The sequence below is a fragment of the Hermetia illucens genome, chromosome 6 (genome assembly GCF_905115235.1).
Source record: "Hermetia illucens chromosome 6, iHerIll2.2.curated.20191125, whole genome shotgun sequence".
NCBI classification, from domain to species: Eukaryota; Metazoa; Arthropoda; class Insecta; order Diptera; family Stratiomyidae; genus Hermetia; species Hermetia illucens.
In genome coordinates this window covers 53392752-53665262 of record NC_051854.1, presented here as the reverse complement: position 1 = coordinate 53665262, position 272511 = coordinate 53392752, and the positions used below count along the sequence as shown (strand labels likewise).

Below are 272511 nucleotides of genomic sequence, written 5' to 3'. Positions count from 1 at the left end.
TTTCCTCGCACCTAGACCCCACAACCTATATACCATTTTGAAGCTCAGACCCTCTACCAGTAGTAGTGATCACAAATTAAGCTCCTTTTTGCGAAATTCTCAATATTAACGGAGATATAAGCGTTTAAAGTTTTTCCCCAGATTCCTCCAAAAATCAGAAATTTTCCTCGGCACCTAGACCCCACAACCTATATACCATTTTGAAGCTCAGACCCTCTACCAGTAGTAGTGATCACAAATTAAGCTCCTTTTTGCGAAATTCTCAATATTAACGGAGATATAAGCGTTTAAAGTTTTTCCCCAGATTCCTCCAAAAATCAGAAATTTTCCTCGGCACCTAGACCCCACAACCTATATACCATTTTGAAGCTCAGACCCTCTACCAGTAGTAGTGATCACAAATTAAGCTCCTTTTTGCGAAATTCTCAATATTAACGGAGATATAAGCGTTTAAAGTTTTTCCCCAGATTCCTCCAAAAATCAGAAATTTTCCTCGGCACCTAGACCCCACAACCTATATACCATTTTGAAGCTCAGACCCTCTACCAGTAGTAGTGATCACAAATTAAGCTCCTTTTTGCGAAATTCTCAATATTAACGGAGATATAAGCGTTTAAAGTTTTTCCCCAGATTCCTCCAAAAATCAGAAATTTTCCTGGCACCTAGACCCCACAACCTATATACCATTTTGAAGCTCAGACCCTCTACCAGTAGTAGTGATCACAAATTAAGCTCCTTTTTGCGAAATTCTCAATATTAACGGAGATATAAGCGTTTAAAGTTTTTCCCCAGATTCCTCCAAAAATCAGAAATTTTCCTGGCACCTAGACCCCACAACCTATATACCATTTTGAAGCTCAGACCCTCTACCAGTAGTAGTGATCACAAATTAAGCTCCTTTTTGCGAAATTCTCAATATTAACGGAGATATAAGCGTTTAAAGTTTTTCCCCAGATTCCTCCAAAAATCAGAAATTTTCCTGGCACCTAGACCCCACAACCTATATACCATTTTGAAGCTCAGACCCTCTACCAGTAGTAGTGATCACAAATTAAGCTCCTTTTTGCGAAATTCTCAATATTAACGGAGATATAAGCGTTTAAAGTTTTTCCCCAGATTCCTCCAAAAATCAGAAATTTTCCTGGCACCTAGACCCCACAACCTATATACCATTTTGAAGCTCAGACCCTCTACCAGTAGTAGTGATCACAAATTAAGCTCCTTTTTGCGAAATTCTCAATATTAACGGAGATATAAGCGTTTAAAGTTTTTCCCCAGATTCCTCCAAAAATCAGAAATTTTCCTGGCACCTAGACCCCACAACCTATATACCATTTTGAAGCTCAGACCCTCTACCAGTAGTAGTGATCACAAATTAAGCTCCTTTTTGCGAAATTCTCAATATTAACGGAGATATAAGCGTTTAAAGTTTTTCCCCAGATTCCTCCAAAAATCAGAAATTTTCCTCGCACCTAGACCCCACAACCTATATACCATTTTGAAGCTCAGACCCTCTACCAGTAGTAGTGATCACAAATTAAGCTCCTTTTTGCGAAATTCTCAATATTAACGGAGATATAAGCGTTTAAAGTTTTTCCCCAGATTCCTCCAAAAATCAGAAATTTTCCTGGCACCTAGACCCCACAACCTATATACCATTTTGAAGCTCAGACCCTCTACCAGTAGTAGTGATCACAAATTAAGCTCCTTTTTGCGAAATTCTCAATATTAACGGAGATATAAGCGTTTAAAGTTTTTCCCCAGATTCCTCCAAAAATCAGAAATTTTCCTGGCACCTAGACCCCACAACCTATATACCATTTTGAAGCTCAGACCCTCTACCAGTAGTAGTGATCACAAATTAAGCTCCTTTTTGCGAAATTCTCAATATTAACGGAGATATAAGCGTTTAAAGTTTTTCCCCAGATTCCTCCAAAAATCAGAAATTTTCCTGGCACCTAGACCCCACAACCTATATACCATTTTGAAGCTCAGACCCTCTACCAGTAGTAGTGATCACAAATTAAGCTCCTTTTTGCGAAATTCTCAATATTAACGGAGATATAAGCGTTTAAAGTTTTTCCCCAGATTCCTCCAAAAATCAGAAATTTTCCTGGCACCTAGACCCCACAACCTATATACCATTTTGAAGCTCAGACCCTCTACCAGTAGTAGTGATCACAAATTAAGCTCCTTTTTGCGAAATTCTCAATATTAACGGAGATATAAGCGTTTAAAGTTTTTCCCCAGATTCCTCCAAAAATCAGAAATTTTCCTGGCACCTAGACCCCACAACCTATATACCATTTTGAAGCTCAGACCCTCTACCAGTAGTAGTGATCACAAATTAAGCTCCTTTTTGCGAAATTCTCAATATTAACGGAGATATAAGCGTTTAAAGTTTTTCCCCAGATTCCTCCAAAAATCAGAAATTTTCCTGGCACCTAGACCCCACAACCTATATACCATTTTGAAGCTCAGACCCTCTACCAGTAGTAGTGATCACAAATTAAGCTCCTTTTTGCGAAATTCTCAATATTAACGGAGATATAAGCGTTTAAAGTTTTTCCCCAGATTCCTCCAAAAATCAGAAATTTTCCTGGCACCTAGACCCCACAACCTATATACCATTTTGAAGCTCAGACCCTCTACCAGTAGTAGTGATCACAAATTAAGCTCCTTTTTGCGAAATTCTCAATATTAACGGAGATATAAGCGTTTAAAGTTTTTCCCCAGATTCCTCCAAAAATCAGAAATTTTCCTCGCACCTAGACCCCACAACCTATATACCATTTTGAAGCTCAGACCCTCTACCAGTAGTAGTGATCACAAATTAAGCTCCTTTTTGCGAAATTCTCAATATTAACGGAGATATAAGCGTTTAAAGTTTTTCCCCAGATTCCTCCAAAAATCAGAAATTTTCCTGGCACCTAGACCCCACAACCTATATACCATTTTGAAGCTCAGACCCTCTACCAGTAGTAGTGATCACAAATTAAGCTCCTTTTTGCGAAATTCTCAATATTAACGGAGATATAAGCGTTTAAAGTTTTTCCCCAGATTCCTCCAAAAATCAGAAATTTTCCTGGCACCTAGACCCCACAACCTATATACCATTTTGAAGCTCAGACCCTCTACCAGTAGTAGTGATCACAAATTAAGCTCCTTTTTGCGAAATTCTCAATATTAACGGAGATATAAGCGTTTAAAGTTTTTCCCCAGATTCCTCCAAAAATCAGAAATTTTCCTGGCACCTAGACCCCACAACCTATATACCATTTTGAAGCTCAGACCCTCTACCAGTAGTAGTGATCACAAATTAAGCTCCTTTTTGCGAAATTCTCAATATTAACGGAGATATAAGCGTTTAAAGTTTTTCCCCAGATTCCTCCAAAAATCAGAAATTTTCCTCGCACCTAGACCCCACAACCTATATACCATTTTGAAGCTCAGACCCTCTACCAGTAGTAGTGATCACAAATTAAGCTCCTTTTTGCGAAATTCTCAATATTAACGGAGATATAAACGTTTAAAGTTTTTCCCCAGATTCCTCCAAAAATCAGAAATTTTCCTCGCAGCTAGACCCCACAACCTATATACCATTTTGAAGCTCAGACCCGCTGCCAGTAGGAGTGATCACAAATTAACCTCCTTTTCGCAAATTCTCAATATTAACGGAGATATAAGCGTTTAAAGTTTTTCCCCAGATTCCTCCAAAAATCAGAAATTTTCCTCGCACCTAGACCCCACAACCTATATACCATTTTGAAGCTCAGACCCTCCACCAGTAATAGTGATCACAAATTAAGCTCCTTTTTGTGAAATTCTCAACATTAACGGAGATATAAGCGTTTAAAGTTTTTCCCATTTTGAAGCTCAGACCCTCTACCAGTAGTAGTGATCACAAATTAAGCCCCTTTTTGCGAATTCTCAATATTAACGGAGATATAAGCGTTTAAAGTTTTTCCCCAGATTCCTCCAAAAATCAGAAATTTTCCTCGCACCTATACCCCACAACCTATATACCATTTTGAAGCTCAGACCCTCTACCAGTAGTACTGATCACAAATTAAGCTCCTTTTTGCGAAATTCTCAATATTAACGGAGATATAAGCGTTTAAAGTTTTTCCCCAGATTCCTCCAAAAATCAGAAATTTTCCTCGCACCTAGACCCCACAAGCTATATACCATTTTGAAGCTCAGACCCGCTGCCAGTAGGAGTGATCACAAATTAACCTCCTTTTTGCGAAATTCTCAATATTAACGGAGATATAAGCGTTTGAAGTTTTTCCCCAGATTCCTCCAAAAATCAGAAATTTTCCTCGCACCTAGACCCCACAAGCTATATACCATTTTGAAGCTCAGACCCGCTGCCAATAGGAGTGATCACAAATTAAGCTCCTTTTTGTGAAATTCTCAATATTAACGGAGATATAAGCGTTTAAAGTTTTTCCCATTTTGAAGCTCAGACCCTCTACCAGTAGTAGTGATCACAAATTAAGCCCCTTTTTGCGAAATTCTCAATATTAACGGAGATATAAGCGTTTAAAGTTTTTCCCCAGATTCCTCCAAAAATCAGAAATTTTCCTGGCACCTAGACCCCACAACCTATATACCATTTTGAAGCTCAGACCCTCTACCAGTAGTAGTGATCACAAATTAAGCTCCTTTTTGCGAAATTCTCAATATTAACGGAGATATAAGCGTTTAAAGTTTTTCCCCAGATTCCTCCAAAAATCAGAAATTTTCCTGGCACCTAGACCCCACAACCTATATACCATTTTGAAGCTCAGACCCTCTACCAGTAGTAGTGATCACAAATTAAGCTCCTTTTTGCGAAATTCTCAATATTAACGGAGATATAAGCGTTTAAAGTTTTTCCCCAGATTCCTCCAAAAATCAGAAATTTTCCTGGCACCTAGACCCCACAACCTATATACCATTTTGAAGCTCAGACCCTCTACCAGTAGTAGTGATCACAAATTAAGCTCCTTTTTGCGAAATTCTCAATATTAACGGAGATATAAGCGTTTAAAGTTTTTCCCCAGATTCCTCCAAAAATCAGAAATTTTCCTGGCACCTAGACCCCACAACCTATATACCATTTTGAAGCTCAGACCCTCTACCAGTAGTAGTGATCACAAATTAAGCTCCTTTTTGCGAAATTCTCAATATTAACGGAGATATAAGCGTTTAAAGTTTTTCCCCAGATTCCTCCAAAAATCAGAAATTTTCCTGGCACCTAGACCCCACAACCTATATACCATTTTGAAGCTCAGACCCTCTACCAGTAGTAGTGATCACAAATTAAGCTCCTTTTTGCGAAATTCTCAATATTAACGGAGATATAAGCGTTTAAAGTTTTTCCCCAGATTCCTCCAAAAATCAGAAATTTTCCTGGCACCTAGACCCCACAACCTATATACCATTTTGAAGCTCAGACCCTCTACCAGTAGTAGTGATCACAAATTAAGCTCCTTTTTGCGAAATTCTCAATATTAACGGAGATATAAGCGTTTAAAGTTTTTCCCCAGATTCCTCCAAAAATCAGAAATTTTCCTGGCACCTAGACCCCACAGGCTATATACCATTTTGAAGCTCAGACCCTCTACCAGTAATAGTGATCACAAAATTAAGCTCCTTTTTTGTGAAATTCTCAATATAACGGAGATATAAGCGTTTAAAGTTTTTCCCATTTTGAAGCTCAGACCCTCTACCAGTAGTAGTGATCACAAATTAAGCCCCTTTTTGCGAAATTCTCAATATTAACGGAGATATAAGCGTTTAAAGTTTTTCCCCAGATTCCTCCGAAAATCAGAAATTTTCCTCGCACCTAGACCCCACAACCTATATACCATTTGAAGCTCAGACCCTCTACAGTCGTAGTGATCACAAATTAACTCCTTTTTGCGAAATTCTCAATTTTAACGGAGATATAAGCGTTTAAAGTTTTTCCCCAGATTCCTCCGAAAATCAGAAATTTTCCTCGCACCTAGACCCCACAACCTATATACCATTTTGAAGCTCAGACCCTCTACCAGTAGTAGTGATCACAAATGTAAGCTCCTTTTTGCGAAATTCTCAATATTAACGGAGATATAAGCGTTTAAAGTTTTTCCCCAGATTCCTCCAAAAATCAGAAATTTTCCTGGCACCTAGACCCCACAACCTATATACCATTTTGAAGCTCAGACCCTCTACCAAGTAGTAGTGATCACAAATTAAGCTCCTTTTTGCGAAATTCTCAATATTAACGGAGATATAAGCGTTTAAAGTTTTTCCCCAGATTCCTCCAAAAATCAGAAATTTTCCTGGCACCTAGACCCCACAACCTATATACCATTTTGAAGCTCAGACCCTCTACCAGTAGTAGTGATCACAAATTAAGCTCCTTTTTGCGAAATTCTCAATATTAACGGAGATATAAGCGTTTAAAGTTTTTCCCCAGATTCCTCCAAAAATCAGAAATTTTCCTGGCACCTAGACCCCACAACCTATATACCATTTTGAAGCTCAGACCCTCTACCAGTAGTAGTGATCACAAATTAAGCTCCTTTTTGCGAAATTCTCAATATTAACGGAGATATAAGCGTTTAAAGTTTTTCCCCAGATTCCTCCAAAAATCAGAAATTTTCCTGGCACCTAGACCCCACAACCTATATACCATTTTGAAGCTCAGACCCTCTACCAGTAGTAGTGATCACAAATTAAGCTCCTTTTTGCGAAATTCTCAATATTAACGGAGATATAAGCGTTTAAAGTTTTTCCCCAGATTCCTCCAAAAATCAGAAATTTTCCTGGCACCTAGACCCCACAACCTATATACCATTTTGAAGCTCAGACCCTCTACCAATAGTAGTGATCACAAATTAAGCTCCTTTTTGCGAAATTCTCAATATTAACGGAGATATAAGCGTTTAAAGTTTTTCCCCAGATTCCTCCAAAAATCAGAAATTTTCCTGGCACCTAGACCCCACAACCTATATACCATTTTGAAGCTCAGACCCTCTACCAGTAGTAGTGATCACAAATTAAGCTCCTTTTTGCGAAATTCTCAATATTAACGGAGATATAAGCGTTTAAAGTTTTTTCCCCAGATTCCTCCAAAAATCAGAAATTTTCCTCGCACCTAGACCCCACAACCTATATACCATTTTGAAGCTCAGACCCTCCTACCAGTAATAGTGATCATAAATTAAGCTCCTTTTGTGAAATTCTCAATATTAACGGAGATATAAGCGTTTTAAAGTTTTTTCCCATTTGAAGCTCAGACCCTCTACCAGTAGTAGTGATCACAAATGAAGCCCCTTTTTGCGAAATTCTCAATATTAACGGAGATATAAGCGTTTAAAGTTTTTCCCCAGATTCCTCCAAAAATCAGAAATTTTCGTCGCACCTAGGACCCCTCAAGTATATACCATTTTGAAGCTCAGACCCGCCTCCAGTAGTAGTGATCACAAATTAACCTCCTTTTTGCGAATTATCAATATTAACGGAGATATAAGCGTTTAAAGTTTTTCCCCAGATTCCTCCAAAAATCAGAAATTTTCCTCGCACCTAGACCCCACAACCTATATACCATTTTGAAGCTCAGACCCTCTACCAGTAGTAGTGATCACAAATTAAGCTCCTTTTTGCGAAATTCTCAATATTAACGGAGATATAAGCGTTTAAAGTTTTTCCCCAGATTCCTCCAAAAATCAGAAATTTTCCTGGCACCTAGACCCCACAACCTATATACCATTTTGAAGCTCAGACCCTCTACCATAGTAGTGATCACAAATTAAGCTCCTTTTTGCGAAATTCTCAATATTAACGGAGATATAAGCGTTTAAAGTTTTTCCCCAGATTCCTCCAAAAATCAGAAATTTTCCTGGCACCTAGACCCCACAACCTATATACCATTTTGAAGCTCAGACCCTCTACCAGTAGTAGTGATCACAAATTAAGCTCCTTTTTGCGAAATTCTCAATATTAACGGAGATATAAGCGTTTAAAGTTTTTCCCCAGATTCCTCCAAAAATCAGAAATTTTCCTGGCACCTAGACCCCACAACCTATATACCATTTTGAAGCTCAGACCCTCTACCAATAGTAGTGATCACAAATTAAGCTCCTTTTTGCGAAATTCTCAATATTAACGGAGATATAAGCGTTTAAAGTTTTTCCCCAGATTCCTCCAAAAATCAGAAATTTTCCTGGCACCTAGACCCCACAACCTATATACCATTTTGAAGCTCAGACCCTCTACCAGTAGTAGTGATCACAAATTAAGCTCCTTTTTGCGAAATTCTCAATATTAACGGAGATATAAGCGTTTAAAGTTTTTCCCCAGATTCCTCCAAAAATCAGAAATTTTCCTCGCACCTAGACCCCACAACCTATATACCATTTTGAAGCTCAGACCCTCTACCAATAGTAGTGATCACAAATTAAGCTCCTTTTTGCGAAATTCTCAATATTAACGGAGATATAAGCGTTTAAAGTTTTTCCCCAGATTCCTCCAAAAATCAGAAATTTTCCTGGCACCTAGACCCCACAACCTATATACCATTTTGAAGCTCAGACCCTCACCAGTAATAGTGATCATAAATTAAGCTCCTTTTTGTGAAATTCTCAATATTAACGGAGATATAAGCGTTTAAAGTTTTTCCCATTTTGAAGCTCAGACCCTCTACCAGTAGTAGTGATCACAATGAAGCCCCTTTTTGCGAAATTCTCAATATTAACGGAGATATAAGCGTTTAAAGTTTTTCCCCAGATTCCTCCAAAAATCAGAAATTTTCGTCGCACCTAGACCCCTCAAGTTATATACCATTTTGAAGCTCAGACCCGCCGCCAGTTAGGAGTGATCACAAATTAACCTCCTTTTTGCGAAATTCATCATATTAACGGAGATATAAGCGTTTAAAGTTTTTCCCCAGATTCCTCCAAAAATCAGAAATTTTCCTCGCACCTAGACCCCACAACCTATATACCATTTTGAAGCTCAGACCCTCTACCAGTAGTAGTGATCACAAATTAATCTCCTTTTTGCGAAAATTATCAATATTAACGGAGATATAAGCGTTTAAAGTTTTTCCCCAGATTCCTCCAAAAATCAGAAATTTTCCTGGCACCTAGACCCCACAACCTATATACCATTTTGAAGCTCAGACCCTCTACCAGTAGTAGTGATCACAAATTAAGCTCCTTTTTGCGAAATTCTCAATATTAACGGAGATATAAGCGTTTAAAGTTTTTCCCCAGATTCCTCCAAAAATCAGAAATTTTCCTGGCACCTAGACCCCACAACCTATATACCATTTTGAAGCTCAGACCCTCTACCAGTAGTAGTGATCACAAATTAAGCTCCTTTTTGCGAAATTCTCAATATTAACGGAGATATAAGCGTTTAAAGTTTTTCCCCAGATTCCTCCAAAAATCAGAAATTTTCCTGGCACCTAGACCCCACAACCTATATACCATTTTGAAGCTCAGACCCTCTACCAGTAGTAGTGATCACAAATTAAGCTCCTTTTTGCGAAATTCTCAATATTAACGGAGATATAAGCGTTTAAAGTTTTTCCCCAGATTCCTCCAAAAATCAGAAATTTTCCTCGCACCTAGACCCCACAACCTATATACCATTTTGAAGCTCAGACCCTCCACCAGTAGTAGTGATCACAAATTAAGCTCCTTTTTGCTGAAATTCTCAATATTAACGGAGATATAAGCGTTTAAAGTTTTTCCCCAGATTCCTCCAAAAATCAGAATTTTCCTCGCACCTAGACCCCCACAACCTATATACCATTTTGAAGCTCAGACACTCTACCAGTAATAGTGATCACAAATTAAGCTCCTTTTTGTCGAAATTCTCAATATTAACGGAGATATAAGCGTTTAAAGTTTTTCCCCAGATTCCTCCAAAAATCAGAAATTTTCCTCGCACCTAGACCCCACAACCTATATACCATTTTGAAGCTCAGACCCTCTACCAGTAATAGTGATCACTAAATTAAGCTCCTTTTTGCTGAAATTCTCAATATTACGGAGATATAAGCGTTTAAAGTTTCCCATTTTGAAGCTCAGACCCTCTACCAGTAGTAGTGATCACAAATTAAGCTCCTTTTTGCGAAATTCTCAATATTAACGGAGATATAAGCGTTTAAAGTTTTTCCCCAGATTCCTCCAAAAATCAGAAATTTTCCTGGCACCTAGACCCCACAACCTATATACCATTTTGAAGCTCAGACCCTCTACCAGTAGTAGTGATCACAAATTAAGCTCCTTTTTGCGAAATTCTCAATATTAACGGAGATATAAGCGTTTAAAGTTTTTCCCCAGATTCCTCCAAAAATCAGAAATTTTCCTGGCACCTAGACCCCACAACCTATATACCATTTTGAAGCTCAGACCCTCTACCAGTAGTAGTGATCACAAATTAAGCTCCTTTTTGCGAAATTCTCAATATTAACGGAGATATAAGCGTTTAAAGTTTTTCCCCAGATTCCTCCAAAAATCAGAAATTTTCCTGGCACCTAGACCCCACAACCTATATACCATTTTGAAGCTCAGACCCTCTACCAGTAGTAGTGATCACAAATTAAGCTCCTTTTTGCGAAATTCTCAATATTAACGGAGATATAAGCGTTTAAAGTTTTTCCCCAGATTCCTCCAAAAATCAGAAATTTTCCTGGCACCTAGACCCCACAACCTATATACCATTTTGAAGCTCAGACCCTCTACCAGTAGTAGTGATCACAAATTAAGCTCCTTTTTGCGAAATTCTCAATATTAACGGAGATATAAGCGTTTAAAGTTTTTCCCCAGATTCCTCCAAAAATCAGAAATTTTCCTGGCACCTAGACCCCACAACCTATATACCATTTTGAAGCTCAGACCCTCTACCAGTAGTAGTGATCACAAATTAAGCTCCTTTTTGCGAAATTCTCAATATTAACGGAGATATAAGCGTTTAAAGTTTTTCCCCAGATTCCTCCAAAAATCAGAAATTTTCCTAGGCACCTAGACCCCACAACCTATATACCATTTTGAAGCTCAGACCCTCTACCAGTAGTAGTGATCACAAATTAAGCTCCTTTTTGCGAAATTCTCAATATTAACGGAGATATAAGCGTTTAAAGTTTTTCCCCAGATTCCTCCAAAAATCAGAAATTTTCCTGGCACCTAGACCCCACAACCTATATACCATTTTGAAGCTCAGACCCTCTACCAATAGTAGTGATCACAAATTAAGCTCCTTTTTGCGAAATTCTCAATATTAACGGAGATATAAGCGTTTAAAGTTTTTCCCCAGATTCCTCCAAAAATCAGAAATTTTCCTGGCACCTAGACCCCACAACCTATATACCATTTTGAAGCTCAGACCCTCTACCAGTAGTAGTGATCACAAATTAAGCTCCTTTTTGCGAAATTCTCAATATTAACGGAGATATAAGCGTTTAAAGTTTTTCCCCAGATTCCTCCAAAAATCAGAAATTTTCCTGGCACCTAGACCCCACAACCTATATACCATTTTGAAGCTCAGACCCTCTACCATAGTAGTGATCACAAATTAAGCTCCTTTTTGCGAAATTCTCAATATTAACGGAGATATAAGCGTTTAAAGTTTTTCCCCAGATTCCTCCAAAAATCAGAAATTTTCCTAGGCACCTAGACCCCACAACCTATATACCATTTTGAAGCTCAGACCCTCTACCAGTAGTAGTGATCACAAATTAAGCTCCTTTTTGCGAAATTCTCAATATTAACGGAGATATAAGCGTTTAAAGTTTTTCCCCAGATTCCTCCAAAAATCAGAAATTTTCCTAGGCACCTAGACCCCACAACCTATATACCATTTTGAAGCTCAGACCCTCTACCATAGTAGTGATCACAAATTAAGCTCCTTTTTGCGAAATTCTCAATATTAACGGAGATATAAGCGTTTAAAGTTTTTCCCCAGATTCCTCCAAAAATCAGAAATTTTCCTAGGCACCTAGACCCCACAACCTATATACCATTTTGAAGCTCAGACCCTCTACCAGTAGTAGTGATCACAAATTAAGCTCCTTTTTGCGAAATTCTCAATATTAACGGAGATATAAGCGTTTAAAGTTTTTCCCCAGATTCCTCCAAAAATCAGAAATTTTCCTGGCACCTAGACCCCACAACCTATATACCATTTTGAAGCTCAGACCCTCTACCAGTAGTAGTGATCACAAATTAAGCTCCTTTTTGCGAAATTCTCAATATTAACGGAGATATAAGCGTTTAAAGTTTTTCCCCAGATTCCTCCAAAAATCAGAAATTTTCCTGGCACCTAGACCCCACAACCTATATACCATTTTGAAGCTCAGACCCTCTACCAGTAGTAGTGATCACAAATTAAGCTCCTTTTTGCGAAATTCTCAATATTAACGGAGATATAAGCGTTTAAAGTTTTTCCCCAGATTCCTCCAAAAATCAGAAATTTTCCTGGCACCTAGACCCCACAACCTATATACCATTTTGAAGCTCAGACCCTCTACCAGTAGTAGTGATCACAAATTAAGCTCCTTTTTGCGAAATTCTCAATATTAACGGAGATATAAGCGTTTAAAGTTTTTCCCCAGATTCCTCCAAAAATCAGAAATTTTCCTGGCACCTAGACCCCACAACCTATATACCATTTTGAAGCTCAGACCCTCTACCAGTAGTAGTGATCACAAATTAAGCTCCTTTTTGCGAAATTCTCAATATTAACGGAGATATAAGCGTTTAAAGTTTTTCCCCAGATTCCTCCAAAAATCAGAAATTTTCCTGGCACCTAGACCCCACAACCTATATACCATTTTGAAGCTCAGACCCTCTACCAGTAGTAGTGATCACAAATTAAGCTCCTTTTTGCGAAATTCTCAATATTAACGGAGATATAAGCGTTTAAAGTTTTTCCCCAGATTCCTCCAAAAATCAGAAATTTTCCTGGCACCTAGACCCCACAACCTATATACCATTTTGAAGCTCAGACCCTCTACCAGTAGTAGTGATCACAAATTAAGCTCCTTTTTGCGAAATTCTCAATATTAACGGAGATATAAGCAGACCCTCTACCAGTAGTAGTGATCACAAATTAAGCTCCTTTTTGCGAAATTCTCAATATTAACGGAGATATAAGCGTTTAAAGTTTTTCCCCAGATTCCTCAAAAATCAGAAATTTTCCAGGCACCTAGACCCCACAACCTATATACCATTTTGAAGCTCAGACCCTCTACCAGTAGTAGTGATCACAAATTAAGCTCCTTTTTGCGAAATTCTCAATATTAACGGAGATATAAGCGTTTAAAGTTTTTCCCCAGATTCCTCAAAAATCAGAAATTTTCCATGGCACCTAGACCCCACAACCTATATACCATTTGAAGCTCAGACCCTCTACCAGTAGTAGTGATCACAATTAAGCTCCTTTTTGCGAAATTCTCAATATTAACGGAGATATAAGCGTTTAAAGTTTTTCCCCAGATTCCTGCAAAAATCAGAAATTTTCCATGGCACCTAGACCCCACAACCTATATACCATTTTGAAGCTCAGACCCTCTACCAGTAGTAGTGATCACAAATTAAGCTCCTTTTTGCGAAATTCTCAATATTAACGGAGATATAAGCGTTTAAAGTTTTTCCCCAGATTCCTCCAAAAATCAGAAATTTTCCTGGCACCTAGACCCCACAACCTATATACCATTTTGAAGCTCAGACCCTCTACCAGTAGTAGTGATCACAAATTAAGCTCCTTTTTGCGAAATTCTCAATATTAACGGAGATATAAGCGTTTAAAGTTTTTCCCCAGATTCCTCCAAAAATCAGAAATTTTCCTGGCACCTAGACCCCACAACCTATATACCATTTTGAAGCTCAGACCCTCTACCAGTAGTAGTGATCACAAATTAAGCTCCTTTTTGCGAAATTCTCAATATTAACGGAGATATAAGCGTTTAAAGTTTTTCCCCAGATTCCTCCAAAAATCAGAAATTTTCCTGGCACCTAGACCCCACAACCTATATACCATTTTGAAGCTCAGACCCTCTACCAGTAGTAGTGATCACAAATTAAGCTCCTTTTTGCGAAATTCTCAATATTAACGGAGATATAAGCGTTTAAAGTTTTTCCCCAGATTCCTCCAAAAATCAGAAATTTTCCTGGCACCTAGACCCCACAACCTATATACCATTTTGAAGCTCAGACCCTCTACCAGTAGTAGTGATCACAAATTAAGCTCCTTTTTGCGAAATTCTCAATATTAACGGAGATATAAGCGTTTAAAGTTTTTCCCCAGATTCCTCCAAAAATCAGAAATTTTCCTGGCACCTAGACCCCACAACCTATATACCATTTTGAAGCTCAGACCCTCTACCAGTAGTAGTGATCACAAATTAAGCTCCTTTTTGCGAAATTCTCAATATTAACGGAGATATAAGCGTTTAAAGTTTTTCCCCAGATTCCTCAAAAATCAGAAATTTTCCTGGCACCTAGACCCCACAACCTATATACCATTTTGAAGCTCAGACCCTCTACCAGTAGTAGTGATCACAAATTAAGCTCCTTTTTGCGAAATTCTCAATATTAACGGAGATATAAGCGTTTAAAGTTTTTCCCCAGATTCCTCCAAAAATCAGAAATTTTCCTGGCACCTAGACCCCACAACCTATATACCATTTTGAAGCTCAGACCCTCTACCAGTAGTAGTGATCACAAATTAAGCTCCTTTTTGCGAAATTCTCAATATTAACGGAGATATAAGCGTTTAAAGTTTTTCCCCAGATTCCTCCAAAAATCAGAAATTTTCCTGGCACCTAGACCCCACAACCTATATACCATTTTGAAGCTCAGACCCTCTACCAGTAGTAGTGATCACAAATTAAGCTCCTTTTTGCGAAATTCTCAATATTAACGGAGATATAAGCGTTTAAAGTTTTTCCCCAGATTCCTCCAAAAATCAGAAATTTTCCTGGCACCTAGACCCCACAACCTATATACCATTTTGAAGCTCAGACCCTCTACCAGTAGTAGTGATCACAAATTAAGCTCCTTTTTGCGAAATTCTCAATATTAACGGAGATATAAGCGTTTAAAGTTTTTCCCCAGATTCCTCCAAAAATCAGAAATTTTCCTGGCACCTAGACCCCACAACCTATATACCATTTTGAAGCTCAGACCCTCTACCAGTAGTAGTGATCACAAATTAAGCTCCTTTTTGCGAAATTCTCAATATTAACGGAGATATAAGCGTTTAAAGTTTTTCCCCAGATTCCTCCAAAAATCAGAAATTTTCCTGGCACCTAGACCCCACAACCTATATACCATTTTGAAGCTCAGACCCTCTACCAGTAGTAGTGATCACAAATTAAGCTCCTTTTTGCGAAATTCTCAATATTAACGGAGATATAAGCGTTTAAAGTTTTTCCCCAGATTCCTCCAAAAATCAGAAATTTTCCTGGCACCTAGACCCCACAACCTATATACCATTTTGAAGCTCAGACCCTCTACCAGTAGTAGTGATCACAAATTAAGCTCCTTTTTGCGAAATTCTCAATATTAACGGAGATATAAGCGTTTAAAGTTTTTCCCCAGATTCCTCCAAAAATCAGAAATTTTCCTGGCACCTAGACCCCACAACCTATATACCATTTTGAAGCTCAGACCCTCTACCAGTAGTAGTGATCACAAATTAAGCTCCTTTTTGCGAAATTCTCAATATTAACGGAGATATAAGCGTTTAAAGTTTTTCCCCAGATTCCTCCAAAAATCAGAAATTTTCCTAGGCACCTAGACCCCACAACCTATATACCATTTTGAAGCTCAGACCCTCTACCAGTAGTAGTGATCACAAATTAAGCTCCTTTTTGCGAAATTCTCAATATTAACGGAGATATAAGCGTTTAAAGTTTTTCCCCAGATTCCTCCAAAAATCAGAAATTTTCCTAGGCACCTAGACCCCACAACCTATATACCATTTTGAAGCTCAGACCCTCTACCAGTAGTAGTGATCACAAATTAAGCTCCTTTTTGCGAAATTCTCAATATTAACGGAGATATAAGCGTTTAAAGTTTTTCCCCAGATTCCTCCAAAAATCAGAAATTTTCCTAGGCACCTAGACCCCACAACCTATATACCATTTTGAAGCTCAGACCCTCTACCAGTAGTAGTGATCACAAATTAAGCTCCTTTTTGCGAAATTCTCAATATTAACGGAGATATAAGCGTTTAAAGTTTTTCCCCAGATTCCTCCAAAAATCAGAAATTTTCCTGGCACCTAGACCCCACAACCTATATACCATTTTGAAGCTCAGACCCTCTACCAGTAGTAGTGATCACAAATTAAGCTCCTTTTTGCGAAATTCTCAATATTAACGGAGATATAAGCGTTTAAAGTTTTTCCCCAGATTCCTCCAAAAATCAGAAATTTTCCTGGCACCTAGACCCCACAACCTATATACCATTTTGAAGCTCAGACCCTCTACCAGTAGTAGTGATCACAAATTAAGCTCCTTTTTGCGAAATTCTCAATATTAACGGAGATATAAGCGTTTAAAGTTTTTCCCCAGATTCCTCCAAAAATCAGAAATTTTCCTAGGCACCTAGACCCCACAACCTATATACCATTTTGAAGCTCAGACCCTCTACCAGTAGTAGTGATCACAAATTAAGCTCCTTTTTGCGAAATTCTCAATATTAACGGAGATATAAGCGTTTAAAGTTTTTCCCCAGATTCCTCCAAAAATCAGAAATTTTCCTAGGCACCTAGACCCCACAACCTATATACCATTTTGAAGCTCAGACCCTCTACCAGTAGTAGTGATCACAAATTAAGCTCCTTTTTGCGAAATTCTCAATATTAACGGAGATATAAGCGTTTAAAGTTTTTCCCCAGATTCCTCCAAAAATCAGAAATTTTCCTAGGCACCTAGACCCCACAACCTATATACCATTTTGAAGCTCAGACCCTCTACCAGTAGTAGTGATCACAAATTAAGCTCCTTTTTGCGAAATTCTCAATATTAACGGAGATATAAGCGTTTAAAGTTTTTCCCCAGATTCCTCCAAAAATCAGAAATTTTCCTGGCACCTAGACCCCACAACCTATATACCATTTTGAAGCTCAGACCCTCTACCAGTAGTAGTGATCACAAATTAAGCTCCTTTTTGCGAAATTCTCAATATTAACGGAGATATAAGCGTTTAAAGTTTTTCCCCAGATTCCTCCAAAAATCAGAAATTTTCCTGGCACCTAGACCCCACAACCTATATACCATTTTGAAGCTCAGACCCTCTACCAGTAGTAGTGATCACAAATTAAGCTCCTTTTTGCGAAATTCTCAATATTAACGGAGATATAAGCGTTTAAAGTTTTTCCCCAGATTCCTCCAAAAATCAGAAATTTTCCTAGGCACCTAGACCCCACAACCTATATACCATTTTGAAGCTCAGACCCTCTACCAGTAGTAGTGATCACAAATTAAGCTCCTTTTTGCGAAATTCTCAATATTAACGGAGATATAAGCGTTTAAAGTTTTTCCCCAGATTCCTCCAAAAATCAGAAATTTTCCTAGGCACCTAGACCCCACAACCTATATACCATTTTGAAGCTCAGACCCTCTACCAGTAGTAGTGATCACAAATTAAGCTCCTTTTTGCGAAATTCTCAATATTAACGGAGATATAAGCGTTTAAAGTTTTTCCCCAGATTCCTGCAAAAATCAGAAATTTTCCTAGGCACCTAGACCCCACAACCTATATACCATTTTGAAGCTCAGACCCTCTACCAGTAGTAGTGATCACAAATTAAGCTCCTTTTTGCGAAATTCTCAATATTAACGGAGATATAAGCGTTTAAAGTTTTTCCCCAGATTCCTCCAAAAATCAGAAATTTTCCTAGGCACCTAGACCCCACAACCTATATACCATTTTGAAGCTCAGACCCTCTACCAGTAGTAGTGATCACAAATTAAGCTCCTTTTTGCGAAATTCTCAATATTAACGGAGATATAAGCGTTTAAAGTTTTTCCCCAGATTCCTGCCAAAAATCAGAAATTTTCCTAGGCACCTAGACCCCACAACCTATATACCATTTTGAAGCTCAGACCCTCTACCAGTAGTAGTGATCACAAATTAAGCTCCTTTTTGCGAAATTCTCAATATTAACGGAGATATAAGCGTTTAAAGTTTTTCCCCAGATTCCTCCAAAAATCAGAAATTTTCCTAGGCACCTAGACCCCACAACCTATATACCATTTTGAAGCTCAGACCCTCTACCAGTAGTAGTGATCACAAATTAAGCTCCTTTTTGCGAAATTCTCAATATTAACGGAGATATAAGCGTTTAAAGTTTTTCCCCAGATTCCTCCAAAAATCAGAAATTTTCCTAGGCACCTAGACCCCACAACCTATATACCATTTTGAAGCTCAGACCCTCTACCAGTAGTAGTGATCACAAATTAAGCTCCTTTTTGCGAAATTCTCAATATTAACGGAGATATAAGCGTTTAAAGTTTTTCCCCAGATTCCTCCAAAAATCAGAAATTTTCCTAGGCACCTAGACCCCACAACCTATATACCATTTTGAAGCTCAGACCCTCTACCAGTAGTAGTGATCACAAATTAAGCTCCTTTTTGCGAAATTCTCAATATTAACGGAGATATAAGCGTTTAAAGTTTTTCCCCAGATTCCTCCAAAAATCAGAAATTTTCCTAGGCACCTAGACCCCACAACCTATATACCATTTTGAAGCTCAGACCCTCTACCAGTAGTAGTGATCACAAATTAAGCTCCTTTTTGCGAAATTCTCAATATTAACGGAGATATAAGCGTTTAAAGTTTTTCCCCAGATTCCTCCAAAAATCAGAAATTTTCCTAGGCACCTAGACCCCACAACCTATATACCATTTTGAAGCTCAGACCCTCTACCAGTAGTAGTGATCACAAATTAAGCTCCTTTTTGCGAAATTCTCAATATTAACGGAGATATAAGCGTTTAAAGTTTTTCCCCAGATTCCTCCAAAAATCAGAAATTTTCCTCGCACCTAGACCCCACAACCTATATACCATTTTGAAGCTCAGACCCTCTACCAGTAGTAGTGATCACAAATTAAGCTCCTTTTTGCGAAATTCTCAATATTAACGGAGATATAAGCGTTTAAAGTTTTTCCCCAGATTCCTCCAAAAATCAGAAATTTTCCTCGCACCTAGACCCCACAACCTATATACCATTTTGAAGCTCAGACCCTCTACCAGTAGTAGTGATCACAAATTAAGCTCCTTTTTGCGAAATTCTCAATATTAACGGAGATATAAGCGTTTAAAGTTTTTCCCCAGATTCCTCCAAAAATCAGAAATTTTCCTAGGCACCTAGACCCCACAACCTATATACCATTTTGAAGCTCAGACCCTCTACCAGTAGTAGTGATCACAAATTAAGCTCCTTTTTGCGAAATTCTCAATATTAACGGAGATATAAGCGTTTAAAGTTTTTCCCCAGATTCCTCCAAAAATCAGAAATTTTCCTAGGCACCTAGACCCCACAACCTATATACCATTTTGAAGCTCAGACCCTCTACCATAGTAGTGATCACAAATTAAGCTCCTTTTTGCGAAATTCTCAATATTAACGGAGATATAAGCGTTTAAAGTTTTTCCCCAGATTCCTCCAAAAATCAGAAATTTTCCTGGCACCTAGACCCCACAACCTATATACCATTTTGAAGCTCAGACCCTCTACCAGTAGTAGTGATCACAAATTAAGCTCCTTTTTGCGAAATTCTCAATATTAACGGAGATATAAGCGTTTAAAGTTTTTCCCCAGATTCCTCCAAAAATCAGAAATTTTCCTGGCACCTAGACCCCACAACCTATATACCATTTTGAAGCTCAGACCCTCTACCAGTAGTAGTGATCACAAATTAAGCTCCTTTTTGCGAAATTCTCAATATTAACGGAGATATAAGCGTTTAAAGTTTTTCCCCAGATTCCTCCAAAAATCAGAAATTTTCCTGGCACCTAGACCCCACAACCTATATACCATTTTGAAGCTCAGACCCTCTACCAGTAGTAGTGATCACAAATTAAGCTCCTTTTTGCGAAATTCTCAATATTAACGGAGATATAAGCGTTTAAAGTTTTTCCCCAGATTCCTCCAAAAATCAGAAATTTTCCTAGGCACCTAGACCCCACAACCTATATACCATTTTGAAGCTCAGACCCTCTACCAGTAGTAGTGATCACAAATTAAGCTCCTTTTTGCGAAATTCTCAATATTAACGGAGATATAAGCGTTTAAAGTTTTTCCCCAGATTCCTCCAAAAATCAGAAATTTTCCTGGCACCTAGACCCCACAACCTATATACCATTTTGAAGCTCAGACCCTCTACCAGTAGTAGTGATCACAAATTAAGCTCCTTTTTGCGAAATTCTCAATATTAACGGAGATATAAGCGTTTAAAGTTTTTCCCCAGATTCCTCCAAAAATCAGAAATTTTCCTGGCACCTAGACCCCACAACCTATATACCATTTTGAAGCTCAGACCCTCTACCAGTAGTAGTGATCACAAATTAAGCTCCTTTTTGCGAAATTCTCAATATTAACGGAGATATAAGCGTTTAAAGTTTTTCCCCAGATTCCTCCAAAAATCAGAAATTTTCCTAGGCACCTAGACCCCACAACCTATATACCATTTTGAAGCTCAGACCCTCTACCAGTAGTAGTGATCACAAATTAAGCTCCTTTTTGCGAAATTCTCAATATTAACGGAGATATAAGCGTTTAAAGTTTTTCCCCAGATTCCTCCAAAAATCAGAAATTTTCCTAGGCACCTAGACCCCACAACCTATATACCATTTTGAAGCTCAGACCCTCTACCAGTAGTAGTGATCACAAATTAAGCTCCTTTTTGCGAAATTCTCAATATTAACGGAGATATAAGCGTTTAAAGTTTTTCCCCAGATTCCTCCAAAAATCAGAAATTTTCCTAGGCACCTAGACCCCACAACCTATATACCATTTTGAAGCTCAGACCCTCTACCAGTAGTAGTGATCACAAATTAAGCTCCTTTTTGCGAAATTCTCAATATTAACGGAGATATAAGCGTTTAAAGTTTTTCCCCAGATTCCTCCAAAAATCAGAAATTTTCCTAGGCACCTAGACCCCACAACCTATATACCATTTTGAAGCTCAGACCCTCTACCAGTAGTAGTGATCACAAATTAAGCTCCTTTTTGCGAAATTCTCAATATTAACGGAGATATAAGCGTTTAAAGTTTTTCCCCAGATTCCTCCAAAAATCAGAAATTTTCCTAGGCACCTAGACCCCACAACCTATATACCATTTTGAAGCTCAGACCCTCTACCAGTAGTAGTGATCACAAATTAAGCTCCTTTTTGCGAAATTCTCAATATTAACGGAGATATAAGCGTTTAAAGTTTTTCCCCAGATTCCTCCAAAAATCAGAAATTTTCCTCGGCACCTAGACCCCACAACCTATATACCATTTTGAAGCTCAGACCCTCTACCAGTAGTAGTGATCACAAATTAAGCTCCTTTTTGCGAAATTCTCAATATTAACGGAGATATAAGCGTTTAAAGTTTTTCCCCAGATTCCTCCAAAAATCAGAAATTTTCCTAGGCACCTAGACCCCACAACCTATATACCATTTTGAAGCTCAGACCCTCTACCAGTAGTAGTGATCACAAATTAAGCTCCTTTTTGCGAAATTCTCAATATTAACGGAGATATAAGCGTTTAAAGTTTTTCCCCAGATTCCTCCAAAAATCAGAAATTTTCCTAGGCACCTAGACCCCACAACCTATATACCATTTTGAAGCTCAGACCCTCTACCAGTAGTAGTGATCACAAATTAAGCTCCTTTTTGCGAAATTCTCAATATTAACGGAGATATAAGCGTTTAAAGTTTTTCCCCAGATTCCTCCAAAAATCAGAAATTTTCCTAGGCACCTAGACCCCACAACCTATATACCATTTTGAAGCTCAGACCCTCTACCAGTAGTAGTGATCACAAATTAAGCTCCTTTTTGCGAAATTCTCAATATTAACGGAGATATAAGCGTTTAAAGTTTTTCCCCAGATTCCTCCAAAAATCAGAAATTTTCCTAGGCACCTAGACCCCACAACCTATATACCATTTTGAAGCTCAGACCCTCTACCAGTAGTAGTGATCACAAATTAAGCTCCTTTTTGCGAAATTCTCAATATTAACGGAGATATAAGCGTTTAAAGTTTTTCCCCAGATTCCTCCAAAAATCAGAAATTTTCCTAGGCACCTAGACCCCACAACCTATATACCATTTTGAAGCTCAGACCCTCTACCAGTAGTAGTGATCACAAATTAAGCTCCTTTTTGCGAAATTCTCAATATTAACGGAGATATAAGCGTTTAAAGTTTTTCCCCAGATTCCTCCAAAAATCAGAAATTTTCCTAGGCACCTAGACCCCACAACCTATATACCATTTTGAAGCTCAGACCCTCTACCAGTAGTAGTGATCACAAATTAAGCTCCTTTTTGCGAAATTCTCAATATTAACGGAGATATAAGCGTTTAAAGTTTTTCCCCAGATTCCTCCAAAAATCAGAAATTTTCCTAGGCACCTAGACCCCACAACCTATATACCATTTTGAAGCTCAGACCCTCTACCAGTAGTAGTGATCACAAATTAAGCTCCTTTTTGCGAAATTCTCAATATTAACGGAGATATAAGCGTTTAAAGTTTTTCCCCAGATTCCTCCAAAAATCAGAAATTTTCCTAGGCACCTAGACCCCACAACCTATATACCATTTTGAAGCTCAGACCCTCTACCAGTAGTAGTGATCACAAATTAAGCTCCTTTTTGCGAAATTCTCAATATTAACGGAGATATAAGCGTTTAAAGTTTTTCCCCAGATTCCTCCAAAAATCAGAAATTTTCCTAGGCACCTAGACCCCACAACCTATATACCATTTTGAAGCTCAGACCCTCTACCAGTAGTAGTGATCACAAATTAAGCTCCTTTTTGCGAAATTCTCAATATTAACGGAGATATAAGCGTTTAAAGTTTTTCCCCAGATTCCTCCAAAAATCAGAAATTTTCCTAGGCACCTAGACCCCACAACCTATATACCATTTTGAAGCTCAGACCCTCTACCAGTAGTAGTGATCACAAATTAAGCTCCTTTTTGCGAAATTCTCAATATTAACGGAGATATAAGCGTTTAAAGTTTTTCCCCAGATTCCTCCAAAAATCAGAAATTTTCCTAGGCACCTAGACCCCACAACCTATATACCATTTTGAAGCTCAGACCCTCTACCAGTAGTAGTGATCACAAATTAAGCTCCTTTTTGCGAAATTCTCAATATTAACGGAGATATAAGCGTTTAAAGTTTTTCCCCAGATTCCTCCAAAAATCAGAAATTTTCCTAGGCACCTAGACCCCACAACCTATATACCATTTTGAAGCTCAGACCCTCTACCAGTAGTAGTGATCACAAATTAAGCTCCTTTTTGCGAAATTCTCAATATTAACGGAGATATAAGCGTTTAAAGTTTTTCCCCAGATTCCTCCAAAAATCAGAAATTTTCCTAGGCACCTAGACCCCACAACCTATATACCATTTTGAAGCTCAGACCCTCTACCAGTAGTAGTGATCACAAATTAAGCTCCTTTTTGCGAAATTCTCAATATTAACGGAGATATAAGCGTTTAAAGTTTTTCCCCAGATTCCTGCAAAAATCAGAAATTTTCCTAGGCACCTAGACCCCACAACCTATATACCATTTTGAAGCTCAGACCCTCTACCAGTAGTAGTGATCACAAATTAAGCTCCTTTTTGCGAAATTCTCAATATTAACGGAGATATAAGCGTTTAAAGTTTTTCCCCAGATTCCTGCCAAAAATCAGAAATTTTCCAGGCACCTAGACCCCACAACCTATATACCATTTTGAAGCTCAGACCCTCTACCAGTAGTAGTGATCACAAATTAAGCTCCTTTTTGCGAAATTCTCAATATTAACGGAGATATAAGCGTTTAAAGTTTTTCCCCAGATTCCTCCAAAAATCAGAAATTTTCCTCGCACCTAGACCCCACAACCTATATACCATTTTGAAGCTCAGACCCTCTACCAGTAGTAGTGATCACAAATTAAGCTCCTTTTTGCGAAATTCTCAATATTAACGGAGATATAAGCGTTTAAAGTTTTTCCCCAGATTCCTCCAAAAATCAGAAATTTTCCTAGGCACCTAGACCCCACAACCTATATACCATTTTGAAGCTCAGACCCTCTACCAGTAGTAGTGATCACAAATTAAGCTCCTTTTTGCGAAATTCTCAATATTAACGGAGATATAAGCGTTTAAAGTTTTTCCCCAGATTCCTCCAAAAATCAGAAATTTTCCTCGCACCTAGACCCCACAACCTATATACCATTTTGAAGCTCAGACCCTCTACCAGTAGTAGTGATCACAAATTAAGCTCCTTTTTGCGAAATTCTCAATATTAACGGAGATATAAGCGTTTAAAGTTTTTCCCCAGATTCCTCCAAAAATCAGAAATTTTCCTAGGCACCTAGACCCCACAACCTATATACCATTTTGAAGCTCAGACCCTCTACCAGTAGTAGTGATCACAAATTAAGCTCCTTTTTGCGAAATTCTCAATATTAACGGAGATATAAGCGTTTAAAGTTTTTCCCCAGATTCCTCCAAAAATCAGAAATTTTCCTAGGCACCTAGACCCCACAACCTATATACCATTTTGAAGCTCAGACCCTCTACCAGTAGTAGTGATCACAAATTAAGCTCCTTTTTGCGAAATTCTCAATATTAACGGAGATATAAGCGTTTAAAGTTTTTCCCCAGATTCCTCCAAAAATCAGAAATTTTCCTAGGCACCTAGACCCCACAACCTATATACCATTTTGAAGCTCAGACCCTCTACCAGTAGTAGTGATCACAAATTAAGCTCCTTTTTGCGAAATTCTCAATATTAACGGAGATATAAGCGTTTAAAGTTTTTCCCCAGATTCCTCCAAAAATCAGAAATTTTCCTAGGCACCTAGACCCCACAACCTATATACCATTTTGAAGCTCAGACCCTCTACCAGTAGTAGTGATCACAAATTAAGCTCCTTTTTGCGAAATTCTCAATATTAACGGAGATATAAGCGTTTAAAGTTTTTCCCCAGATTCCTCCAAAAATCAGAAATTTTCCTAGGCACCTAGACCCCACAACCTATATACCATTTTGAAGCTCAGACCCTCTACCAGTAGTAGTGATCACAAATTAAGCTCCTTTTTGCGAAATTCTCAATATTAACGGAGATATAAGCGTTTAAAGTTTTTCCCCAGATTCCTCCAAAAATCAGAAATTTTCCTAGGCACCTAGACCCCACAACCTATATACCATTTTGAAGCTCAGACCCTCTACCAGTAGTAGTGATCACAAATTAAGCTCCTTTTTGCGAAATTCTCAATATTAACGGAGATATAAGCGTTTAAAGTTTTTCCCCAGATTCCTCCAAAAATCAGAAATTTTCCTAGGCACCTAGACCCCACAACCTATATACCATTTTGAAGCTCAGACCCTCTACCAGTAGTAGTGATCACAAATTAAGCTCCTTTTTGCGAAATTCTCAATATTAACGGAGATATAAGCGTTTAAAGTTTTTCCCCAGATTCCTCCAAAAATCAGAAATTTTCCTAGGCACCTAGACCCCACAACCTATATACCATTTTGAAGCTCAGACCCTCTACCAGTAGTAGTGATCACAAATTAAGCTCCTTTTTGCGAAATTCTCAATATTAACGGAGATATAAGCGTTTAAAGTTTTTCCCCAGATTCCTCCAAAAATCAGAAATTTTCCTAGGCACCTAGACCCCACAACCTATATACCATTTTGAAGCTCAGACCCTCTACCAGTAGTAGTGATCACAAATTAAGCTCCTTTTTGCGAAATTCTCAATATTAACGGAGATATAAGCGTTTAAAGTTTTTCCCCAGATTCCTCCAAAAATCAGAAATTTTCCTAGGCACCTAGACCCCACAACCTATATACCATTTTGAAGCTCAGACCCTCTACCAGTAGTAGTGATCACAAATTAAGCTCCTTTTTGCGAAATTCTCAATATTAACGGAGATATAAGCGTTTAAAGTTTTTCCCCAGATTCCTCCAAAAATCAGAAATTTTCCTAGGCACCTAGACCCCACAACCTATATACCATTTTGAAGCTCAGACCCTCTACCAGTAGTAGTGATCACAAATTAAGCTCCTTTTTGCGAAATTCTCAATATTAACGGAGATATAAGCGTTTAAAGTTTTTCCCCAGATTCCTCCAAAAATCAGAAATTTTCCTAGGCACCTAGACCCCACAACCTATATACCATTTTGAAGCTCAGACCCTCTACCAGTAGTAGTGATCACAAATTAAGCTCCTTTTTGCGAAATTCTCAATATTAACGGAGATATAAGCGTTTAAAGTTTTTCCCCAGATTCCTCCAAAAATCAGAAATTTTCCTAGGCACCTAGACCCCACAACCTATATACCATTTTGAAGCTCAGACCCTCTACCAGTAGTAGTGATCACAAATTAAGCTCCTTTTTGCGAAATTCTCAATATTAACGGAGATATAAGCGTTTAAAGTTTTTCCCCAGATTCCTCCAAAAATCAGAAATTTTCCTAGGCACCTAGACCCCACAACCTATATACCATTTTGAAGCTCAGACCCTCTACCAGTAGTAGTGATCACAAATTAAGCTCCTTTTTGCGAAATTCTCAATATTAACGGAGATATAAGCGTTTAAAGTTTTTCCCCAGATTCCTCCAAAAATCAGAAATTTTCCTCGCACCTAGACCCCACAACCTATATACCATTTTGAAGCTCAGACCCTCTACCAGTAGTAGTGATCACAAATTAAGCTCCTTTTTGCGAAATTCTCAATATTAACGGAGATATAAGCGTTTAAAGTTTTTCCCCAGATTCCTCCAAAAATCAGAAATTTTCCTCGCACCTAGACCCCACAACCTATATACCATTTTGAAGCTCAGACCCTCTACCAGTAGTAGTGATCACAAATTAAGCTCCTTTTTGCGAAATTCTCAATATTAACGGAGATATAAGCGTTTAAAGTTTTTCCCCAGATTCCTCCAAAAATCAGAAATTTTCCTGGCACCTAGACCCCACAACCTATATACCATTTTGAAGCTCAGACCCTCTACCAGTAGTAGTGATCACAAATTAAGCTCCTTTTTGCGAAATTCTCAATATTAACGGAGATATAAGCGTTTAAAGTTTTTCCCCAGATTCCTCCAAAAATCAGAAATTTTCCTCGCACCTAGACCCCACAACCTATATACCATTTTGAAGCTCAGACCCTCTACCAGTAGTAGTGATCACAAATTAAGCTCCTTTTTGCGAAATTCTCAATATTAACGGAGATATAAGCGTTTAAAGTTTTTCCCCAGATTCCTCCAAAAATCAGAAATTTTCCTCGGCACCTAGACCCCACAACCTATATACCATTTTGAAGCTCAGACCCTCTACCAGTAGTAGTGATCACAAATTAAGCTCCTTTTTGCGAAATTCTCAATATTAACGGAGATATAAGCGTTTAAAGTTTTTCCCCAGATTCCTCCAAAAATCAGAAATTTTCCTAGGCACCTAGACCCCACAACCTATATACCATTTTGAAGCTCAGACCCTCTACCAGTAGTAGTGATCACAAATTAAGCTCCTTTTTGCGAAATTCTCAATATTAACGGAGATATAAGCGTTTAAAGTTTTTCCCCAGATTCCTCCAAAAATCAGAAATTTTCCTAGGCACCTAGACCCCACAACCTATATACCATTTTGAAGCTCAGACCCTCTACCAGTAGTAGTGATCACAAATTAAGCTCCTTTTTGCGAAATTCTCAATATTAACGGAGATATAAGCGTTTAAAGTTTTTCCCCAGATTCCTCCAAAAATCAGAAATTTTCCTCGCACCTAGACCCCACAACCTATATACCATTTTGAAGCTCAGACCCTCTACCAGTAGTAGTGATCACAAATTAAGCTCCTTTTTGCGAAATTCTCAATATTAACGGAGATATAAGCGTTTAAAGTTTTTCCCCAGATTCCTCCAAAAATCAGAAATTTTCCTCGCACCTAGACCCCACAACCTATATACCATTTTGAAGCTCAGACCCTCTACCAGTAGTAGTGATCACAAATTAAGCTCCTTTTTGCGAAATTCTCAATATTAACGGAGATATAAGCGTTTAAAGTTTTTCCCCAGATTCCTCCAAAAATCAGAAATTTTCCTCGGCACCTAGACCCCACAACCTATATACCATTTTGAAGCTCAGACCCTCTACCAGTAGTAGTGATCACAAATTAAGCTCCTTTTTGCGAAATTCTCAATATTAACGGAGATATAAGCGTTTAAAGTTTTTCCCCAGATTCCTCCAAAAATCAGAAATTTTCCTCGCACCTAGACCCCACAACCTATATACCATTTTGAAGCTCAGACCCTCTACCAGTAGTAGTGATCACAAATTAAGCTCCTTTTTGCGAAATTCTCAATATTAACGGAGATATAAGCGTTTAAAGTTTTTCCCCAGATTCCTCCAAAAATCAGAAATTTTCCTCGCACCTAGACCCCACAACCTATATACCATTTTGAAGCTCAGACCCTCTACCAGTAGTAGTGATCACAAATTAAGCTCCTTTTTGCGAAATTCTCAATATTAACGGAGATATAAGCGTTTAAAGTTTTTCCCCAGATTCCTCCAAAAATCAGAAATTTTCCTCGCACCTAGACCCCACAACCTATATACCATTTTGAAGCTCAGACCCTCTACCAGTAGTAGTGATCACAAATTAAGCTCCTTTTTGCGAAATTCTCAATATTAACGGAGATATAAGCGTTTAAAGTTTTTCCCCAGATTCCTCCAAAAATCAGAAATTTTCCTCGCACCTAGACCCCACAACCTATATACCATTTTGAAGCTCAGACCCTCTACCAGTAGTAGTGATCACAAATTAAGCTCCTTTTTGCGAAATTCTCAATATTAACGGAGATATAAGCGTTTAAAGTTTTTCCCCAGATTCCTCCAAAAATCAGAAATTTTCCTAGGCACCTAGACCCCACAACCTATATACCATTTTGAAGCTCAGACCCTCTACCAGTAGTAGTGATCACAAATTAAGCTCCTTTTTGCGAAATTCTCAATATTAACGGAGATATAAGCGTTTAAAGTTTTTCCCCAGATTCCTCCAAAAATCAGAAATTTTCCTAGGCACCTAGACCCCACAACCTATATACCATTTTGAAGCTCAGACCCTCTACCAGTAGTAGTGATCACAAATTAAGCTCCTTTTTGCGAAATTCTCAATATTAACGGAGATATAAGCGTTTAAAGTTTTTCCCCAGATTCCTCCAAAAATCAGAAATTTTCCTAGGCACCTAGACCCCACAACCTATATACCATTTTGAAGCTCAGACCCTCTACCAGTAGTAGTGATCACAAATTAAGCTCCTTTTTGCGAAATTCTCAATATTAACGGAGATATAAGCGTTTAAAGTTTTTCCCCAGATTCCTCCAAAAATCAGAAATTTTCCTCGCACCTAGACCCCACAACCTATATACCATTTTGAAGCTCAGACCCTCTACCAGTAGTAGTGATCACAAATTAAGCTCCTTTTTGCGAAATTCTCAATATTAACGGAGATATAAGCGTTTAAAGTTTTTCCCCAGATTCCTCCAAAAATCAGAAATTTTCCTCGCACCTAGACCCCACAACCTATATACCATTTTGAAGCTCAGACCCTCTACCAGTAGTAGTGATCACAAATTAAGCTCCTTTTTGCGAAATTCTCAATATTAACGGAGATATAAGCGTTTAAAGTTTTTCCCCAGATTCCTCCAAAAATCAGAAATTTTCCTCGCACCTAGACCCCACAACCTATATACCATTTTGAAGCTCAGACCCTCTACCAGTAGTAGTGATCACAAATTAAGCTCCTTTTTGCGAAATTCTCAATATTAACGGAGATATAAGCGTTTAAAGTTTTTCCCCAGATTCCTCCAAAAATCAGAAATTTTCCTGGCACCTAGACCCCACAACCTATATACCATTTTGAAGCTCAGACCCTCTACCATAGTAGTGATCACAAATTAAGCTCCTTTTTGCGAAATTCTCAATATTAACGGAGATATAAGCGTTTAAAGTTTTTCCCCAGATTCCTCCAAAAATCAGAAATTTTCCTGGCACCTAGACCCCACAACCTATATACCATTTTGAAGCTCAGACCCTCTACCAGTAGTAGTGATCACAAATTAAGCTCCTTTTTGCGAAATTCTCAATATTAACGGAGATATAAGCGTTTAAAGTTTTTCCCCAGATTCCTCCAAAAATCAGAAATTTTCCTGGCACCTAGACCCCACAACCTATATACCATTTTGAAGCTCAGACCCTCTACCAGTAGTAGTGATCACAAATTAAGCTCCTTTTTGCGAAATTCTCAATATTAACGGAGATATAAGCGTTTAAAGTTTTTCCCCAGATTCCTCCAAAAATCAGAAATTTTCCTAGGCACCTAGACCCCACAACCTATATACCATTTTGAAGCTCAGACCCTCTACCAGTAGTAGTGATCACAAATTAAGCTCCTTTTTGCGAAATTCTCAATATTAACGGAGATATAAGCGTTTAAAGTTTTTCCCCAGATTCCTCCAAAAATCAGAAATTTTCCTAGGCACCTAGACCCCACAACCTATATACCATTTTGAAGCTCAGACCCTCTACCAATAGTAGTGATCACAAATTAAGCTCCTTTTTGCGAAATTCTCAATATTAACGGAGATATAAGCGTTTAAAGTTTTTCCCCAGATTCCTCCAAAAATCAGAAATTTTCCTGGCACCTAGACCCCACAACCTATATACCATTTTGAAGCTCAGACCCTCTACCAGTAGTAGTGATCACAAATTAAGCTCCTTTTTGCGAAATTCTCAATATTAACGGAGATATAAGCGTTTAAAGTTTTTCCCCAGATTCCTCCAAAAATCAGAAATTTTCCTGGCACCTAGACCCCACAACCTATATACCATTTTGAAGCTCAGACCCTCTACCAGTAGTAGTGATCACAAATTAAGCTCCTTTTTGCGAAATTCTCAATATTAACGGAGATATAAGCGTTTAAAGTTTTTCCCCAGATTCCTCCAAAAATCAGAAATTTTCCTAGGCACCTAGACCCCACAACCTATATACCATTTTGAAGCTCAGACCCTCTACCAGTAGTAGTGATCACAAATTAAGCTCCTTTTTGCGAAATTCTCAATATTAACGGAGATATAAGCGTTTAAAGTTTTTCCCCAGATTCCTCCAAAAATCAGAAATTTTCCTAGGCACCTAGACCCCACAACCTATATACCATTTTGAAGCTCAGACCCTCTACCAGTAGTAGTGATCACAAATTAAGCTCCTTTTTGCGAAATTCTCAATATTAACGGAGATATAAGCGTTTAAAGTTTTTCCCCAGATTCCTCCAAAAATCAGAAATTTTCCTGGCACCTAGACCCCACAACCTATATACCATTTTGAAGCTCAGACCCTCTACCAGTAGTAGTGATCACAAATTAAGCTCCTTTTTGCGAAATTCTCAATATTAACGGAGATATAAGCGTTTAAAGTTTTTCCCCAGATTCCTCCAAAAATCAGAAATTTTCCTGGCACCTAGACCCCACAACCTATATACCATTTTGAAGCTCAGACCCTCTACCAGTAGTAGTGATCACAAATTAAGCTCCTTTTTGCGAAATTCTCAATATTAACGGAGATATAAGCGTTTAAAGTTTTTCCCCAGATTCCTCCAAAAATCAGAAATTTTCCTGGCACCTAGACCCCACAACCTATATACCATTTTGAAGCTCAGACCCTCTACCAGTAGTAGTGATCACAAATTAAGCTCCTTTTTGCGAAATTCTCAATATTAACGGAGATATAAGCGTTTAAAGTTTTTCCCCAGATTCCTCCAAAAATCAGAAATTTTCCTGGCACCTAGACCCCACAACCTATATACCATTTTGAAGCTCAGACCCTCTACCAGTAGTAGTGATCACAAATTAAGCTCCTTTTTGCGAAATTCTCAATATTAACGGAGATATAAGCGTTTAAAGTTTTTCCCCAGATTCCTCCAAAAATCAGAAATTTTCCTCGCACCTAGACCCCACAACCTATATACCATTTTGAAGCTCAGACCCTCTACCAGTAGTAGTGATCACAAATTAAGCTCCTTTTTGCGAAATTCTCAATATTAACGGAGATATAAGCGTTTAAAGTTTTTCCCCAGATTCCTCCAAAAATCAGAAATTTTCCTAGGCACCTAGACCCCACAACCTATATACCATTTTGAAGCTCAGACCCTCTACCAGTAGTAGTGATCACAAATTAAGCTCCTTTTTGCGAAATTCTCAATATTAACGGAGATATAAGCGTTTAAAGTTTTTCCCCAGATTCCTCCAAAAATCAGAAATTTTCCTCGCACCTAGACCCCACAACCTATATACCATTTTGAAGCTCAGACCCTCTACCAGTAGTAGTGATCACAAATTAAGCTCCTTTTTGCGAAATTCTCAATATTAACGGAGATATAAGCGTTTAAAGTTTTTCCCCAGATTCCTCCAAAAATCAGAAATTTTCCTGGCACCTAGACCCCACAACCTATATACCATTTTGAAGCTCAGACCCTCTACCAGTAGTAGTGATCACAAATTAAGCTCCTTTTTGCGAAATTCTCAATATTAACGGAGATATAAGCGTTTAAAGTTTTTCCCCAGATTCCTCCAAAAATCAGAAATTTTCCTGGCACCTAGACCCCACAACCTATATACCATTTTGAAGCTCAGACCCTCTACCAGTAGTAGTGATCACAAATTAAGCTCCTTTTTGCGAAATTCTCAATATTAACGGAGATATAAGCGTTTAAAGTTTTTCCCCAGATTCCTCCAAAAATCAGAAATTTTCCTAGGCACCTAGACCCCACAACCTATATACCATTTTGAAGCTCAGACCCTCTACCAGTAGTAGTGATCACAAATTAAGCTCCTTTTTGCGAAATTCTCAATATTAACGGAGATATAAGCGTTTAAAGTTTTTCCCCAGATTCCTCCAAAAATCAGAAATTTTCCTAGGCACCTAGACCCCACAACCTATATACCATTTTGAAGCTCAGACCCTCTACCAGTAGTAGTGATCACAAATTAAGCTCCTTTTTGCGAAATTCTCAATATTAACGGAGATATAAGCGTTTAAAGTTTTTCCCCAGATTCCTCCAAAAATCAGAAATTTTCCTGGCACCTAGACCCCACAACCTATATACCATTTTGAAGCTCAGACCCTCTACCAGTAGTAGTGATCACAAATTAAGCTCCTTTTTGCGAAATTCTCAATATTAACGGAGATATAAGCGTTTAAAGTTTTTCCCCAGATTCCTCCAAAAATCAGAAATTTTCCTAGGCACCTAGACCCCACAACCTATATACCATTTTGAAGCTCAGACCCTCTACCAGTAGTAGTGATCACAAATTAAGCTCCTTTTTGCGAAATTCTCAATATTAACGGAGATATAAGCGTTTAAAGTTTTTCCCCAGATTCCTCCAAAAATCAGAAATTTTCCTCGGCACCTAGACCCCACAACCTATATACCATTTTGAAGCTCAGACCCTCTACCAGTAGTAGTGATCACAAATTAAGCTCCTTTTTGCGAAATTCTCAATATTAACGGAGATATAAGCGTTTAAAGTTTTTCCCCAGATTCCTCCAAAAATCAGAAATTTTCCTAGGCACCTAGACCCCACAACCTATATACCATTTTGAAGCTCAGACCCTCTACCAATAGTAGTGATCACAAATTAAGCTCCTTTTTGCGAAATTCTCAATATTAACGGAGATATAAGCGTTTAAAGTTTTTCCCCAGATTCCTCCAAAAATCAGAAATTTTCCTCGGCACCTAGACCCCACAACCTATATACCATTTTGAAGCTCAGACCCTCTACCAATAGTAGTGATCACAAATTAAGCTCCTTTTTGCGAAATTCTCAATATTAACGGAGATATAAGCGTTTAAAGTTTTTCCCCAGATTCCTCCAAAAATCAGAAATTTTCCTCGCACCTAGACCCCACAACCTATATACCATTTTGAAGCTCAGACCCTCTACCACTAGTAGTGATCACAAATTAAGCTCCTTTTTGCGAAATTCTCAATTTTAACGGAGATATAAGCGTTTAAAGTTTTTCCCCAGATTCCTCCGAAAATCAGAAATTTTCCTCGCACCTAGACCCCCCCCCACAACCTATATACCATTTTGAAGCTCAGACCCTCTACCAGTAATAGTGATCACAAATTAAGCTCCTTTTTGCGAAATTCTCAATATTAACGGAGATATAAGCGTTTAAATTTTCTCCCCAGATTCCTCCAAAAATCAGAAATTTTCCTGGCACCTGGACCCCACAGCCTATATACCATTTTGAAGCTCAGACCTTCTCCCAACAGTAGTGATCCCAAATTAAGCTCCTTTATGCGAAATTCTCAATATTAACGGAGATATAAACGTTTAAGCAAAATCAGCACCCGTTCAATCTGTCCATATTTACAAATCCCCGCCAAGAAACAAATTGCAGAACTGAGCACGGCCACCGTTAACCGGCATCCCGGAGCCACCAGTACCAGGATTTCTCTTTTCCATCCCGCTTAATATCGGTTGCTCTCGCTCTGATGTATCTCCAGTCGAATCCCGGAGCCCCGATTGTCAAATTCGGGAGGTATTCTATCCTTTTGTTCGTGGCCCGTCTATGTATATGATAAATAACCGGATCACCATCAGAATCAAGAGTTAGACCATTCCTGTCAAGATACTCGAACGCTTCGGGAGGAATGAAGCCTGTCGTGAGAGTTTTCTCGAAATACCCATCATTTGGGTAGAACGGCTGCGAAACCCAAGAGTTCTCACCATGCGAAGCAGATCGCACTATATGATTCCGAATTAATCTGACGATAACTGTGTCGATTCTTGGCACAGCAGCAGCTGCATACATCACTTCATTAGTTACATAGTGCTCATAGTTTGAGGAAGCAGTCCTATTAAGCCCCGTGCAAGCACGCAGACATTTCCTTTCAAAGGTCCTTATTTTCTCCATTTGGCTAGCGCTCAAATTAAACCAGATAGCACACTCGTAGGTGAGCACCGGTCTAACCAAAGTAAGATAACAAATAATCTTAACCTTCCGGCTAAGATGTGGAGCATAAAAGAGTCTTCGAAGAGAAATGAATGCCCTGCGGGCGCTTTCTAGCGCAACTTTAATGTGCTCGTTTAATTGGAGACGCTCGTCTCCCCGGTATCTAACGCACTTCTTATGAGGAGTGCGCTCAGAACTATCCTCGTTGGCGGCAATGTGGAAATCTCTCCAATTCCTTTTAAAGTTCCTACTAGCATACGCCAAGGAATTTAGAAACAGAATCTTTTCACACTTTTGAGCATTGATTTTCAACCGCCAACTGTTCGTGAAGAACTTAATATCATTGAACATCTTCTGAAGTTCAACTTGCACCTCAATTACCTTCTTGTGTGCCGTGTAGGCTATCAGATCGTCAGCAAAGGCAAGCAACGACCTTTTAGGAGATTTATTAAACTCGAAAGAGTTGAGTAATTCACCGGCAAATACTGCAAAAAGTGTAGGCGCAGTCACTGTCCCTTGCTATAATCCATTCAGAACATCAAATTCTCTGCTAGTAGTGAGATTTCCGTCCGTAATGACAAAGCATTTGCCATACAGCATACTACACATCATGGCTACGAGGTGGCTAGGAAATTCATTCTTCAGGAGCCGGGAAATCAATCCATCCAACAAGACGCTATCAAAGGCCTTCTCCATGTCTATAAGGCAAGCGCCTACGCCCTCACCATTGTTAATCCGCCAGCAAATATCAGAAGTTACCTTCGTTATTGCATGTATTGTCGAATGTCCAGATCGAAATCCGAATTGCGCATTCGACAATAATTTCTTCTTCTTGATATGACCGTTCAAGGCTTTCAATGATGTTAGGCAGAAAACTGATTGGGCGGTAGCTCTTAGGACTGGATGAATCCTTTCCTCTCTTTACGATCGGGAACACTCGGGCTTTCTTCCATTGTCCTGGAAAGAAGGAATTGTTCAATAAATTATTGAACAAAATGCAATAATTTTGAATGGCAATGTGTGGTAAATGCCTAGGAACCACGTTGGGAATGCCATCCATACCGGGTGATCTCTTATTGTTTACCCTTCTAAATACGGAAATTAACTCAACACATGAGACAAAGTGATCAAACAGATGATCACTCGGTATGAAATCAGCCTGCAACGCAGAGCTAAACTGGAGAACTTTGGTGCCGTTCAGGCTATATTTGAAATTGTGGACATCTCATTCTACAATTTCCGAAAGTTGCATTGGCTCTAAGTCCGTTCTGGGCCGATGCACCGATTCAAAGTGCTCCCCTATAAGTTCGAGTTTCAGAGCATCATCCATCACGATGTAATGGCCTTGCGCATCAGCAGTTACACTATTCGTGTCTATACCTGAGTCAATAAGGTATTGTATCTCGCCACCACCGATTTTTATTCTCGGCACTGTTACTCGTGACTTCTTCCGGAATAACGTATTTATATTTTTTGTTGAGGATGCTGGGAGTTCTAAGTCCACACTCACTTAGTGACGGACCGAACCACTTGGGGAGCAACTTACTCCCTCTTTTGTAGTTCCGGGACTCCTTTTTTTTGAGTTAAACCCAAGTTTACAAAAAAAGGCAAAAAGGTGATTGACGGTTTCGTCCAGGGCAGAGGCAAGTCATCAGACGCTGCCTCACCTCTGTCCTGGGAGCAGCGTGACCGAAAGTAACGATAGATGGAAAATGCTCCACTTATTTATCTTTGTAAACATGGAATCTGAATCGCTTGGTGAGATACCCTTTAACTTCTCCCGTCATTGGGAGTTCACTTCATTTACGTAATATTGACGGATAAGATCCCGCGCAATCTTTAGAAGTGATTTGGACTCAACCAATATGGGATGATGACACTCCCCATATCTCCGATAGATTTTGTTGACGTGAGTGAGCAGAAGGCTTTTCACTTTTTTCAACCGTTTTATGGCTGCAGTTTCATATCCTTCCATATTATTGGGAGATTTAATCTTAGGGACGACTTGTTCAATTATTATTATATCAATCCAGCGTCAAGTTCTCCAGCTTGAGAAGATACTGAAGTATTTCCTCGTTACTCACGTTCCTGTCAGCTGGCACAATTGTACTACCGTTTTGCCCATCAAGAGGCGGGCATTCGTCCCGATATCCCCGAATAAACCTCTCTTGGAATTTCTTCCAATCTGTTTGTTTAAAGCTCAGCTCAGAACGTCACTGTCCATCGGCAGAAGGCGAACTCTTCAGAGTTTCAATAAGAATAGCGTTATGGTCGCTGTCGTAAGGAAGAGTCTGTAGTTTCCGTTGGGGATTCCTAAAATTAAAGTTCAGGCGCGCGTCAGCAATGCACAAATCCAGATAGGAATTTGCCATGGGCCAGGTTGAACTCTCTGACCCATATAATTTGCATTTTTAGTCTATCTGGTATTGCTCTATCCAAGATTTGAGGAATACCCCTCTGGGATTGTTTGTGACGTTTAGCCACAAGGTATGCTTAGCATTCAAGTCGTCAGCTATAATATAATAATTGTGCAGCCTGCTCAGTTCGAGTATCGTAAACAAAGAATAGAATTCCTCCTTGAGCTTGGCTCGATTTTCTCCCACTGACTGACAGAATGTATAAATTCCCTTTAGTGGCAGTGAAAACAGAATACAAGAGACTTCGATACATTCAAAGGTTTCAAATTCAGGCCTATTAATATGCCTGAAACGATAATGGCGACCCACAAGTATTCCGGTACCACCTCCCCCATCACAATTTCGTCTATCGTTCCTCACGAATTCAAAATCCTTGAATGTTATCGAATGCCTCGGACTGAGGTGGGTTTCTGAAATCGAGACAATGTCAGGCTGTAGCCTGGTAGCGAAATCAAGGAGCTCCGCTCTTCGGTTGATTCCTACGATGGAATTCACATTAATCGCGATGATGCGGAGACCATCCAGAGGTACCGCTGTGACTGCAGACCAACAGCGGGCATGCTGTTTGTGTAAATATTCTATTATGCTATTTATTTTTGTATTGTGTCCGTGTAGCGTATGCTGCATGTTTTCACACATGGTTAGTATTTTATTGAGGATGGTGTTCATCCCGTCACTTGCATCTTGTTGGGGCTTCTTAGCTCCCCCTTGTCGAACTACTTCTGCAAATGGGATCCCCGAGACGATTTGTGCCGAAGGGACCATTCAACGCCGCTGTCACCTTCGTCCTTTGAGCCGATCTTGACACCTGCTGCCTTGTGACCTTAACATTGCGGTATGCAGGACATCCACGGTATGAAGCCGAATGCCCTCCGCAGTTGACACAGAAAGTTTTTTCCTTTCCTTCTGCTTCAATCAGCGAACATTCGACTGCGGTACGGCCTTTCCCGCACTTTGCACATCGCAAGGTCATTTGACAGTTCACTGCCGAGCGCTGGCATCTTCGGCCCTGGACTATTTCGCCCCTCAGCAGGCGCTCAAAACGAATGGCCTGGTAACTAAGCAACCTAATGCCGATCAAATCGCTTCCCCGACTCTCCGGACTTGTCTGCACGAGGAAGTGCGGCAGGATTCGTTTTTCTAAAACGGATCCCCTCGTACTAAAGCGTGACACTGAAAGAAACTTGACCACAGTTCCCGCCTCCTAGAGCATTTGAGCACCTTCTCTTCCTTTGGAGTGTAGATGAAGTGAGGAGCCGTCACTCTCTCGAGAACCTCGCATGCTTTCTTGTAATCTGCTATTTTGTTACATGTGACTTGGACTCTCTCGACCCTGGTATCTGACATACGTTAAGCTATACATAGTATAGCCATAAGTTCTGCCAGTCAAACAAATATTTATTTCTCACGAAGTAATAAACCAAATCCGGATAGCTGCGTGGTTAGAGCACAAGGCTGTCATACGGAAGGTCGCGGTTCAAATCTCCCTGGTGGCAGTGGGATTTGTATTTGTATCGTGATTTGGGAAAGTCGCACCGCGTCCTTAAAGAACTATTGTGCCTCTTTTGCTGGTTATAGTGTACCTATAAATCATAGTATATCAAGTAGCTAAAGCAACAGTTCAACCTTAGCGATATAGACCAGAGTGCCATAAAAAGGATGAAGAAGGCATATGGCGACACACAGACCGCTATTATTAGTTTGCCGGCGGAATCAGCTATTAAGTTAATTACCACGGGCAAGGTAAGAGTAGGTTGGGTCGTGTGCAGGCTCACGGAGCAAATATCTTTAAAGAGATGCTTCAGATGCCTCGATTTCGGCCATTTTGCGGCGGCATGCACTAGCCAGCATGATAGGTCGAGGAGTTGCAGGAAGTGTGGGGAAGAGGGCCACCTCATCAAAGATTACACCGGAGATCCACGGTGTGTGTATGCTATGTAGTGGGAAAGAGGGCGTGGACGACCGGCATGTTGCGGGAAGCAGCAGATGTCCGGTATATAGGAGGGAGCAGAACCGCACAGGCAAATCAAATTGATACAAATCTGCTCTCATAAACCATTCGAGAGTCGAATGTGGATGTCGCGATTATTTGCGAGCCGTACAGGAACCACGGCGGTGCGACTTGAGCGGTGGATGCGTCTGGCAACGCCGCAATCTGGGCGTGCGGAAAACAGGCCATTCAGAAAGTCATGGCCCCCCCGGCAGCCGCTTTTTGTAGTGCAACCTTAGCACAATATGAGGAGATGTTAGACAGTCTGGTGTTGGACGCTAGAGACCGCAGCCCTAAAATCATTGCGGGCGATTTCAACGCGTGGGCCCTGGAGTGGGGAAGCCGATCGACGAACACCAGAGGTCAAATTCTGTTGGAGTCATTTGCGGAGCTGGACATCGTGCTGGGCCAACGTTGGATGCATGCCCACCTTTCGAGGAAAAGGGTCGGGTTCGATCGTTGACCTGACATTTGTTAACACTTCACTGGTGAGGGAGATGGCTTGGCAAGTGAGTGAGCACTACACCCCCAGTGACCACCAGGCCATCTTCCTCCGCATTGGGAACCGGGGAACCAGTCAACGACGCTCTGGAGGTGGAAAGGCTGGTCTATCGGAGCTTTCGACGAAGAGACATTCCTGACCGCATTAGAGGGAGCCCATAATCCGGATGAAACAGCGGTGGAAAGGGTCACACAGCTGTCTCAGCGTGTAACCGAAGCATGCGACGCTACGATGCCACGACGACGTTTGCACCACGGCAAGAGGCCAAACTACTGGTGGAACACGGAGATCGCTGCCTTGAGATCCTCTTGTCTCCGTGCGAGGAGACTTTCCCACAAGACAAGGGGAAGGCCGGAGCACCAGGAGCCTGAGGAGGAATACAGGGATCTGCGAAGCAACCTTAAGAAGGCCATTCGGAGAAGCAAGCGGGAATGCTACCAGAAGCTCTGCATGGAGGCTAATACGAATCCGTGGGGTACAGCCTACCAAGTTGTAATGAAGAAGATCCGCGGGCAAAAATCACCTCAAGTGACATGCCCACGGCTCTTGTTGCAAATAATTACAACTTTTTTCCCGCAGCAGGAGCAGGACGAAAGAGAACCCCAACTGGCAGCTCAGCAGGACGTCTTCTCGATCCCTGATGTTACCGAAGAGGAACTTTGGGAAATCTGCAGACGTACTGGGGACAGCAAGGCTCCGGGATTGGACGGAATTCCGAACAAGACTCTGTAGGTGGCGGTCAAGGCCAAACCAAGGTAGTTCGCAAGCACATTCGAATCGCGCATGGCGGAAGGAGTGTTTCCCGCCCAGTGGAAGAGGGAGAAGCTGGTGTTGCTACCGAAGTCCCAAAAACCACCCGGCGTGCCCTCTTCATATTGCCCTATTTGTCTCTTAGTCACCATGGGGAAGATGTTGGAGAGGGTGATATACAACAGGCTGCTCCCGTTCATCGAGCTTGCGGGTGGTCTTTCAGAGCGGCAATATGGGTTTCGGCGAGCCCGTTCTACGGTCGATGCAGTAGCAAAGGTTCTGGAATTAGCTCGAAATGCAATGACCATGGGCAAATGCTGTGCTCTGGTGACGCAGGACGTCAAAAATGCTTTTAACTCAGCCAACTGGGGCTGGATTAAGAGCACTTTGGCCAAACTGAGTGTCCCTAGCTACTGGGCTCAGCTCATCGAGAGTTACCTTTCGGACAGACTTCTCTGGTACGAGACGGACGACGGGCCGAAGGAGTACATTGTGACAGCAGGTGCGCCTCAAGGTTCTGTATTGGGACCGCTGCTGTGGAACATAATGTACGACGGAGTGCCTGGCCTTCGCGAGCCGGAAGAGACAATGCTGATTGGTTTTGCGGACGACCTGGCGGTAGTTGCAATTGCAAAGCATCCCGAGGACGTGGAGCTTTATGCAAATGATGCCATTCATACCATCAAGTCATGGTAACGAATGGCCAAGTTGGACCTGGCGGACGAAAAGACGGATGCGGTCCTCATTACCAACCGTAGGAAGAACAACACGGTTACCATCCGGATCGTTTCAAAATCGGTTGTCAAATACCTGGGAGTGATGATCGATGCCAAGCTGAGTTTCAAGGGACACTTGGATTATGCGCGAGAGAAGGCAGCAAATGCCAGCTCATCCCTTGCAAGGATGATGCCTAACGTGGGAGGGCCGAAGTATAGTCGCAGGCTACTCATCGCGGTGGTGAGGTCGATCCTGCTATACGCGGCCCCTGTCTGGGCGGGAGCGTTGAACCACGCTGTCAACCGGAGGAAGTTAAGCTCGGCATACCGGCCAATTGCGCTAAGGGTGTGCAGCGCATTTAGGACGGCATCGACGGAGGCAGTGTGTGTCATCGGAGGAATGATCCCTATAGATCTTCTAGCGACCGAGGCACACTGGCTCCACGAAAAACGGAAGGCAAATTCAGCCGAGGTGAATGCGGATTTCCGAAAAGCCATCAGGAGAGAGTTGTGTGGCAAGTGGCAACAACGGTGGGATAACTCCGACATGGGCCGACGGACCCATACATTGATCCTGTGTATCGAGAAATGGGTCAACCGAAAGCACGGAGAATTGAATTACCACCTGACACAGTTCCTTACGGGACACGGTGGCTATAGGAAGTATTTGCATCGCTTCGAATTGGACGAGTCTCCCAACTGTCCTGAATGCGGTGCTACACCCGAGGACCCGGAGCACGTTATGTTCCATTGTCCCAGATTTCTGCAGCAGAAAAGGAGGTTGAACAGCATCTTAGGGGCGGACATCAAGCCCTCAAACCTGGTGGAAGAGATGCTGAAGCCGGAGGAAAACTGGATGGCGGTAAATGAGGCAGTAGCCGTGGTGCAGACAAAACTCCTGGAGTTGGATCGAGCACGGAAGGCGGCGCGACGGAAACGCGACATGGACGAGCTGGTATAGCGAACCAGAGCCTCCCCCACGAAGTAATACTTCACGGTGGTCCCGCGGGAGGGGCGGAAGAGTGGGGGTGGTTTTAATGGGTGCGAAACCCACCCACTGCTACAACCTGGCGCAGCAGCGTCTCTCTAAAATTTCCACGTCCATCCATAAAAAAAAAAAGCAAGCCTATAACCGTCAGGAACTTTAGTATGTTCTCTACTTCCAGATCTTTCAGCTTTGCATCTGGTATTAAGTGTTCTCCCAGATGCCGCGACCTACTTTGCACAAGTGCCAGACCCTGTCCCAGGACGTGTATAGAGGTTTCGTCAGACTCCTCACAAAACCTGCAGGCAGTGTCCGTAGATATCCGTACCTTCCCTAGGTAATAGTTCAGCCGACAATGACCAGTGAGAATTCCCACTATGATTCGAAGGTTCTTTTTGGTGAGGTTTAAGCAGTCCTTTGTGTGCATGGGTTCGTATCCCCCAATAAGCACCCTGGACTGCTCCATCCCTGGTAGGCCCGCTTAGTAAAGTTCCCTCAACCGTTCCTCTTCATTTCTTAAAGTCATAGCCATGAAACCGTTACCGATTCCACAGAAGGGTTCTGGCCCGTGTAAAGGCGTCCCTGCTCCCTTCTTGGCTAGTTCGTCCGCTGCCTCGTTGCCTTCCAACCTAGCATTGCCTGGAACCCAAAGTATCCGGACCTTGTTGAACGAGCCGAGTGTATTCAGTCTCTCAAGGCATTCCCATACCAGTTTAGAGTTCACCTGGTTGCCTTGATCGCTGCTTGGGTATCGGCGAGAACAGCAATGTTCTCCCCCTGTAGTTCCTTTGCAGATTAAAGGAGGCACATTTGTTTATGACGTATATTTCCACCTGGAATATGCTAGTGTACCTGCCCATTGGCTCAAAGTACATTTTCCTTGGACCAATGACACTGGCACCCGCTCCCTCTGCTATGAGGGATCCGTCAATGTACCAAATAATCAGTTGCTGCTTTAAGCCGTATGTCGCAGCCACGCTCTCCCAGTTTGCCTTGTTACTCCAATGTGTTTCAAACTTCTTATCGAAGTGAAACCTCGTTGTCATGTTATCCCTTGGTATCAGTAATTCGGGATACGGCCTAGAAAGGATATCGATCTTCCTTCGATTTAAGCAACTCCTCGCCTCACTCATACTACCGGCCATCCTGAATATTGCCCTTCTTGCCTGCATTTATATGTGCAGATGGAGAGGGGTTAATCCCAGAAGGACCTCCAGGGATGCCGTTGGGCACGTCCTCATTGTCCCACTGATTCACACTCAAGCCAGCCTTTGGAACTTATGTAATTCCCTGACTTGTGTGCTAAGTTCGATTCTTTCTGCCCAGATTACAGATTTTGGGTATAGTGTAATTTCCAAATATTTGACCTCTGTTTCTCATTTTACCTCCATATCATGTAATGTTATGGCTCTCCGGTGATCAAGCTTATGCCTGTCTCCTAGTGAATGGTAATATGGTGGTTTGGTCTGGGTTGATCCGCAGTTCTACCTTCCTGTAGCAAGTACCAGTAACCCTCAGTCCAGTTTGAATTCTATCACATAGGGTATCTTAACATTTGCCCCTACAGATTGAAACAATGTCGTCCGCGTAACCATCGACTTGTATTCCAGTATTTGTTTACACGTCCAGGAGTTAGTTCTAATATAGTTGTCTATGATCTTCTCCACCGTTTTGAGTACGAACGATGTAGGCTGTTGTTGGTCTAAAAGATTTAGGGTCAAAAGGATCTTTTACCACCCTCAAAAGAGACTCTAAGATAATTCCTAGGCCTCTCTGGATTAGTGCTGGGAAAATACTATCTACTCCGAGAGATTTCAGTGGTTTAAAATTTCCCACTGCCCACCTTAGTCTAGTTTCTGAGCATACTTTTTTGCTAGTTTCCAGTTCTCCCTTCTTCCCCTTTTATTCGCCGGTAGAACATTAAGATTCATTCAAATTTTTCCAAGATTTGTTTAGGCTTCAAATTGAAACTCCGGTTTGGTTGCTTAATACACCGTCGTAATTCCCCAATCTCCAGGTAATGTTGTTCTCTGTTGTTGAGGTGCCGCTTGTAGCTGGGTTATAGATTCCCATAAAATCTCCAATTGCCGTTCCATCATGGTTAAACTAACGCCTCTATTTTTATCAAATGGCACTGATCTAGTATTTTTCATAAAAACTTGGCACAAATATTTTCTAACTTTGTCCCCAATGAATGTTTAAATTTCGAAAAATGTTCATTAAAAGCAGTTTTCTGCTTGTTAATTTCACAACTCCACTTTCACTAGACGTTTTTCTTTTTGATTTGTTAGCCGACTGCGCCACTTACTATCCATAGCTTCAGCTAGGATAAAAAAGTAATAAAACACTGATTTTCGTAATTTGATGTTTATTTCTCGAAAATCCCACCATCAACCTAGCCCATTTCAGCCCGGCCCTCCCAACTTACAACAGATCGCACTACCATTCCTACCTAGACCACTTCCTGATTAGCAGTCACCTGACTATTATTCCCAACCCAAACACCTTCCCCTTCCTCGAAACGGTCCCCGGCATCAGCGATCATGACGCCATCATCCTTCACATAAAACTCCCGCACAGAGACGTTCGGTCCACCCCACCTTCAGTTCCCGACTTCCAGCGTACAAACTGGAAACACATCAACTTAGCCCTCAAAACCAAACTTCAACCTCTCCTACTCCCATTCAACTGTACAGTTCCCAAAGACTCCATCGAGTCCGTCATTACACCGAAGCAATTCGGCTAGTATACGACGAGCTGATCCCATCCCGTCCCTTGAACTACCGCACCCTACCCGATAACATCCTAACCGATATCCGGTATAAAAAGACCCTCTGGCGGAGATTATTTAGAAATCCGCAATCCTCTCACCTCCTCGCCGAAATCCGCGAACTGGACGAATCCATCCGCGAAAGAATCCTCACCCTATACACCCAATATCTCCACACCCGCCTCTCCAACACCGAACTGAACTCTGGTATATACGGGGAACTCAGGAAAACCTGCCCGTGTTTAGGCAAATCAGTCCAACAAAACGCGATCCTACCTCAAAACATCCCAACTACAGAAAAGGTGAACGTCCTCGCTCACCACTTCCTCCAAGCCCACCACTACACCCTCCTCTTCCGTGAACCAAGTTTCGATAACGAGGTAAGCGGAAAGATCTCCCAACTCCTAGCCCACCCTTCCTACCTCATTCCCTAACGCGAACAAAATCCCTTCAACCACGCCCTCGCCGACCCAAGTCAGCGAGAAAATATCCTCCCCATTCACTTTGTCAGTCCAGACTCCATCAGGGCGACCATCGCCGCCTCCAAAAACAAGAAATCAGTTGGACTTGACAAAATCTCCTCCATCGTCTTCAAGAAATGTGCCCCAAGCATTGCTCCCATTATGTCCTCCATTATCAACCATTGCCTTATCAACGCCCACTTCCCAACAGATAGGAAGAGCGCTCGAATTGCTCCCATCCCAAAAAAAACCAAAATCCTCTAAATCCCGATAGCTACAGGCCTATCTCAATCCTCTCATCATCCGCCAAGATATTCGAGCGGATCATCAAACTCATTATCGACGAGCACTGTAACTCCAACCATTCACTCCCACAATTCCAATTCGCCAGCCGACCCAAACACTCGGTTGAGAATGCACTACTCGTTCTCAAATCGGACGTCCTCCTCAGCCTCAACCGGAATGCACCGACCAGCCTGTTTTCTCGACATAAAGAAAGCTTTCAACTCCGTATGGCAATACGCACTCGCATACAAGCTTTCCGAAGTCGTTCAGTTCCATCCGAGCCTCTGCAAGCTAATTCTTAGCTTTCTTGATGGGCGGAAATCCCAAGTCCAACTCCGTGAACACCTGTCTTCCCCATATTCTAGTCCGGCTGGCATCCCGCAGGGATCAGTCCTCTCTGCTACACCCTTCTCCCTGTTCACCGCAGACCTCCCCAAACCAACTCCACACCCAAATTCAATCCGAGTCCTCCAATACGCGGATGATCTCATCTTGTACACCTCCACCAGAAATATCCCTGCCGGTGAAGCCCGCCTGAATTCCTATTTGGACGAGCTCTGCCGGTATTTCACCAGCTGGGAACTATCCCTAAACCCACAAAAATTCGATACCATCGTATTCTGCGGTACCGCTAAGATGACGCCGAAAATGGGTAGCGACATAACAACCCTATCCCCGAAGATCCACAATGGCACCATCCCAACCGTTAAGGAAGTCACCTACCTTGGGCTCACAATGGATTCCAGCCTATCCCACCTCCCACATATCACGAAGGCACTGAGCCGTGCAAGTGGTGCCTTCAAATCCCTTTATCCAATCCTAAAATACAGCAGCCCAACACCTCAGAAAGTCAAGCTGCTTTGCTACAAACAGCTTATCTGTCCAATTCTCATTTTCGGCTTCATCTTCTGGTTCGACACTCCGTCTCAAAGAGCGCAGAATCCTACGTCACCGTTCCAATATCTAAAAGAACAAAGACCGCTCCAAATACATCTCCATCCAGATCCTCTACGACTCCTATCAAACGCCCCGCATTGACGCCGTCGTAGCCCGTCATGCCCTCAAATTCCTCGACAAATGCATATCTCATCCAAATCCACTTATCTCCCAGGCCATGCAGATCGAGATCGTCGAAGAGAATCTTCTACGAACTCATCTGTTCCCTCAAATCATCCTATCTCCCCTCGGGTTGACTCTTGGCTCAAAGATGAGCTTTTCTGAGCAAATCCAAGCTGCAGGGAACAAGGCTGCGGCCGGAGTTTCGGCCTTAAGTAGGCTAATGGCAAACATTGGGGGTCCTATGTCTAGTAGGCGACGTCTCCTGATGAGCTCAACGCAGTCTGTCCTGCTCTGCAGCATAGAGGTATGGGCTGGCGCTCTTAAAAAGGAGGTATGTCGTAAACGCCTCGCGCAAGTACAGAGACGGGGAGCTTTACGGGTGGCGTCTGCGTACCGCACTGTCTCTGAACCGGCCGTGATGGTGATCGCGGGAGTTACCCCCGTTACCCTTCTTGCTAGGGAGCGTCAGGCCATATACAAGCGCAAGGGAGATGAGCCAAGGGAGGTGGTTGCTCGCGAAGAACGGCAACACACTCTAGACGAGTGGCAGCTCTCTTGGCAAAATGAAAATAGAGGCAGATGGACTGCGCGGCTCATCGGCAACTTAGGTGCGTGGCTGAATCGGAAGCATGGTGAGACTAACTATTTCCTTACCCAATTGTTAAGTGGGCATGGAGGTTTTCAGTCTTACCTGCACAAGATTGGAAAGGCGCGTTCTCCGGATTGTGTGTTTTGCAATGGAGTTGTGGACGACGCCCACCACACTTTTTTTTTCTTGTGGAAGGTGGGATGGGGTTCGTCAGCAGCTCTATTTAAACACAGGGGAAGCGAATGGTTCGTCCTGCGATTGCTCTCGACTGTGTTCAGATCGGGCTTGTGCGCTGTTGCCAAGTTTACGATCATCGTTATTCAGTTGTTTAGCCGTGTTTGATTAACGGTTTATTTAACGGTAAAACAGTGACAATTAGAGTTTTAATAACCATGACTTCGCGTTAACAAAGTGAAGCCGGTACAAGCCTCGCGCCGCGAGTGCGGAACTCATCCTTACTCGAGGGACACGAAACTACAGCGTGTAAAGGACGCGGAACCAGCTTACACTGCCGCCGCCCATGGATTGGGCAATTCCAATATCTCCACACAACTCCTCCATTCGGCCGACAAGACCATTACAGCCGAAGAAATGATAAGTGACGACTGCCCCGTCATAACTGTCGACGACGACCAGAGCTTCCTTCCCTGGGACCAACCCAACGCTGGACTGGTGAAGATAATTACTGCGTTAACTACATCCAAGGCTTCCAAGATGAATTCAAACTTGCTGTTTTAAGTCTGTTTTCAAACGAAAACAAACTGACTCGGGCATCTCGGACAATGAGGCCCCAGCGAACAAAAACCGATTTTATCTCCTCTCTGACAATGAGCATCGCCCCGAAGCGACGCACGCACGTCCCGGAACCTCGAAATTCGCTGACACGGCCATTCCACCGTTAGTTAAGGATAAGAATAGAATTAGCTTTCTCCCCCCGATCTTCTTGTATGGATTGACTGCCAGGGCACTGGGCCTTGTAATCAAGAACATAGACAATAATGGCACATTTGAAATTACCAAACTACCGGCCGACAGGCTCAAAGTCCGGCTCACTTGTCCCAATACACATAGGAAACTAGTACATTTAATTAAGATCACCAAATTAGAAGGCCATTCCTTCACGCTGAAAGAGAAGAGGACGCCAACCCTCATCCTCAGAGGACTCTCCCCCCGTGAGTTCACTCCCGAAGACGTGGCTTCGGAAGTCAAGGAGCTAACGCAGATCACACTTATCCGAGTAACTAGGCTTTCCACCCCGTGGTCACGAGCCAATGACACCAATCTGAGCCTCTTCCGTGTGACTTTCAACTCTGACGCAGACGCCAATATAGTCACAAAAAAAATACCCTACTACATCAACGGATTAGCTGGGAGAAGCCCCGAAAAGGGGAAGTCACTCAATGTTTCAATTACCAATTTGGCCACGTATCCGCAAGCTGCGAATACGACCCTAGATGCGTGAAGTGCGCGGGCCCACACGCCTCCAGGGACTGCCCCCGTTCCAATGTAGAAGACAACACCGAAAAGGAGTCGGCGGCACCTCCAAAATATGCAAACTATTGCCAACTGGGTCACCCTGCCAACTTCTCTAAGTGCCCCCGTAGGCTGGAATCTATCCAGCGCAAAGAAAGGGCAAAAAGCATCCCACACTCTCGATCTGCTTCGTTCTTCCCCCACCTTGACAGACCCTTGCCTGTTCGTGTCTTGCAGCCTAATACTTTGCCTCATGCCAACTGGACCGCCCCTTCTTCACTGACCCTGTCTTTTGACGCAGTGGCCAGGGGTCGAGCAAGACCCGTAACCCTTAGCCCTTTATCGTCTGCACATTCTTCCATTCCAAGGGGCTTCTTCATGGAAGCCAGGTCTCTTCAATATGTCTTTCTCCTCGCTGTGGAGCACAATTTCCGACTTCTATTACAACTATCTCCGTCTCCCCCCTGAAGACAAACCCGAAACGTACCTACAATTCCTCTTCAAATTGCTAGACAACCAAAATGAAGGTGCTCACACTCAACACTAATTCGCCCATTTCTAACGACAAACGTTTCGCTCTCCACAAGCTCTTTGAGGATTTCAATCCTAATCTCGCTCTCCTAAACGAAACCAGACTGCGGGAAGACCCCAACGTAAAATTACATGCTCCCGGTTACAGTACTTTCCACAGCGACGCGGGCAGAGGCACAACCATACTAGTCAAAGCGGGACTAAGGGCAAATAGTATCCCATCGGCTGCACTGGCGCCAAACTGCCTGATAATTTCGCACATGATCAAGTTGTCGCGCGTCAGACTGAAAGAGGGGCTGTCCCACCCTAACCCGCTGATAAAAAATCTCGCTAAACGCAATGCATTGTTACGCGAGCAGAGGTACTACGTGTCAGGGCTAACTCTCCTCTTGGACAGTAACTCTCCTCTCAACCATCACGCCTCCCCTCCCTTTATCAAAGCTCCTCCCCAGACCTTCACAGAGGCTAAACACGTAAGTCCAATGTTTTGGCAGTCAATCCCCGCGCGTATAGATCACCTTTTATTATTTTTCTTTATTTAGTCCGGATTAAGACAATAGACATTAATTAGCCTATACTATCTGCAAGCATTAACTTCTTCCCTAAATTAAGGTCCCTCCTTCTACCAATTAGGCTCCACAATACATGCCCCGCCATCCCACAGTCCTCTTCATCCCTCCCGCCTTGGTTCACTGACCTTGCACAGGTCCAAATCGAGTAAAAGGTAGCCCTTTCTCAGTTTGCTATTACCATTGAGAAAGGACTGCGCTTTACTCCAATTCCGTCGATCAATCCTGTCCACCGGTGCCTAAAAACTCCCTTTTTCCCATTTTCCAGTACGGAGTACTATTTTGTGTTCTTCTGTGCTATGTTTGCTTAATTGTAAGGTATAAATTATCCTTAGTTTTAAGCACATGTTATGTCAAATGAGCACTGACATGCACCACCTTTTCACTTTATAAGATGTAACCGGCTAGGCCGGATAGTTCCCTAGGTTAGCGTTACATACTTTATTAGTCACGCTTGAGTTCTTAAGTTATTATCTGTTTTGTCTTCTTCTTTTTCTTCAGCCTTTGTCCCGTTCACAAGCGGGGACGGCTCGACGTGGTCGGCTTTGCCATTTGGCTCTATCGAATGCCTGATCTGGGTGCAATCTCGAGGCTTTAAAATCCCCATCTAGCGTATCAAACCACCATTGTCTAGGTCTGCCTTTTGGTCGTTTACCATCGACTTCGAATTGCGTGACCATACCATCGAAGACGCCTCTCTAGCAATTTTTCCACGATCGGTGCAACCCCATAACGATTGCGGATATCCTCATTTCGGGCAGCTTTTGGCACCAAACCATCGCGTTTCTTGCAGAGCTCAGATATCAATGCGCCTTTTCCGAAGGACACGCAGACACGTATTTGTTTTGTTCATTGTGTTCGGACTAACTTGCTTACGTCCTGACGCCGTCCATGCGTCAAGAACCCTTGTCCATTTCTGGACAGGACCGGGGCCCTAGCATTTCACCGAGGCTTGTGAGTCAATCCGATCATCATGTTTGTAACGACATTGTATGCATTTTCTTGGTCGACCCGTCGCGGGGCCTGTCACCAAGAGAGATCAGGTAGGATTTAGCATAGCGGAATAACTCCAACTACACTCTATTTATCTCTTTCCCTGATCTGAGCATTTTATTTTGGTTTTATTGAGAATAGTACAGTACGTTGTAGTACGTTGCCTCAAACCCTCCTCCTTTGCCTGTGCTTGGGACCAGCATACTATGTTAATAGCATGGCGGAGTTAAGTTATTATTCTTTTTGTACCGCACATGTACATCTTTTCTTTGCTCAATAAATAAATCTGAATCTTCAACTGCCGTTTTGAATTCAATACCATTTTCTGCAGTTTCTGTCACTGCGGGATACACACCCGTCTTCGGCCAACTTCACTCGCCTCAATTGAAACATCACGCAGGAGAGCTCTGCGCTTTTGTCGCTCCCAGTTACCAACACACAGTTCGCTCGCGTTCGCAACTCATCAAAGAGACGTCCGTCGGTCGCAGCGACACAAAGAGTTTCGAAGGTAAAGTTGGAATTTTCGCTAATTTGGCCGCTCTGAGGCCCTAAAAATCCATAGAAATTGCCAAAAAGTGATGTGCTTGTGTTCAGAAAGTAGAATTGCATAAAATTGACGCGAGGACTGTGCTTGCGGGCGTGGAAAATCGTTTTTCCGTGTCGCATAGAAATTTTCTTTGCCAATTGTGAGGTGACGAGTGTGCCTGAGTGTGTGTGTGTGATTGTGTGACAATTTGGTGGAGGCCCCTTGTAAAATGGAGCCCGCGCCAGGCATTGCTTTTCGGATTCGAAATTTGGATCAATATTGAGTGCTCCGGTCTGAAATCCGCAGACAAGCGAGCCCAAGGTGGCTGCGAGCCAAACATCTGCCACGAACAGGACTCCGTGTCGAGCGGGCCCGCTTCAGGGATCCGCTTGCAGCCCGTTCTCCGTCGCCGTGTCAAACAGGAAAAGGGAAAACATTTTCCAGTTAGACGTCCTCGACGTGCCACACGCATTCTACGCATTGGCTCGGTGGCGTGCGGGAAGGAGACCTTGCCATCTTGTTAGTGCCCAGCCTGTACTTTCCTCGGTGTGGTGAGTTTTTTATGGAAATTGATCGAGGCGGTCGGGCACAGTTTCTAATTGAAATCACGAGAAATTCGAGAGGCACACGGCCCCGGCCCGTGAAAATGAAAGGGAAAGTCGCGCATCGCAGCCACTCGCGACGTATGGCCAGCTTGGACGGTGAGAGATTTTGATTAGATTTAATTGTTCCCGAATTGGAAGGTCGTTTCGCGGCATTGCTCTTGGCTGGGGGCCCCCGGGGTCGTAGGTTACGCTAGGCCCCCCCTGTTCCCACGCTGCAATTGCGGTCTGCAAGGTATGGCTACACTCACGGGGAAACCCTCGCTTTCCGCTTTCATGGGCGGAAGCCGTCACTTTATGCATCACTCGCCCCCTTCCTGGCTTTGGGTTTTGTTTTCTGTTTAGAGATCGTGACGCAGCGAGTGAGACACAGCCACACACGCTCGCTTGGAGCTGAGCCAGTCGTCACCGCCGCCGTCTCGCGGCCTCGGTCGATCTGTTTTTGTTTTGTAACTCGTTTGATTGCTCTCCGCTCTGTGCCTGCCCATCTGTCGGCTCCCCGCCGCCCGATTTCATGTTCAGTCCCCGCATCTTGCAGCCTTGCCGACTGCTTTGTTTACATTTTGGCTAGTCATGGACGGAAAGTGAAGCGGAGGAGATAATCTCGGGATGGTAGCGCTGGAGGCAGAACCGCATTCGTTGCAGGTCAACCGCGCAACACTGCAAGGGGTCGCGCCAGGAAAAGGAACACGAAATATGGTTTTGCTGTCTCCAGGGTGAGAACGTGCAACCCCGTCATCATCCTCGCCCTGAGCGCTCCTTATCGGATTTCATTGTCAACTGGTCATCGTTCGACTGGACGTTGGGCTCCTCCACGCGAAGCAACAAATCTGCACACATGGCAAATTTGAGCTGATCTGAAGGTTGGGCCATTGCACGCGGCAAGGTTCCGATCGAGCCTCGGACTGTGTTGCTGGGAGCTATGTAGTTTGCAGTAATTTTTGCCTTGGCCGCTTTCATTAAGTCCAGTATCGCATAAAAATGAAAAAAATCCGAGGGCCAACTGTTGGGAATGGGGGAGACGGGTCAGTTGCTGTTGGTTGGTTTCTTGATAATTGACAGCAGATAACATCGGTGGAGTGAGGAGGCGTTCGTTCACCCCGCATGCAATGCATGAACTGTTCCAGTTCCAGAGGAAATGTCTCAGATTACTGGGAGCCAATGTGGGCGAGTTACTTTGTTGCATTTGCAACCATGGACTTATCGTTAATGCATTTCGTCGCATTTCCGAGGAAATTTGCCGTATGATTCTCTTTGTATCCCTTTCTCTATTTTTAGCTGCTATCACTCCCTGGATGGGGAAAGTTCCGGTCACTTCCATTAAAAAATCCTAATCCAATTAGGGAAATCAGTCACGATGAATGCATTTCCGTGCTGAGTGCTTTCTACTTAGTTGACATTTTGCTGACTATTCAATTCGGGAGAGAATTCCGTGGTAACAGGATTACGTCAGGCCGGATTTTAGTTGGAAGCAGTTCCTCTGTATGTGCTGTCTGCGAGCAGACTGGCTATTATGTCTGTAGATTTGATATGGCGGTTCACACAGTCGAACATGTCTGATGACAAATTCGATGCCTAAGTCTGCGGGGGATCGGGGAAAATAATTGTTTACCAATTCTTCCTGATTCATCTGTTCAGGGCACGTAGCCTACACAATTTCTTCGATAGTAGATGACCTCCAAATCAGAAGATTTACCAGTGCAGGTGGACTGTACCGCTTTGGTGCAACATTATGCTCATGGTCGGCCTAAAGCTGACATCCGTGTTGAAACTTCAAATGCTTCAAAATTCCCTGCTGCCAGAGATTTCGCGGTTTTACCTAATTCGCTTTTTAAGATTTTGTGTGAAACAAAACCTTATTAGAATCGATTCGATGTCTGTCTGTCTGTCTGTCTGTATTTTTTTTTCATTGTTGGAAGGTGGAAAGGTTCAAAACCTACTGCTGGCTCCTGCCATACAGTTATATGAGATTTCTACTCACTAAAACCACCTCCTTCCACTCTCCCCACGGGACTGCTATAAACATTGCATCGTGGGGCTGGATCAGTTCTTAATTGCGGCGCATTATTGTTCGCTCCCTTTCTTGCTTTCTTCGCAGTTCTTCATGCCTTAGCTGTTGATGAATCATTTCCAGCCCAATTACCACTTGATTCCAAGCCTCCGTTGATTCCAACATAAACTCCGCTATATTTCCAGGTGTCAAGCGCCTGTCTGCGATCGCCTCTAGCCTAGTTCGGTGTGCTGTAAACCTTGGGCACTCAAATACAACATGCTCCGTATTCTCAGCCATGTTACCACATCTTGGGCAGCATGGTGACTCGTCGTGTCCAAATCGACAAAGATAAGCCCGATAACCTCCATGTCCACTTAAAAACTGTGTTAGCTCGTAGCTTAGTTCCCCGTGATTCCTTTCCATCCATCTTCGAATGTGTGGAGTGATACGGTAGGTCCAACGGCCAGTTTGTACCTCGTTCCATCTCTTTTGCCAGTTTGCGATGGATTCCCGCCGTGCTAATTTCCGCCGAAGTACAATAGACTCCCCGATTGCGTACATTTTATCGTAGAGACGCCGACCTTCATCCGCCAAGATGTCTATGGGGATTGTCCCTGCCAATACATATGCTGCTTCTCCTGATGTCGTTCGATAAGCACTGCATACCCGGAGTGCACTTAGTCGATACGCCATTCCTAGTTCTCCGCAGTTTGATTTGTTTTCCAGAACGATTGCCCAAACTGGAGCTGCGTAGAGTAGCACGGAACTAACTACCCTTGAAATAAGACGACGTCGACTTTGTCTTGGTCCACCAATGTTCGGTAGTATCCTCGAGATCGTTGCAGCGATGGAAGATGCTTTAGTTGCAGAGCACTCAATGTGTTTTTTAAAATTGAGTCTTTTGTCAATCATTACTCCCAAATATTTAAGCGACTCTTGGGAGTAAATTGTTTTTTCACCAACTTTAATTTTCATGGTCGTGTCTTTCCTTCTTTTGCTGATTAGCACTAGTTCCGTTTTATATTCAGCAAGTGATAGACCGGACTTTTTTAACCAGGAATTGATCTCCCATATCGCTTCATTTGCATAAACTCGTCTAAGCGTTTTGCCACTATTGTTACCCCGATATCGTCCGCGAAGCCAATAGTTGTCACGCCGTTAGGAAGGCGTAGCGTCAGCACTCCATTGTACATAATTAACCACAGCAAGGGACCTAAGACAGACTCCTGTGGTACGGCGCACGTCATTGGGAATAATTTCTCTCCATCGTCCGAGTCGCAATATAATCTTCTTCCAAGAAGAAATGCAACAACGTTGCGTACAATGTACTTTGGAACCTGTAGTTTGGTTAGAGCCTCTACGATTTTCATCCTTTTTGCAGTGTTGAATGCATTTTTTACATCGAGTGTCACCACTGCGCAGCATTTGTCATCTTGTATTGCAGCGCGTGCCAGGCCAGTCACCATGTTGATTGCATCGATGGTTGATCTCCCCTTACGAAACCCGAATTGCTTATCGGATAGACCTTCTTCCTTTTCCGCAACAGCGAGCAGCCTGTTGTATAATACTCGTTCAAATAGTTTACCCATGGTATTGACCAAACATATCGGTCGATATGAGGAGGGGTCTCCCAATGGTTTACCTGGCTTCGGAATAAGTATCAACTTTTGCTGCTTCCATTTCTCGGGGAATTCTCCTTCTCTAAGGCATGCCGTAAAAACTTTGGCAAACATACCTGGTGCTGATCTGGCTGCCACTTTCAGGGCGATATTCGGGATTCCATCTGGCCCTGGGGTCTTATTTTCAGCGAACTTCCTTGCTGCATCAAAAATTTCCTCTTCTACCACTTCAGGAATTTCGTCGGGGTTTACATGAACTTGAGGCAGATTTGTGTAGTTCACATCCTCTGGGAAGAGAGTGTCCACTATGTTTTGTAGTAATTTTGGACAGGTAATCGGTGGGGAGCGCTTGCCTTTCAGTGATGACATTACAGACCTGTAGGCGCTACCCCATGGATCAGAATCAGCTTCGGTACACATCCGCTTGAAATGTTCGGATTTGTTCTTCGTGATAGCTACTTGCAATTTTTTCCTCGCGTTCTTGTATTGCATGTGTAGCTCAACGAATTTAGGTTGATTTCTCCTGCGCTGGGAGCATCTCTCAGCTCTGAGGCAGTTTTTCCGACATTCCTCAATTTCTGAATTCCACCAGAACTTGGGATTTGGTTTTCGGAAAGCGCTACGCCGTGGCATAGAGGCATCGCATGCCCGCTGCAATTTTTCCGCGACCTGTAAAGCTTTTTCTTGTGCGCTTCCCGATAATAATGTGTCATCTAGAAGTACCTCCTTGAACATTTCTTCATCGAATTTGTTAGTTACCCAGCTCATCGTTATTCTTTTTGGTGGCTTCATATAATTGCTACGCGAGGTTTGGAAGACAATAGCCTGATGATCGCTGTGTGTGTACTCTTCGCTAACATGCCACTGCAAGTCTTTGATAAGGGTGTCACTGACGAAAGTGAGGTCTACTACCGATTGTAATTCTCCCCTCCGGTATGTGTTGGCTCCTCCAGAGTTCGCAAGTACGACATTTAGACGCGAGAATGTCTCTAGCAGTATTTGCCCCCTTGCATTTGTTTTTCTGCTTCCCCATTCTTCTGCCCGTGAGTTGAAATCACCGGCAATTATTTTGGGATTATAGCGCCTGGCATCAAGCAACAAGGTGAATTCCTCCAGCGTGAGGCTTGGGGCTGCGGAACAACAATAGATGTATATACCTCCTATTTTGGTACGTGTAAATCCGTTCTCTGGATGTTTTTTTACATCTTCTATAGCACGACTTCCGCAGCTCCATATCGCGGCTTTGCTGTTTTTGTCAGCTACGTCGGCATTATTTTCAAACACGCTCTGGGAAAGCAGGTCTTGGGGCGCTCGACAGTGGTTCAGATTTAGTTGCATAAACTTCATACTTACTTATGAACGCCTTTCTGAATACCGGGCATTTACTGCTTCCTGCAATGTGGGCGCTGTCACTACTTTTTGCTTCCACGCAGAATACGCAGTTGGGCATTCCGTTGCAGTCCTTTGCCAAATGGCCTTGTTCTCCACATTTGCGGCACAGATTTGATCTGTCTTGCGAGCTAGTGCAAGCTTTCGCTATATGACCAACCTGCCAGCTGTCTCTCTGTCTGTCACAACTGATTTATTCGGAAACGGCTGAACCGATTGTCACGAAAATTGGTGTGATGCCGTTCCCTTTACATGCAGCAACTGACGCCATTTTGCGTTAAGTTTAAGGGGGAGGGGCTCCCCATACATGTAAAAGGAGGGTGCAAAATTTTTTTTCATAAAATGTGGCCATGTGGGGTATCAAATGAAAGGTCTCAATTAGTACTTTTCGAAACTGGTTCAATATTTGATATTGGGTGAAACATAGGGGAGTGAGGGCTCAACATATGACCCCCAAAAAGTGTAACAGGTCTCGTTCTCAGAACCTATCCAATCGAAAAATCTGAAAAAAATCTCAGTAGTGCATCTCTACGAAATCTAGGCCTCAAAATATATCCGGTTCCGATATCTGCACAAATAAAGTTAATAATAGTATATTTCCAAATTTTAGAAATTTACCCGGCACCCCCCTTATGTTCATCCCAGAAGTACAAAATTTGGCATGCGTATAATGAAGAACATAATGCACAATTTGGTCAAGTTTGAAGAAAATCCTACTATTATTAACAAAGTTATAAGGGGGTCAAACTTTACAATATTTGTGTATTTCGTGCACTCTACAACCTGGACGACGTCATCATCACATATCAATTCGTCCATACCACAACGAAGTAAATTCGTATAAATTGGGTGGAAAAGAATTACGAATGTGAAAAAATTGTGAAACCAACTGAGAGACACCATGCACAAAGCGGCCTCTGCAACCCTCGGGGTCACCAAGCCGGGTAAGCGGTACATCAACCGAGATACTTGGCTTTGATGATGTTGAAATGAAGGTCCGTGAAAAGAAACGCCTCTACCACAAATTTCTCGACGATAAAACGCTTACTAATTGGCAAATTTATAAGAATGTCAACCAGGAAGCAAAGAAAACGAATGCTGTAACCCAAACGGATCATTACAAAAATCTTTACGATAAATGCAACTGAATTCGAAGAGGCAATAAAACGAATGAAATCGAGGAAAGCCACAGGACCTGACGACATCTCATCTGAGCTCTGGAAAGCGAAAAGCTGGGACCCAACACTGTGGCTCAGTGGATTCTTTAATGGGGTTATTCAGAAAGGAAGAACACCATCTGATTGGCAAGAAAGTCTCGCTGTTCCAATATGGAAAAAGAAAGGTAGTCCACCAGAATGTTCAAATTACCGTCCGATCCGGTTACTTTCCAATACCATGAAGATTTTTGAACGCATTCTTGACAACCGTATTCACGAAATCGTTGAAATAACCGTGAATCAAGCCGGATTTCTCAGAAACTGTGGAACTACTGACGCAATACACGCTGCGCGTGAGAAGCATCACCCTCTTTACATTGCATGGATCTGGAGAAAGCGTCTGACCGTGTACCACACGAACGCATCTGGTATGCTCTACGACAACACTTAGTGCCAGAAGAACTCGTACGCTGGGTTCAATTGCTCTACCACGATCCGAAAAGTAAAGTTCGAAGTGTGGCGGGTGTATCAAAACCGCTTCGTGTCTTTGTTGGCGTTCATCAAGGAAGCGCCCTCTCACCACTCCTCTTTGTTCTTGTTATGGACACCGTCACAAGGGACATCCAACGTCCAGTGCCCTACACACTGCTTTATGCAGATGTTTTCCTGGCATCTAATAGCAAAAATGATTTCGAGCAACTTGTCCAAAAAAATGGAGTGATCGCCTCATGCAACACGGTCTCAGATTGAATCTAAACAAAACTGAATTTTTGATGACCGATCCCCCACGAAACAGGCACAAACACTGTCAGCGGCAGTGTGCTCAGAACGGAGCGATTTAAATACCTCGGGTCAACGCTATCAGCCAATGGAGAACTGCGTTATGAAATTGCTTCACGCATTAACGCAACCTGAATGAAGTGGCGTCCCACAACTGGTGTTCTTTATGATCGACGTATCAACGAACGTCTTAAATCTAAAATTTACCGCAATGTCGCCCGTCCTGTCGCTCTCTATGGTTCTGAATGTTGGCCGATTATAAAAGACAATGAACGGCGTCTTGCGGTAATGCAGATGTTGCGTTGGACTAGTGGCGTCACACGCTTTGATCACATCCGAAATGAGGATATCCGCGATCATTATGGGGTTGCATCGATCGTAGAAAAATTGCGAGAGAGGCGTCTTCGATGGTATGGTAACGCAATTCGGGCTAACGAGAATTCACTTGCCAAGGTTGGTCTGAACATTGAAATTGATGATAAACCACCAAAAGGCCGGCCGAAACAACGGTGGCTTGATATGCTGGATGGGGATTTAAAAGCCTCGAGATTGCACCCAGATTGGGCATTTGATACAACCAAATGACGAAACCGATCACGACAAGCCAACCCCGCTTGTGAACGGGACACAGTCTGAAGAAAAAGAAGAAGAGCTTGGCCGAAGATATTCCCTATTTTGAATGTCAGCGGCTGCACTTATACAATACGCCGGATTAGTACCGTGGCGATGTCTGATAATGTAAACCTTTATGGCATTTGATCATCTTGAAATAGTTTAGATTCAACCTTGTTGTGTGTGTGCACGGTGGGGGAGAAGCTATAGCTTCTGAGTACTCAGGTCTTTGTGACCAATTGTACTTGACACCACCATCTAACGGAATATTTCGGATTCGTTAACGTTTCGCAGGATTTCCGTTAGTGGATGTGATGCTACCCGTCGCAGCTGAAGAATATCGGCACCGAACATCTGATGCCTGATGCGTCCATAGGCGAGGCATTCACATAGGAATGCTTCCTGGATTCCGCTTCCTCATTACAGGAGGGACACGTACCATCTTGAATAATTCCTATTCTGAAGATATGTCCAACTAGTGAATTATGGTTTGTCAGAATGCCTACAATACTCCTGGAAGTCCTCCTGTTTTTTGACAGGAGAAACTTTGCGGAACGCATGTTCGGTCCTGGCAGGAAAAGTTTGGTGTTTCATTTCCCTCTACTCCACAGTGACCATGCACCCAGAGCAGTTTAACCGTATTGAATCCAGAGATAGAGATCAAACGGTTTCTGCATTCATGAATGATTTTCGAGGTGATCAAAGGACTACTCAACGCCCTCAATGCAGTCTGGCTATCACTGCAACTGTCCTTCAATCGTTCGTCAATCACCTAGTTTGCCGCCCTTAGGATCGCATAAACTTCAGCTTGGAAAACCGTTGCAAATTGTCCCAAAGGGAAAGCTCACTTCTCGTTTTTATCCGGGAGGTAGACTCCGGTTCCAGAACTCTGTTCTGTTTTTTATCCATCGATGTAGAGGACTTCCGTATATCCGCTGCAAATTGAGTAATGCATTAAGAGCTGCGCCGAATATCGTACTTATGGCACAGGTAATTCCCAGACACACAGTTCTTTGCATTGCGACTAGTTTACGGTGAAAATTTTTTTCTCACCTTAGCCTACCACATTACGGATGCATAAGCGAACATCGGCCTAATGATAGCAACGTATATCCACATTATCGCGCACCCCATGTCAAGGCAAAGGTCCGTCTGCACAGCCCATAATCTGTGAGAGCTCGTTTCAACTTTACCTCTATGTTTGTTCCAAAGAAGCTTTTTGTGTGTCTTGAGCCCCAGATATTTCACTACTTCGGAGAGTTGCAGGGTTGTACCCCTCATTTCAGGCCGGCAAAGTCCATCCAGTTTTCTCCTTTCTGTGAATAATACCAATGTGGTTTGATTTGGATTAACTGAGAGACCATGCCCGAGGCACCAACTGCCTATTAGATCAACGGCACGTTGTATACTTCTACACACCGTTCCAAGATCCCAATAAACAGCAAGCACAGCCACGTCATCAGCATAAGCTTGAGCGTGCATTGGCAAATTTTGCAGTTTGCATAGTAGTGAGTCGATCAGCATACGCCGCAGAAGTGACGGCAGCCTTTCGTTGCTTGTGCTGTTAGGTAGCGATCGACACTCACTTCAGCACCTAGCAATCTCTGCGTTAGCATAGCATGGAACCACTTAATTAAAGCATCGTTAACGTCATGCGCTCTGGGGGCATCACAAAGTTTTTAAAAAGGCGCACAGTCACACGCCCCTTCAATGTCCACTAACACCCCCATCGTGTACTCACCCTTCAGAGTTGTATCCAGTATCTTTGTAACCAAACAATGAAGAGCAGACTCACAGGACTTTCCACGCTGGTAAGCATGCTGGTTTTCAATAAGTGCGTTCCCATGAATGTGACGCTTAACCCGAACCCAAACCTCCATACCCTCCTTTAGCATTGCTGGATAGATGCCATCCATGCCAGGTGCTTTGAAATGTTCAAAGAGCAGTATGGCAGCTTTCGCAGCGTCCCAATTCCCCTTGAAGCACTTGCAAGAATCGTCAATTCTTCCCCCTACCACTTCGATCATCCGTTCTCCCGGATGGTGTACTACCAGGAGGGTCTACTGATTCCAGGCTGGAGCTCGTAAACGTACCATCGGGTTTTTTAAGAAAGTCCAATTTGACCGACTCATCCTTTTTAAGGACCCTGCACAGTTTGAAGTCTCTCGCCTTGCAGATTCTCACAGTACGCTCTTAAGGAGTCTCGTTTCAAATACCTAACGAGTCTCTTATATTCATGCTGTGAGTTCCAGAAGTTTAACTAGTCTTCGTTCTTATTACTTTTGCAAGAACCGTTCAGAAGTCACCTGGTTGATTTCCTGAGATTTTATAGTTCCCGGTTGCACAAAGGAATCTTTTTATCGCTTTGGCCTCGGGAAATAGGACAAGCCCCTTCATAGCACTCTAAAAGTGTGCAATTCAGAGTTTCCAATTCATTTTCCATTGCGGAGGAGGAGTCCTTAGTCACCTAGGGAGCAGTACTTTATTACCAAGAAGTTCATTGAATTTTGTGCAATTGGTTTTTCTTGGATTCTGTTTTTGTATTGCAGACTGTTCGCCCACAATAGTCACATTGAATTCTAGATCTCGGTGATCAGTGTATAATCAACTCTAACACTTTTGAAGTACAGATTGTTAGATCAATTACTTCACTTCTCGGTCCTACGAACGTAGGGGCGCGCACCGTACATCTGTAGTCATGAGACCAACTGAAGTGATGAAATCAAATAGTTTCTCTTCTCTTGGATTGCATTTGCTACTGCCCCAACAATATGTTGAACATTCGCATCGCATCGAACTCTTAATAGGTTTCGAGACTGCTTAATTCTGCATACACCATCCCTTAGTTCTTGCGTTGGCAGAGGATACAAAAAATCATATGGTAAATAAGCGAAGGCAACTATGATGTTTTCCTCTCACCATTAATGGGATATTGTACGATGGCCGTAAATAAGTCCTGCGGACAGAACTTTCCCAGCATGGTTGCCTCTAACCGTCCAGACATCAGGACACAAGCTCTCGGTCTTATGGATCTTTCATCGTAGAAGATCCTAGCGCCCTTTACTGATCCAATGCCACAGATTCAATTAAATGGAACCCATGGCTCTTGCACCAGAAAAATTTAGGGGCAGACCTGCAGCTTTGTCAGGCTTTGGCATGCTGCAGGTTAATTTGACCAATCTTTATGTTCTTCGACATAAACTTAGTCTAATATGTTGTCCAAAACATTTAGAAGCATATGCCGCGGTCCGTGTGTCACGGGGTTTTCCGTACACCTTACCGATCCCCTCGTGTTTGATTTCTCTGAGAAAAGCCGCACTTGGAGGTATAGCAGTTCCCATCATGTCATCATCCATGAGGGGTCTCATCCCGCAGAGCATTCGTCTGTTTTCCATTTAGCACCTTGGCTGGTTTGTGGTGTCCGGTATGCATAGATTCGGTCACCTGAACTGACATCAGTTGTTCACGTCTTTGGTTTCTTTTTTTTCCACCTGTTCCTTAAAAGATGTAGGAAAAATTACTAGTAGGTAGGATTCACTCTGTTGTCCCTTCACCAGTATGAACCCCCCTACAGCATACGCGCAGAGCTAAATTGTGGAAGAGCGCACCGAAGATGCTGCAGTTTGCTCTATATTGTGTCGAAGATCATCATTGTTCTTCGCTCTCAAAATGGAAATGCTGCTCTAAAGTTTGCTGATATGACTGAATGCTGCTCTAAAGTTTGCTGATATGACTGAATTTCAATCTATCTAGGAAAAAGTGGTGCATCATATGGTGCCTTCCCCTAGGCATATTCAGACTCTTTTGGTCCAGTTCGAATAGCAAGTTGGAATCCTCCTCGTTTGTAGCTTTGTCGTTCCTGGCATTCATAAACTTTACCCTCCAGTGTCCAAGGTCCATGCCCGGGTTCTGTTCATCCAGCGTGCGGATGATGTCCTCTGCCTTCCTTCGAGGGCCCGGAAACCAACATCCAAGATGTTCTGTCCTGCGCAGCTCAGTGTTCACAATAGTGAACTTAGGTTGACTGCCAGAACTTAAAGCCGGGATTACCTACTGGAGCCACTTTAAGGCAGCCTCATCAATGCACTCGAAGTGGGGAAGCCCGTCGCGAAAACTTTGATTGTTAAATCTTGGCTCCGTTCCAGGCTCCTGCATTTTTTTCCACAGGCATTCCCGGAAGATGGTTAATTGTTCTTCTGTCATTTTGCCATGCTTGGAGGAAACTCCCACGGCAGAGATCAGAATTGAGGCGCCTGCTTGCGCATACATCCTCTTCCTGTCTGCCTTCGTGTATTCCCAAGGGAATGACCACCTTTTTTGAGATCTCTCTCGTTGATTTGATCGCCTCCCGACACACCGGTCCATCACGGTAGGACTCAGCATAGTGGAGATTCCCTGTACGCCTCACGAATTACTTTGAACCTACGCACTTCTGCAGTTGCCGTCTGTTTTGTTGGCGATCAAGGATTCGCCAATTTTTTTTTTAAGCTCAAAATATATTTTAGACATCCTTGCAGGCAGGCTCTTAAATATCAATATCTGACATAGCGTTTGCTTGAATCCATTCAGTTGGGTAATCGTCATTCCTAAAATTTATTAACAAGGGGCCATCACCAGATAAGAAATGATGGCTTACATTTATTGGTGTAATCAAACGGTATTCGAATAGCCAATGCTTTGTAAATGACATACAAAAATAAACTACAATAGCAGGCGGAGAGGATAATCTAAGAACAAATTTGCCTGAAATAAATTTTTTTAATGAACCCTTAATCATAGAAGTCGTCACTTTCTTATCTGTAGTGACGGACCGCAGTTAGTATATCATGTCTGCTGCAATAGAGAAGTCAGGACATTTGTCAGTGTTACCCCTTTATGGTCTGCTTTCATTTCTAGATGTGGCATCAATCTGGAATACGTCGTCTATGAGAAAAATTCGGGGATAACATGTTTCACTTGCCATGTGGCAACACTGAAACCATGATATCTAATCTGGCGTCTTTCTACGTCAGGGTAGCGCCAGTATAAAAAGTATTGTTACCTATTGTTTGGCTTCGTATTGTTTATGCTTTTGAATAGGAAGTGAGTCTATTGTCCTGTGGCAATTTTTTTTTGGAAATTAACACGAAAATTGAACAATGCTTTGTGATTAAATTCTGGGTAAAATTAGAGAAGATGAATATTGAAATCAAGCATGTCGTTGGCTGTTTGGTGCGCCATCCTTCAGCTGTTCGAAGTTACATTGATGTACTGACCGATTTCGGTAGCTATTGTGACGAACGTTAAATTTGGATTCGTCTATAGCCCCTGGGGAACGCTAGAAGATTTCCTCTCCTGGGAAGTAGCCCGATGCCACAGCTGCCTCCCGAGCCATTTACACTTGGATAGCCACACGGTCCCCGGTCAGGAACTCTGAAAGACATATATATTTAAATTTCGTTTAAGAATTATGCAAGTTCTTGATTTCTCACAAGAGAAGTCCCAAATTACCTGCATACTTCCTCCTTGCAGGTCGCGAATTTGCCGCCCAGGGCTCCTGAGGCAGCACTACGAGGGCGGTCCGATAAGTACTTAGCCTACCAAAAAAAAAAGAAAATTTTTGAAAAGTGGCGATTTATTTCTCGACATAGTTTTCTTTTAACTCGATACACTTCTCCCAGCGATGCTCCAACTTCTTTAACCCGTCTGAAAAATACGTTTTCTCGAGGTCTGCAAAGTGGGCTTCCGTGGCGGCTATAACCTCCTCATTCGACTCAAATTTCTGCCCGGCGAGTGACTTTTTCAAGTTAGGAAATAAATAATAGTCGCACGGGGCCAAATCTGGGGAATACGGTGGATGGGTCAGCAGTTCGTAGCCCAATTCGACCAATTTGGCCGTGGCGACGGCGGAAGTGTGAGCCGGTGCGTTATCGTGGTGGAAGAGCACTTTTTTCTTCACCAAATGCGGCCGTTTTTTCCGCAATTCGGCGTCAAATCGGCTCAATAATTCGGCATAGTACAGCCCTGTGATCGTTTTGCCCTTCTCCAGGTAGTCGATGTAGATCACACCTTGTGAATCCCAGAAAACGGCGGTCATCACCTTTCCTGCCGATTGCACAGTCTTTGCCTTCTTGGGAGCACGTTCGCCGGGTAAAGTCCACTGTTTCGACTGTTCCTTGGTCTCTGGAGTGTACCAGTGGATCCATGTTTCGCCGACGGTCACGAAATGACGAAGAAACTCCTTCGAATTGCGCTTAAACAGCGTCAAACACTGCTCTGAAGTGGTTTCACAGTTGCGCTTGTTGTCCGGAGTGAGCAAACGCGGCACCCATCTCGCCGACAGCTTTCTCATGCCCAAAATTTCGTGCAGGATATGACCCACGCGGTCTTTTGAGATGCCTACTGTCTCGGCTATCTCGCGTACCTTCAATCGGCGGTGTGCCAATACAAGGTCATGGATTTTTGTAACGTTCTTCTCCGCAGTAGCCGTTTTCGGGGCACCGGGGCGTGGCTCATCAAAAACTGACGTGTGACCACGTTGAAATTCATTAAACCAATTTTTGACGGTCGCCATCGAAGGAGAAGCGTCACCGTACACAGCATCCAAGCGTTCTTTGATTTCGCTGCGCGATTTCCCTTCCAAAAACAAGAATCGAATCACCGACCGATATTGTTCTTTTTCCATTTTTCTAAAATTCGCCCGCACGCCCGCTTCTACACGCGCTAAAAACAAAACTACAAGTCCTATTCGACTAAAATTTTGACAGTAGCCGTCTACGAGAATGTTCTACACGACAGTAAATACTTCTTGCGATAGTAGCGCCATCGGGCCGAGAGGCTAAGTACTTATCGGACCGCCCCCGTATTTCAATGTTCTCCTTAGAACTTGCCCTTGAAATTACCGCAGATACATCTTTCGCATGGTGGAAATTTATTTGGACTATCTTAGTGCTGGCCATTCGCCCCATTATTGTTTGGAGCTCTTCTCCACTGTCGGAGTGTCGCTTTCCTCCCCGACATGGCGCTTTCCTGCGCCTCGCTCTCCACTCTAAGCCTAGGTCTAGGTCGTCCAGCTTCTGCTCTTCACTGGACAGCAGGTCTACTTCCCTGGCTGGTCCAGTCCTTTCCACCTCTATGGCTTTCGAGAGTTATTCGGGAACCTCGGTATGCTTTTCATGCGGTGTCTCCTCCGAGGTATTTTCCCTCAGCTTTTCAATGTGCACGTGCACAGGTATGTTGCCAAACTGATAGTTGATATGGCAACTCCGACGTTTGATTGCCTCCATTGATCGGTCATCTACCCCGATCGTGAGAATTCTACCGTTGCCATCCACCTTGCTTTTGAAGACTCGGTGGGCGTAGAATCGTCCTGAAAGATGACCTCACTTGAATACTGATAGATGCTCCTCTAAAATTCGTTTATAGACTGGACCATTGACTCTTCCATCAATTAATGAAAGTCCTTTCACACCATAAAACGAAAAGCACCCCAGATCATCCTGCTCACCGGCTTTACTGTGGCCTGGATACATTCCCCACTGATTCGCTAACTTGATTTTCACCATACGTGGTGGATCCCATCTCACCCAAAAATATTAAATTGGGATTCATCGGAGAATATTGCAGATTACCACTGTTCCAGTGTCCAATTTTCGTGGTCCTTTTCCAATAAATAGCGTTCTTCCATTAAAAAAAATGCTTTTTTGCGGGACGTCGGCCATGAAATTCGCCCTCTCTAAGCCTCCGACGAACGATTGATGCATCAATTTCTGTCCCAATGGCATCCTTGGGCTATTTTTAATATCCGATGAATTTTTGAACCAATTCCGCAGGCAGAATCTCCGTATCAGTCTCTCTTCGGCTGATGTCTTTTTCGTCCTTCTAGAACCCTGTTTTCGGCCAGTAGACCCAGTGGCCCGAAATTTTTTCAAAAAATCAGCTACAGAGGACTGGCTAAAGCCCACAACGACCGCTATTTGTCATGTGCTTTTGTGTAAACACAAAACCTTACTAAAATTGGTTTATTAACTGTCTGTCTGTCCGTCACACGCATTTTTCTCGGAGACGGTTATAGTGATTGACAACAAATTTGGTAGAAAGGTGGGAACTGTGAAAACGCTCACGTATATAGTGAGTTATAAAAGAAATACATAAAACCTTTCATACCTGAAGCGTGTAGCCCACGGTTTCCCGAATTGTTTAATTAATGCACTTCAAAAACTTACCACTGCGAGAAACTACAGTCTAACGGCCCTAATACTTTCTTCACATCTGTATTTATACAAAAAAAAAGAACTACTTGTCAATTCAAATTAAAATAACGGACTTATGCGAGACTAAGTAAAGCACGATGAACTGACCGGATTTTTTTTGCCCAGTACTGTATGACCTAGTCGAAAAAGTGTATCCCGGTGAACAAAAGTTTCGCTGTCAATCCTTTGCACATCTGCCTGACGACAAGGTCTTCGATAGCTTCCTGTTCCTCACGAGTGAGCATTTGATGGGGAACATTTTCGGCAGTATGGCTAGTCGAATTCCCTTGACTGCACTAGCATAGCTAATGGCGGGCTTCCTGATTCCTGCCTTCACCCCTGACCTACCCGAATTTTCTCCTCTTTTGGGTTCAGGTTTGGGTTTGTTGGGAGCATCACCTTCATGCAGGCTAATCTCCGCTGCTCCCCACTTTTTTGGCTCCGATAAAGATGGCTTAGGTCTGTCCTGAACCTTCTTAAGGATCTCTTCTAGTTTCAGACTTTTCTTCATATAACACAGGTACCATTTAGCACATGCATTACTGAAACCTGCCTCCTTCCTGACGTCAGATATATTCACCACAGACGTACTTGTCCCTGCTTACTGAGCAGTGGTCTTTGTTGGTTGTTGTCCTCGCAGTATACCAATGTTGAGCTTGTATTTACTGCTTGACGTCCCAACTTCTTCTTGGGTATAACCACCTGGCTCATTTGATTCCCACGAGTATGGGAGCTAGGAGGTCCGTTGTGTCACAGTCCCCCATAGCACGATAAGGTCAAACTTATTATTATTATTATTCTGTTAAGGGAAAGTCGCACCGCGTCCTTAAAGAATTATTGTGCCTTTTTTGCTGGTTATAGTGTACCTATTGATCATAGTATCTCAAGCAGGCCTATAACCGTCAGGAACTTTAGTATGTTCTCTACTTCCAGATCTTTCAGCTTTGCATCTGGTATTAAGTGTTCTCCCAGATGCCCCGGCCTACTTTGCACAAGTGTCGGACACTGTCCCAGGACGTGTATAGAGGTTTCGTCATACTCCTCACAAAACCTGCAGGCAATGTCCGGAGATATCCCTAGCGTCCTTAGATGATAGTTCAGCCGACAATGACCAGTGAAAATTCCCACTATGATTTGTAGGTTCTTTTTGGTGAGATTTAAGCAGTCCTTTGTGCGCATGGGTTCATATCCCCCAATATCCCCCTGGACTGCTCCATCCCTGGTAGGTCCGTCCAATATAGTTCCCTAAACCGTTTCTCTTCATTTCTTAGATTCATAGCCATGAAACCTTTTCCGATTCCACAGAAGGGTTCTGGTCCGTGTAAAGGCGTCCCTGCTCCCTTCTTGGCTAGTTCGTCCGGTGCCTCGTTGCTTTCCAACCCAGCATTGCCTGGAATTCAAAGTATCCAGATCTTGTTGGACGAGTCGAGTGTACTCTCTCAAGGCATTTCCACACCAGTTTAGAGTTCACCTGGTTGGACCAAAGTGCCTTGATCGCTGCTTGGGTATCGGCGAGAACAGTAATGTTCTGCCCCTTTAGTTACTTTGCGAAATTAATTAGGCACATCTGTCTATGGCGTATATTTCTGCCTGGAATATGCTAGTGTACCTGCGCATTGGCTCAAAGTACATTTTCCTTGGACCAATGACACCGGCACCCGCTTCCTCTGCTGTGAGGGATCCGTCAGTATACCAAGTAATCAGTTGCTGGTTTAAGCCGTATTTCGTAGCCACGCTCTCCCAGTTTGCCTTGTTACTCCAATGTGTTTCAAACTTCTTATCAAAGTAAAACCTCGTTGTCATGTTATCCCTTGGTATCAGTAATTCGGGATATCACCTAGAAAGAATATCAATCTTTCTTCGGTTTGCCGTTGGGCATGTCGTTGTCGTTGCCCCACTGATACACACGCAGGCCAGTCTTTGGAGCTTATGTAATTCCCTGGCTTGTGTGCTGAGTTCGCTTATTGCTGCCCAGATTACCGCGCCATAGGTAATCATTAGCCTTGCTATTGTAGTTTATATCCAAAGTAGTATCTTCGGGCTGGAACTCCATTTTTTTGCCTGCTATGGATCTACAAGTTATCAGAGCCCTCGTGGCTTTCCGACATGTGTCTTCCAGAGTAATTTATGGTCTTGTGTAATTCCTAAATATAGGGTTGGGGAAAAAGTAATGTCGTATTTGTGATCGAACTTTAACGGTTTATTTAACATACTTAGAATTATCCGATTTAAGTCAAATATGCGCCGTTTTGTTCGCAAACTGGTTGCCATTTAGAAGACAACTCCATTATCCCCCTTCCTTATTTGCAAAAAAACTCAGACAGTCCGTTTTCGCAACTTAATAGCAACAAGGGCGTTTTGAGTGGACCGGAGGAGATGGTAATCACTTGGTGCCAGGCCCGGACTATACGGTGGGTGCGATACGACATTCCATTCCAGCCCCCGTAGCTTCTGGGGGGATGTGTGAGGCCGAGCGTTGTCCTGGTGGAACACAACACCATCCTTATTGACCAATTCTGGCTGCTTCTGGTCAATCGCCTGCTTCAAACGGTCGAGTTGCTCAGAGTAGAGGACCGAATTGAGGGTCAGGCTATAGTTGAGCAGCTCATAGTGGATGGTTCCCTTCCAATCCCACCAACTACACAGCAAAACCTTCCTGGCCCTCAACCCGGTCTTGGTTTGGGCAGGCTCGCCTCGCTTCGACCATGATCTTTTTCGCTTGAGATTATCGTACGTGATCCACTTTTCATCACCAGTCAGTCACCATCCGCTTCGAAAATGGGTGAAAATCGTTCCGTTTCAGCAGTGCATCGCAGGCGTTGATTCGGTCCAAGAAATTTTTTTGCGTCAACTCTTGTCGCACCCAAACATCCAGCTTTTTTTGAAATGCAATCTTCTGCAAATGGTTCCAAACGGTTTTATGGTCTATACCCAGTTCCTTGCCAATCGAGCGAGTGCTCACATGCCGGTCTACTTGGATGATTTCGACGATTTTATGGGTTTCTACGACGATTGGCCTACCAGTACGGGGTCTATCTTCGACATCCACTGTATCAGAACGAAATCGATCGAGCCAACGTTGTGCTATGCGACTCGTCACTGTATCGGGCCCATAATCTTCACAAATTTTTTCGGCCGCCTTCGTTGCATTTTTACCTCTCAGGTAGTAAAAACGTAAAATATGACGAATTTCTTCCTTGGTGGACTCCATCTTTGACGCGCTATAACTTGAGACTGAAGCGTACGATCATAAAACTGTCAAAGAGACACCTGTCGCCCAAATTGTTGTCTTATAGTACGACCCGATGCGATAAATACAACACAAGATATGTTTAAGTGTCGCCATCTATTGACAAAATACGACATTACTTTTTCCCCAACCTAATATTTGACCTCCGTTTCTCGTTTCACCTTCATATCATGCAATGTTATGGCTCCCAGGTGATTAAGCTTACGCCTCCTAGTGATTGGTACTATGGTGGTTGTAGCTGAGTTGATCCGCACTCCCACCTTTCTGCATCAGGTACTAGTTACCCTTAGTCCAGTTTGGATTCTATCACCACAGATTAAAACAATATCGTCCGCATAACCTTGGACTTATATTCCAGTATTTGTTAGCACGTCCAGGAGTTCGTGTGAATATTTATTCTTGCTAACATTGTTAGCACTGATGAAGGAAACAAGTGGTTCCCGAAATATCGGTATTTGCAAGAATAAATATTCATACCAACGAAAAAGAAACAGCAAGTTTTCATTATTTCAGGTAATTAATCATTGGAAACACCGCATCATTTCACTCAGAGATTAGGATCCTTTTTACCCGCTTTCGGAATAAAGACCACTTTTGCCCTCAAGTCAAGGAATTCCTTTCACCAACGGGAGGGGAGGGGAGGAAGGGAGTTGTTGTTAGTTCAGGGAACCCCTTACCGTCCGATCCCTCTGCCGGTCGAGTTCAATCTTCTTCGTAGTAAGAAGAGCCCGAACATAATGCGCAATACGATTCCAGCTGCCAGCGCTCTTCAGCATCTCTCTGACAATGTTGTCTGGAGAGAGCTCCCCTGTGTCTGCATAAAGCTGCTGGCGGGGGCCGCCCCACCTCTCGCAAGAGAAAAAGGTGTGTTCAGCGTTATACGCCACTCTATTGCAGAACACACAATCAGGAGATCGCGCCTTCCCAACCCTGTGCAGGTAAGACTGAAAACCTCCATGCCCACTTAAAAGTTGGGTAAGGAAGTAATCAATCTCACAGTGCTTTCTGTTCAACCATGGGTCTAATTTGTCGATGAGCCGCGCAGTCCACTTGCCCTTTGGTTCATTTTGCCAAGAAAGTTACCACTCGTTAAGGGTGCTCCCCGCCTCTGCACTTGAGCGAGGCGTTTACGATGCACCTCCTTGTCAAGGGCATCAGCCCATACCTCCGAACCATAGAGAAGGACGGACTGCGCTGCTCCCATGAGGAGACGTCTCCTAGTTGATATAGGGCCGCCGACATTCGCCATTAGCCGACTCAAGGCCGCGACTCCTGCTGCAGCCGAAGAAGCTCATCTTCGAGTCGAGCATTAAACCAAGGTATTTAATCGCTGGTTTTGACTCTATAGTCAACTCGCCGATCGATATGGGACGCAAGGTCGGGATTCTCCTTCTGGTCAGGATGACTACTTCGGTTTTTTCCAGCGCAAGGTTGAAACCGTGAGCAGTCATCCATCCGCTTACCCGTCGCATCAATATGCCAAGTCTCCATGCCCTTGGTATGTATCCCAGTGCCATGCTCCCCCTTACCACCTTCAGAAAAGACGCGACGATGATTCCGAGGCCTCTCTGGAGTAGTGCGGGAAAATCCTATCAAGGGTAAACTTACTGAGGCGACCAGACTCCGTTCGTACTGCTCTTTACTCCCACTCCTCGCATCGGTGTGTGGCCGGTATTCAACCTGTTAATTCATTCAGATATGCCTTCCGAAGAACTAGGAACGTCACTGGGATGTTTGATATTTGATTTTGCCGAATCTTTTAAAAATCCTAAGAAGCCCCTGTTGTTCTTCATTCAGGAATATGTGTCTAATATTAGATAGAAGACTTTTCAGGTTGCTAGTATCCCATCGAGAACCAAGCAATATAGTCTAGGCAACCGTTGGGAAACTTTTTGCAGGAATATGGCTTTTTATGAAGGCAGCAAAATAGTGCGAGGTAATTCTCAGCTGCCCTGCGTAGCATAAGTTTATATTTTACTGAATTACTTGCTGCAGCTCTCCATGCCAGCTAATTAAATATATCTAAGTCATCCCTACTAAATTGTTTGCATGTTAATGTCGGTACAAAAAGCTGGTCCATCTTCTGTTCAGAAACTAATTTGTTGAAATACTAATTCAACTACCTCTTTCGTGTGGTTCACATTTCTAACAACACTGGGAATACGCATTCATTACGAGGCATTCACATGTAAGGCTTTCAAATTATATATGGTTTCACGATTTCATGCGATATCTTTCAAGGGAGCTGACTGACTATTTTAAGCCTTACGGAGGAAGAGCATGGTATGATAACGTCGAGGGTTTTTTTCAGCTGCACCAACCAGCACTCCCTCATCTTCCACTTACATTGTACAAACAGCCAGAGCTTATCCATATTCTTTCTGCAAGTTCGCCATGACGCTGGGGTTTAGTGAACCTTCCACTCGTCCCATTGTGTTCACATCCAATTCCGACATATCGTGTTACCAGTTCAAATACGATAAACCGCTTTACATTTTATCAGTTACATACGCGCTTATCGTTTCAGTTACTTCATCCAAACTCTTAGCTAACACAACTCACACATTTGATTTACAGATAACCAAATGCTGATTTCCTCAAACAAACAAATAAGCGCATGTACATATCATGTACACCAAAGTACGTAAAAGTACATAAAAGAGGCAACAAAATTAAAGCGATAAAAATTCTAATCAGGCATGGGTTCGTAGTTGCGCCTTCATCAAGCCAAGTTTGCTTTGTTGTAGGAATAAAAATTCTCCGCGATGGGGTTTGATGTTTAATTGGTATCTTTTGTAGGAGTGTTGGGGTGTGTGGAGCTTGTGAACCATGTGTGACATAGAATTATCTGCAGTGCATCGGTGATATATAACAAGCGGTCGTCTACGGCTGAGTGGCTTACTGGAGAGGTATAGTCCGATGGGCTGTAAATTGAGGTGGAATTGTTTGATTTCTGCTTTCCTGTTTGAAAAAGGCTTGGCAAAGTTGGCTTGTTGTGGTCTACATAGTCAATTGTTCAAGCAAAAGATTGGTCGATGAAATTGGCTTGGAAAGTCATCTAATATTCAACATTTCCCATGATTCACTTCCGATTAAGGGAGTCATCCCGTGTGAAGGCCGTTTTTTTGCCTTTTTTAAGGTTTTGTGTGAAACAAAACCTTATTAGAATCGAGACGGTATCTGTCTGTCTGTCTGTCACACCTGATTTATTCGGAAACGGCTAGACCGATTGTCATGAAAATTGGTGAGAGTATGTAATCTGGTCTTCCCTTTACATGCAGTAAGTGGCGCCATTTTGTGTTAAATTTAAGGGGGGCTCCCCATACATGTGAATGGAGGGTGCAATTTTTTTTTCACAGAAGGTAGCCATGTGGGGTATCAATTGAAAGGTCTCCACTCCTGAATTAGTACTTTTTGATACTGATTCCATATTTGATATCGGGTGAAACATAGGGGAGTGAGGGCTCAAAATATGACCCCCAAAAAGTGTAACAGGTCTCGTTCTCAGAACCTATCCAACCGAAAAATCTGAAAAAAATCACGGTGGTGCATCTCTACGAAATCTAGGCCTCAAAATATATCTGGTTGCGATATCTGCACAAATAAAGTTAATAATAGTATATTTCCACATTTTAGAAATTTACTCGACGCCTCCCTTATGTTCATCCCAGAAATGCAAAATTTGGCATGCGTATAGTGAACAATATAATGAACAATTTGGTCAAGTTTGAAGAAAATCCAACTATTATTAACAAAGAATATGTTTGATTTGTAGCTATATACGGATAGAAAAATGTGCGTTGAAATTTCTTACATAAGATGAACACAAAACCTTTATACCCAAAGCGCGAGCTTCCGGTATTCCCACTTGTTTGAGAAATTATTTTGGAGGACTGGACAAAGATAAAAACGTGATTTTTTCACCATATGTTTATTGATATCTCTAGTATATGGAATAATTTTTTTCAGTTTGATATCGTAGCTAGTTTTCGGAATAGGTGTCAATTTATGCACCCGTCTCCAAAAAAGGTGTTTTTCTGCTGCCACGCTGGAGGGCGCTATGTTCATCTGAGGAAAAAAAACTAAACGGTGGCAGTCGCTTTTCAAGATGCAGTTTCGAGAAAAACGCATTTGAAAATTTAAATGCGATTATCAACAGTAAAATTTTAACTCACCATTAATCTGCTATACCTGGTCCATAGAGAACACTCTCCGTTTCTTCAAAAAAGTCTTATAAGGCCGATTGTTGCTCTCTGGTTTCAATTCTGGCTCTTTTAGCGAGGTCAGTCGATCGTCGTTCGGACCGCCAAGTTCGCGCTTCATTACGGCGGTCGACATAAACCTGACATATGTGACCAACTTGACATCCCATTGTCACTAGGATTTTGAGAATGCCATTGAATCCTTCATTGAAAATAATTATAGCCAGAAAAGTGACTATTTCTACATCCTTGGCCCCAGAATGAGTTTGTTTAGGAGCGAAAGTCCAGATCAATGCATTTAACGACTCATTGTTATTCTGAGTCTCTGCTCCTAAACATCTGTTCAAGAGATCATCTCGTGACAAATCTTCGTAGATTGGTTTGATCACTGTTTGAACTTCTTCAGTCAAAGGTGCCTTCTCGTGGTGGAAACTATCCAGTTCTCCTTTAGCTTCCGTTTTGCGCCATTTGCACCAACTGTCCTCGCCTGATTTTCGTCTGTAGAACATTTATGGAAGTAAGTTGCCCAAATTTCTTGCTTCATTCCTTCTATCGAATTGGCGTGTTGACGAATAGCTAGCTCAAAAAATATAGTGAGGTCGTTAATAACCTTATCAGTAAGTTTTCCAGCCCCTTTTCCATCAATGCCTTTGTGATTCTTCTTTGCATTTCTAAGCCGCGTTCCCATTCTTTTCTCGACATGTCCTACGCATTCCTTTTTTACTACCACGTATATTTTATTATTTGCAGAAATACCGGAGAAAACTCCAGCAAAATCCAATATACAATATATAAAACTTGTCGCAATTGGAACATCCATGTTCATGCTTGCTAAAAGTTTCTTTGCTGATGTTGATGCGAAGTCCCTTTTCTTCTCTGATAAGTATTGATTCCCATGAAATACTCGTTTTTTAGTGCGAGCATGACGTTGAACATTAAAGGGATCTCCCTTCGTACGATCCATTTAAAAAAATCACTGAACACACAAACAGCACAATACTTATAACAAAATATAACTGAGTATAGCTTGAAAGCCTTTCAGTGCTCACTCTAGACTGGATTATCCTTTTATTCCTTTTTTCCATCTTTTTATATTTTTACCTGTGTTCGAATTTATAAGGCTCAGGTAAAAAAGATTCGATGCTCTTTCTCATTGAGTACTCTAGCCGCGGCTGCAAACTCCTTACCTGTTTAACACTGTAATTTCTGAACGACTCGGAATATCGGAAAATCCCTTTGCCCACATATTCTCCACTATATATAGATACAATTCATGCAAAAAAAGATCGATTTCTCCAGCCCGACGGGATGACCCCCTTAAGATGAACATCTCGCTTTCGATGAAAGCTCTGATTCACAAAGAAATAAAAATGTGCTCTTCTCTGAATAAAAATTGTATTTTAACTCTTCTTTTTTTTAGGCTGGAAAGAATCCATTGTCCTAATCAACCACAAGATCCGTTTCAGATTTCCAACGAAATCTGCAATTTCGGGTGATCTCATCAATACGCTTCGAGCATTCCTGGCCATAGACTTCGCACGCATAGGAAATTCATGATGAATTCAGTGTGGAAACAAAGAAAACGAGATTCATGGGTATCTTCTTTCAAATAAAGCCATGTACACACATAGCGACTTGAATATGAAACGCCGCACCATCACCAGAGCCAGCTAACTTGCGGTTTTTGCTGGCTTTCGCAAGAGTTACCACCGGACAGATTGGCCCCTCTACGGACTTCGCGAATGTTATGCGCAACCCAACAATATCGCAACCAGCCAAATAATGTCCGTCATATCTTAAACTTGAAAACTATAATTCACGTGCAAACCGTTTACCTTGACTACGTACGAATAGTTGCTTGGTTCGTCGTCGTTTGCTAGAAATACGGCCGACAAAAAACATGTACAACGACTTTTTTCAAATCCATTCTTCTTGGCAAATCCAAATGAATCACAACAAAACACTTTTGCGCTAACCATCATCATCTGTTCGGTTGTATGTATGCAAGCAATGGCGGGAAGTGCGCTGTATCTTTTCTTTTTTCTTCGTCGTCATCATCAACATTAACGAGTCGGCGAAGCTTTTCGTCAATGCTGGTATAGTCATAAAAAGTGAATGTGTACCAAATACTTAGTGGGGAAACAAGAGCTCTAACCAATTCAGAGGAGGAAGTAGTGGTTCTGTGAGAAAATCGATGGTTGTAAGCGGTCCTATGCTATGGATTGTATAAATAGCACAGCAAGCCTTTGAGGCAATGAAAATAGATGGCGAAAAAAGTATTCTCGGAAGATAGGGAAAATTTTGACGGTTCCATTCGTTTATTTAAGGGAAAATGGCATGAGAAATGAAAATATTGGAATTCGGCTTTAATATATGTTCATGTTGGCTTGATGGGGAGAAGTCATCCGTGAAGTTTTAAGAGATCATCCTTTAATATGCTTTATGTATCAGACAGAATATTTGGCCAGGAAATTTACTGTCACACAAGGCGCTCTCTGCTAGTGATGTCCCTGTGAAGGTCAGACGTCATGAAATTTTCAGTATCAGCACATTTCTTATTGATGACCTCAAAAATCTTTCAAAAAATTGTCATCAACTGTTCTACATCACATTGGAGAAGAAGTATCAACCATTCACATGGACATGACACCTAAGAACTTTAAAACGATTAATTGTATCTGGGAATTCATTTTTAAGGTTTTGTGTAAAAAAACGGACATAGTCTTGTAGGGTATCAAATAAAAGGCCTCGATTAGTACTTTCCGAAACTGAGATTAGTTTTGACGTGAAATGCAAAGTGCGCGAGTAAGGAGTCAAAATGTACGCACTTAAAGTGAGGCAGGACTCGTTTTCGGAAACTACCCAACCCAAAAATCCGAAAAAAAAACAGGAAAGTGCACTAGGCCTCAAAATATGTCCCATTCCGAAATCTACTCAAATAAGCTTAACAATAGTATATTACCAACTTTTAAAAATTTGCTGGAAAACTCCCTTTAAATTCATCCTAGGGCTACCAGCATGGAGGGCCATAATTCGCAGACACATGTCAAATTTCATGGAAATCTGGCCATTAACGCCAAAGTTATATCAGTTCAAACTAATCAATTTCGTGTTAATTTACCGCATCCTAAGCCATACAAATAAGATATTGACGTCATAATTAACGAGAATAATTGACATTCGAATGAAATATTAAAATTCCGTTAATGAAGAATATACTTCTCACTAGTTCGTTTTTGTTTGAAGCGTATGAGGTCAATACAGGGCTTTCCATCAAATGATTTATTTAAATCGCTTTCTAAAAAAATAGAGGGCAATGGAATTTGTAGCTATGTCACACGGAGCTGTCATTCCCTCGTCGCTCCTCACATCTTCTTTTTCTTCTGACCATTTCCCGTTCACAAGCGGCGTCGGCTCGTTATGATCGGTTTCGTCACTTTATTTTATCAACTGGCTGATTTTGATGTAATCGCGAGGCTTTTAAATCCCCATCCAGCGTATCAAGCCACCGTTGTTTCGGCAGGCCTTTTGGTCGCTTACCATCTCGCAATTTTTTCTCAATCGATGTAACCCCATATCGATCTCGGATATCTTCATTTCAGATGTGATCAAAACGTGTCACGCCACTTGTCCAATGCAATATCTTCGTCTCCATTACCGCAAGACGCTGTTCATTGCCTTAGTCGGCCAACACTCAGAACTATAGGCAGCGGCAGACGGACGACATTGCGGTAAATTTTACGTTTGAGGCGTACGCTGATACGTCGATCGCAAAGAACACCAGTTGCGGAAGGCCACTTTATCCAGGTTCGGTAATGCGTGAAGCAATTTCATTACGCAGTTCTCCATTGGCTGATAGCATTGACCCAAGATATTTAAATCACTCAGTTCTGGGCAGGGTACTGCCATTGACAGAACTGAACGGTTTAAATATCTCGAGTCAATGCCATCAGCCAATGGAGAACTGCATTATATTCCTCACATAGCGAAACACAAAACCTTTTATACCTGAAGCGTCAAGCCTCCGGTTTCCCCCCTCTGGTTTGTTTAAGGTTTTGTGTAAAACAAAGCCATTAAAATCGATTCACTGTCTGTCTTTCACAGGCACTTTTTTGAAATTTCATGGATTATCAATCAGATTATTGGCTACTTTATTTGGATGTGATGCTTTGTATCAAAATTGAAATTTACGTTGCAGACATGTGAAGTTTGTGATTTTTATAGTCAAGGCCGAAAGATGGCCTGCTCACTTTCATTTTATAAATTCTAATGTGAACTTTGCACACCGTTCTCATCGGTCTATGATGAAAACGTTGATGAAGCAATGGAAAAAATTGAGCAGGGTTATCACGTAAGCAGTCATGATTTTTAAAAAATGCATCCAAAAAGAAGATAGATGATGTTCTTCACGAATTATGGAAAACACAGCCCGTGAGGTTTTACGTTTCTTTTTGACAATATACACGTTTGATGTCCTTGGCCCGGAAGTTTTGGTGTCCCCACAAAATAATTGCACTGTCATATTATCATCTGTTCCAATTTTTGGAACACAAATATAATTCAAATAAACTTGAATTTCCTTTCCTCAAGCTGATATATTGAGCAATTGACTGCCTATCTCTTAAGTGTTGATCGACTCATAGTTCTTAAATTTCGTATACAGGTCAATGCAAATAACATCAGCTCCCCTTCCATTCTCGAAAGAGAGGAGTCATCTTTCGTTACAATAATGTTGCCACATGAAAGTTTCGAAAACAATGGCTTCAAGTTCGAGATGAGAACTGAATGAAAGGGTTTATCAATACACTTCATAGACATCTATAGTTCGTCGATATGTTAGGGGAAAACAAACTAGAATACAATTATTTACTTCACAATGACACACGTTTTATTGTCGCTCCCTAACCTAAACGCCGCAGTACTGCTCCCGTAGTGACCAGGTACACCGAATCGACTCGGTAAGACTGCTGCGCTAACCTGTCAAGATGTACCGCATGCTGATACAGTCGGTCGCGGAGTTGTGTGAGTTACGGCCCGGGGAAGATTAGTTGGGACAGAATTTCGAACTTCGTCTGCTGTCGTGAGCCCTACCCGCCGGCTGACAGGAGCCTGCGGAATGCTAGATGGTTACCGTAGTTGCTGTTACTACTGTCTATGAACCATTCACCTGGCTGCCGAAGCGCAGATCCAAACAATATCTTCCTTAAAGCTATTGCGTAACACGAGAGATACCGTGGGAAGCAAGTGGACTCAGTTGGTTTTGTCTTCATGACACAATAACGACACTTTGAAGGAACGGTGCCATCGCTCTATGAGTCCATTAGATTCGGAATGGTACGGCAAGGTGCGCTTACATCCAGTAATGTTCGTTAAGGCTGGGAAAAGCGTGGACTCAAACTGAGTGCCCTGATCAGTGATGATGGTGTTCGGTGTGCCAAAACGGGACACCCACGTTGCATAGAAAGCTCGGGCTACCGTCTCCGCTAACTGGTCCTTGAGCGGGCACACCTCCGGCCAGCGCGAAAATCTATCCAACATGGTCAGACAATACCGGACCCTTCAGACGGAAGAAGCGGATCAACAATGTCGACGTGCATCTGAATCTTTTGTTTGGAAGTGGAAAGGGCTGAACTTCTTTTCTTGTATGCCTCTCGGTTTTAGACCGCTGACATTAGATACATTCGGGTGCCCATTGTCGCTAGGTCCTTCGGACTGAACTCGGCCGCCAGTGATACTTCCTCCATCCGTGATGAGGCGTCCATTACCGAATTTGCCCGACCTGGAACGTGCTCGATCTGCGTTGTAAACTGCGAAATGTAACTGAGGTACCGAACTAGGCAAGCCGTCGACTTGTCCGCTCTTCGTGAAAACACGTAGATGAAAGGCTTGCGGTCCGTTTTAACTATCAACTGAGTTCTTTCCAGCAGATGTTAGAAATGCTGCATCCTCGTATACACTGCTAGCAATTCGTAATCGTATGAACTATAGTTACGCCACGCCTTAAATAGTTTCCGCTGATAGTATGCAAGCGGTAGCCACCTGTCGCCGCACTTTTGGTCCAAATTTGCTCCAACCACTACGTTAGATGCATCAATTACTAGCGCCAAGGACTTTCTAGGTTAAAAATAAACAGCGATGTAGCACCAGCCATGCTCTCACGACAACGATTGAACGCCTGACAGTGTGCTCGTTCCAAGTGATTTTGGTACTATCGCCGTTAAGTCTTCCAGCTAATAAACCGTGCAACTTGGCAGGGACAAATCGTCGGCAATAGTTGAAACCGCCCTGGAGCCTTCGCAGGTCTTTCGTAAGGCCTGGACACGAGACGTCGTTGGGGCGACTCCATCTTTGTTGATGACGTAACTCAAGAACAACTTCTGGGACTCCAAAAACGCATTTGGTCACGTTGATAACGATCCCGCGGCTGCAAAGTCGCTCAAATAACGCGTGCAGATGCGTTTCGCCTTGGTCGGGGTTTTTCGATGCGACCAAAATATCATCTACGTGTGACATGCAAAAATCAAATCCATGAAGTGCCTCATCCATGAAACACTGGAATAATTGCCCGTCATTACAGAGGCCGAAAGTCATTACCGTGAATTCATATAGACCGAACGGGGTAATGGCAGCTGTTTACGGAATGTCATCTTCGGCAATCGCAATCTGGTGAAACGCTTTACTTCGTGGGGAGGACTGCGCTTAGGCCACCAACTTTATCTCCGCCCTTTTGTTTGCGGAGTTTACCAGTTTGTCTCCCGATTTCAGCATTTACTGGTATTGATATTTAAATCACTCAGTTCTGGGCAGGTCACTGCTATTGACAGTGATTCTGTCTGCTTCATCGAGATTGGTCGTCAAAAATTCAGTATTATTCAGATTCAATTTGAGACGGTGTTACATGAGGCGATCATTCCATTTTTGGATAAGTTGCTCGAGATTATTTTTGTTATTGGACGCTAGGAAAACTTCATCTGCATAAAGCAATGTATAATGTAAAGAGGAGTATTGTGAGAGCGCTTCCTTTATGAACACCAACAGGGGCACGAAGCGGTTTTGATTTACCCGCCACACTTCGAACTTTACTTTTCGGATTCTGGTAGAGCAGTAGGACTCAGTGTACGGGTTCTTCTGGTACTAAGTGGTGTCGTAGAGCATATCTGATTAGTTCGTGTGGCACACTATATTCTGTATCGCTTTCTGGTAAATACACATCGATTTTCTCGTAAGGACAGCGTACCTTACACCTTTAGCGCCAATAAGCGGTAAGTCATGTTTACCCTCCTCCGTTTGCTCTCACATGCTAGTGCTTCCTCCCAAACGGGTGCCACATATAATAGTGTAGAGCGGACCGGCCCGGCCACAAGTAATCTGGGGCTGTATCTTCGACCTCCAATGTTAGGCATCATCGGTGCTAAAAAATACGCTGATATTTGCTGCTTCCTCATGGGTATAGTCCAGGTGTCCCTTGAATTTGATCTTTGCGTCAATCATCACTCCCAGGTATTTGATAATCGACTTTGAAGTGATGATGTGGTGACCAACAAGAATACTAGTCATATTACCTTTCCTGCCGTTGGTAATCAAGACCGTTTTCTCTTTTGTTACGCAACGTCAAGCTGAACCATTTCCGGCTACGCTTTAACGGGGTTGATGATTTGATTATCGTACACTTCAACATCATCCCATTGTTTTGAGGTACTCCTGCTGCCTATTTAGCTCTCTCATTGGTATCGTACCAAAATGCCCTTTCCGAGAGCCAACTTTCGATTAGCTAGATTAGAGAAAGGCGTTCTCTCCACAATTTTCGGCATGAAAACCATGCGCTCGATGACAGCAGATTCCAAGCTGGAAATCACTAGTGCATTTATTAGAGGACATCGTGTCTCGAGACAGGTCTGAAACCACGTCTACGGCGTCAATCGAACTGAACTTCCACTCCGATAAGCCATTTCTATATTCTATGTCTATTGTAGATGAGCCTTTTCGAGGATTTTTTCTACCGTGTCTATAAGGTAAATCAGGTGGTATAATGAAGGATGTAACAGTTGCTTACTGGGCCTCCGGAACAAAATTAATGCTTGCCTCTTCCACCAAGCGGGGAAAATTCCTTCTACCATACATGCCTCAAAAACGTTAGTAAATCAGTCGGATCTGGGCTCCAAACCGGGAGCTTTATTACCACTGATTCTCCGGAAGTATCTCCCTAAGTTACCACAGGTATTGTGAATACGCCCAAAGTTTATTTATTTCTTTTTTTGCGCTCCCCCACAATATTGAGCAGGACATGTTGGCAGATCAATTGTAATGTTCACCCTCTCATCTCCTTCCTAACAACCCTGTTCCCAGGGGTGCAGTCCGCAAATTTCGATTTCTTCGTTCCACCAATGGTTCGGCCGCCTATTTGCGAGGTCATGGCAACATTATATTTTCTCATAATGCTTCTCATTATTTGTGCTACCTTTTCTGAAGATGCACCATCGGGAGTGTGGCCTCCCAGTAGCATCTCCTTGAATCCCTTTCAAACATTTTCACGGACCACCATTTTCGATCTCTTTGTTTGTCTGTCACATACACTTTTCTCATAGATAGTTGTACCTTTTATGATAACATGAAATTGGGGAAAAAGTTTGGATAGGCGAACTCCCACAATTACGTTGCAGGATGTGGAACTTAAGGGGAGGTGGTTTTCATAGATGTGAAAGAAGGATCACCTTTTTTTCCAAATAACCATCCGAATATAGCCATGTGGGGTATCAAATGAAAGGTCTCGATTGTTACTTTTCGAATCAGTTCTTAGTTTTGATATTGGGTGTAAACGGGAGGAATACGGGGGTCCAAAAGAGATAAATTACTGCAAGTGCTCGTTCTCAGGAACTGCAATGAACGATTCAGTCAGTTTGATCTCTTTTCACTTCCTACCCAAAGACGCAATATCTTTCGAAGTTACTTTTACCTAAAATTCAATCCTTTTGAAATGAACTTTGCAGCAAAACGTCTCATCCCCCTAAGAATCTGCCACAACGTACTGAATGGTTGAAATTACTGTTACCAAGCTACTTTTTAAGTCTGAAAAAGAAGACTCTGCTCTTGTAACAGCTACACCAAAGCACTTTAGGTTGCTTGTCATGCATCATAAATATTGGAACCAAAGCAGATGTTCTGCATTTCAAAATACAAACTTGCTGTCATGCATTTTATCGACATGGCTCAAAACAGAATTGTTAACTCATCATATTAGTTATTTATCGAGTATTGACACACATATACGTCTACCTATGTACATATATAGAAACTTTTGTTATTCCCAAGTAAGACATTTTCCCCGAATGCGTGTGTCACGTTTGTTGGCTTCTTCCTCAAGGCCTGTTGCTGAAAGATCGAAACAAAGCAGCATATAAAGGTGAATGGCACAGGAAATTTTAAAATCTTGAAAGAAACCCACAAACTGCTTCGTTCGTCCTCATTGTGTGCAGTACACTCACATGGGATGCAGGTGGTAGCTACGCGCAGGTATTATATGCACTCAAAAAAAGGATCGAAGTCGTTAGATTTTTTAGGACACACCCGTTTTCCATGTGAGTGCATCAATCCATATGGATTCATTAGATTAGGTATTTCTTTCCGGTTCAAGAATTCCTTTGATAGTTGTTTTTGATGAAATAGGATTCGTTTGGATGGTGCCAACAAAGAAGTGAGAAGTTCGGTAGTATTAGACCGTTCACAGGTAGCAAGGGCCCTACTTTTGCAATTCAACAGACGTAACCCATATTTAAGGAATGCTTACTTTTTGTCGACCTGTACTTTCCAAATCTATCGATCTAGTTTTCCAAAACAATTAGTAGGGAAGGAAAACATACACATTTCCATGTGATTGCTTTCAAGCTTCCCAACAACATTAAAAGTTAAACTTTATGGCAAGAAACTTCCCCATGGCATTCACTATGCATGCACACCAAATGGCATCTACGTCGTTATATTCGTCATAGATTTCGTTACCGTGTTGCTATTGGGGTGATTTTCATTTCCATGACATTAGTCTTCGTGCTATGTGTTCATAAAAACGCAACTCATTGCTTCGCACTTCCTTTCCTCCGAACTAGCGTGTGGAGTATAGTAGGAAAGTGCGTAATGGCTAAACAAGTCGCTACGATTGCTACTTCCTGAGACGCACATACCCAAGCGATATGTGGTACGCAGAAATGTTCTATTTGTGCGGAGTGAAGTTGAGGGGCTGGTGTGAGGCGCTTGTGGGAAAATGGAACATTTCTGTTGACCACAATACGGCCAATTAGGTTGTGATGAGTGAAAAAAGAGTTGAAAATGACAGTAAGCCGAACACTTGGCAGAAATCATTTCGTATTCATGACTGACAGATTCAAAATTAGGTTATCATGCTGTGGCATTGATGATGAATGGGAGAGACAATGAAGGATGAAGTTTATTGCATTCCGTAGTGGAATTGGCAAAATGCATGATTTCATTATAAATCAGAGGATCGCATCGGATTGAATTAAAAATGTCTTTCTTTGTAGATGGGCATCGATGTAGTTCCTCCCTGCTTTCTTCTTTATTTAAGTCTCCAAGAGTTTCATGGGGTCATGGGGTATCAACCCCATAATCCTACAGGATATTTGCTAGCAAGAGTAGAAATCGTGTGATAAACGGCTGTTATTGTACCACACTAATTTTGCAACCCATGATACGGACAGTGCAAGTTAGTTACCATCCTGAAGCTTTCCCCACACACATAAATATAAATTTATTTTTGGACATTCTTTTAGCTACTGCTGCAACTTGTATTGAAACAGCTTCGAAAATGTTTGAAGCCTGATTAAAAACCAAATTGCAAGTCTTTGGGCTACTTCATGCAGTGCAAATCACTTGCTGCTGTCGGGAGTCGGATGAGGGGTAGAAGATCGAGTGGCTGACAACGAACCAACTCGACCATCGCACTGTCAAACTACATAAGCAGATGACGAAAGGGGCTAGATCTAGGAGGTGCATTTATCTGACGTCTGCTATTGGAAAAAAAACAAATCGTTCACTTTTCTTGAAAAGCACCTGATTGCTCGTATGCAGTGCATATTTCAGTTTTTGCTGGGGTAGCCTTCACTAACAGAACGGGACCTGAGCGATACTCACCTTTGCCGAGTGAGCACCTTCTTCCCTCTGAACAGCTAAGTGAAATGTCAATATAATTAAGAAGACCTGCAGAGAAGCTAACATTAGTCATTCAAATGTTTTCGAGTAGTACAAGTGGTTCCAGGAGGGGGAAGTTCGTTGAAGGTGACAAACACGCCGGTCATTGTAAACATGACGAAAGCGAAACAATTTCTTGAATATGAACGATTGTTGGCGTTTTGTCTGATTGGTGAGGAGTTAAGCCTTTTCTACGGCAAAATATCGTCGCAGAAAATGGGCACTGAGGAAAATGTGCGCGAAGTCTATCCCAATCCAATCGCCAATCGTTTTCGAAATTCAACAGGCTTTTTGGAATATATGAAGAAAAAACTTAAACTTTCCCTCAATATGGTTACCGAAGTCAAAATTTGGTGTTCCCAGTACGACCTGAAAGCCAAGCGTCAAAGTTCAGAATGGAAATCAATCAACTCTCTTCGTACGAAAAAGGACTGGACGAGCAAGTCCAAGATGAAAATCATGTTTCTGGCCTGTTTTTAATCATCTTGGTGTCATTGACAAGGAGTTTTTACTTCCTGGGCAGATCGTGAATGTGCAGCTTTATACAGAAATGTGAAGTTGGTCTCTTGTAAAAAGGAGTCAATCGGTGGTAGCTCCACATCGACAATGCGCCGTGCTATATCACTATGTTCATGCCGGGGGTTCTAGTCCGGTGAAGCGATATAGCTTCACCTCCTTCAGCTCAGATATGGCTCCATCAGAATTTTTTCTCTTCCCCCACCTTAAGGCATAATGATTCGATTTCACAGAAGACGTCTAAGCCACTGTAACAGAGTCTCGGGAGTGTTTCGACAAATGGGTCCCAATCATATTGTGAAAACTATTAAGGTTTTGTGATATTATGAGCAATAAACTACTTATTGATCACACCATGTACCTAAGGACGTCCATTATAACGCACAACTAGTAATATAGTAACCCTGGCGCAAGAAGACTAAAGACAGGAGGAACAAATCAAGTGTCATTGCGTATTCGCGGGGAAGGGACGCGATAACTTTCTAATCCGGAACCTCTGTGGTTCATGTATTAGTAGCGATCCCGTCTAGATAGTTCTCTTGTGTGTGCTTCACTATGTACTGCATCACATACACGGCAACACTAGAGCTAATGCGCGAAATTTCTCTTGCGCACGTACCAAATAAGGTCGCATTTATGCAATGATTTTTTTCCACCATACGATTTTAAGCAATGCACCGGGAGACGAATCTCCTTTCCCTTCCTGGGTCTTTCTCGACTTTATCGTGGGCTGGACCGAGTAATATGCTTGGAAGATTGGATTGAATTGAATTTCTTCCTTATTTTCTTCTTTACCAAGATTGATTCCTAAATACAGGAACAGAGTCGGGTCTCGAATGGCCTATTGAATCGAATTTGGAGTAGGTTTTTTGTTTTTGATTTTTTGATTTTGATCTCCTTTGCATAAAACATTGATTGTCTTTATGTCCTCCACCTACGCTACGATTTGAGTGGAGTTAACATCTGGTTTTGACCGGTATAGTCTTATAATTCTTGAATGCCATAGAGGTAGACCATATTCTTGCTTTAATTCTTGCTTCGTTCCAAAACTTTCCGTGAGTTAATTCTGGGACTCCGTTTTATTACTTTCATAATCTGACAAGTTTTGATAGTATCGAAAGCCAAGAATAGTCATATGTCTCGCCTACATGGTGTACATTTACATTTGTTCTCCGAACACTTTAGGCATTTAATCTGGTCTGACATTCCGACAGTGCAATGTCGAAATTCTTGCACTTCGTGAAATTCGATCGGCTTCTCTTGATCGAGCTACTCAAGTCGAGATGCCATTGATTTTGTGTTTTTTTTTACAGTTTACGAACTAGGAATCATGAAAATTTTCTCCGGTTTCTCGGAGGTTTTCTGGTGGTGGATTTTAGATGGAATCTCGCGTTTTTAGATGCACATAGATAGGGTATATATTTTTGATTTAAAGGTGCCCAATCTGATATCTGTTGGTTATCTCATCTGAAAATTGGTTTTTTTTTTTAGAAAAGTTTTCTTGTCGTGGTTTTTAGGTTTATATCCTCATTTGAGGTATCCTTAATTTCAGGGATTCGGCTATTTTAATCTGCGATCCATCTTGTAGAATTAATTTGCTATACCTGTCGCCCACTGATATATTCTGTTCTGCCTCGGCTTGAGCCTGGTTTTCACAAGTAAAAATTTGCTGATTTCAAGTGAATGCTCCAACCAATAATAGTATCCTGTGTCCCATCTTGCGCTGGATATGGGCTTTAGCACGTTTGCGCTTCCTATATAGATTCTCTCTGACGTACTGGTTTTTTGGTACAACCTTCTACCTGAGTAACTGCGGTATGTTAACCTAAAGAGTATGACATTTCGTTTTTCGTATTTATTCCACGTATACCACTTTCAATCCCGTCTTCTGTCTTAAATCAGTCTGTGTACCATAGAATGGTTCCTCTATGGTTACTACTCCAGCAGTTTTAGTTTTCCCTAGTTATCGGGGTCTCGACTACGGAATCGAGTGGTAGTATTTCAGTGATGTGAAATCACTGGCCACCTGCAACGTTGGGTTTGTGATTTTGCTAAGCCCATACGTCAAAAGTGCCCACATGCATTTCAACCTCGACTCTCTTTTTACTAAGAGGTCCAAGGGTGGCTAATGCAATTTACGGAACAATGATAGATAGTTTCTTACAGCTTACAGGGCTTTATAGCAAACGCAGCTTCACCAATATACCATGTGTGGTCCCAATCCCCATGTCTTACCAGCTCGTTGTAATGCCAAAAACGAAGAATGGCAATCAGGCGGGCACAAGGCACAGCTTTGAGATTCTAGACATATTAATTCTACTGACGGGCTACTCATAGAAGGGGACTGGACTCAAGGTTGTTTTTAGAAAACTTAAAAATGGAAACAACAGAACCCTTGGAAATCCTTCTTGATTTGCGTGCTAGGGCGTTTAAGCATCATAGATCATCAAAAGGGTAACAGACTACATTTCAAGCATCTATGTATGCTTTGAGGAAATCAGAGCTGTTTTTTTGTTGTCATGCCACCCGCTATCAAGGCTGTTCTTACTGCCCCTGTTAGGAGTTACATAAACTATTAATTGTAGGTTTTTCAGAATCATAGCTGCTCGATTTTGTAAAAGTGATAGTTTATGCATACCTAATATCACTCCACAAGCCTCACCAGAGAGTGACATAGAACAGTATATATGTGGTAGCAGATATAGTGATTTTTTTGCTCCACTTAGCGGGTCGGGGGTTTGTTTGCAAAACAAAACCTTATTAAAATTGGTTCAATGTCTGTTTGTCACATGCACTTTTCTCAGAAACGGCTATACCGATTGACCCGGAATTTGGTGAGAAGGTTGGAACTGTGAACGCCCAGACATGCAGTGAGTGATATCGTTCTACATTGAGATTTAGGGGGGTCCCCATACATGTAAAAGGGGGGTGTACCATTTTTTTCACCGAATATAGTCATGTTGGGTATCAAATGAAAGGTCTCGATAAATACTTTTCGAAGCCGGTCTTAGTTTTTGTGATTTGTTGGAAAGACGGGGAGTGGGAGGGGGGGAAAATGATGATATCTTTAGCGGACCCATTCTCAGAAACTAACCAACTGAAAAATCTGAAAAAAATCATGAAGCTGCCCCTATATGGGGTCCAAGCCTCAAAATACTTTTTTTTGTGATATTACAATCTTATTTGACCGGTTTCGCTGTTTCAGTAAGGGCTTCCCCAGTAGTTGTAACTCTACCTCGCCGCCCTTTTACCAAAAACTTCAGTTCCTTGTATTTTCACTTTCTGGGTGCTTCCTCCTAACGTTGATCAAAGTCTTTGCCGCGTTTACGATTGTCTCATTGGTAAGTTCTTAACTTCAGATTGATCGATATTCTAGGTTCTGGGTCACGGAGGTTTAAAAGATAAGAAATATGTTTAGTTGAAAGATTTTTTCGATCGTTTCATTTTCCAACTGGTGCGTTGCAGTCGGACTTCCCGCCTCCCGCTTGGGAAACCTGCTACACTAGTCTTTTTTGCTGGTTAAATTTTTCTATCATGGAAACTGTTTTTAGCAAATGAATGTTTGCACGTTTCGGATCCTCTTTCATATTCAAACCGCCGTCTACCTTCTTATTTAAGAATATTCTACACGAGAACAGTTAAGTCAACTGGTTCCACATTAAAATTCAAGGTCTTGCGTCCAACCATTCTAGCAATTAAATACTAAAAATCTTGGTCGTTTGTCGGTAGAATCATAACCATCCATTCCAAAACATTACCCAGAACAATTCAAAACATACTCGCGGAACAGCAGAAAACTGTAACACTTGAAATTACAACATTCGCTGTAAAACCCCACAAAAGGTAATTTCGTCGTAGTTTTATTGTATACATTTTTTGACCCTTGCACAGCTTGTCTGCCGCTGTTCCTTTGTTACCTTTCCGTTTTTTCGCATTACCTGAAGTTGTTCTGTTGCCAGTATTCTTACCAATTCGAACTATATGCATACATAGTTACTACCTGGCTTCTTCCAACCTCACAACACGTCCGTTGTTGGATACTTCAAGGTGAATGAATCATTGTTTAAGATTTTTCGTAGCTCTACGTTTTCGCTGTTTTCCCTCATCTCGACTCTCGACACACATTCGACGACACGCGTAAATATTTTTTACGAATTCATTAGCAATAAAAGGTTTTTTGTATTAATTTTAGAAAAATATAATATATTCCTGTCATGACTGTTGGTGATTAGAATGTCGGAATTGTACACAAAGCCCTGAAGCACGGCATCACATATTTTTCGTGCAAAGTACTTGTTGGGTGAAGTGGTTGCCATACGAGTCTTTTGAAATTGTTGTGAATTGTGATTCCACTAGCTTTGACGATTGTGTGCCTGGAATGCAGAATAGTAAGTACGCTCCTTAACTTTTTTCGTAACAAATTACATTTTTCTCTTTGTTGTTCCCTTTGACATTTTCGAGCCCCGGCCACCTTACCCAACTCCAAAGCCACATTCGCAATTTAAGATCCGGCTAACAAACCATCTAAGACCCACGAAGAACAACTTCGCAAACTGAAATCAGTCCTGTTTCACCAAAGTCGGAATTCACGCACATCAAATCTCTATTTATAGCCTTAATGCTTGAGAAACTCCATACGAAATGCCGAACGCATTCAAAGGCACATACAATGAGTTTCACCTTACGACTTCATATGAACTTGCATAAAAATTAACAAAGATTTATTTTTACTCAACCGGTTTTCCTTTCGAAACTGGTTCATACTCTGCTCATGACGATTTTATGTAATTTAGCGATACTCGATTTGTCTGGCTGCCATGCGATATTGATTTTGTCGAGAAATCTTCCAAGACAGGCAGGCAATCCATGCTTCCTCCAAATGTTCATTAGTTGGTAATTACAATTGTTTGCATTATTTTTCAAAGTCATCTGCTAACCTTAACTGGCTTAGTTCAGTTTATAATGTTTCCCATCCGAGGGGTGGTGAATGATTCGGAAGATGACGTGCGAATGTTCAAGGGGTCCCATGCATTCCCAATCAAACCTATTTGTGGAAGTGTAAGAGCTGTTCGTTTTCAGCGGATCTACTACTATTTCATCCAGTAGTAGACCCGGAACGAAGCGCTGCGAAACAAGCGCGCAGACTTTGTTTTGACTTTTGTTCAGGAAATTAAGGAATCCTAAGTCCACATCCACTTGATTTCGGATAGGACCAAATGGAGAGCGAGGCACTCTCACTTTTGTTTTTTATATACAAACCCCTTATTCGGATTTGGTACTCAAGTACTCAAAGAAGTCGAAAATAACTATCGCCTTAAGTGCCATATTAGAAATCCCCCTTCCGTCGGATAGGTAACGGAAATTGGGGGCACAATTCACGCCAGAGAAGTCCTAATTATCTTCCAATATTATAATCCTCATTTTCGCAGCGCATAGCCCCTTCCTACATCAGGGTCGCTTCCACTGGCTCTACACCCCTGATCCAGTGGCCCCTATACGACGAGTTACGGTTCACCGAGCCTCCGATCCTGTCTCGCTTCATCGCGCCTACAACGGGACAATATCCGCAGCCTCCTCAGCAAGTCACGAATCGGAACACAACCGCCCCACTTTTTGACATCGTTCCTGTCGCCAACGAAGCTCCACTTCCCGCCGCCGCCATATATCCTGGCATTTCATCCATCCATACCAGTGGCCCCCAAGCTAAAGGTGGCGCTCTGCGCCTACTTCTCTTCAGTGCTTTCTCCCTCGAGCCCTCCACCCTCTACACATCTCATAACTGCAGACTGCTCCGAATCTCTGGCCATTCCTCTCCTTACGCCTTCCTTGGTTGAGTTTCTCCCCAATGTCGGACCGGGCCCCGATGCGTTTCCTAACCTCTTCCTCTTTAACTACAGAAAACACATTTCCTTCCCCCTCAGAATAATCTACAACAAAAATCTAGATGAATGCTACTTTCCCCGTCTCTGGAAAGAGGCCCTTATCGTCCCTATTCTCAAGAGCGGAGACCCTTCTTTTGCTGTGAACTACCGCCCCATTTCTCTTCTCTCCTCTTGCTTCAAAATCCTCAACGACTGGTTGACCGCACATTTTGGTCACCTCATTGTCAAAGAGCAGCATGGTTTCGTGAAACATAGATCTAAGGCTTCAAACCTTCTGGTCTTTACCAACATTGCTGCTAAATGCTTGAATTCACGACAGGAGGTACATGCTATTTATACCGATTTCTCCAAAGCCTTTGATACCATAACATTCTCCTCTCTAAACTTTCATTACTGGACTTCCTCCTCTCAGTCATCTCCTGGCTTTCCTCCTATCTCTCATGTCGTTCCTGCAAAGTTTCTTTTCATGGTTACTCATCTCGTTGCTTCTCTCCTTCCTCTGGTGTTCCCCAAGGCTCTATACTTGGCCCCCACTCTTCCTGTTTTTTATCAATGATCTCGCCTCCATCCTCACCTGCCCATATTTGCTTTACGCAGACGACCTTAAATTGTTTGCCTCTGTTTCGTCTCCGTTGAACTGTGCTCTCTTACAGTCCAACCTTGATAATTTAGTTGTAGTAGTTGATTATCCGTCACGACTCCGCACCCTCAATCTCCCCTACCTAAGCAACGCCGTATCTTCCCTGATATGTGTATTCTTTTCAAACTCTGCAATTGTCTGATGGATTGCTCCGCCAACTCGGATATTACTTTCCTTATCGCCTCATCTCATAACACACATAGTGCGGACATTTTTTATGTACCCTTCGCGGAGCTCGAGATTTATTTCACTCTCCGATCCCGAGGCTATGATGGTCTTACAACGCCCTACAGCTAGGGTCCTTTGACTCTATTTCTTTCTCCAGTTTTAAGCGTAAAATAAGCCATTCACTTGCTCCTCCCTCTGAGGACAATATGTAATAAGGAATTAGTTTTTAGTTCTGTGTATTGTCCTCACTAAATAAATAAATATAGCCTGTTTCGGACCTTGGCTTTGCTTCGACTTTGTTTTCAAACAACAACTGCCATTCATATCACAGGTCAGCTACTTTTGAGACCACCCTTATAAAATAAGTCCGACTGGTAATTTATGATAAAGGTTTTGTCCTTATTGCATTGGTCATAATGTTGAGGCAGGTACTTCATACTTTCGGCCACTTATAATTTTCTTGATATCATATTTCACGCCCCCTTTTAAATTGTGTGGTTTTCCTATATAATCTCTGCAACCTTCGATCTGAAATCTTTCCGTCTTCTTTCCGCTAACTATGCGTCATTCAAGTTCTGGTCGTACCATGTTTCAATTTTCCTTCTAGTCTGTCCAGAGTATATGTTGTTGCTATTAATGTAAAACATTTTGAGTACTCTAGACTCTAGGTCGTTTGAACGGAAAGGGAGATTTGGTTAAACTCCAGTGCTATTCTCCTTTTGAGCTGTTGATCTGTAGTAAGCCCTTATCGTTAAAAAATGCTCTCACATTCGTCGGTAAAACAGTTGATGGTTCAGTCCGCTAGATGTGGCTTCTACTAATATGGTTGGTTTCCTTTACCACGCTCCCGAGGATATGGGAAGGATTAGCATCCGATGAATCAGATGGTTGAAAGAGGTAACCTTGTGTTGATGGTCTTGAATTTGACTTGTTTGATATCCGCCGGTTTCCGGTTGTGTAAAACACAACCTGAATCAAATCAATTCGGTATCTGTATGTCCGCCTGCTTATCTGCCACAGCCGATTTGCTGGGAAACGGCTGAAGTAATTGCCACGAAATTCGGTAAGAACGTGTGGTCTGTGAATTTCTTCACAAACAACGGATCAAAATCATGATTTTTAGAAAAAAAAAATTATATGATATAATTCATGATTAGAATAAAGGAACTACGGGGGGCAGAACATAGCTATTCTTACCAATAGCCAAGCAGCGATCAAGGCACTTAGGTCCAACCAAGTGAACTCTAAACTGGTATGGGAATGCCTTGAGAGACTGAATACACTCGGCTCGTCCAACAAGGTCTGGATACTTTGGGTTCCAGGCCATGCTGGGTTGGAAGGCAACGAGGCAGCGGATGAACCAGCCAAGAAGGGAGCAGGGATGCCTTTAAACGGGCCAGAACCCTTCTGTGGAATTGGAAAAGGTTTCATGGCTATGAATCTAAAAATTGAAGAGAAACGGTTGAGGGAACTATGCTGGGCAGGCCTACCACAGATGGAGCAATCCAGGGTGCTTATGGGGGGATACGAACCCATGCGCACAAAGAATTGCTTATACCTCACCAAAAAGAACTTCCGAATCATAGTAGGAATTCTCACTGGTCATTGTCGGCTAAACTATCACCTAGGGAAACTAGGGATATCTACGGAGGCTGCCTGGAGGTTTTGTGAGGAGGAGGACGAAACCTCTATACACGTCCTGGGACAGTGTTCGGCACTTGTGCAAGGTAGGTCGCGACATCTGGGAGAACACTTAATACCAGATGCAAAGCTGAAACATCTGGAAGTGGGGAACATACTAAAGTTCTTAACGGTTACATGCCTGCTTGAGATACTAGGTACACTATAACCAGTAAAAGTGGCACAATAGTTCTTCAAGGACGCGGTGCGGCATTCCCTTAACAGAATAATAATAATAATAATGATTAAAATTAATTTAAATTAATCAACATTGGCATCAGACTTGTCGAAACTAAACTTACTCCCATAGCTATAAAGATCTTGCTAATTAGAAGGTCGAATGGGCTGCTCATCAGAGCTTCTTTCAGTCGTTTATATACATTATAATATTCATTTCTAAATGTGAATTATTATATTTCATGCTTCATGTATCGTTTCATTTTATCTTTCCATTGTGGACCACGTTGTTGCTGGTGTAGTAAATATACTAAAGCGATCGCTTTTTTAACCAGAATACTCGAAAAAAGAACCTTCGTCGAGTTGGTCCGCAAGGAAGAACTTGGTCGCTTGAGTTCGTGACTGATTTCGTTTCGAAATTTGGCTCTATCGAATCCCCGATCTGGGTGCAATCTTGAGGCTTTTAAATCCCCATCTAGCGTATCAAGCCACCGTTGTTTCGGCTTGCCTTTGGGTCGTTCACCATCGACTGCGATGTTCAGACCAATTTTGACAAGTGAATTCTCGTTAGCACGAATTACGTGACCATACCATCGAAGACGCCTCTTTCACAACTTTTCCACGATCGGTGCAACATAATAACAATCCTCATTTCGCATATGATCAAAACGTAACATATTCGTCCCCATTACCGCAAGACGCCGTTCATTGTCTTTTATAGTCGGCAACACTCCGAACCGTAGAGAGCGACTGGACGGATGACATTGCGGTAAATTTTAGATTTGAGATGTTCGTTGATACGTCGATCACAAAGAACACTAGCTGTGGAACGCCACTTCTAGGTTGCGTTAATGTGTGAAACAATTTCATAATGCAGTTCTCCATTGGCTGATAGCGTTGACCCGAGGTATTTAAATCGCTCAGTTCTGGGGAGATCACAGCCGCTGACAGAACTGGGCGATTCAAATACCTCGGGTCAACGCTATCAGCCAATGGAGATTTCTCCATATTCTGCACTAACAATTCGATATTTGATGCCTTAGTGATATTTTCGCGGAGACGGATGTCCTCATCTCTTTCTCGGCTTATGGAGACTTGTTGTTTTCTAAAATGGCGATCACTTTTAGGGTTTGTGGGTGGGATTTGGATCTATTTAGGATTGCGGTATCCTTGCGGAGTGATGCGACTGCGATTCAATTATGTTATGTGCTTGATCGCCATGATTATTTTATCTTTATTTGCTGATTGTGATCACAACACACTGCTGCCGTTTAAAGCTAAAAAAGTGTAAGTTTCGCCTTATAAGTTTGAGGTGGAGCTCTAGCTCCAGGGATGAAAATACAACCTTTGGGATTCTCATTGTCATTGATGTTGAATTTCCAAAACATTAGCGGAAATGTCAAACTTTACACCAACTACACTGCCGATGACAATGACCCTGTATTGGGTTGCTTTTTTTATCTATTCGATTCGTCTCTCTGTTTCCAGCCATTGCTTATGAAACTTACCACATATCTAATTAATATTCTAGCATAATACCGTGTTAAACGCATTAGTAACAAGCAACCAACGGCAAAAATGTGCAAAATATCAAAGCCATCGAAACATACCGGGTACATATTAACCGACAAGATACCTCAAATGGAGGAAAACAAACCATCACGCATTGTCTATACGTTGTGGTGTTGAAAACCTGATTTTATGCAGTCTATCAGGAAATCTCATAGTTAAGGTCATTTCACAGACGGTGAACAACATTCGAATTCCAAGCTGTAATTAATAGTTACATATTTAAAAGTGGATTCGATTTTAAGAGAAAGTAACATATGTCGGGGAAAAAAATATTCGCTAGAAAAAGCTCAGTCATTCGGATAGGAACTCATGGAATAATGGAAAAATGTTGTAGTGGTTTTACGATTTTATTGTTTGCTCACTTATATTGATGTTCCTTGTGTCCATATGTAACTAATAAATAGAAACCAACATTTGATAAATGGAAATCTTCGTTTATTAAATATTTAGATGCTACAAACTTGCCTGTGTCATAATTGTAAATGTGGCTTTTAGCCCTAGTTCCACTTTCAATTTTTTGGTAGTTTGAATAATTTTGGTATGGTTTGAAATGGTGTCAGGTGTTACTTCATCCAAATATTTTATCCTACTCTACCCAGAATAATATAGGGCAGCTTTCTAATAGAACTAGTTCTGGCCTCTTCTGTAATTCGTTTTTCGGCCCTGTTCAATTGAGGATATGACTTAACACTTTAATAATGGATCCATTAGGTTTCGATGAGTTTAGATGGAAGCAGTTCAGAGTGAAATTATGCGGTGTTTCCAACGATTAATTAATTGAAGTAATAAAAACTTGTTGTTTCTTTTTCGTTGGTGTGGGTATTTATTCTTGCAAATACCCACACCAACGAAAAAGAAACAGCAAGTTTTTATTACTTCAATGGAAGCAGTTATTTACTGATCCGGAATTTGGTTTCGATTCCCTTTCAGTAATCCCTAGATAAAGCCAGTGCATGAGCATGGGTTATAGTTGCCCTTTTTACGGTTTTGTGTAAAACAAAGCCTTATTAAAATCGGTTTACTGTTTGTCAGTCTATCCGTCACACGAATTTTTCTCGGAGACGGTTGTAGCGATTCACACCAAACTTGGTAGAAAGGTTGAATTTAAGGGGGGGATCCCATACAAGGAGGCGTAAATTCTTTTTTCATCAAATATAGTCATGTGGGGCCGGCCTTAGTTTTGACATTTGTTGGAAAGGTGATGAGTATGGGGGGTTGAAAGTGATAATTTCTTTAAGGGGGGCATTTTCAGAAACTGCCCAACCGGAAAATCTGAAAAAAATCAGGAAGCTGCCACTACATGGTGCCTGGGCTTCGAAATACCTTTTATACCGATATCTGTTCAAATAAAGTTAATAATAGTATATAACTATAATTTTTAGTGATTGGTTGCAAAACCCCCCTTAAGTTCATCCTAGCACCACGAAATTGCAGTGATGTAGGCTATAATATAGAACATGATTGTTGAAATCGCACTATTTCTAACAAAGTTATAATACGTCAAACTTGTTGCTTCTTTGCAAATTGAAGACTATGAATGTCAATATCACCCGAAAGTGGATACTTTCACATAATATATGCATATATTATGTATTACGTACTAAGAAATACACAAAACCTTTCGTACCTGAAGCGTCCAGCTTCCGGTTTCCCGACTTGTTAATGAAGTTTCTAGGGCTAATACAGGGTCTGAAAAGATGTCCTTTGAGAATTATTTTGACGTATTGATGAGTTTTCCGTCAACCACTTTTCCGATCAGATATTAGTCCATACCCAGCCTGACCTCAACTATTATCTCTACCGGCTAGCTCGTGCCATTGGCGAGAAAATTTGACGCTTATTGTTAGTGATTTTGAAGGGTCTATTTACTACAAAATCATAAACGATTGTTGAAGATTTATTCCTTAATAATACTAATACAGTGAGTGTTTAGGTCCCATTTTCTAGAGTGTGAAGTATAATCCATTTCCATTGCATGTAGTCAATGAGGACTTCATTTCCTTCTATTATTTATTGAATTAAAAATGTTGCCATACCTTCTTAAGTTATGTCACAATATCCAATTCCAATAACTAGCAGAAGTCGGAATTTAGAAAGATCAAACTGCCCACTTTTGAATCCTCATTTCATTTCATGAACCATTTTTATGACGTAGTTCCCAGCAGCATCGGTGTGAGATACTAGAAACTGCTCAGTGCTGGACAATTTACTATCACCAACAGTGATGACTTCATTAGGATCAGTCACAGCAAAACACAACTTTTCACCTGTTCAAAACGATCACATTTTCCTAAATTTTCACGATAATTCTCTTTTTCTATTCCTAAAAAACGCCTCAAGATGAGTTAATGCAGCTGAATCGAAACTATTGTTCGTAGTAAAGAAATGGAAAGTTATACAGAAATCGTCGTAATTGGATGACCATTTTCGATTTTGGTTTAACAGGCTTGGATACAATCAGGCCACATCAACAAATGTACTCTTTTTGCTCTTTGCTGGCAGGCCCGTCGAGAGAGAAGGGAAAGCAGGTGATTCAAGCTGGGCCTGGGATTTTATTATCGAAGAACCAACATTGTCCGAAAAACGGTTACACTGCTCCCAGGACAGAGGTAAGACGGCATCTGATGAGCTGCCTTAATCCTGGGCAATATCGCAGGTCGCCTATCCAAATTGATATGAATTTTCAGGTAGCGAGCAAAAGGTCACATAATTTTCACGGCGACCCCGGTTTCCTTCCCACAATCTTGGGTGTTAATAGAAATTTCTAATAGTGTTAATCTAATCACCAAAGGGTGAGAACTTCCTGATTAATATGAAAAGGAATGACTTCCATGCTATGTATTATGTGTCTGTCAATTCTAAGACCGTTAAGATTCCTCCGGATAAGTTCAAATATCGTGGTTTAGACCGGCAGGGCAGTGTGGTTAACAAGTTCAGATTTCCTACTTCCAATGTTTGTTTTGGGGTCTTAGTAAGAATGGTAATGTCGGTCAGCGGTAATCTGAAGGAGCAATCTCTAGATTGCATAGAGGGTGGGGTGGCATACAACAGTTCCTTGTCATGTATTTTGGAATATTCTGGCCGTTGTATCTTCTACGCTCGACTCAGATTCATCAGTTGTTGTCGATATCACTCCGCCGCCTTGGTTGGTTCGGATGGAGCAGCTCATAGAGCATGACACCCTTCTGGTTCCCCCAAATGCAGAGCATGCGCTTGATCCGTGAATATTCGGTTTTGCCGTCGGTGTTGATGCTTGTCCGGAGTATCGGATCCACTTTTCATCACTAGTGACAATGCGATGCAAACACCTCTTTCTTTTTTGCCGTTGTTCACATGTGAAAAAGCCTTTCCTCATCTATGGACTTCAGTTCGTATGGTACACAATCTCCTTTTGGATCAATCCAATCCCTTCAAATGTACGTAAATGCGTGGTCAGGTCCTAATGACTCCGAAGTTCCTTTTGAGTTTAGCACGAATCTGCATACAATAGTCCTTCCAATTCGGTGTTTCCAAACTTTTTCGGCTGTCCAGAACGTTCCTTGCCTTCAACGTCAAAATCACCTTTTTTAAAGCGTCATAACCAGTATTCATACGTTTGTTGCGTTGGATGATGGTCCTCATAAATTTCGACACTTTTTACTGAAATTTCTGTTTGTTAACATTATTATAAGACAGATATACTGAAAACTACCAGCTTCAATGAGCAATAAATTGAAACATATTGCTCTAAGAAAAGAGTCGGCAGTATATGTACTGATTACTGTGTTCTGTGTTCGAAGGGCTTACAAGACAGCGAACCGATCTTATCGCAGTGAGGATTGCATTGGAACTGCTTAATGTGTTTGAAACAAGAAAAGTATGTTGTTTACACTGCAAAGAAATGGCAGATACTGAGATTTGGAGTCTGACGATGACGCTTCGTCATGAAGTTGATTGCAGTATAGTTTAGTGCGATCTAATAACACCAACATCATCTTTTGGAAAATCAAACGGCATCCGGTCTAGGCCTGCCTTAATAAGCAACTCCAGACATCCCGGTTTTGCGCGGAGGTCCACCAATTCGATATCCCTAAAAGCTGTCTGGCGTCCTGACCTACGCCATCGCTCCATCTTAGGCAGGGTCTGCCTCGTCTTCTTTTTCTACCATAGATATTACCCTTATAGACTTTCCGGGTGGGATCATCCTCATCCATACGGATTAAGAGACCCGCCCACTGTAACCTATTGAGCCGGATTTTATCCACAACCAGGCGGTCATGGTATCGCTCATAGATTTCGTCGTTATGTAGGCTGCGGAATCGTCCATCCTAATGTAGGGGGCCAAAAATTCTTCGGAGGATTCTTCTCTCGAACGCGACCAAGAGTTCGTAATTTTTCTTGCTAAGAACCCAAGTTTCCGAGGAATACATGAGGACTGGCAAAATCATAGTCTTGTACAGTAAGAGCTTTGACCCTATGGTGAGGCGTTTCGAGCGGAGCCGTCTTTGTAAGCTGAAATAGACTCTGTTGGCTGACAACAACCGTGCGCGGATTTCATCATTGTAGCTGTTATCGGTTGTGATTTTCGACCCTAGACAGGAGAAATTGTCAACGGTCTCAAAGTTGTATTCTCCTATCCTTATTCTTCTTCGTGTTTGCCCAGTGCGGTTTGATGTTGTTGGTTGATTCGTCTTCGCTGCTGACGTTGCCACCATATACTTTGTGTTGCCTTCATTGATGTGTAGCCCAAGATCTCGCTCCATTCACCTCAGCATCACGGATCACTTTCTCGAGGGCCAGGTTAAAGAGGACGCATGATAGCGCATCCCCTTGTCGTAGACCGTTGTTGATGTCGAATGGTCTTGAGAGTGATCCTGCTGCTTTTATTCGGCCTCGCACATTGGTCAGGGTCAGCCTAGTCAGTCTTATTAATTTCGTCGGGATACCGAATTCTCTCATGGCCGTGTACAGTTTTACCCTGGCTATGCTATCAAAGGCGGCTTTAAAGTCGACGAACAGATGGTGCAACTGTTGTCCATATTCCAACAGTTTTTCCATCGCCTGCCGCAGAGAGAAAATCTGATCTGTTGCTGATTTGCCTGGAGTGAAGCCTCTTTGGTATGGGCCAATAATGCTCTGGGCGTATGGGTCTATCCGGCCTAGCAGGATAGCGGAGAATATCTTATAGATGGTACTCAGCAACGTGATACCTCTATAATTGCTGCACTGTGTGATATCTCCCTTTTTTTTTATAAGGCAGATTATGCCTCATTGCCAATCGTCAGGCATTGATTCGCTGTCCCATACCTTGAGCACAAGTTGATGAACCACTTCGTGTAACTGGTCGCCTCCATATTTAACCAATTCGGCTGTAATTCCATCGGCTCCTGGCGACTTATGATTTTTTAGCCGATGAATTGCACGGACTGTTTCTCCTAAACTTGGTGGTGGCAACATTTGTCCGTCGTCTTCAGTTGGCGGGACCTCCCACTCGCCGATGTTCTGGTTGTTCAGTAGCTCATCAAAATACTCAACCCATCGCTCTAATATGCCCATTCTGTCGGAAATCAGATTTCCCTCTTTGTCTCGGCAGGATGAGCATTGAAGTGTATAAAGCTTCATCCTGCGGACTTGTTGGTAAAACTTCCACGCCTGGTGCGGTTGCTCCCTGTACTTTTCTAGTTCACAGACTTGTTGGTTCTCCCAGGCTTCCCTAGATCGCCAGCCGAGCTCCTGTAGTTAGAGTTAACAAAGATGTGTATGGTCTCTCATTGTCCTGCGGACCTCGAAATTCGTTAATTTCAGATGTGGTTTCGTAATTGCTACACTCAAATTTATTAGCTGCTGATAGTAGATATCAGGATAATGCCTTTGGATAGATTGAAAGATCTATAGTAGATTCCGTTGTAATCCTTATTGTTTGGCAATTCTGACTTCACGATCATTTCTGAAGTGCCCCAGTTTTACACAATCTTTTTCGCTCAATGTTGCACTTGGTCCATTTCTTATCTCCTGCCATCATTTGTTTCAGCTGATGTTGAAAAAACTATGCTGACGATCGGTTGGAGACCTGGCTTAGGTGTTGAAGCTTCAATGTATGCGGCATTATGCGCTTCAGATTCGCCAGTTTCTATTTTGGGGATTACCAGAGGAGGTTGATAAAAGAAAGTCAATAAAAGCTGTGTTTATATATTTGATTTGTTTAATGCAACATCGATCCTGCTTCCCATTGTGCTGCCCAGAAAATGAGCGCTGTGGGTAGACTTACTTTCTACCGAGTGACTGCTTTACTTAACTCCCTAGAAATTTGATAACTTTTAGGGAATAGATCACTTCGGGAGCAAATAAAGGCAATTAAATTAATTCAGGCAGTTCCTGTATATCTTGGAGGTGGTTAGAACCACCACAGAACTGCCCTGCCAGTGATTGAGTGCAAGGAAATTGGCCGTGTCGGGACGCCAGCTGTGAATCTGTAGCGTTGTTTTTGTTGAACTATTGAGTGCCTGTCTGGTAACGATCAAGAAATCTAACCCGTCTACCAGATTTCGTTGAGTTTTTCACTTCAGGTTGAATGGGAAATTGAATGATTTTTCGGATATCTCTCCCGTGAGTGGGCATACTGACGGACGCTTCCTGTTGTTGGTCGGAGATCGGGTTTTCTTCAATATCATCGGCTAACTCGTAAGCAAGTTTGAGTCAACCGATGGATACTGTAATGATATGTCCGTCAGCTTTAAAGTGCTGCTGATTACCCGATATGAGTCCGTGTTACGGAGGAAGACATGCCTTGATGTCGCCAAGTCTTTGAATATGAAGATTCTTTTGCTGTCATGTTGACTACCATAACTGCATTTAATATTTGGAAACACTGTCTTAACTCGTCGTCGAAATTAGACTGTATACCTACTCGTTGTTTGGCTGTGAGTCGAAAAATTCGCCTGGGAGGCGGAATGGCTGAACATACATCATTTCTGCTGCAGTTACGCCGAGGTCATCTTCCCAAGCTGAGCGAATGTATAATAGTACGACAGGCGATACTTTCGTCCAGCGGCAATTGTGACATCGTATTGCTTTAAGCTGACGTTAAAAACGCTCGACCGTGGTATGCTGTAACATAGTTCTGATATGGGTTGCGCCAGTCAGGTTGCTGAGTTCTTCAAACCACCTGGTGCTACTTCCGGCCAACGTGAAGAACGATCCACCATAGTTCGGCAGTAGCATTGACCCTCACAATAAGGTATAACTATAAAATGCAGCTGAACGTGCTCGAATCTCGATGATGATAGCACAAAGGTCCCGATTGGTGCAGTCACATGACGAGTACTTTTGATTGCTGACAACAATTGCAACCACGGGTCCACATTACAACATTACACATTACCAATTTAACGGTGGCGTTAGTTTCTGGGTGGGATAAATAGTGTAAGCTGTTAAAAATGGTTTTTGGGAATGGGTGATCTAAGTTCGAATGGTACCAGTAGGCACATCATACCATAGCTTGCAGCTGACCCACGGACCCTGAAATTGTGTTAGACCGAAGCTCTGTCTTCTTTTGTTCTAACATTTTGAACTCTTCGTCCGCAAAAGGAGTTTTGTGTTATCGGCAATTGATTGCAACTTCTCATTGCGCGATAATGTGCCCGCGATAACTATATGTCGCAACCGGTGGATATCGGTGGTAAACTGTCCAATATAATCTAATAGCGAAATTGACATGTTGAGCACTCGTTTGTTCTATGGAAGGCTAACTCCCTTCCCTCAACCATATGACGAAAGTGTTTTATCATTCGGTATATAGCAAGCAGTTGACAGTCGTAAACTCCGTATTTACTTTCCGCTGGATTGAGCTTTCTTGAATAGAAAACTAATGGTTTCCATAAAAAGTTAATCCGCTGTTGGAGGACTGCTCCAATCGCGAAGTTAGATGCATTGCTGAAAATGGCCAAAGATGCGTCAGATTTTGGCAAGCAGCGTTGCACGTTCCAGTGCGGTTTTGCGAACTTCAAAAGTTGATTGGTGAATTTATTTTAATTTTGCCGTGAAGAACCTCGTTGACCTGCCTGTACTGTTGCTCTCTGGGTATGAACCTTCTGTGAAAATTTAACATACCCAAGAATGCTCTAAACTGCTTCACGTTGGTTCGTTGTGGGTATGACTGGATCGCTTTGACTGTGATTGCCAAGGTCCGACGTGTTCCCTCCTTTGAGACAAAATATTTACTGACCTCGTGCTGATCAAAAACGCATTTGCTTGGATTCACGACTACTCCATATTGTTTCAACCTTTGGAACAGAGTCCTTAAGTGGGTGACGTGCTCTTCACGTGAAGATGACACGACTATTATGTCATCGATGTAGGCATAACAGAAGTCAAACTTTTCTAAGCCTCGTCGATGGATCTTTGGAACGTTTGCGCTGCATTCCATAGGTTCATAAACGGAAACTCGTAAAGTCCGAAGGGTGTTGTGATGGCAGTCTCTGGTACGTCTTCTTCAGCTACCGGAATCAGGTTAAATGTTTTTATCAGGTCTATTGTTGAAGAGACACTTCTACCATAGAGCGTTTAGACGAAATCTTGGATGTACCGAACTGGATACTTGTCGGTGCAAGTCCGGACGTTATTCTTGTTATTCTTTTTAGGCACCATATGCAAGGGTGCCGCCCACGGACTATTTAATGAAGCCGCCAATCTTAGTTTCAGCTTTTTCGCCATGTTCAGCTTATCCGGAACTAATCGTCTGGGTTTTAAAGCAACTTAGTTCGGTGACACGCCATTTTTCCAGTTCCCTCCGCGCGAGTTATTTTTCGGAAACTCATTGCATATCTTGATAAGGGGTTTCTGCACGGGAATCTGGAACATGAAATTCTCTTTTTGGAGGTAGTGCCGCGAAATTTTGTTGCTTTGACCAAACAGGCAAGTTTCGGTTCTTTGAGCGATATCCTAGGCCGTTCCTAGGTGTATTTGGTAGAGGTGATCTTCATGGCTCTCACACCGAGGTGTGATTTGCCTTGAATGAAATGGAATATACGAAGAAGCCCAAGAGTATAGCGAAATTGGATTTCTATTGAGACGAGACAGTAAAGTGGCTCATAAGAATCACCAGTTTTCAGCTTTATAAGCTTCAGACTCGAGCTGGTTCAAGATAGGGGGACTGGGGACTGGGACGTTAATTGCCCCTGCTGCGAGAAAGGCATTCACAAGAACTGTTTTCTCTTGCGACGGATATAAGGTTAATGGTAAACTCACTGACGGAATGAAGTTGCTATTCCTGTCAGCGAGATCTCGTGAATTTCGGTCGAAAGCCGAAAGTGAATGGCTTAGTATGGACAATCTTCAACCAAATCCGGAAATGTTTCTGGAGCTTTCCGTCATGTTCTTTGTATTTCCTCAAGGTGTCCCCTAATTCCTCGGAGAAGGAACCCAGGGACTGTCAGGTTACATCATGAAGTTGCTCAAAGAAGGCTCCCATTGCTTAGCCAGTAGCATCAGTGCAAATGTCAAGCTCTTCATTTTCCAGGGGATATCTCCGGAATGTTGGATTTGCCAATTGCTGCTTCTCGGCTTCCGAGGTCTATTCTGTCTGAGAGTAATAATAGTTAATAAAGTATCCCAAATTTCACCTATGATGAGCTGCTAAGTTTTATTCGGCATTCTCTCGTCCGTTTGAAGGAATTTTTTTGGCTCTAACCATATCAAGGCGCCATTATTAGTCATTCAGAGCTCTTTGGACTTTTGATTAATTAATAACTAGTTGACTATCTTGAAACAACGAATCAAAACGGGTTACTGGCGAAATTATAAGATTAACGGTCCGCTGAGTAAGCTTTCTCTTTTATAGTGGTCGTCATATTTGGGAAATCCCTTTCCCTGGATCTAATTTGAAGTAAAGATTCAGTTTACTAACAAAAATTAACCATTCCTTTCTCAGAAAGTGTTCTATGACACTTTTATACGGTGCAGATCTATCTTCCGCTGGTGATGGAAGAAAAATTACTTTTCGCCGAAAGTAATCCAATAAAACTTTCGCTTTTTAATGAGTTTGCTTCCAATGTAATCTTTTTTTACGCCGGTATCTGTGTGTTCATCTTTCATTGCGTGTGTTTCACTTCAATGGAGTTAGTAATATTGTATGTGTTCACAGTTTTTGAAATGAATGGAAAAGAATATTTCAAGATCATTATTTGCGGTTTTGGTTGGTTCTGCTTTTGCTACCGATTCATCACAAATTTTGTCGATCCGATTTTTGCATTGAATGGAATTGATGGGTATTATTTTGAAAGCATTAATTATGCACGCTGCGTTTTGTTTTAGATAAATTTTAGGCAAACATGGACAGTAATATGGCTTAAGAGTCGACGCATATAAGCGGCATATCTGACGTTGAAATATATGCCAAGTATCTTGGTCATATAAATGAAGTTTACATCTAACCTTAGTGTACGTGGACTTACCACTTTCAACTATGGTATTCACTGATTTCAACATTTTGAAACCATTTATCTACTTGAGTGCGGTATTACATATATGTTGACTGTAGGTAAGCCAACCACGGAAGTTTAGAAAAATCCATCATTTTAAAAAGTTAGGTAATTAGGTCAACATTGCGCAGCTTATATGGTCTCATTTTGCGAATACCTTATAAGTGCTTTGCTTCGTCTATCATAATTCAAATAAAAATATGTTGGGTTGTAAATTTTTTACTGTATCGGCGTCTTGAAAGGACTCCATGAATGGACATCCGTGAACAGAATGATGAAGCTATAAAATAAAAGTAAAAACATGGTTGAAAACGAGAGAGAATGCATGCATTTTGTGTCTTCTGTTCAATCTTTCGTTAAGTACAAAGCATCCACTTAATCAAATTTGGTTTGCACTATTGTTTTGCATGACACTGAACTTCGGTTTCATTATTTTCCACCTTAATGTTGTGCAAATGATAAGTCTACAGCAGCGACCACAAATGCTAGCAAGCACCCATGACACAACTACGATTCATACCGTCCGCCAGTTTAGCCAGGGGAAACAACTAGATTCAGTTTCAGTATTCGGTAGTTGTGGTGTCGCATCAACCCGATTCTATCTTTGCTGTACGGATTTTACTGAATTCATTATCAATGCTGATGACTACTCAATCATAAGAGAGAGTTTTGCCACTAAGGGAGTTTCCTGCCCAAACGTTTCTAGGTCTCCATTAGTACTTTCTCAGATATTAGTTTTGATGATTCCAAAAAGAGGACTGGTGTTGAAAGATAGGACTCGAAAAAATTGAAAAAAATCAGAATAATCCGCCTAAATAAAATTTTGACTTCAAAATACATCTCATTCAGATATTTACTTAAAACTAATAATAATACAGCTTTATATTTTTAAAATTGATCGGGAGTTGAAGTTTCTCGTAGATGTAAATTGTGTAACAAGATAAAGAACAGTATAGCTTATAATACTGGAAAATTTGGTGGAAATCGCACTATCATTAATAGAGTTTCGACAGATTAAAGTTGTTGATTTACTACATCCAAAGATAGAAAATTGATATTGGAACAGTTTGATAAATTCTCTGAACTTCAAGTATTATTTGGTGAACTTTTTCATTTGTTGTCCTAGCTTTTGACTCTCCCGAACTGTGGTAGGCAGCTCAGCTGGTATGACCGTGAATTCAACTGCTGATCCTGTGGCGGTGGCAAATAAGGGGTACATTCTCCAAAAATAGCGTCCAATTCCAATGAGTGAATGAATATTCGATTAGGCGTATCTCCTTTCAAGAATCTAGCCTTAGTCTTGTATATGCGATTTTTCATATTATTAGAAGAAGACTAACATTTTAATAAACATCATTGAAAATATTAGACCGGAAAGGACATTAAATAAATTCTAGCAACTCTAAGTTCAGCTATGTGAAATAAAGTACGAACGTGCTGATTTGACATGTCGAGGCATTGAAGAAGTTAAAATAATCTGAAACTGAATTATTACTATTTGAAAGTCAGTAATTCAACGTCGTATAATGTAATAAACGTTGCTGCGATAATCCAGGCCTGGATGTTTTCGGCGGCTGAACTAGTGATGGCGGAACGACACGAATTTGATTCCCCACCGACAAGGCAGACTCACTTCTTGGTGTGCGTTTCCGAATTATAAAGGATCGCGCCCACGGTCGACACGACAGTTTGGCTAACTGGGAACGGCATGATAGACATGACAGAATATTGTTTAGTATATTTACAAGGTAATCATATTGAAAACATTATTATTAGTTTGTGTTTGGCGAAGGATAATGCCTTCGGCTGCTTCAAACAACTGACAGACAGACTATGTCTGTGCATGTTTCAAACATCAGACGGACAAATGTCTGTTTCAGACGAAACCTTTTTGTTGCATCAGGCAAATATCTGTTCTGTCTCACACATCAGTCAGACAAATGTCTGACCCACACTCAGGCATTTGTCTGAAAGAGAAACATACAGCCAGAAGCAGACGTTTGGCTTAGGCAGACATTTGTCTAATACAGATATTTCTCTGACAGATGTCTGAGCCACACGCATTTTTTTTTTGTCGATGGAAAGTGGAAAGCTTCAAAAGCTACCGCTGGCTCCTGCCGCACAGTTAAGTGGGACTCTTACTACTAAAACCACCTCCTTCTTCCAGTGTCTCCGCGGGATTACATCGCGGGGCTTGATCAGAATTTATCCTGCACTCGTGTTAATATTTGTGTCCCTCTTTGGTTCATCTTTCCGGCTGAGTTCTTCCTGCCTACACTTCTTATGGGCGGCTGTCATCACCCTTTCGGCTTCGGTCTATATTCCCTTTGGTTTCAACATATTTTCCACATGAAAATATAGGTGTAAAGTGCTCCCCAGTTGTAACTTCCAATGAAGCCCTCTTTGCTGTAAATCTTGGGCAATGAAATAAAACGTCTGAAATAATAAAAAAACTTATAGTTTCTTTTTCGTTGGTGTGGATATTTATTCTTGCAAATACCGATATTTCGGGAACCATCCTCAGTGCTAACAAGTTTGCTCATCTGTAGGCAATAAAGTTGTGTTAGCACTTATGAAGGGAACAAGTGGTTCCCGAAATATCGGTATTTGCAAGAATAAATATCGACACCAACGAAAAAGAAACAGCAAGTTTTTTATTATTTCAGATAATTAATCGTCGGAAACACCGCATAATTACACTTACACAGGACTTAATGTCATAGACTACTTCATTAGCATAAAGCTTGGCTTCTTCGAGAAGCCGTGCAATCCCCGTCACACCAATGTCGTCCGCGACACCAATGATGGTCACACCACTAGGGAGATCTAGCGTCAGTATTCCGTTATTCATAATAATCCTCAAAAGTGGTCCTAGGACGGACCCTTGTGCAACTCCGCATGTCGTTTAACATAATTTCATTCCATCATCTAATTCGCAGCACAGAAGTCTATCAATTAGGAAACCGGCAAAGATACTCAACTACTTTGGTCCATCTCGTGGAATTGAAGGCGTTCTTTACATCAAGTGTATAACTGCACAGCATTTGTCCTTGTCAAGTGCGGCCTTATCTGTGTTAGCCACCAGGTTACAGCGTCCGTCGTAGACCTCCCCTTTCGAAAATTGAACTAATTCTCAGACCGCCTTCCTTTTCGGCAATTGGAAGTAATCTGTTACAGATTATACGTTCAAATAATTTACCAGTATTATTTAGAAGACATATCGGTCTGTATGATGAAGGTTCATCCAGCGGTTTGTTGGGGGATACTATCCAAGCCAGGAGGATTATGTTTTGCAATCGCCAGGATCTCTTTCTCGCTTACCATTAGGATTTCGAAGGGATCCACTTGGACAATAGGAAAGCTAGCGGTATTCACATTTTGTGGGAAGAGGTTCATCACTATCACGTCTATCAAGTTAGGGCAAGTCTGAGCCACACTCAGACATTTATCCGACTGATGTTTGCCTGATGTGTGAGACAGTAGAATTGCAAAGTAACGTTCACGTCAAGTAATAGGGAAGGTTATTCTTTTCAATTTTTCCTATTACTCTTAAGATGGTCAATAGATACAACAACAGTACCAAAATTAAGTGGTCATCAAATTTTTCAAAAAACCCTCGTACTAAACTCTTCAGTCTTGTCTATATTTGGCAATAACCCTTCCTTAAGCATGGTATGAAATTTGATGGGCTTGCGAAAGCTGCCATTTCTAATATCCATCAAATATAGCATGCGAAAAGGGGCTGTGGGAGAATATTGTTCTGCAAATGTTGTCGCCAAAGGTATCAAAAAAGGATTAAAATTGTCAACTCTGGAACATGTCTTGCTTCCAAAGTTGATTTTAAAATGTGTGAGTGATAGATCAAAAAGTGAAGACCTGAAGGGAGGCACACCTCTTCAGAAGACACCCATTCTAAAAATACGAATATATTCAATGCCGGTACCTGTAAAAATTGCGTTTTGAAAATTTTCTGGAAAAGTCCCTTAGGTTCATCCTAATACGAAACAACATTCTAGAAAGTTTGGTACAAGTCTTACTTTATTCAAGAAGTTGTAGTAGTTCAAATTTGTGATTTTCATATAAAGTTTCTATCCCCTGTGTAATACGAGAGTATTCTTGCTAGCTGTTAGCTAAAATAGAATCGCTCCACAAGCCTGAAATGAAAATAGTAACTACCAGGTCATGAGAGAATGCCTTATGGTAACTATTGGCAATCGATACCAAACTGCCAACAATAGGCTTTATGGAGCACAAAAGTACAATGTCGCAAATAAATCATTTAAAGTATTGCCCATCGCTAACTGTAACTTTTTTGCATCTTTCTGGCAGAGCTGAAAGTGTTCATCTTTTGGGATCATCCAGGAATCAATATATTTTCTGATAAACCATGTGACATTGAACGGAACAAGTAGCAATCAGACGACGCAATATCTAGCGAATTTGGCGGGTGGGGTAAGGCTTCCCATTTGAGAGTTTGCAGGTAGGTTTTAGTGGGTTTGACAACATGAGGTCGAGTGTAGCTACGCTGTATAATCACTTCTTCCAGCTTCCACTCGTATTATAGCCCGTTCTCCGCAGTACTCGACTCAATTGGATCAAGTCAATACTGTTCCCCAGTGATGGTTTCGTTCGGTTTCAACTGCATATAATAACATTAAGCAGTGAGAATAGCAGAAGCATGACTTTTTGGATGACTACGATGAATCCATTTTTCATCATCCGACACGATGCAAAGAAAAAAAATCCTTCCTTTTTTGTCGCTTGAGCAGCTGTTCACAGGCAAAAAACGACGCTAAACGTCTCTTTAGTTCAAATCATAAAGAATCAAAGTTCCTTGTTTTTGAATCAAACCCAACACGTGCAATCACTTGGAAATGGCTTGGCTGGTAATATATAACGCTGAAGGCTGAAAGTTCTTCTTGTATTTGGCACGGATCCTCATCCAGTAATGCCTCCAAGTCATCATCTTTGGAGGTTTCTTGCATTCCTTCATGCGAACGATTGTCAATACCAAAATCAACGCCGTTGAAGCGACGGAAACAACCAACGCACGTTGTTTTACTTAGAGCAATACCTCCATAAACTTCTTGGAGCTTTCGATGCACTCCAGTCGCCATTTTCTCCGAATGATAGAAGAAAACCAGACATTTTCACACAAGCAAAAGTCAAAACAAAATCATTAATGTGTCAAAATGTTTCGTTTTTTTTTTCTTTTTAATATGTCAAAATCAACCACCACTTGGCAAACAGCGGGGTCTTAACTGGGCGCCTAATACTCTCCGAACTCCCGTCATTGCACCTCGCTTAGTCCATAATGTCTAGCTTATATCACTTTAATTCACGTTTGACTTGCAGAAAGCGAGCATTCTGATTGGGAGCGGGCACATATTCCAGAAACCAGTCAAAAACTGTTTCCGATAGCCAAATTTTTGATTCTTACCCGTGAGTTCATGATCTACCCCAAGCGTTATTGAGACAATAGAACTACGGAATTGGCTAACTTACAAACTTCTATTCCTTTTAGGTGAGTTGAGTTGGGCGGTTAGACCCGAATCTGTTAGGGACTTATCTAAAGTGGCTCCTGCCACGAAGCCTCACCGACGGTTGTCTGGTACTATGGGAACCGGTATGAGAGGATGTGTTCTCGGTTCGGGAGTTTCATGGTGTTTGTACCCATATCCCAGTCAGAACTCCTCATGGGCTCAAGCGTGGAATTACGCTGTACAACTCGGGCGCCGTACCCCTTAGTTGCGACAGAAGTGTTAGATAGGCCACGCATCCACTGGTATGAATGCTGAGCCAGTATACTTGGTATAAACCAGTACCGCTGTGCCAGTCACGGCCTCGCTGATTGTGGTCTCCAATTCAATTCATGTCCCAAAAGGACTTTGGGCGTATGTCTACATGTCAGGTACTCACAGGGGTTTTATCCCTTTTAGTTGCCTTTTACGACAAGCTGCAATCATTTTGAATGTGTTCCTAAGCTCCATCTCAAGGGATCTTAAAGCAAGTATTATTGAACTTATTTTCAAATGTAACAAAAACCATTGGAATGAAAAGGTTTCGACCTACTCTTGGGACTTTTTTTTAAACAAAATTGATGACTTTCAGGGAATCTATATCCTAATTATAATCAACACGTCGATAGATATAAGAGGTTTGCGAACTCTTCTCAGTTGAAAGTTCACTTTTAAACAGTATTTCAGAATGAAAGGGGAATCCATGAAACTGTTTTGAATTGTCATCGTGCTGCTCCTGACAATTTTGCTTGTTATCAAAAGTTCCAACTGATCTGAATTGTCGCTGAAATGACATTTTTCAATTTTAATATTAATTTCTGACTGCAAGAGCATCTTGTGCTTGGAACGTCCTCCTATGGAATCAAACAAAGTTTGGTCCACGCGAAAATTGTTTTTATCATTAATGAATTTAATCATACTCCAATAATTCGCACAAAACACTCAAACAACCTCATACTTTTCGTAGAAACTCAACTAATTGGATCAGCATTTCAAAAGGAGTAGTTTGTTGTCATTTGGGGGCAATAGGTTTTTATTTATCCCTGAATTTAGCTCGTTATTGGAGCTTCATGAATTTAATCCTTTAGTCATTTTTTAGTTCATCTTCATCAAAGTTCTTAATATCAGCGTTCGATCATCGTTTCCTGAAATCTTGTGATGTTGGTCCTAGAATTTACGAGAGGTTTTACGTGTAAGAACCCAAACTAAGATCACAATGCGGACTATTTCTTCTGTATAATGAAAAAAATATAAGCTCATTCGAAAATTCAAACAAGTCAGAATATTGGAAGCTCGCGCTTCGGGTATAAAGGCTTTGTGTTTATCTTATGTAAGATGTAACTTCAACTCACATTTTTCTATCCGTATATAGCTGCAAATCTAACATAATCCTTCATATTTTCCCAAACTACAAGACATGCGTACATATTACAGCCATGGATATTATCCTCACCCTAAACAAACAAACTGCCTATTTCCCAATACTGTACCTATAAATGCACGTATTTAAACCGATCGGACTCATATTTCTGATTTACTTCGTGCACAAAAGCATATATATGTACATATATAGTGCATATATTAAATACGGCTGATTCAATCTACAAATGTACATATGTATCTGAATTAGGCACTACCCGCAAACTTCATTAGCACGCATGTACTATATACCTACATACACGCATGTCTGTTTGCAGTAATTGATATTCATATACAAATGACTAAAGAACTAAAGAAAATAATTCTATGCGACCCCATTCATATGAACTCACTGTGTTGTGGTATTGATGAATTGATATGGGATGATGACGTCATACACGTAGAATGCACGAAATTCACAAAAATGACAAAGTTTCATCCTCTATAACTTTGTTAATAATTGTTGGATTTTCTTCAAACCTGGCCAAATTATGCACTATATTATCCCTTATACCCATGCCAAATGTTGTACTTCTGGGAAGGAGGAAAAAAAATACACTATTATTAACTTTATTTGTGTAAATTTCGGAACGGGATGTATTTTGAGGCCTAGATTTCGTAAATATGCACCACTGTGATTTTTTCCAGATTTTTCGGTTGAATAGGTTCTGAGAACGAGACCTGTTACACTTTTTGATGGTCATAATTTTAACCCTCACTACCCTATGTTTCACCCGATATTAAATATGGGACCAGTTTCGAAAAGTACTACACCTTCCATTCACATGTATGGGAAGTCCTCCTTAAAATTCACACAAAATAGCGCCACTTACTGTGTGTAAAGGGAACAACAGATCACATGCTCTTACCAGTTTTCGTGACAATCGTTCTAGGCATTTCCGAATAAATCGGCTGTGCCAGACAGACAGACGGACAGACAGACATCAAATCGATTCTAATAAGGTTTTGTTTCACACAAAACCTTAACAAGTGCAGGCAATTTTTATTATGGATTCATTAGTTTCCTCGAAACAAATGCACTTTTTTAGTTTAGATTGTTTTTGTCGAAAAGAATATTATTTTTATTTTAGTTTTGAATGGGAGAGTATTAGTCTAAAGTTGTAGTTATATACATAAAAGGAAATGATGCCTGCCTTGACTGCGTGTTCATAGCTTTCCACTATTACTTTTATTGATCCTTATGGAGAATCCGAAAAGTGTTTGAATCTGCTGCTTGATTGTTTTATCAAATATGTACAACTTTTCCACCTTCTTTATTTCAAAATATAAAACTTCACACTAACACAGAAAAATGTAAACATACTAAACAAATAATTTTGCTCACGTAAGTCTTACATATTTCCATTTTTCAAGTATATGCTTCTTTCGTAATCACATCCATTAAATTTTATGTAAATACAAAAATATTATTTGCACATAATGAAATATTCAAATATTGAATGTATTTTTTGTTTTAATAAAAATATCAAACATTTTAGAATATACTATATGTTATTTCTCTCTTACTTGGTTTTAGATTCATAAGAAATTAGCATTTTTATACCAAAACAAAAGCCTGACTTCTTACCAAAGCAAATCCTATCAAAATGCCCAGGGCTGTTGTGTGTCTATTGCACTGCGTCCAAAATAATTTAAAGTCAACATAATTTTACATATTTATAAATATTTGACTGTATAACTACATTGATCACGTTCGTACTCACTTTAATATTACAATTTAGTAAAAATGGTGGATATTCGCATTAATACATTACAATTAATATCAATTTATATATTATAAATAATCATTTATAATTTAAGAATAATCTACATGATTTATCTCTACTCTATAAATTCATTTTAATGTTAGTTAAAAAATGCTTTGTATGATGATATAGAGACGCTTTTACAGGGCGCACATAGTACGTGTAAGTTGACGTAGTTGACTATTTGTTTTATAAGTCAAACAATGTCCTAGAAAAAATGTTCTAAATTATCTTTTTTTACTAACATATTCGTTTATTTATGGCAAATATCTCACAACTTACAATTCAACTATTGAGTTGAGAATCCATTCGCAATTTTATAAGTGGTGCTATCTTTTTTTCAAAACCACATAAAAATCACCGGTACCATCTACAACGTGATTTACTGAACCGTTTAAAAGTTCGGTTCTCACGAAAAATGTGTTTTTATCGTTAATAAAGGTCTTACCGGCATATTCCAGTTATTTCTTGGAAAACAAAACCGTATTAAAATCGGTTTATTGTTTGTCATACATACGGTTGAACCGATTGACATCAAATTAGGTGGGAACTTGTAATGTTATAGGTAGATGGAAAGATCAGGTCGATCATCCTAAGTGGCCGAAACCGACCTAAAGGGCAGAGCTATCCCAGAAACCTAAAAAAAAATTGGCTAAGTTGACCGTGAAAGTCCGCCCGCAAAGATTGAAGCTCCATCAAAGTGCTCGCTCGATACGTTCTTCCACGCTTCTGTGCTAGCCAGGCTCAGGAATGTGGGGTGGTCCTTTGAGCGCTTTGATCCCTCACGCTTCATTACTACAAATAAACGTGTCTATTCCGATGCGTGGGTCCGCACCGGATTCCAAAATAGACATTAATAGGGACTTCGCGACGAATTATCGAATAATAACCAGAACGCGACTAAAATGGGAAAGTAAAAAAAAAATGGCTCGACCGCGCGCGTGGAGCCGTAAGTCTCCGGACCCGAGTGCCGCGATCAAGGAGGGGAAGATCCACGACGGATCACAGTCCCAATTATTGCCTCTTCCGATCTTGTATGAGGCGCGGCCCCTGAGGCTCCCACCCTTCCTCGACATCCTCAGGCCCGTTTATCATTTTTTGAGGATGTCCCTTTCGATATAGGTTCTGCGGGAGCACGTAGGAAAAGAGAGGGAGGAAGTCCTCAAAATACGCTTGATTTATTCACAAAAGAAAATTTAAACAAAAAAACTTACGCAGGTCGTCACTCCGAGCTCGAAGGATGATTCTGTGGTACAAAGAAAGTTTCTAGCATTACCATATGAAAATTCTAAAATGTAATTTATAATGGATTAATTCATTTGTGTTTCTTCTGTTTTGATTTTTTTTTTTTTTCAACTAAAAAAAACCTTTTCGTGTCCGTTGGCTTCTGCATAGGCTGCGTGGGGCTCAACATTCAACTCTACCGAATCTGCCAGGCGAATGTGTAGTTGCGGGCAAGACTCCCCGAAAATTTCACATCAACTGGAGCCGCCTTTTCGCCTTTCTTCCGCTGTTCTCTGGTGTAACAATCTATTTCTACGAACGTTATAACTCTTCACTGTTAATATTAATCCAAACCGCGTCTTGATTGTCTTCGTAGCAGTCTCGGAGGCTTTCTTTATCCGAAACAGAGACGACCAAGGGTTCGTGCCGTTCACGTCCTCGCCAAAAGTGCTCAAACAAAGACTTCCCGGCCTTCACTTCCCGTTTTTAAGGTTTTGTTTGTAAAAAAAAGCCTAGGCTCCGAAATACCCTCCATATCGATACCTGTTCAAATAAAGTTAATAATAGTATATTACTATAATTTTTAGTAGTTGACTGGAAAATCCCCCTTAAGTTCACCCTAGAATCACAAAATCACAATGTAGACTACAGTATAGATCACAATCCTGCCAAATTTGGTGAAAATCGCACTATTACTAACAAAGTTATACTAGGTCAAAACTGTCGCTCCTCTGCAAATTCAAGACTATGAATGTCAATATCACTTGAAAGTGGCTATTTTCACATAATATATGCATATTTTACATGCTACATGCTAATGGGACAAATGCACACCCAAATCTCTTTATAAAAGAAATACACAAAACCTTTCATACCTGAAGCGTCTAGCTTCCGGTTTCTCTTGTTTTCTTTAAATCAGTGAATATTTATCCTTTGTTATTCTTGTCAACGATTTGAACTTATTCTCGGAATTTTTCGTTAAAATACGCTTTTGTTATGATTTAGCACGATGTGGTGTTAGTTTTCTTGGTCGAATCACTTTTTTCCTCGCGAAAATCTTCACACCTTTTTAAAAAAAAACGATTTTCAATTCCCAACCCAACTGTCACTTCCTCCACTCCCAAAAAAAACCAAAAAGAAAGACAACGGTCGTCCTCTTTTTCCCAGCACTGCTTCATTTGCCGCTACATTGCCTTCAACTCTCTTTAGTCAATGTTGCTGCAACATGCGCCTGCGGATGCGGCAAATCATTCACCTCTTGTCAAGATCAATTCGCCCGAATGCATTCAATAATGTGCAATCTGCGGCGAACATTAGGGCAATGGTACATTATTAAATGCATTATTTAAGCAAATTAATTAAGAAAGAGCCGAATGAGATTCCGCTCCCGTCGCGCAACCGCGGTCACTACAAACTGTGAACGCCCAGCATAGAGTGGGGGGGAGGGGTGGAGAGAGAGAGTCCCATGTGTGCAAAAGTGGGAGGTAAAATTCTTTTTGTCGGACATATTCATGTGTGGCGTCAAATAAAAGCTCTCGGTTAGTACTTTCGAAATCAGATCATAGTTTTGAAGCCGATTTCGAAACGAGTGAGTAAGGGGCCATAAAGGGGTCACTTAAAGAAGAAAATCTGAAAAGAATCATAATGATCCTTCTAGATGAAATGAAATACCCTACAGACCGGCATCTGCTAAAATGAATTTAATAATAGTATATTAATGTATTTTCAAAATTTACGGCGAACCTGCGATAAGTTCATCCTAGACCACCTTTCATACCTGAAGGGCCGAACTTCCGGTTTCCCGATTTATTTTCGTATTCAGAGCGTCAAGCATTTCATACTTTCTGTACAAATACAACTAATGAGATTACCTAGTTAAACTGGTCTTCTTCGCAATGCTACAACTCGTTTCGGACCTTGGCGACCTTCAACATTCACCTCCAACTGTCTCGGCCGAGGGATCGGGTCCTCCAATTTCTTACACCTTACATCATTTCACTGTTGACGTCAACTACGTCTTTCCATTTATCGTGGTTTCCCGAGTTAGATGACTAACCCAATAGACACTATTCTGTCTATGGTAAGTCCTTTTCTGGTTTGTATCGTAGTTGAGGTTGTATTTTTCCGGAGAGATAGACGATTTTCTTCAGCAACTACCCCTCTTTCCCAACCTTCTTGGCAGCAATTCCACATTGGAAAAATGGTCACTTCTTTTGAGGCTATCTAAGAGTCTACTCAATTTTGACATTTTCATACGAACGGAAGTACCGACCCTAGCCATGAAACAAAAGCACTTTCTTGGTTCTCTGTTTATATATTTTTTTCTTTAATGTTTGGTTGGTTTTGCAGGGTTCATTTCTGCCCTGGGAGCAGCGTAATCGCAAGCACAAATTGGTTGCGAATTATATCCAACATGAAAATTGCTTTTAGTCAGACCTTAACTTTAGCTATTACCACCAGTAGCCGCTTTCAATCATGCTGTCCCCAAGGCAAAGGCATGATGACGTCTGAAAGTTATCTTTATCCTAATACCGTCAATCGTTCTTTTGTAAAACTCGGATGCTTAGCACAAAAGGAGAAGTCCGTTAACCACAAAAGTGGGAGAAAATTTCTTAATCAAGTAGAAGCGGACTCAAAGCTCCATCAATCCCTAAACGGATATACCAATTATTGTATTCTCCTGCCTTCCAGATCAGGCGAGTAGTTTTTTTTTTTTTTGACTCAATCGTAAATAACTTATTGGAAGTTTACCAAAAATTGATCGTTATGTCTATGAATGAAAGTATAGACGCGCACACAATTTACACGAATTTCTCCAAAGCTTTTGACTTTGTTGGTCATATTCTCTCATACTTCCATCATCTGGTCTTCCCTCTCTTCTCTCTCTTCAATTTCTCTTTCTCTTACTTGGAGTCCCCCCGGGTTCCGTCCTTGATTCATTTCTATTCCTTTTTTTCAATAAGGATCTGCCTTAATTTACTTGACCCTGTTTTTCTAAGCAAATGATTTGAAACTATTTTCTATTGCCGATTCGTCTGTAGAACTCCATCAAACCTCGATACTCAGGGTACACAAAATAAGTTGGCGCATGTTAGCAAATGTTTTTCATCAGTTTTTTCCCTAAAATCTTGCTCCTCGCGACCTGTATACTATTTGGATGGTCAGCCTTTATCAGTAATTTCCTCTTGTAAGGACCTTAGCGTAAAATTCGAGAGAAAGCTGCGATTTAATTTTGACTATGTTGACACCCTTACGCGAACTAATAGAATGTCTGGCTTCGTTCCTCCGTCTGCTTACCCTTTCTCCTTTTTATCAGTCATTCTGTATAACTCCTCCGACCGCAATATTCTTGAATATGTTTCAGTAGTGTGGTGCCATTGCACTTAGAGGTGTAATGGATCCAACTGGTTCTTTTTCCATGGGAAATTCGCCGGATAACTTCGGTCAAACGGCGGATGACAAGTTAATGGCGGCAGAATTCAGAGGACGGATGACAGAAGAAGGGCATTTGAAGTTTTTATGCCTTTCCTTCAAACTGCTATGTAGTACGAGTCGTACCATAGGAAGTACTTTGACCTAGTCTTTTGTCTCGTGGAACTTGATGGCTGTCTTTGATGTCCTGTGCCAACCCTCGACTACCCCATTTGACTCACGGTGATATTCTATAGTTGGTTAAACTCGGCGTGATATCATATGTCCAGCATCAAACAGATCTACGATCGATTATTAGTGTTGTGCTGAACGTACGTCCAAAGAATGGTACACGCTGAAGTATCTTCGATTAGAACGACCAGCACGTGGAAGGCTTAAGTATGATGAAGCTCTTTACCGATGTGGACGTGGTGAAATGTTGCTTCCGGTATGGGAATATGTTATGGAATTCGTTTAATCTGTTGTTCTGCTGCATGTTGGCATTTGGTTTTGAGGTAGAACTAATGCACGACAAGGGTTCTGCTGTGCAGTGCGAAATGGCTGATAAAACCAAGACTCCTCATTGATACTTTTTCTAGTTTCTGAGCGAATGCATTACCAGCACTTGTGGCATCGTCGAAGGAATCCGAAGTTAAATTGGGTCCACCGTTTGCTGGGTGTGATAGAAGTGTGATCCCTGCGAGTTGACGTTTACAAAAATGCGTAAGAGTTTTTAAGTTCTGAAGTCCGTCATCGTAGTTAATTCTTTCAACTGGCACTTGTCTGCTTCACAATGAGGTTATGCTTGCGGAATCTTTCCAATACTAGATTAAGGTGAAATTAATGTTGTTTTGAAATAAGTAAAACCTAAGATTCATTCCTCACAATGTTGAGTCCATCAATCGTTGGAAGGTCTGTGTTGCTTTTACAAGGCAAAGTGACATGGCATGGACCAAACAGTGATAATAATGACTGTTTTACTGTGGTCCTCGGAGGTTACGTACGAATATATCTGTAGATATGTACGCTCCAAGCTATGGTGGAGGAAACTTCTGCAATGTTGCTGGGCAAAGTTTTGTGTATACAGTACCGGACCCGTCGTTCTTACGGCGCATCAAAATTACTCTGATATATACCCTTGACCTTCATAATTCCGTTTGTCTTTCGGGTGGTAAACAACAAGCCCGGTCTTGGCACGGTTGGTCTTTTATCAAAATGGCTTTCTGGTAAGTCATCGAAGATTTCCGCATCGAAAGGTTTGAAGACATGACGATTTGGATATATTTTGTGTAAATCGGTGTACTGTGAACATCACAAAACACTGAGCTCGTCCCACACTCTCTGGTTTATCATTCCTTTCGTTTTTCGCGAAACAACTTTTTATCTTGTGCCATCCTAATTTCGAAGAAACAACATGCTCTAAATCCATGGCTTGCTTTGAAAAAAATGCAACTCCATTGATTGTATCCATAAATTTTCACACTAGGGTAACCACTCCAAATTATTCAATTATCTACAACAACGAAGCTTATGAACGAGTTCATTGCGTTGCGTTAAATGGCCATAATTAAGAAAATTTGGACAATTACAGACCATTGTAATTATAATACATTTCCCAATAAAGATTGTTTGATATTTGAACAATTGAAATTTATCACTTACAAAGCATCAAGTTTTGTTCGATAAAATATGGTTAAACATTGAAAAAGCCAGCAAGTGGCGAGTTCTCTTTTAATAATACGGTGAATAAAGTTCTGAAAACCGAAGCAGAGGAGTTTCTCTAAGTTTCCATGGGTGGCACTGAAGTGCCCAATGACTTTCGACAAAGGTTATTTATTCTTCTTTTGGTCGGTTACGATCGACTTCGATGTTCAAACCAAACTTGACAAGTGAATTCTCGTTAGCACGAATTGCGTGACCATATGATCGAAGACGCCTCTCTCGCAACTTTTCCACGATCGATGCAACCCCATAACGATCGCGGATATCCTCATTTCGGAAATGATCAAAACGTGTCACGCCACTAGTCTAACGTAACATCTTCGTCTCCATTACCGCAAGACGCCGTTCATTGTCTTTTTTAGTTGGCCAACACTCAGAACCATAGAGAGCGACCGGACGGACAACATTGCGGTAAATTTTAGATTTGAGACGTTCGTTAACACGTCGTTCACCAGTTATGGAAAGCCACTTCATCCAGGTTGCGTTAATGCGTGAAGCAATTTCATAATGCAGTTCTCCATTGGCTGATAGCGTTGACTCGAAGTATTTAAATCGTTCAGTTCTGGGCAGATCACTGCCGCTGACAGTGATTTTGCCTGTTTCATGGGGATCGGTTGTCAAAAATTCCGTTTTGTTTAGATTCAATCTGAGACCGTGTTGCATGAGGCGATCATTCCATTTTTGGACAAGTTGATCGAGGTCATTTTTACCATCAGATGCTAGGAAAACATCATCTGCATAAAGTAGCGTGTAGGGCGCTGGACGTTGGATATGACTAATACACCGAAAACCCATTTTTTCATTGGATGGAACTTAATTGTTTGTAAATAGGATCCATTTTCACACTTTCAGAGTCCTACAAGCGAAACTAAGGAATTTAAGAATATCCGTTAATTTGAAAAATATATTATACCAAGCATAGCGCAATTATTAGACGATACTATTTACACCGGGTTAGATGGAGTAACTGTCTTCTACAATCACTCCAGTTCAACTCCCTACCGAGGTTTTCCTTGGCGATTGAGACCCGTCACTGCATACTTCGAAACAAATGTTAGGTTGTAGCAGATGAAATGTCGGATTTGGTTGTAAAATTTCAAAGAACTGCAATTCTTATAAAAATAAATCTTATTAATCAAATCAGCAAGTTCGACGGACTTCTCCCAGCGAATACAAGAGCATTTATGACAATTTCCTAGGAGTCCAACTTTGTAGTGTGAAGAAATACTTCGAAGGCAATTTAGATAGCTGCTTCAATGCTAAATTGTTTTTACGTCAAAAAGTGATCCAAATGTTTACAAAAGTGGTAGTTAGTTGGCGAGAGGGGGGGGTGGGGTGGCGGTCGGGCAAATATAGTGGATGAGGCAGGGTCACATACTAGAATTCGTTTAATTTTTGAGCCATTATTCTGGATATATGGGGTCATGCGTTAGCATGAAGCAGTAGAGCCTAATCGATATCTAGCCATTGTCCTGATCTGCGACGATTGTCGTACAGTATCCATTTTTCAACACATGTCACTATTTTGTGCAGAAAGGGATCCTTTCTGTTAAGGCAGGGTAAAGAATTGCAAATTTCCATTCGAACCACCATGTTTTGCTCCGTAAGTTCCGACGAAACCCACTTATTATCAAGCTTCCTCACTTTTGCAAGCTATCGCAAGTGCCGGGAAACTGTAGAATAATGTACGCCCAATTTCTCTGCATTGTCTCTTACAGATGCATGTCTTGTCAGATTCCACCATTAATCGCAGCTCGTCGCTGTCGATTGATGGTTCTGGATGTCTTCATGGTTCATTTTGACGGTTCATGTCGCCCAACCGAAGTTTTTTCGAACCACCACTATATGGCTCGTTCTTTTGCCGTATCAACTCCAAATATCCTGCAAATGTTTCTGATTACCTTCGCTGCGGTGTGAGAAAGTTGAAATTTATAAAGGAAAAGTAGGCGTTTTTCATTCGCTTCCATGTTTTTTTCTTTTTTGTTCCTCTGCAAGCACAAACTGAGATAACACCGCTACCTGACAGCAACTAACTTCATCTCATTGTGAAACTCGATGTTTCACATGCAACAACCTAATATTATGACTTGCGGTTTCGCCCAGGGCAGAGGCAACTCATCAGACGCTGCCTCATCTCTGTGGTGGAAGTAGCGTGACTGAAGTGGTTACAAGGTAGTTTTTGCTCCCTTACATTAATTCAAAAACACATCATGTGTATGAATTATAACGAACACAAATCCGCCTTGAAAAGCTTTTAGACCTAAGCCGTCCGAGGCTAAACTTAAATTTTGTTAAAGAATGGAGGGAATCCTAAGTTCCCCATCCACTTAATGGCGAACCGGACCAGTTGGAACGGTTGTGGTCCACGGAAACCTCATTCTTGGGCAAGTTTATAACTTGCGGTTACGTCCAAGGCAAACCTCGGCTAGCTTAGGCCTAAAAATTTTGCAAGGCAGATTTGTGAATGCTAGTGGGAACCAAGTTAGATTCTGCTCTGAACACGGGGCAGTCCTTTTCTCGTGCGGAGTGCTCTGCGAATCGGTACTGACACTTTTCACTAACTTCTGTGATCAGAACTCCTCCCGTTACGGCAAAAAAAGATATTACAGAAGATAAAGGTGGGCGCTTCAAAGTACCGTTTCATGCAATTTCCTCTCAATTTTGAAGTTTTTCTATCCTCTCTATTCTTTGCTTTTGTGATTGAGCATTTCTCTTTTTCTCTCTTCTTTCAATATCAAGCATTGTCAATCGTCGCTCAGATTTCATCTTACTGATCGGTACTATTGGAACAATGGTGAGGGACAGAACTGATGAGGGTAAACTTGATCAAATTTGACTAAAAGTCGATTTGTCTAATCCAGGGAGCAATCCTGGGATCACTTTCTGCCTTTTGTTCTTCTTTAGCTTTTGTCCCGTTGGTGAACGGGGTCAGCTTGCTTGGATCGAGTTCACCACTTTTCTCGATCGTAAGGTTAGTCTAAGTGAAGTCTGGTCTGTCTTTGAGTCATCTGTCATTGGCATAGATATTCAGGTAAATCTTGGCTAACGAGGTATCAACAGTGCGTATGACGTGAAAGGAAGGAACTTCCCACAATTTTTCAACGATAGGTGTAACCTCGTATTGATCGCAAATGTCCTGACGCAGCACATCTTCTTTTCTTCCTTTGCCCACGCTACCGGAGATTTAACTCCCGGTGACCATCAAAATCACCATAATTCAATTTGAATGAAAGTCAATTGGTTTACCTAATTATTTCCTAAAAATAATTATATGAAAAGTGAAATTTCCCTTCTTAATTTTTTTTTATCTGGTGTGAAAGACAAAGGACTTTAGAAGCGCGAAAATAGGTTAAACTTACTCTTGCAAAACTAACTTAATCTATTTTCCAGAAGGAAAAGGGAAAATGAAAAATAAATAAAATCACTACGCGACAAAAGGACAAGACGTACTTATTATGCAAACTCCTGGTGACCGACAAGAAAAGCAAACAATGTCAATCAAAGCTTTCGTCCGTGATGTAGTCCATCAATTTCATGAATCCGTATCCATTTGCATCTAGTTCAAGGTCTACTCTTTGATTGAGCCATGATGTGCACTTTCATTTTCAATGCTGCTCTTTTTATCCTGGAACGATGTTTCTCCATGAAAGATAGCAATGATATTACTTTATTATTAAGTTGACAACTAAGTGAAAAAGGAAATGCGTCCCACTGAATGTACTTCTGAAGGCCTTGAGTGAATCTTAATGCAACAGTGGAGGAAGAAAGCTTTTCATAGCGGATGTGATAGTGCATTCCAATTAAACAGCAATAGCTTCTGTTAAGTATCGAAAGAAGTGCGTGTGGAGTTCAACTGGCAAAGAGCTTCTTATGTATATCCTTCCTGTTGATGCGCAGACATACGTATGAGGCTACTTAGGCACTAGGTTTTTTCGCAAGATTTTTTTCCTTGTTCGGTGTAATACCTTTTCCGGGCGATTGATTTCCATGTTGATGAAGGAAAAAATCCCATGGAACTAGGTCGGGTTGATACTTTCAAAAGGGGATTTGTCATCGTGAGGCAATTATTCTTTCAATATAAAATTAAGGTGGGCGTTTCTACACAGAGTATTGTGATTTTGGTTCATTCAAAAGCTTCATTAGAATAGTTGCAGTCGGTTAAGCAAGATTGTAGGTGGCCTTCTTCAAGGTTAAGTAAAAAATCTGTCTATCACAACCACTTTTCTTAGAAGTGGTGTCGCCTGCTGACATGAAAATGGCAACTGTGAATGAACATCGTTCTATGGTAAGTTTAAAGGAGGTGTGACAATTTTTGCCTAAATATAATTGGGGTTTTGATACCAGTAGTCGATTGCAGGAGGAGGGGGGGGGGGGGGGGGGGTAGAAGATGGTCATTTATCTCAAGAACCCATTCTCAGTAACAACTGTGCTAAAGAATCTGAATAAAATCATGATGATGCCCCTTTATGGCATCAAGGTCCAAAATATCCTCATACCAATATCTGCTACGGGAAATATTGGGCGGCTGCGAAACGTTGAAAAATTGATCCTTCAAGAAGAAAAAGCAACGCTAACGCTATTAATTTCAAGCCTCCTAAATAGACACATACCTGACTACATATACGAATAAGCAATCAAATATCCGATCGAGAATTTGTTTTACTCATGACTTCAAAATTGATCAGTCAAGAGTGCAAAATTACTTCTGCTTTTTGAATTTCTCGCAATGAAGTCATCAACAACCTTGTCAATCAAGTGCCTATAGACATTCAAAATGCTGAGTTATTTAATCTTTTTTTGCAAAGGTGTTATGCGTAAATAGTTTGGCAGACAATGACGGTTTAAAAATGTCCACTCGCACATGTGATATCGTCAACAGCAGTTGATGAAACGGATGCACATATTTCGAAACAAAACCGCTTGCCTGATTTTTCAATCTTTATTTTGTTTGTATTACCCAAATACGAAAACGAAGTTCTTGGATTGTGCAACAGATATTCGGCAAGATCTTCATGGAAACATTTAAGAGTTCTTTCACATTTTATTTGAATTTTCGGTTGCAAATTGCTACATAGATGGTATGTGACGTCTTGCTCTAAAATCTCAAATATAATAGTTAGCGTTTTTCATCTCTACTATGGCCGAAACAATTTAACACTTTTCCTTTTTGTAGCAGGTTATTATTCTGACATTCTCTAATTAAATTTATATTTTTTCCAAATCTTAAGAAGTTTTGATAGTTTCGATTTTCCGAAATAGATTGCATTGATGGGAGGACCAAAATAAGGCGAAAACTAAGAAAAAATATTGGGCCATCCTCACCCATACGGATTAAGTGACCCGCCTACCGAAACTTTTGAATCGATTTTTATCCCCAGACGGTCGTGGTATAGCTAATAAATTTTGTCGTTATATACCCTATGGAAATCCTCAGTTCGTTCTTGCTAAGGACCGAAATTCCCGAGGAACAGATGAAGATCGGCAAGATCATTGTCTTCTACAATAAAATACTTGGCAATGTGATGAGACGTTTCGATCGGAACAATTTTTGTAACTTGCAATACGCTCTCTCGCTCTGGCTCTCTCATTGTCATAGCTGTTATCAATTTTTCAGTGTAATTTGACGCTGTTAATTCTTTTGTTTCAGGTGCTTACGTGTCACCATGTATTTAGTCTTGTCTTCATTAATATGCAGCCCAAGATCTCGTGCCTGCTTGATCTGGATGAAGATAGATTGTACTATACATCTTCGGTTGGTCTTCCAATACGGTCAAGATAGGGCATCCTCTTGCCTTAGATCGCTGTTGATGGTGAGTGGCCTCGAGAGGGATCCCGATGGATTTATTTGTCCTTGCACAGTGGTGAGGGTCAGCATTCTCAATTTGGTCGGGATACCGAATTCTCTCATGATCGTATACAGTTTAATCTTGGCTATGCTATCATAGGCGGCCTTGAAATCGATGAAAAAATGGTGTTAGGTGATGGACATATTCAATCAGTTTTCCATCGCTTGTCGCAGAGAGAAAATATGATCTGTTGCTACTTTGCCTTAGAGTGAAGTCTCTTTAGTACGCCCTGGTGATATTCTGGGCGCATGGGCCTATCTGGTCTACGAAAATGGCGGAGAATATCTTTCAATGGTACTCAATAGTATGATATCTCTGTGTGATATCTACCTTTTTATGTATGGGACAAATAATGCCTCTTTGCCAGTCATAGCCGTTGATGTTGAGTGTTTGTCTGACATCCGCTTCGTTTTTAAATTTTTTGTCCGACATAGAGAGCGAGTGTATCACCACGAGAGGAAACATGAGGAGATATTTTTAAATACAAACCACTTTATTCCCCTTGAGAATACTAAAACTAAGAAGGAATCGTCTTGAGTTGGTGCGGTTGTCGACTTGCTTGCTGATGTCGATATGTTATTTCCTTCAAATGCTATAGCCCCAAGGAATGTAGACTTCAGGCGTTCCGTAGAAAAGTTAATTTCCTTTCCATGGAAGTCAATTTTATTTACTATTTGGGATGTTCTTTGCAGGATCTTATGAGGTCCGGAATATGATTATACTAACAATTTGCGGACCGAATCCACTCGTAGGAGCCAATGTGGCCAGCATAGCGCTCACCCGAGATTATTACCCTGATTTGACTCAGGTACTCATTTACAGCTGAGTCGGCTGGTATCCGAAGTCAAATTGCAGTACAAATTCCACTGCCACCAGTGAGATTTGAACCGTGACCTTCTCTAACAAATCAGCTATCCGGACACATAATCATAATAATAATTCTTCTTTTTCTTTAGCCTTTGTCCCGTTCACAAGCGGGGTCCCCATTCAGCGTATCAAGCCACCGTTGTTTTGGCCGGCCTTTCGGTCGTTTACTATAGACTCCGATGTTCGGATTAATCTTGGCAAGTGAATTCTTGTTAATGCGAATTACGTGAACATACCATCGATGACGCCTCTCGCAGTTTTTCTACGATTGGTGCAACCCCACATCGACCGCGGATATCCTTATTTCGGATGTGATCAAAGCGTATCACACCACTAGTCCAATGCAACTTTTCGCCTCCATTACCGCAAGATGTCGTTGATTGACTTTTATAGACGGCCAACACTTAGAATCATAGAGGGCGACAGGACGGACGCCGTTGCGGTAAATTTTAGATTTCAGATGTTCGCTGATACGTCGATCACAAAGAACACCAGTTGTGAAACGTCATTTCATCCACGTTGCGTTAATGCACGAAGCAATTTCAGTTCTTCATTGGCTGATAGCATAGACCCGCGGTATTTAAATCACTCAGTTTTGGGCAGGTCACTGCCGCTGACAGTGATTATGCCTGTTTCATGGGGATCGATCTTCGAAAATTCTATTTTATTCAGATTCAATCTGAGACAGTGTCGCATGAGGCGATCATTTGATTTTTGGAAAAGTTGCTCGAGCTCATTTTTACTATTAGACGCTAGGAAAACATCATTTGCATAAAGCAATGTATAGGGCGCTGGACGTCCCGTGTTACGGTATCTATAACTAGAACAAAGAGTGGTGGTGAAAAGTGGCTTCATTGATGAACACCAACAGAGATACGAAGCGGGTTTGATACACCCGCCATACTTCGAACTTTACTTTTCGGATCGTGTTGTCCTAGAGCATACCAGACGAGTTCGTGTGGTACACTGTCAGACGCTTTCTCTAGATGCAGAAATGCAATATAGAGAGGGCGATGTTTCTCACGGTGTTTCTGCATGAGTAACCGTGCAGCGTGTATTGCTTCAGTAGTTCCACAGTTCTTGAGAAATCCTTTGTTTCTATTTAAATTTACTTCGACGAGCCCCTAAAGCAGCATGTGGCCTGGCATCATCTTGAAAGCAATATGATATTCTTTCTATTGAACATGGCCGGCCCCTTTTCTTTAAGTTCTGTGTTTAATATATCCAACTACTGGCAGTACCTCTCCGAATTTAAGTTTTCGCCCCTTTTCAGCAGCTCGTAATGTATCATATGTATTCTGTTATTCATTCAATTTCGCTTTAGAGGTGGAAGTTTTCCGCGGTGGCAATATGCCCTTCGGCTTACGATATTTTCGTAATTAATCCACTTTTCATCTCCAGTTATGAACCGAACCAAGGAAGGTTCGACTTTGTACCGTGCAAGCAGAGATGTGAATGTGCATTTAAATCATTCCTGAGCCGCTATCAACTTGATGATGGACCGGAGCAGTTGGGAAGCAACATACTTCCCGCTTAGGCCTGAATTTTACCAGGCGATTTTTGTCCTCGTCGTATTTTTGAACTGATATAAAAAAGCAAATACCACCTTGTATCCACTTGTCACGCTGCTCCCAGGGCAGAGCTGAGGTAACGTCCGATGAGTTACCTCTACCCTAAACGAAACTGAAAGTCATATACGTCTTCTGCATATTCTGCCACAAACTTCACCTTTACCAAACACTTTTCGGTTGATCTAATATTTCGAAATTGCTAATCGGAATGTGACTAATTTGATTAGATGTTCAGAGCTAATCAGCCGAAACTCAACTGATCGTGTGGCAGACCCTGTGTTTAAAGAGTGTGCCACCGATGACGCCAATGACGAGGTGATAAAAGTGGCAGAAGTCCACGAACCTGTCAATGTTGTTCAAGTCGTGAGCAATGTGGTAGCGATTTCGACCTTTCTATCACTTGCCTTCCCACAGTACAAAAGCCCAGTGCCGCAAAAAGGAGAGGACTACTCTCCAGCTTATATCATTCGCGCTTTAGTTGGAGAAAGGGAGTGTCCGAGTTGCCTGAATAGCATTGTGGAGAAACCAATAATTAGCCGTTTTCGATAGTCAAGGGTCGTAACCGTGAGGCCAGTCCATATTCGAGGGCTTCATTGAAGTTTCGAAATTTGTAGGTTACCAGCCCACACATTTCTGTCCCCTTTAGTTATTCTAGTGTATTCTTAAATCTTAACATGGGCCAGAGTCCTGCAATATGGAACGTTATATATTTTTTGTACATATTCCGCAGGCTCTTTGTTGATGGTACTGTTCTTGCTGCCTTCGGAGCGAATGGACTTTGAAACCTAGTAGTGTATTCACGTTTCGTTGGCATATCGGTCCGACAGAAAATCCTTGTGCATGTTACCAAAAAGTTCTGAACATGAATTTAAAGTTGTTGCTTGTTTTCCACAGTCAATAATATCGGAATCCACGGAACAAAAAGGGACTTCGAATCAATATTGGTGTGTCGAAAACTACCGACAAACATGTTCAATACAGATAACTGGCAGGATGGAAACTTACCTCAGAACCAATCTAAATTTGTATACGGCATAATTTGAAGGGTGGAACTACACAAGGATAACGAGAAGAGAACGACCTCCCGTAGCAACCCCATTTACCTTCAAACACATGAACTTATAGCATAGCAACATTTTCATGTTCACCAGCTTCATTCAGCTTGTATATTAATTGTGGTTAGCAAATTTCCTTGCAGTTCATTGTAAATGGATTTGCTGACCATATCCTTGTACTATGTCATCTCCGACGCAATAGAAATTCTTGTCAAATTCTTGGAATTAGTCCATCAAATCGTATGGTTGCGGTTGTTCGACCGCAAAGACGTTCCTTGATATGGTTTTCCTATCAAGTATAATGAGGATACTACTATACAACTCTCAATATATGATAACTAAACCTCAAGTTACCTCTTACGAAAGGACACTACAAAGCAAACATTTTCCTGATTTTCAACCAACGTGTTGGTTTCAAATGACAGCATCTCTTTGAAAACGCGACTGTTTCCTCGTCAGCGGCAAGAATGAATCCAATAATGAATCAAAACTGCAGAAAGCTAATCAGGACCAAGTTTCCTGGCAGCAAACTACGGAAATGCTGGGATTGGAATAATTTTGACTTGTTGGCTATTGAGATCGCTATAAAAAATGCAATTAACTTTTTTCTGGGAACGCTATCTATTTATTTTTCCTTGGAGATACGTCCCCATTTCAGAACTTGTAAAGTTTGTGAGCGAAAGAAGAAATTGAAACTAAATTAAATAAAATAGAAAAAATAGAAATGTGGAGCATCAAAATGAGAAGTTTGCAAATTTCTCCAATGCTTGCTAATTAAACTTTGGTTGGAGTTTGTTTTTAATGTGCCTAATGAATCCCCTTGTGATGTTTGCATGGCTTCCCAACTTTGTTTTAATTGTCAGAACTGTCCACGTTTCATTTTTAGATTGTCCTTACATTTGCTAGATTTTAGTATTACAGCTTTTGTGATATTTCGTCTGCGTTTAAAAATTGACACGTAGTGAGTCGTGATGTTTTATAATGTTGTTGAAATTGTTTGCATTTCATATATCTTCGGTTGAACCGTATCTTTTTGTATAATCAAATATTGCTTTATTTGATTTTTTCTCGACAGCCGTCGGATCTAATGGAAACCCTTTGGCTGTAACATACAGACTCACTTTATTCTCTTACTATTAGGTTGTTGCACATGGCCGATTTGGTACTCAAATTTGAACCGATTGTAAAGCTTACAAAAATTTATTTAATTAATCAAAATAGGTGCCAGTCAATTCAAAACACTTCTCCCAGCGAGATACGGGAACATGTATGCCAGTTTCGTAGAAGTCCAATTTTCAGGGGTCGATAAACTCGTCGAAGACAATTTTGATGGTCTCTGATTCTTCAATTGTTATTCCGCCAAAAAATGATCCGAATGCTTAAAAAAGTGGTAGTCCGTTGGCGAAAGGTCCTGTGAATATGGTGGATGAGGCAGAGTCGCATACTGCAATTTGTTCAACTTTTGAACCGTTATTCTGAATTCATGAGGTCGTGCATTGTCGTGAAGGAGTATCACACCATCCCTGTTGACTAATCTCGGTCATTGAATACTAAATTTTTGGTGCATTTCTTTGAGTTTGACACAATATTTCTGTGCAATTATCGTTCCTCCAGGTGCCAGAAAAGAATAATGGATAACTCCAGCTGTAGACCACCAAACTGTCACCATTACCTTCTTCGGATGGAGGCTCGGTTTCGGCATACGGTTCGGTGGTTCATCACTATCTAGCCATTGTGTTGATCGGCGACGATAGTCGTATAATATTCACTTTACATCACATGTCACTATTCTGTGCAAAAAGGGATCGCTTCTGTTGCGAGAGAGTAAAGAACTGCAAATTTTGATTCGAAGCGCCATGTTTTGCTCCGTAAGGGCACGCGGAACCCATTTGTCGAGCTTTTTCACCTTTCCAAGTTATTGCAAGTGCGGGGAAACTGTCGAATAGTGTACATCCAGTTTCTCTGCAATGTCTCTCATAGACTGACGTGTGTCGGATTCGACTGGCAAAATCAGCTGGTCGTTGTCAATTGATGGTCCTGGGTGTCCACGTGAAGGTTTTGAAGGTTTACTTCGCCTAACCGGAATTTTTTGAATCACCGCCGTGTGGTTCGCTCGCTTTCCGTATCAGCTCCAAATTTGCTGTTAATGTTCCTGGTCGCCTCCGCTGCTTTTTGACCGAGTTTGAACTAATACAGAAAAAGTATACATTCTTGGCCCTTTTCCATCCTTTTTTTTTTCGTGTCTAGACGATTAGATTTCGGACGTGCATTAATATAATAATTGAAAGCAACAGGAATGAATTACGTTATGAGTGTAAGAATTTTAGATACCAACGAAAACTAACGAAATTGGATTTCCTTAAAAATATGATTGTCAGAACTCCCGAACACTGCGGCCCACCAAGAGCCGTTAGGCTCTTAACAGTTGTACCAAGTTGTGCTGGAGGTTGTTGGTTGGTCTTCAGGAGTCGTTTGCGGTGTGGTCCTCTTACGACATTTTATATATAATATGACACCGGATGTCACAATAGAGATAGGTATGCTATACCCATGGCGTCGTACCTGCTTCCAGGTTGATTCGTATATGCTATGTCCTCTTCTAGAAGGGGCGAAGAAAATGGCTCTGATGGATGATTATTTTAGCGACCAGCTCGGGGATCTTTCCCGAATGTACCAAAGCATTGATTGTAGAAGTCATGGGTTTGATGTATATAGTAAAATTGGATAAGGGCCTGCTTTGATCAGTAGATAGTATAAACTCGTTCGTAACTAAAATGCATTCTTGAGAAAGCCTATCGCCGTTGAGCTAGTATTATGCATCTTGCTTTAGCTTCCTTTAATTCCTGGGAGCTTAATAGTCCTACCTGCCTATGTTGCGGATTTCGTGTGTTTTAATGAATCGTTGAATAAATATTGTCACTTTGCGTAACCGAATTAACGATTAGTAGCAACAATTCTCGGCAGGATTATCACTTGTCGAAACATTGTTTCATTGGATGGTTGTTGATTTCTGCTGAATTGTACTCACTCGGTTGGCAACAAAGACCTTCCAATTCGTTGCGGGTTTTTGTATCCAGGATAGTACTGTTGTTGAGTCGGTCCAGTAGGTTGCTGGTATTTCGTTCCATCCGAGAGCCTTCTTTAATTGTTTCATAGTCTCCACAAGTAACACTGCGCTGCACAACTTCAGTCGTAGAATGGATACTGTTTTCAGTGGCGCAACTCTTGTTTTAGAGGTTAGGACGACTGAATGGAGAAATTTATCCTTCCGTTGAACCCGAAGGTAAATGATTGTGATGTATGCTTCTTTACTTGATGCATCGCGGAATCCATGCAACTCCATGCATTTTTGATCATCACCGCGTGTCCAGCAAGGAATGCGGATTCTCTCCAGCAAAGTTAGTTGGTTTCGAGTCAGAATCCTCTTTCGAATCACACTCAGAGGCACTTGATCATCCCATTTCAATTGGAGCAACCAAAGTTTTTGTATAGTTATCTTTCCCGTAATGATACAAGTTTGCAGCCAACCTAATGGATCTTGACTACGTCTGACAAAACTGAACCTTTTGTAATGATTCGTTCCTCAGTAGGCTGCACTTCAAATGAGAATTCATCCTGTGTTGGATGCCAGTGAATTCCTCAGCCAATGCAAAATCCAGCGTTGTTGTATCTCAAGATCTTCAGGTGGCATTGAATCAAGAAGCCCCAGGTGATTAACTGTCCACCGTCGCAAGTGAAAACCTGCTCGACTCAGAACAATGTTTAACTTCGCCTGCAGATATATCAACTCCTCAAGATCATCTGCTCCAGTGAACAGGTTGTCAACGTAGAAATCTCGTTTTATAATTTGTACGACTTCTGTATGGGTGATCTGTTCATCATCTGCAGCGTGTTGCAGAGTCCAGATGGCTAACAATGGAGAGCATGTCATTCCATATATCACGGTGGTAAGTCTAAAATGTTGAATAAGTTTGTTCGGGTGGCGCCTCCACAAAATGCGTTGAAAGTCTCTCTGTCAGGTTTATGTACCCTATTTTGTCGGTACATTTTAGCGGTGTCTGCAGAGATTACGTATCTGGGTTTGCGCCAACGGATGATAAGCTGTACAATGTTGTTTTGGATCTGAAGTCCAGCATATAGTACATCGTTCAAGGATTTTCTGCCAGGTGACCTCGGAGATGCATTAAAAACCACGCGAAATTTGGTAGTTGAACTGCTATCTTTGATAACTTCAGGTAAGTCCATGTGGTGGAACGCCAAATGCTGTACCATGATATCATGGTACTGCTTTTCCACGGTGGGATTATCCTTTAATCGCCGCTCCAGCTGTCGGAAACGGACGTAGGCTGTTCGTACCGAGTCCTTTAAATCCATGGTATGATCGCTCTCTGGTCTGAAAGGTAACTTAACAGAGTATCTTCCTATGAATGTACGTTTAGTGTTTTCCAGGTAATGGTTTTCGATTTCGTCCGTCTCCTTACTGTCGGTTCTTGGTGAAGATGGCTCTTTAATCTCTCAGAAACGTCGTAGTGTTTTATCTAACTCGTCTGTAGTAATGAGAGATAGACTCTGGTAAGCCGAGGATGGAGCGTGGTTCATGGCCCTGAACAACACCCATCCAAGCTTCGTTTTCTGAGCACATGGTTGTCTGTGAATTAATCCATTTTCCAGTAGACTTGTATAAACATCTGTTCCTAATCGAACGTCAATGGGAAAGGGAACATTAAAACGTGGGTCTACTAAACGAACGCCAGACAGATGTTTAATCGAGCTTTTGTCGAATCCTATTGCTGGTAATGGTGTTATATTGTTCAAAATTAACGCTGAGAATGACAATGTTTCAATATCTTCATCATCGTTCGCAATTATTGCTTCGAGAGACACGATGCCCTTTGTTGTTGCAGATTCGCTGGCTCCGATGCCATCGACCACAACTTTTGAATACCTGCGGGCTGTTCCTAAACGTTGTACTCCCGATTCCCTTTTGAATGACTTCTGGGATCCAGAATCTAAAAGTGCTCGGAAAGTGACATGTTCTCTTAGTCTTAGTCTTGAGCGTTAATAATGCTGTGCTTAATAACACTTGATCTTTTTGTGTTGCTGCGCAATGATTTTTATTGTTTCTGGTGGGGGATCAGAATGCAGCATAGTATTATGCCTTTTCTCGCATGATTTGCAAGAGTGTTTTGACGGACATTGGTTCACTGCATGCTCACTATTGAAACAAACACAGCTATTTAGATCGCACCAATTTTCTTCGAGCGCTAACGCTGCTCTTTTTAAATTTATCACATTCGAAAATCCGCAATCCAGTTTTCTTATACGCTCGAGTTTTATCGTATCGTGAACCCCTCCTAATGGTGCGGATAGAGCTGCAACTAACGACGTTGGTACGTCATCGGCCATTCGATAGTCTCTTAGCTTCTCGTTGAATGTTGTAGCCGTCTCCATGTATATATATCGAAAACGATTGTTTCGTAATCGAACATGTACTTCACAAATAACTCCTGATCCTTCAGCAATGACATTTTTGTGGCGGATGCTGCTCCCGGCACTTATTCTATCGCTCTTTTTCTTCAGCCTTTGTCCCGTTCACAAGCGGGGTCGGCTCGTCGTGATCGGTTTCGCTATTTGGCTCTACCGAATGCCTGATCTGAGTGCAAACTTGAGGTTTTTAAATCCCCATCCAACGTATCAAGCCACCGTTGTTTCGGTCTGCCTTTTGGTCGTTTACCATTGACTTCGATGTTCACACCAATCTTGGCAAGTGAATTCTCGTGACCATACCATCAAAGACGCTTCTCTCGCAAGTTTTCCACGATCGGTGCAACCCCATAAGATCGTCAGGCAGGATCCTCATTTCAGATGTGATCAAAGCGTGTGACGCCACAAGTCCAACGTAACATTTGCGTCTCCATTACCGTAAGACGCCGTTCATTGTATTTTATGGTCGGCCAACACTCAGAACCATAGAGAACGACAGGACGGACAACATTGCGGTAAATTTTAGATTTGAGATGTTCGTTGATACGTCGATCACAAAGAACACCAGTTCTGGAACGCCAGGTTGCCTTAATGCGTTTCAGTTGGGGGTTGTCCTTACATGTGCTAGATTTTAGTATTATAGCTTTTGTGGTATTCCATCTGCGTTTAAAAATTGAAACGTTTTGAATCGTGGTATTTCATAATGTTGTTGAAATTGTTTGCTTTTCACATATCTTCAGTTGAATCGTATCTTGTTGATATATTTTTCAACAATAACGCCGGAAATGGTTCGTGCCGATAGTTATAGTTGGTTTGTTGTCGAGATAGTGCTTCTAATACGCATTTGTTGTCGAGATTTTTCATTTGAAACTGAGTGAATGGATGTTTTCCGAGTATATCTTCCAAAGAATATCTCAAACGAATTGCTTTTCACCCTCATCTTGATGTTGCTTAGTACGTTGTTGTTGATATCGGAATTGAAAATTTGCTAGAATTGGTGCCGGTTTCAGTACACTTACACAACAATATATGTGCGTCCTGTAATTCATGGCTTCAATATATGTATCTATATGCCATAAATAAGCAACAAACGATTTGTCCGTTATATAATTTCTCCATCACGACTTTTCTGTACATTCTCAGTAGCATATTTCATAAACTTTGATTTCAAATTGTAGACGCATTTTGTATGAATACAGAAGGCTTAAAAGTATCTTTTCAGTCACTACTAAAACCATAAATGAATATCTAAAAAGAGTCAGTACTGCACTCTCAGCATATTGTAGAAAACAACTTAATCTAATCAATAATATACAAATTGAATCACAATTCCTAAAAATAAATATAAAATCAGCAAACACTGGTCGGCAAAAAATCTTTGCATGCATTTGGATTTTTTATTATTTCATTGTTAATTTCACTTTTTTATCAATAATAACAATAGTCACTCCTATTATACCATAAGCTGTTTTGAACATAAAGTACTTGTTGAACATTTATAAGTGGTTTACTGTTTGGGTTTTCTACGTTATCATGTCTTGCGAGTCCATTCTTAAAAAGTATCCGAAATGTAATTAGACCTAAAAACTGTTTGATTACTGCTAACTCTCACCTTTGGAATTGAACATCCGAATAACAAACTTTATCATTTCCTTCTTTAAATATTAATTTGTTAATACTATTTACATCCTAGGATATCGCTTTCATTTTTTTAGTGCATTAAATGTATTTGAAAATAAAAAAAAAAACAAGAAATATGAATAGAATTAATTGAGTACGTAGTGTTACTTTTTACAGTGTTCATGTATGTGTAGCATCTTAAGCCAACTAGATTATTGCCTTTAGATAGTAATTTGGTTTTTCGCTTTACTTGATGATATTTTTACAATAAAAAGATATTACTGAATAAAAACATTAAGGTGGAAGGTTTATGTGTCATGTTTTTATTTAATTCTCCTCCCTATCTCCAATTCTGTGTGCTCTATTCAGTCATGCAATAATTTTTGCAAGCAACGTGAATGGCTCAAATATAGATTTATATTTGTGATGGGTGACAAGAAACCGTTTGTACTTTTAACATGAGATTTTTGCAATGTAAGTATTTATATAAATCGCAAATTGTGCTGTTTTTCCACAAGCAAACTTTTCATTATAACCATTTTAGTTTGCAATTAACATGTTATCATATAATCGTGTATATTGTCATTCGGTTGTCAGTAATTTTTGATGAATTAACAATTTCTATATTTTCACTGCATGGCTTAAGACTATTGGCTAATTATTGCACTTATGGACTCTCATATGGGAGATAGATTTGAATGTTATGTTGTTTAGGTTTGTTTGTATAATACAACTACGTGGGGCTGACTGCGAAATTGTTTTATTCTTTCGAATTTTTTTTGCTGATTGCTGACGAAGTCTTAGTTGTCAGGTTCTATTCTATTTCGGAACAATTGGTGTAAATTGATTCAATGAAGCATTGAGACATTAAATATCAAAACCAATTTGTAGGCTTTTTTTCTTCATTAGTCTTCAGTCCGTTTACTAGAGTGTGGTTGGCTCGCTTAGGTCAGATTCGCCAATTTAGCCGGTCTTAGCCTTCATTAAGAGGTTCTCAAATCACCACCTAGCATATCGAGCTATCGCTATTTACATACCATAGTACAGCCGTAAATTCTGTCAATCAAACAAATCTTTATTTTTCACGAAGTAATAAACCAAATCAATCGAAAAGTACACCATTAGAAAAGGGAAACATAAAGCTTTCAAACGAATAAAAATTTATTCAAAATGGCCGCTATACAGGCCCGAAGTCTGTGAGGCTATGCATCGATCGCTTCACGCACGATATGAAGCGGCATTTCTCGAGCTGCACGCAAGATGCTGGCTATCAAACTCTCCAAATCGGTGTAAGTTCGATCGCAGGCAGTCTCCTCTAATTTAGCCCAAAGGCTGTAGTCCAGAGGATTCAATCTGAGCTGCCTAAGGCCCATTCGTTTGTGGTTATGAAGTCAGGAACATGCGCCGCTAACCACTGCTGGATTATCTTAGCTTTGTGAGGGGGGAGGGGGCGGGCGAGTCCTGCTGGAAGCATCACGGCTTTCCAGCGAATAGAGATTCACTCAATGGCTCGACTACATCCTCTAACATCGTTTCGTACACGCTCGCATGGTTTTGACGCCGTCCTCGCAGAAATGGATATCAGTTACTCCGCGATATGAGACGCTCTGTCATGCCATGACAAAAGTCGGATGGTGACGACGTTGGACTCGCGGAGCATTTTCTTTGGCTTCATAACAATTGTGAGCATATACTTGCCAGTTGAATTTTTCCTCGATGGTAAAAACTAAAATTTTGCGATTTTTTTACCGGAAAATCGTTGAATACGTCACTCGTTTGTTAACATATGGCTAACGCACCGTCGGTACGGATCGAGATCGAGATTTTCTCGTAAAATACGACTCATACTTCGAGTTGAAATGCCCATTTTCGCCGACATTCGTTTCTGCTTACGGAGAGGATTCTGACGAACATGCACGACATTCGGGCTACGTACGGAACGCGGGCGCCGCTCCCGCGGCCTGTCAACCACATCAGCTGTTTCGCGGTATCGAGCTAATGTCCTAAAAACGAATCGTTAGTTTACCAGCAGCTTTTTTAACAAACTATTAATCTTTTTCGGCGTATTCCCACATTGCTGCAACGCAATAACCGCGATTCTTTTTTCGTACTTACCGAACTTCATTGTGTTGTCGTTCACGCGCTACTGACCCTCGGGACTGGAAAGTCTGACGGAAGTGCGGTATGGTTAGGTACTCACCGTGCCCAGTGTTAACAGTTTCGGCGGCCGAACATTTCTGGCTATACGTATCGACTGACAAAACCTATGGCTATACTACGTATATATTTATTAATATCTTGAGCATGCGTAGTAATTTTTCTAGGCCGATGGCATAGTTCGTTATTGAAATACAGAATAACTTATACACCCATCTCCAAAAAGCTGGTTCGCTGCTGCCACGATAGAGGGAGTGGTGGTCATCTTAATGAAAAAATGTAAACGGCATTTTAACGTGCGAACTTAACCACAGTTCGAAAACTAGGATTATTAAAAAATATTGAAAGCTAAATTTTGATTTCGAACTGTGAAATAAAATACATTATGCTTCAAAAAGGAAAGGGGCGCTTTTAAATAGAATATAGTCATTTTTATCTAAAAGTTATTAATATTTTGTCCAATCCACCTTTGTTTCAAATTATGTTTTCAATTCTGGACGGCACACCTTGAACACAAGATTCAAGGCATTACCAGATAAATGGATTATCCAGGCATACTTCACGAATATTTCGTGTTAAAACTTTCTACGTAGGGTTTTGACTCTCATAAACCGTTTGTTTTAAAACACTTCAACCATTTTCAATTGAGTTGATATTAGGAGACTTGGACGACCAAGGAAGAGCGGCGATGTTTCAACTTGGCAAACCCCCCTTAACAGATTTCGCGGCATGGTACTCTGCCATTGCCTTACATAAAGATAGTAGTATCTCCAATTACTTCCATTCGTTATTTAAATCAGAGAAGATCATTGCTTAAGGCTTTTAAATATTGCTGCTGGTGTTTGCTGCCTTCCACAAACTGAAAGGGTCCAGGACTTTACTACCGCGTCCAAAACCATCACTGAAGGAGGGAGGGGATTTAACAGTTACTTAAATGCAGAAATCGTGGTAATTTTCTCCTGATCGTCGTCGAACGGAAACAAACTGCTAACGAATTTTGGCATTTTTATGGGACGATATGATTTTAGACCATTTTCAGCACATGGATAAGTCAATGTTCGAATGGAAAAAGGACCCCACTAGTCTCCAAATGTTTTTGAATTTGCTTTGCGGTACTCCAAGAATTTTCGAACCGCAATCCGGTCTATTCGCTGTGCAATTTTGCCTTTGCGCTCTCTGATCAACCGTAGACTTGATTGGTTGCTGTTTCCTCCATGGGTATTTTTAACATATTTAAATACTGTACTTACACTTACCCCTTCTAATTGGGCAATCTTTTAGGCAATTATGCCAAGAATGAAAGCAAGAATGGCTTTCTTTTTGAGTATTGAAATATCAGGTTTACTGATTTAATTTCTATCCGCTTTTCAGCGTAAAGCAAAATGAAACGGTACTTCTTCTAGTACCAGTAAGGGGTCCAGAAGTGGACACAATAAGAAGCTGATGTATATCAAAAAATATACATATAAAACTACATAAACTTAATTTCATAGTTGCATTGAAATCAGTGGTGTTCATATTCGCTGACACTCCATTGTATATCACTGATATCAGTGGTCAAAAAAAAAACTTTCATTTCCACTAAGTCGAAAACCGTCCTACAAGAAGTGAGAATTACATTTTTGAGTAACTTGCTCGATACCGACGTGATTGTGAAATGCTAGAAAACCTCCATCTGTATACAGCAGTGTGTAGGGCGCTGTGCATTGGTTGTCTCTCAACGAAAAACAGAAAGCTTCCTTGAATGAACACCGACGGAGTGACAAAACAATTTTGATATAAAGGGCAAAAATTTTATTAGGATTGAAACGAAAAATCTATGGCATTTACTCTTTAAAATATATCTCGTTTAATTGCTGCTCACGACCACGCTTCAAATGGTCCTTCTAATAATCCAAGATAAAATGCTGCATTAGGATAAAAACTTGGAGGAACTTGAAGTCAAAGAGTGGATTCCAACAGGGTTACATCCTGCCATCGGTGCTATTTCGACTGGCTTTGGTAACACTCTGATTGCTGCATAGATTGAATTGCCCGTAGGGCTTCAGTGGACCACGAACTCTTCCTTCGACGATGGTAACATTTACTTGCTTTTCATAGTAGTGAATCTGAATTTTAAGAAGGCAAGGAGAATCAGACTGATGACTAATACGAGCGAAACGAATGCCCTCAATTTGATGGGTCATCGCAATTTCTTCTCTTTCCATGATGATGATGATGTGGAATTTATGTTATTCCTGCGCATGATAGTGAACTCGGATGTCACTCCTCGCATAAATAGAACTAAATTTGGTTTCTTTTTTTTTTTGCCTAAGAAAGGGGTCTTCATCCTTTCGTTGTACCTTTACGTTTCGCCGACCAGAGATAATTTCGAGCAAAGGATCACATCGATGAGTGGGCGAGAAACCCGTGAACGTATTGATCAGAAAGCAGAGGCTGTAGTGAATATACATAGCCTAAGCCTACACGCCATCGTTCTCATTCCACAAAGTGCGTTTTATCTCTCTCCAGATTTTGTCGAGAAGCCTACACTTCTCTAATGCGCTCCACGCCCTTTCTTAAAGTGTGACTTATCCACTGCCAATTCCATCTTCTAATCAGCGCATCTAATTAAAAAATAAGGCAATGGCAGCAATTATTCGGAAGCGCCTCTGAAATAAGTAGAATTGCGGTGTCTCTCATAACTCACATCTGAAATAAAAAATCAAAGTTCTTTCATTAGATGATCGCTTTCTCCAGGTAACGGTGGGAGGGTTTTCAAAATTTCAATTTTTTACTTTATGGGTACGAATTACGTGATTTATTATTGCAAAATAAAAAACAACATAATTTACGGAGAGCTTTTCTGAAATTAACAAATTTCAGGAAAGCTCTCCGTAAATTATGTTCAGAAATAGTGTTCAAAACTTGAAAAAGGTTCGAGTGATTTTGGAGTTATGAGGGGCACCGACTTTGAAAACGTGAGTTGTGGACAAAATGCTTTGAAATTTTGAACCCTAAAAAATTTAAAGTTTTATCGGCATAGCTAATACTGAATTATCGATCCTAGGTCCATAAAGGATGTTGCTATCATCCATCATGTCTAAAATCAAAGCAATCCTTGATAGGAGCTCTAAACGTGTTTTTGAACGAATTCAATGCATTAGCAGCTGCAGCCGTTTGCCATTCGAACCAAAACTTCGCGGTAAGCCATGTATGAGACGTGGTTGCTTGAACCGCTGCATCTTCCTTAGTTTTCCTCCGAGTCATCTCAAATTTTGACATAATATTGAAAGATCCAATCAGAAAATGTTGAAAAGTCTAAAAACATTTCTTATTTAAATTTAATCAAAAATCGAACGAGCACTAACTATTTTTAGAATCCTGTGACATCCAGATTGTTTTAAAGTGGCGTTATCTAATGTAATAAAAAAGGAAGAGCTCATTTGATTCCTTAACAGTACTTTATTGCTTATATTCCTTAGCACATCAAAGATTTTCCTCCTACATGGTAGACTAACCTGTCGGAGTTGATTTGTCAAAATCGCTCTCCATTCGTTTATTTGTGTTTGTATGTCTGTCTGACACACACTTTTCTCAGAAAAAATTGGACTAATTGACATAAAGTGTGGTGGGGAGTTGGGAACTGTGAACGTCCACGCATGCAGTTGCATTGTTCTACATTGAGCTTAGAAGAGGGAGGGGTGGGGGCGGGTTGAAGGTCCCTACACACGCAAAAAGGGGTTGTGATTTTTTTCACCGAATGTAGTCATGTGGAGACAGGTTTCGATTAATTCTTTCCAAAGTGCGACTTAATTTTGACAGTTGCTGGAAAGGCGGGGAATTCGGAAGCTGTAATGTGGTCATTTCTTCGATTCTCAGAAACTACTCAACAGAAAAAATCATGAAGCTCTTATCATACAGTGTTCAAACCTTAAAATGTCCTTCATACCGATATTTGCTCAAATAAAGTAAATAAGTAAATAAAGCTAATTTTCTCCTAGAGACGCAAAATTAGCATTTTTATAGTATGGAGCATGATCACCCCAAGCTTGGTGAAAATTGAACTATTAGTGATAAAGTTACGATAGCTCAAATTTTTCTTTTTCGTGTAAATTAACTGCAACCCATAATACTGAAAGTCAATATCACACTAAAGTCAGTATGGTGACTTGCTAAATGCATATAAATTACAAGCTACGTACGCTTAGGGTAGGTAGTCCTGAAAGCTTTTTCTCTGTTTGTCCTCCTTAATACGTCACCTTTATATGCTTCGATCTTACAAAATCATCCTCCAGTTCGTACAATAAAGAGGCGACTGTCATAAATTGCCACGAATAATCCTCTAAGACACATCAATGAGTATTGCTCGACATCAGTGATTCTTTCCTTTCTGGTGTATCAATTTGATTAAAAATATATTGGAAATCCTAAATCTTAAGACCTAAGATCTGATTAAGAATGGTTGGAATGGAATAAAAAATTATTCGATCACTTAATTATTTCAGTGTCAGGTGGTGCTATCTACCTACAGTAGCTCTCGAAGAGTTACCCGTGTTATTGAATGAAACTGCCGGTTAAATATTTTTCAACTGTCAACTTTTCTGAACAAAAAATCGAGATGACAAGTGAAAAACCAACAACGGCATTTTTGGGTAGAATATGACGGCGGGATGGTTGAGTGTGTAGAGTGTTAGCCTCTTGATTTCGTTGGTCCGGATCCAGGTTGTTATGGATGTGTGGTCGTGCTTGTCTCCGCTGTTGTAAGCTTATCACGTGCATAGTATTAAGGTGATGATAACGGAACTGAAGCACAGTTTCATTGAAAGTAAAAATTTGGGGAAAAAATAACTATAACAACTATACTCTTCAAGGACTCTTGACTGACTTAGTTAATTTCCTTCGTCTTCGTCGCATCCAAATGAATTTCATTTAATTTTCTGCAAGTGAATAGTCAATAGTTGTAATCAAACTCAAGATCCAGACTAGGAATTGAACCTAGGGCAATGCCTGCTGTGGGCATCGACGTCGAATTTCTATTAATGCAATTGATGAATGTTCAAACATAAATATAAACTGTTTCAATATTCAATCAATTCATAAAAATCTATATGAATACGCTAAGAGTTAGAAGCCATTATAGGAGAATGAAAGGTAAGTAAGAAAGTGATCATGGGAATTGAGAATTAAAGTAACTTATTTCAAAAAATCTGGCTGCTATAATGCACCCTGGGCCTATCTATACTCCGATGATATGGTAGCACATCCTCCACCAAGAACCAAAAAATCAGCATCAAATCGCACTGACTACAACTTTGAGACCATGATAATTTCCCCTATCTAGGATCGACAACCGATAACAGCTACGACGATCGAATCAAATCCGCGCACGGTTGTTGACTGCTAACAGAGCCTATTTCAGCTTACAAAAACTGTTTCGCTCGAAAAGTCTCACCATAGGGTCAAAGTTACTCTACAAGACAATGATCATGCCAGTCCTCATGTATTCCTGGAAGACTTAGGTTCTAAGCTGTGTTCATGCCCGCCGGGGCATGAGCCACATGATGCGGTGAAGACTTAGTTAAACCTAAGCATCTTTTCAACTGAGATGCCACAATCATGGCTATTCTGTTGCCAAAGTATTTAGGCCTCAAGAGCCTGGAGGCAGCAGCATAATCAAGCACTGGTTTGCCATTATTTCTCCTAAAAGCAATAACGCTAGACTTATCTCTGTTCACTAGGAATTTCATGGTATTACATTTGTTCATAAAAAGATCAACCTGTTTTTGTAGTAGCCTATCCACTAGAGGGAATAGGATATGTAATTACATAAGAGGCGTTAAATTTCGCGGGAGGTGGGTGGGCAGTGTTCTGCATAACATTCTTGTAACTTATAATTCTGATTACAATTTCATTATATTCATAACAGTAGAAGGAAGTGATACAACAAATGCAGTTCTTCGTTTTCTTCATTTGGTTCTTTTAAATGCCTTATCTGGATGCATTCGCAAGTCTTCAAATACCCATCCAGCGTATCCACCGATGTTCTGGTCGGCCTTTTGGTCGTTTACTCGTTAACGCGAATTACGTGACCATGGATGTGTTAAAAACGTGTCACGCCACTAGTCCAACGCAACATTTTCATTTCCATTACCGCAAGACACCGTTCAATGTGTTTTATAGTCAGCCAACACTTAGAACAATAGAGAGCGACTGGACGAACAACATTGCGGTAAATTTTAGATTTGAGACGTTGATTGATGCAATAAATTCAGTTGGTGGGTCGATTCTTGATTTAGTTGAGGCTAGGGGGGTTATTTATTGTGGCGCGGAGACACCTTTACAATCGAGTTACTACAGATGAAAAATTCGCACTTTTGCGATTGGTTTGGAGTATTATTTTGGTGGATGCCTTTGCTATGTTATTTAAATTTTTAGGATGATCTAATTTGTCATATTTGAGGCTAACACCCACTCGTGAACGGCACAACACGACAGAAAAATGGTTGTCTGTCTCAGACATCAGACAGGCATATGAATGTGTTTATGTCAGACAAATTTTTTCGTTCGAACCGTACATCATGACAATGGCCACTTACGAATTACACCATATATATATGTATGTATGTTTATCAATTGAGAATATTGATATACTTCTGTGCATTCTAATTCAGAATTTCGGCTTGCTACGCGCAAGCAGGTAGATATGTTTAGATGTATATGCCCAGAAATTGAAAGCAATCGACTTGATGCCCATTTTGGGTCATCTATATGCATACCGTAAGGGGTTGTTTGCACTTTGTTGTTTGTAGGCATTTACATAGCTACGAGCGTGGTCACAGCAAGTCAAAATGGTGGTGAAAAAGTGCATAAATATATTTTTGTACTGCAACTACAACCGTAGTCAATGTAAGCATCGGCGTACCGGTAAGCCAGGTAGCATCATTAGTTCAACCCTGGACGTTAAGACGCAAATTTTAGATATTTTTGTGTGTGAGCATTTATAAAAAATGTTTACTAACCATAAACATGCTCCAAAAAGTAAATAAAAGTATCCCAGGAAAGATGCCGTTTCAGCAAAGAAATCCTTCTTTCTAATCAACTCAAAATCGTATCACTATAGTGGGTTTCAGTCGACGTCTGTCAGACTTCTGTCTTTGATAGACGAACAGAAACTCAGTTGTTTTCAAAACGGATTTATCTTATGTCAGTACAAAACCTTAAAGGCAGTTCAATTTTCAATTTGCGTAACTCTAGAACGCATGCGCCCCTAGATTCAATTAACAACTAAACCAATTGTTACTCTGCTCATTGTATCTAATCCATTGACTTAATCTTAATTAAAATATTTGTAAACCAGTTAGCAACTGCACAACTCACAAGCAGCATTGATCGTAATGGTAACTCCGGTGATAGCGTATGATTCTTTAGCCACGCGGAATTGAAACACTGTTGTTATTTTTTATTAAATTATATATTACAATTTTATCATCTTCCATTTACAACAAATGGACCATTTATTCATGAATTAAAATAATTAAAAAAGTTATAAAATTATATAAGCTTCGGCGGACGTGACTTGCCTGTTTCTCTTTTTTCTGTCTGTTCCCCTCTCTGACATTTTTCTTCGTCCCAGTCCGACGTCAGACCGTCAGCTGCTTCTGCGGCCATTGAATCCAGCGCTGGAGGCGGATTCATGTTGACGCCTAGGTTCGCGCCTCCGATGTGCCGCCACATCACTCCGCCCCCAGCTGAAACCGCGCGGGTTCAGCGAAGCAACCGTCCACGTGATTCCGCCAATGGGGGTAACCGGGCGAATCCTTCGTTTCGCGGGCGCTCTTTCGAAACGGCCGCCGCCTCGACGAAGGCCTTCAGCCTCGACAAGGACACCCACTTGGGTTCACCTCGGACGTCAAGTTTGAACGAATGCTCTCCTCGTTCCAGAACTTTAAAGGGACCCTCGTATGATGTTTGCAGCGGCTTCCGAGGGGCGTCCACCCTGATGAGTACCTGGTCACACGTCTCGAGACCCCTGGGGTATTGACCTCCAATGTCGCGTTTCTAGAGTCCATTGCATCTTCGAAATCACGTCCCTAAGGAGACGCAGCATTCCCGAGTCGTTTAGTCCTGCTTTGATGTCCAGAACAGGACCGGAGGTGAGGCGTAGATTCTCCCCGTATATCGTCTCCGCTGGGCTCGCCGCGAACTCCTCTCGCTGGGGTGTACGGAGACGGAAGGGGACGAAAGGCAAGGACGCGACCACGACCGATCGTTGCGGGCCATTAGAGCGGCCTTCAGCGTCCGACGCCAACATTCCAGTATTCCATTGGACTGTGGATGGTGTGCAGTAGTCCTATGTCGCTTAAAGCCAAGAAGCTTTCCTAACTCCGCGAAAGGAGTAGATTCGAATTGCATTCCCTGGTCCGTGATGATGACGGCTGGAACAACAAAGCGCGGAATCCATTCTCGACAGAGGGTCTCGGCACATGATTGCGCCGTAATGTCAGACAGAGGTATTGCTTCAGGTCACCGTGTAAACCTGTCAATGATCGTGAGGCAATACTTGAATCCATGCGAATCTCGCAAAAGGCTGATAATGTCGAAATGGATGATGTGAAAGTGCTTGGTTCACCAAGAGAACATACCTACTTCTTTTCGAACGTGCTTGTTGATCTTGTACTTCTGGCACGTGATGCACAGTTTGGCCCAAGAATTTACGTCCTTTTTCATGGACGACCAGAAATATTTTTCGGTGACTAACCGGTTCGTCGTCCTGATGCCTGTGTGCGCCAGATCGTGAATTGCGTGGAATACTTCCCTGCGAAAATCGGCTGAAATGAATGGCTTGGGTACGTTATTTGAGGTCTCGCAAAGTAAGTAAGAGTTTGAGCCGAAAATAGGAAACTCCTTGAATTTATATCAGCTCTGCGTCGTCTTTTTGTGTCTCGGCGATTTCCGTATAATCGACCAAGGCGGGGACTGTGACCTCCGAAATTCGAGACAGCGTCTGCAATGTCTTTACCAGACAGATCATGTTGGATATCAGAAGTAAACTGGCTGATATAACTCAAGTGCCTAAGTTGGCAAGGAAACGCTTTGTCGGACTTTTGTCTAAGCGCGAATATAAGGGGCTTGTGGTCCGTGAACGACCTGCCCTCAAGGGGAAAACGGAAGTATTTTATAGCAAGATACACGGCGAGTAGTTAACGATCGTAGGCGCTGTAGTTGCATTGAGCTGTTTTGAAAAAAAGTTATTTTAGAGCGGCACCTACTGCAGTCTCTGAGACATCGACGAACACAGCTAGGGGAGCATCTGGCTGAGGAAATGCTAGCCGTGTTGCCTCAACAAGCTGTTGTTTGACTGCCGTAAACGCATGGACTGCCTCAGCATACCACGCAACCTAGCGGGAGTCTTTAGTTTTCGGGCCAGACAAGTAGGCGTTCAGGATCCCTTGATGATGAACGATCCTGGCCAAGAAGCAACGACAGAAATTTAGCATGCCCAAGAACCTTCGCAGATTCTTCACCATGATTGTTAGTGGGAAGCTCTTAATCGCCTCAACCTTGTCTGGGTCAGGTTGGATACTGTCAGGGGTAACTAATTGGCCGAGAAATTTCACCTGCTTCTGTAAAAACCTGCATTTTTCAACGTTTAAAGCAAGTCTAAGTGCTCAGATTCGGAAGTGGCCAAAATATCATCCATGTATACGAAACAAAAGTTTAAGTTTCGTAAAACAAAGTGGATGAACCTCTGGAAAGTCTGCGCAGCGTTGCACAAGCCGAAAGTCATCCTAGTGAACTTGAAGAGTATGAAAGGTGTGCTTATAGCCGTCTTCGGGAGCTGCAGGGATTTGATGGTACGCCTTGGCTAGATCCAAAGTCGTAAAAATACGGCAATTCGTTAATGAGTGCGCGAAATCATGGATGAGTGGTATGGGATATCGCTCGTGAACTGTCTGAGCATTCAGATGCCTATAATCTCCGCATGGCCTCCATTTCCGTAGTGATGTTGCGAAATTTTCGAAGGACGTGATTTGACTTTTTCTCTTTTTTCTCTCTGTTCCCCAAAAACCTCACCTCTCTGACATTTGCCTTCGCCCCAGTCCGATGTCAGACCGTCAGCTGATTCTGCGCCCTTTGAATGCAGCGGTGGAGACGAATTCATGTTAGCGCCTAGTTTCGAGCCTCCGATGTGCCGTCACAATTCCATGATTATGATTACGATTTCATGATTACATCGTAATCATGGCCTGTGATTATGATTACAATCATGTAACTAGAAAATCACGCTCATTTCTGATTATAATCGCAATCATGATTAAAATTTTACCCAACTTTGATACGTACAATGACTTCTGTTATAGGAAAAATCTTTTTGTCGCCTGTTCTGTCTTGAATTTCTTAAGATTTTTTTCTAAATAGATCCAACTCCCCCATGTCATCTAAATTGAACACTCGACAGCATGAGGAGCCTTCTAGGCTGACATGAGCACTTTAGTGCTATGCGCGCTTCTGTTTATTGAAAACGATGAAAGGAATTATAATAAGAGATTAATTCGAAGCATTTGCGCCGACTGTTTTTTATTTTCGACTTTGAATCTAAAGTGTCTAACCTGTAGCAGACTTAATCATCATATTCAAAATAAAATATACACAGGATTCCTTTAACAATGAAGGTGGCATGCCCATTGTGATTCGAGCTTTTATCTCTCAAGGTTAAGCTCAAGTTTCCTGATATCATCGGACTCATTTTGGGCTCAAATTTATTAGCAACTGGTACGAATTGAAGTGTGAATGATACGTAATGTGAAAATGTGATCACAAGTGCTTGCTTAACTTGACAGTAATGCTTTGTTCATGTGTTTCAGGAAAGTGGAGCTCAAATGTTTTCCCTGACTCATTGAATATTCATTTTTTTTTCACACCTGACGATTTCAGTTGCATTAAGAAAGGAATTCATTTGAGCTCCCAAAACGATTTTAAGTAAATTCATATTTTTTCATCGTCAAACTTTGCAAATTCTATTCCAGTTCAAGATTGAGATAAACATCGCTAAGTTGCAGCATCTTGTTTCAACGCACAAAATTACATCTTCTGAATTCCGGCCGAATTGTCTTTGGAATGTAAATTGTTTCCATGAGCCGAAATCACAAAGGACTTCTTAAATAGCAGAGAAGCAGTGTCACGTTAATTAAACAAAATTGTTATCCGGAAAAGAAGGAACTACAAAACTTAAAACACTACGGATTGAATAGTCCCGTCACCATGTCTATCCCTAATCACGCAGGGTCTTCGAGAAGATCATTTTCGCGCAATCCACCTCAGAGGAGTCGTCATCGTATGCAATTCTCGCCGCATCCTCAGCGCAGTAATCATGGACAATGGTACAAGGATATGGTTGAACCATGCTATCAACTTGGGTAAGATCTTTTTTAATGAATTTCCGAAGAAAGATATTTCTTTTTATCTTGTCGAACTTTGGGTTTTGATGGTGTATGTTTTTCTTTCTAGTATGAATATATTATAAACTAATCTAATAATGTCAATGTTTTATGATATCTTGTTGTCCGTATATATTCAAATGTATCGCCTAATGGTAAAGTGTATTAGTGTAAATAGACTTCTAATGTAATTGTTTGCGATAAAAAAAAATCAAACGAGTTGGTGACCACACACACACACTTTATGTACACGCATTTATTAGTTTTCATTTTTCAACTAAAAGAAAGTGTTCAAGCGATTTTATCTCCTAGTGTTTTGTGTATGTCTAGCCACTCTTGCATCTAATGTATGTTTTATCATTTCAATTGGATCAGGCCGATTTTAGATTTTACTGAGAGGGCTGTGCCTAACCAGGTCAATTTAATTTCTTAGATTTTAATATTAGTCGGATCGGTTTGTTGGAATTGCTTGGCTATGATGACTAGAAGTCATAAAGTTCCATGTAGATCAAACATACTTCGAGTAGATGCAATCACATGCTTCCATTTAGATTTTCAATTTTTAGTAGTATTTTTCTCGGAGTTCATAAAGTAAATATTTCTAAAAAGATGTTTATAAGCCAGAATGGCAAGTGATCTATCATATATAGCTAAACAGAGTTACAATTTGATGTGTGTTAACGATGAGAGCTAAGCTAGGCTTCAAAACCGACCAGCCCAGTACTATAAACGATCGAGGAGGAAGAATCAAATCCAGAAGAAGAAACAAGAATACTAGACAATCAAAATCTATTTGTAGAGAATAAATTCAAATAAAGCTACTTAGAGCCAAGAACAAATCGGGAAACCGGAAGCTGGACGCTTCAGGTACGAAAGGTTTTGTGTATTTCTTAGTACGTAGCACCTAATATATGCATATATTATGTGAGAATATCTTCGTTAGTAATAGTGCGATTTCCACCAAACTTGGTGAGATCATGCTCTATGTTATACCCTATATCATTCATGGTGTTAGCATGAACTTAAGGGGGGTTCGCAGCCAATTACTAAAAATTATAGTAATATTATTAACTTCATTTGTACAGATATCAGTATGGAAGGTATTTCGGAGCCAGATTTTTCGGTTTGGTAGTTTCTCAAAATGGCCCCCTTAAAGGAATGATCACTTTTCCAACAAATGTCAAAACTAAGACCGGCTTCGAAAAATACTAGCCGAGACCTTTAATTTGATACCCCACATGAGTATATTTGATGAAAAAAAATGTACACCCCCCATTTGGATGTATGGGGACACCCCCCCCCCCCTTAAATTCGACGTAAAAGGATGTAACTCACTGTATGCGTGAGCGTTCACAGTTCCCACCTTTCTACCAAATTTAGTGTCAATCGCTGTAACCGTCTCCGAGAAAAATGCGTGTGACGGACAGACAGACAGCCAAATAGACAGTAAACAGATTTTAATAAGGTTTTGTGTTTACACAAAACCTTAAAAATGAATATAACCGCCTGTGCAGAAGCTCCAAAAAGGTACTCAGGCAAAAGAAAAGATATCATTGGGCAACATATCACAAAACTGCCGAAAATTTTATTGTCGATTTTTACTAAATATTCTTGCAATTTTATCTCTACGTTTGGGAAGAACTGATTGACCTCACAGGTAATGAGGGGTTAGAGAGACTACACTACACAGAAAGTCGCTGAAGGTTCCAAAAGCCGGGAGAGCAGAAGGGCTAGCCCGAAGTAACGTGTCAAACAATTCCATGCTAGTTCTCTGTTAACAGGGAAGTGTTTAGTTGGATGTCGGACGGGGTACTGTTGCGGAAGTTCAACACTCTGTGCGTAAACACATTAACCTACCCTACTCCCAAAAAAACATAAAAGAAACAGCGCTTAAATGCATGGGAGTAGTGATTGACAAGAAACTAAGCTTCAAGAAACACATTGAGTGTGCATAAACTAAAGCGTCTTTCATCGCTGTACTGATTCGCAAAATACTGTCGAACTGGACGCAGTATAGGCAACTGAGCTGAAAAATAGGCCAAACTTGAACATGTCATGCTTACCAAACAACATTAGGAGAAGCGAAATGCGGGGGATACGCCCCATACACATCCTAACAAACGAAGATCGGCATCTCTATGATAAAACGTATACTACCGGGGTGTCTAGCACATTTTGATGGCAGCTAACAAGGTGCGAATCTGTTGAAGAATGACAAAAAAATAGGAGCAGTCGAGTGTTCGATCATAAAATCCAGGCCCCGTCGATAATTTTATTGCGTCTTGATTATCGCAATAAATCATCCCATCTGATAATCCTGGGAATTCCAATTCGTTGAGGAGACCTCTCAGGTACTTCGACTCCTTCGTCGCCTCAGTTCGCGCCTTGTCGTTGATAGCGCTACAATTCTCTGTTTCCTGGACTTCCAGCTGATCGAGGTTCCTCCCAGTGTGAATGCGTATCCTGTGTACGACTTCGAATCTGTGAGATCATTTCCCCAGTCTGCATCGGCATATCCCACTAATTAATTCACTGGTCCTTCGTAAATAAATGCCAGATCCGGTGTTCCTTTTAGATATCTGAGCATTCTCTTTGCCGCGCCCCAATGTTCCTCTTTTGGACCCTCGTTGAACTGGCTCACCACGCTTACACTGTGCGCGATATCCGGTCTCGTTGCTACGGCTAGTGATCCCACTAGCTCTCGGTAGTGTGGATTCTTCGACGGTTTCGTCAGGTCTGTGACTGCTTTCAACCTTGATATTGGACTTGGTGTATTCTGCGGTATGCATGTGGCCATGCCGAATCTTTTCAGACGTTCTTCGACATATTTCCTTTGATTCAAGCTCATACGTCCGTTCTCTTGCTTGATTTCAATCCCAAGGCAATATTTCGCCCCACCCAAATCCTTTATCTGGAACTCTCGTTTTAGTCCCTTCTTCAGATACTCGATCAATTTTTCGTTGTTCGAAGTTACTAATAAATCATCTATGTAGACTGCCAACAATAAAATTCCTCCTCCCTGTCGACGTTGGAATAAACACGGGTCTGATATTGTGGGTTTTAATCCCAATTTTCTGGATACTGCGCTTAGTCGCTCGTACCACTTTTTACTGGATTGTTTTAATTTTGTTCGTTTGGCTGTCGATCCTCTTGACGTTCTTCTTGAACATCTTGTCTCATTTCGTCCTCTGTTGGGTGGGTATATTGAACATCTGTGTAGATCCATGACTTTTCATGGTGTACTCTTCATTTATTGAAACATCTCTTGTAACGAAAATCTTTCCTGTGTCGTTTAATCTGACCCTGTAGGCCTTGGCTGTTTCGCTATATCCCACAAGTCTTCCTTCTTTTGATTTTTCGTCCAGTTTTCGACGACCTGGTCTCTTTTCCAGGACAAACACCTTCGCACCAAACACTCGTAAGTGTTTCAAACCTGGTTTTCTTTCAAACCATAATACTCATCATCAACGACGCAACAGCCGATATCCGGTATAGGCCTGCCTTGATAAGGAACTCCAGACATCGCGGTTTTGCGCCGAGGTTCACCAATTCGATATCCCTAAAAGCTGTCTGGCGTCCAGACTTACGCCATCGCTCCATCTCAGGCAGAGTCTGCCTCATCTTCTTTTTCTACCATAAATATTGCCCTTATCGACTTGAGAAAGTGCGTTTTTATCTTCTTCCGGTTCCGTAGATTGTCTACTTTTCGCTCGTCTAGAATTTTTCCCGGCAGCATCTCTATATTTGGCAATTTTTTTTAAATTCTCCCTTTGTTTGAATGGGGAGCCCCCTTTAAACTCCAGTTCCCATCTACCCACCAAATTTCGTCCGGATCGGTTTAGTCGTTTTGCGGAAAACTGCGTTTGACAGACAGACAGTGAATGGATTTTATTAATTTTTTTTATTGTTTGACACAAAACTAAGTTGGTGAGAAATTGGCTTAAATATTAGAAGATTTGCGTAGGTATTAAAGGATACAAATGGTTGAGTGACCCGCTCAATCACCGGACCTTGTTGGGTGTTTTAAAAAGCAAGTTTTTTTGTCAAATTTCTGGGGATAAAAACTATTTTTGGAACTCCGCCCAGGAAGAATGGAAAAATATCTCGATAGTAACCTGCAGGAAGTTGCAGGGCAGCTGCCAGCCAGTGGAGCTGCTGAGATACCTGAACGAGACTCGCAGCTGAAAATAGGTCGAATCAGAGCCTCTACTTTTGGGGCCGTTGAAACATGAGAAGAATAAGATCTACGCCAAAAATATGACCGGATAAGAGCTTTTACTTCAAAAACTGCTGAAACATCGGGAAAATGGAAAGGCCATGCTTTGAAAGGGTATCGCTTGGAGCGACGAATATTACAAAATACATCCACACCCACCCAAGAGTTTAATGCAAATGCCTGTCTTGCAGGCATAATCCCACGGTCCTCTTCAGATACAGATTGATTTGGATACCATAATCACAGTTTCGACAAGATTGATTCAGTGGTACTGGTTTATACTTAGTGCACCCGAATTCTACAGCGTAACTCCATACTAGAGCCCGCAAGAAACTCAGCTCGCGATATGGGCACAGCCACCTTGCAACTCCCCACAAGAGGCCAACCGCAAATAATCGAGCCAGGAGCATATCCCCCACGAATTCATCTGCAGCATATACTTCAGACGACCACCTCGGTTCCGATGATATCGGATAACCTCCGGTAAGCTTCGTGGAAAGAGCCACTTCAGATGAGGCCCATTGCAGACTCGGCCTGATCGCCCTCCTTGAGTACATAAGGACCAAGTACAAGGGCAAGTTTATCATGTGGAAGAAAATCCGCAGTTTTTTAAATATATCTAGGCAGATCATATGTCGAATTCAGCTGGTATAATATATAATTGGAGGAAGCAATTTGATTTGATTCCTAAATTTGCCGATAGATAGATTACTTCGAAGAAGGAGAGTAACATCTGTGAAGCTAACCAGGACACACTCTTGTGATCCATTTACTAGCAGGTGTAGAACTGGCAGAGCTCTGCTTGTTCAATTACCCCTCGGCAGGGAGTCGGAATGGAAAGTGCAACGTGTTTGGGGCTATTAGTCGCCAACAAAAGCATATTCCACAAAGCCCACAGCTAATCTTCGTCATTACAGGGTGCTCGAAATATACCAAGTCGGCTTGTGAAGGTCTGTCATGCGCTTATGTCTCTAACTCACTTTTCAATAATATAACGAATTTTCCGCTTAATTTAACTAAAGCTATAAGCAAATCTTACAAGTGAAAGATTCTGATCCAATTGTCAATGAAAAACATATTTTTTGTCTCTATCTCTCGCTCACAAACACATATGGGTATTGATTTTTATATCTCCATTGAAATATATTTACTAATTAACAAACTTAATTTTCGGTTGCATTAGAAAATTTAATTTCGATTTGCCAAAAAGCAAAAACCAAGAAAGAAAAACTTGTAAACTATCATCCATTTCTATCTATCACAGCTATTTCTTGCATTTTCTTTTTGTTTGAACTAAACTTGCATTTGCAGCGATGTACAAAACAGTAATAATGGCAGTTGTCCCAAAGAGTCCCAATATCCTAAATCTCCTATTAGTTTTGGTACCGATGATATACTTGTTGGAAATAATAATCAAAGATCTCAACAAATTCTTAGAGCGCCTGGCCCGAGCCACGCGGATCGACGTATGAGCGGAGTCCGGACACATACGCCAAGTACGAGTTTGATTGATAGACATATGGTATGTAGACATTTTTTTCATGGTTTATATTTCATGGTCCGTGTTTTATATTTATAGAGCGAAATTTTATAATAATGGTTTGGTCTTTCTTTTCATCACAGCAACATTATGAAGGACCCTCCTCGAGGAATGCAGAGCTTCACATAGAAACCCGTCCGGGTTTGGTAGATTTGCAGCGCCCATCAAATCCAAATCGCGATAGAATAAGCCCACAGTATCATCATAATAACATGATGAACAATAACAATAACCACGTTAACCATCAAACCCCCAGTCCGCCGTACTGCCCAGAAAATGGTATCAAGTCGGACAGTCCTTCACGAAAGCGTAGGCGCATATCTCGGATGCCAAGCCAATCACCGCCAGCAATATGGGAACATCGTCGTTCGCCAAGAAATCAACATCAACAACAAGTGAGTACTGTCATTGTTATAATATTCTCCTAAATAAAGTCGTCCTCATCATGAACTCTAGTCAGTCTAGTCATTCAGATCTGACTAAGAAGCAAAAATTCCCACCGGCCTAGAATTTTGTCGAGAGCAGGAAGTAGAAATTTCAACGAAGAAAGTAAAGATGCCTGCAGAGTATTGCAGTCCTGTTGTGTATCGTTTACGGTCTTGAATTAAGTGTTCTAATACTCTAATAACCACGGCCCAGATCCAATGGGATTCTCGCGCTAATAATTGCTGTTATTAAAGAGGTCTTACAATACTGTTCACTTCGCGCCCAGATTTTCTCTCTCCTGCGCTGGCTTTAGTGGAACCTAACAGCAACCGAGCAGAATTATGGTAATCCTGATCATCGTTTGCGCTGTACATTTTGTAAATGTGAAATGACCCACAATTTTATTTGAAAATCTTGTGCAATGATGAAGCACATGTGAGGTTATGTCAATAAATAGAATGGCCGCATTTGCCTATTAGTTGGCCAATTCGTTTCTTTGATTTGACTCCTTTTGATTATTTTCTTTGGGAATATGTAAAATCGAATGTCTACGCAAATATACCAGAAAAAATTTAGCACTTGGAAGTCAACATTCGAGCGAGATAGCAAGATCAATTATATACGGGTAGCGACCCATCTTGTCAACTAACAATACGTCAGGCTTGTTATGTGCGGTATGACGAACTTGCCAGAACTTGCCGGTCCCAATACATGCTGTAAGCAAAACTATCAAGCACTGCTTGCGGCTCATATCAGTAAACCGGACATGTTCCCGTGATCAGCCCATGCTTGTATGCAAGGTTTTGATGGATAACCTTATATACAGCATTATGCCTAGTGATGTATTGCACCGGTGCCATAAAAATACAGCCAGAAATGAGATGGTCCAACGTCTCTAACACCGATCCACACATTCTGCACTGGTCGTTCTCCACGCCTTCTTTCATGATGAGCTTTTTATAAGCTCGGGTGGCGACCACGCCTTTCTGAATGGCACACATGAACCCCTCTGTCTCAACAAAGAGCCCCCCAGCACACAGCCATCTGTTCGACAAATGCAAATCCACAAATGGCTGCCAAAGACAATTCAGGTGTTTGCTGTGCATTGCCTTCGACTTCCATTCATCAATCCGCTGTTGGTCAAACTTCACCCCACTCAGAGGATTGAAAGATCTATCCTTCAAGTTAAGTGGTGTCAGTCCACAGTCTGCCTTACAGACAGCCGCATGCAAGGGACTCGCCTGCTCTTTGCTGTAAAAATAAGCGCCCAGCGTGCCGACTTGGCGATAATGTTGTGCCGCCACATCAACCACGCCCCTACCTCCGATGTCACGAGGCAGGTTCATCCGCTCCACGGCAGACTTTGGGTGATGCATTCGGAATTTGGACATAGTTGTCCGTATCCGCCGCTGGACGTTTTTCAGGTCGGTCTTCGTCCACGGTTCCCAATGCATAAGCCAGTGAAGGGATAGCGAATATATTCAATGCGCTTATTTTATTCTTCCCCGAGAGATGCGATTTCAGCACGAGCTTTACACGTCGCAGGAATTCGGACAGCAGAGCATCCTTCAGATCACCAACTCGAGCATGGGTTCCTTACAGAATTCCTAGGTACTTCTAGAAGTCTGTCTCAGTCATAGCTTCGATGTGGATGGCTTGGATTCTACACTTGTCTAATCCAAATTCCATCCGTATATCACGGCTGAACATGTCTATTATTCGCAACAGACTTCTAAGATGGTCGTCAGTACCAGCATACAGCTTAATGTCATCTAAGTACATCAAGTGTGTCAGTTCGCACTTAGCACGTAGGCCATACTTTATGGCGAAACCATGTCCTTTAGAATCATTCAGTAGCCAAGAAAGAGGGTCCAGTGCCATACAAAACCAAAAGGGATTTAATGAATCCCCCCTGGAAGATGCCCCTCCGTATACGGATGGACTCTGAAATATTAGCACCCTCAGATGTACGCACCGATAAGGTGGTATGCCACCCTTCCATGACTGTCACCAAAAACTTTATTAGTTTCGGATTAATGTGAAACAGATGTAGGATATCGATTAGCCAGGTATGCGGAACGCTATCAAAAGCCTTGGCATAATCGATATAGCAACTAAAAAGGTTTCTTTGGCCTCTAGTTGCTTGTCCTACAACTACCGAGTTGATAATGAGTTGCTCTTTGCAACCCCTTGATCCAACTCGGCAGCCCTTCTGCTTCTTGGTTCTGAGGTGCGCGTTGACCCTTCCACTAATAATGGACGTTATGAATTTGTAGAGGGTTGATAAGCAAGTAATCGGTCTTGTTTCTGCGGGGTCCTGCACCGTGTCTTTCTTAGGGATAAGGTAGGTAATCCCCGCAGTGCGGAAAGGTGGAAATCCCTCCGGTCAACCGACTCTGTACGCAGGTAAATTTCTTGTACCAGAAATTCTGCACCTCATCCAGACCTGGGTCCCTCCAATTCTTCGAGCTGTTTATGGCTCGTCGAACTTCCTCTTCGGTAACATCCGCAAAATTTATGCCAGGCGTATTGGCATGGCGGGTGCCTTCGGCGGTAATCAGCATGCTGGGCGGGTAACCCCCAAAGTCCACCCCAATAGAGATCTGAAAAAGCTCTGCTGGTTCCTCGCGTATCTTGCATTCTGGACATACCGTCGTAACCGACTGCATATGACAGAAAGTTTCTGCTTTAGTGCGTCCAGAATTTCAACTACGAGTGTCTCACTGGGGATGGCATAGTTCCGGTAAACCCTCTGCACTTTATTTTTCACCCGTCTGTTGGCATTGCCAGTGCTGATTTGAATCAGTCTAGCAATATCCTGCCTTAGTGATTCCCGACGACGTTCCAGACGAATTTTCCTTGGTGGGTCTCTTTGGTCACTCAAACCAATAACACGAATGCGAATCTTCTGACCGTGCAATCTGATAGCCGCAACTGCACCACAATACACAAGTGATTGTAGTTGCAACAGCGACATATTAGCGCACAGCCGAGATGCAATCTCATCATTGATTTGAGATAGAATTCCCGGAGTTGCTGGAGATGCATAGAGCCTGGGAATACCTGGTCTATGCAAAGGATCAATATCGGAGAATTCTATACACGCTTTTTGGAATTCGGTGGTCGGGATTGTATCGCTGCCAGTAATAAAGCGGTACTGGTCTGCCACTCGCTGCACAGTCACGTGCGCGAATTGCGGGAAACGGTCGACGAATCTCTCATGCAACAAGGGACGGTAAGATCTTGTATCCGCCCTCGCCGTTATTTCGTAGTAGGAGCGGATGATGAAGAGGTTCATTTCTTCAGCCCATTTCATCCGCTGCCTACGCGAACCTGTTGAAGTGGTCGCCACAGATTGTGGTGAAACAGCTGCAGCAGGCGGAGCATTGATCCTGGTCGTCGTGGCTCCTAGACGTCGAACCGCCCCACGACTAGCAGTTTCGACGCCGTGCTATCCATTACGGGAGCCCGGCCCAGTCACCAAGTCAGACGACTCTCGCCGGGGTTGATTCTTCTTCTTCTCATTTTTGGTGGTGCATTTTATCCCTAGTTGCCAGGTGTTGGGATAGCTTCCTCAGTGAGCAATCTGCAATACTGCAAAGTTCCTGCACTTTCCTCATCTACCCCCTGACACGCTGCGGTGGCGTATAATCATTCAGACTGAAGCTGTCCATCCCTCCTCCTTTCACAATCGGGTTTGGGACCGACTACGGCGGAGTTATTTGCCTAGGAATTGAATTTAAATGAAAACGGCCATATATTCAAATTAGAGATGATAGCGATGTGTCGTGCATTGCTCATAATGTGGTATAACATCTTGGTAATAAATAAACTGCGTCGAGAGATCCTACTGTGTGGCTGGTAATTCTTTTATTCGAAGATACCAGACATAATTTATTTAAAAAATTTCTTTGGTTCACTTACAGGTGCAAATGCAGCAAGGAAGTCCTCCAATTCGTCGGCCACGACTACGTGATCAGCAACAACAGCAACGCCCATGGGAACCAATTCCGACACTTATACAACAAACACCGCCACCTCAACACCAAGCACCGCCTCACCCACTAGTGGTAGATATCAATCAAGTTCCTGTTAGTTTATCGTTAAGGCATGAACCTATTTGGACTTATTCCACTGGTCCTCATACATCTATCTGTGCCTATCCGGCGCCGCCTCGCCTACCACCATGTCAGGTAAGACACTTGTAACCAATTTCTGCATCATGGAGTTTATTCGTTCCATCTAATCAGGTCCACGGTGTTTTTTCCCAGCCTTTTGCCCAAACTTGCAATATAGGAGGACATCATTTTGGTGGCTACACTTCAACTGCACCGCAACTTGCTGTTCCGCCACCACATCAACCAAATTACCAACATGCTCATATCACTCAACAACGGCCGGATACGATTTCCTTAGAGTCACTTGATCATTCGGGCGCAACATCTCTTCACGTTTCCCCCATAGCAGCTCATATGCATTCCTCCACTCAGATGGCACAAGTGTCACCACCACAGCCAATTTTCATACCTACTGAAGTAAGTACTTTGCACAATTTGCTTCCCCACACAATTCATGCTGCATTCGAAGATATTTGATAATAAAGAAGCAACAAATCAATTCCACTCTTCTTCTTTTTCTTTGCAGAATCGTCCAAATCAAATTGATCTACTGCATCGTCAGGGAAGACGTACAATGCCGCCACAACGCCGATATGCACGGTTTCATTGGCCAGCTCCTCATCCTCATGCACATCGTCACACCATTCAGCATCAAACGCTTACTCCACACCAACCAGCTTCTGTGCAAATTCAAACCGCTGGTCTCATCAATTCAGGCTTTCTTCTTAACTTCCTGTGCGTATAAAAAAACGTTTCTTTCTTCGGAGCAAAGGAGCAACATATTAACAAACAATTTTCTGTTTTCAGTGCCATGTTCCCACTTTCGCCGTATGGTCAACACGAGCTTAGTTCGCCTGATTCTAATGAAACTGAAAACTATGAAGCGCTTCTAAACCTCGCTGAACGTTTAGGCGAAGCCAAACCAAGAGGTTTATTACGAAATGAAATTGAACAGTTGCCAAGTTATAAATTCAATCCAGAAGCTCATACAGGTATGTTGGTCTTGAGTGTTTTTTTTTTTGCAAGAACACTGAACACATTAGGAAAGCAATCAAATTTGATTCGCTATGCTTTATGCATTGAAAAGAGTAGAATACAAAAACGAGCCTTATCTTGGATTTGTTAACGGTCCTTGCAGCTGCCCATATATTAATCGATAATACGCCGAATACATAGAAAACACCTTGATGAATATGATGACATGATGTCATTCGATTCATTACGAGCGCTTTGTCCAAAATCTAAAATTGCAGCTGTCTTTGACATCAGTATCAAGTTAAGACTGCGCTGGGCTAATGTTCTTTTTGTGTTGTTATATGGGAATGGCACATGGATAATGGTCGCGACTGTCACTAGAAAGCTCCCAAGTCTTCGTCAACTCTTGTCATCGAAGTATTCTAGCCTGATACAATTTCAAACGAAGAACGTCTGCGCATGGGCCAGGTATTCGTAGACATGATCAGAAATGGCAGTGAGTAGCTCACACATTAGGAAAGAGCGACAACTTTATCGCTGTGCAATGGAATCCACTATATTCGGATGGCCGACGACTGGATCCCCTATAAATATATGGCACAGAAAAATAGTTCGTTGGCAATGTTTGCCACAATCGATATGGGGAAATTATAAAATTGATAACTGGGAATGTCGTCCGCTATTGAACATTGTGCAAGTTTTGTTTCCTTTTCTTGTTTCTTTAGTCTTTGTCCTGTTCAGAAGCGGCGTCGGCTTGTCTGGATCGATTGTGCCATTTTGTTCTGCCAAAGGCTTAAATTTGTATGGATTCATAAGGCTTCCAAACCACCATATAGCTTATCAAATTACCATTATTCCGGCCGGCCTATATCTTCCATGGACCTCGTTGTTCAAACCAATCTTGGCAAGTGAATTCTCCGTAGCACGATTATGTGACCATACCATTGAAAATGACTCTCTGGTATTTTTTTTCACAATCGCTACAATCCCGTATCGGATACCCTCATTTCAAATGTTATCATGACGTATTAATCCACTGGTTCAATGCAAAATCTTCGCCTCCATTATCGGAAGAGGTCGTTCACTGTCTTTTATAGTCGGTCAACACTCAGAACCTTAGAGGGCGACAGGGCGGACGATACTACTGTAAATTTTGGATTTGAGACGTTTGTTAATACATCGATCACAAAGAAGTTGTCGAACGCCACTTCACCCAGGTTGCACCAATGCGTGAAGAAATTTCATTCAGATATTTGAATTGTTCAGTTTTACCACTGACAGTGATAGAGCCTGTTTCATTGGGTTCGGTAGTTAAAAATTCAATCTAAGATTGCGTTGGATGGGGCGATCATTCCGTTTTTGAACAAGTTGCTCGAGATCAGCCTTGCTGTCCACCAGCAAAACATCTGCATAGAGTAGTGTGTAGGCCGTTGAACGCTGGATATCCCCTGTGGCAGTTCCCATATCAAGAACAAAGAGGAGTGCTGAAAGGGTGCGTGGTAAACACTAGCGGAGGCACGTAGCGGTTTTGATACACCCGCCACATTTCGAGCTTCACTTTTCAGATCGTGGTAGAGCAATTTAACCCAACGCAAAAGTTGTACTGCTGAGGGTTACCGCAGTGCATACCAGGTGAACTCATTTGGAATCTCCTTCTCTAAATCCGGAAATCCAATTTAAAAAGGTTGATAATTCTCACCGTAATTCTCCATAAGTATCCGCGCAGAGTGTATTGCTGTTTCGTAGTTCTCGACAAACCCGGCTTGATTCACATTTAACGATGATCTCGTGAATAAGATTGTTAATTTGAACAGATCAGGCGGTAATTTGAACATTCTGTTGTACTACCTTTCCTCTCCATATTGGAATTGTGATGCTACCTTCCTCAACAACCCGATTGAAGAACTCACTGAGGGACAGTGTTGGATCCCAGCTCTTCGCTTTCCAGAGTTCAGATGCAATGTCATGAGCTCTTGCTACTTTCCGCGATTTCATTTGTTTATTGCTTTCTCGACTTCAGTCGGGCTGACAGGTGCAATTGCATCAATTGCCGGTAATCATCATCAACTCCAGGCATCTCGGTTTTGCGCCGGCGTCCACCAATTCGATATCCCTAAAAGCTGTCTGGCGTCCTGACCTACGCCATCGCTCCATCTTAGGCAGGGTCTGCCTCGTCTTCTTTTTCTACCATAGATATTGCCCTTATAGACTTTCCGGGTGGGGTCATCCTCATCCATATGGATTAAGTGACTCGCCCACCGTAACCTATTGAGCCGGATTTTATCCACAACCGGACGGTCATGGTATCGCTCATAGATTTCATCATTGTTTAGGCTACGGAATCGTCCATCCCCATGTAGGGAGCCAAAAATTCTTCGGAGGATTCTTCTCTCGAACGCGGCCGAGAGTTCACAATTTTTCTTGCTAAGAACCCAAGTTTCCGAGGAATACATGAGGACTGGCAAGATCATTGTCTTGTACAGTAAGAGGTTTGAGCCTATGGTGAGACGTTTCGAGCGGAACAGTCTTTGTAAGCTGAAATAGGCTCTGTTGGCTGACAACAACCGTGCGCGGATTTCATCATCGTAGCTGTTATCGGTTGTGATTTTCGACCCTAGATAGGAGAAATTGTCAACGGTCTCAAAGTTGTATTCTCCTATCCTTATTCTTCTTCGTGTTTGACCAGTGCGGTTTGATGTTGTTGGTGGTTTGTCTTCGGTGTTGACGTTGCCACCATATATTTTGTCTTGCCTTCATTGATGTGCAGCCCAAGATCTCGCGCCAATCAACGCCTGCTCGATCTGGATGAAGGCAGTTTGTACGTCTCGGGTGGTTCTACCCATGATGTCGTTATCGTCAGCAAAGGCCAGTAGTTGGGTGGACTTGAAGAGGATCGTATTTTTTGCATTTACCCCAGCATCACGGATCACTGATAGGGCATCCCCTTGTCGTAGGCCGTTGTTGATGTCGAATGGTCTTGAGAGTGATCCTGGGTGTGTGGGTGGGTGGTCAAACGGTAGTATAGGTCCCAGGGCGAAAGGTGGATTGGTACCCACGATGGAGCATAAAACCTGGAAAATGCCTGCTGAACCAACACCAACAGCTCTATTTCCACCTCCACGTGGTGACCGCTGGGAGCTCTTTCGTAATGAAAAACTGCAGACGGAGAAGGATGAAGGAGAGTCTCCCGCGCCTAAAAACGGGACAAACTGTACCAACTGGTCCTCCAGATTGGGGGTTGGGTAGGGCTGACAACCCTACACGGAAAACCGATGTTACGGAGCCACGAAAGGAGCCTCGGACAGGAATTGTCGGTAGTGCTTGTGGAAAATTAACAAATTTCTCCTTTAAAATCTGATTCACATATTCCCGTCATATATCTGTCATGACTCTTCGATCGGTAAGGAAATTACCGTTCTCTTCATTGGCGCAACAGAAGTGTTCGATAGCCTGTGTGCGTTTATGTCGGCTTTTATCAGGTCAATACACTCACTGAGTAATCCGCCTGAGAATATCGTTGAGTTTTGCGCCACCATCAAAAATACTTTCTCTTCGGGTGTTACGCAAGTCGTCGGCCACGTCCCGAAGCTACATTCATGGATTGGCTGGCTGCGGAATCGTGGGAGCCGATCAATGAACAAATGGAATTGAAGATCGCATCACGAAAAAATTTGGGTGTGGTCGCAAACATTTCGATCGTCCTGTGAAACACATTAACGATCAACTTCTTATTCACGATGACGAGCAATTGAAGCGGTGGAAAAAGAAGAGTTCACCATGGTTCTTAATCGTATGACATGGTGTTGTCGTAGATCATACCAGATGAGTTCATGCGGCACACGGTCAAACGCTTTTTCCAGATCCAAAAATGCAATGCAGAGAGGGTGATGCTTGCCGCGATGTATATCCATGAGTAACCGCACACCATGTATTGGGTCAGAAGTTTCGCAGTTCTTGATTTACGATTATTCGAATACAGTGGTGAAGAATGCGTTCATTCATGGTGTAGGACAGCAATCGGATCGGGCGATAAATTAAACATTCTGCGCGACTATCTTTCTTTCTAAGGTTTTGTGTGAAACAAAACCTTATTAAAATCGGTTCAATATCTGTCTGTCACACGATTTTGAGGGAGGCGCCCCATACATGCGAAAGGGAGGTGTTACATTTTTTTTTTTTTTTGACTGAATATGGTCATGTGGGGTATAAACTGAAAGGGGAGTCCGATTAGTACTTTTCAAAACTGATCTTATTGGGTTAAACATTAGCTCAAAATGTGTGCCCCAAAAAGTGAAAAATCTGAAAAAAAAATCACAATGGTGCGTCTAGACGAAATCTAGGCCTCAAAATATATCCCATACCAATATCTGTTCAAATAAAGTTAATAATAACATATTGATATTATTGAAATTAACCCGAAAGCCGGAAATTAAGACATAAGTTTGAGTTTTTTTAATCCTCATTTACCGGTATTTCGAGGACCAGTTGTCCTCTTCCTCAGTGAGTTTTTGCCTGAATTGCTTATAGTCCAGCTTTTCCTTAAATACCTAAATCCAGACCTTAATTGCTAGTTAATTTTATTACATAATAATAATATAATAATCGTTGGCGCAACAATCCATATTGGATCAGGGCCTTGAAGTGTAGGAGGCAATGTGGTCAGCATTGCGCTCGACCGAGATTATTACCCTGATTTGACTCAGGTACTCATTCACAGCTGAGTCGACTGGTATCCGACGGCAAATAACGATACAAATTTTACTACATAATTAACCCAAAAAGCCAACTGTTGACGTTTCCTAAATCACTGTTAATTCTTTTTTCCTCCCGTATCTTGTGGATGATTATGCCCTGAGGTTATCCTCCTTTATTGTATGTTTCTCCTCGATGATGTGTCTGGCTACCAATGATTTGAGGGCATCTATTGGTCCGCTTTTTGCTTTGACCAGATTTACTTCCCTTATATGTTCGTTGAACCTCGTTGTTTTTCATAATCGGTGTAGGTTATCTGATAGATTCCGTTTTTCTCGCCGTCTTCCTTGGGGTTCTTGATGCTTACTAATCGTGTCTTCAGTTGATGCGGTCTGCTGGTAGATATCACTTCGATGTCACGTTTCCTTAGGACGCTTTTCATCTGGTAGCTAATTTGGGAATGGATGAGAGGAACTCGACGTTTTTTAGATGGTCCCGCTTGTGTAAAAAACATCGTCAGGTTATTCCTTTCCATTTTCGTCATTTTTTTACTGATTATTCTTTCTACGATCTTCCTGCTGAATCCGTTCTTTTCCACAGTTTCAATTATCTGTTTAAACGTTCCTCTGATAAAGGCGTGGTTAGCATGCGAAAGAGCATTGCGTTGTGCCATTTTTTGTAAGAATTAGTGTTGTGATGTTGTTGGGATGGTTCTCTGATGTTGGTTTTCGGTAAATGTCGAATTTGATTTTTCCTCTGTTGAGTAAGTCCAAGAAGGGTATTTCGCCTTCCATGGTGAATGTAATACTCTTGTGGTCCGTATTCAAGTTGGCTACGTTTACCAATTGCAAAAATGTCATCGACATGTCTTGCTTAGAATCTCGGTAAAATATTTTTTTTTTGTCTGTCCCCTGGGGTAGGCTAACAGTCCAAATAGAACCTCATACTACCCACGAAGTACAGCAGCAGGACTGATGGCAGACACTTAGCCTATGTTGCCTGAAACACGCTATCATTTATCGCCAAAACAGTCAAACACAATTTTTTTAATTAGCCGACGCACTTACAAATACATAAGCGTCCAAGCCTGCCCGAACACACTGGACACGTGTTGCAAGCTTAACAGGTATTAGTTATTAATGGTTTAGGATTATAAATGTTTAGTCGTTATTGAGTTGATAATACTGAAGTTAAAAAAAATAATTCACGCGATGATGCGTGTTGTTTTTTAGTCGTTATCGTAGTTGAAGATGATGGCCAGGATGCATTACAAGTTTTAGTATACAAAATGATGCGATCCGGGAAAAACAGGGTGCATTGTAAAATCGATATCGTGATATCACCAAAAAGTCATTCTTAGGAGTATTTCTGAATTCTCTTCAAAACACCTACCGGCGAGAATTCTACAAAACTCGTGGAAAAAGAGCCCAAAGCCTTGCGGACCTCTACATGGGTGAGTTCATTTAATAGGTGCCTCTCATTATTATTCTGTTAAAGGAAAGCCGCACCGCGTCCTTGAAGAAATATTGTGCTTCTTTTACTGGTTATAGTGTACCTATTGATCATAGTATCTCAAGCAGGCCTATAACCGTTAGGAACTTTAGTATGTTCCCTACTTCCAGATCTTTCAGTTTTGCATCTGGTATTAAGTGTTCTCCCAGATGTCTCGGCCTACTTTGCACAAGTGCCGGACACTGTCCCAGGACGTGTATAGAGGTTTCGTCATCCTCCTCACAAAACCTGCAGGCAGTGTCCGTAGATATCTCTAGCTTCCCTAGGTGATAGTTCAGCCGACAATGACCAGTGAGAATTCCCAATATGATTCGGAGGTTCTTTTTGGTGAGGTTTAAGCAGTCCTCTGTGCGTATGGTTCATATCCCCCAATAAGCACCCTAGATTGCTCCATCCCTGGTAGGCCCGCCCAGTATAGTTCCTTCAACCGTTCCTCTTCATTTTTTAGATTCATAGCCATGGAACCGTTTCCGATTCCCCAGAAAGGTTCTGGCCCGCGTAAAGGCGTCCCTGCTCCTCGCGTCCGCTGCCTCGTTACCTTCCAACCCAACATGGGCTGGAACCCAAAGTATCCAGACCTTGTTGGACGTGTCGAGTGTATTCTCTCTAGGCATTCCCACACCAGTTTAGAGTTCAATTGGTTTGACCTAAGTGCCTTGACCGCTGCTTCGCTATCGGTGAGAATAGCTATGTTCTGCCCCCTAGTTATTTTGCAGGTTAAAGGAGGCACATTTGTCTATGGCGTATATTTCCGCCTGAAATATGCTAGTGTACCTACCCATTGGCTCAAAGTAGATTTTCTTTGGACCAATGACACCGGCACCCGCTCGATATGCTGTGAGGGATCCGTCAGTGTACCAAGTAATCAGTTGCTGGTTTAAGCTGTATGTCGCAGCCACGCTCTCCCAGTTTGTTTCAAACTTCTTATCGAAGTAAAACCTCGTTGTCATGTTATCCCTTGGTATCAGTAATTTGGGATACCGCCTCGAAAAAATGTCAATATTGCTTCGATTTAGGCAGCTCCCCGCCTCACTCATACCACCGGCCGCCCTGAATATTGCCCTCATTGCCTGCATCTGTATGTGTAAATGTAGAGGCGTTAATCCCAGAAGGACCTCCAGGGATGCCGTTGGGCATGTCCTCATTGCCCCACTGATACACACGCAAGTCAGTCATTGGAGCTTATGTAATTCCCTGGCTTGTGTGCTGAGTTCGGTTCTTTCTTCCCAGATTACCACTCCATAGGTAATCATTGGCCTTACTATTGCAGTATATATCCAATCTGCAAGTCATCAGAGGCCTCGTGGCTTACCGACATGTGTCTTCCAGAGTAATTTTTGGTCTAGCGTAATTCCCAAATATTTGACCTCTGTTTCTCGTTTCATCCCCATATCATGTAATGTTATGGCTCTCAGGTGATCCAGCTTACGCCTCCTAGTGAATGATACTATGGTGGTTTTGGCAGAGCTGATCCGCAGTCCCACCTTCCTGCACCAGGCACTAGTAACCGTTAGTACAGTTTGGATTCTATCACATAGGGTATCTTCATATTTGCCCCTACTGATTAAAACAATGTCGTCCGCGTAACCCTGGACTTGTATTCCAGTATTTGTTAGCACGTTCAGGAGTTCGTCCACTACCATACTCTACATAAGCGACGATAGTAGCTCCCCCTGTGGACAACCTTGAGTAGTATTCATGACAATAGAATTTGTACCTGTCGGTACTTCTATTTGCCTGCTTTCAAGCATTTTACCCATCCAGAATGCCAGGATGTTTCCCACTCCCTTGCAGCTCAGGGCATCTTGTATCACTGTGTGCGATGTGTTGTTGAATGCTCCTTTGATATCCAAAAACGCAAACAGCACTATTTCTTGTGTTTCTAGGGCATCCCGTAGTATATCCGTCAGCTGATACAGACAGTATCAAATCCTTTTTACCTAGCCTAGCTTCTGAGAATACCTATTTTACTAGTTTCCAGTTCTCCTTTCTTCCCCTTTTATTCGTTGTTGAGATGTCCCCGGGAAATGAAGCAGGTGCACCCTGTCCTCCTCATTCTCGGTAAACGTCCCATCTTCCTTCTTCAAAGAGACAAAGGATTTTCCCCCATTTTTTGCTAAGCCTGGTTGTCTCTGTGATCTGTTTGATCCCTTCACAGAATTCCCTGAAGCTATTCCGTTTTGCTTCCCTATACGCAGTCAGTGCATTTTTGTACCCCGGCTAATCTCCAGTTTGTTTTGTCCGATTGAAAAGTTTTCGTACTTCTGTTCTCATTCTAACTAGGTTCCTGTTCCACCATGGGACATCCCTTGATGACTTAACTGTCTTAGCCGGACAGCTGGCCTCATAGGCATCAATGACGACTGTGTTGAGGTTTTCCATCACTTTTTCTAGTTCCAGTTCGCCCCTGATGTCACCGCCCCTTGAAGGTGGGCCATATTATTGTTCAAGTGCGTTGCATAGGATTCCCAATCCGTTCTCCTGGGATTCCTTATTGTTTTTTTTATTTCGGAGTTATCCTCAATGTCGAATCTGATTATTCTGTGATCAGACATAGAGGGCTAATCCGACACCCTCCAGTTCCTGACCAGTCCGTTTATTAGAGTATTTCCTGGTACTTCCTGTCTAGTGATGGTTACAAATGTTGAAGTGTTCCCTAAGTTATATATTTCTAACTTATTGCTAAGAATAAATTCAAGAAAGTACTCACCTCTTCGATTGTTGTCGCTACTCCCACAGACTTCGTGGCGGGCGTTGGCTTCGCCGGTAACGCCCTCTTCTCACAGTACTTCATCAGTTTAGCAACGTATCCCGATATCACGACTCTCGAGTGCTCCTCCCGGCTTCCAATGAGACTTGGATAGCCACAAGGTTCCCGGTCAGGAACTCTGAAAGACATATATTTTAAATTACGTTTAAGAATTATGCAAGCCCTTGGTTTTCACAAGAGGAGTCCCAAATTACTTGCATGCTTCCTCCTTGCAGACCGCGAATCTGTCTCCGGGACACCCAGGGCTCCTGAGCCAGCACTATTCCAATGTTCTCCTTGGAACTTGCCATTGCAATTACCGCAGATGCAGCTTTCGCATGGTGAATGGATGGTTTATTTGGGCTATCTTAGTGCTGGCCATTGGCTCCGTTAGAGTATCGCCCTCCTCCTCTGACATGGCGCTTTTCTGCGCGTCGCTGTCGATTCTAAGTTCAGAAGTTCTAGGTTTAGGTCGTCCGGAGGTATCTGACCTGGTCGAAAGCGTATCCCGGTGAACAGAAGTTTCGCAGTCAATCCCTTGCACATCTGCTTGACGACAAGGTCTTCAATGATTTCCTGGTCCTGCTGCTTTCCACAATTTTATTCGTTTTATTGTTTTCCCAACTTGAGTGGTGCTGACAGGTGGAATTAGTCCAAATGTCGGCAGTGCTTGTAGAAGTGAAGGTGAAGAAATTCTTCTGTTGAAATCTGCTTGAAATATTTTCGACATCTATCGACGGTCGATAAGCAACGTACCAGTCTTGTCATTAACAGCATCAGCTTAATACATAAAACAGCGAGCTTTTTAGAATTCGATCTGTATATATATTAAATTTAGAGTATCGATTTGTTATATTTTATGTGTTATATCTTTATCCTTAGGTGACCAAACTTGCTGTGTTGTTTGTATGTGCGATTTTGAAGCAAGACAAATGCTACGAGTGCTGCCATGCTCCCATGAGTTCCATTCAAAATGTGTTGATAAGTGGCTCAGGGTAAGTTTCATTTCTAAATTTATTTTCTATTTAACACAAAATTTCAACAAATTGTATCCCCGTTACAGTCAAACCGTACTTGCCCGATATGTCGCGGGAACGCTTCCGACTACTTTGAAGGCAGCGATGATCAATAAGCGTCACTGGAGCTTTCATCAAATCAAACATACGCTAATATTCTAATAATTGTTATCAATTTGTAGCTGTTAACGGGTAATGAAAACAAAAAAACACGGAAAACAAACCAACACATCAATCAAGTACTACTACTAACTGCTCCTAAGACAGAAAGCAACCTCAATTTTTGTCTTCAATATGTGTCGTCGTGCGTTTAACATACAGATATACCCGTAAAGAGTTTATATATTAACATAAATAGTATCTTGTGTGGTAGCGGGATGTGTGAACACTAGAGAAAGTGGACTTGCAAGCCAAGTAAAACCTTAAATGCACACACATATGTAAATGTTAAACACCCCCTCTAAGTATACGCGAAACTTATGGAAATGTAGTAAAAACAGAACCCAACAGATTCATGTACAAATTAACAAGCATGAATGGAATCACACGTTTATCTAAAGACTTTTATTATTACCATATTTCACTTATGCATAATGTAACCTAATTGCAACAAAAGAAAACCAGAAAAAAATGGAAAAAAAACTATTAATTTTTTTTTAAAACAAAAAAACAGTGTTTCCAAGGTATATTATAAGCTAACACAAAGGAGATCTCCTAATCATTATTGCGTAGTGTGTAAAACAGAATAATTATAATTTTAGAAGATGCTGGAAATGTTTTCATTTTTCATTAGATCTAAATGTGGTGTAATTGTTGCTTTCTTAATTCTTACTCTCTACGACTACTCTTATCTTTAGGGGTTTCTTTTGAATACGTAACGCATTGATTAGGCATTTCCGTAACAATTCATTTTGTTTTTAATGTTCTGAATCTTGAAAATGCAGTGAAAGTTTGTGAGGGTTGATAGAATAAGGCAATATAGTATTTGCGGACGCCTCTGTTTTTTCCATGTAGCAACGATTGCCTCGGTCGATCAATTTATGAGTTACTTCTTGCTTTTTGGCGATGATTTGTGTCTGGCGAGGACAACAATGATGCTTTTTGTGTATTATAGTTTGCTTGGTTCCAGAAAAAATGAAAAAAATCCTGAGAAATATGCTCGAGGTAAAGTAGGGTGTGAACACTTTTTTAAAGCTTAAATGCGATATTTGCTTTTGTTTACATCTGAAAGTGAATTAGACATCCACGGATTACTTATGAAGTATTAATGCAGATGGGGAGATGGTTGAGTTAATCTTTGAGAACTTCTTGAAATTGATTTTTTAATTAAGAACAGAATATATGAGCCCTTTAATTTGTTTAGCACCAAAACTGAGGACATATCAATCAGATATTGTTTTGAAATCCAAGCAAAATTAAACCTACTTTACGTCGTTCACTTGAACAAAATTGATCAAATCATTACAAAGAATAAGCTTCGAAACTTCAAAGTCCAAGAAGATGTTTACGCAAACAGAAACTGCGACCGACCTAACATTTTTGCTCTAGAATTGATGAGAAATTTAGAATTTTTAGTTAAGGAGGAATTAGTTTTGTTTTTATTCCAATCCCACCACTTTATTACGAATAAAATTTCCTTTTACTCTTAGGCCTTATACTTTCTAAGATCTTAACAATGTCGCAGATGTAAATTTGTTAACTTGCTTGTTATCCGTTAGTTATAATCTTAGAGAATTACAATTTTAATTTGTTTCTTTGAGAAGTGGATTTCTTGAAAATCGATCAAATATTCCAAATGCTTCCTATTTTTCTTTAGGTGAATAGATTTTAGGTTGAATTTACTTTTTTGTGCATTTATTCAAGTCATTTTTATCATATTTTATAACATTGAACGTTTTAGTGGAAATTAATTTGTTTAGAATTTTTAATTTGTGTAAAGTAATTTTGTTCATTAGCAATAATTGCTTTTATTATCTCTTCTTCGTCTATCGTAAGTTTTGTTAACAAATTTCCTGTTGAAACTTAATTTTTCCTCTTAAAAAAGAAGTTAACATTCTCGTTTCATTTGTTCTAGTAAACATTATTGAAAACTAGTTGACTAAGCTAAGTAAACAGACAACCTCAATCGATGTTTATTTTCACGAAGATTAACTTGTTTTATTTTTCTCTTTTCTTCAATTAGTCTAATGTTTACTAACGTAATTATAAGTTTCTATGCCAAGAACATTGTGAAAAAGCTTTTTTTTGTGTGTTAAGTATATTTAGCATAACAATTTCTTGAAATCAATTAAAAAACACAATCAGCTTTCAAATATGTATTTATGATATTTTCCCCTTCCATAAAAAACATTAAATAGAGCTCACGCTGTTTGTTGAGCAACAAACCTTGCTAACCTCTCTTTCGTAACTCACAGGCTATGGAAAGGAGCCTTGAGACGTAAGCAAAGCGTTTCCAGTTTCGAAATTAATGTTACATAAAATAATTTAACCGTTTGAATGTGTGAATGCCCATTTATTGTTGATTTTGAAGGAGTTGAAGTGTTGATGATTCAAAAAAATCACATTAGACAAAGTTTGGATAATAAAGTTTAGCTGCTTTTGTCATTTTCAAAGGCTTCAGCGCTACAGTGTAATGTTTTTATGAATTTGATTGATTCAATACTTCATAATGCTTTCGGATAATAAAGACCCTTGTCACTTCAAAACTAGGGTAAAATAAAATATGTCCCATACTAACTTCGTGTAACCTTACGGAAAATCACGCCTTCCGGCGAAATAACAAACAGAACATTCCAAAATTTAAGAATTTACGTTGTGACTAATAATCATGAATATGTAATTGTGCAATAATATTAAAGATCGCACCCGGCACTTTTAATTGCTTCTGTGTGTTGTTAGTGATATTTTGATAAAAGATAATTGCAAATATTTTTATCATGAGAGTGACTTGGAATTTTAGATGTGTTTCGATTTGTTTTGAGTGAAATTTTAGCGGGCAGTATATAAACATATCAAATATGATTTTATTCCACAGCATCTTTACTAATAATCCCTTTTATGTTTTTGCCATCGTTTTCATTGACTTGTCACACGGTGCATTGTTTTGATGACGTGACTTCCTTTTTCTTCAAATGGGGCCGTTTTTCCGCGCTTTCATCCTTCAATAGCGCTTTCTAATAGCCCTTTTTGATGGTTTTCCTCTTCTCAAGATTGTCGATGAATATTATACCATGCGCATCCTACAATATTGATGCAATAGCCTGGCCAGCCGAGGTTGCCTCTTTGCATGTGTTGGAATCGGTTCACGACGTGCAGTCCTATCAAATGATGTTTTGATTCTGATGTGAAATAATGGAGCCATGTTTCTTCCATTGTCTCTCGACGCGTAAATTCGATTTTTTTTTATGGAAAAAGAGCTTCAAACATTGCTCAGAATCATCAAGTCGTTGTTTTTGGTATGTGTCCAACACTTCTTTTTCTTCAGTCTTTGTCCCGTTCACAGGCGGGGTCGGCTCGTGATTGGTTTCGCCATTTGGCTCTATCGAATGCCAGATCTGGGTGCAATCTCGAGGCTTTTAAATCCCCATCCAGCGTATCAAACCACCGTTGTTTCGGCCTGCCTTTTGGTCGTTTACAATCGATTTCGATGTTCAGACCAATCTTGGCAAGTGAATTCTCGTTAACACGCATTGCGTAACTATACCATCGAAGACGCCTCTCTCGCAATTTTTCCACGATCGGTGCAACCTCATATCGACCGCAAATATCCTTATTTCGGATATGATCAAAACGGGTCACGCCACTAGTTCAACGCACCTTCTTCGTCTCCATTACCGCAAGACACCGTTCATTGTCTTTTGTAATTGGCCAACACTCAGAACCATAGAGGGCGACAGGACGAACGACATTGCGGTAAATTTTAGATTTAAGATGTTTCGTTGATACGTCGATCACAAAGAACACCAGTTGTGGAACGCCACTTTATCCAGATTGCGTTAATGCGTGAAGCAATTCCATAACGCAGTTCTCCATTGGCTGATAGCGTTAATCCGAGGTATTTAAATCGCTCAGTTCTGGGCAGATCACTGCGGCTAACAGTAATTGTGCCTGTTTCATGGGGATCGGTCATCAAAAATTCAATTTTGTTTAGATTCAATCTGAGACCGTGTTGCATGAGGAGATCATTCCATTTTTAGACAAGTTGCTCGAGATCATTTTAGCTATGTGATGCTAGGAAAATATCATCTGCATAAAGCAGTGTATAGGGCGCTGGACGTTGGATATCCCGTGTGCATAATATGTCCAACACGTTCATTTGATATCTTTAGAGCCTCAGCTATCTCGATCAACTTCACCGGGCGATCATCCAAAATTATTTTGTGGACTTTTTTGATGTTTTCGTCGGTAGTAGCCTTTTTGGGGCGTCGTCCACTGCGTACATCGTGCTTGGTACTCACTTCAACTCGTTTAAATTTACCAAATCACTTCTCAACGGTTAATTTTCCCGGTGCAAAGTCGGAATAATGTCCGAATGGCTCAAACGGTTAGAGCGTTAGGCTGTCGTAACGGAAGGTCGCGGTTCAAATCTCACTGATGGGAGAGGGATTCGTTATCATGACGATGTGGGATACCAGCTGTGAATAAGTATCTGAGCCAAATCAGGGTAATAATTTCGGACGATCGCAATGCTGACTATATTGCCTCCTATAGTGTACTGTAGCGTTCTGTTACGCTCTTGAATGACGTGCTCTAACACACTGCAAAGCGCTGATTCGATTGGATTATCGCGCTAACGATTATTATTAAGTCTAAATAATGTTTATCAAGTCGAGCCTTGACTTCAATCGTATTTTTTTCGCCAAAAGGCAATGCTTTATTAATAAACGTAGTTCCTTTTTATCCATTTTCTTCAAATTAACAAAAGTTGCTTCATTCAAAATACTCTATCCCACACTAATAGTCCGACATTTGTCAAATTTGTACACGTTCCTGATGAAGGTTAGGGTTAACTAAAAATCACATGGATTTATAGCTAGTAGCGCCGTCTGTGTGCTAGCCTACGAACTTTTCAAGCAAATGTTAGTGGAATTTTAAACATTACAGTGCTATGTTATGCCCAAAATTTCCGATTCCATCAAAAGGAAAGCCTTATGAGAAGCTGACTTTGAAGTAACAAGATTTTCACAAAACCTGGGCTTAGAGCGTTTTAGTAAAGTTCTGTAATTATAAATAAAAAATCCAAACTGTTTCCCCTTTTCTAATTATTTTAAAATTTTTCAAATATGCCTATTTCGACGGCTACTTATCGCCACGGTGGTTCGGTTTGACACAAAATCCAAAGTAAGCACTGTAGTGTCGCCGAAATATGCATGTTTACCCAAAATAAAAGCACTTCGTAAAGGAAATGGTTTGGAGTTTTTATTTGCAGTAATAGAAAATTTGACTAAACTATCACACTTCTGAAGATTAGGAAATCTCGAGACTGACAAACATAACAATCTTGATACGTTTGTAGATTTCTGTCATGTTTGTTATACCATTTTCAATAGAATGCTCAGGTCCAATAACTTTCCATAAATTTATTTGTGTTTCAATTGGCAAACAAAAAATATTAAATCAATTCGCTCCACTGTTTCGTGCGCAGTTATCAAATTGGCAACGCGATATTAGCAAATTTTTCGAATTTCTTTGAGTTTGATGTGTAGGGAAAAAGTTGACATGATGGGGCAATTGAGAAAAACCGAATTTCAATTTAGAATTTGTTGACAGATGGAGCTATGGTTGTGTGTATATGGTGCAGGCATGTGAGCTGGAATATTCCAAATTTGTTCATGTATCGCAAGTTATGGCCTGTCAAAATGAGCGGAAAACTTTTGCATACCTTCCTGCTTTTTGGCAGGACAAACTTTGCTGTATGTTTTTTTGGTTCTGTCAGGAAAAGTTTGGTGTGTCTAGCGACATTTAAGCTCTGCCAGTTTTCCTTATGTGCAGACTGTTTCCAGTTTTTACAGTACTATTAACAACACAACAACTCCCAATTGATGATTCCCGGCATGAGAGCTATTGAACCCTGTTTCGTTAAGACTCACAAGATTCCATTTCCTGCTTCGTTGCAATGACCTAGTATACAGAATATTCCACTTTATTGGATCTAGATATAGAGTTCAAACTTGTTCTCCATTTCTGGAAGATGTTTGAGGTGATCAAGGCACCAATCAAGATCTCAAAGCTGCTTGGCTATCGCAGCAGGTTACGATGCTACTTCACTCGCCATTCTCCTAAGTTATCGTTTTAATCCGAGAAGTAGACCCCTACTTCAGAATTTTATTTTTATTTATTTTACACCTTACCGAGGTGTTTTTGTCTGTGATCAGTGGTGCATATGAAGTGCAAGGCCGTCACTTCCTCCTCCTCACATTGACTGCATATAGCCGAAACCACCTCCCCAATCTTTTCCATATTGTAGATTAAAGAGTAGTGTCCCGTTAACCGCCCTATGAGGGTTATCATGTCCAACTTCTTAAGGGACACTAAAAATGCCGCTCAAACGACCCCAGATTCTTTCACGACGTTTTCTCCACTCCGTTGCGTGGATCTTTTCAATTTCACCCTTCAGAGTAAACTTGATAGTGGGATGACCGGATGCCAAAAGCTGGTACTGACCCTGATGATGCTGCCCGACTGTCGGGACAGATTCGAATGGTGCGACCGCTCCATTTTTATCGCAAACATTCTTCTGCTAGGAGTGAGATGGCATATATCTCCGCTTGGGATATGGTTGTTTTCTGACGACTCGGGTTAATTCCACAACCGGATTACCCGAAAACCCGTCGGTGAAGATTATTAAGTTTGGAATCCGAAAAGATTCATGGCCTTTTAGCGACTATTCCTCTCTTTTAGCGATTACGACAAAGCATCTCTTTTCAAAGACGAATCGGGCATCAGAACTACCGGATGTTTACCAAAGAATTTCCAGATGGACACATGGCCATGCTTTCCGTTTCAGGGTAGATTTAGGATAGTTTTGAGCGCCGCAGTCGAGTCAATTGAGCCCCTGAAACTGCATTAGCAACTTCCTGTAATTACCAAAGTTCAGTCCTAGCCACCAGACGACACATGCATACATCAAAATGGGATGAGATATATACATCCAACGAATCCGTTGTCCTCTGATCTAATTTATTACAGCGCTACAGCACCAGCAGGATTTTTGATATTGTTCCTGGATATGGTGCTTCCACATTAGCTTGGAGTTAAGATGTACTCCTAACTACTTGACTCTTTGTACCTAGTAAACATAACTAGTCCAATCTGCCTAGCGTTCACCGTGAGTCCATTGCGGAGGCATAAACTGTGGATTTCATGCAGAGTTCCATTCAGTTGTCCTCTACGAGCCATTTTAAGGTGTCCATTAGCCGGAGCCATAACAAAGGGGAGAGAATCCCTCCCTGGTGAGCAGCGCTAAAACATCCTTCCTCACTAGACTTCTGCCGCCTTCGATGTTCATGAATGCGCATAAGGCGTACTCTTTTTCGGATATCGCCTTTTTGCCGTTAACTGATTTAGCGCTGTTTCCGTGTATTGTATTTCTGATAGACGTGTTGCTTATAGTGAAGTGGCCGATTTAGTCAGTTCATTTTACTCGTTTGCATGCCAAATTCTTGTCTGTCGGTTGATGGCTGAGATTTTGTATGCTGCTTCTTCAAAGCTTTCTGTGCCTCTTTATATCGATTCCAGCCAACCGCGGAATCGGACTTCAGAATTCGCCGATCGTCAGAACTAATTTTCTTTATTTTGTACTCCCGATAATTGGTAATTGTACTGTACCGCATTGCACTGAAAGCTCTTGCACAATGCAGGGTGCATTGGCCAAATCTTTTTTCACGAATACTGGATAGAGCCACATTTAGCTGCGACTTAGATTAAAAACGACGACTTTAATGTTGTTTTTTCTTCAAAAGTTTATTTATTCCATCAGTTTATTTTATTATATTCGCAAAGAGTGAGTTTTTGTAATTAATTTTCATCTGCTGGATTACATTCTGGTCCATGCAAGAGTGGTGTGGTGTTTGGAGGCATGTATAGAACTGGATTTTTATTTTCGGAGCGTAACTCCTCTTCTTTAGGGTCTCCATGGGCGTTATCCAAAAGTAGCATAGCTTTGCAGGCAAGTTGTGGTCTTTTGAAACTTTGTTCACAGCAGGTGTAAAGTCCGGCTGACGTACTGCTAGACAATTTTTCTCCTGCGAAAGTTAAAAACGAATCCCTTTGCTTGACTTTGATGTAGATATTCAATCGTCCAACGCCATAACACCGTGGGTACTGCTTTGTCCAATTATTATTTCCTTATTATCGCTTAAAATTAAAGGCACGTGTTTCTGTTTTTCGACATTTTTATGGCACAATTGAAGACAATTTGTAATTTGAAATAAATTCGCTACATACGCAGACAGAATGCTCAATGACAAGCGACGTGTTGGATGAAGAAATAGTAAAGGGGATGGCCGGAAGCATAATGTGTCTGTTGCACGCACTACCGAGATTTTTGACTGTTCACGTTTGCCAAGGCGCCGTATAACCAAGCGTGTCGGACTCACAAACTGCCGGATTATCAAGGTAGTACTGTATATTCAATGATTGCAAATTAGGTGGTACATATAGAGCTGTCTCGGATGTCGTGCTCATTGTCCTGGCAGTGAAATTTTTTTATAGGTGGCCAATGGCGAACAATGAAGGATAATGTATTGTGGAAGCTCGTCGAAAGCCACGCAATGCAAACATTTCCATAAAACCACCGTGCTCCGTGAGGAACTGCGTCAGGTGGTAATTGAGTACTTCATTTTCGTTCAGCCCATTTCTGAATACACGAGATTAGTGTATGGCTCCAACGACCCGTTTCCCCGTGTCATCCCTTTTGCCGCCATCTTCTATACCGTTTTTTCGTATGGCAGAATGAAATTCACCACCTACTATAACAAGCCGTCGACTATACGTTGGCCCTCCAATGTTAGGCATCATCCTAGCTAGGGATTAACTAACCTTTGACGTCATCTCTCTTTGAAATAAACTTGGCATCTATTATCACTCGCAGGTATTTTATGATCTGTTTTGAGACCGAACTTGAATGTGTGTTAGTGTTGTTATTCGTGCGATTAGTAATGAAAACCACCTTCGTCCTTTCTTCCGCCAGATCCAGTTTAACCACTCGAAATAATGATTTGATGGCGCAAATTTCACTTCTCTATAGTCTCACACTCTCGGGGTGTTCCGCAGCTACAACTGCAAAATCAATCAACTTTGTCTCCTTTGTGATGTGAAGATCGAGCGATCTATTTTACGTGGCAATTCTCAGCAGTAGTTATGAAGAACTAATACGCCGAAATCCACACTGCCCCTCTAATAGTGCTGAAGTTAACTTAGGCACGCATTAAAAGTTCTTGCAGTTCACACAGCGTTGAGTCTAGCAACATATTCCGCATCTCTTTCGTTACTTCCATTGTCAGGTAGCGGCCCGAACCTGCTCCGTCAAGCAGTAGTCTCTGTGTTAGTGTAGCATATATCCAGGCCTAACAAGAGTAGATTGGGAAGCGGGGATTCCCCCTGGGATCGGAGTTTTCTTGGGGCCCGGAATAGAGATTTCATTGAAAACAAGGTTTTCAACATAATTTTCACCCATCCGGATTTTGTATTTACGGCCCCTTTACTAAAGTGTTATTGACACCATGTTCTCTAGCAGCATTAAAAACTTCTTGAAGGGCGCACAGTCGACAGCCCCTTTAATGTCCATGAACAACCCTATCGCGTACTCACTTTTCAGAGTTACGCTCTTAATCTTGGAATCCATGGAATGAACAACAGGCTCAAAAGAACTCTACACGCTGATATGCATGTTGATTTTTATGAATATAATCTCGAAACTATGTTGGTCGCCAAGTTTGAATGTCTTGGGGCTTCAGCATTTCGATGTTTTTCAGGTATCGCTTCCTCGACTTCCATTTGCTTATTTCTCCTCTTCGCAAAGCACGTGGATCTTCTCATTCCTTGTGAAACAATGTGTTGTGAGCACTTTCCCGTCATCGATAGAGCTCAGGCCAATGTTGAAATCTTAACTTTCCGTCAATGCTGAATATGTGTTGAGTATGAGAGTGGAATTCCATTAAAGGGTAATCTCAGGAATACATCCCTGGGAAGGAAAACTTACCTCGAAATCCATTCACATCTCCCTTCCTGAATCTGAATCTACTCGGACTTTCCTTGCATTTCTACAATGATATGGAATATTTAGATTTCATCGGCTGTTTTCTTTTGTTTCTAGTGGATTTTTTAAACATCCGACGTACTGAAGTCTCTATGTCCTTATTTCTTATATTATTTTGATGAATACTCTGTTTTTTATATGCTTCATGCATTTGACAAGATTCTACGTCCTACGTGCTACGTCCGTGCAAAATATGGTTCTGGGTTACTTTCTTTTTGTCAATTTGTAGGCGATTTAAAATGGTACCTAATGAAGTTATTATTTAATCTATAGATTTCGTTATTTATATCTCTTCGTTTAATTCTACGTATTCGTCCCATGGGTCGTTACTGACATTGTTTATATGCAGCGCTTTTCTCATCGGTTGTCCCTTGGAACTCTTCGTCAAACCATTCGTTCTTTTTGCGCCGCGATTCGTATCCGATGGTTGTTTCTGCAGCAATCTTGATTGCATATTTTCAATTCCCGTCAATGCTATTGGCATCCTGGTGTTGGTTAAACGTCTACAGGATTTGTTCGTTCATTCTGGAACTTTTCAATGTAGAGCCTGCTTCTCCCATTATTTGCTATCCGGCATCGACATCGTCTTTGAAAGGCATACCATCTAGAAACGCCTATGCTATGAGGAAAACAAGTCGATGAGGTTGACATGGTAAAACTTTATAGATATAATTGCAAAGTAGGTAAGTAGGTTAGCGCAATATTCTTTCTTGTATTTGATACGAAAGATACGTGGTTTCTATTTTTTTATGTTCTCCAAGTTGACTTAGTTGTTAAAAGTTTTCTTCTTTTTATTCACCCTTTGCCCCGCGGGTCGGTTTGTTGTGATGGGTTTCGCCATTTACTTCTATCAAAAGCCTGATCTGGATGCGATCGCGCAGATTTAAAATCCCCATCCAGCGTATCAAGCTACCGTTGTTTCGGCTGGTCTTTTTATCGCTTAACATCGACTTCCATGTTTAGACAAATCTTGGCAAGTGAATTCTCGTTAGCACCGAAGACGCTTCTCTCGCAATTTTTCCACCGTTGTCCTTATTGATCACGGGTATCCTCATTTCGGACAATATCAAAACGTGCCGCGTCACTAGTTCAACGCAACATCTTCATCTAAATTATTGCAAGACGCCATTCATTGTCCTTTATAGTCGGCCAACACTCAGAAACATAGTTGTCAGAAGTGTGAGTCTTCGCAATAGTACGTCACGATTCACTAGTGGCAGGAGGATATGTATCGTACAGAATCACTTAACCATCGCTCCAGGGATAATTCCATTCACCTCTTCACAAATTTTGTTGATTGCTATTTAACATCTGATGGTAACTAGGCAATAAAACGGTCACTCTTTCTTAAAGTGTGGTTTATTCACTGCCAGTTCCGTCTTCTAATGAATAGTCTACTGGCAGTTGACCCATATGCTGACGTAGTTTCTCATTCGAGATTGTGGTGATCCAGACTACTACTTGGTTGTTGCCATTTCTTCAATGGTAAGTAATATCGAGCTCTTTCTCTTGGTGTCCAGCAAACCGACGCCTTTTGAATTCCAAAACTTTTTTAGCAAGTTATGAATGGGACTTATTCCAGGAATAAAATCATTTTTGAGTCCACGAAAAAGTTGACTGTCATTCTTTGCTGCACTGCTTGATATTATGAACTCAATCATGAATTCAAACCCTTTGGAAAATATGAAGGCTAGCGTTTTCGTTCTGTTATAAGTTTGTCTATATTTTCCTAATTGTACTCGTCAACCATTACATTTTGACTGCGGGTGCCTTTTTTTTCTTTTACGTTATAATTTTCGTCTTGGTTTCGCTAACTTGCAGACAAACTTCGTTGCTGTTTCGTCGAGGTTTATAAGGATTTCTTTTTCTGATGTACAAATTCACTCCATGATGTTTATATCGTCCTCATATGCGACTATTTAGCAGAATTTATAGAGTAGCAACGGTTGTTTGGAACGCGTCTGCCAGTTTTTTTTTACTCTGACTTGCGCAATTGTGTGGGGCAGTGTTATTTGGTAAGGATTTCCAATTTTGCTGGAAATCCATCTTAAGTTAGGCGTTACCTTGAACTTTCGTCAATATTGTCATATTGACAATATTGACCTGCTTGAAGTTAGCGAAGACTCTGCCTCAGATGGAGCGATGGCGTAGGCTAGATCGCCAGGCAGCTCTCTCGGCGCAAAACCGGAATGCCTGGAGTTCCTTTTAAAGCAGGCCTACACTGGATACCGGTTGTTGCGCCGTACTCTGTACACTTCAGCTTAGCTGGTCAGTAAAATGATATATTTTAGTGTTACCATTTCTACAAAAAAACACCTTCGTAATCTCTTGTAAAACGCTATTTATTACGCCACCCAATATTTCACCATATATTTTGCCCGTTTTCCCTGTCACTGTTCGGAGGGCATACCGTCTTTTTCCGAGCAGCCAATTGTTATAATACAGTTCAATTCATCAATAAGTCCGTTCACCCTGGTACTTACTTGTTTCCCGCACTCGTACACGAGCTGTAGTGTTTCGAAGCTTCACTTCGACTTTCCAAACCTTTCGCATCACATACTGGTTATAGATTTCTTTTTAGGTTTCTATAGTCGCGTCTTAGATGTCCAATCGAAATTCCAACAACGGATAAATCCCTTTCTACTGTTGGCCAGTTTCAATGCCTGCTGCAGTTCTGCATCACCCAAAGCCTAGATGTACCAGTCACTCTTTAGCACACGTAGGTCGCTTTTCACCTCACTTAGGTCACTTGTCTGAAAACCTTTTCTAGCATTTTCTACAACGTGTTTATCATTCCCGCAACTTCTTCGGTTTCTTCGGGATCGCTTTCAAAAACGTACGTGTCGGGATCGGGTTCCTCCGCTTCCACGACTTGTATTAAACCGCTTTTAAGCTCAGCTTTACTCCCGGCAGTTGATAACGCTCTTTTCGGCAGCATCGTCTTCAGTTCTACCACTTTTATGTCCTTCACATAATGCGTTTGTCGACAGTCCAGAAACCTGATCCTTGTGAAAGTTTCGACAACTAGCCTCACGCGGCTCAACTCTCAACTGATTTTTCAGCTCCAGCTCTTTGTTCGTTCTGAACCTGCATATAGTCTTACTTATTCTAACCTCACTTTTGCTGTTGAAAGTTGATCCTTGTCCATTTTGTAGTGTCCCGGCATAAGAAACAGTCGTTCTTACTTATGTACTTACTTGTGATTGTGGCGTAGCGATATCGGGCGCACTGGAAGGGCACGAGGCCGATTTGAAAGAGCGGGTTTACTTCGCACGAAGTAATCGTTATCGTGTAAAGGGAGCCTCGCCGGCTCAATTAATTTTTAAAAATTATTTCATTTTCACACGAGTAATTTTTGACCCGGCAAGGCCTACTTTACGTGATAACGATTACTCTGTGTAAAGTGGATAGAAGGAAGAAAGCTGGGAGTAACGACAACAAGCCAATAATACTCGTACAGGTGTTTGATGATCCGCTGAATGACACGGTGAAGAGGTCGCTCCCACGGGAGAAGTGACTTGGAAACTTCGACAGTTGATCCCATCCTGGTTAGAAAAGCATGCTGGACCTGCGATGATCTGGTGACATTCGCGCTGCCAATGGTGGTGACCTTCATCAGTGCTAACAAGTTCAAACTTCTTAGCACTGATGAAGGGAACAAGTGGTTCCCGAAATATCGGTATTTGCAAGAATAAATATCCACACCAACGAACAGAAACAACAAGTTTTTTTATTATTTGATGTCGGATATGGGATTTTGATGTCGGTCTTAGTTTTGACATTTGTAGGAAAGGCGGGGAGTGGGAGGGGCCGAAATTGATAATTTTTTAACGGACCCATCTCAGAAACTACCCAACCGAAAAATCTAAAAAAAAAATCAAAAGGCAGTCTATGCTCCGAAATACCTTCCATTCCGATATGTATTCAAATAAAGTTTATAATATTGCATTATTATAATTTTTAATAATTGACTGCAAAACCCTTCTTAAGTTCATCCTAGCACCACGAAAGTGCAATAATGTAGGCTACAACGTAGAGCATGGTGCAATTCGCACTATCACTAACAAAGTTATAATAGGTCAAATTTGTCGCTTCTTTGCAAATTGAAGACTATCAATATCACCCGAAAGTACTATGTACTAATGTCAAATGCACAGAAATACACAATACCTGAAGCGTCCAGCTTACGGTTTCCCGAATTGTTTCTTCTTAAAAGTCGAGGAATCGTGGACTATACAAATCTTGGGCCTTACATCCCCAGTAGGTATGTGATTTCCCGGAAGGATACCTACTGAAATGAAGCACATAACGCGGAATTGACGTTTAATGAAATACCACTTAACGCAGGAAACATAGTGTAAAACTACTTAAGAGTTTAACATATGAAAAGTTCATGATATATCATGTTACGATGCACTTAGCATGCACTGTTCTAACCAAGAGAACTAAACAGCGTAACTTCAGACGTGACCTACTTATCCCCTGACAGCAGATATATGATTTTCTGTTAACCACCCTAGAAGATAATCTAAAAATAATCAAACAAATAACGGAGAATATGCTCCGAACTTTATTTATTTTAGAATGAAATTGAAAAAACATACTTCAATAAAAATTAGTTAAAAATGCAACTTTTTATTCAAAAGAAAATAAATATTTTTGAAGAACCCAAGGATACAAAGCAGTGAAAGTTCTGATTGAGATATTTTAGCGATAAATTTATTTTTTGGGCCAAAACACAACTCATCATCAAAAGATACTTTGGAACGCTCTTTGCATATCTTTCTGGTGCATTCTAAACATACAGAATGCATTCTATGCAAAAATAAGCTGTTCTTTCCCTTCATTCATTCAGGACACGTCCTATGCACATTCGTCCCTCTGCATTTATACGAGGATTCCCAAATTTTTATTCTATGCTTTTTTTATGAAGGTTTATCTTGTCAATTCAGCATTATCCCGGAAGGACTGATAAATAATGAAAGAGCTTACTGAACCAATATCTACAAGCCTGCAAAATACTGCCTATGCCAGACAGAGCAATTTTCATCGATTGAGTCAATTCCTCCTTTGGTCAAATTATAATGTGTAGTAGTAGTATCAACGTCTAAAGCCTCTCTCTTAATTTATTCGGCAATAACTTCGTTGAAATTTATAATTTATTTTTTTAAGGGTCTAACATAAATCAACTTCTCATCTTTCAGCGCGTTTACTAGTTCAATTGAGGAGAATCAATTATCTGCTGTAGCAATTATATTTGTCTGGAAAGTTGGTTTCGCAAGACGCATTACTACCTGGGTAGGTTTCGAATATTTTCGGTATTCTTCTGATAAAGTGTAACTATCACTATCCTTGCCGCAATAGATGTACGCATTAAAAAGGTATCCCGTCCTAGCATCAATCATGGCCATAATCTTCAAGCCTTACTACTTTTTTCCTTCTGCTCGTATTTCTGGTCCCATGGACTCTCGCAATTGGATCAAGTCCAAATCACAAAGGTCACCACTATCCTTTTTAAAAGTCTTCTCAGATTGACGATACTTGCATTGGTATGGAACAGAACAATTTACAAAATACCATTACTAAACAAGATGCTCCAAGAATCTATAGGCATGTAAGTTAATTCGAAACGTAATACGTTTCAGTCAAGGTATTATGGACCATTAGAGGCTGGTCTCGTCAAATTAATCTTCTCACTCTATAATCGCCTTAGACTTTGTCGCCTACTGAACGACCTTCTCTTATCAGATGCTATGTTGACAGTCATTTCTTCGTTACATTTAATATCAGGAGATTTGTCCTGTCCTATACCATTCTCTTCAATTGCGAATGAACTTTGACTCCCACTGACAGATGTTCTCGTATCAAACATTAGTGTGGCGATCCTATCTTCCTTAATGATAGGATTGGACAATCTAGCCTCTCCAACATCTAGACATTTTTCTGTTTCATCTGGGAATGGACTTCGACAGGATATGCGTCTGCTCTGTCCAGACTCTCGAGATACACGGCTCAAATCCAAGCTACGACGACCTCGTTGACGTATAATTTCCTCATCTTGCCATGTCAAGGATGAATTTAGATTGAATGTCCGAACAACTGGCGAAGTATTATCGCTTGGTAAAGTCAATAAAGCTCTACGGGGCGTAGGGAATCCAGTATTTTCAGCCATTTTTGATTTCTTTAATTTTCGGATACTTATATAAAGGAACGGTACACAGATGATTGTTTGTGTTATATTGAAGCTAGATTAGACATTCAGGCATTTTATACCATTTTCTAATTGATCTTCCAGAATAAGATGATTATAATTAACTCTAATTGCCTCTCTAATTATTACAAATGAGATGAATAATTAGTATATCCTGATTCCTTGTTAATTAGGTAGTTTAGAAAACATCCTTATTTTTGTAAATGCCTTTCAAGACGTTCTTTAATTAACTTAGGTAATTAACAAGCTTGGGGAACAAAAATTAAGTATGACTATTGGGTGAAGAAAATGGGTGGAACAATACCAAACGAAAATCCTGAATCAGGAAGCTTATTCAGGCAGCGTCAAATTCCCCACGAGACAGCAGAACAACACATTTACATCCCCATTACCTGCTGCGCCGAGGTAAAATCTTAGATAAATTTTGGGTCCAAAACGGAATCCGTCAGGTGGCGTCTTGTCATTGATATTATTTCTTCTTGATATCGATGACGTTCTTCATGCTGCTTTGTCTGTTTCCTCTCTCATCCAATCATGGACCCTGTCCAAATGGCTCCGGATTCGGAAAAAAAGGCAGGTAGAGTCGAACAGGTCGTCGCACTCTTCTTATCTGCATTAACGGGCGAAGCATCGAAGGCGTTGATCAATTTGTCTATCTAAGAAACGTAGTCGTTGATCAATCTGTGTATTTAAGAAGCGTAGTTTTTTGCCGACGGTAGCACCAAAGCTGCTAAAAAAAAAATGTCAGGTGATGTTGGCTTTACGCAACACAATATGACTACGAATTATATTGAGGGCAAATCCGCCAATTCTATTGACCAAAGCTTGGCCAGAGCTCAAAATATTTTTTTGAGAATTGTGGGGTCCTAAGTCCGCATCAGCTTTTTGAGTTGAATTCCCGGAATTCATTAAAAAAATAAAAAATACCTGTTTGTTGTTGAAAATCGATATTGTAATCCGACTGCAACGCATTTATGCCAACGCTCGATCCAGTCTTCGAAACATTTTTGAAGCTCTATATTAGGTATCTCCATTAGGGCCATCTTCGATTTTTCCATTATCTCCTCTCGGCTACTGAAACGCCTCCCTCGCAGTGGTTTTTTCATTCAATTGAAGAGGACGGCATCACATAGGGCCAAAACAGGTGTTGTTTTTAGCCAAAAATTTGCGGATAATGATGGCATTGTGCGGAGGTGCAAGATCCACGAGTTGTTCGGCCACAAATGCTTGCATTTTTGACGGACTGATTCACGCGAACGTTTCAAAACACCCAAATAGTATTCCTTGTTGACAGTCTGACCATGTGGCAAGAATTCACTATGCACCACACCATGGTAACCGATGAAAACCGACTGGAAGCGACACGGTTTTTTCGTTCTCGGCTCATCTGACGCGCGTCCTTCACTCGCCTGATGTCTGTTTGATGAATTTTGGGTCATAATCAGCCATGAAAATCATGTCTTTGGCGATGTGCACACGGTTCTTCTTTTGCATGAAGTTTAAGTTTTTCGGCACCAACTTGGCTGCGACATGGCGGAGACCCAAATCGTTCACCACAATGCTTTGAACGATATTTAAAAGATATGCTCAAGCCCTCTGCGATCTCTCTGATGGATAATTTATGGGTTTTTGGCCAACATTTCCTTCACTTTGTCAACGTTTGCCGCTGCATTGATCATCGGCGATGCAATCACCACTTTTTCTGAACCGTTCGTGCTACTCGGCTGTTTTCTTTAAAATATCGTTGCCGAAACATTTTCTCCAACATTTGCAAGGCTTGCATACCGCTGAAATCGGTTTTAACACAAAATTTAATGCAAACTCGTTGTTGCTCATTCAAATCCATTTTTAAAATTCTAAAAAATCGTGAACACGCTCAGACACATATGCACTCAACTCGACGTAACTTTCACAACTGATGATGAAATAACGCCAAACTTTGGCGGCAATATCAGTGACAGTTGAGCAACACACACATAAAAAGAAGGACAGCCGGGTGCTAAGAGCACCACGCGGCGATCATTCCGGAAACTTTTTGATCAATGTAGTATGCGTGTGTTGTGTTGTTACAAGGGAGTAGCATTGTTGCTCGAAAGCTCTTAGTCTTTGGGGGCACTTGTCTGCAATATGTCATCGAGGTATAGTGGCCTGATTTTATTTCAAATAAAGGACTTTGTCTGCGTACCCAGTCGTGGACGAGTTGATCAGTAGGCGCAAGTGCCAATGGATAGCTCGCACATTAAGGAGTGGCGATATTGCGACTACGCCATCCAGTGGAGTCTACTCTCCCAAGATGACCGACGAGTGGGCCGCCCCAAGAAAATTTGGCGCAGAACAGTGGAAGATGAGTTTCGGGAAGGTCCCACAAAATTGAATTCAGACGACATCTCACTAACGGCACGTCTGTAGTTACGGGGTATCGCACTGTATATATGATAACTTACTCAAACTGCGCAATCGCTTCACACTCCGCTTCGATGATTGTATTATAAATTTTATATCTATAGCATTATGCGACCCCATTTTATGGAAGATTCGTTGTGCCAAGTGACATTTCATTACGGCTTCATTGAAGTTAAGGGTTCCGTTTCTTCAAAATCGCATTTTTCAAAATTTGTCGTGCACTATTTTCTCCTAAATAATTATTCTGTGATGCGTACTAGCTACCGAATCACTTGTGTTTGCGTTGCTGTGTGTGTTACATTTTACCTTTTTAGTCTTCCAATGCATTGTTCTATGCACTTTTTTAGTCATATTCATAGTTTTAATCGTCGAAATACGCATATATTTTCGTTAGTGAGTAAAATAAATTTTTGATTGTGTTTTGTATAATTCCACAAGGTTTAAATCGTTTGGTATCAAATGCTTTTTATAGTGAGAAGAAAGCTCTTAAATATATTCTAAAATTCGTCCATTGTCCACATTACATTTATTACTCAAAATTCTGAAAATAATTTTAGAAAGTACATACTCTGATTGGATTTCGCATGCCTAATATGAATAAACATAATGTGATGGTTTTCTGCCATTAAATAGTAACAATTAAATTTTAAACCGTCAACTTTAACTAGTTGCTAATAGAATATCTAAATCAAAATAGCAATTAGTTTGTCATATATAGAAATATTTTCAAAAGCTACTTTTATATTGATCTTTCGCAGTTTTATAAAATCCAAAATACAAGATAGAAATCTAAGCTAAATTGAAACGAAAACTGTTAAAAAATCAGAACACCATTTTTCCCACTAATTTTCATGCTAAGATGTAACTTTCGCCAACCATTGTTTGTACAATTTTTAGAGCCTTATGATGTTCTCAACTAAGAAGCAATATTTAGTATATAATTTGAGAAAAAAGCAAAAATTTGTCTAGAATTTATAAAAAAAGAATAAAAAATCAAGAATAAATGTATTATGTAGGCTTTACCTATTTTGGGAAAAAAAAGATCAAAATAACGACAAGTTCGCCGGATTAGAGATATAAAAGTGCCAACTTTCCACTTTTAACAAACATATAATTACGATTACACTTATATTGTCATATGAAGCATTTAATGTAGTTTTTATATAGCAAACCATAGAATAATATCAACAGAAATAATTTCCATTCACCTCAGTAAGCAAATATGAAATAGTTTTCTATTGAGTCACTAGAAAATTTGACTGTTAAATGATTTTATACTTAATACCTCTAAACCGACGGCATACATACACTGTGCTTTGAAGGATTCCATTTTAAAATGACATTAACAGTTATCCGAGTTTTGGACGACACCCCCAATGTCATTTCATTTTCATGAAATATTAGGTTCCAATTGACAATATGCATGTGAATTTCTAGCAAAATGAACAAGGTTTATCGAATTTCTCCTTAATCTCCCATGTTTCGCGCTAAGGTCCTTATAAATGTCATGAAAATATCGGAAATGCCGGAAAAATTATAAATTGGTTGTGTTTGAATGCATCGAAGGCTTTTAAAATATTTTTGAAAATGCAGGTGTATGTATGTACCATTCAAATGCACGCACACTAGATTAAATGTGAAAAAAACTGAAAATTCACCTCCTAAAACCCTTCCAACAAACTACGAGACCATTCATACATTATCAATGATTTCCTCTCGGATTCATATCTGCAATAATTTAGAAAAGATTTTTTACAGAAGTTGTTCGTAATACAGATTTTAGCTGAAGAGTATCGAAGAATACATGAGAGTACCAAACAAATGCAAACAAAATCAACATTTTGAACTAAAATAAAAATTCAGAATCATAGGAAAACCAACTATACATGCAAAAGGAACTACAAATCTAGCGAGGAAGAATGAAAAGAAATCAAACACAGAAACTTAGCATAGTAATTGTTCAAAGCTTTTTCCAAACATACAGTGCCATTTTTTCGTAGAAATTGATATAAAGGGTAGATTTTAATAGTTAGCCCACAACACTATTTCTATCTATTGTAATTTGCATACTATTATTGCTACTACTACTATTACTAATACATTTTCCAGAATAGTAAAATAAATCTCAATAGAACCTAAACGTAAAATGAAAGTAAAAACAAGCAGAAGGAAAATTAGAAGAACATGAGGACGAAATCTAAAAATAGATATACATATATTATATATCTAGTACCTATATATATATATATTTTGAGTAATTTATGTGTATAAAACATGCAGAAGAATAATAAAATGAAACATAAAATTATATAATAACCTATAGTTGTGTATATTTTCAATTAGAGCTGAACAGGCGAAAAAGCAACAAAACAATTGAAATTACTATAAAAACATTAATAATATAAAATACCACCAATGTTTACATTACATTTAAAAAGAAAATAATAAAAGAAAAATAACTTTAGTAATACACTCTAAAACAACAGATAATTTCTTTGCTCTATTAAATATGTTTGTATATCCTAGCTCATTAATGATAAAAGATGAAATCAATGCGAGAAACAAAAAATATTTTTAACAAATATATATATATATATTATAGAAATATATTACATAATTGTAGATTTCTGTGGTTTTTTGCATTAGTATTACTATAATATTTAGTGGTTTGTGGTAATTTTGTTTTAATTTTTCTTTCTTCAAACTGTGGCCTAAAAATAAAATATCTTTGGTAGTATATATCTTATGGATTATCAATTTGTTGATTGGAACCGGTTCTCATTGTCACCCGTTGACGGCTACTGTTCGTTCGTGCAAAAGAAGTTGATTAACAAGCCGCAATTTATACAGGGTTTGACAAGTTAAGTGTTATCAGTTTCACACTGGTCAAATCTTATAAACCAGTCATGTCAGCTTTATACTTGTACGCACGGCAACTAACCGTGGCACAAAAACGCACTGACTGCATATAGCAGCCCGATTAGGGAATTCGGTAAAGGGATAGAACAAACCACTGAAACAACCGGGCTATACAAAGCTGTATCCAAAAACAGGGTTATACGTATCTTCCGGGCTCCTATCGCACAGCGGAAGGCGACAACATTTTAGCTGACATCTCAACAACGAACAGAAGAGGGAAAAAGGCAAACTGGAAACTGGCAAAAAAAGGTGTGCTCGGAACTTAGAGTAAGGTGGGCAGTGAGAATTTATAAACCATTTTCCCAGTAGATAGGATAGGTGACTGCATTTACGCACAGAGTGCTGGACTCCCGCAACGGTACATCGTCGCACTACCAACTAAACACCTCCACATCGTCAGATAGCTAGCTTGGAACCGTTTATCATATTACTTCCGGCTAGACCCCGAATTCTCCCGCCTTGCGGAGCCTTCAAATTAGGGAATTCCGTTCACCAACGGGAGGAGATAGAAAGAAGGGAACTGTTAGTTCAACGAACCCTTTGCCATCTGGTCCCTCCGCCGGGAGTTCCGATAGCGTATGCCCAGAATTTAGAAAAGCGCTAACTGCATTGAGAAAATGAGGTTTTTTCAAATAAACATCAGTGTCGCTAGGGATTGGTTTATGCAGAATAAATGCGAATCCGAAGTGGACATTGCCATTATAAGGAAGCCCTGCAGGAAATTTGAGGTAATATATGGGCCACACATTCGACTGGTGGACCGGGGATTTGAGGGTACGAACGCCAAGGGATACAATGATCCATGATTCAGGCGGCCAGTGGCTTTGTGTGGGGGCAAATAAATTTGTGGGTCTTCGGGTGAGGTTGTAAAGAAACAAATGTAAAGGGCTTTCACAGTTAGATATGGCTCTGGCCGACGAAGGTAGTGTAAACACCTTTCGATTAGGGAGATTTAACTCGGTTGTAAATCTGATCTGCATTAATCTATTGCCTGTCCATTACACATTGACTACATTCAAAACTATCATCAGGCAACCTTTTTTAAGGTTTTGTGTAAAACAAGGAATTCCAGACATCCCAGTTTTGCGCCGAGGTCCACCAATTCGATACCCTTGAAAGCTGTCTGGCGTCCTGACCTACGCCATCGCTTCATCTTAGGCAGGGTCTGCCTCGTCTTCTTTTTCTACCATAAATATTGCCCTTATAGATTTTCCGGGTTGGATCATCCTCATCCATACGGATTAAGTGGCCCACCCACCGTAACCTGTTGAGGCAGATTTTATCGACAATCAGACGGTCGCTTCATTGCTCATAGATTTTGTTGTTATGTAAGTTACGGAATCGTTTTTGTAAACTGAAACAGACTCTGTTGGCAGCCAACAGCCACGCACGGATTTCATCATAGCTATTATCGGTTGCGATTTTCGACCTTAGATAGGAGAAATTTTCAACGGTCTCAAAGTTGTAGTCCCCCATCTTTATTGTTTTCGTTTGACCAGTGCGATTCGTTGTTGTTCGTTTTTTGGTTTTTGGCGCTGAAGTTATCACCATATACTTCGTCTTACCTTCATTAATGTGCCCCTCGAGATCTGGCGCCGCCTGCTCGATCTGGAAGAAGGTAGACTGTACATCTCGGGTTGTTCTTCCATGTCAATATCGTCAGCGTAGGGTAGTAGTGGGTGGACTTGAAGAGGATGGTGCCTCTCGCATTTACGTCACGAATCACTTTCTCCGCCAGGTTGAAGAGGACGCATGATAGGGCATCCCATTGTCTTAGAATGTTGTTGATGTTGGATGGTCTCGAGAGTGATCCTGCTGCTTTTATCTAGCCTCGCACATTGGTCAGGGTCAATCTAGTCAATCTTATCAATTTCGTCAAGATACCGAATTCTCACATGGCCGTCTACAGTTTTACTCTGGCTATGCTGTCATAGGCGGCTTTAAAGTGGATGAAAGATGGTCCCACTGATGTCCATATTCCAAAAGTTTTTCATAGCTTGCGGCAGAGAGAAAATCTGATCTATTGCTAGCAAGATAGAGGAGAATATCTTATACATGGTATTCAGCAACGTGATACCTCAACTCCGCCATGCTATTAACATAGTATGCTGGTCATAAGCCCAGGTAAAGGAGGAGGGTTTGAGGCATCATAGTTTGTACTATCCTCAGTAAAACAAAAATAATATGCTGAGATCAAGGAAAGAGATAAATAGAATATAGTTGGAGTTATTCCACTATCTAGATCCTACCTGGTGACAAGTCCCGCGACAAGCCGACCAAGAAAATGCATACAATGTTGTTAGAAACAAGATTATCGGATTGAGTCACAAGCCGCGGAAAAATGCTAGGGTGTCCACCTCAGTCGACGCGGCAGGACGGGCCCCGGTCTTGTCGAGAAATAGGCAAGGGTTCTTGACGCATGGACGGCGTCAGGACGTAAGCAAGTTAGCCCGAACAAAACAGATACGTGTCTGTACGCTAAATCTTGGCACCCCAATTGGAAAGACCGAAGAACTCGCAAGAGCCCTTCGGAAAAGGCGCATTGATATCTGTGCTCTGCAAGAAATGCGATGGTCTGGTGCCAAAAGCTGCAACATTGAACGCGAACGCGATAAAAATGGATACAAACTTCTCTATTTCGAGAGCCCACACAATCAATATGGTGTTGGCATTGCCATCTCAGAGGGTTTCCGTGATGCCATTAAAGAAGTCGAACGATTTGATGATCGGCTGATGAAGTTCACTATTATATCAGCTGATTGCACTATTCACTTCTTCATGGCGTACACACCACAGAAAGATCGACCTGATGCCGAGAAAGATTCCTTCTGGAAACTTCTCGATGAAAAGAATTGTGACGTGCCTGCTGACGACTATATCATCATTGCCGGCAACCTTAACGGGCATGTGGGTGAAAAGGCAGTCTGTAACAGGTGCCATGGGGGAAGGAGTTAGGAGTGCGCAATGAGGACGGCGAGCGTATGATCGATTTTGCGGACACCCATGACCTTGTACTTATAAATACATGGTTCATCAAACGATTGTCTCATCTTCCTACATTTTATAGTGGGAACAGTAAAACGCAAATCGACTATATTCTCATAAGACGCCGACATTTTACCACCGTTACTGATGGCAAAGCCGTTCCCTATGAGATCATCGCAACTCAACATCGGCCGTTGATTTCCGTCCTGCGAATTAACCACAGCCCATTAAGGTCGCGATTTCGTGAGGAGAAAGAAAGAATGATCTGAAGGTGGAAGAATCGTGGAACCTAATGAAAGACACGACCCACAAAGCGGCCTCTACAACCCTCGGGGTCACCAAGCCGGGTGAGTGGTACATTAACCGAGATACTTGGCTCCAGAATGACGATGTTGAAATAAAGGTCCGAGAAAAGAAACGCTTCTACCACCAGTTTCTCGACGATAAAGCGCTGGCCAATTGGCAAATTTATAAGAATGCCAACCGGGGGGCAAAGAAAGAGATCGCTGTCACCCGAGCGGACCATTGCAAAAATCTTTTCGCTAAACTGGACACTCGGGATGGCGAGAGAGATCTGTATCGAATTGCCAAAAACCGAAACGAACGTACACAGGATATCGAACACTTCTGTTGCGTTAATGACAAGAACGGTACTTTGCTTACCAACCGTTGAGCCGCGACGGATAGAAGGCAAGAATACTTGGGGCAGATTTCAACTGAAGAATTCGCTCATCCTTCACTTCCACAATCATTGCGGACATTCGGACCAGTTCCACCTTTAAGCGCAACTGAAGTCGAGAGGGCAATAAAACGAATGAAATCGGGGAAAACCACAGGACCAGCCGACATCGCATCTGAGCTCTGGAAAGCGAAGAGCTGGCACCCAACACTATGGCTCAGTGAATTCTTTAATCAGGTTATTCAGGAAGGAAGAACGCCATCTGACTGGCAAGAATGTACCACAGTTCCACAGAAAGGTAATCCAGCAGAATGTTCAAATTACCGTCCGATCTGGTTACTTTCCCATACCATGGAGATTTTTTAACGCATTCTTGACAACCGAAATCGTTGGAATAACCGTGAATCGGGCCGGATTTGTCAAAAACTGCGGAGCTACTGACGCAATACACGCTGCGCGGTTACTCATGGAGAAACACCGTGAGAAGCATCGCCCTCTTTAGATTGCATTTCTGCATCTAAAGAAAGCTTTTGATCGCGTGGCACACTAAGTCATTTGGTATGCTCTACAACAACACTTAGTGCCAGACGAACTCGTGCGTTTGGTTCAATTGCTCTACCACGATCCGAAAAGTTTAAAGTGCAAGTGTATCAAAACCGCTTCGTGTCTCTGTTGGTGTTCATTAAGGAAGCACCCTCTTACCACTCCTCTTTGTTCTTGTTATGGACACCGCCACACGGGGTATCTAATGTCCAGCGCCTTATTTACTGCTTTATGCAGATGATATTTTCCCAGCATCTAATAGCAAAGCTGATCTCGACCCACTTGTCCAAAAATGTATGTTCGGTCTCAGATTGAATCTAAACAAAACTGAATTTTTGATGACCGATCCTCATGGAACAGGCAAAATCACTGTCAATGGCAGTGGTCTGCCCAGAACTGAGCGATTTAAATACCTCAGGTCAACGCTATCAGCCAATGGAGAATTCCATTATGAAATTGCTACACGCATTAATGCAACCTGGATGAAGTGGCGTTCTACAACTGGTGTTCTTTGCGATCGACGTATCAAATAACAGAAATAAATAATAGACAATGAACGGCGTCTTGCGGTAATGGAGACGAAGATGTTGCGGTGGACTAGAGGCGTAACATGTTTTGATGACATCCAAAATGAGGATATCCTGGGTCGAAATGGATCGTGGAAAAACTGTCGAAGAGGCGTCTTCGATGGTATGGTCACGTAATTCGCGCTCACGAGAATTCACTAGCCATGATTGGTCTGAACATTGAAGTCAATCTTAAACGACCAAATGGCCGATCGAAACAACGGTGGTTTGATAGGCGGGATGGGGATTTAAAAGCCTCGAGATTGCATCCAGATCAGGCATTTGATAGAATAAAATGGCGAAACCGATCACGACGAGCCGTCCCCGCTTGTGAACGGGACAAACGCAGAAGAAAAAGAAGAAAAGAAGCGACGCGATACCTCTATAATGGGTGCACTACGTGGTATCTGCCTTTTCATGTATGGGATAGATAACGCTTCGGTCTCCTCCTTATTTAACCAATTCGGCTGTAATTCCATCGGCTCCTGGCGACTTATGATTTTTTTAGCCGATGAATTGCACGGATTGTTTCTCCTATACTTGGTGGTGGCAGTATTTGTCCGTCGTCTTCAGTTGGCGGGACCTCCAACTCGCCGATATTGTGGTTGCTGAGCAGTTCATATTCAACCGATCGCTCCAAAATAACCAATCTGTCGGAAATAAGATTTTCCTCTTTGTCTCGGCAGGATTAGCACCGAGGTATATAAAGCTTCCTGCTTCTGACTTGTTGGTGAGACTTGCGCGCCTAGTGCAGTGGCTCCCTGTACTTTTCGGGTTCACAGGCCTGTTGGTTCTCCCAAACTTTCTTTTTCCGTCTATGAAGTCGTTTCTCCGTTCGACAGAGTTCTTGATAAGTCTCTGTGCGTGCCCGCATTCTTTGAGAATGCAACATTACTCGGTAAGCAGCATTCTTCGGTTCCGTTGCTACCTTACATTCAAGGTCAAGTATGTTTGTGGCCGTACTTATGATAACGGTCTTCAGGCGATTGTGAAGATTATTTGTTAATGCTTCCTCTCCAGGACATCTGTTAACTGCGGCTATTGCAGCATCCATCTCCCCCTTATACGTGTTGCAGAGGGCTGTGTTGTGGATGGCTTCAGTGTTAACTCTCACTTGATTGTCAGAGGGGATTCTGGGTGGTGTTGTTATTCGAACTCGAAGCATCACACCAACGAGATAGTGATCCGAGTCTATTGGCACCCGTATATGTTCTGACATTCATCGAGGCTGAGAGGTGGCGACGTTCGATCAACACATGGTCAATTTGGTTGCAAGTGGTCCCGTCTGGAGAGACCCCCGTTTGTTTGTCGACCGATTCCCGCACGGATCAGGTACTTCCAACGATCATCTCGTGTGACACTGTTGATTGAATAATTCGCAGTTCGTTATCATTTATATTTTGATGTAAGCTATGGGATGCGATACCATGACCGTCCGGTTGTGGATAAAATCCGGCTCAATAGGTTACGGTGGGTGGGTCACTTAATCCGTATGGAAGAGGATGATCCAACCCGGAAAGTCTATAAGGGTAATATCTATGGTAGAAAAAGAAGACGAGGCAGACCCTGCCTAAGATGGAGCGATGGCGTAGGTCACGACGCCAGACAACTTTTAGGGATATCGAATTGGTGGACCTCGGCGCAAAACCGGGATGTCTGGAGTTCCTTATTAAGGCAGGCCTAGACCGGATACCGGTTGTTGCGCCGTTGATGATGATGATGAAGCTATGGGAGCTGATGAAATCCCCAAGTATGATTTCGATATCATACCTGGGACAGACTTCGAGGGTTCGTTCTACTGCCTCGTAGAAGATATCCTCTGCGACTCACTAAAAGGGGGTTCAATATTTTCCATGTTGAAACCAAAATCAGCAAATGGAATGACAGTAACAGTAGTTAATACTATTATCAGGAACTGCTTCCCATAAGGACCAGCCGGAGGGTCTGAATGTCGAACATAAGAACACCAACATTTTGTTGTCAGAACGGTAAGGAATCTGAGATATTCCTTTAGATGTAAGCATCGAGTACAATGGACCAGTGCTTGGAGACTATGTCTCTCCTTATCAAGACGCGGCTATTACTATGGATCACAGACAATAATTTTTTGTCCTCCACTGCTTAAATATTTGGCATTACTTGTGGTTACGACCGGACGTGCAACATCAATCTTGAAACAAAGGTTGACAGCAAGGTTTAAGATGCGATGGTTTAAGATGTATACGCCTCAAATATATCGTTAAACGGACAGTCTTTATTCCTCAACAGAAATACAGAACTACGGATGTAATACATGCTAGAGTCTAGGATAATTTGATCGTAAGATGAAAGGAATTAATAATATATCGAATAACCTACAGCATTTGTAGTACGGATTACATAGTAAACCATATCCACAAAATCTGTCTCTAGAAGGAGTTTGTTAAAAATTAAAAATAATCCACTTGTTTAAAATTCTCTATATCTACGTTAAACAGAAATTCCATTTTGATAGCACTGCAAACCCCAAACAGCGTTCATTGTCCAGCTTTACGTAATCGACAGAAAAGACACTAACTCGAGCAGCCTGTTCCAGTAATTTAAGGCCGCTCACGGCTCGCACCCGAGAAAAATAAGGATATGACGTTTGAAGTTCACCATTGATGGCAATCCGAAATCCTTCAGCAGCTAAAGCTATGGCAATGCGAAATGGCTTCATGTGCTCCAAAGGATTCGACTCTTGAATAGTTTCATGTGAGAGTCTGAAAATGGGTGGAATCAAGTTTTGCTAGAGCGCTGATCATACTTACGAGAGGTCGTATCCGAATGCTGAGCAATTCTCATAGTATGAAATCCGGCCCTTATCCAGGCGCATTAATAGTCTTATTCGTTGTGTTCCCATTTCAAATAGTCGTATGTCAAATGAATGTCCTTTTTTTGCATACATTATTCCGCCGAAAACTATAACCCAGCCGATAACAAGCCGCTCGGGTGCGTCAAAGCTTATCATAGCCGGAGTTATATATTTCGGCCACGGTGATGGAAAGATGGAACGATGGTCGACTCGTAACACCCTATACACGTCGCCACTCACTCGAACAGTCCTTACGAGCTTCAATTTTGACCGATATGGATAGCACCCGGCTGACTTTTTGTTGATGGAAATCAGGAAGTCCTCCTGAGTCATGAGGAGCGTAAATGTAAAACGTTTTCCTCTTTTCAGTAACATTTTTTTCCCCTTCCCAGAAGTCCGGTTGAGAGTTTCTTCCACTCCCCATTCCCCAGAAATTTTTGCATTACAGGATATTGTCTGCTCTAAAAATTTGACAGTGAACTGAAAGGGCACTGTTTCTGCGGGATTTTTGGTAGTTTCAAGGGATATCGTCATGCTGAAAGAGAAAGAACCATATTGGTCTAATTTTTGACTATTTTACCATGTGAGATTTATAAGTCGATGCTTCAACATAAACTAATTTACCTAGTGGCATTGATTGGCACCTTTCCTTCAATTATGATCATGTCCCACACTTTCACTGGTCGCATAAGATTTCCCAGAAAGGCCGGAATTCGCAGAGTCGGAAAGCTGGCATCGGAAAATGGACAAGGTTCTGGAATATCGGAGTCATTAGGCTTTCGCTCCACTCGACTGTTTGATTTTTTCCTTGGGTTTTTGGGACTCTGCAGCATTTTTTCATGATTAAACAGAAAAATCGAATATTTTGAAATAGAGTGAAACTTAAAATTTCGTAAACATAGATCAACCTTATGAACGATCTCAATTCAGCGTAAAATGCTATATGGTATATGATTCAGTGACATTCCACAATAAACGGTTACTATGGCTGTATAGAAATTCGATGTCACCTTTGAGAAACTCTAATATCGAATACCAACAGTTTGGTTCATCAGTTGGTGGGGGTATATTTGAATATTAACAAATCCCATCCCACTTTGCCCAGCGGCTAAACCGGTACGCTGTCACACTTGAAGGCGGCGGTACAAATCTCAGGGGATCGAGAAAAAGATGTTCCTTTGGACTAGTAGCATAACCGCCCCTGAGTTCGAAATGAGGATATCCGCGACCGATATGGGGTAGTACCGATCGTGGAAAAATTGCCAAAGAGGCGTCTTCAATGATATGGGTACGTAATTCGCGCTGACTAGAATTCACCGAGCAAAACAATCATCATCATCAACGGCGCAACAACCGGTATCCGGTCTAGGCCTGCCTTAATAAGGAACTCCAGACATCCCGGTTTTGCGCCTAGGTCCACCAATTCGATATCCCTAAAAGCTGTCTGGCGTCCTGACCTACGCCATCGCTTCATCTTAGGCAGGGTCTGCCTCGCCTTCTTTTTCTACCACCGATATTGACCTTATAGACTTTCCGGGTGGGATCATCCTCATCCATACGGGTTAAATGATCCGCCCACCGTAACCTATTGAGCCCGACTTTATCCACAACCGGACGGTCATGGTATCGCTCATAGATTTAATCGTTATGTAGGCTACGGAATCGTCCATCCTTATGTAGGGGGCCAAAAATTCTTCGGAGGATTCTTCTCTCGAATGCGGCCAAGAGTTCGCAATTCTTCTTGCTAAGAAACCAATTCTCCGAGGAATACATGTGAACTTGTACAGTAAGAGCTTTGACCCTATGGTGAGACGTTTCGAGCGGAACAGTTTTTGTAAGCTGAAATAAACTCTGTTCGCTGACAACAACCGTGCGCGGATTTCATCATCGTAGCTGTTATCAGTTGTGATTTTCGACCCTAGATAGGAGAAATTATCAACGGTCTCAAAGTTGTATTCTCCTATCTTTATTCTTCTCGTTTAACCAGCGCGGTTCTATGTTGTTGATTGGTTGGTTTTCGGTCCTGACGTTGCCACCACATGCTTTGTCTTGCCTTCATTGATGTGCAGCCCAAGATCTCGTGCCAGTAGCCGCCTGGTCGATCTGGATGAAGGCAGTTTGTACGTATCGGGTGGTTCTTCCTTAGGTACTTAAAGAGGATCGTACCTCTTGCATTTACCTCAGCATCACGGATCACTTTCTCAAGGGCCAGGTTAAAGAGAAAGCATGATAGGGTATCTCTTGTCGTAGACCGATGTTGATGTCGAATGGTCTTGAGAGTGATCCTGCTGCTTTTATATGGCCTCGCACATTGGTCAGGGTCAGCCTAGTTAGTCTTATCAATTTCTTTGGGATACCGAATTCTCTCATCGCCGTGTACAGTTTTACCCTGGCTACTCTATCATAGGCAGCTTTAAAGTCGATGAAGAGATAGTGCAACTGATGGCCATATTCCAACAGTTTTTCCATCGATTGCTGCAGAGAGAAAATTTGATCTGTTGCTGATTGGTATGGGTATGATGGTATGGGCCAAATATGTTCTGGGCGTATGGGGCTATCAGGCCTAGCAAGTTTTTTTTTTTGTGTGTACACGGAGGTGGAAAATCTTAGAAAGACACGTCCGCCGCAGCTCCGCCGCCCGAACGCTGGAACTACAGCGGGCGTGTGTGGGATTCACACCCACTAAAAACCACCCCCGGTCTCTCCAGCCCTAGCCCCGCGGGACCACCATTAAGGTATGCTTCGCGGGGTAGGTTTGCTCTTAGGCACTCATTCTTCTCCTGTTTGCAGCTTTCCTCCTTATTTGTTCCTTCAACAACTCCTCCTGCATTTGGATGATTGCGGAGCCAACCGCAAGCCACTTCTCCTCGGACTCCAGCATCTCAGTAACCAAGCTCTCCGGAGTCCCGCTTCTGCCCAGCACCTGGTTTAAGCTCCTTCTCTCCATCGCAAATCGTGGGCGGTGAAACATCACATGCTCTGGATCCTCCGGTATGCCATCGCATCTGGGACAGTTCGGAGAATTATCCAACCCAAAGCGGTGCAGATACTGCCTGTAGCAACCACCGTGTCCCGTGAGGAACTGGGTAATGTGGTAGTTGGTCTCCCCATGTTTTCGCTCAAACCACACCCTAATGTTGGGAATAAGCCCGTGCGTCCACCGACCTTTCGTAGACTCGTCCCATCTGCGTTGCCAGAGATCAAGCGGCTCTGCCCTTGCCGCATTTCTACGCTGTGCATGCCCCTCCATACGTCTTGCATTGTACAGGACACTCATTTCTTTGGCCAGAATGTCAACCGGAATCATGTCTGCCACCACCAATACTGCCTCATCTGATGTGGTTCTAAAAGCACTGGAAACCCTCACAGCCATCCGCCGGTAAACCGAGTTCACTTGCTTCCGTCTCTGAGAGCTTGCAAGCGCCTCTGCCCACACAGGTGACGAGTAGAGCAGTATGGAATGCACCACTCCGGCTAGCACCACTCCGGCTAGCACCAACCTCCGGCAATGTTTCGTCCACTAATATTTGGCAACATTTGGCCTAGCAAGATCGAGGAGAATATCTTGTAGATGGTACTCAGCAACGTGATACCTCTATAATTGCTGCACTGTGTGATATCTTCCTTTTTATGTATTTGAAAGATAATGCCTCATTGCCAATCGTCAGGCATTGATTCGCTGTCCCATACCTTGAGCACAAGTTGATGAATCACTTGGTGTAACTGGTCGCCTCCATATTTAACCAATTCGGCTGTAATTCCATCGGCTCCAGGCGACTTATGATTTTTTAGCCGATGAATTGCACGGACGGTTCCTCCTAAACTTGGTGGCAGTATTTGTCCGTCGTCTTCAGTTGGTGGGACCTCCAACTCGCCGAAGTTCTGGTTGTTCAGTAGCTCATCAAAGCAAAACAATTGTGGCTTGATACGTTGGATGGGGATTTGAAACCCCCGCGACTGCATCGAGGAGAGGATAGAACAAAATGGCGTAACCGATCACGACAAGTCGACCGCTTGAGAACAGGAGAGAAGACTAAAGAAAAAGACCAGATGTCGCCATGTTACTTATACAACATGCTGATCCCTAACTCCAATTAAGGAGGATAGTCTAAGGCAATGTACTTAGTAATGTCTTCAGTACAACTAAAACTAAAAAGAAATGTGGGGATCAGGGAAAGTAGGAAATAAAGCATAACTGGGGTTACTCCACTATGATTAACCCTACCTCGCCTCTTTTGGTGACAGGCCCTGTGACAGAAGAAAGAAGCGCTTTCAATGTCGTCTAAAAAAACAGAAAATGATCGCGTTGAGTAAAAACCCTCCGAGAAATGCTAGTGTTTGCCTCAGCCAGGAATGAGCAAGAGTTATTGACATCAGAAGGAAAGTAAATTAGTCCAAAACAAACTAATCCGTGTCTACAACTTAAATATTGGTACCCTCACTAGAAAGACGGAGGGGGACTTGCCAAAGGCCTTCGGAAAGGAGCGCATTGGAATTTGCGGACAAGAAACTCATCTATTTTGGTAGCTCACTCACTCAATATGGTCTTGGCATCGTCATTTCTAAGCGTTTTCGTGATGCCATTAAAGAACTTGAGTGATTTAATGATCGGCTGATGACGTTCACTATTATATCAGCAAGATTTATTTCTTGACCGCAGAAGCACCACAGGCAGGTTGACCCGATGACAAGAAAGATGCATTCCATGGCATAGGTGCCATGGGTAGAAAAAAGTTGGTATTCGGTAATACATGATTGTCAAAGGATTGCTCCGTCTTCCAAGCAAATCAGTTGTATCCTAATAAGACGTTGACATTTTATACCGTCACTGATTGCAAAGCCGATACAATCGCCAATGTTGAAGGCCGTTGATTGCTGTCTTGTGAATCAAACCACCGATAAAACAGTGCACTGCCCGGCCACGAATTAAATGGTGGCGATAACGTGAGAAAAAAGAACAAATGATCTCACTTATGTGATTGAAGAAGCGTGGAATGAAGTTTAAAACGCGATCCACAAAGCGGCTTATGCAACCCTTGTGGTCACCAAGGCTGGTAAGCAGTCAATCAGGAGGAATTTGGCTTTGAAATGTTAAAATTTATCTCAACTAGATTTAAGTAGCTTAACTAGACTACACACCACCGATTCCTGTTATAAACGCGAATGTCTTGCTATTATTGAACCCCAACTTCGATTCAAGTCCGAGTGTAACCCTTCCTCCATCCTGGCCGGTGGTCTTCACTAATGCTGTTGCCAAAACAACGCCAGCATCTTGGTGCTTATTGCGGGTATTGGACTTTATGTCCTTTTGAACTCGAAGCAACGGTTCTTTCCGGTGCATTTTTTAGAATTGGTACATAACATTCATCGACGGAGAGTTCCTTGAAGGTATCACAGCCAAATACTGAATAATGTCCTTAGCCAGTCGCCAGAGAATTTCAAATTCAAGGATGTAACCCGCAAGATCGATGAGCTATTTGACCTCTCAGTAGCGGAAAGCAACAGATGAAGTCTACAAAGAAAGGTACTAGCAGCAACTTTTGGTGTTAGTGATGAGTCTATCATGACATCGAGGACGCCCGGTAATACCAACTTCCTAAAGCAATCAACGACCGGGTAGAACGTTCTAATAAAGCTACAGTTTAGAATGTCGCAGTTTCGCAATGTTTAAGAGAATTCACCATGAAGTTGAAAACAGTAATAGAGGAGGATGGACTAAGCCAGCTTAAATGGAAAACAGCGGACTACTTCGACCACTTAGACATATCGCGCATCTGCATTGTACGGCCATGGTGACCTGTTGGGACTTGCATGTAAAGAAGTCCCGACAATCGCGATTATGAATGCCCTGACGAAGATAGGTATATTATGTGAGATCTAGAGAGACCCATTAGAACGAATATAGCTGCGGAAAGGAGCAGAACAAATCCGCCTGTTTTAATTTTTCTGCCCAATCGGCAGACACGAATACGATCTATTACAAGTGGCGGCCGTCCCTCGAGCTGCAGAAGTAGGCCGGTATCTGGTGCCTTAAGTCGACGTTAGTACACTTGCAGGTGACATCCACCAAGGGCGTCTTGACTTGAGGAAGATACAACCTAAATATGCGCACCTAAATTTATTAAGAATATGAACGATGTGCCGAATTGTGTACCTATTGCGATCTTCAAACACCCGAACAAACCGAGATTTCACATGCAGGAGGTCATGAACAACAGCACGATCAAGAGAAAGTTGATGGCAGCGAACAACTGGCCAGCACTTCTACGGCATGTTCCATAATCACGTACTAATTTAAGGTATGGAATAACTATAGTGTCCGGATAGCTGAGAGATGAGTGGTTAGAGCACAAGCCTGTCGTACGGAAGGTCGCGGTTCAAATCTCACTGGCGGCAGTGGAATTTGAATCCTGATTTGATGTCGGATACCAGTCGATTCAGCTGGGACTAAGTACCTGAGTAAAATCAGAGTAATAAATTCGGACGAGCGCAATGCCGACCACATTGCTTCCTACAGGGTACAATAATCCTGTAGTGTACCGTTATGAACTTGAATGAGTTGGTCTAACACACTTCCAGGCCCTCTTACCGGAGGTTATCTGGTACCATGGGAACCGGGATGACCCTCTGAGAGTATATGTTCCAGGAGAATTCCTGGGGTATATGTGCTCGCTCCGGTTATTTGCAGTTGGCTACCTTGTAGGAATTTCATGGTGACTGAGGTTGTGACCATATAGCGGGCAGAGCTCCATGTAGGTTTTAACGAGGAATTGCGCTGTACCACCTGGGCATTCTACCCTTACCTGCGCAGAGATGTTAGACAATCCTCGCATCCACTTGTATAGAGCCTGCGCTCAGTATAAACCAGTACTGTGGCAGTCACGGCGAATCGATCCGTGTCCGAAGAGCAGGCAGGAACATTTGTTAAAGCCCCGGAGTTCTTCAATTGGGTTATTAACGAGGGTAGGACACTACCTGACTTGCAAGAAAGCATCACTGTTCCAATATAAATGCAGCCCAACAGAATCCTCAAATTGCCAAATTACGGGTATATCAAAACCAGTTCAAGGAATCGTTCTCTTCCCACTCCTCTTTGTCTTTGGTGTGGGCAATGTCACACGGAACATGGTACGTCTAGCGCCCTACACATTACTTTATGCAGATGATGTTTTCCTAGCATCTAATAGAAAAGCTGATCTTGAGCAACTTGCCCGAAAGTGGAATGATGGCCTTATGCAACATGGTCTCAAAATGAATCTAAATAAAACAAACAAACAAGCTTGTAGCGCTCGACTGAGATCTCTTTTTGCAGTAATATACGCGCAGCTAATCTCACCATATGCAGAGCTTGTCCTTGAATGCGTGAATATTCGGCTTTGGAGTGGAAGTCAATGGTTTTCCTGGCTTTACCCACGACTTTTTACGCTAAAGGTTATGACACAAGATCCATTTTTAGTCACCAGTTATGATACGATGCAAGAAACCTTTTCGTCTTTGCTGGACGAGCAGCTGTTCACATATGCAAAATCGTCTTTTTAAATCTTCCGGTTTCAGTTAATACGGCACCCAATGTCCTTTCTTTCGGATCATTCCAAGCGCATGTAAATGCTTGGAAATGATTGTTCGATGAGCTCCGAGTAATTCTGTGAGCTATTCTTGAGTTTGACACGAGTTTAGCGCGAGTTTTAGCGCTTTCGCTAATTCGGGATCTTCAAACTGGCTGCCCGAGGTTGTCTCTGTGCCTGATGTCAAAATCACCGCTTTTAAAACGTTGGAACTATTCGTAGACTTGTATTTTCAATAGAGCGAGCTGTCTAAATGCTTTTGTAAGCAATTGAAGGAAACAACCATTCCTCGCAAATGCTGCCTTTTTCTCAACTTTTCTAAATTTCCATAGTCGATTTTGTCGGCAGGCGTTCGCATTATTCCATTATTCGGCAACTCAAACTGTTTGGAAGCTGTCAAACATCATCATCATCAACAGCGCAACAGCCGGTATCCGGTCTAGGCCTGCCTTAATAAGGAACTCCAGACATCCCGGTGATCTGTTGCTGATTTGCTTGAAGTGAAGCCTCTTTGGTATGGACCAATGAAGTTCTGGGCGTATGGGGCTATCCAGCCTAGCAAGATAGAGGAGAATATCTTATAGATGGTACTCAGCAACGTAATACCTCTATAATTGCTGCACTGTGTGATATCTCCCTTTTTATGTATGAGACAGATAATGCCTCGTTGCCAATCGTCAGGCATTGATTCGCTGTCCCATACCTTGAGCACAAGTTGATGAACCACTTGGTGTAACTGGTCGCCTCCATATTTAACCAATTCGGCTGTAATTCCATCGGCTCCTGGCGACTTATGATTTTTTAGCCGATGAATTGCACGGACTGTTTCTCCTAAACTTGGTGGTGGCAGTATTTGTCAGTCGTCTTCAGGTGGCGGGACCTCCAACTCGGCGATGTTCTGGTTGTTCAGTAGCTCATCAAAGTACTCAATCCATCGCTCCAATGTGGCTATTCTGTCGGAAATCAGATTTCCCTCTTTGTCTCGGCAGGATGAGCATCCAGGTGTATAAGGCTTCATTCTGCCGATTTGTTGGTAAAACTTCCGGGCCTGATGCGGTTGCTCCCGGTACTTTTCGAGTTCACAGACTTGTTGGTTCTCCCAGGCTTTCTTTTTCCATCTGTGAAGTCACTTCTCCGCTCGATGGAGTTCGTGGTAAGTCTCTGCGCGTGCCCGCGTTATTTGAGAATGCAACATTACTCGGTATGGAGCATTCTTCCGTTCCTTTGCTAGTTTACATTCATCGTCAAACCAGCCGTTGCGACTTTTTTTTGCGGCTGGGGCCAAGTATGTTTGTGGCCGTGTCAATGATGACGTTCCTCAGGTGATTGTGAAGATCATTGGTTGATGCTTCATCTCCAGGACCTCTGTTGACTGCGGTTATTGCGGCATCCATTTCCGTTTTATAGGGGGGGGGGGGGGAGTTGGGGGGAGGCCGGAGGGCCGTATTGTGGATGGCTTCAGTATTCACTCTCACGTAATTCGAGCTCGGAGCACCATGCCAACGGGATAATGATCCGAGTCTATATTGGTCCTTCTATATGTTCTCACATTCATCAAGGCTCAGAGGTGGCGGCGTTCACTCAACACATGGTCAATTTGGTTGAAAATGGTCCCGTCTGGAGAGCCCCCATATGTTTGTGAACCGCTTTCCGCGCAAACCAGGTACTTCTAACAATCATTTCGTGTGATACTGCTAACTGGATAATTCGCAATCCTTTATCATTGGTATCCCTACGTAAGCCATGGGAGCCATCGTATCGTCTGAATACGGGCTCCGTCCCTACTTGACTGTTGAAGACTCCAAGTATGATTTTGATATCAGGCAGGCTTCGAGGGTCCGCTCAACTGCCTCGTAGTGCTCTTCTCAACCCCGGCCTGAAACTTCAAAATTTTAAGTTGGCGCAGCAAAACCAACAACTACACCGTATTGCACTGTATTATGCGGCATTTATTCCGAGCAAATCTCAATCGCTTAAGTAATATAAGTATGAGTAACATGGGCCAGTTTATGAGGGTCAACGAATGGTTTGCCTGGGCAGCTTTGGCTTGCTCCATTCCAAAATTATTTAAAAAAAATTTGGAATTGTAAAAATGAAGTTGGGATCTTGAGTTTAGGGGAACAATTTTAATTTTATTTGAAAAATGAATTTGATTTGGAAAGACGTGAGTTTGGTGTGTAAAGCCGTTAATTTGATTCGGAAAATTGTTAATTTCATCTGGAATGTCATGAGCTAGAAGTGGCACAAAATGCGATAAGTCATCCTCAAAGCATTTACATCGATTAGGGTACATAATAGGTAGCTTGCTTTTGATTTTTGCAAAGCCCTTATTAGGTTCATATACAACTTTAATAGCTTATGATTGTTTAGACCGCGAAAGGATCCTAACGTATCTTCAAGTAACAGAAATGTATTCTATGGAGGTTCTGCTGCTACGTCAAGACATTGCTGAATTTGGCGGTTAGCATTGCTTATCTAGCATCAATAGAACTCCGGAAAAAAAATCCCAAATTTTTCTGTGAATGAGTAGCTAAACTTCAAAAGTCCCAGCCACCAAACGGTCTACATAAAGATTTTATCTTCCTCCCAAATATTTGCTACAATTGCCATATTTCTTTTGTCTTCGATCTTATCCCGCTTTTGTTCGAGCACAATACAAATATCCCAGAAAAATATCAAATTCTTTGTTGAATTTTATTTACTCTGATTGTTTGGCACGATTTCATTTGCTATTGATTCAGTGGAAACGATGAAAATGCGTAAAATCTGCAATTAAAGTAATGACAAAAAAATGTATCTTCATCGTCACTTCCACTTTCAGTACACACTAGACGACTGTGAGGTGTAATCTGCTAATGTACTTCTTGCAACTGCATCTTGTTTTCATGTTATCTGTGAATCACCTGAGGCGAATCAAACATAACGCTTATGAGGAGATAGTAGATATCAACTGTGAAAATCTTATATGAAAAATTTCAAATCATAGACAATGACTCCTTCCTAGTTATTGTGAAGGTTCCAATGAGGGTTGCGATGATTTGTAGGGATTGAATTTTACGATACGTAGCCCTTAAATTTTTTTATGAAAATTAATGGGCACCGCTCCCCCTTAAATTCTTCTTGGGCTACTTTCTGATTGTTCGGAAATTCTTGTTCTATTTGGTTCATTAAAAATAACACAATTTAAAGATTTTTCTATTTCAGCATAGATTTATTAACTTTATTGCTGTACATACGATGATCGCTTGATAACCACTGAGCACCTCAATGGTGTTCAGGCCGAAAGAGAAGCACCTCAAAACTCTCTCTTTGTTTCAACTTAGGGTAAAGGAAATGCTAAGCGAGGATGCTATACGTCGTGGATTTCCCTAGTTTCGATTGCGTTTGCACTCGGTCGATCTTTTTTTTGGACACATCTGTGGAACTGACTTTCAGGGAGGAGCAGATCTGAGCTAGAAGGAGTCTCCTAGTTTGCCAAAGTAACGTACAATTATACAATTTTCACTACAAAAAATGCATGAGGCCTTACGACGCATTGGGCACTTAATCCAGATTTCTCCTTGTGCTTTCCAATATATATTGGTCGAACTATCTAGCCCTTTTTTCAAAAGTTGTGATAACGTCCAATGACCATCAATTCAACCCCCAACCTGGATCCAGAGGAGGGTGATTTTGAGTGTACCATCCGGCCTGCTCAGAGCGCCCACGACAGCGATCCACTGCTCGGATAATGCCCCAGCAATCGACAGGTTTCCGTCTAGAATACAAATTCTGGAAAACCGGAAGACTCGGCAACACTGTGTGCATGCAAAAAGAAAGACGCCAAATCCACAGAGCAGCTTTGGTGCTACACTGAGAATAATGTGTCATTGACTTGCAACAGAGAACCAACCTTACCCGAAGACTTTCATTTCGATAAAAAAGTCCTCTTTCTGGCGCAGAAGGCTATTCAGGCTCTTTTAACCCTCAGTTCTATGATAAGTCTCCAGTGTAACTTTGGATCCAGGAACACACTCAGATACTTTACATTGCAGGAAAAAACCAATCTTTGTTCATTTAGGTGGAATGTAAAACGGCATTTAACTGTATACACTCATGATAAGCCTGATAGCAGCCAACTATCGTTGTTCATTATTTTGGGCTGAAAGGAGCACGATAATCAAATTTTTGAAAGGATTGGAAGATGGGGTGGGAATAGTTTGGTCCTCAATTTTAGAAAGATATCCTTCTGCCGTTCAAGTGGTTAGAGCACTGGGCTATCGTAGCAGAAGGTTGCGGTTCAAATCTCACTGGTTCCAGAGTGATTTGTTATAGTGACTGGACGTCGGATACCAGTCGGTTCAGTTGTGAATCAGTACCTGAGTCAAATCAGAATAATAATCTCGGGGGAGCCTGCTTTGGGAGCCTTCAAGTCAAGGAATCGCTTTCACCAACGGGAGGGGAGGGGAGGAATGGAGTTGTTAGTTTAGGGAACCCCTTGCCATCCGGCCCCTCTGCCGGTCGAGTCCATTCTTCTTCGCAATAAGAAGAGCTCAAACATAATGCCCAACACGACTTCAGCTGCTAGCGCTATTCAGCATCTCTCTGACAATGTTTTTTTCTGGAGAGAGCTCCCCTGTATCTGCATAAAGCTGCTGACGAAAGCCGTCCCACCTCTCGCAAGAAAAAATGGTGTGTTAGCGTCGTCCGCCGCTCCATTGCAAGACTGAAAACCTTCATGCCGGCTTTCATTCAGCCATGGGTCTAAATTGTCTATGGCTCAACAATCGCACGGTCCATCTGCCCCTTGGCTCATTTTACCAAGAGGGTTGCCACTCAATAAGGATGTGTTGGCGTTCTTCACGAGCAACCACCTCTCTTAAGCTTTCGCCCTTACGGCGGTAGATAGCTTTACGCTCCTTGGCAAGGAGGGCAACACGATCACAATCACCGCCGGTTCTTAAACAATGCGATAAGCAGACGCCACTCGCAAAGTTACCCGTTTTTGCACTTGAGCAAGGCGCTTATAATGCATCTCCTTGTCAAGGGCATCAGCCAATACCTCCACGCCATCGAGTAGAGCGCAGACAGCGTTGGTCCCATAAGGAGACGTCTCCTAGTAGATATAGAGCCTCCAACAGTCGCCATTAGCCGACTCGAAAAAGCTCATCTTCGAGTCGAGCATTAAACTAAGGTATTTAACTACTGGTTTTGACTTTATTGTCAACTCACCAATCGATATGGGACGTAGCGTCAGGATTCTCTTTCTGGTCAAGATGACTATTTCGGTTTTTTCCAGCGCAAGGATGAAACCATGAGCAGTCGTCGATCCGCTTACCCGTCGCATCAATATGCCAAGTCTGATTTGTGCGTGTTCGACAGTGCGTCCGGTAACAAGCTCGTAACGTCGTCTGCACAACCGACCAGGCGCGACTCTTCGGTCATATCGAGTCTCAGCAGACTATCATAGGAAGCGTTTCAAAGGTCCGGCCCTAGGATGGATCTCTGTGCTACTCCCGACATGATTTCCATCCTCCTCTGGCCATCTACCGTCTCATAGAGCAGGGAGCGGTCTTTCAGATAATCCCTCAATATCCGCAAGAGGTAGTTTGGCACATAAAATGAATTTTCTAATGTCCCTAGCATATCTGCCCATCTTACGGAATTGAAGGCACTTCTGACATGAAGCGTTGCGGGAAGCACTATCAGTCGATATCAGCCGCTGTGCGCCTCTTCTCGATGAACTGCATCTACGACCTCCATAATAGCATCCACTGTGGATCTCCTTGTTCTGAACCCGAGCTGCCCTGGAGAAAAGTCCTTGGTGATCGCTTCAGTGAGTCTACTTCTGACGAGCTTCTCGAAAAATTTCCCGGCCGTGCCAAGTGTACACAGCGGTCGGTATGCTCACGGGAGCTCCGGGTCTCCTTTTCCCTTGCTGATCAGCGAGAGTCTGGCCTCCTTCCAGCAACAAGGAAAATTGGCCTCGTTCAAGCGAGCGGTGAACGCCCCGAGCAGCAATTCTGACGGTTGGCGGAACACTAGTTTGTAGACTTCCGCCGGAATGCCATCAGGACCTGGCGCCATCTTGTTTTCATAGTGAGAACCGCTTCTTCGAGCTCTCTCATTGTTAAAAGGGGGCATTCCCCGATGCTTTCCGCACTATAATCATCAACCCGTGGTGAATATATGGGGAATGATACCCGTACAATGTGGTCCATCTGGTCGGTATTTAGTATGTAGGGCTTCCGTAGAGCCCCGATTTTCCGGGTAACAAGCTTATAGCCAAGTCCCCACGAGTCCTCATTCACCGCGTTGACCAGGTTCTGCCAGCCGTGACCTTTGCTTTTATTTAACGCGCTGCGGAATTTCCTTTTTGCTGATTCTTTACTGTGCCTTTATGGTACATGCTCCCCGTTGGCATATAAACGTTGTGCCAAACGCCGGACGCCTAACCGTACGGTCATCGAATCACGGCGAAATAAACCAGTACGCGAAAAAAGAGGGGGTTTCTCTAAATAATCATCAGCCGCCTAAGAGAAAAAAAGGCGGAGAGGCAATTCTGAAAATCAGCACTAATAGTTCAGAAAGTCGGCCAGCATTCCGAAGTCCAAGATGAACGCAAACCATCGATGGACTAAAGTTTCTAGGAAAAAAAACGAAAGGAAAAGCAAAAGTGCGAATTCGTCCAGAAGCGATGGTTACCTCCAGTAAACGCAATCTATCCTAAGCGGAGATACTCAGAAAGGTCAAAGTTGCTCCAGACCTAAAAGATCAAAAAGAGCAATGTGAACAGAATCCGAAGAACCCAGAAAGAGGATCTCATGTTTGAGTTGAAAAGATCCAGCATAGTCAAAATTGATGATTTTCGCAGTCAAGTTAAAAACTCATTTGGGGAGAATGCGGCAGTGCAGACCTACATGCAATGTAATGATTTAGATGAAGTGACATCGAAAGGAGAAATTTTTACTGCTCTGAAGGAGCAATTTAAGTTGGAAGAACTTGCGTGGAGTTTGTTGTGGGTTTACGAAAAGCTTACGAGTACCAGCGGAGGCAGAGCAGAAGTTGCTGGCAGCCGGAAAAGTTCGGATTGGATGGGTTGTCTGCCATTTAAGAAAACAGATTTTACTAATTAGGTGCTTTAAATGCCCCATGTTTGAGCACATCGCGAAGGCATGTACCAGCGGCATTGATCGATCAGATCAATACAGAAGGTGTGGGGAGAAAGGCCACGTTGCAAGGGAGTGTAGTAGGGACTCCAAATGTCTATTCTGCGAGGTAAAAGAGGGACAGGATAATTGGCATATTGCCAGAAGTGGTAAATGTCCGGACCTTAGGAAGGGGCTCACTGCAATGAGAAAATGAGGTTTATTCAAATAAACCTCGATCATTGCAGGGTCGGTCAGGATTTACTTGAGCAGACGTTCGAAACTGAGATGGAAATCGCCATCATAATTGAACCGTATAGAAACCGTCACAATGGCATATGTGTCACAGATTCGACTGACTGAGCGCCGATATGGGCTTGCGGTCGACAGGTCATACAAAGTACTGCAAGTCAGGCAGCCAATGGCTTTGTGTAGGTGAAAATAAGCAGTGTATATTTATACAGCTGCTATGCCCCTCCAAGTTTGACACTGTCTGAATTATAGCAAAATCCTTGATAATCTTCTCGGCGCGAAACTGACACTGTCTGAATTCGAGCTAATTCTTGATAATCTTCTCGTCGCGAGGAGACGAAGCACAAAGGGGTAGCAGAGAATCAAATTCAAGGGGGCGCAGTTTATTACCAACTTTTTGCGCAAATGGTGGACATAGTTTTAGCTAACGGAGGTGCTGTAAACACTTTTCCGAAAGGTAGGTCGGGATCGTTGTCAGCCTTGCGTTTCTGCGTGGTATGTCCTGGTGCGCCTTGATAATTTTGTCCTCGACGCAAGGGGACGCAGCCCATCAAATTCAAGGAGGTGTAGTTTATTAGAAACTTCTGCGCAGACGGACATAATTTAGATTAACGAAGGTGTTGTGAACACTTTTCAGAAAGGCGGGTCAAGTTTGGCTGTAGATTTGACTTTTGTCAGCCCTGCGCTGGCGCGTGGTATGTTCTGGTACGTCATCAAACGCTATACTGACAGCGATCAGCAGGCAATCTTCTTTCAGACATGTGTCGAGCAGCGCAAAATGCGATCATGTCCGAAATCGAGAAAGATTTCAGGCTGGTCTGCAAAAGCTTTGGATGAGCAGACCATCATAGAGGTGTGGTTGGATCAACCCGACAGAGCAGGTGCCTCTACGGAAAAAGCCATCCATGTGGTCCAATGCATCGCTAAAGCATGTGACGCGTCCAATTCTAGGCGCTCATTTCTCAGTAGAAGACCAAACTACTGGTGGAATAGTGATTTAGTCAGCCTTCCATCGGCCTGCCACCGAGCAGAATGGCTCAGAGGGGGGTAAGTAGAGTCGATCAGGGGCAAAAAGAGTGCCCCTATAAAGCAGCAAAGCACTCAAGTTTGCCATCCAGGAAAGCAAGAGGAAATGCTTTAAGGAGCCCTGCTCAGAAGCGGACGCAAGCCCGTTGGGAGTGATTATAGAATCATAATCGGACGACTCAGTGGCCGTTTGACTCCACAGATCACGTGTCCTATACTCTTGTTGAAAATCATCCAGGGGTTATTCCCCCAGCAAGAGGAGGGCATCGATGCATTCCAACAACCTCTCAATGTCACGGTAATTCCGTCAGTTACCAGAGCCGAACTGTTGGAGCTCTGCGGTAGAATAGGAGGCAATAAAGCGCCGGGCCTGGATGGAGTACCGAATCAGGCACTTCAGCTTGCCATGAAATCCAGACCGAACATGTTCACTGAGTTATTCCAAGCGTGCATGTCCGAGTGGATATTTCCAACGGCATGGAAGCGACAGACGTTGATACTTCTGCCTAGTAAACTCCCAGGTGAACCATCCTTATAAAGAACCCATATGTCTTTTGGACACTGTGGGGAAAATGTTAGAGCGGGTAATCTATGATGGATTACTCCTGGTTGTTGAGATCCAAGGCCAGATCGGCAGTATGGTTTCCATAAAGCCAGATCAACCATTAATACCATCAAATCGGTTACTGACTTGGCCGAAGATACAATTCACGGAAAGGATAGTACCAGCAAATATTGCGTGATAGTAACTCTGAACGTAAAAAATGCATTCAATTCGGCCAATTGGAATTTGGAGATAGATTATCTCTAGCGAAGGTTTATATTCCCGCCTATCTCACTGCTATCGTCAATAGTTATTTAGGTGAAAAGAGGTTTTGGTAACACACCGATGACGGACCCCTGGAGTACGTTGTTTCCACGGGTGTCCCGCATGGCTCCGCATTGGACCCACTACTGTGGAACATCATGTATAAAGATGTGCTTAATGTTCTCCTTCCGGAGGAAGCCGCGATGGTAGGTTACGCTGACGATATCCCGCTGTTTGTTGTCACAAAATGAAGATGCTGAGTTGTACTCAGGTGAAGCACTCAGTGCTGTTAAAAGTTGGCTAGAGAGCTCTGGCCTGACACTTGCAGAAGCGGTCCTAATCACTAAGCGCCGGCAGAGAAATTCCGCCAGTATTAAAATCCGAAATGAATTTATCACGTCGAAGCCGACCATCAAATACTTGGGGGTGATGATAGACAGGAAGCTCAGTTATAGGCAACACGTGCAGTACGTCTGCGACAAATCATCTACTGCAAGTATGGCCCTGGCAAGGATGATGCCGAACGTGGGCGGGTCACGGAATACTTCTAGGTTGCTTATACCCAGAGTGGTGACTTCAATAATGTTCTATGCGACCCCAGTTTGGACGGAGGCGTTGCGGATGTCAGTTAACGATAACGAACTGAGTGTAGCCCTGAGGTTATGCTCTGCGTTCAGGACTGTCTCAGATGATGCAGCATTCGTCATCTCTGGAATAATGCCAGTTGACATCTTGACAGATGAGATGATGAACATATACGCTGAAAAGGATCGGTGGAATCACAGGCTCATTCCTGCCACCAAGAAGTGGTTGGAAAGACGACACGGTGAGATTAATTATAATCTCACCAAGTTTATCACGGGGCACGGAGGATATCTGCAGTATCTGCACAGGTTAAAATTGGAGTCCAAATTACAATGGAGTCCCAGAAGACCCAGAGCATGTATTCTTCCACTGTCCGAGATTTGTGGAAGAAAGGAGGAAACTATAGGAAACTCTTGGAGAGGTGCTGCTACCAAAAAGTCTGGTGCCGAAAATGGAATTGGGATGTGGTCAACTCCGTGATCGCATCTATCCAGAACAAACTGTGAAAAGCAGAGGAGAAGAGAAAAGCGCGGTCACGTACGGCGCGTATAGAAGAAAGGTGACCAAGCTAGAGTGAGTTGACTCCGCCCGGTGATGTAATACCTTATGGTGGTTCCACAGGGCAGAGAGGCAGTCGGGGGAGTTTTAGTGGATAAAAATCCCACGCACTAGTGTGTCCGGACCAGTGTCTTTTGAAGACTTTTACCTTTTTAAAAGAAAAACAAAAAAGACAGACAGACAGTAAACCGATTTTAATAAGGTTTTGTTGTACAAAAAACCTTACTATTACTGAGAAAGTTACAGCAGCTCAAAGTTGTCTCTACTGTGTAAATTTAGTGCAACCCAAAACACAACTATCAATATCACACTTAAGTGTTGTCTAGTCTGACCTGCTGATTGGATAAATGCATTCAAATATACTGACACAAAAAATAAACAAAATCTTTTTATACCTGAAGCTTCGAGTTTCTGGTTTTCGACTTACCTAAATTACTGAATTAGCTCCTATTTATAGGTTTCTGGTACAGTAGGTAGCCGAATATCTGACCTGAATAAAACCCGTCGTTTAGGTTACTACCTCTGCTACTATGTCTTTCGGGGAATCAATAATGACGACGGTATAGCTTAGATAAGCAGCAGACTTAGCCTCTATGGCAGTTCACTGTTAGTTAGCCATCTAACCAGGTACTGACAAATGCTTTTTGAGGAGCGAATATTGAACTAAGTCGTTATTGTTGCGTTGATGTTCGGCCGCTCTCTCCAAGGGACCTAGTGCCCTTTGAGAGTTAAATCTTCTCAAAGGACCTTGGGCTTAGTAATATATAATTCGAAAAATTTCCTGAAGAGCTGGTGCTTGTAAATAAAAGCGCCTTTACAGTCAGTTGTCAGTAATTAAAGTGTCAAAGAAAAATCATCGATATCTCGGATATTGTGCACATACCCTAATAATATCTTTTTCCACTTCCACGAAAACTTATCACGAAAATACCATGCACCTGAGCAATTGGCCAATTCTTTAAATTTATCAGTCAACTCTCAACTTTTGTCAATTGCCATTCTGAGGTGTACCCCTAAGTGTCTTGCAGACCAAACGTTGAACCAATAACCCAATCCAATTCATTTACCTCCGCAAAACTATCGCGTGCAGGTTACTGAGGTGTTCAGCGACCATTCCTAATTGAAGGCATTTGTTTGGTATCCAGATACGAAATGAAGTCGCTGGCTTTAGTCATCTTTTTGGGATTATTTGCCGCCTATTCTGCTCAAAAAAGGGTAAGTGAAGTTAACCCAGTTAAACTTTGATTTTTTGAATTTTCACGGTTCATGTAAGCATGCATAGTGTTCAGGTATAGTTAAGGATTAAGTGCTGTGAAAGGAAGGAAGGAAGAAAGTGTGTAGATAATATCTTTGCTTAAAGTATTCAATTTGCCCTTAAAAGCTGAAAATTGGGTAAACCGAAATGAGTCCGAGAAAAGTGTAAGCTTCTGTTCGCAATACGTTTTAAAGCAAGAGATAAAGTATCTGAATCAATAATTTGTTAGTATATACATACCACTAACCTGGTACGAAATTTAACTGATCTCTAAGTTACAACTAGTTAACCAACCTCACACGAATCTCACCTCGAAGTCAATAATCGAAAGTGTTTGATCAAAAGTCGGACCCACTTCTGGGAGGTGACACATCAGTAATTGTCCACTATCCGCGCAGCGCTGACATGGAGCCCCGCGGGTAGTTACCAGTAGTGTCTACAAGATTTTCTGCGCACTGATCCGTAGACCTATAGATTGATTCAAGGAGAAAAATCAAATTCAGATCAAGTTATGCAATTTAATTTTTAGCGGACTAACTAGTTCAGATTATGTTCCGCTCTGACTATAACATAAACAACTCTTACCTGAGTTCATTGGTTTACAGCTGCATGTTCTGAGGCATAAATTCGGTTTTAAATGGGTACTATACCTGCCCATATTCTTTAATCAGATGCATGAGATCTTTTTCAACGAAATAGTTGCTAATTGAATGTGGATTGTTAGATATTCATTTTGATCTGTTAAAAACCATATATCCAAGGAGATTCAGCGGCAGTTTCACTAAATAGTACACAACACCTGGATAGCAAAAATTGGTACCTTTTTAAGGTTCTGTGTAAAACAAGTCGGTTCATTTCTGTCTGTTTTTTTTGTAGTTGTAAGGTGGAAAGGTGCAAAACCTACCGTTGACGTCGGCCTTTGACTTTCATCATCATCATCAGCAACGGCGCAACAACCGGTATCCGGTCTAGGCCTGCCTTAATAAGCAACTCTAGACATCCCGGTTTTGCGCCGAGGTCCACCAATTCGATATCCCTAAAAGCTGTCAGGCGTTCTGACCTACGCCATCGCTCCATCTTAGGCAGGGTCTGCCTCGTCTTCTTTTTAAGGTTCTGTGTAAAACAAGTCGGTTCATTTCTGTCTGTTTTTTTTTGTAGTTGTAAGGTGGAAAGGTGCAAAACCTACCGTTGACTTCGGCCTTTGACTTTCATCATCATCATCAGCAACGGCGCAACAACCGGTATCCAGTCTAGGCCTGCCTTAATAAGCAACTCCAGACATCCCGGTTTTGCACCGAGGTCCACCAATTCGATATCCCTAAAAGCTGTCAGGCGTCCTGACCTACGCCATCGCTCCATCTTAGGCAGGGTCTGCCTCGTCTTCTTTTTCTACCATAGATATTGCCCTTATAGACTTTCCGGGCTGGATCATCCTGATCCATACGGATTAAGTGACCACAACCGGACGGTCATGGAATCGCTCATAGATTTCGTCGTTATGTAGGCTACGGAATCGTCCATCCTCATGTAGGGGGCCAAAAATTCTTCGGAGGATTCTTCCCTGGAACGCGGCCAAGAGTTCGCAATTCTTCTTGCTAAGAACCCAAGTCTCCGAGCAATACATGAGAACTGGCAAGATCATTGTCTTGTACAGTAAGAGCTTTGACCCTTTGGTGAGACGTTTCGAGCGGAACAGTTTTTGCAAGCTGAAATAGGCTCTGTTGGCTGACAACAACCGAGCGCGGATTTCATCGTCCTAGCTGTTATCGGTTGTAATTTTGGACCCTAGATAGGAGAAATTATCAACGGTCTCAAAGTTGTAGTCTCCTATCCTTATTCTTCTGCGTGTTTGACCAGTGCGGTTTGATGTTCTTGGTTGATTCGTCTTCGGTGCTGACGTTGCCACCATATATTTTGTCTTGCTTTCATTGATGTGCAGCCCCAGATCTCACGCCAATCACCGCCTGCTCGATCTGGATGAAGGCAGTTTGTGCCTTTCACTTTACTAAATAAAAGTAGCTCCTTCTCCTTGGCTTACCGTACGGGACAGCCATGTCGATATAGTTACAAACTGCCGCTCGTATTGTTATCCGAGTTATCATAATCTTGGCAGATGCCGGATATTACGTAATACTAGCACTAAGTGCCAAGCATTTAGGCTTAGACGATCCTACCTACTTAAAAACTGAAGGGACGCTGGTGGTGGTAGCCGGTGGTATGTTAATGGAAAAATCCGTCGAGAACTCATCGCAACATCGAGCACTTATGCAGAATGGTGTACTTCTGCATGTTTTGAACCAGACTGTGCAAAAGTCCCAGGACATCAAGGGAAACCGTAAGGGATTTAGGTACAATACCTGTAGCTGACAATTTTATGGGAACCCGCTCGAGACCCCAAATTTCTTTGATTTCCCGAGCAATAACTCATCTTCTTCTCCACGTATTTCCGTTCAATGTTGCTATTATGGGGGATAGCAACATCAATAATATACGCGGGGCGACCTGTTTTGTCAACTAACAGTACGTCAGGCTTGTTGTGGGCAGTATGACGATCAGTCAGAACTTGCCAGTCCGGTACTGCTTCCGCCTCATATCGGTAAACCGGACATGTTCCCGTGATCAGCCCATTCTTGTATGCAAGGTTTTGATGGATAAAATTATATACAGCATTATGCCTGGTGATGTATTGCATCGGTGCCATAACAGTACAGCCAGCAATGAGATGGTCCAACGTCTCTAATGCCGAACCACACATTTTGCACTGGCCGTGCATAAGCTAGTGAAGGGATAGCGAATACATTCAACGCGCTTATTTTATTCTTCCCCGAGAGATGGGATTTCAGCACCAGCTTTACACGTCGCATGAATTCGGACAGCAGAGCATCCTTCAGATCACCAACTCGAGCATGGGTTCCTTGCAGAATTCCTAGGTACTTGTAGAAGTCTGTCTCGGTCATAGCTTCGATATCGAGGTCGCCAATGCTATCTCCGGCATGCGCCTCGTGAGGACCTTTGGCTTGGATTCGACACTTGTCTAATCCAAACTCCATCTGAATATCACGGCTGAACATGTCTATTATTCGCAACCGACTTCTAAGATGGTTGTCAGTACCAGCATACAGCTTGATGTCCTCTAAGTACATCAAGTGTGTCAGTTCGCATTTAGCACGTAGGCCATATTTTATTGCAAAACCATGCCGTCTAGCATCATTCAGTGCCATACAAAATCAAAGGGGACTCAACGATTCCCCCTGGAAGATGCCCCTCCGTATACGGATGGGCTCTGAGGTATTAGCACCCTCAGATGTACGCAATGATAAGATGGTATGCTACCCTTCCATGACTGTCGCCAAAAACTTTATTAGTTTCGGATCAATGCAATACAGATGTAGGATATCGATTAGCCAGGTATGCGGAACACTATCAAAAGTCTTGGCATAATCGATATAGCAACTAAATAGGTTTCTTTGGCCTCTAATTGCTTGTCCTACAACTACCGAGTCGATAATGAGTTGTTCTTTGCCTTCCCTTGAGACCAACTCGGCAGCCCTTCTGCTTCTCGGACAGAATGTTGTTGGTCTCGAGGTGCGCATTGATCCTTCCACTAATAATGGGCATGATGAATTTGTAGAGGGTTGGTAAGCAAATAATCGGCCTTGTGTCTGCGGGGTCCAGCACCGTGTCCTTTTTAGGGATAAAGTAAGTAATCCCCGCAATGAGGAAAGGTGAAAATTCCTCCGGCCGACTCATGACCTCATTTATACTGCGTGCCAGCCGACTGTGTACGCTGGTAAATTTCTTATACCAGAAATTCTGCACCCGATCCAGACCTGATATCTGAAAAAGCTCCGCTGGTTCGTCGTGTATGTTGCATTCTGGACACGTCTGGAATAACTTTCGCCACACCGTCGTAACCGACTGCATATGACAGAAAGTTTCTGCATTATTGTGTCCAGAATTTCAATTACGGGCGTTTCACTGGGGATGGCATATTATTTCTCACCCGTCTGCTGGCATTGCCAGTGCTGATCTGAATCAGTCTAGTAATGTCCTGCCTTAGTCAGTCTCGCCGACGTTCCAGACGAATTTTCTATGGTGGATCTCTTTGGTCACTCAAACCAATAACACGAAAGCGAATCTTCTGACCGTGCAATCTGATAGCCGCAACTGCACCACAATACACAAGTGATTGTAGTTGCGCCAGCGACATATCAGCACACAGTCGATATGCAATCTCATCATTGATTTGAGATAGAATTCCCGGAGTTGCTGGAGATGCATAGAGCCTGGGAATACCTGGTCTATGCAAAGGATCCATATCGGAGAATTCTATACACGCTCTTTGGAATTCGTCCCGAACCTCAGCGGAAATCTCAGCTGGACGGTGGAGAAGAGTGCTTCGGCGAGTACTAAAACTGTTACCTGCAGTGCGCCGTGGTGTTGTTGATGCCGCCGCCTCTGCCCCCATCGACTTCCCGTCACCAGTTTCCCCGATGACCTCGAGTCGAACACGCTCCCTGATGGTGGCCGGGATTGTGTCGCTGCGAGTAATAAAGCAGTACTGGTCTGCGACTCGCTGCACAGTCACGTGCGCGAATTGCGGGAAACGCTCGACGGATCTCTGGTGCAACAAGGGGCGGTAAGATGTTGTACCCGCCCCCGCCGTTATTTCGTAGTAGGAGCAGATGATGAAGAGCTTCATTTCTTCAGTCCATTTCATCTGCTTCCTATGCGAACCTGCTGCATTGGTCGCCACAGATTGTGGCGAAACAGCTGCAGCAGGCGGACCTGTGCTCCTGGTCGTCGTGGGGCCTAGACGTCGAACCGCCCCACAACTAGCGGTTTCGACGCCGTGCTGTCCATTACGAGAGCCCGACCCAGTCACCAAGTCAGACGACTCCCGCCGGTTATCCGTACCGGACCTTAAATTTCTCCTTCTTCTCATTTTTGGTGGTGCATTTTATCCCTAGCTGCCAAGTGTTGAGATAGCTTACTTATTGAGTAATTTGCAAGACTGCAAAGTTCCTGCACCTTCCTCACCTACCCCCTGAGAGGCTGCGGTGGCATACAGCCATTTAGACTGAAGCTATCCATCCCTCCTCCTTTCACAACCGGGCTTGGGACCGGCTTCGGCGGTGACAATTGTGCCCTCGAGATAATTTTTACCTCCACTCTGGGTGAAATAAATCTCGGACAACAGGCTCCACATCCTCCGCAATCATATCGCATGTGGGGTCACATGGGGAGTCGTCAAGATCGAAGTGCTAAAGGCATGCACGATATCCTCGTCTTCGTTTAGGAATTGGGCTAGGTCGCAACTAACGTCTCCAGACATCTGGGATAACTCTGTAAGTGAATCGTACCATATCTTCACCCATTCCAGTATTGCTTCAATTCGTGCTAATTGTCGACGATTGGTATAGGATTCCCAAGTTCGCCAAAAGTCGATAGGGACCACTCCTGCTATCACACATCCTACTGAATTGAAGGCATTTCTCATATGGAGAGTAACTCGGGATTTATTACCTCCGCAATTTTCGCAGTGTGTGAGTGTGTTTATGACGGGGGAGAACCTATAGCCTCAGAACACTCAGACCATGGTGGCCCATTGTACTCAATTCCTCCATTTAACGGAATATCCCAGATTCGTTAATGTATCGCAGGAGCTCCGATAGTGGATGTGAAGCTAACCTTTGTAACTGGATAGCATATCAGCACCAAAAACCTAATGTTTGATGCATCCATATGCTGGACATTTATATACAAAAAGCACCGTGGATTCAACTTCCTCACCACAGGAGGGACTCGTTTTGATCTTGTATAATTCCTATTCTGAACATATGTCCGGCTAGTAAATTATGGCCTGCCAGAATGCCCACAATACTCCTGCTTTTTGACAGGATATACTTTGCGGTATCCATGTTAGGTTTTGAAAGGAAAAGTTTGGGGTGTCTAGCAGCATTTAGGCTCCGGCACCTGTCATTATGGAAAGCTTGTTTCACATGAAGGCAGCCTTAACCAATGCTACTGATACTCCAATTGTTGGTTCCTGTCCCAGCATGGGAGAGATTAAATCGTCTTTGCGGAGGCATTCGAGATTTCATTTCCCTCTATACCACAGTGACCAGGTAACCAGAGTAGATCGCACGTATTGAATCTAGAGATAGAATTCAAACGGTTTCTGCATTCCTGAACGATTTTCGAGGTGACCAAAGGCTACTCAACGCCTTCAATAGTAATAGTAGTGTTTCCTGTTCACACCTTGGTAGAGTACAAGTGATCCATACAGTAAGATTGTACATCAGTTTCGCTATTATCACACTTAATGCTGTGCAAGTGATAAGCTCACAGTAACGAAACAAACACAAGACGAACACCGACACCCATGACGACTGGGATTCGAACCCAAAACAGCGATATTCGTAGACTGCGATACGACTCCGGTTCCGAGATCCCGATCAACAGCAAGCACAACCATGTCAACAGTATAAACTTGAGCGTGAATTTTGCAGTTCGCATAGTAGTGAGTCGATCAACGTTCTCCACAGAAGTAACGATAGTACACCTCCTTGAGGCAGCCTTTCGTTGCTACTCTTGTTAAGTTGCGGTCGATACCCACTTCAGCACACATCAATTTTTGCGTTACCATAGCATAGATCCACCTAATCCATTCATCGCGAACTCACCCTTCAGAGTTGCACTCTCTATCTTTGAAACCAAAGAATGATGAGCAGACTCACAGGACTTTCCGCATTCATTTAATGGGTGCGTCCTAAGCGCCCTCCCACGAATGTGATGCTCAACTAAGTAAAAATGATGTCAAGCTGATCTGTCTGAAGTTCTTTAGATTTGAATAGGCTTCTTTGCCAGGCTTCGGTATGAAAACTACCTTAACTTTCTGCCGAAAGCAATGCACACAGCCCCAAATAAGCCATGCTAGAAAAATATTTCCTTTAGCATTGCTGGATAGATGTCATCCATGATAGGTGCTTTGAAGTGTTCAAAGGACAGTAAGGCAACTCTCAGCTTTTCATTGGTAACCATCCCATTTGCAGTGTTCCAGTTCACCTTGGAACTGTTATTAGTTGCAGGGGTTGCAGGAACCGCCAACTCTGTTTCCACTTCTTGCACCAGTTCTTTTTGATCTGGAGGTCTGTATAGACAACTCTGAAGTTCGTGAAAGTTCTCTCGGGTTTCTAAAAGAGTCCAATTTAGTCAACTCGTTCCTTTTAAGGACTCTACACGACCTTGAAGTCTCTCGTTCGCCTTCTAGTTCCTCCTGCTAAAGGATCTCGTTTCGAACCCTTAACGAGTCTCTTATATTCACGCGGTGAGTTCCGGAAGTTTAACCAATCTTCATTTTTGTTGTTTTTACCGGGATGGTTTAGAAGTCGTCTAGTTGATTTCCAGAGTTTTTGCAGTTTGGCCTCGATAAATAGGAGATGCCTCTAAAAGTGTGCAATTCGGAGTTTTCAATTCATCTTCAAGCACCAAAAGAGTCCTCAGTCGCCCAGGAGCTGTACTTTATTGCCAAGAAGTTTATTGGACTTGGTCCAAGCCCTTTTCTTTGAGTTCTTCCTTTGTATCAATGTATCTAGGAAAAAGTGGAGTACCTCTTTTGGTTCAGTTCGAATATCAAACTGAAATCCACCACGTTTGTAGATTTGTCCTTCCTGGCATTCTGAACTTTACTCTCCAGTGTCCGGTACTGATCGCATTGACAGTAGATCTCGCCGTTCGAAATCCGAGCTGTCTATCTGAGAGACCACCCTCCTTTCTCGTGGTGGGCGCAAGTCTATTATAGACAACCTGTTCAAAAAGCTTCCTGCTTGAAGGTTTATTTAGCTTCAGAATTAGCACTAGCCTCTGTTGCTTCTACTTTTCCGGGAAAATCCATTCTTTGAAGCACGCCATAAATGTTTGTGCCAATTAATTTCGAATTGTCTCGGCCAGAAACAGAATTTTATTTGAGATGCCGTCTCAACTAATTTCGGACCTCCACCAGAGGTTAGACATTGATTTCTTGAACACAGTGTGGCGTGACATGGAAGCGACACATGTTTTCTGTGTCTTTTCAACAACCTGTGTCAGTTATTCTTGCTTGTTTTCTATCGGTATTCTCTCCCATAATAGTATTTCTTCAAACATTTGCTTATTATATCTTTTGGATTTCCAGCCCCTACTGTCATTTTCTGGTTATATTTTGCTCTCGTCCTGCGCTTTGCCTGAAAGATGGTAGCCTGATGGTCACTGTATGTATATTCCTCAATTACAACTATTATTATTGGGTTGTTTCATTGGGAACAAGTCGTTCGACCATTAGTATGAATTAATCGAGCGTGTAAGGCTTGGCACAGCATAGCGAGCTGCAATGCTTACCAGTAGTTTAGGATACCAATCCGAAGTGCTTAATTAACGCTATGGTGCGCTGTTTTGATGCCACGACAGCTGTGGGACAGAATTCAGCTGCCTCAGCTCTTCAGAGCTGGCATGCAGTATTTACTAACGATAGCAGCTCCAACAATTGTGTACCTAGCATCCGTAACCTGTCTCTAGTTATAGCTGGGTAATTGCAAAGGGAGAAGAGGCTTCTTCCTCCTCTCCGCATCTTCAGCAAAGCGAATTGTAAGGTACGCCGAGTCCGGCGGCATACTCCCATATTGGCGAGAGACCCGCAGAAACCGTGGTAATCCTGTACACACTTGCATGCATCTGGTTAAACCTTTGAGGATCCGATCATGTTATAAGCTAGCCAAACCCTTTCCGACTCAAAGGCTGTTATATACTAGGAGTAGATCCCACCCTTAAGCGGAACGTTGACTGCGATCGCCAAGAAATTCTCAAGAGCAGAGCCCCGCTTGACCATTTCATTGGCCCGCTCATTACCCTCTGTGGTCCTATGACCGAGAACCTAAAGGAGGGTAACTTTGAGGGTACCGTCCGACCTATTCAGCGGGTGCCTGCACTGCCAGGCCAGTCTGGAACATGTCGCCAGTGAGTGCAGTGTCCTAGTAGCCGCTTGGCTGTTGGAAGAAATGGCTATGTTACACTTGGTTCGGATTACGCCTAGCCATTGAGAAGCCTCTAGTGTCGCCAGTAATTCTGCTTGGAATATACTGGCGAAACCCCAGAAGAGCGTGTGACTCGATTGCACTATGCGCTTCAGAGAAAATCTTTGTGCCAACTCCACAGACCATCTTTGATCCGACGGCGAAGAATACTGTGTCATAAGCTTTCAACACACCGCCCATCTCCCACTATCCCCTGGAAATCTCACTGTAAAATTCCTCTTGAAGCTTGGGTTACGTATACAATAATGCGTTCAGAATACCCAGAATCCCTGAGGTATTTCGAGTAAGATGCTATTAAGGCCTTAGGGCTCTCCTGTCCAACATCCCGACGCACGTAAACTGGTAGCACGGTACGCTATAGCGTTTTTAATGTGGAAGCACAGGGAAGGAATCCCAATAGCAGAACATAGTTCACTTGCAGGCCTTCTTAGCCTTCAGTTCTATGTTTAGCCTCCAATTTAACTTAGGATCCAAAATCACAGTTAAATATTTCTCATTGGAAGAAAGTTCCACTCTATCCATTTAGCCACTGTAGGTTGAATTCGGGTACCCTTGTTTGGTCGTAAATTGCATCAGCTCCATCTGAGTGGAATTTAGGTCAAGTCCGCATCTTTCAGTCACATCTACACCTTACACAATGCGTCCTGCGTAATTTCACTCATAACGGAGGGGAACATCTTCATTTTGTCCTTGTTCGATATACATAGAATTTCAACCCCCCGCCCTGGGGCGTCCTTCCTGGTACTTAGCACGGATGCTATGTAATGCGTAGGACATCCCTATAATTATATTCTGATTAGAGCCTTTTGATGGCTTCGGGGCTCACGCGTTGAATACTTCCTCTATATAAAGGAAGGTAGCTAGGATCAATTGCCTATATTGTACCAACTGCCCAACCATACTAGTTACTTCATGAAGAGCCGATTCAGTGCGTACTGAAATTTGGAGAAGAGTATCCGCTCCAACACTAAAGAGGTGAGATGCAGTGAGGCCAAAAGTTCCCCGAAAATTCCTCGGCCGCGTTAGCCCGCTTTCAATATGGCCTTCTGGTCCTGAGATTTATTTCGGGAAGAGCGGTCTGCTTTCCAGCTGATTTTATCCTTGGTAATGGACGACTGGGGCTGCATACCCTCCAAGCAAGGTTCTGACTACAGTCCTCCTCGTTGGAGGCTCTCACCAACAAATCGGACTAGGAGCCTTTCGACTTTTTAAAAATAATGGGTTCTTGCTAAATATCGCAAACTCATTAGTGTTTTCAATGTTCCGACAATAGTCTGTCAGGATCACTTTCTGGCAGTTTAGACAGTCAACTTATACTTCTTCAGGTTGTTCTTGTATGGCTGCTAGTATTTGTGCCTGTAGCAGATGCTGAAGAACTCCCAGGTCTTCTTCCCGGGGTTGGGTGGTCTTTCATTCCACCACGGTGGTAAAGTTTTCTTGCTATATTTTGCAGGGCAAGAAACTTCCAATGCCTTTTTCAGAGCTCCGGTCTTTGAGTTCGTTCGTGGGGCTAATGTTACCATTGCGAATTTTTTTAATAACTTGACCAAATTTCGTTCAGTCGATCCTCCTGAGGTCTCTGAAAGGATAGGAGATGGGTGTCAAATATTATAGTTGAATGATCTGTTGATCTAACGTGAGCCATGTAAACCAAGGAAGTATATGCGTTCTCCTTTTCTGCCTTCTCCAGTTTGATCACTGTTAGATTGCTGAAACTTAACTCTATCGTGTAGCGAGCACCTGCTACTGCAAAGTGAACGAAATCGAGGCATCTAAAGGATCTCTTGAGAGATACTTGGTCCCCAAGTCGGCAACCGACCCGACCTATTCTTACCTTGCCCGCGGTAATCAGTTTAATCCCTGATTCAACTAGCAAGCTAATAAAAGCAGTTTACGTACCTCCATACGCTTTCTCCGTACCCTTTCTCACATTTTTTTCTATTCCGCTAAGGTTGAATTGTTTCCTTAATGCAGCACAAATATCCTCTGGTGGTATGTCTAGGTCTTTACACTCGATTACTATCTGTTGCTTTCGAGCTTTTACTTCAGCTTGCTTACCTAGCACCTTCTCCACTTGGCCGCGAAAACTATCCGCTGTCTTCTCGCTGGATTTGTTTAGCTACAACATCCGTTCCCCCTTCTGCGTACGCCTGATACAACTCACATTGCCGCCCAGGTATATCAATTCCGGATCGGTTTTGACTTTCCGAAGGATATCGGCGTAAGACATATATCCTTTCTTGGAAATAATGATTATTTCCGGACGAATTTTCTTTTTCTCCTTCTGCCGTCTTTTGCCGCCCACTTTTGTCCATTCTTCGGGTTTATGAGCTGAAAACTCTTCCCCTTTTGTCAAAGTTGGGGCCGTAATCAAAGAACTACCCGGAACTTTCGCCGTCTCTTCTTTCTTTGGCGAAGAGGGCTTTTTCTTCTTAGCCGCTTGCAGGGTAGGTAGGTAGGGGTTCACCTATTCCGTCCCTACTCCGTTTGCCCTCGTTTTCACCTACCTTATGTTGAGCAGTGAAGCCCATGGTGTTTTACGTAGGCACCTGTCGTGAGACTTAATCCTACGGTCCTCTTCAGACACGGATTGATTTTGTGACCACAATCAGAGCCCCGCTGAGACAAGCAACAACGGTACCAGTCTATACTAAGTGCATGGCTTAGCATTCATACTGGTGGATGCAAGAATTACCTAAATCTCTACCGAACTATGGAGTACGGCACCCGTGTTGATACGCAACACCACGTCGAGGCCCGAAGGTCTCTTCTCGCTTGAGCATAACCACAACCACCATGAAACTCCCACTAGGGGGCCAACCGCAAATAACCGAGCTGTCCTCACATACAACAGGAGTTCACCCGAAGTATGTGAGTCCAGGGGATTTCCCGGTTCCCATGGTACCAGTATACCCCTGGTAAGGTTTCGTGACCAATTTGCCACTTCAGATGAGTCCCCATGCAGACTCGGGTCTGATCGCCCTAATTAGGCCTTTGGAGCATTCGCCTACTGAATCACGGCCGGCAAACCAAAGTGATTATAGCGTCTCCCGGTGCCACCACTATGGAGGTTCTCCTCGGCAACTTGGTTTTGGTTGGCCGATAGGGTTGCCGCCCCATCTTCTTCGCCGCCACCTCTGAGCACCACCTTATGTTGAGCAGACGTCACTTGCATCTCCCGCGTGATCTTGCCACATGACGTTGGGCGTTTTTCTCCTCCACCGCCCTAATATAAGAGAACTTAATGCCACGTATCAGAGCCCCGATATTTTTGTGGATATTCTATTTCTCCGTGATGAACTCACGTCTGTCTACTACAGTATCAGTAATTATGTCAATCCGGGGACTATTCAAGTTCATTTCCGACTCCCGCGGATCCCGGCTGCTTAGGGGCAATGTTGCCCTCAGTGGTGACCTCCCAAGTTTTGAGTTCTTGTGAAAAGGACCCGGTGTCGATCTCATTTCCACTCCACTAAGATCTCTTGTAGCATTTGAGGGTGGAAATTTGTAATAATAACTGCTGTACACACTTGAATAAAACCAAAGTATAGAAAATCCTCTTCGCTCTAGTCCTTAGCACTCCACTTGTCGGATTATTATGCACGACTGGCAAATCCAATGGATGTCAAAACGCATTCTTGGCTTCAGGACCTCATATATGGATAATACAATATAATATCATTTGTAATATATTTTCCTATTTTATATTATAGGTGAAAGTGACTATTCTATACGAAACGCTATGTCCTGACAGTACCAAATTTGTGACGGAGCAGCTTTCGCCCAATTACTATCACTTGCGCAATTACATAGACTTTGAGCTAGTGCCTTTCGGAAAAGCCAAGGTGAGTGGGAAATTCTGAGAAGTTCATGCCTAAACAGTGGTGAAAACTAACCCACTTTATATCTATCTTTTTGAAATTTTCTAGAGTCAGAACAATGGTGCGTCATTTACATGCCAACATGGGCAAACGGAGTGCGCAGGAAACAGAATTCAAACTTGTGCATTGAATTCGATTTGGAATAAGGATTTGCAAATTGCCTTTGTAGGATGTTATATGTCGACTGGCGATTTATCTGGGTTCCATGTAAGTACATATATTTTGTAACAGTGTTTTCAGAAAATTGAAAAACACACTGATCGACTCAGTTGTGAAAAAATCAGCTCCTTTGTTTCAACAACACGAATATTCTCGTATCACATATTAATCTTTTTATAATAGAATTCTAATTAATTTTCAAAACAAAAATATCTATTTCGAATATTCTTCAGTGTGCCAACAAATACGGTATTGAATTTGCGGACATCATGTATTGTGCCAGTACCGATTTGGGACGACAACTGCAACTCCGTGATGAGAAACGCACAGGCCAATTCCGGCCCTCTTTCGTTCCCACTATAATTTACAACAATGTGAGTGGTTATCTACTATCTACTGCTATCTATGAAAACTATTATCTAACCCCCTTTTTTTCAGAAATTCGATGAAGGTGTCCAGGATAGGGCTCTGTATGACTTTTTGGGTGCATCATGCGAGATGATCAATTTTGCGGCTCCGATTTGTAACGGAAAGAAATAGACGTGACACCGAATGAATTTATTGTAATTTTTAGATAATGCTTTATACACATTATACTGAATTCATTGATCTTGTGCAATGTGAATAAAAACAGAGAATAGAGTGAATTTATCGAGGTAATGGCTGGACGGTCAAAGGGAAGTGTAGGTCTCAGTATGGAGCACAAAATCTGGGGAAACGCCTACTTAACCAATCCCAACAGATCTGCTATGAAATCGGATCTAGTGATCAGTGGGGGCTCTTTAGTATCTAAATATTACAGGCAAAGAAAACAAGATTCCCGCGCCTGAAAACGGGACAAACTAATCCTGCAGATTCCAAAGGACAGCCTCGGACTGGATTGAATTCAAAATGATAGACTAGAAAAAGAACCAACGATTTCGCGTGCGTTTTTTCTCATGATACCTGCGATCCCTTACAGAATAGAAACTCCCAAGTTGATGTCCCCGTGTTGCAAGAAATGGTCTGAACAGGTACCGCTTTCTTGGAAGCGCCACCGTCTAACGAAATATCAGCCGCAGGCAGGTCAGTCATATAAGAAGTATTCGATGGACTCCGCTTCTTCGTTACAAGATGGACACGTGTCATCTTTTAATATTTCTATTCTTAATAGGGTGGTCAAAGGGTAGTATAGGTCCCAGGGCGAAACGTGGATTGGTACCCACGATGGAGCATAAAACTTGGGAAATGTCTACTGAACCAACACCAACAGCTCTACTACCAAACCCTATCTCCACCTTCACGTGGTGACCGCTGGGAGCTCTTTCATAACGAAAAGCTCCAGACGGAGAAGGATGAAGGCGAGTCTCCCGCGCCTAAAAACGGAGCAAATTGTACCAACTGGTTCTCCAGGTTGGGGGTTGGGTAGGGCTGACAACCCTACACGGAAAACCGATGTTACGAAGCCACGAAAGGAGCCTCGGACAGGATGGATTTTACAACGACGAACCCGGCAACGATAACGGATTAACGATTTGCGCATTTTCTCATGGAACGTGCGTTCCCTGTATAGAGATAAAGCTGATGAGCAGCTAGCCGATACCTTGCCCCAATATAGGGCTGATATAACAGCGTTATAAGAGCTGCGATGGACAGGGACCGGTTTCCTGGAGAAGAGCCCCTATACCATATATTATAACGGTCATCCAGTAAACCTTGTGCTCGGAGTAAGTTTCTTAGTCAGCCAAAAAATGAAACCTAATGCTATCGGCTTTGAAAACATAAGCGAGCGACTATGGACTCTGCGCTTGCGAAGCAAGTTTAGGAATATAAGCCTCATTAACGTTCACGCCCCTACGGAGGGGACTGCAGAGTCGGAGAAGGATATCTTCTACGAGGCAGTAGAACGAACCCTCAAAGACTGTCCCAGATATGATATTAAAATCATACTTGGGGATTTTAACAGCCAAGTAGGGATGGAGCCCGTATTCAGGCGATACGTTGCCTCCCATAGCTTGCATCAAAATACAAATGATAACGAACGAAATGGTTGTTGGAAGTACCTGGTTTTTTTCTTCTTAAAATTTGCTGCACGGCTGTCCCCAGACAGCTTCTCCGCCATTCAGAAAACATTTCCGTTGTCTTCACGGGAGTTCACGTGGCTTTCACTTTGTGGGAATTCCAGATTTGTTGTAAGTTTTCTTCTAGGTCCACCAACCCCGAAGTTGAGAATGTCAGCGTATGACATATCTTCCTCTATGAAAATGATGTTCAATTAGGAACCTATTATTTTTTCCTTCTATGTGACCTAATCACCGTTCGGGCTTTCGGGATTCCCTTCTCTTTGTTTTTGTACGGCTTGAAGCTGGTATCGTTGCTTTCTTCACCTAATTTGTTTTTCCCTAAGTGTATGTCCTTTGGCATAGTATAAGGGTTCGCTTCCTCTTTTTTTTGTGCTCGTCTTTTCCTCTTTTCGAATATTGAGGTCAGCTCTAGGCGCTCCATTCGCTCTCCCTTTTAATCCCTTGCATTATTGTACAGTTCCACAATGGCACAATGGTGCAGGCTGAAACCAGTTTTCAATTTTTGATTTTTTCGATATTGCAATGGGCAAGCCAGTTGAGCGTCGCCTTCTCAATATCGTTCCTCCTCGTGTTTGTCTGGCTATTGTAGACTTATGACCTATATCGCATTAAGGGTGATGGTAATGAAACTGAACCACCGTCTTCTTGAAAATGGAATGTCGAAAAATAACAATGACGAGGGCCACCAAGGAAGTGAAGAACTTTAGTAGCTTTTTATCCAAATTTTGTTCAATATTCGTCAGATGACGCTGATGTGATTATCTCGCTATTTCAAGTTAACCCATGGCGTATGTCGTCCTATTAAATCCTTGAAGGGGAAGCAAAAATTAAGTGTGGAAATTAAGATTTAGGAGGTGGCAATCGTAGTGAAATATAAGTATAAGCCTTATCAACGTTCACGCCCCTACAGAGAAGACTGCAAAGTCGGAGAAGGATACATTCAACGAGGCAGTAGAACAAACCTTCGAAGCCTACCCCAGATATGATATGAAAATCATACTTGGGGATTTTAACAGCTAAGTAGGGAAGGCGCCCGTATTCAGGCGATACGTTGGTTCCTATAGCATACACCAAAAAACAAATGGTAACGAGCTGCGGATTATTCAATTAGCAGGGTCACACGAAATGGTTGTTGGAAGTATCTGGTTTGCGCGGAAAGCGGCGCACAAACATACGTAAAGCATCAACAAATGATCTTCACAATCCCTGAAGAACGTTATTATAAATACGGTCACAAACATACTTGACCCCGAGCCCAAACGGAATCGGAACAGTTGGTTCGACGATGAATGTAAGCTAGCAACGGAACGGAAGAATGCTGCATACCGAGTAATGCTGAATTCTCAAGGGAAGCGGGCACGCGCGGAGGCTTATCACGAACCCCGGCGAGCGGAGAAGGGACTCCACAGACGAAAAAAGGAAGCCTGGGAGAACCAATAGGTCGGTGAACTCGAAAAGTACAGAGAGCAATCGCACCAGGCGTGTGATGAAGCCTCTCGATGTTCATCCTGCCGAGACCAAGAGGGAAATCTGATTTCCGACAGAATGGAGCAATGGGTTGAGTACTTTGATGAACTACTGAACAACTAGAACATCGGCGAGTTGGAGGTCCCGTCAACTGAAGACGACGGACAAATACTGCCACCACCAAGTATAGGAGAAACAGTCAGCGGCCTAAAAATCATAAATCGCCAGGAGCCGATGGAATTACAGCGGAATTAGTTAAATATGTAGGCATCCAATTACCCCAAGTGGTTCGTCAGCTTGTGCTCAAGGTGTGGGAGAGCGAATCAATGCCTGACAACTGGCAACGTAGCATTATCTGTCTTATATATAAAAGGGGAGATATCAGACATTGCAGCAATTATAGAGTTATCAATTTGCTGAGAACCATCTATAAGATATTCTCCTCTATCTTGCTAGACCGGATAGCCCCATACGCCCAGAACATCACTGGCCCATACCAAAGAGGCTTCACTCCAGGCAAATCAGCAACAGATCAGATTTTCTCTGTGCGGCAAGCGATTGAAAAACTGTTGGAATATGGACAACAGTTGCACCATCTGTTCATCGACTTTAAAGCCGCCTATGATAACATAGCCAGGGTAAAACTGTACACGACCATGAGAGAATTCGGTATCACGACGAAATTGATAAGACTGACTAGGTTGACCCTGACCAATGTGCGAGGCCAGATAAAAGCAGCAGGATCACTCTCAAGACCATTCGACATCAACAACGGTCTACGACAAGGGGATGCCCTATCATGCGTCCTCTTTAACCTGGTCCTCGGGAAAGTGATCCGTGATGCTGAGGTAAATGCAAGAGGTACGATCCTCTTTAAGTCCACCCAACTACTGGTCTTTGCTGACGGTATCGACATCATGGGAAGAACGACCCGAGACGTACAAACTGCCTTCATCTAGATCGAGCAGGCGATGCGAGATCTTGGGCTGCAGATCAATGAAGGCAAGTATATGGTGGCAACATCAGCATCAAAAACTAGCCAACCAACAATATCAAACCGCACTGGTCAAACGAGAAGAATAAGGATAGGAGAATACAACTTTGAGACCGTTGATAATTTCTCCTATCTAGGGTCGACACACGATCACAACCGCTAACAGCTACGATGATGAAATTCGCGTACGGTTGTTGGCAGCAAACAGAGCCTATTTCAGTTTACAAAAACTGTTCCTGTTGCTCGAAACGTCTCACCATAGGGTTAAAGCTCTTACTGTACAAGACAACGGTCTTGCCAGTCCTCATGTATTCCTCGGAAACTTGGATTCTTAGCAAGAAATTGCGAACTCTTGGCCGCGTTCGAGAGAGGAATCCTCCGAAGAATGTTTGGCCCCATACATGAGGATGGACGATTCTGTAGCCTAGACAACGACGAAATCTATGAGCGATACCATGACCGTCCGGTTGTGGATAAAATCCGGCTCAATAGGTTACGGTGGGCGGGTCACTTAATCCGTATGGATGAGGATGATCCCACCCGGAAAGTCTATAAGGGCAATATCTATGGTAGAAAAAGAAGACGAGGCAGACCCTGCCTAAGATGGAGCGATGGCGTGGGCCAGGACGCCAGACAGCTTTTAGGGATATCGAATTGGGGGACCTCGGCGCAAAACCGGGATATCTGGAGTTCCTTATTAAGGCAGACCTAGACCGGATACCGGTTGTTGCGCCGTTGATGATGATGATGAATCGTAGTGGTCAACTTTTCGGTAATCAAAAGTGGATGATTCCTTGTATCGTGGAAGGGCGAAAATGGAGATGTATTATTTGGAATACGCTTTTCCCTCTTAAGGCTAATAAAGTAGCAATCCATTGTTCTATGTGTGCACCATGAAAGTCCTTGACTTACATTGGCAAACAAAACTTATTACCAGCTCTTTTATTAGTGTTTTTTCATAAATCTAAAATCATGGAATATCCTATAATAGCGAAACATTGACACAAATTTACCAGTACGCCAGTTGTGTTTTACACCGACAACAATAACAGAAAAGTGTACGAGGCCAAGAAATAATATAAATTTGAAATTTGTGGCGACATATTCAATTCCATGCAGTAATAACAATCACAAATGATTGATAGATTCATATAGGTTTGTAGACATCTTTCTATTTAGAATTTAGTATTTAAGCTTTTGTTTTGAGCTTGAAGAATTCAGTTATCTGATCTGGAAGGTACAATACAAAAGTGAATAATGAAATTGGTAGCTTTGCTTCTACTGTGTAGTGTTCTATGTCTATCACCGGGAAACTGCTCCAGAGGTAAAAGGTTTTTTGTGAATTCATTGATTAAATTACACTTCATCGTACAACCATGGTGATAGATAGTGCGTTTGTGAACATACCTTAGTGATACAGTTAATAGAACATTATTCTGTAATAATACTACTAGATCCTTCATAAATTTCACAATTTGTATATGTGTATGATTGTGATTACCCCTTTAAGTGGGGGTTAGTGTGTTAAACACCCCTACGCACCGTTGTTGTCAGTTTTCGATAATTTTTTCAGTTTCTCGCAGAATTGTCTGAGAAGCCTGCGCTTCTCCTCCACTGTGCCGCGCCGCGTGTAATGAATTGTATGGCGCTATTTTTTTTTGGCTCTTCAGCATTTCCAGCGTCCTTTTCCATATGTATCTCCTCTTCTTGCCAGATCTAGAAAGTGACGACACACCCTAAGACAATTTTTTGCGGAAAATCGTTGATGCCATACTTTAGCTCTGAATAGACGTTTCATCTTACCCTTGTATTTGCAAAAGAAAGGTCGTGTGGTACTAATGCGTCCAGTGGTACTTGCCCTCTTCGGTTTACTACTTTACTGCACCACTCAGTAGATTGTGCGCGTAAGGAACCATGCTACTAACTTTTTTATTGATTGTGACTATCTGTGTTCTACATGAAGATTTTCTAACGCCTTTAATAGTTGAGTCCTTCCCTATCCTGTTCTCTTTTCCTTATGGGCATGACACTTAACCTCTTAGCCTCTTCTGCCGAAAGATTCCCAACTCGTTTCTACATGCCCACCAACTTGGGGCAGGAGAAGTAAGCCCTTTTGTGTCCTTTTCATTTTAGTCACTGCAGTCCCTATATCTTCCAATTGGAGATCGCACTTTGCTTATTAAAACCGTTTTTGGAGCGTGGCCTGGTAGGTCCAGTCCTTGTCTAGCGGTGACTAGTCCTGATAAATGATAGAGTAAGCAAGTACACGGTTCCCAATTAGCTAGCATGAAGCGGTAGGCTAAACGGCTCGCTGAGACCGTGGTAAAGACCACAGTGTCAAAACCTACCATAAATTTACCATTTTTCTAGATCCTTACGTTTTGTTTTTTCGTAGTGAAACTGTTAATGGGGCTATGGTATAGTCAGTGAGCGCAGATTTCTCGTAGGACCGATAAATCTAGCTCTCTATACCCTCGTCGTATTCTAAGCAAGCCACCATATAACCTAGTCGGGAGTGAAAAAAAGTCACAGTATGGTTATGTACATCAGTAGGGCCATCTTTGTTTGCAGCTTGCATTCTCTGTTGAAAGAAGTTTTGCAGATATGGTGCTAGCTTTCTTGGCAATCAGCTATATGAAACTATGTCTGAATGCGCTTCAGCACTAATTCCGATTTTCTTTTTTTCCTTTAGGATTTCATTCGTAACGAACAACAACCAAAAGATATGAGAGATACCTTCGCCTTGAGGCTCCCTGTTTCATGGTCTCTTTATTGCCGATAGTCGGTTATTTTAACAACCAGATGTTTGTTAGTTGCAGTCTCTGATTTTTGGTGTTCTGTACAGGGAGCTTAAATACCTCCATTGTTTCTAGATAAGATCCCAAAAGAGCTTAAATCATAGTTGTATTATAGCAGTGCAAATTCCACTTTAAATCAGCTAAATTAAAGAAAGTATCGATCATACCGCTGATTTTGCATAGTTGCTCCTCTGATTGACTTCCTGAATACAAACCCAACATTGAGAAGAAGAGGGAAGAACCCCTATTCGCATATTGTGAGGACATCTGATAAGGGGTCGATATTACTCACAAGCCAACCGACAAGCAGTGAATGAGATAATTTTGCACTGAGTTTGAGCGAACAAAAAAGGGTGACTTTTTTTTTCTCGACTGTAGCTACGCAGGATGTTAAATAAAAGGTTTCGGTCGAAACAGGGCTCAATTATCACATTCCAAACCATGGGTAACGTGAAGTCATTTAGTCAACAATGATGCCCCGGTATGACATATACTCATCAAATTACCTACCATTCCTAAATCAAAGTTAATAATTAGTCCTTACGTCATTATACAGAACCGTCATTGGTATCCTTCCATTTCTTTTTGCTCTTGTCGAACACTTTTCTCTAACTACACTGCCCTGCCCTGCTACATCGAGCAAATAGCATGAAGTGACGTTCACAATCGGCCCCTTTTTCGCTTCACGAATCAAAGAGCGTCTCGAATCGGAAATATAGCGGAACGTTGCTTGCCCTGTCGCCCTCTATGATTCCCAATGCTGACCCGCCAGCAAAACTAATCAACGCCACCTCGCGATAATGGAGATAAAGATTTATTGGATCAGTAGGATAATATGCTATAACCACATTCAAAATAAAGGTCTCCACGATCGATATTGTGTTGCATCCGCTAAGGAGGTATAGCTTGTTATCCGCGCTGATGAGAACTCGTTAGCTAAGATGTACCTGGACAGGAAAGAAGCCTTCTGTTGTTTACGCTCCTCGATCCTATTCGATCTTCCCTTCTGGACGTGACCAACAACCTTATTTGCTCCGAATAGAAGAGCGCCTTTGACGGCGGTCTAGTGCTCATTAATATTCCGTCCGACAGCATCTCTATCGAACGACTGCTGGGCCTGCAACCGAACCGTTTTAAGTTTCGGGGGTTGAAGCTCCCCACTCTTTCAAAACGGCGATACCCAGGCGTAGGCAGGCGAAGTCGATTTTGGCAACTCTCTCCATTTGTTCCTTCAGAGGACAACTACGAAACAATGGCGATGTGATCTATCTGATTAGATGTACGTTGCCGAACAGTTCAGACCCAAATCACCTTATGGCAAGTTCTGTGCTCTAACAATGTACCACCAAAGACGTCCCATCATTGTCGTTACGATCCCCAAGACCGGGTTTCCCTAGCACTTCTCCATTGAGATGTCCTCATCCTGGCTCAGAATGTGGCAGTTAGTATTCTGTCTGATGCTGGTTCCCAGGCCAATAGGGCGCGTCTAGCGAAAGCAATAAACATTAACCCGATACAATACTCACGCTTACTTCCGGAAGACTTACCAGAATACAACATTATAGTGCGACAGGAGGAAACAAATGCTCCGCAGAGTCCCACCATCTCTGCCAAAACTATTAATGAAGCTGAAAAAGCGAATATTCTGGGAAACCTCAATACCTTCGTCGAGAAATGCTCGCGCATTCCGAAATGCAAACGAAAACCGTTGACCAAAACAAAAGTTCGTAACCAAAAGTCCGATTCCGATTCGTAGTAGCTGTCCCCGAAGCATACTTAATTTTGAGATTTGCAGGCTACTAGCCAACAAATGTCCATCCTTTTTAGTTGCCTTTTACGGCAAATAGGTTATAGTTTGAATTAATCACAGAGGAGTCACTGCCTCAACAAGGCACGACTTCCCATTTAAATAGAAAGTACAATTAATCAAGGAGGGGTTTCCCCACGCCTACTCCAGGAGATGCTGAGATGTTACACGGCCCTCAGACGGACTTGGGGCCATCTATGGCGGAGTTCTTCTCTTGTTCGACTTGCTTTGGTTGATGTTGAGTACTATCGGAAGGAGTTTTTGAGAAATATTCGGAGACTGTTCCTGAAAAAAACAACTTGGTCATTTTTATCCCCATCCCAATGTACTCATGTCCATTCTTCGATGACATCAACTAGCAACGGCCTCCTTCATCTAATCTACCCTAAACGTCACGAAATGCATATTCACCACTTAAAATCGTTTGCACATTCATGTCTGAAAGTATGTTTTACACAAACGTATTCTTTTACGGAACAACTTAAACAACTCCTAAATTAACTATTCAGTTGACCCATCAGACGGATATTACTTGCCCCTAAAGGATTTACTGCGAACAAGTAGATAATTGCATCTGCTATTCGTAACTTAGCCCTTTACATTGAATTCAAAAATGTTGGGCGAAAGCCAATTCCTAGATCCTGAATCCTGAGTTAAACTGAAGACCAGACAAAGAACTGAGGGTTAAGTAGCTTTCTACGCCTGCAAGAGAATTTTCCGGTGGGACTGCCAACATATTGCAATATTACGACATAGTATTCTCCATCGAGGGAGCAAAGATAGTCTGCGGAATCGGTGCGAGAGTATTCTCGGATATGCATAGTCTAACCAAGTTGTGCGGCACTCCAGGATATGGCAGAAAGGGTAGCATAGTCATTCTGGTCAACAACCAAACCGCCATCAAGACTTTGCACTCAGTGGCTATATCCTCCATGAGATGGGGCAGTGCAGAAATGCAATGAACAGTCTGGGTCTTCAAAGTCATTCTTCTATGGATTCCTAGCCATAGGAATACAGAAGGGAAGTAGCATTTCAACGGACTGGCTAGACGGGATTCCGTAGGGGGCACAGTCCTATTGGTGACTGTGAATAGTGAAATCCACTGACATTTCTTGGCACCCGCTGACTTTGGATCGCTCTCCCATCCCACAAGAAAACCCGATCGTGAGAGGCTTCGGACCAGATGCGGGTAAACGTGTACAGAATTACATCAGTTCGCTTGGAGCATTGATCTATAAGAACAATGCTACATTACTTCACATACCCTACAATTTACAAGTAGTCGAAAGTTACCAAGAGGAGGAAAGAACCTTCACGCACTTAATTTCCGATTACCTAGCACTAACTGAAGCGAGACTGCCAACACTTGGAAACAATTCAGTGAGCTGCTATCCTTCGGGAAATCCACAGGCTGACTCCAAAAATTTGGCCAGGTTAGATTCTCCTGCCTTTGCCCTTTCCACAGCACACGCGACCTTTGAAGTTTGTAGGATCAAAACGATTCACCATAGCGATAATTGGGTTCTTCGGAAAAGTCAGTTGCGTCCACCTACCCACCAGTCTGTTGTCCTGGATGACCAGATAAATTTAAATAAAACAATAATGCCGTCAGATATCAGTTACATTTATGAAATCCTTCCTTCAAATGGCAGCCTGGCTTCACTGTCAGTGGTGACTAGGGTCCAAAATGTATGACGTTACGGCGTCTCCTCACTCATTTCGAAAGAAATGAGATCATGCCATCAACCGCACCGAACTATCACTGTTTGTGAATATGTTGATGCTTAGTCCAACACTTGTGGATTGTGATAGCTCCAATAATGACAATTTTCCATGTTTTCATAGTTGCTATGCCAAAAATAGACCCTATCCGAGAAGTTGATTTCTTGGCCGAAATCCTAATCTTCGCTCAACATTTTCAATGCCTAGTTAGCGAACTTACGCCTTTGTCTATGGTTGGTCAACTTCAATTCTTGCATCTGCTTAATTTTATAAGGATGTAGACCCAAATCCAGCAATATAGGCCAGGTTGACTCTCTGGCGAGGCCCAATTCAGATAAACCGCCCCGAATTTGGGCCTGCTTCGATAGCAACCGCTACGGCACCTGTGTTTTCTTCGGTTCGCACTGATCTCTGCCTGATTCGTAACTAAAAACAGCCTAAAAGAGTGTACTTACGCTCAAACTCTTCCATGGTAAAACGAATTGCCTGCGAATTTAAGCCACGATGGGGACCGAGCTCACGGTGAAATTCATGTTGCGTATTCACAACTGCGCCGGAATTTTGATAATATTTCTTAATAATTTCCACACAGAAGTGAAATTACATAGTGAGAGTTGGATTCTACCTTGTTATCCTAGAGTCGTATGAAGCCTAGGGTTTTTAAGGGGGAGGTAGATGAATTTATATCATTTTGAAATAAAACTTTATTTATAATTTTTTTACCCAGTACATTCCATGGGAAATTCTGTGAATAATACCTTTTTTTCATCATTAATTCAATTGCAGATCGTATTACCATCAGTCAGTTTCTTTCATTTCTTCATAAAATTTCGGAACTTTGCGATGAATTACGAAAAAAATATAAATCAGATCAACTTGTTCCTTTCAAATTTGCCTATGTTTATAAAACCTATAATGTTGCTCATCTTTATCGGGGACTTCCCGCGACGTATCGCGATTGGTTGAGACAGTTCCATGTAGATCCAAAACCAACAACTCCACCATCTACGCCAATAACTTCAACAATGGATACATCTACCGAATCGATGTCGTCAACCATAGACACAACTGAAACAGAATCTACAGAAACTTCATCAAAAGAAACTTCAACCACCGAAGGGACAACAGGGAAGTCGACCACAGATGAGCCTACAACGGAATCTTCTACAGAAGATATGGTAACGCAATCTTCCACAGAGGAGACATCAACTGAAAGCTCAAGCTCCGAAGTTACATCCACATCCAGTTCTTCAATAGAGACCTCATCTACGGACAAAGAAATGGAAAGTAAAACGACCTCTTCAGAGACTGATTCAACTATGTGCACCCTTGAAGCTTCAACTATGCCTGTTGAGAGTAAGTATTCTATGATTTTCAAGGAGCTTTATGCTCTAAGAGGGTAAGTACTGCTACAAATCCACTAAGACGGGAGCGTAACGTGACACACAGATAGGACCGATAAACCTTCCTATCGAAGCAGTATGAAAGACGATTGCAGCAGGCAAAATATGCGCTAGATGGGTAGTATGCCGGCTACGTGAACAAAGTCCAATACCAAAATACTTCAAGTGCTAGCGATTTGGTTACATAGCGAAAACTGGCACTAACTCCCAAGCCAGATTCAATCTGTGCCTCAAATGCAGGGACCAAGGCCATTTTGCCAAGGACTGCAACGGAACACCAAAATGAGGTTTTATATGAAAACCAAAAATAACGACTTCGCCCACATTGTAGGAAGCAGTAAATATCTAGTGTTCAAAAGGGGGTTCATAACCAAGTACAAATGATGTTTATGCAATTAAATCTGAATCAGTGTCGGGCGGCCCAAGGCCTGCTTTCCCAAAGTGTGTTCAAAAGCAATATGGATGTCGCCATTGTGTGCAAACAGTACGAAAATCTCCATAGTAGGGAAGAAGGAGCAAATTTGCAATTGATACTCAATGTCAGCACTCGATAGTCGCCTCGGCCACTTGTACTAGGAAATATTACGTATTACTTAAAATAATCTGCATCGGCATATTCGCATGCACCCGAAATCATTTTCTAGCCCAAAGCCAACCTCAATCTTCTCCAAAATCCAGTCCGAAACCAGCACAAAGCCAACCTAAAACAAGCCTAAAGCCAACTCAAAAACAGTCCAAAAGCCATCCCGAAGCCAGCCCAAAACTAGTCCGGAGTCAACCTAAAACAAGCCCAAAGCCAACCCGAAAACAGTCTAAAAGTCAGATTATGTTGTATTACAACATCATTTTTGTAATACGATGATGCTTGGTAATGAGATGATGCTAGGTAATGTGGTGATGCTTGGCAACGCGATGATGCTAGGTAATGATACTTGGTAGTGCGGTGATGTTTGATAATGCGGGGATGCTTAGCAATGCGGTGGTGCTTCACGATGCGGTAATGGTAGGTAATGTTGCAGTGTTTGCATCGCGCTCGGTGATGGTAATATAATATCATATTTTAAGGTGATATTACTTTTGTAATATTACATACATCACCTATCCATTTCTAACTAATATGTACAAGTGGACGATTATTGCTAGGGACATTTTCACGGTTGAATGTGATACTTGTGTACTCTGGAGGTGTCAGCACTTTTCGGACGGGAGAATTAGAATTCGAGGTGGACCTCACCTCCGTCAATAGTGTAATAGTCAAGGATCTGTAGTGGCATGTTAGCAAAAAGCACACACCTCACAATCGTCACGCTATCAACTTCCAAACCTCGGATAGAAATAATATGAAGTCAACAAGCAGAACAACGATCAGATGGATAACCAACCAGTTTGATGCGGAAATATTCAAGGAGGTACATCTGGAGGACATTTTATTGTCGGGAAGCGCAAAGAAAAAGTTTCAGAGGTCGTGCAAAAATTGAAGCGGGCATTGCGATGCCTCCATGCCTCGGCGAGGAGCTTTCCGAAAACGAAATCACAATTTTTGGCGAAATTTAAATATCAAGGAATGTCGGAAAAACTGTCTCAAAGCTAGGAGATGCCCCCAGCACAGAGGAAACCGTGATGCTATCATGAAGAATCGAGTATTGGAAGCGGATGTGTGCCGAAGCTGATTCAGATCCATGGGTTGGCACATATAGGTCGCTGATGTCATTTCTAAAAGGCAAGCGCTCCCCACCGATTACTTGTCCTAAGTTAGTGCAGAAGATGTACACTATACGAGGCTTCCTCCGACGAAGCTCCGGTAATGGTATACGAGGAAGTTCTGAAAGCAGCAAAGAAACCGACTGAAAATAAACTCCAGGGCTGGCTGACATCTCGATTATTACCTTGAAAGTGGTAGCCAGAACAGCACCACTTGTTGCTACTTATGTTTACTCAAATTTTTACGGCATGCTTTAGAGAAGGAATATCCCCCGAACAATGGAAGCTACAAAAGTTGATACTCATTGTGAAGTCAGGTAAACCATTGGGTGAACCCTCCTCATATAGACCGATATGTCTAGTCAATACAATTGGCGAACTATTTGAGCGAGTAATATAAAATAGGTTGCTCCCAATTGCAGAGAGGGGGAAGGAGGCCTTTCCTAGAAGCAATTCGGATTTCGCAAAGCCAGATCAACCGTCAACGCAATCAGTATAGTGACTGATCCTTCGCAGGCTGCAATAGAAAAAGGTAAACGCTGTGCAGTGGTAGCACTAGTTCGAAGACTGCGTTCAACTGAGTAAAATGGACGACGATGAATTGAAAATATTCCCGACAACTTGCGGTGTGCCACGGGGTTCTGTCCTAGGTTCCTTCCTATGACTAATTATATACGATGAAGTGTTAACACTACGCCTTCCCAACAGCGTGACAACCATTGGCTTTATGGATGATATCGGGATTGCAACAGTAGCAAGGTGCTTAGAAGAGATCGAAATTTACGCAAACGAAGCGATATGGGAGATCGATTCTTGGCTAAAGAATTCTGACCTACTACTTCCTGAAAATAAAGCAGAAATAGTTATAATTAGCCAGAGAATAAAAGAAACAACCGTGGAAATTGAAGTTGGCGGACATATTCACAAGCAGGGTCGGCTCTTCGTGATCGGTTTCGCCATTTGACTCTATCAAATGCCTGATCTGGGTGTGGTTTCGGCCTGCCTTTTGGTCGTTTACCATCGACTTCGATGTTCAGACCAATGTTCTTCTTTTTCTTCATCCTTTGTCCCGTTCACAAGCGGGATCGGCAAGTGAATTCTCGTTAGCGCGAATTCTGTTTTCCGTCGCTGTAACGATCACGAGAATACTGTCGAACATTGGTGGGCCAAGACAAGACTGACGTCTTTATCTCTCAAGGGTAGTCAGTTCTGTGCTACTCTAAGCAGCTCCAGTATGGGTAACTGTGCTGAAAAATAAACTCAACTCAACAAATAACAAATGCATTCCGAACATGCCGTGCTCACCGAAAAACATCAGGAGAAGCAACATGCGTACTAGGAGGAATGCTCCCCATAAACATCTTGGCGAACCAAGGTCGGCGTCTCTACGATAAAACGAATGCAGCTCATATCAAGGGCATCTGGCACGGTAAAAATCTGTAGCAGAATAGAGAAAAAGATGGGACAAGTCACAAATTGGTCGTTAGACATACCGCACCATTCCAGACATTCGAAGATAGATGAAACGAAGCTAGGGATAATTAAATAAGGAGCTGGCACAATCCTTAAGCGCACATGGAGGTTGTCGTGCATACCTACACCGATTTTAGCAAGACGAGTCGTCATACTGCCCAAAATGTGGAGCATGTTGTGTTTAATTGCCCCTGGTTTACTGTGCAACGAGCAAGACTTAACCTTTCGCAAATAGGCGCTTGTCACCTGTAAATATTATAGAGTTCATGCTGGAGTCAACGGAGGCTTAGAAACAGATCGAGAAAGTATTAGCAAATTTCACGATCTGCTTAGGCAGAAGGAATCCCCAAGAAAAGAAGAAAGGGAGAGAGCCACAACGAGCTGCAGTTAGGAACTGATCCAGCGCCGTGGCTCAATGCTTTAGATCAGTCCCTCGGAGAGAGTAGTTTATCGGGGGGAGTTGTAGCTTCAAGCACTCAGACCTTTGTAAGACCCATTGTACTATCCCCGGAGATCGCCTATTCAACGACCTTCCGCCTACCGCGTTTGCAGCCTTTTGCGAATCTGAGAACATTCTCCAGAGACAGAGAATACACAGACTCTTTATTGAAGAAAACCTTACCAAGGTATCTTCGTCTGAGGTTTGAGAAGGCCGGCGAGCTGCATACGAAATGCAGGGCTGCCTCCTCCTCACATTGGCTGCATATGGCCGACTTCACCACTCAAATTTTTTCGATGTAGTAGTTTAAGGAGCAGTGTCCCGTGAGTCCTTGCAATTTCACCCTTCAGATTAGACTTGACAGTGGAGGCGAGCCAGTCTGTCAGCTTCCTCATTACCAGTGATGTTTGAGTGCCTTGGCATCCACATCAGGAATGTTTTATTCAGTCGGCTAAGTTTCAACAGCGCCTGATGACAATTCCACACCAACTGGCTTTATATGTCGTTGCTGTTTAGTTCTGATAATGTTGCCCGATTGTCGGAACAGATAGATTGGTGCGACCCCTTCATTTTTGTTGCAAACCTTCTTCTGCCGCCAATGAAATGGCAAATAGCGCTGCCTGGAATTGATCGTTATTTTTCTTTGCGCCCAATTCGTTTTCCGTGACTAACCCGTCGATGAAGATTATTAAGCCTATAAACCCAAAAGCCTCGTAGCCATTTATCGACCATTCTTCTCTTTTGATGATTACGACGGAGAATGTCTTTTTGAAGACGAATCTGAAAACCATATGACCGGCAGGTGTTTGCCAAGAAACTTCCAGATGGATACATGACCGAATGATTGGCCGCCCTTCCAAGGGCCAATAGTATCAAGCCTAGATGCATCGTTAGCTGCTTTCTGTTTCATCTCCAAATGAATGGGAGGTAAATGAGGATAGTTTCAAGTTCCGTAGTTGGCTTACTACTCATTGTTCCAGTAATACTTATTCAACTGAGCCTCTGAATCTACGTCAGTAGCTTCCTGCTGTTAGCAAAGTTCAGTCTAGGCAATCAGGCCATGAATGCATACATCAAAATGGGTGTTATTATGGATATATGGATTAATCCGTTTTAATAAAAGCCTTCAGGATTTCTCTATCGCAGTCCTGCAGCACCAGAGCAATCTGTAGGATTTCTGGTATTGTGCTTCCACGTTAGCTTGGTGTCGAGCTGTACTCCTAAATATTTGCCTGTTTATACCAGCTAGATTTCCGCCTATGCTAAGGTGGGTAGCGTGTAACTGCCCCACCTGGCGTTCCTGGTGAACATAACTAGTCCAGTCTACCAAGCGTTCACAGCAAATCCATTATGGAAGCACCAATTGGATGCAACACAGTAATGGTTTGCCGTTTCTTCACCGTTTTCTGTGTACCTCTGTAACTGCTATCTACGCTCTTTGACAAGGATCCGCTTTAGCTTTAAAGTTGCCTCAAGAGAGTTGGTCCCTTCGCAAAACTATCTCCATGATGATCGTTTGGCCCACCTTATGCTCTTCTTTAGAGCTTTTTGAGACTCTTTGTACTGAATGCAGGTAGCGGCTGCATCAGACTTTAGAAATTGGTTGAGGAACACACTCGTCGTTCTTCTCTGTTTCGCCAAATCCGAATTCCACCCTTCTCTCTTCAAAAGCTTCTCTCGTGCGAGTTGTGATCATCTGGGTTGTTTTTCTCAATTCCAGCAATGGATTTGATACTTCTCCCAGGGATAGTAATTCGAGCGCTCAGTTCTGTTTTGCACGTCGTCCAATTTGTCTTTCGTAGATTCCAAAATGGAGTGGGTGGAGGTAAATCTCTGCCCATTACGAAATGTGATCCCAGAATGATACTCCACTCTCCGATAAGAGCTGCGATGTCAGGGGATGCCACCGTGATGCCGATGACTTCTTGCCTGACCAGATACCAGTTTCAATCCTCTCGCGTTGATGTTGGAACTTATATGGTGGGGCGTCAACATGACATTCTGCTCTTAATCCCATGTCTTTACTTTTGACATATTGTTTAGCTCTGATAAATGTTCCACTAAGAACTTCGTCTACGTTATAAGGGAAAGCAGAGCACCATATAATCTCCTTATTTCCCTGTTGGCTTTTTATAGCCAATTTCAACATTGTTATGTCACCATTACATAGGTCCTTAACCAAGATAGCTTGGGGCTTTTTAAATTACCATGCAGGAGCGAGGCATATCACTTCCATTGGCATACAACAAGTCAGCATGTCACAAGCCCCTAATTTCCCAACCAACAACACATGGTCCCTGCATGAGGTATATACATGTCTTGGCATCAGCCACGACTGATATGTGCAGTCGCCCCTTTACAATTCTGCAAATTTATATGAAATGTATGGCACCTCATCAACGATTTAAATGAAGATACCGTGAACTGCACGTCTCCTTCGATAGTTTCAGGAGTCGACACTTGTAATGTGACGGTCCCAAGTCCGTAATAGGGCCGGCAGTCAGTTTCTCCCCGAAGTTTCTTAATATCCGGTTAAGGAATACCGATAGTGAATAAGGTGCCCTGCCTATCGACTCTTCCTCCTGCTTTGCTACCTAAAAGCACCCCAAGCTGTTCTAGAACCTCAGCACCATTATGCTCTTCTTCTTGAAGCCAGAGAAAGCACTTTCTAAATGATGGGAAATTCTCGTCAGGGTCAGTTACGTAACCTCCCATACATCGTTGAAATAGGAGTAGTAATGTCTGAGCCACTCGGCAAAGTTTATCCATAACATTTTAGGGTATACACGTACTGACTCAAAGCGTAATATAATCCCTTGAGAGGATGCAGCTAGGAGGAGTTTCCTCCTAAGCTGCTCGCATTGCTCTGTATCGTAACCTGGATGGATGGATGGATGGATGGATTAGTGTCGCCATACAAGACCCATCCATCGGCTTCGATAGCCTTCTCTGCAAATAAAGACTCGGCCGTTGTTGGCCGAGCCTCCTTTACAGCCATTTGAACCGAAGAGGTGGGATCATCAGAAGACCACTGCCGCTTGGGTTTGCCCTTAGCGCAAATGCCCCAGACCATCCCATCCCTTCAATATTGGAACAACTCGGGGGTGGAGTTTCGCCCGGAGGCGGTTTGTCCGAACGCTTTTTGCCCGGAGGCATGGTTTTGCCCGAAGGCTGTTTGCCGCCCGACGGCAGATGCTTATTCGTAGGCTCACTAGGTGGCACCGGTTGGAGCCCGGGGTTTTAGTGAGTAATATTCTCAGTTTTGTCCTTCTTCAGTTTTGTACCTTCCCACGTTGAGAAAAAAATCGACAAACAGATGGATGGACAGACAGACAGTAAACCTTCTTTTACACAAAACCTGCCACGTTGCATATAGTTTGGATCATAATTTTGGTTGGAAAGTTGATGTTATCTATGTTTTGAGGAACCTTCGGAATAAAACGCCTTAGCCTAAATGGATCCTATTATACCTATTATAACTGGTTAACTAACTATCGTGGACATGAAATCCTGGGAAACTTACGATGACATTTATTGTTTTGGGTTCAACCACGCAACCTAGGGACATTCAGCGTATTCACTTGATTATGAACCCGTCCAATTAGGAAGGAACTGTCTCTCAATTTTTGGTCCTCGGAATATCGACTGAGTATTTCTTCCAGAACAAAGGCAATTGATTAACCTCCTTTCCATCATAAAATGGTGTGTTATCTAGGATTACTATGTTCACAGAAAAATTAATTAAGCTATTGCACTAAATTCAACTCCTTCTTTCCAGGACATATCGTATTCAAACGAGCTGTTCGAGCAAACAACAACGAAGAGGAAGATGCTCGGAGAGTGGTTAACGTCTTGAATGAGGTTACTGATTTCGCGTCAAAATGGGCTCTACCTATTTCTGCGTTTAAATCCAAACTGCAATACTTCGAAAAGAATCTTGTCAACGGAAAGTTCCCTTCGAAATTTTTCGAAAGAGTAAGAGGTCGACTCTTGGCCTTCCCAATAAGAGTAACTTTACAAATATTTACATCTTGCAGTCTATAAATTTACTATTAAATTACAGAAAGTAACTCCGAAATTACAAGCTAATATCAGAAGGATTCGGGGGAGGATTTCTAACTACATGGTTGAGGCTACTGATGCAACTGATTTGGAAAATATCAACATTTTGATGAAAGCGATTTATGAGTTACCCCAAGTGCTTATCCAGTCTCTGGTTGGATGATTCTTGCAAAGGAGTATCGCTAAATTGCATCCCTGTAAAGAAATGCATACGAACGCTATCCTAGGATTAGTGTCAAATATACCTTCTAAAATCTTTTGGTTTAAAATTTACTGTAATAACATTATTAGATATAAATACAATAAAGAAAGGAGATGAAAACCAACTTTTTTAGAGTTATACCTTCTCCTTTCTGAGAGTTCAAGTTAAACTCCTGACCTGGTTGCTCCAAGGAATTAGATACTATTGAACGGACGGACCAGAATATATGGATACTCGACGATTCTATTTCTATGATACATACGGGATGCGAACTGCGCTTAGGATGTAACGCGGCTAGTAATTCAGCAATACCATATAGTGGCGAAGCTCGGTGGGGGACTGCACGGGAGGAAAGCTTTTGATGGGGCTTGGCGCTGCGGAAGACTCGCACCCGACTTGCCACAGGTTTCGTAGATGATGTGGTGGATCCTCAAAAGAGGAAATCGCGAAAAGGATAGTCCATAGTCCGTGGAAGAAGTTGTGCATTGGTTTGTCCCAGGAAAGATTAGATAACCTCGAAAAACCCAAAAGTCATCGTGACGGCGACCTTCGGTATGCCCTCTCTACTATGGATGGCCTTCGGTATGCCCTCCTCTGCTATGGAGACCTCGTAGAATGCCATCTTTAGGTCTGTGATCAAAAAGATGACTCCGCATGGCTCCTGGAGCAGGTCCTCGAAGATCGGAAGAGCGTAGCGATCCACAATTGTAAAGGCGTAGTTTCCTGTAGTCGCACATGACATACTAAGTTCCGTTTGGTTTGGGTTTGAGTTTGGGGCTGGGCAAGAGGATTCCCAGAAGTCCCAGAAGTCGCTAAACTCTTCCTTCGCTGCAGTGAGACAAGGGTCGACAATTTTCCGAAGGTCTACGAAAATCAGTGGGCCACACTTGGTGGCGGATCGGAAAGTCAGGCAGTTTGGCTACCGAGCTTGCAAAATGCTGAGGTATTTGACGGTCAGATTTTCAGAAGGCGAATAACCCTGGCTACAATTTGAGTACCAGCACAGGTAGTGCAGAAGCTGTTGGCGGCTGGAAAAATTCGGAATCGGTGAGTAGTCTGCCTTTTAAGAGAACATATCTAACTAAATAGGTATTTTGAATGCCTCCTATTCGGGCACTTCGCGAAGGCATACACTAGCGGCATTGGTCGGCTAGTTCGATGCTGAAGTTGTGGGGAGCAACGCCATATTGCCAGGGAGTGCTATAGGGACCCCAAATACCTATGTGCGAAGTAAAGAAGGGACGAGACAACCGGCATATTGTCGGAAGTGATAAATGCCCGGAATTTAGGAAGGCGCTGACTGCAATAGGAAAATGAGATTTATTCAAATGGACCTCAATCATTGCAGGGTTACTTAGGACTTATTTGAGTACACCAAGTACGAATCCGAGATGGAAATTGCCAACATAAGTGAACCGTATGGAAACTGTCACGATGACGTATGGGTTACGGATTCTATTGGTAGAACGGCGATTTGGGTTTGCAGTCGACCAACCATACAATGTACTGAGAGTCAGGCAGCCAATAGTCTTGTGTGGACGAAAATAAATGGTGAATATGTGGAAACCTGCTACGTTCCACCAAGTTTGACACTGCCTGAATTCGAGGAAATGCTTGACAATCTTGCTCTCGACGCAAAGGGACGAAATGCAAAGGTGATTGCCGGTGATTTCAACGCTTGCGCGTTGAGTGGGGTAGCAAAGAAACCAATGCAAGGGGGCGCAGTTAAATAGAAGCTTTTGCATAGTTGAATATAGTTTTGGCTAACGAAGGTGATGTAAACACCTTTCGGAAAGGGGAGTCTTCCCCGGTTCTGCACTAGCGCATGGTATGTCCTGGTGCATCAGCGAAAGCTACACCCGCAACGATCAGCAGGCAATCTTCCTCTTCATGTCCGAAACAGAGAAAGATTTCAGGCTGGTCTGCAAAAGCTTCGAATGAACAGATCTTCATAGAGGTGTGGCTAGACCAGCCTAATAAAGCAGGGTAGTCATTCAACAGTAGAAGACCAAACTAATGGTGGAATAGTGAGCTGGCGGGCCTTTGATCAGGCTGCTACTGAACCTGAAGAGTGGCTCAGAGAATGGTAGGGAAAATTTATCAGAGTCAAAAAGAAAGCCCCTATGAGGAAGTCCGTGCAACCCTCAAGCTCGCCATTCAATGGAGCAAGAGAGAATGTATTAAGCAGCTCTGTTGGAAAGCGAACATAAATCCGTGGGGGAGCGCCTATAGAATTGTGATGGGGTAATTCAGAGGCCGTTCATCTCTGCAGACCATGTGCCTACCCTCTTATTAAAAATCACCTTAGGGTTACTCCCCCAGCAAGAAGAGGGCCCTGAAAGCTGTGTGACGCCAATACCACCAATCACCAGAGACGAGCTGGTGGAGATCTGCCGCAGAACAGGGGACAGTAAATCCTCGGGCCTGGAAGGAGGACCGAATAAGCCCCTAAGCGCGCCGTGAAATCCAGATCGAACATGTTCGCTGAGTTGAATATTTCCTTCGTCATGGAAGCGACAGAAGCTGATACTGCTACCTAAGTCTGGTAAACCTCTAGGTGAATCATACTTATACAGATCGATATGTCTTCTAGATACCACGCTGAATATGTTAGAGCGAGTAATCTATAATAAATTACTCCCGACTGTTGAGAGCCAAGGAGGCCTCTCAAGTTTGCAATATGGTTTCCGTAAAGCCATTTATTTATTTAATTAAGAACAATACACAGGCAAGTGAATTCCTAGTTAAATATTGTCGTCAGAAGGAGGAGCAAGCAAATAGCTTACAATGCACTTAAAGCTAAGGACGGAGACTGAGCCAAAAGATTCAAGCTGTAGGGCGTTGTAAGACCGGCATAGCCCCGGGAACGAGGAGTGAAAGTAAATGTCACGGTCCGCGAGGGGTACTTACAAAACGTCCGCTCTAAATGTGCTCCTAGAGGCGATACGGAAAATAATATCAGAGTTTGCAGAGTAGTCCATCAGGCAATTACAGAGTTTGAACAGGGTACACATATTAAGGCGTTGCTACAGGAAAGGGAGATTGAAGGTGCGGAGTTGTGACAGATAGTCCACGCTGAGAAAGTTCTTTTTGAAAAAGAGGGTCCTTGCGAATTGACGTTGTCCGGCTTTGAGATCGTGACAATCACGGTTGCGGAAGGAGACCCCAACAGGAATATTCAAAGATGTTTCTGACAAGGGAGTTGAAAAGACTTAAGGAGGGCTGAATTGAGGTAAATTTGGATGAGGAACGTAGGATAAAACCATAAATTTTGAAAGCTCGATTGATGATCTCAATGAAGTGGAAACTGAAAGTTTGGTATTGAAGATTACACCCAAATCTTGAATGGAGGTCAATAGTGAAAGGAGTTGCACGCCAAGAGAGTAAGGAAAGGATGGTGGGGGGTTAAGTGAATAGCACATCCAATAGCACTTACTGGCATTCAAAAGCAGCTTGCTAACCGAGCACCAACGCACCAATGAGTCAAGGCTGGACTGGAAGAGAGCACAGTCCAGCGGAGACAAAACAGAGGCAAATAATTTAAGGTCGCCAGCGTGCAGTAAACATGGACAGGTAAGGATGGAGGGGAGGTCATTGATAAAAAAAAGGAATAGTAGGGGGCCAATTCCGGAACCTTGGGGAACAGCAAAGGAGGGAGAAAAGGAACGGGATGGGTGTCCATGAAAAGAAACTTTGCAGGAACAGTATGAGAGGTAGGAGAGGAAGGAAGGAGTGTGTGGTTGTTGAGAAGAGAGAGTTTGGAGAGGAGAACATTGTGGTCAACGGTATCAAAGGTTCTCGCGAAATCGGTATAAAGAGCGTATGCCTCCTGTCGTGATTTAAGACATTCAGTAACATTGGTAAAGACCAAACAGTTTGAAGCAAAAGATTGGTGAACATTGGTGCCATCAAATTGGTTACTGGTTTGGCCGAAGATACAATTCACGGAAAGGGTAGTACCAGCAAATATTGCGTAGTAGTGACCTTGTATGTGAAGAATGGATTCAATTTGATAAATTGGAAACTTATAAGAAAATCTTTGGTGAAGATTGGTGTTCCCGCCTATCGCGCAGTTATTGTCGATGATTATTTAGCAGGAGGCTCTAGTATGACACCGATGACGGACCCGAGGAGTATGTTATCTCCACGGGTGCCCCGCAATGCTCCGTATTGGGTACACTGCTGTGGAACATCATGTACCACGATGTACTTAATCTTCCCCTTCTGGAAGAAGCCGGTGGTGTCCACGACATAGTAGTGGTTGTAGTCGCAAAGCATCCCGAAGGTGACGTTGTGCTCATGCGAATCAATCAGTGCGTTTAAGGTTTGGCAAAAGAGCCCTGATTTGACACATGCGGAAGAAAAAACGGGTGCTCATCACCAAGCTACGGTGAAAATTATGCCCGCATTCAAATTGGAAATCATATCATCACTTCCAAGCCAGCGATTAAATATTTGGGAGTGATGATAGACGGTAAGCTCAATTATAAACGACACGTACAAATGTTTGGAATAAAGCAAACATTGCAAGTATGACCCTGAAAAAAATGATGCCAAACGAGGGAGGTCACGGTATACCACTAGATTGCTTATAGTCAGGGTGGTGAGCTCGATCATGCTCTATGCGACCCCAGTGTGGAGAGAGGCGTTGCAGATGTCAGCTAACGTTAATAAATTGTGCGCAGTCTACATGAGGACAGCCCTAAGGGTGTACTCTGCCTTCAGGACTGTCTCAGATAATGCAGTGTTCGCCATATCGTGAATGGTGTCGATTCATATCTTGACAGATGAGATGACGAACATATACAGTGCGAAGCATATCTCTCCCTTATCATAGACGAAGAACGCCGAGAGGAAGAGATGTGTAAATATATGGTAAGAGCGTTGAAAACGCATAGGAAAGGCTGATCCCTGCCATCAAGAAGTGGTTGTAGAAACGACACGGTGAAATCAACTATTGTCTTACCCAGTTTCCCACGGGGTATGGAGGGTATCGCCAATGCCTGCACAGGTTTAACCTAGTCACCTCACCCGATTGTTTAAACTGCGAGGAAGCCCCAGAGGACCCAGAGCATGTATTCTTCCACTGTCCAAGAATTATGGAGGAAAGGAGGAACCTAGAGAGGGCTCTGCGAGAAGTGCTGATACCAGATGGTTTTAGTGGGTAAAAATGCGACACACTAGCACGTCCAAGCCAGTGTCTTTTAAAGAGTTCTGCTTCCTTAAAAAACAAACAGCCTGTAAACCGATTTTAATAAGGCTTTTTTCTTAACAAAAATTCAAAAACTATCAGGATCGTCTTGAACCATGACGTCTTGACCATGAAAATTGCCAATAAGGTAATTGACTAAAAGTAAGGATACTCCTCAGGTACGAGGGAATGAAGAAGTGCGATTTGCAGATGTTTAATATTTTCTTGTTTTTAGCGGGTTTTTCGAGTTTTCTATGGATCCCAATAAAGAACTAGATTTGGTGAAAACCTAGGAGTTTAAGGATCGAAGAGACGTAATGAGGGGGCAGGTAAGACAAAATGGTATAAAAAGTGCCGAAGAATTCGCCTTATGTTAAGTGAGAGGGAATGGAAGCTTAGCAAATAATTGCCAGAGTTCAGCTCAGAACTTCTAAATTTCTAATCTTGAAAGTTGATCAGATCGACCACTTCGCGATCAGCAGTAGATTTAGGAGTTCCCTTCTGGTTCCGCGTAACAAGAAAGCCGCTGATACGGCCTCAAAAAGGAGTGCCATTTTATGGTTGCTTACATTCGTTTCCGTGTTGCCTCCGCCACGTCTTGCAGAGTTGGAGAGCTGTGATCCCCAAGTTCAACATCGACCGCTTGTATGATCCCGCTGTCGCTCGACAAGGGGTGGGGGGGGGGGGGGGGGGGGGGGGAAGTTATATATCTTCCTGATCGAACAGCCGATATACTGAGTAATTCACATGAGAATATCGATGTGCATTGGGCTACTATAAAAAATTATCTTTTCTCGGGTGCTACGCAGGTTATCGGCCACGTTTCGAAGGGGCGTCACGAGATCTGGCTACCTACGGAATTGTGGAAACGGATCGATACACGGAAGTGGGTGAAGGCTCTATTAACCGCTATGAGTGATGGCGGGCATGATGCACTCGAACTCCAATACCGAGCGAAATCTCGAGAAGTTTAGCGTAGTATACGCCGTGACAAAAAAAAATTTTATATTGCGCAATAATTTCAGAAGTGTGCATATACCGCATCACGAAGGAGCTTGCATGTTGCCGCAAATCCTTCGATGTTCCTGTGAAGTTCGCCAACGATCAACTTCTCACCCGCAATGACAACCAGCTGAGGAGGTTGGCAATAACACTTCACCACGGTTTTGAACCGCGTCACATCCGGTGAGGTTCCCCTTCTTGTGAATGAAATGCCTAACCACCGTAACGTTCAGATACGGACTGTCCAAGCAGAAGAGAAGTCATGTTGGCCATTAATACACTCAAACGGAGTAATGGCACTGACCTTGGCGGTCTTCCCGCAGAGTTATTTATGGCCACATTTGCAGTTACTGGTGATCTGCTTCTTTCACTCGTACGGAAATCTCGGGAATCAGAAACCTTCCCCGAGAGTTAAAGAAGGTGATGGTCGTTAGGATTCCAAGAAGGGCGCCCGTTTTTAGTGTGACAATTGGAGGATGTTCTATATCGATCTGATGTTCTATGTCGCATTGAAGAACATCTCGAAGGCTTAATCGACAGAGAGCAGACTGGTTTCCACTCCAAATCATCTTGCATTGACTCCATCAACACCCTACGGAACAGTACACGGAGTTTAGATTTTCGCTGCGCCTGCTCTTCATCGATTTCGAGAAAGCTTTCGATAGAGTGAACTGGAAGTGTATCTGGAGTGCTCTACGCAGGAGGCGTGTCGATCAATTTGTATATCTAGGTCTCTGGCGACGATGACACCGAACTAAATGTTCCCCGACGCATCAACAGCGCTAGATGCGCTTTCGCTGCCATGTATGACATCTAAACAGGCAGATATCTCAACACCAAGATCAAGTTGAGATTGTTGGAAGTAGCATATGGAAAGTGAATTATGAATGAATTTACTCAAAAACTCCAAACATTCATCGTTTTGAACTGTGGTCGGAAGGTGAAAGTGGCAGTGGATGAACACATTAAAGAGGGGCAAAAATGGCATTGTGGGCTCCAAAGATGGTTGATGAGTGGGTCGCCCCAAGGCACTTGGCGCAGTAGAGAAGGAGGGGGGAGGGGATCTCTGGAAGTCGTGGGGGGAGCTGAAGAGCGTTTCAGATAACCACGAACGATGGCGCGTAGTGTGGTTGACACGCTGTACCCGGCCAATGGGTAAATGACAACCATATATAAGGAACCACGTACGGAGGAGTATGTGAATATTGAGGAAAGCAATGATCAGCCATGTTAAACAGTGCAATTTAAATTCCTTGCGTGTGATTAAACAGGAGAACAGTCCCGGTGTTCATGAAGGTGAGGAGTTATGAGGAGAACCTCGGAAATAAAAATCTTGCCCTCCAGTAAAGTTTCACATTGTAATTACGCAAGAGGTTGAGCGATGGCCAAAACACCATACCAGTTGATTGAAATCGATCACGAGAGCAGAACTTCTTTAAAAACTTATAGTTATAGCAAATTGACCGTAAACGTCTACCTGGAAACATTCAATTCTACAGAAGTGTCCTGTCAATACTCGCTTGCAGGCCTATGGATTCTAGGCATCCTCTCACTTGTTTAGGGAAATCTATTAGGTATGTTTTAGCTAATGCATAGGACTGAACCGAAACCTAAAATACAACAATTAAATATTAATGAATCTAGTAAAAAACACAAGTGAAGCTAATTCGAGAAAAAAGTTACATTTTCACGGCACGTAGAGAAGACTTGGCAACTATGAGGATACGTCACCTTGAAAAGCTACCTAGCTTTTGCCCAGGCGGGGATGATCCTATTTCGGCTTTGCTTCAGGTGTCATCGAGAATGTCGTCAGTAGAAATAGAATAAGCTAGCCTAATTACGAAGAGTTGATTGCATCGTGAAGGGAATTATAACAAGGTACTATTAGAATGAATAGGAAAGGGAATGCTAGCAGATATAACTTCTGGTACGCTGGTGGCAGACATTTATAGGAATTCGGGGTATTTTCCGAGAAGTTTGTATTTCTCCTCCACTGCTTTGCGCCACATGTTTCTAGGGCGATTCACTCGCCGACCTTCAACTTGGTCAGGCGAGAGGTCATCGATATCACGGTGGCTGACATCCACTGACCTTGCAACTCCTGTCTGAATGTAGAGGCGCATTGATTTCGTAATGGACATGGATCCATCTCCGGCCACTCCATTTCGGAATCTACAGAAGACAGATTGAGGAACGTAAAAAAATAGAACTGAGCGCCCCAGTCACGATCCCTGGGAGACGCATCAAATCCATTGCTGGAATCGAGAAAACAACCCAGATGATCACAACTAGCATGAGAGAAGCTTTCGAAGAAAACTGTCCACTTGAGATGCCAAAGAAGGGTGAAACACCATGGTGGAACTCGGATTTGGCAAAATAGAGGAGAAGAGCAAGGGTAATCATGCTGTGAAGTCTGATTCAGCCACTGGCTGGAATCGGTGAAAAGAAGCACAGAAAGTTCTAGAGAAGAGCATACAATCTCTTAAACGGTCATCATGGAGACGCTTTTGTGAAGAATCTAACTCTCTTAAGGCAACTACAAAGCTGAAACGGATCCTTGGTAAATAACGTAGCCAGAAGCTGGGTTATTTACGTTTGCAGAACGAGAGGTACACAGAAAGCCATGAAGAAACGGCAAAATATTTGCTTGAAGTGCACTTCCCAGGCAGCATCCAAAATCTCATCTCGGGGACGACAGGTGCATACAGCCTTCAAACAAGAGACTGGAATCTGGCATGCAACGTAGTATCACTGGAGCGAGTAAAATGGGCATTCAACTCGCTCTATAGATACAAGTCCGCGGGTTCGGATGATCTCAACCCTGCGAAATTCAGAAGGCGATGTCCTATCAAGAATACCCATTAAGCGCATTCATGGACATCGAGGATGCCTTGAATTATGCCTCATTCGCGGTAATTTTTGACGTGGCAAGACAGCATAGAATCGACCTGCTATGTATCAGTTGAACCCTTCACATGCTGAAGTGAAGAAAAATTCACACACTCTGTTATGGCTCTTGGTAATGATACCTTGCTATGCTATACCTAGAGGACAAATAAGTCTTCGCGCAAACATTTGAGGACGAACTAGTCGTAATAATTACAGGCGAAATTGCGAACACAGTATATGGCCGCTTGAATGCAACTCCACATGAAATCCACAGTTGGTGCCTCTGAAATGTGGACGCTAGGAAGACTGGACTAGTTATAATCACTAGGAATGTCACGTGGGGTAGCTATACGCTATCCGCCTTAGCATGGGTGGAAATACGGCTGGTACAAACAGTCAAATATTTAAGAATACATTTAGACTACAAGCTAATGTGGGAGTACCATATCCAGGAACAACATCAAAAATCCTCCAGATTGCTCTGGTGTTGTAGGACTGCGATAGGTAAGACCTGGGGACTTTCACCGCAACAGATTATGTGAATGTGTACGTCCATCTGGGAATTCCTGGACAAACATAAAACCGGCTCTGATGCCGGCTGATCATATGGTTTCCAGATTCGTGTTTGAAAAGACATACTCTGTCGTAATCACCAAAAGAGAAGAATGATCGATAAATGGATATGAGTCTTTTCAGATTAGAGACTCAATGATCCTCACCAACGGGTCAGTCACGAAAGATGGATCGGGCGCAGGGGTGTTCTCGGGGACTCTGATTATGGTAGTAGACCGAACCCTCGGAGAAAGGACGACCGTATTCGAGGAGGGGTCGCACTATTCGAACCTGTCCCAACACTTGAGCAGCATTATCAACACTCAATAGCAACGACATATCAAGCCAGTTGGTGTGGAATTGTCATCGGGAGCTTTTGAAACTTAGCCGAATGATCGAAACATTCCTGACGTGGGTACTAAGGCACTCAAACATCGCTGGTAATTGGCTCGCCAAATTTCTGGATTCACAATGATGGGGCCAGAACCAATTTTTTGGGATCCGCCCATCCATTATCTCTGAAGGGTTAAATTGCAAGGATTCACGCAGCGGAGTGGAGAAATTTGAACTCTGGCGGGCAGGCGAAAATCCTTGTGAAAGAACTTATAGCATTTGTGTTGTCCCTTAAGAATGGGATACTGCTACTTAAACTACCATATGGAAAAGATCTGGGGGGCGATTTCGGCTATATGCAAGCAATGTGATGAGGAGGAAGAGACAGCCCTGAACATCATATGCCGCTGCCCCCTGAGATCTGAGACTCAGACGAAGACACCTTGATAAGGATTTCTTCAATAAAGAATCCGCATACTCTCTGCCTTTCAAGAGAATGCTCTAAGATTAGGCGTTTGCGGGAAGCCATTGAATAGGCGATTTACGGGGATAGTACAGAACTGCGACTCTCCTCAGTAAACCAAAATGACTAACTGGGGCATTTGAGGAGAGGTGCCTAATCGCCAATGGGCAAACAGTTGAGGTCACTATCAAATTCAATGATGATGATGAGCTTCCTTATAATTCAAAATATCTTTTTAGGAAAATCTGGAATATCGTGTGGATCTTGTACCGTGGAAGAGCTAGAATGCAGGCCTATATTTGGAAATATACTTAATCTTGAAATTGACACTGCAGCGTCTAACAATATGCACCTTCAAACTTCTTGACTTACATATGTACAATGGGAACTACTATTTATTGCCAGTTTTCACTCTAGTAAACTATCTTTTAACCCAACCCCCAAACCCACTGCTGTTACTATCTCCAACTAAATTTATTATTGCTGGCGCAATAGTATTCAACACAGATAACAATTACAGAAAACTGACAAGTTCGAGAAATATTTTAAAATTAAGATTTGTAGCGACATTTTCAATTTTATGGAGTAATAATAATCACAAATGATTGATAGGTTCATGGGTTTGAAGGCATCTTTTTTATTTAGAATTGAGTATTTAAACTTTCCTTTTGAACGCGTAGATTTCAGTTATCTAATCTAAAAGGTGCAATACGAAAGTGGATAATGAAATTGGTAGCTTTGCTTCTATTTTGTAGTGTTCTATGTCTACCACCGGGAAATTGTTCCAGAGGTAATGGGATTTAGTGAAACAATTTGAATTCATTGATTAAACTAGTGTCAGTGAATATCTCCTCCTGGAGATCATCATCATCAACGGCGCCACAACCGGTATCCGGTCTAGACCTGCCTTAATAAGGAACTCCAAACATCCCGGTTTTGCGACGAGGTCCGCCAATTCGATATCGCTAAAAGGTGTCTGGCGTCCTGAACTACGCCATCGCTCCATCTTAGGCAGGGTCTGCCTCGTATTCTTTTTCTACCGTAGATATTGCTCTTATAGACTTTCCGGGTTGGATCATCCTCATCCATAAGGATTAAGTGACCCGCCCACCGTAACCTATTGAGCCGGATTTTATCCACAGCCGAACAGTCATGGTATCGCTCATAGATTTCGTCATTGTGTAGGCTACGGAATCGTCCATCCTCATGTAGGGGGCCAAAAATTCTTCGGAGGATTCTTCTCTCGAACGCGACCAAGAGTTCGCAATTTTTCTTGTTAAGAACCCACGTCTCCGAGGAATACATGAGGACTGGCAAGATCATTGTCTTGTAGAGTAAAAGCTTTGACCGTATGGTGAGACGTTTTGAGCGGAACAGTTTTTGTAAGCTGAAATATGCTCTGCTGGCTGCCAGCAACCGTGCGCGGATTTCATCATCGTAGCTGTTATCGGTTGTGATTGTGTGAAAGATTATCAACGGTCTCAAAGTTGTATTCTCCTATCTTTATTCTTCCCGTTTGACCAGTGCGATTTGATGTTGTTAGTTGGTTGGTTTTCGGTACTGACGTTGCCACCATATACTTTGTCTTGCCTTCATTGACGTCCAGCCCAAGATCTTGCGCCGCCTGCTCGATCTGGATGAAGGCGTCTCGGGTCGTTCTTCCCATGATATCGTTAGCATACGCCAGTAGTTCGGTGGTCAAAGAGTAGTATAGGTCCCAGGGCGAAACGTGGATTGGTATGCACGATGGAGAATACAACCTGGGAAGTGTCTGCTGAACCAACACCAAAAGCTCTACTATCAAACCCTATCTCCACCTCCACGTGGTGACCGCTGGGAACTCTTTCTTAACGAGAAGCTCCAGACGGAGAAGGATGAAGGCGAGTCTTCCGCACCTAAAAACAGGACAAATTGTACCAACTGGTCCTCCAGGTTGGGGGTTGGGTAGAGCTGACAACCCTACACGGAAAACAACTTGTTACGAAGCCACAACAGGAGCCTCGGACTGAACGGATTACACAACGACGAACCCGGCAACGACAACAGGATAAGGATTTGCGCATTTTCTCATGGAACGTGCGCTCTCTGTACAGAGATGAAGCTGCTGGGCAGCTAGCCCATACCCTGTCCCAATATAGAGCTGATGTAACAGCGTTACAGGGGATGGTAGGTTTCTTAGTCAGCCAAAAAATAAAACCTGCTGTTATCGGCTTTGAAAACATAAGCAAACGGTTATGCACTCTGCGCTTGCGAGACAAGTTTAGAAATATAAGCCTCATTAACGTTCATGCCCCTACAGAGGAGACTGCCGAGTCGGAGAAAGATACCTTCTACGAGGCAGTAGAACGAACCCTCAAAGCCTGTCCCAGATATGATATCAAAATCATACTTGGGGATTTTAACAGCCAAGTAGGGTAGGAGCCCATATTCAGGTGATACGCTGGCTCCCATAGCTTACATCAAAATACAAATGATAACGGACTGCGGATTATTCAATTAGCAGGGTCACACGAAATGGTTGTTGGAAGTACCTGGTTCCTCTCTGGATCTCTCCACACGGGACCACTTTCAACTAAATTGACCACGTATTGATTGAATGCCGCCACCTCTCAGCCTTGATGAATGTCAGAACATATAGGGGACCAATATAGACCCGGATCACTAACTCGTTGGCATGGTGCTTCGAGCTCGAATAACAACACCACCCAGAATACCCTCTGACAATCAAGTGAGAGTTAACACTGAAGTCATCCACAACACAACCCTCCGCAACACCTATAAGAGGAAAATGGATGCCGCAATAACCACAGTCAACAGCGGACCTGAAGATGAAGCATCAACAAATGATCTTCACAACCACCTGAAGAACGTTATCATTGTCGTAAAAGGAGTCGGAACGTCTGGTTTGACGATGAATGTAAGCTAGCAAAGGAACGGAAGAATGCCGCATACCGAGTAATGTTGCATTCTCAAAGAACGCGGGCACGCACAGAGACTTATCACGAACTCCGTCGAGCGGAGAAGCGACTTCACAGATTTCCCAGACTGTTGTTGATCGAGGATGGCCTCGAGAATAATTGATTTTATTTAGTCTAGCACATACATACATTAGGGTTAGCCTAATCAGCCTTATCAATATGATAGTAATTCCGAATTGTTTCATACCCTTGCTGTGTTATCATAGACGGCCTTGAAGTCGAAGAGAAGATGGTGCAACTGATGGCCACATTCCAATAGTTTTTCAACACTTATTGCACTGAGAACACCAGATCTGCTGCTAATTTGTTACTTTGATTGTACGGAGCTACTAAGCCTGCTACAGTAGTAGATGAAAGTACTCAGTAATGTGATACCCCTATAATTATAAAAATAGTCTTCACCAGTCATTAGGCATTATTTCATTCTTTTAGGCTGCATTAACACAACCTGGATGAAGTGGCGATCCACAACTGGTGTTACTTGTGATCGACGTATCAACGAACGTCTCAAAACTAAAATTTATCGTAATGTCGTCTGCCCTGCAGCCCTTTATGGTTCTGGGGTTTGATCGACTACAAAAGGCAATGAATGGTGTCTTGCGGTAATGGAGACAATCATGTAATTCGCACTAAAGAAAGTTCACTTGCTAAGATTGGTTTGAACAGCGAAGTTGATGGTACTCGACCAAAAGGCCGGCCAAAACAACGGTGGGTTGATACGCTTAGGTTTCCCTCTCAATAAGCTTGAAAAAAAAAACTAAGTTCAATCCATCAATTGGAAAGGAAGGAGAGAAGTCAGACATAGTTAATTTATATAAGGATAGCATTATATTATAATTTCTTTACTATGTTCGTTTCAAAAGAAGACTTTGTAAATAATGAATCTCTTTCGTCATTATTTCAATTGCAGATCGTATTACCATTAGTCAATTCCTATCATTCCTTCACAAAGTTTCGGAACTTTTCGATATATTACGAAAAAAATATGAATCAGATGAACTTGTTCCCTTCAAATTTGCGTACGTTTATCAGACCTATCAGGTAATGCATCTTTATCCGGAACTTCCCGTCGTGTATCGAGATTGGTTGAAACACTTCCATGTGGCATCAAAACCAACAACTCCGCCCCATTCATTAATGAATCCAACAATTGAAACATCTCCCAGATCAACATTGACGGCAATATACACAACCAAAAGAGAGTCTAGACAAACTTCACCAACAGAAGAGACGACAGAGGAGTCGACCACAGATGATTTTTTTTCAGAAGATTTTACAGCAACTTCCACAAAGGACATGCCAACAAAAGGTCCAACTTCCGAGGATACACCCACAACAAGTTCTCCAACTGAAATTTCTAGAGAAGAAGAAATGAAGAGTGAAACGCCCTTTCCGAAAACAGTATCAACAACATGCACTCTCCCAGCTTCAATGATGCCTGTTAAGAGTAAGTGTACCATGATTTTATAGAAACCTCATATTCTTGGGGAGGGGGGGGGGGGGGCCGTATTGATTATTTTCACATACTACTGCCCTGATGATTTAGAAAATTATTTGTCATCTAGCTTGACTGCTTTTCCGCAGAATGCATAAATTTAATCCAATTTTTGGACTGAAATCAACTCCTTTCTTGCAGGACGCACTGCATCTAAACGAGTTGTTAGAGAAAGGGACGACGAAGATAAAGATGCTCGAAGAGTAGTTAAAGTCTTGAATGAGATCACTGAATTTGCATCAAAATGGGGTGGACCTATCTCTACGTTCAAATCCAGGCTGCAATACTTCGAAAAGACTCTCACCAATGGAAGGTTCGCTTCGAAAACTTCGGAAAGAAGGAAGGCTCGACAGTTCACCGCCATAATAAGAGTAAAATTTGAGTTAACTATCCCTTACAATCTATAAATTGACTATTACATTACAGGGTGCAAATCGGGCATTCCGAGCTAATATGAAAAAGATTCAGAAGAAGATTTCTAACTATACTAACCAAGCCGTTGATGCAACCGATTTGAAAAATATCGAAATTTTGATGAAAACGATCTCTGAATTACCGCAAGTGCTAACTCAGTCTCTAGTTGGATAAAACTTTATAGGAGGTTCGCTGAACCCGTTTGTCAATAAATGCGTACCTTTTTCCAAGATACCTTACACATTACAAAACCTACTATAACGATATCTTTAAATATGAATGCAATAAAGACAGAAAAAGAGTACCAATTTCTATATTCTTCCAAAGCATTTGGGGGGGGGGGGGACTATCCTTGCATATTGGCAGCACGAGAAGCCAAAGCGGAATAATCGCGCCTTAGATCGTGCCTCATAGGTACGTAAGGGCTAGATACCAACGAGATTAAGGGAACAATCTGTCAAGTATTTCCCAGTTTATGACTTGCGGTTTCGTTCAGGGCAGAGACAACTCATCAGACGTTGCCTCACCTTTGCCCTGGGAGCAGCGTGACCAAAGTGGTTACAAGGTGGTATTTGCTCCCTTTTATTCATTCAAAAACACGTCATGTGTATTAATTATAACGAACACAAATCCGCCTAAGCCGGCCGAGGCTAAACTAAAATTTTGTTTAAGAATCGGGTGTTTGCCCAAGTATGATATGAGGGTTCCGTGGACCACAACCGTGAAAGTATGTTGCTTTCAATTAGTCCAGTCCGTCATTGTGTGAATCCCTCGATTCTTAAACAAAATTTAAGTATTTCTCTCCCTCGATCGCGGCTCTGAGTTTACGTGCGTTCCGAATCACAGACTTTATTTCTTATTTCAACGTCCATGAATATATTATTTCCCAATTTTCCACAGCATATGTGCCAATGGTGGTCAAAGGGTAGTATAGGTCCCAGGGCGAAACGTGGATTGGTACCCACGATGAAGCATAAAACCTGGGAAATGCCTGCTGAACCAACATCAACAGCTCTACTACCACACCCTATCTTGACTTCCACGTGGTGACCGCTGGGAGCTCTTTCTTAACGAAAAGTTGCAGACGGAGAA

At 42.1% G+C, this 272511-nt stretch overlaps 5 protein-coding genes across 7 annotated transcripts; 4 read left to right on the top strand and 1 right to left on the bottom strand.

Moving 5' to 3' along the window:
• Nucleotides 1-51734: 51734 nt before the first annotated feature.
• On the top strand, nucleotides 51735-175861 carry LOC119659854 (RING finger protein 44). Of its 3 annotated transcripts, none has more exons than XM_038068156.1 (10): nucleotides 51735-51818; nucleotides 152633-153022; nucleotides 158571-158781; nucleotides 158883-159194; nucleotides 163152-163418; nucleotides 163476-163760; nucleotides 163870-164078; nucleotides 164151-164335; nucleotides 174154-174266; nucleotides 174335-175861. In XM_038068156.1, the coding sequence occupies exons 2-10, from the start codon at nucleotides 152868-152870 to the stop codon at nucleotides 174401-174403; spliced, it is 1806 nt and encodes a 601-aa protein (XP_037924084.1). In that variant the 5' UTR covers nucleotides 51735-51818; nucleotides 152633-152867; the 3' UTR covers nucleotides 174404-175861. The 3 variants fall into 3 exon arrangements, with proteins under 3 accessions (XP_037924084.1, XP_037924086.1, XP_037924085.1); XM_038068158.1 differs by having other exon boundaries at nucleotides 158697-158781; nucleotides 174335-174476; XM_038068157.1 differs by having other exon boundaries at nucleotides 163497-163760; nucleotides 174335-174476.
• A 27222-nt stretch (nucleotides 175862-203083) lies between these two features.
• LOC119659524 lies at nucleotides 203084-204652 on the bottom strand. Its single transcript, XM_038067660.1, has 3 exons — nucleotides 204309-204652; nucleotides 203641-204219; nucleotides 203084-203592 (listed from the first exon to the last, which is right to left on the bottom strand). Exons 1-3 carry the CDS (start codon nucleotides 204515-204517, stop codon nucleotides 203316-203318), a joined length of 1065 nt encoding a protein of 354 aa, XP_037923588.1. The 5' UTR covers nucleotides 204518-204652; the 3' UTR covers nucleotides 203084-203315.
• A 17919-nt stretch (nucleotides 204653-222571) lies between these two features.
• LOC119659448 (GILT-like protein 1) lies at nucleotides 222572-236618 on the top strand. The gene is made up of 5 exons (XM_038067532.1): nucleotides 222572-222820; nucleotides 235645-235776; nucleotides 235861-236019; nucleotides 236205-236345; nucleotides 236410-236618. Exons 1-5 carry the CDS (start codon nucleotides 222758-222760, stop codon nucleotides 236509-236511), a joined length of 597 nt encoding a protein of 198 aa, XP_037923460.1. The 5' UTR covers nucleotides 222572-222757; the 3' UTR covers nucleotides 236512-236618.
• A 5107-nt stretch (nucleotides 236619-241725) lies between these two features.
• LOC119659989 (uncharacterized protein YMR317W-like) lies at nucleotides 241726-256226 on the top strand. Its single transcript, XM_038068360.1, has 4 exons — nucleotides 241726-241819; nucleotides 247609-248178; nucleotides 255617-255846; nucleotides 255902-256226. Exons 1-4 carry the CDS (start codon nucleotides 241753-241755, stop codon nucleotides 256061-256063), a joined length of 1029 nt encoding a protein of 342 aa, XP_037924288.1. The 5' UTR covers nucleotides 241726-241752; the 3' UTR covers nucleotides 256064-256226.
• A 10996-nt stretch (nucleotides 256227-267222) lies between these two features.
• Nucleotides 267223-271721, top strand: LOC119660007. The gene is made up of 4 exons (XM_038068384.1): nucleotides 267223-267322; nucleotides 270421-270957; nucleotides 271147-271376; nucleotides 271432-271721. The coding sequence occupies exons 1-4, from the start codon at nucleotides 267256-267258 to the stop codon at nucleotides 271591-271593; spliced, it is 996 nt and encodes a 331-aa protein (XP_037924312.1). The 5' UTR covers nucleotides 267223-267255; the 3' UTR covers nucleotides 271594-271721.
• The last annotated feature ends 790 nt before the right edge of the window (nucleotides 271722-272511 follow it).

Excerpts from the sequence above, each read along its gene's own strand:
- LOC119659448 (XM_038067532.1), top strand. The coding sequence starts at position 222,758 with ATGAAGTCGCTGGCTTTAGTCATCTTTTTGGGATTATTTGCCGCCTAT. Across the intron at positions 235,777-235,860 it reads TGCCTTTCGGAAAAGCCAAG|AGTCAGAACAATGGTGCGTC; the intron begins GTGAGTGGGAAA and ends GAAATTTTCTAG. Across the intron at positions 236,346-236,409 it reads CCACTATAATTTACAACAAT|AAATTCGATGAAGGTGTCCA; the intron begins GTGAGTGGTTAT and ends CCTTTTTTTCAG.
- LOC119660007 (XM_038068384.1), top strand. The coding sequence starts at position 267,256 with ATGAAATTGGTAGCTTTGCTTCTATTTTGTAGTGTTCTATGTCTACCA. Across the intron at positions 270,958-271,146 it reads TTCAATGATGCCTGTTAAGA|GACGCACTGCATCTAAACGA; the intron begins GTAAGTGTACCA and ends CCTTTCTTGCAG. Across the intron at positions 271,377-271,431 it reads AGTTCACCGCCATAATAAGA|GGTGCAAATCGGGCATTCCG; the intron begins GTAAAATTTGAG and ends ATTACATTACAG.
- LOC119659989 (XM_038068360.1), top strand. The coding sequence starts at position 241,753 with ATGAAATTGGTAGCTTTGCTTCTACTGTGTAGTGTTCTATGTCTATCA. Across the intron at positions 248,179-255,616 it reads TTCAACTATGCCTGTTGAGA|GACATATCGTATTCAAACGA; the intron begins GTAAGTATTCTA and ends CCTTCTTTCCAG. Across the intron at positions 255,847-255,901 it reads TCTTGGCCTTCCCAATAAGA|AAAGTAACTCCGAAATTACA; the intron begins GTAACTTTACAA and ends ATTAAATTACAG.
- LOC119659524 (XM_038067660.1), bottom strand. The coding sequence starts at position 204,517 with ATGCTGCAGAGTCCCAAAAACCCAAGGAAAAAATCAAACAGTCGAGTG. Across the intron at positions 204,220-204,308 it reads GTGCCAATCAATGCCACTAG|CATGACGATATCCCTTGAAA; the intron begins GTAAATTAGTTT and ends TTTCTCTTTCAG. Across the intron at positions 203,593-203,640 it reads GCATTCGGATACGACCTCTC|ACTCTCACATGAAACTATTC; the intron begins GTAAGTATGATC and ends ACCCATTTTCAG.
- LOC119659854 (XM_038068156.1), top strand. The coding sequence starts at position 152,868 with ATGTCTATCCCTAATCACGCAGGGTCTTCGAGAAGATCATTTTCGCGC. Across the intron at positions 153,023-158,570 it reads GAACCATGCTATCAACTTGG|CGATGTACAAAACAGTAATA; the intron begins GTAAGATCTTTT and ends TTGCATTTGCAG. Across the intron at positions 164,336-174,153 it reads CAATCCAGAAGCTCATACAG|GTGACCAAACTTGCTGTGTT; the intron begins GTATGTTGGTCT and ends CTTTATCCTTAG.